The 256,411-nt window shown below is 44.8% G+C and overlaps 3 protein-coding genes and 1 long non-coding RNA gene across 5 annotated transcripts in view; 3 read left to right on the forward strand and 1 right to left on the reverse strand.

Annotated features, from left to right (window-relative positions):
• Positions 1–494, forward strand: part of LOC116410870 (zinc finger CCHC domain-containing protein 3-like) — a 6,999-nt gene extending 6,505 nt beyond the window's left edge. Inside the window, exon 3 of the mRNA XM_031902227.1 lies at positions 435–494. Within this exon, the coding sequence (XP_031758087.1) occupies positions 435–494 (60 nt within the window). The remainder of the gene's footprint in view (positions 1–434) is intronic.
• Positions 495–138,513: 138,019 nt separating this feature from the next.
• On the reverse strand, positions 138,514–142,153 carry LOC108647646. Its single transcript, XR_004222645.1, has 3 exons — positions 141,956–142,153; positions 140,499–140,606; positions 138,514–139,004 (listed from the first exon to the last, which is right to left on the reverse strand). It is a non-coding gene; the product is annotated as an uncharacterized LOC108647646 (long non-coding RNA).
• A 99-nt stretch (positions 142,154–142,252) lies between these two features.
• lclat1 (lysocardiolipin acyltransferase 1) lies at positions 142,253–236,135 on the forward strand. 2 transcript variants are annotated; one of them, NM_001142045.1, is given in 7 exon segments: positions 142,287–142,425; positions 161,368–161,536; positions 166,171–166,369; positions 177,576–177,722; positions 193,825–193,941; positions 230,731–232,826; positions 233,716–236,135. In NM_001142045.1, coding segments are annotated over 5 exon segments (1,116 nt in total). In that variant the 5' UTR covers positions 142,287–142,425; positions 161,368–161,371; the 3' UTR covers positions 231,219–232,826; positions 233,716–236,135.
• Positions 236,136–237,045: 910 nt separating this feature from the next.
• On the forward strand, positions 237,046–237,999 carry LOC116410871 (vegetative cell wall protein gp1-like). The gene has a single exon (XM_031902228.1). It carries the CDS (start codon positions 237,046–237,048, stop codon positions 237,997–237,999), a length of 954 nt encoding a protein of 317 aa, XP_031758088.1.
• The last annotated feature ends 18,412 nt before the right edge of the window (positions 238,000–256,411 follow it).

The following is a 256,411-nucleotide window of genomic DNA, read 5'->3' on the forward strand; positions in this document are numbered from 1 at the left end:
ATGCATGGCCACTCCCCCATGATCCAAACCCTGCCCACCCTTCTCCAAGCCCAGCCCCTTTTATGACCCATGAATTACACTTATTCATCTCAGGGCCCCCATTTACCCCTATTATGGGCCCTTCAGGGCCATATTGTTCAGTGGAAAATGTTTTAAAATGCTTTGCATTTTTTGGACAGTACCAGTACTTTCTTACCAGGGTCAGACTGGGCCCCGGCGTCCCAGACCCGACCCTTGCCAGCGCTCCCCCTGCTCGACCGCTCCTCCCCAGACGTGTTAAATTTACGCTCGCTCGGGGAGGACGTCGGGTAGGGGACCCTTCAAGGGGGGGCCCCTGGGGGGGTTAGGGGACGCGGCCTGGGGCGGGAGTCCCGGTGGGCCCTTCACCCCCCATTCCGACACTGTTTCTTACTCTGCCTTGTTCCCTCCTACAGACTAAAAATGCCGTCTGGTTGTGGGGGTCACTGACCCCGGCTGATTTGAACGCCGGTTGAACGTGCGACTTTCATTTCATTGTTATTCATCAATCTATATTTCTGATCAGATCCTCTCTCTTCCATTCTACTGCCTGGTTGCTAGGATAATTAAACCCTAGCAACCAGATTGCTGCTGAAAGCCCAAGCCTGACAGCGGCACACCATGAAAAGGAGTAAATAATTAAAAACCAGCTTGGTATAAAAGCAATTAATTGTGCAAGGGTCCCTCTCCCCCCGCCGCTGTCCCCCCCCCCCGCCCGTCGCTGTGCGAATGTGACAGATATCTCGGCCGTCAGCCCTCGGCAATTGGAACAGTTGTGCACTTCTGTGTCTTTCCCTCCTGGGGACGTAACAGCGACACAGCCAAGTAGCCGTCCCTTTGATGAGACCGGGGGGGGGGGGGTTAATGCAAACGGAAAACTGCGCATGTCGGTGGGTTCCAGCAGAAACGGTCAAGATCTTTTCAAGGGCAAATCAGGGCAGAGCCAATAGCAGATTTTTATAAAATCATTTTAATATTTGAAAAAAATCACAGTTTTGCTTTCTCCGGAATGTTCCGGCACTTCCATTCGCACGCGCTGCTAAAATCCATTAAGGGCTGCGTCGGTGAATACCCCAAAGAGCTGCTTTCTATGAGTAATCCGGCGTTTGACGTAAGGCCCGGCGGCCCCCCAAGGAAATGCAGGCGCGGAATAAACCCGTTGCGGTTCTGACCAATGAGGCGCGGGTATCAGAGATGCCGGGCAGGGGGCCCCCTGGCATTATGGCTGTAGGGGGAAAATGACATAAAACATGGCTGTTTCCTTCCAGATGTCGTCGACTACAACTCCCAGCATCCCCTTTACCTTATTAGGGGGGAATTTTCTATTTGTAGAGGTGTATAATAGTGATGAGAATTTCCGTGTTTCGCCATTGGTGGATTGTTTTGCGAAATGGGTGCAAATATTCACCCCAAAATCGGAAAAAACTATTTTTTTTATATGCGGCACTTTGCGCGTTTCGCAAATTTTTTGGCGAAACGTGACAGATTTGCTCATCACTAGTGTATAATGCAATGGCACGAGAATGGACACAGCATTGGGCATGTATCTGGGCTATGTATTATATAAATATATATATATATATATATATATATATATACTTGTGCCCATAGATACCCCTAGCAACTGCTCTGAACTAAGTACAAGGTTGCTTGTGGGTTGTGTCTGTAGGGCCCTAATATGTCCATTAAAGGGGACATTAATGGAAAAATCAATATTGTGCCAATGAATTGGACTCATCTAAATATAGAAGGAATGGGCTTTAAAAAGTAATGTTTTGGGCTGACTTCACCACTAGCCCCGCCCATCTGTTCCACTTCCTGCTGCCTCCTTTCCCAGGCTGTGCAGGGGGGCCGGCGGCACAGTAGGATAGGAACCAATCAGCAGCTAGGCTGACCTGATAGGGAACTGAAGCCTGTCTGTGCTTGTGTGACTGCAGGGCTGTGATTGGCTATCCCTCTCCTACTGTGCTTCTGGCAGGGACCGTTAGGACACGCCCACCCCTCATGTGAAACACAGACAGGGACCTGAGAGGATCTATAGGGAGCTCCAATAAAGGTGCCATTGTTACAGATAGGGTTAATGTTTAGCCCAAAGGGAAACCAGCACCGTATATTATTCATAATTGCCTACAGGGTTAGGTAGGGGTTTGTTTATCCTATATGTCTCCTTTAAAAGGCTCAGTGCCAGGGGAGAAAAAAGCCCAACTGCAGTGGGACCCCCTACTATTCATTTATCAGTCTTACATTCAAACCATGCTGTGGTTGCTAAGGTTATTTGGACCCTAGCAACCAATTAGCCTCTGAAACTCCAAACTGGAGAGCTGCTGAAGAAAAAGTGAAATCATTAAAATGATCACAAATAATAAAAAAAAAGGAAGACCAATTGCAAATTGTCTCGGAATATTACTCTCTTCATCATACTAAAAGTCAACTCAAAGGTGAACAAATTAAAATCAGGGTGATTCTTTAGTTAGTTAGTTAGTTAGTTAGTTAATATTTTAACCCTTTTCTATAGTTGGAGATGGAAATGCCAAGAGGAGAGAGGGCAGTGCGATTGTGCACAGAATGTCACCTTGCATGGGGGCAGGAATGCACATTATCAGCTCACAAGTGCCACTCAGCTCCATCTGTCTGCGCCGGCCCTTTAATAACTGGGCTCTATCTTATCTCCTGGGATATTTCCGTTGCGTCCCCTGACACTTTGTCCATTAGCAGCCATATCCTGAATGTATCGCACGGGGGGCACCGAGTGACGTGGGGGTCAGGTCTGTGCATGTGGGGCAGAAAGGACATCGGGGACTTTTTTATGAGTCTCCCTGGAAGATGCACTTTATGTTCAGAGTAGAAGTGAAGTCATTTAAGATTTTACAGGTATGGGATGCATTATCCAGAAAGCTCTGAATTACGGGAAGGCCATCCCCCAATTATTTCCTTTTTCTCTGTAATAATAAAACAGTACCTGTACTTGATCCCAACTAAGATATAATTACCCCTTATTGGGGCAGAACAGCCCTATTGGGTTTATTTAATGGTTAAATGATTCCCTTTTCTCTGTAATAATAAAACAGTACCTGTACTTGATCCCAACTAAGATATAATTACCCCTTATTGGGGGCAGAACAGCCCTATTGGGTTTATTTAATGGTTAAATGATTCCCTTTTCTCTGTAATAATAAAACAGTACCTGTACTTGATCCCAACTAAGATATAATTACCCCTTATTGGGGGCAGAACAGCCCTATTGGGTTTATTTAATGGTTAAATGATTCCCTTTTCTCTGTAATAATAAAACAGTACCTGTACTTGATCCCAACTAAGATATAATTACCCCTTATTGGGGGCAGAACAGCCCTATTGGGTTTATTTCATGGTTAAATGATTCCCTTTTCTCTGTAATAATAAAACAGTACCTGTACTTGATCCCAACTAAGATATAATTACCCCTTATTGGGGCAGAACAGTCCTATTGGGGTTATTTCATGTTCAAATGATTTTTGGTATTGAGATCCAAATTGTGGAAAGATCCCTTATCTGGAAAACCCAAGGTCCATTCTGGATAACAGGTTCCATACCAGTATTTGTATCGGCTGCTGGGGGCCCTTGTACCATCGGGGGCCACATTACAGCTTTACAGCATTTAATCTTATTTCCACTGAGGTGCCCGGAACCCTCGGCAGAACCGAGTGCAGGTTCCGTGTTGTGGAACATTTCAGCTCCTTTGTTGCACAGCGAGGCTGTAACTAAATACCCCTAAGCTGCCCCCCCCCCCCCCCCGCTGGCACAATACGCGCAGCCTTTCTATTCTTCGGGGCAGTGTTTGGTGGAACAGCCATGGTTACTAACCAGAAAGCTCTGTTTGTGAGGGATTAACAATCATCTTTTCCATGTAAACAAAATGAGTCGGGTTAAACCAGCACCGCTGAGGAGTCAAACCAACCAGGTGAAAGTTTAACCCTTTGAGGCCCCGGGCTGTTCTCAAGACATTGACCCCCCAAAGGACGCAGAACATTGCAGCTAATTTTGGCCACAATTACTTGTAAATGCCAGACCCAAAGAGAACCTTTTGGCCATGTTGGCCAGTTTAAGCCACACCCACAAAAGAAGTAATGGTCTGGGGTATCCAGACGTACCTGTCGCAGGTATAATCCCATGATATTGGGCATACCAACAAGCTCATTTCAGAAATGAACTTTATTTGTCACAAAATCTCTCGCTCTATAACAGATGGAGGGCCCCAGGCTGATCTCTGATTTACTTACCCACGGACCCTTCCTTATTGGCCAGGCCCTGCTCTTACATTCTCATTCCAACATGACTGCATGCTGGGAGTTATCCAACAGGCGGAGGCTGAAAACAACTTTTCAATTAGTCTTCATTATTTATTTGTTATAGTTTTTTAATTATTTCCCTTCTTCTTCTGCCTCTTTGCAGCTTTCAAATGGGGGTCACTGACCCCGGCAACCAAACCCTATTGCTCTGTGAGGCTCCAGTTTTATTGTTACTGTTATTTATTATAACGTTCTTTTCTATTCAGCCCCTCCCCTATTCATATACCAGTCTTTCATCCAAACCACTCCCTGGTTGCTAAGGTAACTTGGAGCCTAGCAACCAAATGCTGCTGAAACTCCAAACTGGAGAGCTGCTGAACTGAAAATGAAATAATTAAAAAATTACAAATAATAAAAAATGAAGACCAATTGCAAATTGTCTCAGAATGTTACTCTCTACATCATGCAGGTGAACAACCCCTTTAGGTATTTTAATATGTTAGGGCAACGTCCCACAAGTGTTTTGATTAGTTATTGGATGGCATTATGAGGCTGCCCCCCCCTGCAGATGTGTGCCCCCATCTGGCTCCCCTGCATCTCCCATTTTTCCATACGGTGGCCGCTTACTAGACAAGGAGCCGTCGGATGAAACCAGACGTACGCTTGGCAGGGCACCCAGTGCCAACCTGACATGTCACCCTCGCCTCCCAGGGCTCCCATTGTACTCAAGCGCCAGGCTGTTACTCGCGGGGTCATTTAGGGTAAAGCTGAAACCTGAAAAATTCAAAATAAAGATGTGGTTCACCTTTAGTTTAACTTTTAGTATGTTATAGATTCTAATTCTAAGCAACTTTTCAGTTGGTCTTCATTATTTATTTGTTATAGTTGTTTAATCATTTCCCTTCTTCTTCTGCCTCTTTGCAGCTTTTAAATGGGGGTCACTGACCCCGGCAGCCAAACCCTATTGCTCTGTGAGGCTCCAGTTTTATTGTTATTGCTACTTCTTGTAACTTTATCTTCTATACAGCCCCTCTTCATATACCAGTCTCTCGTCCAAATCACTCCCTGGTTGCTAAGGTAACTTGGACCCTAGCAACCAAATAGCCGCTGAAACTCCAAACTGCAGAGCTGCTGAACTGAAAATGAAATAATTAAAAAACTACAAATAGTTAAAAATGAAGACCAATTGCAAATTGTCTCAGAATATTACTCTCTATGCAGGGGAACAACCCTTTTAAGTTATTTTAATATGTTAGGGCAACGCCCCACAAGTGTTTTGAGACAAAAAAACACCTGGAAAACGCTTAAATTCAGTTTAATATAAATTATGGTTTGTACCAGGTCCAGTAACCCATAGCAACAATCAGATAGTTGCTTTAAATTCTACTGGCTGATTGGTTGCTATGGGTTACTAGACCTGGGGACATTTTTGAGCCTGTATACATGGGGGAGGCAGCACAGGTGCGCAGTGGTTAGTATTGGCTGCCTTGCAGTGCTGGGGTCATGGGTCCAATTCCAGACAGGTCACATCTCCATGGGTTCCTCCCACACTTCAAAAACATGCAGGTTATTTGACATTAGACTGTAAGCTCTGTTTGGACAGGAACAAGTGTGAATGATGTATTATCTCCATAATGTGTGGGGAAGGAGCCTATTGTATATAAAATACATGATAATAATAATCTTCGGCAGTCAGGGCTAATTGCAATGTACCTTCTATGTTTCCAATCAGCTCATCTACAATCTACATGGCAACACCCTGGCACGTAAAGGGTTAATATTTGTCTAGCTAGCCATACTGGTCAGTGCAGTCCTCCAAAGAAAATGGCACAGCGTCGGACCAGGTGTCCAAGGCCCCCCGGGGACTGCTGCCCCTGGGCCCCCCCCACCAGATCCTTCACCCCCTCCACACGCACCTATAGGTAGGCTTTATCGGGCCTGAAATTGCCCAGATTTCCATTGGGCAGGTTTGATTGTGCCAGATCGGGGACCACATTGGCTCGTTGCTGTGAGCCCCCAACCAACGGTGCCCAAAGGGGTTTTCCTGGTGTCCCGCCGGCCCAGTCTGACCCTGAACATTTATATGAACAGACTTCAGGGCTGCACTATTAATTATATTATATATATTATATTAATTAGCAGGATTCCATTGCTTGATAGAGAAGTGCTGGGACACGTAGGCCTACTATTCCCTGGCTGCAGGGCTTGTTTTAGGGGGTTAAACCCCCAAAAGAATCACATAAAAGCGTGTATCTACACCTTTAATTTAATTTACTATAACTCCCAGCACCCAGGCTGTTGGGGGGGGTATATAGGGGCCCCACACTGCCATTCAGTTTGCACCACAAAGGCTGCCAGACTGTGCCGAATGGAACGTGATCCCTGTGATTATTGCCTCCCAGTCACTTCCAGTAAAGCCTGATTGAGTCGGATCATTTCCTCGTCACATTATCTCTTCCTTCAAACCCAATGGCAGGAAATAAGGGCTGCATTGTTCCGCCGGTAACTCCGAGCTCCGAACGCGGCAACGGCCGAACAATTGGCAGTGACGGGAATCAATTATCCGCAATGAGCGGCTCCTGGATAATGGGTTTTGCTGGAAACATTTTACCATAAAAAAACACATACGGGGCACAATATCCCAGTTGTTATCAGTAAAAGGTTCTATCTGCAAAGGCAAATCCCACACCCAGAAAGAATTGTTTCATAGGAAAAAGCTTTCCGGATAATGGGTTTGCACATAACAGATCCCGCACTTATACAAGTGTTTATGTAGATGCAGTATTTCTAGAACATTCCTACTCTGTATACTTCTATTTCTACATACGGAAGGGTTTTGGGGTGAAACTCACACCCCAAGAGTGAGTTGAAGAGGTGAACAATTTGCAATTGGTCTTCATTTTATTTTGCTTTTGGTTCAGCAGCTTTCCAGTTTGGAAATTTGGGTCGCTGTATGGTTGCTAGGGTCCAAATTACCCTAGCAACCAGGGCAGTAGCTTGAACGAGAAACTGGAATATAAATAGCAGTGGATCTGAACAGAAAGATTTGGTATAAAAAAGTAATAATAACAATGAAATAGCTTTAAAGAGCAATAGTTCAATGTTCGTTCAGGCTGACGGGGTCAGTGACCCCCTTTTTTGAAAGCTGGAAAGAGTCGGAAGAAAAATAATAGAAAATAAAAAATGAAGACCAATTGAAAAGTTGCTAAAAAAAAATCTCATAAATGAGCAGGGTCACTGCCTACACAGATACAATGAATGCATTCATTCTTAACTCAACCAAAGCAAAGACAATAAACAAGAATATTGCCGGCGTGCTTCAGCCCCACCCACCAAGATTCAATAAAGATAGATCAAAAATAGATCACTTTCACAAATAAAATACAATAATTGTTTATGTTTTTATCTGTATCCGACTGACTGTGTGCGGAAGCTGCGTGGCACCCCCGGCGCTGATATGCAGCCATATTTGCTCCCTCTGCTCCTATAATGGCAGATACTATCGATGGTTTCAAGAAAGGGTCAGTTGCCCTTTGGGCAAGAGAGAAAATACAGGGCTACTGGGGACCACTGTGACTACTGCTCTGAGAACCCACCGCACTAGTGATGAGCGAATCTGTTTCTCTACAGAGAAATTCGCAAAATGGAGTAAAATTAGCGAAACGCGTGTTGCGCGACTAATTTGTCGCGTGCATTTTTTTTATGAGACTGCTCCAATTTTGCCAAGACTGCACTTAATTTGACGTGACCGCACCCAATTTGACGTGACCGCACCCAATTTGACGTGACCGCACCCAATTTGACGTGACCGCACCCAATTTGACGTGACCGCACCCAATTTGACGTGACCGCACCCAATTTGACGTGACCGCACCAAATTTGACGTGACTGTACGCAATTTGACGTGACCGCACCCAATTTGACGTGACCGCACCCAATTTGACGTGACCGCACCCAATTTGACGTGACCGTACCCAATTTGCCGTGACCGCACCCAATTTGACGTGACCGCGCCCAATTTGACGTGGCCGCGCCCAATTTGACGTGACCGCGCCCAATTTGACGTGACCGCGCCCAATTTGACGTGACCGCGCCCGATTTGATGTGACCGCGCCCGATTTTACGTGACCGCGCCCGATTTTACGTGACCGCGTCCGATTTGAAGTGACCGCGCCCAATTTGACGTGACCGCACCCAATTTGACGTGACCGCACACAATTTAACGTGACTGCGCCCAATTTGACGTGACCGCGCCCAATTTGATGTGACCGCGCCTGATTTGACGTGACCGCACCCAATTTGATGCAACCAATTCCATTTTGACTCATCTATTTTGACGCGACCGTAACGAAAGTTTCACGAAATGGCGAAATGAGGAAATGCACGGCGAATCCAAGCCTGCCGAAAAAACTCGCTCATCGCTATTAGGAACGCCAATAATTCATGATGAGTGACAACGTTATCGTCAATGGGCTTATTTATCCAATTTCCCGTTTGTTTTCCTATATCGAATATACTTGCATATTGCATGGTGCCGGGGGGGGGGCACCTCGAGCTCTGATACCCACACAAACAAACCCATAACTATATTTTCTGTTTTCCCTGTTTCAGGATTTTAATTAAAAAAAGTGAAATATTATTAAAAAGAGAGAACTTTCCCATGAATGGATTCCATTAGCGGAATGGCTAGAAACCCAGCTGGAACCAATAACGTTCCATTAATATGAAACATCCCATAAAACAAACTCGGTGCATTGATCACAGAGGCCGGTGACGGAGCGAGGCCATTGGCCGAGCAGGCAGAGCGATGGGTTCCAGCCAGTAAGGGGACAAACTCGTTGCGGGTCGGCCCAAATGGAATGATGAATTAAGGGAGTAATAGGGAGAAGCGTGCGGTTCATACGAGATCTGGTTCTGTTTGTGCAGCTGTTCTTCATGAGCCCGCGGGGGCAGCTGGGGGGAATATTCTAGTTCAGCTGAACTTGTGATGACTGCACCAATAACTACACAGGCCTCATGTAAGGGCAACAAATGCTTACCGCATTTGTTGCCCTTACATGAGGCCTGTGTAGTTTTTACCCAGAATTCATCATTTTCTCTTGGAATTCCAGAACTACTAAAGAACATTTTCACAATTGCATCATGAGAGGTGTTACATGGACAGGGTATGGGTATTAGTCCTAACCTCATATGGAGAGTGGAAGAACAAGACTGCAGAGAGCCCTGACCTCAACCCAACTGAACCCCTGTGGGATGGAACCCCGACTGTGAGCCTGATCCCCAACATCACTGCCCAACCTCACTAATGCCCTTGTGGCTGAATGGGAGCAACTCCCAGCAACACTGTTCCAACATCTAGTGGGAACCTTCCCAGAAGGGTAGGGGCAGTTATATCAGCAATGGGAGGGGCAACCCAACTGACCCCCTGTGGGATGGAACCCCGACTGTGAGCCTGATCCCCAACATCACTGCCCAACCTCACTAATGCCCTTGTGGCTGAATGGGAGCAACTCCCAGCAACACTGTTCCAACATCTAGTGGGAACCTTCCCAGAAGGGTAGGGGCAGTTATATCAGCAATGGGAGGGGCAACCCAACTGACCCCCTGTGGGATGGAACCCCGACTGTGAGCCTGATCCCCAACATCACTGCCCAACCTCACTAATGCCCTTGTGGCTGAATGGGAGCAACTCCCAGCAACACTGTCCCAACATCTAGTGGAAGCCTTTCCAGAAGGGTAGGGGCAGTTAAAGCAGGAGGGGCACCTTCCTATCAATGCCATTGGGTTGGGAGTGTGTTGCTATTGAGATGTTGGGCATGCCGGTGTCCCCATACTTATGGCCATATAGTGTAGCTCCTCCGTTTCTGAAGGATGAGAACCTTGGAACCTCTCAGTGCTTTCCATTGGTTAGTCCTGGGTCATATTAACTGAGATATTTTACTTCCAAGACCACCTCGTTAACAGTTGCTGTAATTGAATTGCCCAGCTCTGGGTATGGGGGTAATTAGTATATTCTGATATATTTAGGCATCCAAATGCATGGGGCAAGATGCTGCTTATACAGTTAGGCTTGCATGAAGCTACGGAGGCTTAAACCTCAGCAGATAACATGAAGCTATCAATGCTCCCTATCTTTACTCCACTTTATTTCCAACTTGCTCTCTTTAAACTCTTCTCTCCATTGGTCTCTGCTTTTCTCTGCACTTTCCCCCATTTCCCCTATCTCCCACACCTTTGCAATGTTCTACTTTCCCACTCTCTTCATAGCCATTCCCTTACCATTCTAATCCACCACCATTCCTTATCTACTGCTATGTTCTCTGATCTACTGCCCGATGTGCCTAATTTCTACCTCACTGCCCTTTGTCCATCCCACCTTTCCTCTTCCCTAATATTTACTGTGCTCCTCTATTTCTTTCTTCCCCCACTGCCTCCCCCATTTATCCGCTGCTGTTACAGTCTCTCCTCTTGGTGCCACTATGCTGTCCCCTCCTCCTTCTCCTCTTCTCTTCCTTCTTTCTTTCACTGTTCTTTCTTTTTTCTCACTGTATTTCTTTTACCTTTTACTCTTCCCACATCCCTTCTGCCCCACTCTTTACCCCCATCTTCCCCACTGCCCCCTCCCTTTTTTCAACTCTGCTTCACTTTGTTCTCCTTCTCATTGCTCCGCTGCTCTTTAGTCAGAGCTACCGAATTATTTATTCCTCTTCTTTCATTGCAGATGCAGGAAAAAGTGATGTACCAGGTTAGCCAGTCAAAAATGTTTACAGGGTAACCCTTTTGAAATAAAAAATAACAAAGTGGTATAAAGGTGATACCTTTATTGGCTAACTAAGATAACCATAGCAAGCTTTCAGAACATTTTAGTTCCTTTTTCAAGCTGATTCCTTCTCTTCCCAACCCTTCCCAACTCTTCCCAACCCTCCCCAAACCTTCCCAACTCTTCCCAACCCTCCCCAAACCTTCCCAACTCTTCCCAACCCTCCCCAAACCTTCCCAACCCTCCCCAACCCTCCCCAACTCTTCCCAACCCTCCCCAAACCTTCCCAACCCTTCCCAACTCTTCCCAACCCTTCCCAAACTTTCCCAACCCTTCCCAACTCTTCCCAACCCTCCCCAAACCTTCCCAACCCGTCCCAACTTTTCCCAACCCTCCCCAAACCTTCCCAACTCTTCCCAACCCTCCCCAAACCTTCCCAACTCTTCCCAACCCTCCCCAAACTTTTCCAACCCTTCCCAACCCTCCCCAAACCTTCCCAACCCTCCCCAACCCTTCCCAACTCTTCCCAACCCTCCCCAAACCTTCCCAACCCTGCCTCCTTTATCTCAGCTTCTCTACGCTCCAGTGTTTTCCTATTTTCCTTTTCTTCTTCACTCACTTTCCCTTTGATCTTCTGTTGCCCCACACCCCCCCCCCCTCGGCCTTTCCACTTTGCTTCTCTCTGCTCCCCTCATCCACCCTTTCCTTCCCTATGGACCCTTCAGCACTATACTTCTCTATGCTTCAGTCTCTCCCCACTTCTTTCTGTATCCCCCACTTCACATTTGCTTATTCTTTCCTGGACTTACACCAGGGATCCCCAACCTTTTTTTTTTTTTACCTGTGAGCCACATTCAATGTAAAAACAGTTGGGGAGCAACCAAAGCATGACAAAAGTACCTGGGGGTACCAAAGTACCCCTATGTTGACTATCAGCCTACAGAAGGTTCTGCTTGGCAGTACATTTGGTTTTATGCCCCCAATCCAGGAATTCAAAAATAAGCCCCTGCTTTGAGGCCACTGGGAGTAACAGCCAATGGGGTTGGTGAGGAACATGTTGCCCCTGAGCTGCTGGTTGGGAATCCCTGTCTTAAACCTTTCTTTTATCCTTTCTCTCTCTTTCAATCTTTCTTTTATAATACCCTACAGTTCCCATAGGCCTTCCTTATCCAAGACCCGTGTCTATTAATACGCACCACATTATCCGCTACTGAGTATGTTTTTGTTGCAGTGATCACCCCTGTTTATACTATTACTGTACAGTAATACACAGTAGCACTATATACCTATACTACCAGCCCGTAGCTGCTGCCATACTATGAGGGGCTGCCATAGCCAGTTTATTAGCGTCGGTCCAGTCCCAGATTGAGCACAGAGCTTGTATTCATCTGATCATACAGATGTGCCGGCGTGTAACACGCATGACAATGACACGCAGCAGGGAATATACTCACGAGATACATATTTATAAACAGCTTTATCTGTAGCAGAGACAGGGGCCCAGGGGACCCAACATACAATCCTGACAATAAATCCAATAAATATGCTGTTTTCAATCAATCAATCAATCAATCACTAACAAATATACAAATATAGAGAGGGCAGCAAAGACCTTATGGCACATGGGGCAATTCACAGGGTACACGGGTAGCAAAGTGGTTGGCAAAATGCCCCTCCATTGGCCTGCATAGTAACTGCATGACCCCAGGTCAGTGGGGGGCAATTCAGAGGGATGAAAACACATGTGATGGTTTTTATACAAGAAAAAGGTCCTATAAAGAGAACTCTCAATAATAAAAAAATCATAAAATTGGCTATTAGGGGTCTCTATTGACACTATCAGCTTATAGGGGGCTTTATTTGGTAAAACTTGCCCCCAAGTCAGGAATTCAAAAATAACTCCTTGGATTGGGGGCACTGGGAGCAACACCCAAGGGGTTGGGGAGCAACATGTTACCCCTGAGCCACTGGTTGGGGATCCCTGTACTAAGACTTAATAAGGCCAGAATCTGAGCTGAAGGAGCCTATGGTAGGAGAGTGCAGAAGAGAGACTGCTGCGCCTATAGACAGCCAGACACATACCCTCCCATGTACTAAAAGGCAAGTTTGCCCAGGTGCAGTAACCCATAGCAACCAATAATATGTGTACTTTTAAACAGGTTACTAGTAAATGCTTCCTGCTGATTGGTTGCTATGGGTTATATATATACTTACATATTTATTTAACACTCCCAAATAGTTCAGACAAGCAATGCAATTAATAAATATACACAGTTACTAGGAAGTAGATGTTACAGTCTATGCCGGGGCCAGACATGGCTTTCTATTCATGCCCCTCGTGAATACAGCACTGCCGAATGCAGGAAGAGTTGTATTCATCAGGGGAATGGAGGTCCCTGCGCTCCTATACAGTAGCGACAGTTTTCCTACATGCAGAGCAGGACACAATCCCCTATATGTCCAGGAGCAATAACCCATAGCAACCAATAAGATGTTTGCTTTTATACAACTGACCAGTAAATGGTACCTGCTGATTGGTTGCTATGGGTTACTGGTACTGGGCAAACTTAGTGCCTTTTATTACATAACGTCCAAAGTGCAGAAACAGGCTGGTTTGTGCCCTTTTTTCACTTTGCACCCTGCCCTGCACGTAGTAAATGACTCCCCCCCCCCCCCTTTTATCTCAGTGTTGCCCATGGCTGTCAGAGGGTGCTGAGAGTTGCAGGTTGGACTGGCAACAAGGTCTGTTTTGCCCCAGTGCTAATGCCATCACTTTCCATGGCATGGGGGAGGGGCAGAATAGCCGTGCGGGCGCTGCCATACTGTATAGGGGCACGGACTGATGGGGGAATTACAAGGAAATGTTTTCTATTTACCAACAAGCGGCAGGTTCTGATTATCCTCCCAGGTTTTATCTTGTGGGTCCATTTGGGAAATGCGATCGCAGAATCTACAGAACAAGGTTTATTTTTTCTGCCCGTTTCTGGCACGAGGGAAGGAAAAAGGATTTAAGAGTGGAAACAATGATATCACCGCCTTTGAAAATGGAGAGTTTTGTGGTTTCTTCTTGAGACTTTTCTGTTTATGACGAAGCCTCGGCCATTTATCAGCCGGACCCTGTAATAAACGATTAGCCCAGCGCCAAGCGACAGCATTCCCTGCGTTAACCCACTGAGGGTCTGTGGCCCCCATGTGTGGCCCCTATAAACCCAGTGAGAATGAGGGATGAATGGATATTGGGGAGTTGTATCAGGAGTCAGAACCAGCAGTGCAGGGAAGGGAAAGGGACAGACACAGTGACAGTTACACATAACTATAAACCCAGTGAGAATGAGGAATGAATGGATATTGGGGAGTTGTATCAGGAGTCAGAACCAGCAGTGCAGGGAAGGGAAAGGGACAGACACAGTGACAGTTACACATAACTATAAACCCAGTGAGAATGAGGGATGAATGGATATTGGGGAGTTGTATCAGGAGTCAGAACCAGCAGTGCAGAGAAGGGAAAGGGACAGACACAGTGACAGTTACACATAACTATAAACCCAGTGAGAATGAGGAATGAATGGATATTGGGGAGTTGTATCAGGAGTCAGAACCAGCAGTGCAGAGAAGGGAAAGGGACAGACACAGTGACAGTTACACATAACTATAAACCCAGTGAGAATGAGGGATGAATGGATATTGGGGAGTTGTATCAGGAGTCAGAACCAGCAGTGCAGAGAAGGGAAAGGGACAGACACAGTGACAGTTACACATAACTATAAACCCAGTGAGAATGAGGAATGAATGGATATTGGGGAGTTGTATCAGGAGTCAGAACCAGCAGTGCAGAGAAGGGAAAGGGACAGACACAGTGACAGTTACACATAACTATAAACCCAGTGAGAATGAGGAATGAATGGATATTGGGGAGTTGTATCAGGAGTCAGAACCAGCAGTGCAGGGAAGGGAAAGGGACAGACACAGTGACAGTTACACATAACTATAAACCCAGTGAGAATGAGGAATGAATGGATATTGGGGAGTTGTATCAGGAGTCAGAACCAGCAGTGCAGGGAAGGGAAAGGGACAGACACAGTGACAGTTACACATAATTATAAACCCAGTGAGAATGAGGAATGAATGGATATTGGGGAGTTGTATCAGGAGTCAGAACCAGCAGTGCAGAGAAGGGAAAGGGACAGACACAGTGACAGTTACACATAACTATAAACCCAGTGAGAATGAGGAATGAATGGATATTGGGGAGTTGTATCAGGAGTCAGAACCAGCAGTGCAGAGAAGGGAAATGGACAGACACAGTGACAGTTACACATAACTATAAACCCAGTGAGAATGAGGGATGAATGGATATTGGGGAGTTGTATCAGGAGTCAGAACCAGCAGTGCAGGGAAGGGAAAGGGACAGACACAGTGACAGTTACACATAACTATAAACCCAGTGAGAATGAGGGATGAATGGATATTGGGGAGTTGTATCAGGAGTCAGAACCAGCAGTGCAGAGAAGGGAAATGGACAGACACAGTGACAGTTACACATAACTATAAACCCAGTGAGAATGAGGGATGAATGGATATTGGGGAGTTGTATCAGGAGTCAGAACCAGCAGTGCAGGGAAGGGAAAGGGACAGACACAGTGACAGTTACACATAACTATAAACCCAGTGAGAATGAGGGATGAATGGATATTGGGGAGTTGTATCAGGAGTCAGAACCAGCAGTGCAGGGAAGGGAAAGGGACAGACACAGTGACAGTTACACATAACTATAAACCCAGTGAGAATGAGGAATGAATGGATATTGGGGAGTTGTATCAGGAGTCAGAACCAGCAGTGCAGGGAAGGGAAAGGGACAGACACAGTGACAGTTACACATAACTATAAACCCAGTGAGAATGAGGAATGAATGGGTATTGGGGAGTTGTATCAGGAGTCAGAACCAGCAGTGCAGGGAAGGGAAAGGGACAGACACAGTGACAGTTACACATAACTATAAACCCAGTGAGAATAAGGAATGAATGGAAATTGGATTAAGCCCAAGGGAAACAGATCCCCACGTGCTCAGGCAGAACAATGGGAGGGCTATGGGCAGTCATAAGCTGTGAGGACTCGCTGGGAGCTGCAGTACAATTAACAGTCAGGGCCCCCAAACAATCAGTTTTGCCTGTAGCCCCGGCCCCCCTACCCACATCCCTGCTGAGCTGCCCCCACATGTCCCTGATCATGTGACTGATTTCCCATGAGCCCTCACTCCCGGGAGCTTGCCCATTGTTACACTGTTGCTCATGTGCTTTTATTAGAGCCGATGGAGCTCTTTGTACATTTCTCATGTTTCCTTTTATGGTGGTGTCCGAGCGCAGCCCCACTCCCAGCCGGCGCCTCCATACTGGCATTTAGGGGAATGAACTCCCGGGCGGCTGCTCGTGTTCATGTTTTCCTTGTGTTTATGGAGACCCCGGTCATGTTCTCTGTGGCCCCTTCCTCTGTGCTGCCCCCTCTCTCCTGTTTCCCACACTGTGACCTTCCAGTCCTTTTGTTTGACCTTACGCCAATTATATTTCTTTAACAGGTAACAGTATGGGGGTACAGATTATTGTGTGCCCAGAACATTCCTTCTCTGTATATTTGTATTTATACATATGGGTAGGGGGTGCCATAGTGTTTCCCTTAGACAGTACAGTATGGGGGTACAGCTTATTGTGTGCCCAGAACATTCCTTCTCTGTATATTTGTATTTATACATATGGGTAGGGGGTGCCATAGTGTTTCCCTTAGACAGTACAGTATGGGGGTACAGCTTATTGTGTGCCCAGAACATTCCTTCTCTGTATATTTGTATTTATACATATGGGTAGGGGGTGCCATAGTGTTTCCCTTAGACAGTACAGTATGGGGGTACAGCTTATTGTGTGCCCAGAACATTCCTTCTCTGTATATTTGTATTTATACATATGGGTAGGAGGTGCCATAGTGTTTCCCTTAGACAGTACAGTATGGGGGTACAGCTTATTGTGTGCCCAGAACATTCCCTCTCTGTATATTTGTATTTATACATATGGGTAGGAGGTGCCATAGTGTTTCCCTTAGACAGTACAGTATGGGGGTACAGCTTATTGTGTGCCCAGAACATTCCCTCTCTGTATATTTGTATTTATACATATGGGTAGGGGGTGCCATAGTGTTTCCCTTAGACAGTACAGTATGAGGGTACAGCTTATTGTGTGCCCAGAACATTCCTTCTCTGTATATTTGTATTTATACATATGGGTAGGGGGTGCCATAGTGTTTCCCTTAGACAGTACAGTATGGGGGTACAGCTTATTGTGTGCCCAGAACATTCCTTCTCTGTATATTTGTATTTATACATATGGGTAGGAGGTGCCATAGTGCTTCCCATAGACAGTACAGTATGGGGGTACAGCTTATTGTGTGCCCAGAACATTCCTTCTCTGTATATTTGTATTTATACATATGGGTAGGAGGTGCCATAGTGCTTCCCATAGACAGTACAGTATGGGGGTACAGCTTATTGTGTGCCCAGAACATTCCTTCTCTGTATATTTGTATTTATACATATGGGTAGGAGGTGCCATAGTGCTTCCCATAGACAGTACAGTATGGGGGTATGGTATATTATGCACATACAGAATACTAAGCCATAGCTGAATGTAATGGCAGGTTCCCACAGTGCAGGATTAGTTCACAGATGTCCCACTCAGGAATGCCCGTGACCCCAGGCACTTATAAGAGCGCTAGAATAATATGACTTCGAAGAAACGCAGGTGTCGATCTCGTAATCCAGTTTCACTCTTGGTCCTTGAGGACTTCCCGCTATGTTAATTGCTTTCATTTTGGCCTCGGTCGTCTCCCCCGCGTTTCTCCCCACTCCAGCTGGCTCTTACCCCACAGTTCTACTATTTTGTTGTTTAATAAAAGATATTTTTTCAGAAAGGCAGAAAAAGACTTGTATCCACCAAATCAGGGTTGGAATGGGCCGGCATGGCACCGGGAAAAAACCCCGGTGGGCCCCAGCCCTGTTGGACCCAGACACGATCCCTGGAGTTCCCAGTGGCTGCTGTTCTCCCTCTCCCGGCGCACCCAGAAAGTAACTACAGGTATGGGATCCCTTATCCAGAAACCAGTTATCCAAAAGTTCTGAATTATGGAAAGGCCATCTCCCATAGACTGCATTATAAGCAAATAATTCTAATTTTTAAAAATGATTTCCTTTTCTCTGTAATAATAAAACAGGACCTGTACTTGATCCCAACTAAGATATAATTACCCCTTATTGGGGCAGAACAGCCCTATTGGGTTTATTTCATGGTTAAATGATTCCCTTTTCTCTGTAATAATAAAACAGTACCTGTACTTGATCCCAACTAAGATATAATTACCCCTTATTGGGGGCAGAACAGCCCTATTGGGTTTATTTAATGGTTAAATGATTCCCTTTTCTCTGTAATAATAAAACAGTACCTGTACTTGATCCCAACTAAGATATAATTACCCCTTATTGGGGGCAGAACAGCCCTATTGGGTTTATTTCATGGTTAAATGATTCCCTTTTCTCTGTAATAATAAAACAGTACCTGTACTTGATCCCAACTAAGATATAATTACCCCTTATTGGGGCAGAACAGCCCTATTGGGTTTATTTAATGGTTAAATGATTCCTTTTTCTCTGTAATAATAAAACAGTACCTGTACTTGATCCCAACTAAGATATAATTACCCCTTATTGGGGGCAGAACAGCCCTATTGGGTTTATTTAATGGTTAAATGATTCCCTTTTCTCTGTAATAATAAAACAGTACCTGTACTTGATCCCAACTAAGATATAAATACCCCTTATTGGGGGCAGAACAGCCCTATTGGGTTTATTTAATGGTTAAATGATTCCCTTTTCTCTGTAATAATAAAACAGTACCTGTACTTGATCCCAACTAAGATATAAATACCCCTTATTGGGGGCAGAACAGCCCTATTGGGTTTATTTAATGGTTAAATGATTCCCTTTTCTCTGTAATAATAAAACAGTACCTGTACTTGATCCCAACTAAGATATAATTACCCCTTATTGGGGGCAGAACAGCCCTATTGGGTTTATTTAATGGTTAAATGATTTTCAGTAGACAAGGTATGGAGATCCAAATTAGGGAAAGACCCCTTATCTGGAAAACCCCATGTCCCAAGCATTCTGGATAACAGGTCCCATACCTGTTACAAGAGCTTGGTGAAGGGGGTGGGTGGGTGCAGGGGCCACAAAGGAGACCCCTGGGGTGGCAATCCCGGTGGGCCCTGCACCCCTCAGTCCGACCCTGCACAAAAATCATCCTTTTGGTCTAAATGAAACTTGTGTAGCTGCTATTGATCCAAGATAGGGCCTTAGCAATGCCTTTTAAAGGGGAAGTAAACCCCTTATAGAAGCAAAGAAAACCCCACTCCTCCCGTGAGTTCCCTTGGAATCCAGGGCAATACCTGTTCCCCTGCTGACTGGCATTGCTCGCTGCACCTAAATACACCTGTACATGGCGACTGCTCTAGAGCCCATTAATTCGTTATGTTTGGGTTTGTATCCCCTTTAAACGATGCAGCTGAAGAAATAAGCCGAGTACGTAAGACAATGTCAGTGAGGGGGGGTCGTTATCTTTCTGCTCCGGTGCCTTAAGCACCAAACATGCGTCACATTTTATTTTATTCCTCCTCTGAGTTGAACGCGAGGGCGCCGCTGAGAAGGTCGCGTTAGAGGGCAGTGCTATTCTGGATCTTCCCCCTGAGCCTTCCCCAACATCTCCCCTTCTGCGCTCCCCACGTGACTCTCTAGCAATCTTGTTTATATAATAACCTTCCGCTCACAGTAAAAGCCGATGTTTACAAAATAAACATATAAGTATCGCTTTTTGCACCGCGGTTCTGAATCCTGACACAATGTAGGGGAAGCAATCAGGATTAAAGGGAAACTAAACCCCCAGAATGAATACGTAACCAACAGGCAGTTTATATTATATTAAGGGGCCTATTAAAGAATCTCCCCAAACTGTATATATATATCAGTAACTATTGCCCTTTTACATCCTTTCCCTTGAGCCGCCATTTAGTGATGGGCTGTGAGCTCCAATGCGTAAGTGCGGCGGTTCTGCGCATTTATTGGGTATACGTACCTACACTGCATCGCGTACATACGCGGGGGGGGGGAGGAGTCAGAAGTCGATTGCAGAGGGAAAAAGTCTGGGCACCCCTCCTCCATGTTTAAACAAATGATATACGTACAGACCCCATGGTATTCGTACCCTACTGAGCCATAGCAATAGGCCGAAGAGCTAAAGACAACTTTGAAGAACAAGGCTGCCTTGGTGTCTAGTATAGTCTTCCTCACACACCAAATGTCATTCATTATGGGTGCCATGACAGGCGTTAGAGTGCTAGCGACCATACATAGAGACCATACATAGAGACCATACATAGAGACCATACATACAGACCATACATAGAGACCATACATACAGACCATACATACAGACCATACATAGAGACCATACATAGAGACCATACATAGAGAACATACATAGAGACCATACATACAGACCATACATACAGACCATACATAGAGACCATACATAGAGACCATACATAGAGAACATACATAGAGACCATACATAGAGAACATACATAGAGACCATACATACAGACCATACATAGAGACCATACATAGAGACCATACATAGAGAACATACATAGAGACCATACATACAGACCATACATACAGACCATACATACAGACCATACATAGAGACCATACATAGAGACCATACATACAGACCATACATAGAGACCATACATAGAGACCATACATAGAGACTATACATACAGACCATACATACAGACCATACGTAGAGACATCACTCCATGAACAGCTCAACGCTCATATCTAAGGTGGCTTTGGGAGCCTGTGTCTCCTAATACTCATTACCTGAAGGGATGGGTTAGGGCAGGGGTGGGCAAACTTCGGCCCGCTGGCCTTTTTTAATCTGGCCCGCCGACTCCGGCCCTCTTAAAAGAATTACGGGCCCTGATTGGTTGCGCCCCGTGCGTGTGGGTGACATCAGCACGCATGGGGCACAACCATATAAAAGGATGGAGCAGGGAGCCGGGGTCAGAAGCAGCCGGAGGAAGGAGGGAGCACAGGGAGTCGCTGAGGGGGAGAGATGGAGGATGCTGGGAAGGACGCTGGAGGGGGAGCTGGAGAATGGAGCTGGTGGATTCTGGAGGTGGAGCTGGAGGATGCTGGGAGGGAGCTGGAGGATGCTGGGGGTGGAGATGAAGTATGCTAGGGGGGAGCTGGAGGATGTTGGGGAGGATGCTGGAGTGGGGGAGCTGCAGGATGCTGGGGAGTGGGGCTGGGGGATGCTGGGGGGGAGCTAAGAGGCCCTGTGATTTCTGATGGCAGGCCTGGCCGTAACGCTGGCCCGGACCGGCCCATCTGTAAATCAATGTGGCCCCTGAGCCAAAAAGTTTGCCCACCCCTGGGTTAGGGGATGGGCATGTCCTACCTGTGTCACCCTTCCTGCATGTAGCAGACACTCCCAGGGGGCACTTTGCATCTTGACTCTCTATAATAAATGGAGCCTGCTCTTTTAAACCCATTGCTGTGAAGGCTCCTTCCTGCAGAACAACGCGCTTTATGCTTTTGTGGGAAGCAGGAAACCAGAAATAACGCATTTCTCTTTTTTTTCATATTTCCAGCCAAGTCGCTGGTGATTTTTCACGCTCTTCAACACGTCCAGTGCTTAATCACGCACGCAGCAGAACCGGTGTCCTAACAAAAGATGTCGAGCAGATACGCCTGAAATGAACCAGACGGAAATACGCCGAGCCTCGTCTCCAGATCTGTGATTTTTAACAAGTCAAACAGATTGTTATCATTGTAAATCCCAGCACTTCCCTCTCGGCGAGCAGCTGTTGGATCGGATCCCGGATACTTTGCTGTGCAACAACTTGGCTGTTATTGTATCAGCGATGTTAGTTTATTTTCATATCACAAACTGTGTCAGAATATGGCACTGCACCACGTATCCGCCAGTGTAATCTGCGGCCTGGAATGATTTATTGTGTAAACCAATGGGCGTATCCAGAACAAGTCAGCGCGCCACCTCCTTGGCATTAGATGGGAATATATTACATGAGTAATGGGATATTGTGTCCAACGAGACACCTAAACCCAGGTTTGTTTGGCCTGGGCCTTATTACTGATAAAAGTTACTTTAATCCATTAATATATCCATCCAATAATGATGCATGGCTTCCCCCACTTCTTCCCCAAACCTGCTACCTTCTTAAGGAAACCTTGGTCCTCCTTGTCTAGAAGAACTTGTTCTTCAACTTCATCATTGCTTCTTCCCTAGCCCTTAACTCACTGAGAAAGCTTGCTCTTCCACATGCTCTTTTCCCCATACTCTCCAGGAATCCCTTCTACTCCTTTTTCATTCTTCTCTGTTCATAAATTATCAAGGAGGCCCTGCTCCCCTTTACCATGACTATGTTCCTAGCCTTAAACTTCTTCTCAGTCTCATTGCCATAACCCAAAACTCTCAAGTAGACCATATACTGTACCTCTTCACTGTAGCTTCTCTGACTCCAGACTTTCAAGGTGACCCTGCTTTTCCACATTATTATTTCTCTGACCCTAAACTCACAAAGAGACTTTGGTCCAACTGATTCCCATTGCAATAAATTATCAAGCAGATCCTCCTAATCTCCATTTCTCCTCCAGGAATCCCTTCTACTCCTTTTTCATTCTTCTCTGTTCATAAATTTTCAAGTAGGCCCTGCTCTCCTTTACCATGGCTATGTTCCTAGCCTTAAACTTCTTCTCGGTCTCACTGCCATAACCCAAAACTCTCAAGTAGACCATATACCTCTTCACTCTAGCTTCTCTGACTCCAGACTTTCAAGGTGACCCTACTTTTTCATATTATTATTTCCCTGACCCTAAACTCACAAAGAGACTTTGGTCCAAGTTATTCCCATTTCAATAAATGATCAAGCAGACCCTCCTAATCTCATTTACTCCTCCAGGAATCCTTGCCAACCCCTTACTTTAGAACTAGAGACTTTGCAAATTTTTAGTCATTCTTCCCTAACCCTTAAGGAGACCCTGCTTCTTCTCACTTGTCCTTAACCAAACTACCTGGAAAATCATGCTTCTCCAAGCCTGCTATTCAGGCCTATCACTATAAACCTCAAACCTACTTGAATAACCCTATATTCCTGCTCCTCACTCCTCCTTCATTAAACCCTAAGCTCTTCAGTAAACAAAGATCTCCTGACTCTTGCTTCCCCAACTCAACAATTCTTTGGAAAGTCCTATTCTTTTTATGCATTCCTCCATTAACCCAAAATTAAGGTCCCCATACACGGGCTGATTGTAGCTGCCGATATCCCTTGGACCAATTCGGCAGCTTATCGGGCCGTATAGGGGCAGAAACGACGGCCATACCCAACCGATATCTGGCCTGAATTTGGCCAGATATCGATCGGGCAGGTTAAAAAATTCAGTCGGATAGGGGACCACATCAGCTCGTTGATTTGGTCCCCGAACCGAATGTCCCATTGCCGCCATTATAATTCGATCGTTTGGCCCCAGGGAAGAGGACGGTGCGAAACCCACGTGGGGAGGTTTATTGTTTGGTGCATTCAGATTGAGTCAGATTACACGGCATTTCTAGCGAAAGGACCTTGTGGAATCACAAAGCAGCAGATTGAATCACTGTATTATTTATGTCATGGGAGATAGATGGCGCATACAAACATGGGATAACATGAGATCCATCTTCCACAAGGCACAACGCCATGCCGAAGCCACACGGGTGCATTTATGCAACACGCTGACGGGAAAATAATATTTGCAAAGTGATGTTAAACTCAAGATGGCAATAAAGATGAACGATGTTCATAGATGAAACTCATTTACCCACAATGAGCTCGGGCACTGGGTGCACTAATACCCTACAAATCCCTTCCTTCCCTGACCCTCTCCGCTAAAGGATTACTCTTTATACTGTAACTACAGATCCCCCTATACATCACCCATTGCCCTGCCCAACCACACCCATTCCCTGCCCATCTCCCCACCCAACCACACCCATTCCCTGCCCATTTCCCCACCCAACCACACCCATTCCCTGCCCATCTCCCCACCCAACCACACCCATTCCCTGCCCATCTCCCAACCTCATGATGTCCCTGCCCCATGTTACACCCCTGCCTACTCCCCCAACCCAAAGGCCGGTAGGGTGCCAACCTTAATTGCACTCTCTGCGCCATTGTTGGGGTGCTGGGATACCAGGACTTTGGGCCCTGGCATGGGTGGGCCTTTTTTCAATTGTAAAGCACAATGTTTTCTACCCTTTTCCAGGGTCTGCTTTGTGTTCCATTTATTCCCAGCAGTGAGACAGAGAGGTTAGAGTTAATTTATGAGTCGGTTATGGGGTAGCTCCATGTCTGCTTGAGCCTTTGTTACTCACAATGGGTTTTGGGTGGAAAAGCTCCGAAATGTATGTAATTTTCCCTGAATGGGCTTTTGTTACAATAAAAATCATGGACATCATTTAGGGACTTGATAGGTCTGATCCCTTAGGGAGAAAGAACGTTTTCAAGGCATCTCATTTGTGTGTCAGAAGTGGTAAAGAAAATCCCGACCCATTATGTCAGTGAATGCTGGAGACCAGGTGATGGAGGTTTGAAAATAAATTGAGCAGAACCAGTGCAGAATCTTCCGTTCTAAGCTTTCAGAAGGAGCCGGCGCTACACATTAGAACTGCTTTCAGCTAACCTATTGTTTCTCCTATTCCCATGTAACTGGAGGAGTCCCAAGCCGGACTTGGATTTCTTACTATTGAGTGCTATTCTGATACCTCCTGGGAGCTGCTATTTTGCTCCCTTCCCATTGTTCTGCTGATCGGCTGCTGGGAGGGGGGGAGGTATCATTCGAGAAACTCTTCGAGAAACTGCAGCAAAAAATTTGAGGCAAAAAAGTCACGCAAAAAAACTCCCAGATGCTCTAATGAAGTCACAAGCCGCACAAGGGCAGATCTCTCACTGCAGTAAATGAGACACAGACAATAGGAATATTGGATACACATTGAGTATTCAGCCCGCTGCCTATGAAGCTTTCACACACGTATATATATATACTATATCCTTTATTTACACACTATGAATATTTCAAATCTATGAATTTTTCACCGGACTGTTCCTTCTTAAACAGGAAGCCTACCCCGTGCCTGAGCCTTTGTACTTTCCCCGCTTTGCACCGAAGATCCTGAATAAAACACAATAAAAAGTCACAAAATAATATAAAAACGTGACTCCAAAAATGATTTTTTAATACTTTGATATTCTTCTGCCGAGTGTTTGGAATAGAAATTCTAATCCTTCCCTGGAATGTGCAACTGGTTCCAATTCGGCCCGTGTGGCTCTTGGCTCCAGGAACCGGCTCCACTGGCTCAAATGCTCCGGTTCCCTATGGAAATGTTCCGTGCAAGGGCCAATGTTTTACGCGACCGCCTGTAATCGCTTTAGTTTCTCCGAGGGGTAGAGATGTACATGGAGGAAATGTGTCTTGTAGATTGTAAGCTCTCTTGCAGAGTGTAAGCTCTTTTGGGCAGGGCTCCCTTCACCTCTTGTATCGGTTATTGGTTGCTTTATATGTTACTCCTTGTAGATTGTAAGCTCTTTTGGGCAGGGCTCCCTTCACCTCTTGTATCGGTTATTGGTTGCTTTATATGTTACTCCTTGTAGATTGTAAGCTCTTTTGGGCAGGGCTCCCTTCACCTCTTGTATCGGTTATTGGTTGCTTTATATGTTACTCCTTGTAGATTGTAAGCTTTTTTGGACAGGGCTCCCTTCACCTCTTGTATCAGTTACTGATTGCTTTATATGTTACTCCTTGTAGAGTGTAAGCTCTTTTGGGCAGGGCTCCCTTCACCTCTTGTATCGGTTATTGGTTGCTTTATATGTTACTCCTTGTAGATTGTAAGCTCTTTTTGGCAGGGCTCCCTTCACCTCCTGTATCGGTTACTGATTGCTTTATATGTTACTCCTTGTAGAGTGTAAGCTCTTTTGGACAGGGCTCCCTTCACCTCTTGTATCGGTTATTGGTTGCTTTATATGTTACTCCTTGTAGATTGTAAGCTCTTTTGGGCAGGGCTCCCTTCACCTCCTGTATCGGTTACTGATTGCTTTATATGTTACTTTGTATGTCCCATGTATGAAACCCACTTATTGTACAGCGCTGCGGGATATGTTGGCGCTTTATAAATAAATGTTAATAATAATAATGTGATTTATACAATAGGGGCCATATACTATGACCCTGCCTTGGTTTTTGCACTTTACAGGCCCAGCACTTACTGCCCACCCCTATGGTTTGAATGAGTACTAAGGGGATCACTGGCACCCCAAGTGCACTTCTACTACTGCCCAGGACCTATGTCAGGGGTGCCCAGACTTTTTCCCCCGGCGATCGACTTTTAGCTCCTCCCCGTGTACGTACGCGACACAGCGTACGGACGCATAACCAATAAATGCACGGAACCGCCGCACTTCCCGGCTTCGACAAGGTCCACCAGAAATCCATGGGTGATCAACTGGTGGACCACGATCAATGTTTTGCCCACCCCTGCCCTATGGAAATGACATGGGATGCACCGAACCCACTTTTTTGGGTTCGACCGAACCCCCGAACCCAAACTGAAGGATTCGACCAAATTCCGAACCGAATCCAGGATTCGGTGCATCCCTAAAAATGACCCTTATTGTATTACCTAAAGCTGGGGCACACTTAATTGTACATGGCGGCTGTAAGCAATCTGAATAGATGCCATTTTCCACTTCTGAATCCCATCTTGCCACATCTTCTAAGTTGGTAACTATTCCCATGGGGTCTGTGCAGAAGGCCATCAGCAGCCCCATAACAAACCTCAATTGCGTGTAATCGGAGGTCAGATTGTAGAAATTGCTAGTAACTGTGCATCTGATTGGAAGAGTTGAGTCGTAATTGGCATCTTCTTCACCATGGTGGCTCCTACGGTTATTAATAAGCCCTCTTTATATCTAGTATGAATAAATCTAAAGCAACTGCACTTGTAATCATTGTGGACGTTTCACTACTCATCCGAGCAGCTTCTTCAGTACAACTGACTGGTATGGGAAGTTGACCTGGAGAAGCTGCTCGGATGAGTAGTGAAACGTCTTCAATGATTACTTAACAAGTCCAGTTGCTTTAGATTTATTTATACTGGATATACCATGACCTGGATGAATGAAAATCTTCATAGTCATATCCCTCTTTATATAGTGCTTATAATGCACTCGTTCAACTACAATTCTACTTGATTTCTCCAAAAATTTCATTTATCCCATAGTCTTACCAACGCATTGGATTCTTTTCAACTGAACCCTACACCTTCTGCATTGAACCTTGGACTTGAATTCCTTCTTCCCTCAGGATCACTCCCCTCTCCAGCTCATTACCTTGCTCTCCAATAAACAGCGCTGATTTATGACTAGAGAAATAAATATGTCGTGACAGCAGAAATGTCAGTCGTTCTATTCAATCTCATCCTATAAAACCCAAAGAGCCTGTATTTAATTACATTCGCCATGTACAGGAGCAGGAGGGACTTGTTTCCAATGGATACACTATATATCTGGAGTTTCTACATCTCAATTTATTTCTCTACGTGGGAAGAATGTTCTAAGCATATGTGGATAATTCTTCTTGTTACTGTTTTTTTAAGGTGGGTTCCATCAAGGTTCCAGTGAATGGGAAGGGATCTGGTGTGAGGAGCTGTATGTAGAGTTCCATAAACACAGAGTTTGACCACCAACAATCCACTCCAAATGATGCAACTTTCCCGTAAGCTTCTGCCATGTTCATTGTAATGACTTCAAGCTAAATAGGACCAGGCACAAGATATGAATATGTCTTAAATATTGTGTGTACGCTAGAGGATCTCCCAGTAGGCCCCAGTCTGAAAAAAAATTACCCCTTTTTATTGCCACCATAATCCTATGTAATTTCTACACCTAAAAGCTCCATTATGACCATGTTTAGGGTGGGCGACATCAGTGTTTTTGGAGATTGGTCATTAAGCTTCTAAACCCTATAGACTTTGTCCATCTGCGATCTCCCGTTGACTCCTCCCCCAAGACGCAGCGTATGTACGTGACGCCACACTTCTGCATCTCCTGGCTTTGTCACGGTCCACTAGGAATCCACGGGGGATCGACTAGTGGACTGCGATAAACGTCTTAGTGATATTTCTTAAACAGTCAGTTGTTCTCAGGTTACAGCTGTCAATATTGTACCAGAAGCCATGATTTTACAAGATATAGACTAGGCTCAGGCCTAGATCTCTGGACTGAGAACATACAGTACCATTTAATGCAGGGGTGGCCAGAACTTTTTCATCGACGATCGACCGATGACCGGGGAATACGTACGTATGCATCCACGCAGCACTTCTGCATCCCCGGCATCATTGCGGTCCACCAGAAATCCATGGGGGATCGACTGGTGGACCGCGATTGAGATATTGGCCACCCCTGATCTAATGCTTCATAACTATGAGTCCTACAAAAACTTGTCTCCCATCAGAACCTTCCATGTCTACTTGTTTGAGCAATATCCGCCATTCAAACCAGAAACAAATGGAACAAAGCTCGCTCTTCGGAATGGTTAAAACTCGGAGAATGTATCCAATTTAGTGAACTTGCATTGATGCCCTTTGAGCCTTCTCTTTAAAATGTTCCCTTTATGTTCAACCAATGGAGATCTTGAGAAGCGAGGGTCTAGTTATTGTATTGACGTATTTCCCGGAATGTATAAAGGATGAGGAACTTTGTGAAGGAAGAATTGGTTTGAAGAGGAATCACTAATTTGTGCTAGTTTGTTGGCCAATTATGACCTCTGCAAGCCATTATGGGCTGTTATTTTATTTTTAGTTTCTCTCAAGGCAGCTCTAAGGGCTCTAACAATGGGGGGGTTCTCAGCCTGTAGTTTTCTTTTCCCAACGTGTGCCCTATCTTAAACCCGGCCCTGATTTCAGCTAAGTGTATATCCAAACCTGTGGACCCCTTAGAGTTCAATGGTATGGCGTTTCCTTAATGTACTGACTGCTGAAAACGTATGACAAGTCCAGTCATACGTTGGGTTTGAGGCTGGCCTTTCAACTTTTATATGTTAAATATGTTACAGGCAGTGAGTCAACACATGTGTTATGTCCGATTCCCCACGAAACCATGAGGAGAATTGCTCTTAGCCTTCGAGACTAAGGGGCAGATTCATCAAAGTACGAGTTCAAATCCCGAAATGGGTAAAATTCGGATTAGATACGATAATTTCTGATGATCGGAAATGTCACAAAAATGCTTACAAAAAAATTGTGTTAGTCACGATAATATCGTATTGGTGATTCGAAAGTCACAAGATTTTCATATCGGAATGATCGTAAACGGCGGGAAAACCTTTCTGACTTTGATCCTTCAGTGCATGATTTTGGAAGTCTCCCATAGGGCTCAATGGCACTCTGCAGCTCCAACCCGGCCCAAGGAAAGTCTCCCATAGGGCTCAATGGCACTCTGCAGCTCCAACCCGGCCCAAGGAAAGTCTCCCATAGGGCTCAATGGCACTCTGCAGCTCCCACCCGGCCCAAGGAAAGTCTCCCATAGGGCTCAATGGCACTCTGCAGCTCCAACCCGGCCCAAGGAAAGTCTCCCATAGGGCTCAATGGCACTCTGCAGCTCCAACCCGGCCCAAGGAAAGTCTCCCATAGGGCTCAATGGCACTCTGCAGCTCCAACCCGGCCCAAGGAAAGTCTCCCATAGGGCTCAATGGCACTCTGCAGCTCCAACCTGGCCCAAGGAAAGTCTCCCATAGGGCTCAATGGCACTCTGCAGCTCCAATCTGGCCCAAGGAAAGTCTCCCATAGGGCTCAATGGCACTCTGCAGCTCCAACCTGGCCCAAGGAAAGTCTCCCATAGGGCTCAATGGCACTCTGCAGCTCCCACCAGGCCCAAGGAAAGTCTTCCACAGGGCTCAATGGCACTCTGCAGCTCCAACCTGGTCCAAGGAAAGTCTTCCATAGGGCTCAATGGCACTCTGCAGCTCCAACCCGGCCCAAGTAAAGTCTCCCATAGGGCTCAATGGCACTCTGCAGCTCCAACCCGGCCCAAGGAAAGCCTCCCATAGGGCTCAATGGCACTCTGCAGCTCCAACCCGGCCCAAGGAAAGTCTCCCATAGGGCTCAATGGCACTCTGCAGCTCCCACCAGGCCCAAGGAAAGCCTCCCATAGGGCTCAATGGCACTCTGCAGCTCCAACCCGGCCCAAGGAAAGCCTCCCATAGGGCTCAATGGCACTCTGCAGCTCCAACCCGGCCCAAGGAAAGTCTCCCATAGGGCTCAATGGCACTCTGCAGCTCCAACCCGGCCCAAGGAAAGCCTCCCATAGGGCTCAATGGCACTCTGCAGCTCCAACCCGGCCCAAGGAAAGCCTCCCATAGGGCTCAATGGCACTCTGCAGCTCCAACCCGGCCCAAGGAAAGCCTCCCATAGGGCTCAATGGCACTCTGTAGCTTCAACCTGGTCCAAGGAAAGTCACAATACCGAAGCTTGGATGAATCTGAAACTTTCCTACTCGTTGCGACAAATATAATTTTGGAAAAATTGGCAAAAATATGCAAAGTACGAAAACTTGGAAAAAATATGTTTTTTTTTGTATTCGGAAACAATCGTACTTTGATAAATGGGCCCCTAAGATTCTGGTTACATATTAATCCGGACATAGTATGGAAAGGCTGTCGAGGATAAAAATAAATATCCTATTTCTAAAGGTTTCAGGGATAAAAACCAAAAAAACCTAAAAACGGAAATGGTAACCAAATCTGTGAGACCCGGCAGCCATTAGCGTTTCTGTATCCAAGTAACCCCGGCAGCTAAATTTGGCTATTTACTATTCCAGGCAAAGCCGAGCCGCTCATATAGAAGCCAGTGCTGTGAGTGATCATTGGAACGAAACAAGCTGTTTATTTTTAGATATCTCCGCTCCGTCACTATCAATCTCCGGGGCGTTCTTCCTATGGCACACAATACAGCTGTGACTACTGCAAGACATCATGTACAATTCCCAGCACTTAGCTCTACCTGTCAGAACCTTGCTTCCTACTGTCACATACTCGGGAAACCGACGGGGCATTACGCAGATGGATGCAACAATTGGGATGTACAGATTTAGATACAAATTTACTCTAAATAAATATTGATTGGTCAAATCTCCCTGCTCTTGCCTTTAGACCAAAATCAAGACATTAAAATGGTCTTAAGTAAGTGCCAACATAGTAACATAGTAAGTTAGGTTGAAAAAAGACATACCTCTATCACGTTCAACCATAATGCCTATATATACCCTGCCTAACTGCCAGTTGATCCAGAGGAAGGCAAAAACCCCATCTGAAGCCTCTCTAATTTGCCCCAGAGGGGAAAAAATTCCTTCCTGACTCAAACATGGCAATCGGACCAGTCCCTGGGGCAACTTGTACTGAGAGCTATCTCCCCTACCTCTGTATTCCCTCACTTGTACTGAGAGCTATCCCCCCTACCCCTGTATTCCCTCACTTGTACTGAGAGCTATCTCCCATAACCCTGTATTCCCTCACTTGTACTGAGAGCTATCTCCCCTACCCCTGTATTCCCTCACTTGTACTGAGAGCTATCCCCCCTACCCCTGTATTCCCTCACTTGTACTGAGAGCTATCTCCCATAACCCTGTATTCCCTCACTTGTACTGAGAGCTATCTCCCCTACCCCTGTATTCCCTCACTTGTACTGAGAGCTATCTCCCCTACCCCTGTATTCCCTCACTTGTACTGAGAGCTATCTCCCCTACCCCTGTATTCCCTCACTTGTACTGAGAGCTATCTCCCCTACCCCTGTATTCCCTCACTTGTACTGAGAGCTATCTCCCCATACCCCTGTATTCCCTCACTTGTACTGAGAGCTATCTCCCCTACCCCTGTATTCCCTCACTTGTACTGAGAGCTATCCCCCCTACCCCTGTATTCCCTCACTTGTACTGAGAGCTATCTCCCATACACCTGTATTCCCTCACTTGTACTGAGAGCTATCCCCCATACCCCTGTATTCCCTCACTTGTACTGAGAGCTATCCCCCCTACCCCTGTATTCCCTCACTTGTACTGAGAGCTATCTCCCATACCCCTGTATTCCCTCACTTGTACTGAGAGCTATCCCCCCTACCCCTGTATTCCCTCACTTGTACTGAGAGCTATCTCCCCTACCCCTGTATTCCCTCACTTGTACTGAGAACTATCTCCCCTACCCCTGTATTCCCTCACTTGTACTGAGAGCTATCTCCCCTACCCCTGTATTCCCTCACTTGTACTGAGAGCTATCCCCCCTACCCCTGTATTCCCTCACTTGTACTGAGAGCTATCCCCCCTACCCCTGTATTCCCTCACTTGTACTGAGAGCTATCCCCCATACCCCTGTATTCCCTCACTTGTACTGAGAGCTATCCCCCCTACCCCTGTATTCCCTCACTTGTACTGAGAGCTATCTCCCCTACCCCTGTATTCCCTCACTTGTACTGAGAGCTATCTCCCCTACCCCTGTATTCCCTCACTTGTACTGAGAGCTATCTCCCCTACCCCTGTATTCCCTCACTTGTACTGAGAGCTATCCCCCATACCCCTGTATTCCCTCACTTGTACTGAGAGCTATCTCCCCTACCCCTGTATTCCCTCACTTGTACTGAGAGCTATCCCCCATACCCCTGTATTCCCTCACTTGTACTGAGAGCTATCCCCCATACCCCTGTATTCCCTCACTTGTACTGAGAGCTATCTCCCCTACCCCTGTATTCCCTCACTTGTACTGGGAGCTATCCCCCCCTACCCCTGTATTCCCTCACTTGTACTGAGAGCTATCTCCCCTACCCCTGTATTCCCTCACTTGTACTGAGAGCTATCTCCCCTACCCCTGTATTCCCTCACTTGTACTGAGAGCTATCTCCCCTACCCCTGTATTCCCTCACTTGTACTGAGAACTATCTCCCCTACCCCTGTATTCCCTCACTTGTACTGAGAGCTATCTCCCCTACCCCTGTATTCCCTCACTTGTACTGAGAGCTATCCCCCCTACCCCTGTATTCCCTCACTTGTACTGAGAGCTATCCCCCCTACCCCTGTATTCCCTCACTTGTACTGAGAGCTATCCCCATACCCCTGTATTCCCTCACTTGTACTGAGAGCTATCTCCCCTACCCCTGTATTCCCTCACTTGTACTGAGAGCTATCCCCATACCCCTGTATTCCCTCACTTGTACTGAGAGCTATCTCCCCTACCCCTGTATTCCCTCACTTGTACTGAGAGCTATCCCCATACCCCTGTATTCCCTCACTTGTACTGAGAGCTATCCCCATACCCCTGTATTCCCTCACTTGTACTGAGAGCTATCTCCCCTACCCTGTATTCCCTCACTTGTACTGAGAGCTATCCCCATACCCCTGTATTCCCTCACTTGTACTGAGAGCTATCTCCCCTACCCCTGTATTCCCTCACTTGTACTGAGAGCTATCCCCATACCCCTGTATTCCCTCACTTGTACTGAGAGCTATCCCCATACCCCTGTATTCCCTCACTTGTACTGAGAGCTATCTCCCCTACCCCTGTATTCCCTCACTTGCTAAGAAGCCCTCCACCCCCTTCTTAAAGTTATATAATGTATCAGCCAGTACAACTGATTCGGGGAGGGAATCCCACAACTTCACAGCTCTCACAGTAAAAAATCCTTTCCGAATATTTAAATGGAACCTCCCTTCTTCTAAACGGAGTGGGTGCCCTCGTGTCCGTTGGAAGGACCTACTGGTAAATAAAGCATTAGAAAGGTTATTATATGATCCCCTTATATATTTATACATAGTTATCATATTCCCCCTTAAGCACCTCTTCCCCAGTGTAAACAGACCCAACTGGGCCAGCCTTTCCCCATAACTGAGACTTTCCATTCCCTTTACCAGCTTAGTTGCCCTTCTCTGGACCCTCTCTAACTCAATAATGTCCCGTTTGAGCACTGGAGACCAAAACTGAACAGCATATTCTAGATGGGGCCTTACCAGCGCTCTGTAAAGGGGAAGAATTACCCCCCTCCTCCCGTGAATTATGCTTCAGTAAACTTTTCATCACTCCATAAGATGCACCAGTAGATGGATATTGAGTGTTTACAGATAAAAGGCAACCATGATAAGATGAAGGATCTCAAACAGTTCAGCTGGCATCACCTGTATGTGATATAATCTAATAAGAATCCATGGCTGGTTTACTAGACACATATCTGCTGCAGGTTCCATTCTTGAGATTCAGTGGAACATTCCCTGCTGATTCCATACTTGGCTTGATATTGCATGGAAAGGTAACTGTTGATTCCATGGTTTGTACATGTGATTCGGTGGAAAGTAAAGTCCTGTAGAAGGTTACCTGCAAGAAAATCAAGCACCCTGCGGGTTGTGGGTAGGATTTTCAGATGTGGGTCACAGGTCTGAGGTCTTATCCATATTTCTGTTCTTATATTATATTACTTATATTATCTATATTTCTTATCTAATATGACCTATATTATCTATATTTTCCACCCCAATCCAATTCAGATGATGTTACTTCCAGTTTGCAGCAACAATACTTCCTGTTTAATGGTGGTCAGCGGATCACAGATTGGATTGCGGATCAGGGAGTGGGTCAAAGCATGTAAAAATGTGGGTTAGGGTTGTGTCCAGATCTCAAAAATTGGTTCCGCTCAGGACTCTAGTGGAAAGTTCATTGCTGAATCCATGGTTGGCTTGAGATTCTATGAAAAGTTAATTTTGGTCATTGGGTTATGATTGAATTTTGGTGGAAGTTTTACTGTTGAATCCACTGTTGTCTTAAGATTCCGTGGAAGGCTCACCTCTGATTCCATAGTTGGTTCATTAACTTTTTCAGTTTTTACGGCTGAATCCATAGTTGGCTTATAGTTATGCGCATGCTGTTGGCTCTATAGTTGGTTCATGAAATTTAATGGCAGTTTTACTGCTGAAGCCACAAGTAGCTAAAGATTCAGACTCCATAGTTGGTTCTTGAACGTTTATTCAAAGTTTTTCTGCCGAATCGATGGTTGGCTTGAGGTTCTTGTAAAACTCATTGCTGGTTCATGACATTCTGTGGATATTTCAATGATGAATCCACAGGTAGCTTCACAGCTGATTCCATAGTTGGTTCAAGAAATGTTATTCAAAGTGTTTCTACTGAATCCATGGTTGGCTTGGAAAGTTTATTGTTAACTCCATAGCTGGTTCATAAGATTCTGTAGACATTTCACTGCTGACTTCACAGGTAGCTAGAAATACAAGTGGAAAGCTCCCTGCTAATGTCATAGTTGGTTCATGTGACTCATTGAATGTTTCACTGGTGAATCCATGGTTGGCTTGACATTCTGTAGAAAGTTGACTGCTGGCTCCATAGTTGGTTTATGAGCTTTGGTGGAATTTTTACTACTGAAGCCACAGGTAGCTAGAGATTTAGTGGGAAACTCAATGCTGATACCATAGTTGGTTCATTAAGTTTTAATGAAAGATTTTTTCTGCTGAATCCATAGTTGGCTTGAGATTCATTTGGAAGCTACAGTAATTGCTGATTGCAAAGATGGATCAAAAGATTCTGTGGAAATGTCACTTCATTCAGTGAAAAGCTCACTGCTAACATCATAGTTAGGTTCATGAACCAAACTTAGTGGAAAATTTACTGCTGGATCCATGGTTGGCTTGAGGTTCTTTGTAAAACTCATTGCTGATTCCATTGCTGGTTCATGAGATTCTGTAGAAATGTCACTGCTGAATCCACAGGTAACTATAGATTCAGTGGAAAGCTCACTGCTAATGTCATAGTTGGTTCTCAAAGTTTCACTGGTGCATCCATGGTTGGCTTGACATTCTGTAGAAAGTTGACTGCTGACTCCATAGTTGGTTTATGAGCTTTGGTGGAATATTTACTACTGAAGCCACAGGTAGCTAGAGATTTAGTGGGATTTAGTGGGATTCCATAGTTGCTTCATTAAAGTTTTTTCCACTGAATCCATAATTGGCTTGCCATTCGTTTGGAAGCTCATTGCTGACTCCAAAGTGGATCATGAGATTCTGTAGAAATGTTCTTCATTCAGTGCTCACTGCTAATGTCATAGTTGGTTCATGAAACTCAGTGGAAGTTTTAATGTTGAATCGATTCTGAGGAAAGTTTTATTCTGGTTCTACATTCTGTTTGAGGTTCGTTGGAGGTTTTCATTCTTCATTCTGTAGAAAGTTGACTTCTGACTCCATAGTTGGTTTATGAGCTTTGGTGGAATTGTTACTACTGAAGCCACAGGTAGCGAGAGATTGAGTGGGAAACTCCCAGCTGATTCCATAGTTGCTTCATGAAATTTTATTGAAGGTTTCTTTCACTGCGTCCATAATTGGCTTGTGATTTGTTTGGAAGCTAACTCCAAAGTGGATCATGAGATTCGAGGGTTGGCTTGAGATTCTGAGGAAATTTCTACATTCTGTTTGAGGTTCGGTGGAGGTTTCATTGCTGATTCCGGAATTGGTTCATGAAATTTCATGGAACGCTCACTGATTTTATGGTTGGCTTTAGATTCCATGTTACCACTAGCTTCTTGACATTTCATCAATGATCCCAGATGATTTCATGATTTGGTTTCAGGAGCTTCCAACTCATGTTTACTGCTAATTCCATGGTTGTTACACGAGAAAACATCATTACAATGTAAAATATCATGGTTCGAATACTGGGAAACCATTGTGATCAAAGCGGCATCTTCTAGCCAAAGGCACCGCCAAAGATTCTGGAACATGGAGACAACTTTATTTCAAGCCTGAAGCTCAGGGGCATTTCCCAAGTTTTGTGACAAAGTCAAAAGACAATGTTAGAGAAGTAGGGGGGCTGCGGAACATCTGGAATAGATTCTGTAAGGCAGGCTATCTTCCATGTAAGAATAAGTTCAAGATTTACCATTATCCAAGAGTAAAAGTATTTCTCCGGAGAAAGATTTGTGCATTTTCACACCAGAAACTGTTAAAACTCGGATTCACAGGAAATCGGTATTTCCCAGCATTCCACTGTTCTGGCTGACAAGGCTCTAATCAAGTACATTGGGATCCTTTTTATCAGAGGTCAGGAGGAAGAATGGCAGAAATGAGGCAATCTGGTTTCAATCAGTGACATTTTTCCCTCAATAAACTCATCCGAGTGTCACTTATGTTCCCAGAGAAAGGGAAAAAAGGCTTAGATTTACATTTTCTCGTTTAGGCATTTACACGGAAATGCCTTGGTTAAAGGGGAAATTCACTTGCTAAATACATTTTTCTATTTACCTGGGAACTTTTCTAAGTCCTGGTGCCTCTTGGTCATACCAGGTTGTGTATTTGAATGTATCGACTGTCAGTTGTCTGGGGAGAGGCTCAAGATATAGGTCAACCACATGTCCAAAAATATGTGCGTTTGGGTTGTTTTATTAATTGATGCCTCGAGCAAATCCATATGGAGCAGAAAGTGTAGTTTGTTTTTGACATGGTTTATGGATGATGGTGTAGCCCACAACCACTGCTTTAGTATGGCCTTCCTCGTTGCCACGGCCAACTTTTCTGCTAAAGCTTTGTTGGCTTTAGTTACTTGTTGCCCTCCTTGACTAAAGAGAGCCCATTCAATGTCTGGTTTAAAGTTTTGCTTCATTAATTGGTGCCAGTAGTCATGTGACCATAGGGATTGAATGACTGGGCATTGGCAGATGCAATGAAGTAGGGAGCCGACAACCACTCCTGTAGTATGGCCTTCTTGGTTGCCACGGCCAACTTTTCTGCTAATGCTTTATTGGCTTTAGTTACTTGTTGCCCCCCTTTTAGTTTACTAAAGAGAGCCCATTCAATGTCTGGTTTAAAGTTTTGCTTAAATTAATTGGTGCCAGTAGTCATGTGACCATAGGGATTGAATGACTGGGCATTGGCAGATCCAATGAAACCAGTATAAATTATTTACATTTTCGTTCACCAATTCTGGACATGGTTATTCAAAGAAATACCTGATTTCTGTTGTATTGTGGATCCTGGAAGGCAGCGGTGATTTGTTTCATCCTGGGGCCCCCATGTAAAAGGGGGTTGGTACCTCTTGGTCTTACCAGGTTGTGTATTTGAATGTATCGACTGTGCTTGGGTTTGGGTTGTTTTATTAACTGATGCCTCGAGCCAATCCATATGGAGCGAAAAGTGTAGTTTGTTTTTGACAAGGTTTATGGATGGCGGTGTAGCCCACAACCACTCCTTTAGTATGGCCTTCTTGGTTGCCACGGCCAACTTTTCTGTTAATGCTCAATTGGCTTTAGTTACCCCCCTTTTAGTTTACTAAAGAGAACCTATTCAATGTCTGGTTTAAAGTTTTGCTTCGCTAATTGGTGCCAATAGTCATGTGACCATAGGGATTGAATGACTGGGCATTGGCACGGCCAACTTTAATGTTAATGCTTTATTGCCTGTTGCCCCCATTTTAGTTTATTAAAGAGAGCCCATTGACCAATGTCTGGTTTAAAGTTTTGCTTTGTTTATTGGTGCCAGTAGTCACGTGACCATAGGGATTGAATGACGGGGCATCGGCAGATCCAATGAAGTAGGGAGCCTTCTTCATCTTTGGATCTTATGCATTTAGAGTTGTCCAGTTGTCCCATCTTCGATCTCTGTTTACAAAGGAATATTGATTATTTCAGAAAAGGACAGTTTAACCTTGATAAGGCTAAGGAATAGGGTGCCATTACTATTTCAGACATTAGGGGTCATTAATGTATGCAAATTTGGGCCCCCTAGTGCTTATTGACTGAGCACTTGTGTCCAGGGCAGATCAACAGCAGTCACTTTGCCTCGCTCCGGCTCAAAACTTTGCTTGTCTCGTCAAGTATTCAATATTTCACAAGAATTTTCAATTAAATGAAGATTTTTGGATATTTTTGTAGACTTCTTAAATGGAACCCTAAGAGATAATTCCAAATCCTTTTCTACTGTGTTAGTTGACAAAATAAACTTTTTTTTATACTATTATCATTTATTTGTAGCAATGAGTGAATTTTATCGCCAGGCATGGATTTGCAACGAATTTCCGCATTCCGCCATTGGCGAATTGTTTTGCGAAACTTCTGTGAAAATTTGCGCCGCGGAAAAATTTGTTGTGCTGAAATTTCTTCTTCTTCAAATTGGGTGCGGTTGCGTCAGAAAAATGCATGGTCGCATCAAAATTGGGCACGATCACGTCAAAAAAGTGCAGGCGACAAAAAAATAGACGTGGGCGACAAAAAAGATGCAGGCGACAAAATAGACGTGGGCGACAAAGAAAAAAATCACGCAACCAATGCGTTTCACGGATTTTTCGTCGTTTCGCGAATTTTATGGCAAAGCAAAACGGGACAGATACGCTCATCACTATTTATTTCCATTTTGTTTCCTTCAGTCTTGGAGTTCACAATCCCAGCCAGCAGGCAGCCGCCATTTTGTGAACACTGTGATTAAGTCAAGTTTTGCATCATCCCAAAATCTTGTGTATTCGCTAGAATAGGGGACTTGATGGCTAAGCCCTTGCAAAGGCTACACAATTAGGAGGAAAGGGAATGTGTGGAGTGCACTGTTATCTAGGAAGTGCTGAATGTAAAGTGAAAGTAATTGACATAGAGGCAGAGCAGGCAATACATATATGATTTTGAAATACAATTATAACAGAGCGTTACACATTTTATTTTTGAAGAATTTCTTAATATTTTCATCCACTTTTTAAACTCATTTTCCCCAGATACATTGGATGGTGATTTAATGGTCTTTGAAGTAACGGGAGGCTGTACTGAGCGCACTAAAGCACAAATACAGGGAGACTATCTGGCAAAACCAGACATCTGTTCTTGTATTTAAACAGCCCCCAGCCAGATGAGCTATTTGTTGGTACTCGTGGGGGTCCAAAGCTTGACAATCACTGTCATTGCCGTGACTTCATCTCCCCTGAGCGCCTTCTTCAGGATGACAAACGTCCTTGAGAAAACCTTATCAATGGAATAAGTTAATGTTGACCTCGAGCGTTCTTTGTATATGAACAGGGTTCTACCTACAAGTAAAGCTGAATATATTACATATTGGAAGGAAATTATCCAGATGAGAAAAGGGAAAGAGAGAAATGAAATGCAGGGGGGGGGGGGGGGAGACTGTGTATGAAAGGCAGAAAATTAATGATGAACAAATGTATATGTAAAGCAATCTGTATTAATTCTGGGTTTCATGTTGAACCCAAGGTAGGCTCTGGTTGGTAAGAAATGAAGCCACCTGGGGTTCACAAGCCCTTCAGCAACTTTATTGCTATTCTGAGAGTACCTGTCTGGCACTGTGAGAGCATGTCCTATACTTTTTATTGGTTAAAACATAACCTTTGATGTATGCCGAAATGCTATTTCCCACAGCCCCAGTCCCTTCCCAGAGGCTATTATCCCCCCACTGCTACTATAGGTACCATCTCTCCCTACTATACCTGCTATCCCACAGCCCCAGTCCCTTCCCAGAGGCTATTATCCCCCCACTGCTACTATAGGCACCATCTCTCCCTACTATACCTGCTATCCCACAGCCCCAGTCCCTTCCCAGAGGCTATTATCCCCCCACTGCTACTATAGGCACCATCTCTCCCTACTATACCTGCTATCCCACAGCCCCAGTCCCTTCCCAGAGGCTATTATCCCCCCACTGTTACTATAGGCACCATCTCTCCCTACTATACCTGCTATCCCACAGCCCCAGTCCCTTCCCAGAGGCTATTATCCCCCCACTGCTACTATAGGAACCATCTCTCCCTACTATACCTGCTATCCCACAGCCCCAGTCCCTTCCCAGAGGCTATTATCCCCCCCCCCCCACTGCTACTATAGGCACCATCTCTCCCTACTATACCTGCTATCCCACAGCCCCAGTCCCTTCCCAGAGGCTATTATCCCCCCACTGCTACTATAGGCACCATCTCTCCCTACTATACCTGCTATCCCACAGCCCCAGTCCCTTCCCAGAGGCTATTATCCCCCCACTGCTACTATAGGCACCATCTCTCCCTACTATACCTGCTATCCCACAGCCCCAGTCCCTTCCCAGAGGCTATTATCCCCCACTGCTACTATAGGCACCATCTCTCCCTACTATACCTGCTATCCCACAGCCCCAGTCCCTTCCCAGAGGCTATTATCCCCCCACTGTTACTATAGGCACCATCTCTCCCTACTATACCTGCTATCCCACAGCCCCAGTCCCTTCCCAGAGGCTATTATCCCCCCACTGCTACTATAGGCACCATCTCTCCCTACTATACCTGCTATCCCACAGCCCCAGTCCCTTCCCAGAGGCTAATATCCCCCCACTGTTACTATAGGCACCATCTCTCCCTACTATACCTGCTATCCCACAGCCCCAGTCCCTTCCCAGAGGCTATTATCCCCCCACTGCTACTATAGGCACCATCTCTCCCTACTATACCTGCTATCCCACAGCCCCAGTCCCTTCCCAGAGGCTATTATCCCCCCACTGCTACTATAGGCACCATCTCTCCCTACTATACCTGCTATCCCACAGCCCCAGTCCCTTCCCAGAGGCTATTATCCCCCCACTGCTACTATAGGCACCATCTCTCCCTACTATACCTGCTATCCCACAGCCCCAGTCCCTTCCCAGAGAGTGAAAAAATCCTAACATTTATAAAAAGGCTTTAATAAATATGGTAAAAATAAGCAAAGAAATATGAAAAAAAATCAACAGGCAGGACAAACAGAATTTGAAGGCAAAATTCAGAGGAAAATAATAAAGTCTACAAAGTCTGGGTCGTACTTACAACCACAAAAGGTTTTCTTCCCATATTTTCCTTATTTACTCTCTTTACCCTCATTGCCCCTGAGCCGTGGGTGTTGGTGCAACTCAGTAACCAGCTCGGCCTGAGCGACACGCGCTGCCTCATTAGCTTTCTTCCTAATCAATAATCCTCTTTCATCATAATCACCTTTTTAAATCATTACTTAAGCACGCAAACATATGCTCCCGCGCTGCCCCCATCAACCCCGGTGCCAGGAAAAATACTCTGATATTTATTTCCAGCAGCGGATTTACCTAGAAATAGTTGTTGCTGTGACAGTCGCTGACTGGTAAAATCCTATTAATGCGTGCGTGTTCATGTGCCATACACAGGGCACCTTGGGGTATAAATAGTACTCAGAATAGGGGATTATCAGTCAAAATAGTGCAAACCTAAATTTTCTAACAGGAAGAATTTCATATTGTAAGCAGCAGTCCTGCCCTGCTTTATGGCTGAGATTCTAGCTATCTGTATAACAGAGCATTCTGTCACAGTGGCACAGATCCTATCTGATCCCCCCATTGTAAGCAGCAGTCCTGCCCTGCTTTATGGCTGAGATTCTAGCTATCTGTATAACAGAGCATTCTGTCACAGTGGCACAGATCCTATCTGATCCCCCCATTGTAAGCAGCAGTCCTGCCCTGCTTTATGGCTGAGATTCTAGCTATCTGTATAACAGAGCATTCTGTCACAGTGGCACAGATCCTATCTGATCCCCCCATTGTAAGCAGCAGTCCTGCCCTGCTTTATGGCTAATGGTAGCCTTTACTTCCCCTTTAAGATTACATTTTTATCATGGAGCACATGTTCCCACATTTTTCCCTTGCCTCGTTACAGAGAAATTCCAACTCTCTGTGGTGTCTCTAGGAATTAGACTGACGCAGCCAGATGCACATACTGTAGAAGGGATGAATCCAATTTAGCAGCGCCGCACATCAGAATTCTGCTCATTCAGAGCCAGCGATTGGTCAGGTCTAAGGTTCTGCTGCATTCTGTGCTTGCCAGATGTACAAATAGATTTCCTACATCTGGAACCAATGGAACGACGTCATAATATATTGCGCTTCTATGCCTTCAACTTACAAGAAGGGTCAGTCCTACAGCTTCGAGGGGCCACAGGGGCCCTTAGACTCTCAGGAGGAAAAGAATTAAAAATACCTATGACTATGAATGTTAAAGACAGAAGTCACAAAGCAGCGTTGCAAATGGTCTTTTGTCTGCCGAGGAGAAGCGACTTCTGCTACATTGTTTCAGGAGTCAGAACCCGACGTTTAGCGACGTTTACACAGAACGCGGCTCAGAATATTTTTGCTTTCTAGGAAGCAGGGTGAGTGGGAAACGTAGAACTGATCTGAATCACTGGGAGTTAGTCACCTCGGCCACCGAGGCTTTTATTAGCTCCCGAGAACAATCATTATGTGATCCCACTCAGTTATTATTAGGGCTGTTAAAGGGAACATAAAGCCAAAAATACAAAAAGAAAATGTCATTCTAAGCAACCTCCCAGGATCCATTCCTTCCTCCCAGCTCCCAGGACCAACACCCAACCTTAACACTAGCCCTGGGGGGGGGGGGGGGTAATGCTAGTGGCTCATTGAGCTGTAAATAAATCCACAAGATGATCCTTGAAGCTGCCAGTTCTTTATTTATCCCATTTATCCCGGTACTGTGGCTACAAGTTAATACCCCGCCGCACAGACAGGATGAACCCGGGAGTCAATCAGTCCCTGTTTGGCTGCCAGTGACTCAGGCTCAGCTCATAGAGAAACAAAAAAAAAGGGCAAGTAACCCTCAATAGAAAGAATTTCATAATTACTATAAAAACAAATGTACTTCTCAGCGTCATTTCATATTATATATTCCTATAAGTGCTCAGGTCCTTTTGGAGCGCACAAAGAGACACCAGTGCTCCTCTATGTGAGACTCTTCTCCTCCTATGGTGCAGGTCCCTTAAGGTGGCCATACGCGGTAATGATGTTGCCAAACCAGCAGATTTCTCCCCCGATATGCCCACCTTGGCCCTAGGGCCAAACGATCGCATTAAAATGAAGGGGATAGGAAAAGTCAGAGCGTGGACCACATCAATGAGCCAATGCCGTCTCTGATCCAATAGAAGATAAAGCCTTTCTGATCAACATCTGGCCAAGTTTTGCCCAGATATTGGTCAAGGAGGCCTGGCAGAGGGCCCCAAACGAGGCCAGATAAGCTGCCAAGCCGGGACCCACATCTGCAGCTAAAAGCCACCCTTGCATGGTCTTCATCCCAATGCTGCCCACTCTCAAGACCATGGATCTTCTCCATGGAAACCTTCAACCTGGAGCCCTTTCTGCGCTGCCCACCCAAATCTTTTCCCATCTTGAAAAAAAAAAGGCCAAGTGAGGCCTGAAACATCGCTTTATCCGAGGTTGTGCCATGTGTATCCAATAAAGGCTCTTTATGATATCCCAGCTCCAAGCCAATATAGTGGTGGCATCTACAGGGAGGTGCAGATAACCCCAGCCCATCGGATACATGTAACAGTCTGTAATTTACCCCTAATGTTGAAATAAGCAGAGGGTGGTTTTTACATTGGGGGGAGGCTAATTTTACAAATTTTAAACAACAATCTTTTGCAAGCCCGCACAAACACCTATGTTTTGGAAAGGCCATAGAGATGTAAATACAGTTTAACGAATGTGCACTAGTCATTGAATACAGGGGTTACAATATCTGAGAAAGCGATGGCCATTGTGTAGCTGCAGATGCAGTTCAACTAAGTTATTGCTGGTATTAGCCCTGCACTAAACTGCTGCTGGCCATAACTGTTTGATTCTTGCTATATATACATAATAGAGAGAGTGTAAGCCCACATGTGGTATTGATGGTAACGTCAGGGGATCATTGCTTTTTGGCAATTCTTTCTTTCATGTCTTCAACAATCTACCACACACCCCTTGTACACAGGGTTGGACTGGGGAGTGCAGAGCCCACTGGGGCTCCCACCCCAGGGGCCCTGTAGGTGCCCCCGCCGGCCACATTCCCTAGAGGAACGGTTCGGCAGAGTGAGTGCAGCAAGGGTCGGGTCTGGGCCGCCGGGGACCACCAGGATTTTTCCCGGTGGCCCAGTCAAACCCTGCTTGTACAGAGGGTTTCCCAGAAATATACACAACATACAAATACAGACTGGAGCAGATTAGAGGTACTAATAAACTCCCATTATAAGATACACTCACTATTTGTTGTTATGCCCATTCAGCGTTAGTAATTTACATTATGAGCCGTGCACTGATAGCGGCATTTACAGAATTACAATTACACATTTTATTAATTGATCCGGACCTGCTGATGATATTGCAGAGCTGAGATATGCCCCCTCTCCAGGTACTGGGATGGCTGATAATACCCTCTGTGCCCAGTCCAGCTGGGAAGTCACTTCAGAAATGCATTCAGAATGTTACATTAACCCCAGACATGATATACATATGGGTGCGTTGTACTACAACTCCCAGCAGCCCCAAGAGATACTGAGAATTATAATTTAAGGATCAACAGACCCCCCCATCCCAGTAAAAAGTAATGGTACAATCACATTCCCTATAGAGCAGGGGGTAGAACTGCCCCACATCCCAGTAGAAAGTAACAGTACAATCACATACCCTATAGAGCAGGGGGTAGAACTGCCCCACATCCCAGTAGAAAGTAACAGTACAGTCACATACCCTATAGAGCAGGGAGCAGGGGGTAGAACTGCCCCACATCCCAGTAGAAAGTAACAGTACAGTCACATACCCTATAGAGCAGGGGGTAGAACTGCCCCACATCCCAGTAGAAAGTAACAGTACAGTCACATACCCTATAGAGCAGGGAGCAGGGGGTAGAACTGCCCCACATCCCAGTAGAAAGTAACAGTACAATCACATACCCTATAGAGCAGGGGGTAGAACTGCCCCACATCCCAGTAGAAAGTAACAGTACAATCACATTCCCTATAGAGCAGGGGGTAGAACTGCCCCACATCCCAGTAGAAAGGAACAGTACAATCACATACCCTATAGAGCAGGGAGCAGGGGGTAGAACTGCCCCACATCCCAGTAGAAAGTAACAGTACAATCACATACCCTATAGAGCAGGGGGTAGAACTACCCCACATCCCAGTAGAAAGTAACAGTACAATCACATACCCTATAGAGCAGGGAGCAGGGGGTAGAACTGCCCCACATCCCAGTAGAAAGTAACAGTACAGTCACATACCCTATAGAGCAGGGGGTAGAACTGCCCCACATCCCAGTAGAAAGTAACAGTACAGTCACATACCCTATAGAGCAGGGAGCAGGGGGTAGAACTGCCCCACATCCCAGTAGAAAGTAACAGTACAATCACATACCCTATAGAGCAGGGGGTAGAACTGCCCCACATCCCAGTAGAAAGTAACAGTACAATCACATACCCTATAGAGCAGGGGGTAGAACTGCCCCACATCCCAGTAGAAAGTAACAGTACAATCACATACCCTATAGAGCAGGGAGCAGGGGGTAGAACTGCCCCACATCCCAGTAGAAAGTAACAGTACAATCACATACCCTATAGAGCAGGGGGCAGGGGGTAGGGCAGACAGGTTGAGCCTGAATAGAATAGAAATGGGAGCCTCTGTCTATACTGTCCAGTTGCATGCTGGGTATTGTAGTTTTATATTAATAGTAGCTGTAGGCTAATTGTTAGCTACAAACTACATTACCCAGCATGCAGTAGGACAGGCATGTCAGGTTTACTAGGGGAAACTAGTTTTCATAATACAAACCCGCCAAGGCTCCAAAAAATAGCCCAAATCTGTAGTTTGGCAGGTTTGTACTTTTTCAACCCACCAGGGCTTTAAATTAGTAGCCCAATTTGTGGGAAAACTGCCAACCCTGGTGCACTTTCTGCTTCTCCTTCACTACTTCCTTCACCTTTACCCCGCCCACCTGTAACTCCCCCAAACTGATTCTGAAGCAGGGTTGCAGGGTTGCCAGGTTGGCAGGTTTTCCACCAAATTGGGCTACTAATTTAAAGCCCAGGTGGATTTCCAAAGTACAAACCGCCAAGGTACAAATTTGGGCTAGTTTTTTGAGACTTGTTGGTTTTGTAGTGCGGAAACTAGCCAAAGTTTTATTCATCTGACATGTCTATCCCAGTGCATGCTGGGTAATGTAGTTTGTAGCTTACATTTAGCCTACAGCTAAGATTAAGGTAAAACTACAATACCCAGCATGCAATTATAGACATAAGCTCCCTTTTCTATTCCTCTTTGATGAACCTGTAGCAGCAAAACTACAATAACCTGCATGGACTGAGCACGGAGGGCAGATATACATCAGTAACTGGAGAGGGGACGCAGGGCTAGTGATTATACGCTTTTAAAAGGCATATTTTCCCAATTATTATTTTATTATGATACAAACACCAGAACCTCCTGAGTGGGGAAATGGCTTGGGACTGCTGTTCTGGCTAAACCAGAAGGTCTGAGTGTAATGCTAAAGAGAAACAGATGGACAGAGACAGGAAAGTGCCAGAATATATGGAACGACTGTGTAAGTGCAGGATTAATATTGGAGACAAACATCACCGGTGATATTGCGCATAGCAACCACTCATATCTTTGCTTTGGTTACTAACTTGTTCAAATCTAATTACTGATTGGTTGCTATGCGCAACATGACCAGTGATGTTTGTTTCCAATGTTAATAAATACGCCCCTAAGTATATAGGGAGCAAGTGCTTCCACCCTGGTGCATGGGCTGTGATTAATGTACCATCATGCTGGGCAGGTGTAGTTGCCCAATATTGTGGCTACCATGGCTAAGGTCTTCAAAAAGGCTACACAGCGGGGTATTTATATAAACTATAGTAGGGTTTCTGTAGCAAACACCCCAGCTGTACCAGTGCAGGAATGGCTGCCCCCGGGGCTACACAGCGGGGTATTTATATAAACTATAGTAGGGTTTCTGTAGCAAACACCCCAGCTGTACCAGTGCAGGAACGGCTGCCCCCGGGGCTACACAGCGGTGTATTTATATAAACTATAGTAGGGTTTCTGTAGCAAACACCCCAGCTGTACCAGTGCAGGAATGGCTGCCCCCGGGGCTACACAGCGGGGTATTTATATAAACTATAGTAGGGTTTCTGTAGCAAACACCCCAGCTGTACCAGTGCAGGAATGGTTGCCCCCGGGGCTACACAGCGGGGTATTTATATAAACTATAGTAGGGTTTCTGTAGCAAACACCCCAGCTGTACCAGTGCAGGAATGGCTGCCCCCGGGGCTACACAGCGGGGTATTTATATAAACTATAGTAGGGTTTCTGTAGCAAACACCCCAGCTGTACCAGTGCAGGAATGGCTGCCCCCGGGGCTACACAGCGGGGTATTTATATAAACTATAGTAGGGTTTCTGTAGCAAACACCCCAGCTGTACCAGTGCAGGAACGGCTGCCCCCGGGGCTACACAGCGGTGTATTTATATAAACTATAGTAGGGTTTCTGTAGCAAACACCCCAGCTGTACCAGTGCAGGAATGGCTGCCCCCGGGGCTACACAGCGGGGTATTTATATAAACTATAGTAGGGTTTCTGTAGCAAACACCCCAGCTGTACCAGTGCAGGAATGGTTGCCCCCGGGGCTACACAGCGGGGTATTTATATAAACTATAGTAGGGTTTCTGTAGCAAACACCCCAGCTGTACCAGTGCAGGAATGGCTGCCCCCGGGGCTACACAGCGGGGTATTTATATAAACTATAGTAGGGTTTCTGTAGCAAATACCCCAGCTGTACCAGTGCAGGAATGGCTGCCCCCGGGGCTACACAGCGGGGTATTTATATAAACTATAGTAGGGTTTCTGTAGCAAACACCCCAGCTGTACCAGTGCAGGAACGGCTGCCCCCGGGGCTACACAGCGGGGTATTTATATAAACTATAGTAGGGTTTCTGTAGCAAACACCCCAGCTGTACCGGTGCAGGAATGGCTGCCCCCGGGGCTACACAGTGGGGTATTTATATAAACTATAGTAGGGTTTCTATAGCAAACACCCCAGCTGTACCAGTGCAGGAATGGCTACCCCCGGGGCTTCACAGCGGGGTATTTATATAAACTATAGTAGGGTTTCTGTAGCAAACACCCCAGCTGTACCGGTGCAGGAATGGCTGCCCCCGGGGCTACACAGCGGGGTATTTATATAAACTATAGTAGGGTTTCTGTAGCAAACACCCCAGCTGTACCAGTGCAGGAATGGCTGCCCCGGGGCTACACAGCGGGGTATTTATATAAACTATAGTAGGGTTTCTGTAGCAAACACCCCAGCTGTACCAGTGCAGGAATGGCTGCCCCCGGGGCTACACAGCGGGGTATTTATATAAACTATAGTAGGGTTTCTGTAGCAAACACCCCAGCTGTACCAGTGCAGGAACGGCTGCCCCCGGGGCTACACAGCGGGGTATTTATATAAACTATAGTAGGGTTTCTGTAGCAAACATCCCAGCTGTACCAGTGCAGGAACGGCTGCCCCCGGGCTACACAGCGGGGTATTTATATAAACTATAGTAGGGTTTCTGTAGCAAACACCCCAGCTGTACCGGTGCAGGAATGGCTGCCCCCGGGGCTACACAGCGGGGTATTTATATAAACTAGAAGACTGGCAGCCTAGGCACTATATTACATTTGCACAGAGACAGTGAAAGTGCCAATTTGCACACAAGCTACTATACCCAGCACTCAGGGCTGAGCTGCCCTCTAGAACCTTATCTAGAGCTTGAGCAGAAGTTCCGGATCTGAGCGGCAGGCACTTATCAGCTCTCCCTTATCACGTATGAGACGCGCTTTGTTTGGACACAGAAAGCCGCCGTCTCCGCTGGATCAGCCTCATGGAATTCTGACACCATTCCATTGTTAAGTGACTTGATGGCATCTCGACTCGTCAGCGGTTCAACCTTGATGTGATTCTCGCCAAACGAAGGTCGTTGTCACCAGTGCGCCGAACGAGTAAATGTCATCTCTATAGCAATAGGGTTTAGTGCCATCCATCACTCGCTCATTTCATTATCCAGCATCAATGTGCTCGCTCCTTCGGCTGCTCGGCTGCTGCCACCTCCTCTATTGCACGACTTCTACCGGGAATCAAATTGTGTCATTACCCGTCGCACACATGGATACACAAGCAGAAAGGTGAATTATTTCTGCCTCACAACACAAACAAAAATATCTATCTATAGTGTACTGGTACTGGCACGGCTGCAGGCTGACTTATACTCAGTATCACTTGTATTGTAAGGGATAATGTACCCCCTACTGTCAATGATAAGGATATTAGCAGTCACTGAGGGGTTCTGTGCCCATATAAAGGCACAAGGCTGCAGGCTGAGTTATACAGGGAACTCTGAGTATCACTCATGTATTATAAGGGATACTGTACCCCCTACTGTAAATGATAAGGATATTAGCAGTCACTGAGGGGTTCTGTGCCCCCCATATAAAGGCACAAGGCTGCAGGCTGAGTTATACAGGGAACTCTGAGTATCACTCATGTATTATAAGGGATACTGTACCCCCTACTGTAAATGATAAGGATATTAGCAGTCACTGAGGGGTTCTGTGCCCATATAAAGGCACAAGGCTGCAGGCTGAGTTATACAGGGAACTCTGAGTATCACTCATGTATTATAAGGGATAATGTACCCCCTACTGTAAATGATAAGGATATTAGCAGTCACTGAAGGGTTCTGTGCCCATATAAAGGCACAAGGCTGCAGGCTGAGTTATACAGGGAACTCTGAGTATCACTCATGTATTATAAGGGATAATATACCCCCTACTGTAAATGATAAGGATATTAGCAGTCACTGAGGGGTTCTGTGCCCCCCATATAAAGGCACAAGGCTGCAGGCTGAGTTATACAGGGAACTCTGAGTATCACTCATGTATTATAAGGGATAATGTACCCCCTACTGTAAATGATAAGGATATTAGCAGTCACTGAGGGGTTCTGTGCCCATATAAAGGCACAAGGCTGCAGGCTGAGTTATACAGGGAACTCTGAGTATCACTCATGTATTATATGTTATAATGTACCCCCTACTGTAAATGATAAGGATATTAGAAGTAACTGAGGGTGTTTATACCACATGATCTTCAACCCAGGAGGAAACGAATATCAACAGTGTAATATATTATTAAAACTGTCCTTCTCTGTAATCAGGTTTATTTTTTATAGACATAAATAATATATGTGTTTTCCCCTTAGGTGGGAACCAGGTTAATCCCATTCATTCATTTAATAGACCCGGATTCAGTTATTGCTTTCCCTTTGGTGCCGTCGGCTCTTGCTGTCTAATCGCCTGGGTGAGTTCAATAAATAGACTGAAGCCGAGGGACACGGAGCCACATGTCACCCACCCTGCCGGCCACAAACATCAATATCTCAGCGGAATCCATTAACATGAGGTTACAGGAACCGCTTGTGTCACTCTCGGCCCATTCAGAACCGACATGGGAATAAACGTCCAGCTGTTTCTTTTCCACCGATCCTCGTCATTTAATGAAATGAGCACAATAAAATAATTAGCTGATTCTATTGAGAATGAATTGCGCAGCCGGGAGCCTTCAGTGGTGCCGGGGTCCCTCTAATGTGTAATGAACCGACCTTCAGCAGTTGTTGAACTGTAACTCTTAACACCAAATTACAGCTTTTGTTTATGGATTAAGGGAGTTGCTTGTGCTATTCTTATACTGTAATCACTCCTGTTTGCCCCATTAATTTGTAGGCCAAACAGAGTTTCATTTATTGTTCTTCAGTACTGAACTGTGTACATACACCCCCCCCCACTGCTACTATAGGCACCATCTCTCCCTACTATACCTGCTATCCCACAGCCCCAGTCCCTTCCCAGAGGCTATTATCCCCCCACTGCTACTATAGGCACCATCTCTCCCTACTATACCTGCTATCCCACAGCCCCAGTCCCTTCCCAGAGGCTATTATCCCCCTACTGCTACTATAGGCACAATCTCTCCCTACTATACCTGCTATCCCACAGCCCCAGTCCCTTCCCAGAGGCTATTATCCCCCCACTGCTACTATAGGCACCATCTCTCCCTACTATACCTGCTATCCCACAGCCCCAGTCCCTTCCCAGAGGCTATTATCCCCCCACTGCTACTATAGGCACCATCTCTCCCTACTATACCTGCTATCCCACAGCCCCAGTCCCTTCCCAGAGGCTATTATCCCCCTACTGCTACTATAGGCACCATCTCTCCCTACTATACCTGCTATCCCACAGCCCCAGTCCCTTCCCAGAGGCTATTATCCCCCCACTGCTACTATAGGCACCATCTCTCCCTACTATACCTGCTCTCCCACAGCCCCAGTCCCTTCCCAGAGGCTATTATCCCCCCACTGCTACTATAGGCACCATCTCTCCCTACTATACCTGCTATCCCACAGCCCCAGTCTCTTCCCAGAGGCTATTATCCCCCCACTGCTACTATAGGCACCATCTCTGCCTACTATACCTGCTATCCCACAGCCCCAGTCCCTTCCCAGAGGCTATTATCCCCCCCACTGTTACTATAGGCACCATCTCTCCCTACTATACCTGCTTTCCCACAGCCCCAGTCCCTTCCCAGAGGCTATTATCCCCCCACTGCTACTATAGGCACCATCTCTCCCTACTATACCTGCTATCCCACAGCCCCAGTCCCTTCCCAGAGGCTATTATCCCCCCACTGCTACTATAGGCATCATCTCTCCCTACTATACCTGCTATCCCACAGCCCCAGTCCCTTCCCAGAGGCTATTATCCCCCCACTGCTACTATAGGCACCATCTCTCCCTACTATACCTGCTATCCCACAGCCCCAGTCCCTTCCCAGAGGCTATTATCCCCCCACTGCTACTATAGGCACCATTTCTCCTTACTATGTATTGTATATTTATGAGGTGTACTGAACATTTTGTTTTGTTGGTTTTTGCAGGAAATTATGTTTACGTATCATGTTGACAGTTGAAAGATGTGGTTAGTAGTTCTGCAAAATACCAACATACAAAGCCACAAATTGTTGCTCCCTAGTCTCATACCTCCCATGTGCAGGCTACGCAGATGCTAAAAAGCTTTTAATTATTCTTTTTTTATATTAAAACTTAGGTTAATTACAAATGTGGCCTTTAGCGTCCAAGGTGCAACAAATGATTTCGAGATCTCTCTAGTTAGCGGCTGTTACATTTTCGCTTATTCTCTGAAATTGGAAGTCATTTATCATAGAGGGAGCAGAGGGCAGAGTTAATTAATTCCGATGCCAGACTTGGTAATTGGTCGGCAGTTTTACAGAACAGCAGGTGTGGCTACTCCTAATGTACAACCTGTAGGTTCCCTTCTAGACACGTAAGCAGCGTCGCCACCTTTATGTCTTTATTAACTGGAGCATTTACGATAATGCATATGATTCTTTAATGGCCTTTGTAAAGGGGGGTGCATAGGGTGGTCACCTCTGGCGGGTTTTAAACATGGACTAAGGGGTGCGTGTGATGACATCAGCAATGTGCGGCACTGATGTCATCATGAAATGTCATCAGGGTTGGACTGGCCCGCCGGGACACCGGGAAAAATGTAAGGATACTCACCGTGTTCGCCGCGTTGTCCGCCGTCGGCATGGTTTTCGTCGCTCAGTGCGTGTCGCGGCCTGAACGTCGCGTCGCATTGTGCGCATTCTCGCGCTCGTCCTGGTGCGCGCGCGATTATGCGCGCGCATCCATTGAGACGGGTTGCGTACATGCGCGGCGACTTTTCGCGAGCGCGTACGGTGAAATTACGCGCGCGTATAGCGTTACGCGGCGTGCGTCTTGACGCACGTCAGGTGCATTGCGTGCGTCTTGACGCCCTTCCCCCTGGGCTATTTAAAGCTGGTTACAATGCCTATCAGTGCCTGGTTAGCACGGTCCACTCCTAAGATACCTAGCCCGTTCCTGTTCCTGATACTTCGGTTTGACCCTGTTCTGCTTTTGACCTTCCGACTACTCTCTGTTCCTGACTTTGGCCTGTTTACCGTTTAAGAACCTCTGCTGCCTGACTCGACCCGGATCTGCCTGACTCGACCCGGATCTGCCTGACCAACCCTTCGTCTCATCCTTGTGTACCTCGTTTCCGGCCTCACCGGCTACTCGTCACTCCCTCAGTTCCCTGTACCATCTTCAGGTGAGCTTAGGATGTGTGGGGCGCTCGTGGGTCTCTCTCTCTACACATCTGATCCTACCTGGTAAGCCTGACAGAATAACCAGGCCATAAAATGGATCAAGAAGAGGAACCCAATACTCTCGCCTTGTTGTCCCAGCAATTAGACGCTTTAACCCTGGCGGTGCAGGAGTTGCAAGGGGGTTTCAACTCCTTCCAAGAACAATTGAATGATCTTCAGTACCCCGCTGCTGCTGCAGGTCCAGCAACCGCTCCCCCTTCGCAACCCCAAGTTGGACTTGCCCTTCCTGCTGGATTCGCCGAACCCAAGATTCCTCTCCCTGATCGTTTCACAGGGGATAGAAAGACTTTTCGCTCTTTCATGAACGCTTGTAAACTGTTATTTACATTAAAACCCCGGACTTATCCTTCTGAACAAGCTCGTGTGGGTACGGTTATCTCTTTGCTACAAGGCGAGCCTCAGACCTGGGCTTTTCGGCTTATGGATCAGCAAGATCCGGTATTGTCCCGTGTTGAGACCTTTTTTCAAGCTATGGCCGTCCTCTATGATGACCCTCATCGGACGTCATCTGCTGAAACGGCTCTACGTTCCCTTCACCAAGGTAGACGTCCAGTGGAGGACTACACCCTAGAGTTCCGCAAGTATGCGGCCGATACTGATTGGAACGAGGCAGCTTTAAAGCATCAATTTCGCATTGGTCTCACAGAGAGCCTAAAGGACGAACTTGCTCGGACCGGTATTCCTGAATCACTAGAGGATTTCATCCTACTAACCATTCAGCTTGACCGAAGACTTCGAGAGAGGAAAGTGGAACGTCAGACCCTTACTGCTCCGTCTTGGGTCACACCTCGTGCTCCACCTCCTATTCGAGTTGATCCCTCTGCTCCATCTCTTCCCGATCCAGAACCTATGCAAATTGGTGCCCTTAGGTCTGCTCTGTCCTCTGAGGAACGTCTCAGACGTCGCCGCCTTGGCTTATGCCTCTACTGTGGGTTGTCCGGACATCTTCTTCGGGATTGTCCCACCCGTCCTTCCATTCCGGGTAAAGACCTCAAAAGAATAAACTGTCAATCTGATTTGTGTCCTGCTCCGCTTCTCACAGTTTCCCTTATCTTACAGTGGGAAGACAAGTCAGCGGAGCTCCAAGCAATAATTGACTCCGGGGCCAGCGGATGTTTCATTGATGTTCAGGTAGTGAAATCCTTCCGTATTCCTCTTCGACTCAAGAAGGTTCCCATGTTTATCCGTACGGCGGATGGGTCTGCTATCAACTCTGGCCCTGTAACACAAGAGACTTTACCTTTAAGTTTATCCCTCAATAAAAGACATATTGAGACCCTATGTTTTGATGTTGTAGCTTCTCCTCTGTTTCCAGTGATCCTTGGTTTACCCTGGTTACGAGCGCATAACCCTTCCATTGATTGGTCTTCTGGAAAAATGACTTTCTGTTCCAATTATTGTTCCCAAAACTGTGGTGAAAAGTCTTCTCTTCATTTTTGTTCTCTAGTGGACAAGTCCGACGTCCTTCCTGAGCCCTATCGGGAATTTGAAGATGTTTTTGACAAGAAGGGAGCTGATGTTCTTCCACCACACCGTGAATATGATTGCCCTATTGAACTTCTCCCTGGGGCACAAATCCCTTTTGGGCGTATTTATCCACTGGCCGAATCTGAGCTACTCGAACTACGCCGCTATTTGGATGAAAATTTAGCCAAAGGATTCATTCGTCCTTCTACATCGCCCGCTGGAGCTGGGATTTTTTTTGTGGAAAAGAAAGATCATTCCCTTAGGCCTTGTATAGACTATCGTGAGCTAAACAAAATCACTGTCAAGAACAGATATCCTTTGCCTCTTATTCCTGAACTTTTCCAACAGATCAGAGAAGCAAAAATCTTCTCCAAATTGGATCTTCGGGGTGCGTATAATTTGGTCCGTATTCGCAAAGGGGATGAGTGGAAGACGGCCTTTCGAAGTCGTTACGGTCATTTTGAGTACCTCGTCATGCCCTTCGGCCTATGCAACGCTCCAGCAACTTTTCAACACCTGGTTAACGACATCTTCAGAGACTTTTTAGACATTTTTGTTATCATCTACTTGGACGATATTCTTATATTTTCTAAAGATCTTGAAGAACATAGAAAACATATGAAGAAAGTCTTCCTACGACTTCGGACCCATCAGCTATTTGTGAAGCTTGAAAAATGTCTCTTTGAAAAAACTACCATAGACTTCCTGGGTTTTATTATTTCCCCTTTTGGTATCCGGATGGACCCCAAAAAGATTTCTTCCATTTTGGACTGGCCTGCTCCTACCTCTAGGAAAGCGGTTCAACGCCTCGTTGGCTTCGCTAATTTTTACCGCAAATTTATCAGGAACTTCTCTCAGATAATTCTACCCATTACAGAGTTAACTCGTTCTAATCAAAAATTTGTTTGGACTTGTCAAGCTCAGACTGCCTTTGAAATCCTAAAAAAGCTTTTTACCTCCGCTCCAATTCTATGTCATCCTGATCCATCTCTGCCCTTCACTTTAGAGGTGGACGCTTCAGAGTCAGCAGTTGGTGCTATTCTCTCCCAAAGGGTGGGACTAAGTGAAGAATTGCATCCAGTAGCCTTCTTTTCTCGGAAACTTAATAAATCAGAACAGAACTATGATGTTGCAGATCGGGAACTTTTGGCCATAAAATTAGCATTAGAGGAGTGGCGTTATCTCTTGGAAGGTGCTAGATTCCCAATCCTCATACTCACCGATCACCGCAACCTTGAGTACCTACGTTCAGCCAAACGTCTAAGACCAAGACAAGCCAGATGGGCTCTGTTCTTTATGAGGTTTAATTTTCACATTACTTATCGTCCAGGTGCCAAGAATGTCAAACCTGATGCCCTTTCCAGGATGTTTTCTGCAGATGCAGACTCTACGCAGAGAAGTGAACCCATCCTTTCTCCCAAACATTTTCTTATAATACAATCTTCTTTAATGAACCAGTTGAAAGAAGTCTCTAGTACTATCTCTGATCCTCCTTCTACAAAGAATTTATCTTTTAGGAATGGACTTTTCTTCCATTACAATCAAGTTTTTGTCCCGCCCGAACTTCGACTCGAAGTACTCAATTCAGTACACGATTCTAAATTGGCCGGTCATCCCGGTATTAAGAAAACCACTGTTCTGGCCAAAAGACTTTTTTGGTGGCCGGGATTAGCAAGGGACTGTGCAAAATATGTTTCTTCTTGTTTTACTTGTTCCAGATGTAAAGACACCCATATGAAACCTTTTGGTTTACTCCAACCTCTGCCTGTTCCCTCCCGACCCTGGGGATCCATTTCCCTTGACTTTATCTCTGAATTACCACCGTCAGAAGGAAAGTCCACTATTTTGGTGTGTGTTGATCGTCTGACCAAGATGGCACATTTTGTGGCGTTACAAAAGTTACCGACTGCTGCTAAGACTGCAGAAATTTTTGTCAAAGAAATTATCAGGTTACATGGTCTGCCAGATGAAGTCGTTTCTGACCGTGGGGTACAGTTTACCTCCCAGTTTTGGAGGTCCTTGTGTAAGAATCTCCAAATTAAAGTATCACTCTCCTCTGCTTTTCATCCGCAGTCTAATGGCCAGACGGAACGAACAAACCAGACACTAGAGCAATACCTTCGTTGTTACTCCTCCCATTTGCAAGACAACTGGTTTGCTTTATTGCCACTGGCCGAGTTTGCTTATAATAACTCTCACCATTCTTCCATCCAACAGTCACCTTTTTTCGCAAATTATGGTTTTCATCCTGCAGCTTTTCCGACTTCTGTCTCTTCGGAGATTTGGGTTCCTGCGGTTCAAGATCGTCTCACATTTTTGGCTGCCAATTATAAAATATTGCAACAAGCCATGAACAAAGCTCAGGCCGATTTCAAAACCTATGCCGATCGGAAAAGAAGGGGTGATATTAAATTTAAGGTTGGAGATCGTGTTTGGTTGTCAGCAATAAATTTAAAGTTGTCGTGTCCTACTAAGAAGCTTGGTCAACGTTTTTTGGGACCTTTTCCTATCATCCGTCAGATTAATGCAGTGACTTTCCAATTAAAACTACCGACTTCTTGGCGCATTCATCCAGTTTTCCATTCAGCTCTACTCAAACCCATGGTCCCAAATGTTTTCCCGGGTCGGTATTCTCCTCCTCCTCCACCAGTCCTCGTGGATGGTGAAAATGAATTTGAGGTAGAAAATATTTTGGACTCTCGAATTAAAGGCAGACGAATACTGTATTTGGTGAAATGGAAGGGCTATGGTCCTGAAGAAAATTCTTGGGAACCATTATCCAACATCCATGCACCACAGCTTTTGAAGGAATTTCACAGGAAACATCCTGGCAAACCAAATGCTTCTCGTGTCCTGAGGCCACGCTTTGGGGGGGGGCAATGTAAGGATACTCACCGTGTTCGCCGCGTTGTCCGCCGTCGGCATGGTTTTCGTCGCTCAGTGCGTGTCGCGGCCTGAACGTCGCGTCGCATTGTGCGCATTCTCGCGCTCGTCCTGGTGCGCGCGCGATTATGCGCGCGCATCCATTGAGACGGGTTGCGTACATGCGCGGCGACTTTTCGCGAGCGCGTACGGTGAAATTACGCGCGCGTATAGCGTTACGCGGCGTGCGTCTTGACGCACGTCAGGTGCATTGCGTGCGTCTTGACGCCCTTCCCCCTGGGCTATTTAAAGCTGGTTACAATGCCTATCAGTGCCTGGTTAGCACGGTCCACTCCTAAGATACCTAGCCTGTTCCTGTTCCTGATACTTCGGTTTGACCCTGTTCTGCTTTTGACCTTCCGACTACTCTCTGTTCCTGACTTTGGCCTGTTTACCGTTTAAGAACCTCTGCTGCCTGACTCGACCCGGATCTGCCTGACCAACCCTTCGTCTCATCCTTGTGTACCTCGTTTCCGGCCTCACCGGCTACTCGTCACTCCCTCAGTTCCCTGTACCATCTTCAGGTGAGCTTAGGCTGTGTGGGGCGCTCGTGGGTCTCTCTCTCTACACATCTGATCCTACCTGGTAAGCCTGACAGAAAAATACCGGTGGGCCCCTGCTCTAGTTGGCCCCAGCGGCCCAGACTGTTCCCCCTGCCCGACTGTTCCTCCCCTGATGCATTAAATTTACACGCTCAGGGGTGGACATTGGGTGGCGGTCCTGCGAGGGGGGTTAGGGGGGCCCCTGCGGGGGGGGGTCATCATGGGCACCTGCAGGGCCCCTGGGGCAGGAGCCCTGGTGGGCCCTTCACCCCCCAGTCCGACCCTGAATATCATCATGTGATCAGGGGCGGGGTCACTTGGATGCAATTCAGGGGGTTTCTGTCCAGTTTTCAACATTCCGAAAATCGGGCAGAATTGCATCCGAGGTTTTGACCAAAACCGGACAGGTGGCAGCCCTAGGGGTACAGCCCAGTGTAAATGATAGGAGGCACTTTAGGAATTCCATGCAGGCTGCATTAGTTGCATTTGACTCATAGTTGCCTGGCTTCAGCATAACAACCGATAGTGATGAGTGAATCTGTCCCGAAAGTCAACGTGAAGTCTTTGTATTGTCCATTGGCCTTGAAGCTGGATTCACTTTGGGAAGTTGGAACACCATGGCCAATAGTCAAGATTCAACTGGGACTGGTTTGGTGATGAAATACAATCTAATACTCATTGCACCTATCAGCTAATATTGATCCTCGCTATTTCCCATGGAAGATGCTAGATGTGAGCACTACATTCACCAACAAATATTCCCAGGCCAATCCCGTCACGGACTGACCTCCGTGGGTTATAAAAAACTGTCTGGCCATGGAGTCACGTTCAGCCGCAGCTTCTCAGGGTCCTTTTTAGAACACTGGATGTTTTCATAACGTACGATTCCTATTCCTCCCAATGCTGCCATGAGAAACGCTGCTTAGGGGAAATAAAATACTGGCAATTCCTTTCTTATTATATAGAATTAGATTTGCAAATTGAGACGATGTTGGCCCCGGGGGCAGGCACACTGGGAATAACTCCCGTCAATAGAGATCGGCAATATGATTATATCCAGCCAGTTCTTTGTATAGGGATATTGAATGCTGTTATCACCAATCTGGATCAGCGGTGAATTATTTTCTGCTCTCTTTTATGATATAGAAGCGAACTAATAATTATTCTGCTTTATACAGTATATATATATTATTCTTTATTTATAAAGTGCCTATATAATTAACCTGCTTTTGGAGTGTGGGAGGGAACCAGAGAACAGGGACAAAGCCATGAACACACATGGAACACATGGAATATAGACACTACTTGCAGATATGTCTATGAAGATTCTCATTCATCCAGGTCATGATATACAGTATCTAGTAGAATTAAGTCTAAAACAACTGGACTTCTCTGAGTTTTTCTTGAAAACGTTTCACCACTCATCCGAGTGGCTTCTTCAGTTCAAATGACTGGTAGGGAATTCCCCGGTATTTAAACTCTTGATGGTAGTAGAGTCACAGACATCCAATCACAATGTTTCCATTGAACTTGTTCAGTTAGGTGTTAGCTGAAACTGACAAGGATTAACACCTTCATCAATGAGAATCTTGGTACCATTGTGATTGGATCATACCTTCTTACACCTGTCAGTTTCAGCTAACACCTAACTGAACAAGTTCAATGGAACCATTGTGATTGGATGTCTGTGACTCTACTACCATCAAGAGTTTAAATACCGGGGAATTCCCTACCAGTCATTTGAACTGAAGAAGCCACTCGGATGAGTGGTGAAACGTTTTCAAGAAAAACTCAGAGAAGTCCAGTTGTTTTAGACTTAATTCTACTAGATACTTGCAGATAGTGACTTGACTGGAATCAAACCTAGGAATGATATATATATATCCACAGTTGGTTTTGGGCTGACCTTGGCACACCATTTGGAGGTTGTGGGCGCGTTTGGGTTGAGCTCTACTATCTACAACCTTACACTGCTGGTTTCTGGCTTCCATATTCATAGGCGCGTTCCTGCCCCTTTTATGACATCATTGGTGGGGCAGGAGAGGGTCTAGAGCAGGGGTGGGCAAAACGTCGATTGTGGTCCACCAGTCGATCCCCTGTGGATTTTTGGTGGACCGCTGCGCTGCGTACTTACGTACGGAAGGAGGGGCCAAAAGTTGCTCACACAGGGGGAAAAAATCTGGGCACCCCTGGTCTAGAGGGTAAGAAACTAGGTAAGGTAGGGTTTGGGTTGGGAGCGGGCAGGTTAGGATCAGGTGAGGGTCAATTTTCTTTCGACCCACACATCACTAATATATAATATGCAGCTATATTAGAAAGGTGTCTTTCATAATTCCTTGAGTAACATTGATTGATTCATTTATGGTCCTCTTTTGGCCTGAGGCAGCTTTAAGACCATTGTGGCCAGACCTACTGGGGAGGTTGGTATTTTCAGGGCTAGTTAGATAATAGAAGTGGTAGTGAGGCTGGTGAGAAAGGACAGTCTGTTGTCCCGACGAGGAGTGAGCATTTAGGGGTAGAACCCCAGAGGTGACTGTACGCCAGGTAGGGAGTTTAAGCGTTTAGGTGTAGGTTAGAAGAGAAAGGAGACAGGGTCCAGGAGGCTTCCATAAAGTTTAATAACATGTGCCTGGATCATCGCAACCCTGTGAAGTAAAGGTCTTGTACAGGCATTGGACAGTAATAGGCGATTGCCAGTCACGGGTAGGGTAGCCCCATTACAAGTTATGGTCTGTGGCCCTCTGGACTTCACAGGACCTCATGTGATCCGAGGTATGCACCTGGGGCAGTGGTTGTCTTGAACTTTTTTCCATTTAAGCCCCTTATGAAGGTCCAACCTTGTATCAGGGCTCCCTTAGCTCATAAAATTAGTGCAGATATACGAATGTTTATGTAATTCAGCCCTACTTTCAAGAATATCTTGGGCAGCAAATACACATTCACCTCAAATATCACTCTAACTAAGCTGGGTTGTCTGGTGGGCAAATGGCCAGTCTAACCAGTTCTTTTCCCCAGCTGGCCATCAGGCAGAACCACTGGCCTAAAGGGTGAATAATTATATTTTCCCAGTCTAACCCAGCACAGGGGTGAGCCGATTGGACAAAGATGGAGCTGCTGGGTGACCCAAGACACGGAATGTAACATCTTGCTCTTTATGTAACTAATATCTTTATAACCATAGAATCTTAAAGGTCACATCTTACAAGGCTGCTTCTTGTTTCTAAGAAAAATACAGAAAGATATTTAACAATTGTGAATGTGATAAAGTGAAAGTTATTCCAGAGCTGCCTTGTGAAGCAATTTAACAGCCCGCGCTGCGCCTATAAACACCAATTTTTACTGGATTTTGCTGTAATTGGTGCCTTCTCGGTGATTTACTACGTACACTACGCGCTACACACGCCTCTGACTCACCCAGAGTAACAGAACACTACACACAGAGTAGGGTTTATATAGAAATATATATATAAAGGAGCTGGGTATGAGCACATCTGCATTAATAACCCGCAGTGAGTCAGCCAGCGAGTCCCGGGCTTATAAATAACTCACGACATATTGGCTGTTTAGGCATCGATAACAAAGGCACGTCTATGGTTGGAACATCTACTCGTGCAAAGTCAAAAGGAATTATACAAAAGATCACAGAGGTTAGATTCTATTATGAGAACATATCCGATCGCTCTCAGAGATTTACTGTATTGGGCCAAAATGATAAAGGTAATAAGACTATTTGATTTCTTTAACCCTTGGTCCTTTTGTAGAACCATGGACAAGAAATGTAGTCGGCTAAACCCTACTATGGTAGCTGTCTTGATGTACAAACCCCAAAATAGAACAATTTCCTTGCAATGTGAATTGTATCAGAACCGCTGGATACAAGACCAGAACCCACCTTGTTCCCTAAGGTCCTTCTCACCAGATGTCCACAAGATGGTTTTACAAAAAGCGACGTTGTTATGGAGAATAATGATAGTACTGCTATTGGATAGGCACCTACTGCAGCTTGGGGTAGCAAGTAAATGACTAGTATCACTGGGTACCAATGAACCTGGTTTATTTCATGATTCCTTCTACTATAAGGAGTGACCCCTGGTCCTTTGGGGGAACCTTGGACAAGAAATGAAGCCAACTAAACCCTGTTGTGAAGGTCAACCGGCCCAGTAGGGTACCAGGAGATATTTCGGTTGAGTAGCCACAAACATTTGGCTACAGCTCCCTGCCAGCATCATGGCTCTCTTCCCATCACCACTGATGAGCATCAATACAATTGTATGAAGTCAATTAGAGCAGGGGCCTAGGGTAAGGGAAAAGGAGTCTTGATGGTCTCTTTTGGCCAACTGTTTTGGTTAGATATGGGCTACTCAGCCCCGGGCCAACCTTAATATCTCCTGGTATCCTACTGGGCCGGTCGACCCTCACACTGCTATCACAACAGGGTTTAGTTGGCTTCATTTCTTGTCCAAGGTTCCCCCAAAGGAACAGGGGTCAGTCCTTATAGTAGAAGGAATTATGAAATAAACCAGGTTATCCAGTGATACTAGTCACTTACTTGCTACCCCAAGCTGTAGTAGGTGTCTATCCAATAGCAGTACTATCATTATTCTCCACAACAATGTAGCTTTTTGTAAAACCATCTTGAGGACATCTGGTGAGAAGGACCTTTGGGAACAAGGTGGGTTCTGGTCTTGTATCCAGTGGTTCTGCCAATCTGATACAATTCACATTGCAAGAAATTGTTCTATTTTGGGGTTTGTACATCAAGATCTCAGTAAGTCACAACAGCTGGAATTTATCGTTCTCCAAAAATGTGGCTCGGCCAACAATTGTTTTGTGAGAAGATGATAAAATCCCTTGGCGCTCACCCCCCAATTCCCCCATAAAATGTAAAAATGAAAGCACCCCACACAGTGGGGCAATGGAAAAGCACGGTAATCTCTTGGAGTTCGACGGATCCGGTGCATTTACTTAGTGCCGGAACGGTGCTATTTTTGGGTTTGTACAGCGGTTAAGGTGATCGTACATGGGAACATTTTTAAAATATCTTTTCATTATTGTACAACTAAGCTTATCTTGAAATGGTTGCGTAAAAGTACGATTTGTCCATCAACGAAGACGACAATTTCAAGCAATATCGTCTTGTTGAAGCTGGGTAGCTGCCTGCTTGGACTTCGAACAATCGGACATTGGATAAATATTATTGTTAAGGGAAAACAAGTTTTTGTTCAAAATCCATCAGTTAATAGAGCTTGTCCAGCAGAATCCTGCATTGTAATCTGTTTTTCCCATGGGGCTAGCCATATTCTTCATTTCCCAGGGTGCCACAGCCATGTGACCTGTGCTCTGATAAACTTCACTCACACTTTACTGCTGCGCTGCAAGTTGGAGTGATATCGCCCCCCCCCCTCCCAGCAGCCGATCAGCAGAACAATGGGAAGGGAGCAAGATAGCAGCTCCCAGTAGGTATCAGAATAGCACTCAATAGTAAGAAATCCAAGTCCGGCTTGGGACTCCTCCAGTTACATGGGAGTAGGAGAAACAATAGGTTAGCTGAAAGCAGTTCTAATGGGTAGCGCTGGCTGAAAGCTCAGACTCAGGCACACTTTACTGCTGCGCTGCAAGTTGGAGTGATATCCCCCCCCCCTCCCCCCAGCAGCCGATCAGCAGAACAATGGGAAGGGAGCAAGATAGCAGCTCCCAGTAGGTATCAGAATAGCACTCAATAGTAAGAAATCCAAGTCCGGCTTGGGACTCCTCCAGTTACATGGGAGTAGGAGAAACAATAGGTTAGCTGAAAGCAGTTCTAATGTGTAGCGCTGGCTGAAAGCTCAGACTCAGGCACACTTTACTGCTGCGCTGCAAGTTGGAGTGATATCCCCCCCTCACCCCAGCAGCCGATCAGCAGAACAATGGGAAGGGAGCAAGATAGCAGCTCCCAGTAGGTATCAGAATAGCACTCAATAGTAAGAAATCCAAGTCCGGCTTGGGACTCCTCCAGTTACATGGGAGTAGGAGAAACAATAGGTTAGCTGAAAGCAGTTCTAATGTGTAGCGCTGGCTGAAAGCTCAGACTCAGGCACAAGGCACTGAGATGGCGCCTACACACCAATATTACAGCTACAAATACATTTGTTGGTTCAAGAATAAAAGGTTAAATGGCAGAGGGAATTATTTGCTGTGTAACAGTGTCATTTAGAGATAAAAAGTGCCCCATAAAAATCACGACAAAATCCCTTTAACGACTAAAGTTTTCAAACCTGCCCATTCAATTTTCTGACAGATATTGGATGAAAAATCACTAGATGTAATGAAAGGACATATCTGGCACCGACAACATTTTCTAACAGACAATATGCTCATAATTTATGAGATACTGAGAGTTCATAGAGTTCAGAGATCACCAAGAAAACATCAAGTTTCTTTCCATAATAATGCGAGGACGGGACGGATCCCACACGGACACAGAAGGAATGGAACAGAGTTTAGTACATTAGGTGACAATTTAATGACCCACTGAGGGAAAAGCCATTCAGTTCTTTTCTACTTTTAACTGTTACTATAAATATTATAAAACCCTGTTATATTGATGTAAATGTTGTGCCTCTAGTGTTTAAGGAAGGATGGGCCTGCCTAGCAAATAGCCTGTCTGTAAACACAGCAACCGGGTCTCTCCTGTCTCCATCCTCCAACTCTGCCCCCATACGCCATGTAACACTGGGGGGATAATAGCCTCTGGGAAGGGACTGGGGCTGTGGGATAGCAGGTATAGTAGGGAGAGATGGTGCCTATAGTAGCAGTGGGGGGATAATAGCCTCTGGGAAGGGACTGGGGCTGTGGGATAGCAGGTATAGTAGGGAGAGATGGTGCCTATAGTAGCAGTGGGGGGATAATAGCCTCTGGGAAGGGACTGGGGCTGTGGGATAGCAGGTATAGTAGGGAGAGATGGTGCCTATAGTAGCAGTGGGGGGATAATAGCCTCTGGGAAGGGACTGGGGCTGTGGGATAGCAGGTATAGTAGGGAGAGATGGTGCCTATAGTAACACTGGGGGGATAATAGCCTCTGGGAAGGGACTGGGGCTGTGGGATAGCAGGTATAGTAGGGAGAGATGGTGCCTATAGTAGCAGTGGGGGGATAATAGCCTCTGGGAAGGGACTGGGGCTGTGGGATAGCAGGTATAGTAGGGAGAGATGGTGCCTATAGTAGCAGTGGGGGGATAATAGCCTCTGGGAAGGGACTGGGGCTGTGGGATAGCAGGTATAGTAGGGAGAGATGGTGCCTATAGTAGCAGTGGGGGATAATAGCCTCTGGGAAGGGACTGGGGCTGTGGGATAGCAGGTATAGTAGGGAGAGATGGTGCCTATAGTAGCAGTGGGGGGATAATAGCCTCTGGGAAGGGACTGGGGCTGTGGGATAGCAGGTATAGTAGGGAGAGATGGTGCCTATAGTAGCAGTGGGGGGATAATAGCCTCTGGGAAGGGACTGGGGCTGTGGGATAGCAGGTATAGTAGGGAGAGATGGTGCCTATAGTAGCAGTGGGGGGGATAATAGCCTCTGGGAAGGGACTGGGGCTGTGGGATAGCAGGTATAGTAGGGAGAGATGGTGCCTATAGTAGCAGTGGGATAATAGCCTCTGGGAAGGGACTGGGGCTGTGGGATAGCAGGTATAGTAGGGAGAGATGGTGCCTATAGTAACAGTGGGGGGATAATAGACTCTGGGAAGGGACTGGGGCTGTGGGATAGCAGGTATAGTAGGGAGAGATGGTGCCTATAGTAGCAGCAGGGGGATAATAGCCTCTGGGAAGGGACTGTGTTTTATAGGATAGTGTTTGATATTAACAGGTCCCATACCTGTATAAAAAATATATAAATGCCATAGTTAACATATAGATGACATCTTTATAAACTGTAGTTAGTGATGTCATCAGTTAAATCAGCATTTACTGACTGCTAATATCCTTATCATTTACAGTAGGGGGTACATTATCCCTTATAATACATGAGTGATACTCAGAGTTCCCTGTATGGTCACAGAACCCCTCAGTGACTTCTAATATTCTTTTCCCTGAACAAATCTTAATTTTAACCCCAGAAGTACGGAGTATAGACAGGATTATCCCCATATTTCACCATTTCGTAACCACAAACAGAATTTATTGTGCAATGAGTGAGACATTAGTGGGAAATGGGAGCAATTAGGCAGAGATCTCTCCTCGGATTCGGCTAAAGCTGCCGTTAATTGCGCACATTGGCGAACTCCCAGGGACTGAACTTAATTGTACGGGAATGATTTGCTGATCGCTCTATTGAAAAACAGTTTGCTTGTTAGCATTAAGCGAGATACAATAATCCCACACTGGGGATCGGTTTATTCAGTGCATTTACTGCCGGGGGGGGGGGGGGGAATATTCTGCTCTGGGTTTTGGTGACTGTATTGTGCATTAATGGATCGGTATTGGGGTAGGTATTCTAGTGAGGAGAAGGGGCAGGAAGGGCAAGTGGTGGAGTAGAAGAGCAGAAAAGCGGGTCAAAGGGGCAAAATGGGGAGACAATGGTAAGGAACAGGCAGAGAGGAATGGGGGAGACGGGGGCAAGTGATAGAGTGAATATGGGAGAGAGAAGGCAGAATGGAAGGAGAGAAAGTGGAGAACAAAGGAAGCAGAACATAAATTAATTTTTTAAGACAACTTTATTTTGATACAATTTTTTTTGGAAAACCCACATTTCTTTTTTATGGAATTAGGGGAGACAAAGAAAAAAAAAGAGAAGAAGAAGAAGAGGAGGAGGAAAGGAAGAAGAATCCAGGGAGCAAAAGACAAGTAGAGCAAGGAGGGAAATGAAGGGAAGGAAGGGGAGAAGAGGAATCCATAGGAGCTGCAGAATAGAATGTAACAGTGCTAAGGGACAGAATAAAAGGAGAGAAAATGGGCAGATAAATAGAATCTATTGACTCCCTCCTGGTTCCATTCTTCTTCTATGTCTTTTCCTTCCTTACCTTCTGCACAATGGTCTCTCCCTTTCTCCGACAACGTTCTCTCCTTTTCTCTCCTGTCCTATTACCTCCTTTTATCTTCTGCCCCTGCTACCCCTTCCATATCATCCTCCTTTACCTTTTCTCCTCCTAATACATTTTCCACCAGTTTTGCAAAGGTAAAACCCTTGGCCCTAAGACTACAAAGCTCGGCTTGTGTCAGAGGGATGCTGGGAGTTGTAGTCCAACAAAATCTGGAAGGCTAAAAGTGCCGGCCCTTGATATTGGGAGATGTAGTTCTGCAAGATACAGGGGGGGGGGATATTCTTAAAGCGTGTGTGTTTGGCTCCTCTTTTAGGTTATAATATTGGAAAATTGAAACCATTCCAAGAAGTTTAATGACTGTTTGAATAAACCGAGAGGCGCGGGAAGGGAGACACTGGGAGCGGTGGGAAATGGGGCATATCACATTGCTTTTAGGATTTATAGCAGAATCTGTCAAGCAGAAAATCTCTGCATTATGTGGGCAAAAACCATTAAAGATTATTGCCTGTAACTAGGGCCTCCCACATTACAAATGATCCCTGTTTCATGGGTTCCGGCGCTTTGGACCAAACACGTGCAAAACCGTGTGAACCTCTCTCAGAAACCCACAAACTGGGTGGGTGTTATAATGGTTTTCTAGCTCTACGGGCTTCTGAGTGTTTGGGTTCAGGCTTTCTGGATCAATGTGTGGTCTTAACAACATATAGAAAAAATGATATATAGAATCATTGGGGTAACAGTCACCCTGCTATAGTTCCAGGGGTACCCAGGGCACAAATAAGCACTCACCCCAAATCCCCCCCTAACTGGCCTTCAGGCTGGGCCCCCTTAGCCCATAACAAGGTTACAGATATATAGAAACATTGGGGTAACAGTCACCCTATATTCATGGCAAAACAATCCTATTGGGTTTAATTAATGTTTAAATATATTTAGCAGACTTTAGCTATGGAGATCCAAATTACATAAAGATGGTTTAATCCCAATTCCCAAGCATTCTGGATAATAAGCAGAAAAATAGTACTGACTGCAGAAAGAACCATTTGGTGGAACCAACAATCTTTAGTCCCAGCAACTTAACTTCCCCCCATTCTGTAACCATTAGCCTATTAGAAGCAGCCGTGGCCCTGATGACATCAGCAAATGACATCAGAGATTGTTCTGTGCATTAGCCCCTCCCTGCTGCCCATGGCGCTAAAGCCGCTGATAGATTTGCCTCTATATGTGATTATACAGGGATTATAACAAAGCAGCTTTTGTAACTGGATCTCATATAATGTTCTGCCTGCGTATTATTCCCAGAAATCCTCTCAGCCACATTGTGACAGTTATTCTGCCGACTCTGATGGAACCCTGGGATGAGACGAGGAGTAGTTGGTGGGCGGGGAGGTAAATCGTGAGGTAAGTCGCAGTGTAATAAACTGTCTAAAGATGGTGAATTATCTGGTAACCTATAGCAACCAATCAGCAGGTAACTGTTATTGTTCAACTATATGAAAACACACATCAGGTGGTTCTTTTTGGTTACTAGATATGGGCAAACTTTAGACATTTTGATACATTGCAAATATTAGCACCCTCCAGTAGCCCTCAGATATTGGTAAGTGATGGGAGTTCTGTAGGTTGTGCTAAAATCACATAAAATATTATAGTGTCCATCTTGTCCAGCTGTCACTAATTTATAACACTGCCTTATCTTGTTCTACTATCTCTGTGTTGTAGTACTGTTACCATCTTATCCAACTTACTGTCTCCATCTTGTCCTACTATCTCCATTGTGTTCACCAGTCTCCATCTTGCCCTACTGTCTCCATCTTGCCCTACTTTCTCCATCTTGCCCTACTTTCTCCATCTTCTCCTACTGTCTCCATCTTGCCCTACTGTCTCCATCTTGCCCTACTGTCTCCATCTTGTCCTACTGTCTCCATCTTGCCCTACTGTCTCCATCTTGCCCTACTGTCTCCATCTTGCCCTACTGTCTCCATCTTGCCCTACTGCCTCTATCTTCTCCTACTGTCTCCATCTTGTCCTACTGTCTCCATCTTGTCCTACTGTCTCCACCTTGCCCTACTGACTCTATCTTCTTATACTATCTCAATCTTGCCCTACTGTCTCCATCTTTTCCTACTATCCCCATCTTTCCCTACTGTCTCCATCTTGTCCTACTGTCTCCATCTTTTCCTACTGTCTCCATCTTGTCCTACTGTCTCCATCTTGCCCTACTGTCTCCATCTTGTCCTACTGTCTCCATCTTGCCCTACTATCTCCATCTTGTCCTACTGTCTCCATCTTGCCCTACTGTCTCCATCTTTTCCTACTGTCTCCATCTTGTCCTACTGTCTCCATCTTGCCCTACTGTCTCCATATTCCCCTACTATTTCTGTCTTGTTCTGCTCTCTTCATCTTTCCCTACAGTCTATATTTTGCCCTAATTTGACCATCTTGCCCTACTGTCTCCATCTTGTCCTACTGTCTCCATCTTGTCCTACTGTCTCCATCTTGCCCTACTGTCTCTATCTTGTTCTACTGTCTCCATCTTGTTCTACTGTCTCCATCTTGTTCTACTGTCTCCATCTTGCCCTACTGTCTCCATCTTGCCCTACTGTCTCCAAATGTTCTTACTATTTCTATCTTGTTCTGCTCTCACCATCTCTGTATTGCCATTCTGTTACCATTATGCCATCCTGTCTCCATCTCGCCTTGCTGTTGCCCTTTTCACTTCTGATCTGTTACCATTTACCCTTCTATACTAGATTCTTCCTACTAGCAGTTGCTGCTCTGCAGGGCTAGTGCAGTTGCCCTCTATTTGGCCCCCACTAAAAACAGCTCTGCCCTATTGTCTATTGTACCAACACAACTAGATTACCAGATGCCTATGGGATGTTCATATTTCAGTGATATAACTATTGGGAAGACCCTTATCCATGTTCTCTGGGCAGATATCTGCACAAGATCCCGTCTCCACCAGTACCCCCATGTACTTATAGTTCAGCTCGAGGATGGAGGGAGGACATTCTCAATAGGTTTATACACTCATGAAAGGATAAGTTAAGGGTTAATAGATGTAATGATTTTATTGGATGAGGAGTGTGGGAATTTGGCCAAGAGGGGTGTAGAACTGCAGCGAGGGATGGATATCGTCATGGAAAACTTTGCTGGGAGTTTTTTCCAGTACCTTATGGCACTATTTACATACTTTGGGAGCTAGTGAGTTAGATAATAGTTTATACATGGAATTTAAGGAAAGCATTAAAGGAATACTCGTCCAAAAATAACCAATGTAAACAAAAAAAAGATAAATTAGGAGCAACAACTTCAACCTATGGGGAGGCCATTTTAGGACTGCAGTAAACACCTGTGTTTAGGTAGTTTATTAGTGGGGTCTCATTAATTTGGCATGGCCCCTCCCATTAGAGCTAGAAGGTGACCTCACAACAAATTTGACTTTGGATGAAGCATCTCCAAAACTGGTTTGACCCCAACTAGAAAATACTAAATGAATGCTGCTTCTATGACCCATGTACCAAATCAGTTTCCATTGGGGGCTCTCACTCTATAGCCAATCACAGGGCTGTTCATCTGGAGGCCTGTGGGACAGATATCTCCCCCTAAATGACTTTATGGCCCCCAATTCTGCTCAGAGACTCCATAGTCTTTACTGTATAATCTGGCCCTCGGGAATGATGTATTAGAAACTATCAGGCCTCTACATGTGTTTGAAGTTGCCCTAACATCGTTGAAGAGATGGGGTGAGTGTTAATAATTTGCATGGTTATAATCCTGACCACTAAACACATCGTATGAAGTGGGTGTGGCATGTTGTGCCGACTTTAAAGGCTAAATGACTAATTTTCCCAATGTTGGCATCCATGGCATCAGCATAGACACCCCATAGCACCCTATGCAATCAAGTCCTGAGAGAGCTGGAACCTTCAGCCCTATTGCCCTTGAGCACCAAACTCCTGCCCCACAGGTTAGCCAAGGCTATTGTGCTGTGTGCCTTTGCCCATAAGGGGTTTCTCTCCTTTCCACTAAAACTTAGAAGAACATCATGGTGGTTGGGTTCTGACCTCTCTTATACAAACCCCCAGGGGTGTTACCTGACCCTGCGACCCACATAGTACACCTAGAACTTTCTCCAAACAGGATCTATGTAATACAGTGGTGCTACCCTAAAGGTCCTCATACACGGGCCGATTGTAGCTGCCGATATGGGTCCCTTGGACAGATTCGGCAGCTTATCGGCCTGTGTAGGGGCAGGAACAAGGGGCCTGCCCGACCGATATCTGGCCTGAAATTGACCAGATATTGATCGGGCAGTTTAAAAGATTAAGTTGGATTGGGGACTCCATTGCCTTGTTGATGCAGTCCCCAAGCTGACTGAGCCATTATTATTCGATCGTTGGTCCCAGGGCCAAACAATCGAATTAGCCTACATGTTACCTGATATCGCCCACCCGTAGGTGGGGATATCGGGAGAAGATCCGCTTGCTTGGCAACCTCGCCAAGCAAGTGGATCTTCACGTGTATGGGCACCTTAAGTTCTCCCACTATCTCTAGCCTGATAAACAGGTTCCTTGTACACAATGAGCATTACATAAAGGGGAAACAAACCTTAGAAGAGTGTCTGATTTACCCTATCTCTATGCTGCCATGGACATTCTCAGAATTCTCTCCTTCTAAATGCATCTCTGTCCCAGATATTTAACATTTTTGAGGCAGCCTTCGCCCCCGAGCCAGTCATTCCCTTCGATGCTCCCTGGAAGGAACATGATGGACGGGCCCGGAAGGCTATTTCTATGCTGATTTGAATGCGTTGCCAAGATCTCGCATTTCCGTTGACCAAGTTAAGTGCCATTACTTTTCAGCTGATTGAATTCTCTGACATCTTTTTAACGGGCACGGCACTAATGACTTCAAACATCAACAAAAATGAATGTGAGTCACAAGAAAGACATGGACAAACCAGTCAAGGAATCGTGTTCGGAAACACATTATGGTATAGACCAACGGTTCTCAACCTGTGGGTCGGGACCCCTTAAGGGTTCAAACAACCCTTTCCCAGGGATTGCCTAAGACCATCGGAAAACACATATTTCCGATGGTCTTAGGAATAATTTTATGGTTGGGGGTCACCACAACATGAGGAACTGTATTAAAGGGTCGCGGCATTAGGAAGGTTGAGAACCACTGGTATAGACAGTGGGGGCAGATTTGTCCATGTATTTCTTGTGGCAGATAAAAATGGCACTGGTTTTTTAACCACATTTAGGAGCCACAGAGCCACATACTTAATTATGTAACACTGTTACTAGGGGGCCGAGGCATTGTACTTCATAGGGGTGTCCATGGTGTGGCGCTCAGCTGTTGGTACTGGACAAACCTGAGTGTCTTCACAATGGATTGTGGGTACCAGGTATGACAGCGAGCAGTGCCCGCATTGAGTTGGATACAGTTAGAAAGTACCCACTTGACTAGGAAAGTAAGGCCATCATCCCACTAACTCTCTATGATGTTTGTAAAGGGTAGTTACTACACTAAAACTACTCAGGAGCTAACTAGTTTAGTAACTAACTCACATAGAGATACTGTACCTACACAACTAGCAGTGTATTGGCAAGTCTGATATGGGAATGCTTCTTCACCGGATGAGGTTCTATGCTTGGGGTGCTCTTCTAATAGGGCAGCTTCTTCTCAGCTGACTTACACAATGGCTCCTGGACTTTCTCAGGGGGCTAAAGCTTGTCCCCTATTTGTATCCTCCTCGCTGCCAAAAGCCTGGTTCTTCCTCTCAATCCCTTGACCTAAGGCTTCCAGGGGCTGGTTCTTCAAGAACAAACAAAAAGAAAACACCTACATGTTAGCACCCCCCCACCTAAGATGGCTGCCTGATGGAAGGAAAACACCTGGAATCAACAAGTGAGTGGGGGTGGTAAGAGATCTTAGATGAGAAGACTTTGAAGTTCCATTCGTCAGTCAAGGTATCTCTATACAGTGTTGACTGGAAACATGAGTTTGTCATCTTTAGTTATCCTACTAATGACTTAAGAAATTACCTCTATCTTCTCAAAATGAAATGTGGCCCCTGAGTAGATCTGAACTTCTGAAGTGAGTTTACTCTTTAGCTCTGAAAGGAGACAGTGGTGGTTCCTTGCTATATAGAGTGGCCTCCTGAAGTATGGGAAATCCCCAAGCTAGTAGATCTTAATGATTGGACCACACAAGTGATGCTCCTTCTTGGTCTGGACAAACTATTTGGGTTCTTAAGGCAACGACTGGATCAGGGTTGCAACGGGTCTTCTAGGGCCCATCAGAGAATCTAACATAGAGAACCCACTCTCACAGCAATCAGATGTAGAAAGCACCATATAATATGGTTAATATACAGGCCAATGGCGGAAAGATCAGATAGACATTGTCTTGAGGTGGCCATACACGTAGAGATTCGCTCGCTTGGAGAGGTTGCCAAGCGAGCAGATCTTCTCTGGATATCCCCACCTATGGGTGGGCAATATCGGGCAAATTTAGGCATGGGGCCAAACGATCGAATAATAACAACGGCAATGGGTGCAGTTGGTTTGGGGACCACATCAACGAGCCAATGCAGTCCCTGATTGGACTAAATCTTTTAACCTGCCCAATCGATATCTGGGCAATTTCAGGCCAGATATTGGTTGGGCATACCCGTCGTTGCTGCCCCTACGGGACTGATATCGGCAGCTACAATCAGCCCGTGTATGGCCACCTTTAGGGTGGGTCGCACTAGGGCCTGGATCCACCATTTGGACCCAGAAACGGTCACATGAGTGGGGGTTGTGCCAAGCTTATTGGCTGAAGCCAAATACATTTAGATCAATTAATGCTAGTGGATCCCCCCAGTGGTGTAACTACATATACAGCAGACCCTGAGGTCGTGGGAGGTCCATACTGCGGGATCTGCTGTACCTAAGTCCCCCAACCAGGTCCTCTCTCCTACCGGTCAAGGCCGGGCGGTGCAGGGTGGTCGGGGCTGGGAGGGGGAGGAGGGACTGGTCGTGCCGGGCCCTCTCAAAAGATTTTTCTCTACGGGGGCCCGGTGCGACCAAGTTACACAGCTGGTTCCCCCAATGAGAATCCTGATCACAAGTCTAGCACTAAGCACCTAAATAGCACACTATGCATATCTATATATAAATATGTCTGGGCCCCTACCTAGGAGTAAAGCTTTCTTAAGGTTACAAATGTTTTTTAATCATTTTAGCGACAAAATACGCCCTACGCCGACGATTCTCTGCTGAATTTGCCATTGTTCTCCGCGTGTTATTGGTTCCTTACCTCTCGCTCGAGTGGCCCCCGACGCGCATAGACCTTTATGGCTTTCGCATTCTTTCCTGAAACGCATTTCGCCCTAAGTGTAACACTTTGCAGAGGAAGCGGCTGTATATAAAATCTCTTTCGGGATAAAAATGACATTTTTCGGAATGGAAAAAACACAAATAAATTATGGCGGAATCTGTTTCTTTTTTAAACCCCCCCCCCCCCTTTTCCTTTTTAAGTTTAAAAGCCTTGTGCTCAAAATCACCGAGACATAAACATGTCATAATATAAGGTGCAACTGTGGGTTTCACGCAGCTGTCGGGGTTTTATTGTATGTGTTACCAGATGAGGCTTCTCATGGAACTCACTACTCACTGCCGCTGTCAAATACACAGAGACTTTCCAGGAAATTTGACATTAAATCTTCCCCATTCATCTTAAGAAACCAACACACTTGTTGGAAGGGGGGGCAGGAAATATTTAAGCCATAAAAATGTACTGTTTCCTCTCTTTTCCTCTGTAAACATGGAAAAAAGGAAAAGCTGCAGAGGTCTAACTTTGCTCAAGAGTCAAGAGGGCAGTGAATGGAAATCTATAATATACCTTCTATTTATATGTACTGTTGGAAGGGTTACTGCCTGCCCTGCTCTCATTTCCCTACAGAAATAGGGGTTGGTAGCACTAGGTAGGTACCTAATATATAGGGGCAGAGACAGGGGAAAGTGTTGGAAGGGTTACTGCCTGCCCTGCTCTCATTTCCCTACAGAAATAGGGGTTGGTAGCACTAGGTAGGTACCTAATATATAGGGGCAGAGACAGGGGAAAGTGTTGGAAGGGTTACTGCCTGCCCTGCTCTCATTTCCCTACAGAAATAGGGGTTGGTAGCACTAGGTAGGTACCTAATATATAGGGGCAGAGACAGGGGAAAGTGTTGGAAGGGTTACTGCCTGCCCTGCTCTCATTTCCCTACAGAAATAGGGGTTGGTAGCACTAGGTAGGTACCTAATATATAGGGACAGAGACAGGGGAAAGTGTTGGAAGGGTTACTGCCTGCCCTGCTCTCATTTCCCTACAGAAATAGGGGTTGGTAGCACTAGGTAGGTACCTAATATATAGGGGCAGAGACAGGGGAAAGTGTTGGAAGGGTTACTGCCTGCCCTGCTCTCATTTCCCTACAGAAATAGGGGTTGGTAGCACTAGGTAGGTACCTAATATATAGGGGCAGAGACAGGGGAAAGTGTTGGAAGGGTTACTGCCTGCCCTGCTCTCATTTCCCTACAGAAATAGGGGTTGGTAGCACTAGGTAGGTACCTAATATATAGGGGCAGAGACAGGGGAAAGTGTTGGAAGGGTTACTGCCTGCCCTGCTCTCATTTCCCTACAGAAATAGGGGTTGGTAGCACTAGGTAGGTACCTAATATATAGGGGCAGAGACAGGGGAAAGTGTTGGAAGGGTTACTGCCTGCCCTGCTCTCATTTCCCTACAGAAATAGGGGTTGGTAGCACTAGGTAGGTACCTAATATATAGGGACAGAGACAGGGGAAAGTGTTGGAAGGGTTACTGCCTGCCCTGCTCTCATTTCCCTACAGAAATAGGGGTTGGTAGCACTAGGTAGGTACCTAATATATAGGGGCAGAGACAGGGGAAAGTGTTGGAAGGGTTACTGCCTGCCCTGCTCTCATTTCCCTACAGAAATAGGGGTTGGTAGCACTAGGTAGGTACCTAATATATAGGGGCAGAGACAGGGGAAAGTGTTGGAAGGGTTACTGCCTGCCCTGCTCTCATTTCCCTACAGAAATAGGGGTTGGTAGCACTAGGTAGGTACCTAATATATAGGGGCAGAGACAGGGGAAAGTGTTGGAAGGGTTACTGCCTGCCCTGCTCTCATTTCCCTACAGAAATAGGGGTTGGTAGCACTAGGTAGGTACCTAATATATAGGGGCAGAGACAGGGGAAAGTGTTGGAAGGGTTACTGCCTGCCCTGCTCTCATTTCCCTACAGAAATAGGGGTTGGTAGCACTAGGTAGGTACCTAATATATAGGGGCAGAGACAGGGGAAAGTGTTGGAAGGGTTACTGCCTGCCCTGCTCTCATTTCCCTACAGAAATAGGGGTTGGTAGCACTAGGTAGGTACCTAATATATAGGGGCAGAGACAGGGGAAAGTGTTGGAAGGGTTACTGCCTGCCCTGCTCTCATTTCCCTACAGAAATAGGGGTTGGTAGCACTAGGTAGGTACCTAATATATAGGGGCAGAGACAGGGGAAAGCCAAAGGGCGCAGCAATGCCGCACAGCGAGACACCTTAAGGCAAATCTAAAAATAAATTTTCTGGGCTCAGGGAAGTCCGAGCGCATTATTTCCAGTCTGTTGAAACGGCAGAAATAGAAAACCCTATTTCTCACAGACACACAAAATCTATAACATCTGTCAGCGAACGCCTCGGACTCGCATCCCAGAAGCTCGGCAACATGTTTTTATGGGCGGGATTGTTCCTCCATATTAGCCAGGGGCCCAGTTACGTATTCAGGGCTGGATTTGTTTTCGGCGCGCCCCTAGGCCACCCTGTTGAACGGCCCGCGCCCCCCCCAATGCGCATGCGCGAATGAGCGACCAACCACTCGTCTCCCTACCCCGCCCCCCCTGCGCGCCCGCGAGTGCGCATGCGCATACATTTAAAGCCCCATACGGAGCAGTGGGGAGAATTTCCCACTGCTCCGTATTGAAAAAAACTTTAAAAATTGCATTGCGGCGGGGTGGCATGCCGCCCCTACATTTCTGCCGCCCCTACATTTCTGCCGCCCTAGGCCCGGGCCTTTGTGGCCTCTCCACAAATCCGGGCCTGTACGTATTACAGACAAACATCTTGGCTCAGGGGCACAGATATTTATTAACAGCACAACCCCCTGTGAAGAGTTGAGGAAACATTTAGGGGTCTGTGAGTTTGGGATAGAATGGGATAGAATTGGGATAGAATGATTTGCGTCTGACTCCGAAGCCTGGAAGATTCTGATAAATGGTTCCTTTTGTCTTTCTTTTGTTGTTTCCGTCCGTGCCCCTCACTCGCTGACCGTATAACAGAACAGCCCTATTGGGTTTATTTAATGGTTAAATGATTCCCTTTTCTCTGTAATAATAAAACAGTACCTGTACTTGATCCCAACTAAGATATAATTACCCCTTATTGGGGCAGAACAGCCCTATTGGGTTTATTTAATGGTTAAATGATTCCCTTTTCTCTTTAATAATAAAACAGTACCTGTACTTGATCCCAACTAGGATATAATTACCCCTTATTGGGGCAGAACAGCCCTATTTGGTTTATTTAATGGTTAAATGATTCCCTTTTCTCTGTAATAATAAAACAGTACCTGTACTTGATCCCAACTAAGATATAATTACCCCTTATTGGGGGCAGAACAGCCCTATTGGGTTTATTTAATGGTTAAATGATTCCCTTTTCTCTGTAATAATAAAACAGTACCTGTACTTGATCCCAACTAAGATATAATTACCCCTTATTGGGGCAGAACAGCCCTATTGGGTTTATTTAATGGTTAAATGATTCCCTTTTCTCTGTAATAATAAAACAGTACCTGTACTTGATCCCAACTAGGATATAATTACCCCTTATTGGGGCAGAACAGCCCTATTTGGTTTATTTAATGGTTAAATGATTCCCTTTTCTCTGTAATAATAAAACAGTACCTGTACTTGATCCCAACTAAGATATAATTACCCCTTATTGGGGCAGAACAGCCCTATTGGGTTTATTTAATGGTTAAATGATTCCCTTTTCTCTGTAATAATAAAACAGTACCTGTACTTGATCCCAACTAAGATATAATTACCCCTTATTGGGGCAGAACAGCCCTATTGGGTTTATTTAATGGTTAAATGATTCCCTTTTCTCTATAATAATAAAACAGAACCTGTACTTGATCCCAACTAAAATATAATTACCCCTTATTGGGGCAGAACAGCCCTATTGGGTTTATTTCATGGTTAAATGATTCCCTTTTCTCTATAATAATAAAACAGTATCTGTACTTGATCCCAACTAAGATATAATTACCCCTTATTGGGGGCAGAACAGCCCTATTGGGTTTATTTAATGGTTAAATGATTCCCTTTTCTCTGTAATAATAAAACAGGACCTGTACTTGATCCCAACTAAGATATAATTACCCCTTATTGGGGCAGAACAGCCCTATTGGGTTTATTTAATGGTTAAATGATTCCCTTTTCTCTGTAATAATAAAACAGTACCTGTACTTGATCCCAACTAAGATATAATTACCCCTTATTGGGGCAGAACAGCCCTATTGGGTTTATTTAATGGTTAAATGATTCCCTTTTCTCTGTAATAATAAAACAGTACCTGTACTTGATCCCAACTAAGATATAATTACCCCTTATTGGGGCAGAACAGCCCTATTGGGTTTATTTCATGGTTAAATGATTCCCTTTTCTCTGTAATAATAAAACAGTACCTGTACTTGATCCCAACTAAGATATAATTACCCCTTATTGGGGGCAGAACAATCCTGTTGGGTTTAATTACTGTTTAAATAATTTTATTAGCAGACTTAAGTACGAGATCCGAATTATAGAAAGACCTGTTATCCAGAAAACCCCAGGTCCCAGGCATTCTGGATAATGGGTTCCATACCTGTACTGGATTTTTCTGATATTGTTTTCTAAAAATTCCAGGTTTTTTTAAACATCTCCCATAATTTGTGATTTATTAATGTTTAGGTAACTGTTGTTTGTCAAAAACATAATTCGACAGGTTTGATCTGTCGAGTACCATTGTATCTTATGGAGGTTTAGAATAGATTAGTCAGTCTCAGCCTGTCCTTGACACATTTGCAAGGAGAAGTTAATCCCCTCATTGTTTCACCCAGTTTCAAGGAGAATGTAATCCCTTCAGTTTTCTGTTTCACCCAGTTTCAAAGAGAAGTTAATCCCTTCAGTTTTTTGTTTCACCCAATTTCAAGGAGAAGTTAATCCCTTCAGTTTTCTGTTTCACCCAGTTTCAAGGAGAAGTTAATCCCTTCAGTTTTTTGTTTCACCCAATTTCAAGGAGAAGTTAATCCCTTCAGTTTTCTGTTTCACCCAGTTTCAAGGAGAAGTTAATCCCTTCAGTTTTTTGTTTCACCCAATTTCAAGGAGAAGTTAATCCCTTCAGTTTTCTGTTTCACCCAGTTTCAAGGAGAAGTTAATCCCGCCATTATTTTTGTTTCACCCAGTTTCAAGGAGAAGTTAATCCCTTCAGTTTTCTGTTTCACCCAGTTTCAAGGAGAAGTTAATCACTTCATTGCTTTCTGTTTCACCCAATTTCATGGAGAAATTAATCCCTTCATTTTTCTGTTTAACCCAGTTTCAAGGAGAAGTTAACCCCCTTCATTGTTTCTATTTCACCCAGTTTCAAGGAGAAGTTAATCCCTTCATTTTTCTGTTTAACCCAATTTCAAGGAGTAGTTAATCCCTTCATTGTTTCTGTTTAACCCAGTTTCAAGGAGAAGTTAACCCCCTTCATTGTTTCTGTTTAATCCAGTTTCAAGAATAAATTAATCCCGCCATTATTTTTGTTTCCCCCAGTTTCAAGGAGAAGTTAATCCCGCCATTATTTTTGTTTCACCCAGTTTTAAGGAGAAGTTATTCCCTCATTGCATTCTGTTTCACCCAGTTTCAATGGGAAGTTAATTCCCTCATTGTTTTCTGTTTCACCCAGTTTCAAGGAGAAGTTAATCCCTTCATTGTTTTCTGTTTCACCCAGTTTCAAGGAGAAGTTAATCCCTTCATTGTTTTCTGTTTCACCCAGTTTCAAGGAGAAGTTAATCCCTTCATTGTTTTCTGTTTCACCCAGTTTCAAGGAGAAGTTAATCCCATCATTGCTTTCTGTTTCACCCAGTTTCAAGGAGAAGTTAATCCCTTCATTGTTTTCTGTTTCACCCAGTTTCAAGGAGAAGTTAATCCCATCATTGCTTTCTGTTTCACCCAGTTTCAAGGAGAAGTTAATCCCTTCATTGTTTTCTGTTTCACCCAGTTTCAAGGAGAAGTTAATCCCCTCATTGCTTTCTATTTCACCCAGTTTCAAGGAGAAGTTAATCCCATCATTGCTTTCTGTTTCACCCAGTTTCAAGGAGAAGTTAATCCCTTCATTGTTTTCTGTTTCACCCAGTTTCAAGGAGAAGTTAATCCCCTCATTGCTTTCTATTTCACCCACGTTCAAGTGAAACTTAAACACATTATTATAATTAGTAAAACTGCTGAGAAATTCACAAAATGGCGACAAATTTGCAAATTGCCTGAAGTCAATAGGTGACTTTTTTTGCACAAGACCAATTTTTACGTCCAACTTTTTTTTCAAGTCAATGGACGTTTTCTATTTGTGGCGACTTGTTTGTCTCAGCGACATTTTTCTTGACGACTTTTTTGCCAATGGGCGTTTTTTTCTCACTCCAAATGCATGAAAGTCAATGGGTGTTTATTTTCAGAAACGGGAATGTGGCTTCTTTGTCGTTTATTTGGGCAGATTTCCGACATAATATGGTGCTGTGATTAAAGGGCAAGGGAAAGTTCCCCTTTAATATGGCCGCCTTGAGCCTGCGAGCCAACGCGCTCTCAGATCTATTTATATATTGGCCTATAATTAGGAAACCGTTTGGAAGTTACAAGAGAAAGCAAAATCCCATTTCTCTGGCACGGGGCGAGAGTCTTGTGAAAAATGTGAAATTTTCTGCAATAAAACGAAATCCTTTGAGGTTTGGAAAATTCCAGAATTAGAAGCAACTTGGAACCGGTTCTGCCCAAAGATCCGCCGGCCCCTGGTCTCTTCTTTTGCCGCCGGGTCCAACAATAAAATCATTTGCTCTTTCTGTCCATATCGGGAATGGAAACGGAATGATATTGTAGCAGCGGCTGCGCTCGTGCGTTCAGTCTCCAACCGGTCGCTGGGATAATTATTTCCCTTCTTCTTCCTCTACCCTTCCCAGCTTTTTAATGGGGGTCACTGACCCCGGCAGCCAAAAACTATTGCTCCAGTTTTATTACTTATCTTTTAATTCATACCCTCTCTTATTTCTGTCTCTCATTTAAACTACTCCCTGGTTGCTAAGGTAATTTGTACCCTAGCAACCAGATACCTGCTGAAATTCCAAACTGGCAAACTGGAGAGCTGCTGATGAAATTGCAAATTGAAAGACTAATTGCAAACCATAAAACTATGGCACATAGGGATTCCCCTGTACTAAGCACAATTCAGCAGGAACAGCCCCCTAAGTTTGCCCATAGCCTGTACAGAGAGATACCATCAAACTATGGCACATAGGGATTCCCCTGTACTAAGCACAATTCAGCAGGAACAGCCCCCTAAGTTTGCCCATAGCCTGTACAGAGAGATACCATAAAACTATGGCACATAGGGATTCCCCTGTACTAAGCACAATTCAGCAGGAACAGCCCCCTAAGTTTGCCCATAGCCTGTACAGAGAGATACCATCAAACTATGGCACATAGGGATTCCCCTGTACTAAGCACAATTCAGCAGGAACAGCCCCTAAGTTTGCTCATAGCCTGTACAGAGAGATACAATGCTTACAATGGGGGGGGGGGGGGGGATCAGATAGGATCTGTGCCACTGTGACAGAATGCTCTGTTATACAGATAGCTAGAATCTCAGCCATAAAGCAGGGCAGGACTGCTGCTTACAATGGGGGGGATCAGATAGGATCTGTGTCACTGTGACAGAATGCTCTGTTATACAGATAGCTAGAATCTCAGCCATAAAGCAGGGCAGGACTGCTGCTTACAATGGGGGGATCAGATAGGATCTGTGCCACTGTGACAGAATGCTCTGTTATACAGATAGCTAGAATCTCAGCCATAAAGCAGGGCAGGACTGCTGCTTACAATGGGGGGATCAGATAGGATCTGTGCCACTGTGACAGAATGCTCTGTTATACAGATAGCTAGAATCTCAGCCATAAAGCAGGGCAGGACTGCTGCTTACAATGGGGGGATCAGATAGGATCTGTGCCACTGTGACAGAATGCTCTGTTATACAGATAGCTAGAATCTCAGCCATAAAGCAGGGCAGGACTGCTGCTTACAATGGGGGGGATCATTAAGACAGAAAGCTCTGTTGAACATCTCATGGTTTCAGGTTGATCAATATAAGTTTCTGCCATATAAAGGACCGCGTGTTCCAGTTTTCTTTACAAATGAACTTGGTTCCCAAGCTTTTATTTTTAACCTTTAATTGGCTGTCCTTTTTTTCCCCCTCTTCTTTTCATTAAATTTGCTAAAAATAGTGGGTAAGATTTCACAGAAAGTTTCTATAAAACAGAATCTTACTACGCGAGGTAAAACGTCACGTTCAGTGGTTTTGCAGTTTGGCGTTTCAGCAGCTAGGTTCTGGTTGCTAGGGTCCAAATTACCTTAGCAATCAGGGGGTGGTTTGAATAAGAGACTGGAATATAAATAGGAAAATGAATAGAAAGATAAGTAATAAAAAGTAACAATAACAATAGAACTGGAGCCTCACAGAGCAATAGGGTTTGGTTGCCGGGGTCAGTGACCCCCATTGGAAAGCTGCAAAGAGTCTGAAGAAGAAGAAGAAGGGAAATAATTCAAAAACTATAAATAATGAAGACCAATTGAAAAGCTGCTTACTAAAAGTTAACCTAAAGGTGAACCCTCCCCCTCTAAAGGTTTTTTTGTATATACTAAAGGCATTCAAGGTGGGGCCACAGCCATTAAATCCATTGGATCCTGGTGGGGATCAAGTAAGATTCCAAAGCCAATGACAGTTGCCAGGCCCACCACTCTACATGGATAAGGTTTAAGGGGGGGGGGGGGTTCTGTTAAATATAACAAAGGGCTGATATGTTATAAGATACCTTTGTTGCCATATTATTGGGGGACAATATTGGGTTCTGCACAACTAATTCACCTTGGTGGAACCTCTTTCCCCCTTTCCAACCTACAGGGCACAAAGACTTGTCTTGATCATTTCTGATTTGTTATTGGTGTTTTTAGACCCTATCTCGGGTTCTTGGTGGTTCTGTCTTTTTATAATAGCAGTCTTTGTAATGGGGGCCCTAGACCAGGGGTCCCCAACCTTTCTTAGTCGTGAGTCAAATGTAAAAAGACTTGGGGAGCAACACAAGCACCATAAAAGTTCATGGAGGAGCCAAATAAGGGCTGTGATTGGCTATTAGGTGCCTCTATGCACCCTATCAGCTTACAGGGGCTTTATTTGGTAGGAAATCTTGTTTTTATTCAACCAAAACTTGCCCCCAAGTCAGGAATTCAAAAATAACTCCCTGGTTTGGGGGCGCTGAGAGCAACATCCAAGGGGTTGGGGAGCAACATGTTACCCCGGAGCCACTGGGTGGGGATCCCTGCCTTAGACTTTAGGAGCCTCCCTTTAATGCCCTTAGTAAATACAAAAATAGACTCTTGCACCTCCCCTTAAGTGGCGTCCTCTACCCCAGGCTTCCTATCTGTTTTAATGGACAAGAAGGGGAACCCATGGAAAGATGTAGGCCAGTGTTCCCCAACATGTTGCTCCCCAACCCCTTGAATGTTGCCCCCAGGGGCCTCAAAGTAGGGGCTCGTTTTTGAATTCCTGGTTTGGGGGCAAGTTTTGGTTGCATAAAAGCCAGTGTAAAGCCAGACAGAGCCTTCTACAGGCTGCCAGTCCCCATAGGGGCTACCAAATAGCCAATTATAGCTCTTATTTGCACCCCCAGGAACAGTTTCCATGCTTGTGTTGCTCCCCAACACTTTTTCCATTTGAATGTGGCTCCCGGATATAAAAGGTTGGGGATCCCTGATGTAGGCTATCCATTTGCGAGGAATCCCACTTATTGTACAGCGCTGCGGAATATGTTGGCGCTTTATAAATAAATGTTAATAATAATAATAATAATTACTGAGGCTGAGGGTTTTATATCTGCCCAGAGCCCCGAGACACCAGTATGGCCGCCCTGCCGGATCCATTTGTGTTCGGCCAACTGTAAATCTGATTTTTTGAATGCAATTCTCATTGACTGCAATGTCTATAATACAATTAATAAAGATTTTAATCTCATTATACTCACATCCAGGCACCCAGAAGACACTGCTGATTCGTCTTATACTACTGTGTACAACGGGCAGATTTATACCCAGTGATCACCATTAAGGGGTATTCACTCATTTTTACATCAGTAGCCCAGCATGGGTTCAAGTGGGTACGGGGCATCCTGCATTTGGCCCTTACAAAACTCCTTTGTTGTCTATGGCAGCATAGGGATTCCCCTGTACTAAGCACAATTCAGCAGGAACAGCCCCCTAAGTTTGCTCATAGCCTGTACAGAGAGATACCATAAAACTATGGCACATAGGGATTCCCCTGTACTAAGCACAATTCAGCAGGAACAGCCCCCTAAGTTTGCCCATAGCCTGTACAGAGAGATACCATAAAACTATGGCACATAGGGATTCCCCTGTACTAAGCACAATTCAGCAGGAACAGCCCCCTAAGTTTGCCCATAGCCTGTACAGAGAGATACCATAAAACTATGGCACATAGGGATTCCTCTGTACTAAGCACAATTCAGCAGGAACAGCCCCCTAAGTTTGCCCATAGCCTGTACAGAGAGATACCATAAAACTATGGCACATAGGGATTCCTCTGTACTAAGCACAATTCAGCAGGAACAGACCCCTAAGTTTGCTCATAGCCTGTACAGAGAGATACCATAAAACTATGGCACATAGGGATTCCCCCGTACTAAGCACAATTCAGCAGGAACAGCCCCCTAAGTTTGCCCATAGCCTGTACAGAGAGATACCATAAAACTATGGCACATAGGGATTCCCCTGTACTAAGCACAATTCAGCAGGAACAGCCCCCTAAGTTTGCTCATAGCCTGTACAGAGAGATACCATAAAACTATGGCAGCATAGGGATTCCCCTGTACTAAGCACAATTCAGCAGGAACAGCCCCCTAAGTTTGCTCATAGCCTGTACAGAGAGATACCATAAAACTATGGCAGCATAGGGATTCCCCTGTACTAAGCACAATTCAGCAGGAACAGCCCCCTAAGTTTGCTCATAGCCTGTACAGAGAGATGCCATAAAACTATGGCAGCATAGGGATTCCCCTGTACTAAGCACAATTCAGCAGGAACAGCCCCCTAAGTTTGCTCATAGCCTGTACAGAGAGATACCATAAAACTATGGCAGCATAGGGATTCCCCTGTACTAAGCACAATTCAGCAGGAACAGCCCCCTAAGTTTGCTCATAGTCTGTACAGAGAGATACCATAAAACTATGGCAGCATAGGGATTCCCCTGTACTAAGCACAATTCAGCAGGAACAGCCCCCTAAGTTTGCTCATAGCCTGTACAGAGAGATACCATAAAACTATGGCAGCATAGGGATTCCCCTGTACTAAGCACAATTCAGCAGGAACAGCCCCCTAAGTTTGCTCATAGCCTGTACAGAGAGATACCATAAAACTATGGCACATAGGGATTCCCCTGTACTAAGCACAATTCAGCAGGAACAGCCCCCTAAGTTTGCTCATAGCCTGTACAGAGAGATACCATAAAACTATGGCACATAGGGATTCCCCTGTACTAAGCACAATTCAGCAGGAACAGCCATCTAATGTTGCATATATATCCAGTGGTGCCATATAACTAGGTATTTTCCACTGAACTTCAGAGTATCCGAAATAACAGGCAACTTACATAGGAAAGGACAAGCCCTCATGGTATAATGAATTGCTAACATACATGCCTCCAATGATAAGAGGTGCAATAGATGGAGAGCTGTTTATTTCCTTATTTCTGTATTAAATACTAAAAGGTAACTTCCCCTTTAACCAACAAGGTAGAAGACATTTTCATCATTTTCTTGTTGATCATACAGTATGTGTTGAGAGGAAGGACCCCCAGAGACCCCCCTCGGCCCGACACCCATAGGGACCCCAGAGACGACTCCAACTCCCTGCGGTCCCTCAATACAAACATTTGGACAAAGCAGTGGAAAAAATTCCTGTCTATTTTGAGAAACAGATAAAAGCTGCGAGATTACACGTTGCACGTCTGGGGCCGAAAGTGAAGGAAAAATCTCATTGAGTCGTGTCAGTGACCCCCCGGGACCCTCTTTCTAATGGAAATCGGAAACGTTGCTTCCCCCTACATTCGCCACGCGTTTTGCCCTCCGTCAATAACAATATCCGGGCGTTTTCATCTCCAGATTACGCCGTTCCTGCTCGAACACGTTTCTGTCTTTGTGGATTGTAAAGGGGAAATAGTTTTAGGGGATATTAATAGTCATTTAGTTTCACCTTCAGCCAAACGCGTTTCACCTTCAGCGCAGCCCCCTGCTATGCGCCCGGCTCGCTCCGCTAATTAATAATTACTTTCATCTGTCTCTTCCCATGAACATTACATGGCAAATAAAACGCTCAGCGCCGGCTTTCATGTGGCACTAAAGGCAGTTAGAAGGCTCCGTGCGCTAATATTTTTATAAGGTTTTTTCATGTTAAATACGATTTCCAAGGGCAAGTTAAGACTATATATCAATATTTATATAAAGACGGCTGTAATAGAAATCGGCAGCCTGTTGGGTACTCAGGGGTTAAGCGCAAGAAAAGTAGGTACCCGGTGGATTGTGGGTAGGTTTTTCAGATGCGGGTCAGTGGGTTGCAGGTCTTATCCAGGGTCCGACTGGGCCCCCGGGACACCGGGAAAAATCCCAGCAGCCCAGAACCGACCCTTGCAGCGTTTCCTCTGCCCGACCGTTCCTCCGCTGACCCGTTAAATTTACATGCGCTCAGTGGGGGCCCCTGCGAGGGGGGGCTTAGGGGACATGGCTGGCGGGGGCACCTGCAGGCAGGGTCGGACTGGGGGGTGAAGGGTCCACCGGGGCCCCATAGACCCCCCCCCTTGGAGGGGCCCCCCTAACCCCCCTGGCAGGGCCCACCCGACGTCCTCCCCGAGCGCGTAAAATTAACGCGTCATGGCAGGAGCGGTCAGGCAGGCGGAGTGTGGGGCCCACTCCGGGATTTTTCCCAGTGTCCCGGCGGCCCAGTCCGACCCTACCTGCAGAGCCCTTGGGGCGGGATCCCTGGTGGGCCCTGCACTCCCTGGTCTTATCCATATACCTTATCTTATATCATATTATCTGTATTTTACTCCATTAAACATTTGATTTACACCACGCCCACTTCTGATGATGTCACTTCCGGTTTGCTGCAACCACCCCCCCTTGTGTCGGTCAAACCCTAGTACCCTAACCCTAATATCATTCTCTCTCTGATGATGAACACGAGGCTGGGGGGCAAATAGGTTGGTGAGAACAAAAAGTCATAAAGGTGCAATTCGAGATTTGTTTTTGCGATATTTTTGCAATATTTACTGATATATATTCCAGTTTGGAAAAGGAAACACTATGGCTCCTCCTACCCATATGTATAAATACAAATATACAGAGAGGGAATGTTCTGGGCACACAATAAGCTGTACCCCCATACTGTACTGTCTAAGGGAAACACTATGGCACCCCCTACCCATATGTATAAATACAAATATACAGAGAGGGAATGTTCTGGGCACACAATAAGCTGTACCCCCATACTGTACTGTCTAAGGGAAACACTATGGCACCCCCTACCCATATGTATAAATACAAATATACAGAGAAGGAATGTTCTGGGCACACAATAAGCTGTACCCCCATACTGTACTGTCTAAGGGAAACACTATGGCACCCCCTACCCATATGTATAAATACAAATATACAGAGAAGGAATGTTCTGGGCACACAATAAGCTGTACCCCCATACTGTACTGTCTAAGGGAAACACTATGGCACCCCCTACCCCTATGTATAAATACAAATATACAGAGAAGGAATGCTCTGGGCACACAATAAGCTGTACTCCCATACTGAGAGGAGGTGTGTGTGTGAGCTCCAGACTGTGAGGGTTTCCCAGGCCCTTTTTGGGTCTGGGAGGAGTGCTTTTTACCTGCAAACTTTGCAGGTTGTGAGGATTTCTCTCAGGAGAATTATTTTTTTTCTCTGCAATTTCCCCAAAAAAAAAATTTCCTCAAAAGAATGAGGAAGAAAGTTGTGGTAACTCCGGGTAAAGGAGTGAGGATCTGCCTGAGATCCAGCAGGAAGGCTGCTCCCCCCAATCTGGCAGCAGCGGCTGAGAGCAGTGAGGTGCGCAAGGAGGTGAAGGCCATGGCTAAGAGTGACAAGGAAGGAGAAAGTACCGGCACGTGCGGCGTTCCATCTGTAATGGAGGTCCCTGAGCGAGCGAACACCCTGGACGACCAAGCCGAGGTTACTGCAGAGAGTTGCAGTTCTGCTGCGGAAAACGGCAGTTCTGTTGCTGGGAGCTGCAGTTCAGAGGCAAGCCAGGAAGCTGCTGCAAGGCATGCTGGGACCCAGGAGGGAAGTGCTGCAGGCTGCGAGGCAGCCATGGAGAGTGCTGAGGCCGCAGGCTGTGTGGCTATGGAAGTGGCTGAGGAGGCGCTGAGAGAGAGCTCTGAGACTGCTGCAATGGCCCAGGTAGGAGCAATACACCTGTGTGATGGGGGAGAGACAGCTGCCAGCAATGGCGCTGGGAAGCCAGAGACTGTGGGCTCAGCTGGGCCCAATCAGACCCAGATCATCAGGGCTCTGAGAGACATTAACATTCTGGAGGAGAAAAGGAACATTTTGGAGGGGAGTATAGACAATATGGTGGCTGGACTGGGGGCCCTTAGGGGGGCAAAAAGAGCAAAAGCAATTCAAAAAATTGCTTATTTAAATAAAGACTTGGAGGACATTGAAAGTAACATTACCGGGGTTCTGGCAGTTATAGAGCCCTGGAGAGAGCTTTATCATAACCGCAGGAGGTTCCAGGAAATGGAGAGAAACCAACTGAAAAAGGGTTTTAAAGACTCTTTTGCTTTTCCTAAAGGGACTGTGACTCCTGCGGGTGGGAATGGGGGTCCGTCATGTGCGGATTCCTGGGATCCACTGACTGATTCTTTGCCATGCAATAATGTTAATACTGTGAGTGTGTCTGGTGGGAGTGTGCCTCATGTGAGTGGGCAGTGTGACAAGGCTGCTGGGAGTACTCATATGGCTGCTGGGAGTACTCATATGGCTGCTGGGAGTACTGGTATAGCTGCTGGGAGTACTCGTATGGCTGCTGGGAGTACTGGTATAGCTGCTGGGAGTACTGGCATGGCTGCAGGGAGTACTGGCATGGCTGCTGGGAGTACTGGCATGGCTGCAGGGAGTACTCATATGGCTGCTGGGAGTACTCATATGGCTGCTGGGAGTACTGGTATAGCTGCTGGGAGTACTCGTATGGCTGCTGGGAGTACTGGTATAGCTGCTGGGAGTACTGGCATGGCTGCAGGGAGTACTGGCATGGCTGCTGGGAGTACTGGCACAGCTGCTGGGAGTACTGACATGGCTGCTGGGAGTACTAATATGGCTGCTGGGAGTACTGGCACGGCTGCACCATTGACTGATAAAACCGTATGTGATGCTGCAGCAAGAGTGGGTGCAGGGAATCCCCCTGTAAATACCAAGAGTGAAGGGGCACAAGGGAGGAGAGGGGCTTGGGATGGTAAGAGACTGTTTCAGCAGAATGTCTCTATGGCGGGTGAGAGTGCTGCCAGTAGGAGGAAGAATGTAGTGAAGATCAAGTGGGAGAAGGAGAGGGGTGAGTTCCCGGGGCGCAGGTTTGTGGGCAGGAATCTCATCAAACAGTCCCTGGGTTTTACCCCTGCAGACGTAAGTGGGCTGATAAGTGTCACAGACACTGAGTTTGATCTTGGCTTCAAACTGTCTCAGGGGTTGGATGATTTCTGGCGCAGGTATGAGGGTAAGAAAGGTGCCCCAGAGTGGGAGGGGTTTAGGGTGACCCCAGTCTCCAGGCCCGACACCAAGACAGTCACCATCATGTTTAAGACTGAGTCTGTGCACCCGGATGACGTGCTGATCTGGCTAAAGAGACAGTGCACCGTTCTGTCCCCCTTCACCCCACTGTATGATGAGGAGGGTTTCTGGGTAGGAGGTTGGAAGGTGCAGGTCAAACTGCACATGAATCTCCATGTCCCCAAGCACCTCCCCAATTCCTTCTTTATTGGGAAGGACAGGGGCGTTTGTTTCTACCCCGGCCAACCCAGGGTGTGCTTCAAGTGCGGATCAAACAGGCACTTTGCAGTTAAATGCACAGTTCAAAAGTGCGCCCTCTGTGGTGAGACTGGGCACCCCAGTAAGGAATGCCAGAAAATCCGCTGCAATTTGTGCTTAAAGTTAGGCCACGCCCACAGCTCTTGCCCCGACGCATGGCACAATATGGTGGCAGAATGTTCTAATTTGGAGGAGGAAATGAGCCTCTCAATGGAACTTCTGGAGGAAGGGGATCAAACCTCAGAGGTAGTGGAACCAGAGAGGGAGGCTGTGCAGCCTGAATCCTCTGCCCCAGTTACTAAGGTGGTGGGTGGGGCACAAGGGAGGTTACCCAAGGGGAACAGTGGGAAAAAGGAAGGAGAGCAGAGGGTCAGTAAGCCTAGAGGAGAAGGGGAGTGGAGTGTGGCGGGGGGAAAATCCTCAGAGAAAAATAAAAACATTCCCCCAAAAATGACGGTAGCAACAGACAACAGATTTGTCCTGCCAGATGGTAAAACCTGGGGGGATCTCGCTGAGGAAGAGGAGGAGAGGCTGCGGGAGGAGGAGAGGAAAGAGGAGAGGAAGGCTAGGGCCTTGGCAAAGAAGGACAGGAAAAAAAGAGAGAGGAAAGAGAGTGGGGAGGAGAGTCAGGAGGCAGAGTCCCCAGGGGAGGAGGTGGTGGTTGACCTGGAGGGGGCAGAGAGTACCCCAAAAGTTCAGGTGAAAAGAAGGGGTGATGAAGGGGTTGGTGGTAGGCACAAGCAAAACAAGACCTAATGATGGATCATCCTATCCCATTCCTTACAGCCAATGTCTGTAGCATTAAGAATAGGAAGACCAGATTTTTGGCTTTTGATTTTTTTAGAAAGGTGGAGGCTGAAATCCTTTTCTTGCAGGAGACCAGGCTCACAACCAGAAGTGAGATTTTTGAAGCCAAAAGAGATTGGTGGCACGGGCCCTCCTTTTGGTCTATTGCTGAGGAGCCGGCAGGAGGGGTAGGAATACTTTTCAAAAATGTTCAGGGGTTGGAGATTAAAAAAATCATAGAAATCCAGGTTGGGCGTTGTTTGATGCTTGACATTGTATTGCAAGGGAATCTGATCAGATTGATCAATGTGTATGGCCCCCAGGGGCCCTCAGAGAGAAGGGAACTCTTATTAGAGATCAAACCGTACCTGTATACATCAAGTCCAGTCATTTTGGCAGGGGACTTCAACCAAGTCCTGAGGGCAGTAGACAGGACTGGCAGATTCTGTAAATATGAGGGTTCATTTATGAATAAGTTGGCTGAGGATGCGGGTTTAGTAGATGTGGCCACATGGGGGGGTCGGGCAGGCAAACATACGTATTTCTGTGGGCAGAGAAGCAGCAGAATAGATATGATTTTTGTTAAGAAAGGTGAATCCTTTACAGAGGTCTGTGAGAAGGCCGTTGAGTTCTCAGATCACTCGGTACTCTCCTTTCTGTATGGTATCCGGAACCAGCCCAAGATTGGGAGGGGTTTATGGAGACTTGATGTAGGTTCCCTGGAAGGAGAACAGGCAGAACAATCTTTTGAGGATCTGCTGCTGGTGCAGATATCAAAGGTTGAGCTGCATGATTCTCTATCTGTATGGTGGGATGCAGCCAAGGATTCTTTCCGGTCCCTCTTCAAGTCTATCTCTTATAAAAAAGGGAGGGAGAAGGAGAGGAGGTACCAGTCCTTGAGAAAGGAGCTAGAGATCTGTATTTCGGAAGGGGAGGGGGCTGAAAAGCGAAACCGACTCAAGCAACAGATCAGGCAACATCAGTACAGCCGGTACAAGTCTTTGGTTCTGGAAAGAGATTATGGGGCTTCTGTTTGCCCAGATCCTTGCCAGAACTGCAAAGAGGTTGTTGAGAAAAAGCTGGTTGAGGGTCTTTATGACTCCCAGGGTCATTTTCATAAGTCAAGGGAGGGGATCTTGGAAGCCGTTAGATCTTACTATGTTGGGCTTTTCAGGGAAAGAGTTTTGGATAAGGGAAAGACCGAGGCTTTCTTGAAGGCAACCCCAGGTCCCAATACTGATCATTTGGATTTTTCCACTTTGGAAGCAGAAATAACACTGGAAGAGGTGATTCAGGCCATAGACAAACAGCAAAAGAAAAAGGCCCCAGGGCCTGATGGTCTAACAGCAGAGTTTTACAAAAGATTTAAAGACAAACTTGCTCCTGTTCTTGTTGAAGTCTTCAATGAGAGTTTGGAGAAGGGTAGTCTTCCTCCCTCTATGGGATACTCTTCCTTGATCCTGCTTTCAAAGGGGAAGGACTCAAGGCATGTTGAGAATTGGAGGCCCATTGCTCTTCTTAACACTGACAGAAAGATTCTTGCAAGAATTCTCTTTTCAAGGCTAAGTAAGTTTGCTGGCACTTTACTATCTTCCTTTCAGTACTGCACAGTGGAGGGACGTAGCATTTTTGGAGCAGTCCTTACAATAAGAGAGGCCTTAGAGAGGTGCAAAGTCCATAAATGGGGAAAGTATCTTCTGACCTTGGACCAAGCAAAGGCTTTTGATAAAGTTAACCACCAATACTTATGGGCTGCTTTGCTGAAATACGGCATTCCGGGTCAGTTTGTCAGATGGTTACAGACTTTGTATCAAGGGGCAAGAAGCTTTCCATTGATTAATGGTTGGAGAGGCAAAGACTTTGAGGTGGGAGCAGGGGTAAGACAGGGGTGCCCTCTCAGTCCACTTTTGTATGTGTTTGCTCTGGACCCTTTCCTAAGAGCATTACAGCATAGTGCATTGGAGGGTGTTCGGTTTCCCTTGAGTCAGCCCTTTAAGTTAGTAGCCTACGCGGATGATGTGACCATTGTTCTGTCTAGACCAGAGGAGGCGTCTATGGTAATGGAGCACATCAGAAGCTACTCAGAGGCCTCTGGGTCTCTTGTCAACCAAGAAAAATCGGAAGCTTTTTGGGTCTTAGAGGAAGAGCCGGGTTTCCAACTAAAAGACTTCCCTGTAGCCCCGGAGAGGATTAAGATCTTGGGTGTAAAATTTGGGAAGGGCGATGATGCAAAGGCAAATTGGGATGAGAAACTGAATGCCTGTGCAGCAAAGGTTCAGCGATGGAAGGCTTGGAGGCTGACCTATAGGGAAAGGATTAACGTTATCAAGTCTTTCTTGGTCCCTCTGCTTCTGTTTGTCTCTCATATCTTCTTGTTGCCAGAATCTTTCTACGCAAGAGTCCACAGTCTGTTCTTCCAAATGCTCTGGGGGAGCAGACTGAACCCAGTTAAAAGGGGAGTAACTTTCCTGCAGAGAAAGGAGGGAGGTTTGGGCATGCTGTGCCCGGTGGCTTTCTTCTGTGTCATATTCCTCAAATGTAACCTTGGGGGTATGGCTCAGGGGAACGACTCTCTGTGGGAGAGCAGTATTAGGGCCTGGGTGTCGCCTTTTATCAAGGACTGGCTGCTCAATGATAGGCTGAAGAGTGTCCGGATAAGAGGAGGTTGTGTCCCACCCCATGTAGCTCAGGCCTTGAAGCTCATTAGGAAGTGGCACATAGAGATGGAGGAACTCAAGTCTGCCCCTAGGAAAAACATTTATTTCAGGATTTTGGAGGTTTTCTTTTGTGTTCCCCTTGCTCTGAGAGACTGCACGAGCGAGACCCTGGCTCTGAGCCTAAAGTTCCTAAACAGTAAGAGACTGCCCAAAAAGTTTCAGGATAACGCTTGGCTCTCCCTCCAGGGGAAACTGTTTGTCAGGGGGAACCTACGGTATCTGAATGTGGGGGACAGGGAATGCCCCTGGGGCTGTGGCACGGATGAGACCCAGGAGCACTTTCTGTTAGACTGTGTCATTACCAAGAGCCTCAAATCTTCCCTGGCAAATACTTTACAGTTGGGTTTTTTGGAGAACTTGAATTATACGGAGATGGCGTACGGGATAGTGGGGCGTGAGTGTGCTGGCGCGGTAACTACGGAAACCCTGTATCTTATAATATCTGTTATGCGCTATTATCTGTGGCATATGCGCTGCAAGTTAACCCTCAGTCAGAAGAGAGAAGCGGTGGGGCAAGTCACAGGGGCAATTGTAAGGGAACTTGCTTTCATTAAATCCAGAGAGACTGAGCGAAAGGCAGAGAATGTTGCACTCTGGGTAAATGTACATTTTCATTTGTGATTCTTCTTTGCTTCTGAATTTCATTGAGTAATAATGTGATGCATTTTTGTTTGCTTTTCTGTTTCTGAAATGTTTATATTTTACTTGTAATGTTTTTACTTTCAATAAAATCCCTACCCCTATGTATAAATACAAATATACAGAGAAGGAATGTTCTGGGCACACAATAAGCTGTACCCCCATACTGTACTGTCTAAGGGAAACACTATGGCACCTCCTACCCATATGTATAAATACAAATATACAGAGAAGGAATGTTCTGGGCACACAATAAGCTGTACCCCCATACTGTACTGTCTAAGGGAAACACTATGGCACCCCCTACCCATATGTATAACTACAAATATACAGAGAAGGAATGTTCTGGGCACACAATAAGCTGTACCCCCATACTGTACTGTCTAAGGGAAACACTATGGCACCCCCTACCCATATGTATAAATACAAATATACCGAGAGGGAATGTTCTGGGCACACAATAAGCTGTACCCCCATACTGTACTGTCTAAGGGAAACACTATGGCACCTCCTACCCATATGTATAAATACAAATATACAGAGAGGGAATGTTCTGGGCACACAATAAGCTGTACCCCCATACTGTACTGTCTAAGGGAAACACTATGGCACCTCCTACCCATATGTATAAATACAAATATACAGAGAGGGAATGTTCTGGGCACACAATAAGCTGTACCCCCATACTGTACTGTCTAAGGGAAACAGTATGGCACCTCCTACCCATATGTATAAATACAAATATACAGAGAAGGAATGTTCTGGGCACACAATAAGCTGTACCCCCATACTGTACTGTCTAAGGGAAACACTATGGCACCTCCTACCCATAAGTATAAATACAAATATACAGAGAAGGAATGTTCTGGGCACACAATAAGCTGTACCCCCATACTGTACTGTCTAAGGGAAACACTATGGCACCCCCTACCCATATGTATAAATACAAATATACAGAGAAGGAATGTTCTGGGCACACAATAAGCTGTACCCCCATACTGTACTGTCTAAGGGAAACACTATGGCACCCCCTACCCATATGTATAAATACAAATATACAGAGAGGGAATGTTCTGGGCACACAATAAGCTGTACCCCCATACTGTACTGTCTAAGGGAAACACTATGGCACCTCCTACCCATATGTATAAATACAAATATACAGAGAAGGAATGTTCTGGGCACACAATGAGCTGTACCCCCATACTGTACTGTCTAAGGGAAACACTATGGCACCCCCTACCCATATGTATAAATACAAATATACAGAGAAGGAATGTTCTGGGCACACAATAAGCTGTACCCCCATACTGTACTGTCTAAGGGAAACACTATGGCACCCCCTACCCATATGTATAAATACAAATATACAGAGAAGGAATGTTCTGGGCACACAATAAGCTGTACCCCCATACTGTACTGTCTAAGGGAAACACTATGGCACCCCCTACCCATATGTATAAATACAAATATACAGAGAAGGAATGTTCTGGGCACACAATAAGCTGTACCCCCATACTGTACTGTCTAAGGGAAACACTATGGCACCTCCTACCCATATGTATAAATACAAATATACAGAGAAGGAATGTTCTGGGCACACAATAAGCTGTACCCCCATACTGTACTGTCTAAGGGAAACACTATGGCACCCCCTACCCATATGTATAAATACAAATATACAGAGAAGGAATGTTCTGGGCACACAATAAGCTGTACCCCCATACTGTACTGTCTAAGGGAAACACTATGGCACCCCCTACCCATATGTATAAATACAAATATACAGAGAAGGAATGTTCTGGGCACACAATAAGCTGTACCCCCATACTGTACTGTCTAAGGGAAACACTATGGCACCCCCTACCCATATGTATAAATACAAATATACAGAGAAGGAATGTTCTGGGCACACAATAAGCTGTACCCCCATACTGTACTGTCTCTATAGCACTATTTACACATGGAGTGTTTTCACCTTGTGCTTGGCATTGCATTGTACCTTAATCTACAAAAACCCTTATCCATTTCCATTACTGTAAATGATTTTTCCCATATATAAATATATTTAATGCTCCTGCTGCTTTTGAAGAATGTTTCTTTTCCTTTCCTACAGACAGGAACAAAATGATTTCCAAGAAGCACAATATTTACTTTGATTTTTTGGTAACTGCACAATCTGTTTCGCTCCAGCATTTACAATTCTTTTCATCCCGTAATGAAGAGCGATTGGTCGGCTGCAGCCCAAGATAATAACAATCATCTGCATGCCAATTTGTTCTAACTCATTTCTCGCTAAAAAAACGATTTAAATTTACTGTACTAGCCCAGAGGTTCAGCAGCCCTATAACAGTAATGATCCCGGCCTTCACAGTTGCCCCCAGAAGCTCCCTATCTTGGGGTTTGTTAGGCCGTTTTGTGTGTGTCAGTGGCACTGCACGTGCTCAGTGGGCTCCGGGCTGCTGCTGAGAAGCTTAGGGGGCGGGGAAATCATCAAGCAGGAAGTGAGGTTCATCTGCCATAGAAGCTGATGCTACAGGGCTGATTATGGGTCAATTCTGATGCAGACTACACTGGCTTCTATGCTGCCAAGATATAACAGAGGTCCTCTACAACCACGACCTTAGTTGTGGTTGTGTAAATTTCCCTGCAGTTGTATGTGTAGCATCCCTAGCCTAATTGCTTGTTAGGCTTTAGTTCTCCTTTAACACCATCTCTTCCTAAAAGTCACCCTTACTGACCATGAAGCTGGGTTTCCAGGAGTATCAAGGATACCAAATAAGATCTCTAGATCTAGATCTCACCATAAATGATTGTAGGTTGCCCCTTCCCCTCAGCTAATGCTCCACTACTTTTTTATTTCACCATGGATGAGTTCTTGAACAATCAGAATACCCAAGGCTATTGTGGTACTAATACCTACAGTTAGTATTAGTGGTTGTATATATAGTTTATGTATGTGAGTGTATAGATTGGTAAGTCTAGGTTGTGGGTGCTGGGTTTACTTGGAAGGGTTGAACTTGATGGACTCTGGTCTTTTTTGAACCCTATATAACTATATGTAACTATATATTTTTTAATTTTGCCACAGACTCGTCCAAAGCCAATGGCTTCAGTGATGTTCACTGGGGTCTCATAATGAGGCTGACTGAGGTTGTCCATCAAGAGATGGTCCATCAATGAAGGTGTACGCTGCCCTTTAGCCTCAAAAGCCTTCTTCAGGGCCATACAAGGCGAAGCCAACATGTGCTACCCTTTATTTAAGTGAAGCAGGCCTGTAATTCCCAAAACCTTCCACTTTCCACATCCCCTTCATTGTAGCAAACACAAGTTTTTATGGTAGAACTTCTTTTTTCTCCTTTGGGGTCCTACAGAGAGAGAAAAGCCTTCTGCTCATCTCACCCTTTCAAGGCAACTTGGTATCAAGGCCTGCTCGGTTCCTGCCGGAGATGGAGTTAAGACCAAGGAGGAGGCCAAGGTACAGACAGTACAAAAGGTCCAAAGCAAGGTATCTGAAGGGTTGTGAGTGTATAGATTGGTAAGTATGGGTTGTGTGTGCTGGGTTTACTTGGATGGGATGGTCCATAAATCAAGATGTACGTCTTTAGCCTCCATAGCCTTCTTCAGGCCCATACAAGGCTAAGCCAACATGTGCTACCCTTTATTTAAGCAAAGCAGGCTTGTAATTCCCAAAACCTTCCACTACTGTATCCCCTGACAGCCTTCATTGTAGCAAACACATGATGGAACTTCTTTTTTCTCCTTTAGGGTCCTACAGAGAGAAAAGCATTCTGCTCATCCCAACCTTTCAAGGCAACTTGGTGTCAAGGCCTGCTTGGTTCCTGCTGGAGATGGAGTTAAGACCAAGGAGGAAGCCTAGGAACAGACAGTACAAAATGTCCAAGGTATCTGAAGGGTTAACGAGAGTCTCAAGTCGATATTCAGGCACAGGTGCGATCAGGTGATCAGCAAAATCGGGCAAAAAGGTCAAAACCAGCAAATCAGTCCAAAGAATCAATTTACAGTGAAAAGAAATGAGTATTATACTCGGGCATTGAACCTGGGGCCTCAGCACGTATTTATTTAGAATTTTCACGACAAGCGTGACGCAATGATGTCACATGCCTGCGCCGTGACCCATGGTCACCGCCATCTTGGACACAGAGCTCCCTTATGACTCTCTCTTTGCCGTGCCTTTGTGTTGACCTATAGTTCCCACGTTGGCATTTTCATTCCAGGCACACACCGCATTATGAAGTCACTTTATCCAAACCATGAATGCGAATGAACTTTGAAGATGCAAAACGATGGGGTTTTGATTCGCTTCATTTGCTTTGTAACTGTAGCAGAAACCATTCCATCCGCTGATTGCACTTTAACTGCTCCCAAAGCCGGTGGCTTCCCAAGACCCCCACGCGGTGCAGCTCAGCCGTACGGTTATTCCAGTATTACTGAGCCAGGCCGCAGAGCCGTGTAGGGTGGGTCAGTCCATTCTGTCACGGTCTCTGCCCCCCCGGACCCAAGAATTAGCCCAGAAGCGCATCTAATAAACATAAAATTGATTTCCTCCAACCAGTGTGGAGCTAATGACCTATAACCAACCAAAACAGGATTTAATGAGATGCAATGATAGCAAATATGGCAGGAAGGCACTTTAGACTAAAATTATCTAGGGATCTAAAGTTGTAGGCTGTCATTTTTATATCAAGCCCAACTTGAGACGATAAAGGACATGTCAAAGTATAAATATTCTACATTTCAGGTGATAATCTTGATAAACATCTTCACCAACCCCTTGGGTGTTGCTCTCAGTGCCCCCAAACCAGGGAGTTATTTTTGAATTCCTGACTTGGGGGCAAGTTTTGGTTGAATAAAAACAAGATTTCCTACCAAATAAAGCCCCCTGTAAGCTGATAGGGTGCATAGAGGGCCCTAATAGCCAATCACAGCCCTTATTTGGCTCCTCCATGAACTTTTATGGTGCTTGTGTTGCTCCCTAAGTCTTTTTATATTTGACTGTGGCTCAACCCTGGGCTTGGTTTGGTTGGTTCCATAGGATATGTTCAAATACTTCATTTGAAGTAGGTTCTTTATGGTAAGGGTGGTGAGACTATGGAATGTTTTGATGGCAATACATATAGTTACATAGGGGTTGAAAGAAGACCAGAGTCCATCAAGTTCAACCCTTCCAAGCAAACCCAGCACCCACAACCTATACTTACCTGACTTGGGGGCAAGTTTTGGTTGAATAAAAACAAGATTTACTACCAAATAAAGCCCCTGTAAGCTGATTGGCTATTAGGAGCCTCTATGCACCCTATCACAGCCCTTATTTGGCTCCTCCGTGAACTTTTATGGTGCTTGTGTTGCTCCCCAAGTCTTTTTACATTTGACTGTGGCTCACGAGTAAAAAAGGTTGGGGACCCCTGGCTTAAACAGATCGTGACCTGAGTCAACCTGGGCTTGATTTGATTGGATTAGGATATGTCCAAATATTTCATTTGAAATAGGTTCTTCATGGTAATGGTGGTGAGACTATGAAATGTTTTGATGGCAATACATATAGTTACATAGGGTTAAAAGAAGACCAGAGTCCATCAAGTTCAACCCTTCCAAGTAAACCCAGCACCCACAACCCACACCTACCAATCTATACACTCACATACATAAACTATAAATACAACCACTAATACTAACTGTAGATATAAGTATCACAATAGCCTTGGATATTCTGCTTGTTCAAGAACTCATCCAGGCCCCTCTTATAGGCATTAACCTTGGAAGTCTTCTTGGCTAGGCCAAATGTCCATGTCTACAATTAGTATTCTGGTTATGGCTTACTGTTGGATAGGTGATAGACTGAAGGCTTGAACCTGATAGGTAAGTGACTTTTTTCCACCCAAATTAATTATATAAATTGGAAATGTTGGCATGTCCTAACAATTATTAAAGCTTCAGTTGGTTGTTGATCGACCAATCCATCTGCTGCTGATTTTGACTCCCAAAGCCCTTGGCTAGCTATCCTGCTCACTCACATATTTTGAGAAAAACTGGATTTTATTCCATGTCTGATCTCATTAAATGGGAGGAGAGACAGAGCGAGGAACTTGGCACGGCGGAGGTGGCCTACAGCTTGGTCCTTGAGTGAGTCAGTCCCATTGGTCACAATACAAAATCCATCATAACCCAAAGATTCTTTAGCCAATGCAACTGCCAATAGGAAATAAGGAATCATCACATCTAGTTTTCAGCAAATCCCAAATAAAAATCGGATCTTGAGGTTTGTCCCATAATTTCCTCCCCCTCGGGCTGATACATATGGCCCAGTATGTTGATCTGCCCCAGATTAGCCGGGATCAACTTTCAGCTTGTGTTTATTCTTTAATGATCCGAGTCTATTTAGGAGAATTTTCCATGAGTCCAATTTTCAATTTGAAACATAAGGGTTTTGGGACATTAGCTTAACTGTAATTATTTACATTCATTACTATAAGATAACAGCGATTTCTTTAATTGGCCGCATCTAGCGGTGAGTACGAGCCGAGTTCATTTGATTTGTGTTACTGTAAGTGACGTGATGCTAATTCATTTATTTTGTGTGTCAGTTCCTAATCAATGTATGGTCCAGACTGGTTCCTTTATGGCAGGTACTCAGTTCTGTCACAGGAAGTCAGCTCTTTGTACTAGTTTTATTAACAAACTGCAACCAATTTTTACCTAAAATGTAGTATCTACAGTGTTGGGACTATGTATCTTCAGTATCACTTTTGTAGCATCTACAGTCTGTGGCACATAAAGAGTTAAGCCCATAACAAGGTTACAGAAACATTGGGGTAACAGTCACCCCGCTATAGTTCCAGGGGTACCCAGGGCACAAATAAGCACTCACCCCAAATCCCCCCCTAACTGGCCTTCAGGCTGGGCCCCCTTAGCCCATAACAAGGTTACAGATATATAGAAACATTGGGGTAACAGTCACCCCGCTATAGTTCCAGGGGTACCCAGGGCACAAATAACCACTCACCCCAAATCCCCCCCTAACTGGCCTTCAGGCTGGGCCCCCTTAGCCCATAACAAGGTTACAGATATATAGAAACATTGGGGTAACAGTCACCCCCCTATAGTTCCAGGGGTACCCAGGGCACAAATAAGCACTCACCCCAAATCCCCCCCTAACTGGCCTTCAGGCTGGGCCCCCTTAGCCCATAACAAGGTTACAGATATATAGAAACATTGGGGTAACAGTCACCCCCCTATAGTTCCAGGGGTACCCAGGGCACAAATAAGCACTCACCCCAAATCCCCCCCTAACTGGCCTTCAGGCTGGGCCCCCTTAGCCCATAACAAGGTTACAGATATATAGAAACATTGGGGTAACAGTCACCCCGCTATAGTTCCAGTGGTACCCAGGGCACCTTTGTTGCCCCAAGATCATGTGACATAACAAATTCAACCACTTCTCAAAATGAATATGGAAACATAGCCGGATCCATCACTATAGTGCCTATGAGCCAACGTTCAGCTCAGTAGATAACCCAATAAATGTCACTATGAATATTTTCTTGGACGTTGTTGCCTTGGATTAATACATTCAGAGCTAAAATGTCCCCATAAGGAATAGTCTTAGGCCATTTTAACCTGCAATGAGATATCCTCTTTCTTTTAATATCCAAATGTGCATTTTATCGATGGTTATTGCATTATGCTACTTATTAGGGTTCTTTCTCCTGTCCTTGCTGTCAGCAAATTGCACAGAGTGCCTCCTTCACCAGAGGCCAACTTCACCAGAGGCCAACTACACTGTCCTATCTGTGATGAGACCTTCAGCAATGTCAAAGTATTAATAAAAATCTGCATGATCATCAGATGGACTGGCTTTTGTAATCCAAAAGCCCCTTCTATGCTGTATTGATGTGGTTCACTTAGAAAAATGTGACTTACACCACATGCTGAGCTATTGGTGTGTAGGCGCCATCTCAGTGCATTGTGCCTGAGTCTGAGCTTTCAGCCAGCGCTACACATTAGAACTGCTTTCAGCTAACCTATTGTTTCTCCTACTCCCATGTAACTGGAGGAGTCCCAAGCCGGACTTGGATTTCTTACTATTGAGTGCTATTCTGATACCTACTGGGAGCTGCTATCTTGCTCCCTTCCTGCTTATTAAATCAATTCAAATCAACAAAACAGTTGGACCTGGAATTATCCAGAAAGGGTATTGCTTTTCCATAAAGTACGATGCCTAAGCTCTACTATAACACAGTGGAACAATACAAGCTTTGGGAGTCGAAGAGAAAACTGTAAACACATATTTTCCTATAAACCCTATGAGGAGTTTCTATGCCTCCCCAGACATTCAGTCGTTCCGATGCCACAAGCCTGACGGCTAAATGCTTGATTGCTTAATAACATTATTTATTGAGTGGAAATGCCGCCGTCAGTGCATCCAGCATATTACAATGTGACATTTCACAGAAAATTTCTCTTGGGAACTGAATTTTTTTTTTTGTACGAAAGTCTCTTTACAATTGATCTCTGGAGGACACTGGAGACAGAAGGACACGGGCGGCTCTGCCACAGGCCGATATAATAGGAGGAAGCCGTCGGCACTGGGTTTGGCATATTTGATACGCAGATTGGGGTCCCAATTAAATGTAAATGAAAAGCTAAAGCAGTTGTTGTTGGAATTCAAACCTCCTTCTGATGATCAACGTTGGCCAAGGTCCCTCCTGAGCTGATAAAAGGCTCTAAACATAAGGACACACTGAGGTATCAGTCATGGTTCCAAGAACATCTAGGACATCAATGAAGTGTTTCAACCCCAAATACTGCTCTGTCTGACCTCCAAGATGGGCTTTCAAGAGGAGCATAATAGGCATTCTCCCAAAAACTGTCCCTTTCTGGCCTTTCAGGCTGGGAACCCCAATCCAGGCTCTGTTTTCACCTTGGGGGGGTAATTTGGATCTCCTACCTTAAGTCTACTAAAAACATTATTAAAACAGTAATTAAACACAATAGGATTGTTTTGGCTCCAATAAGGGGTAATTATATCTTAGTTGGGATCAAGTACAGGTACTGTTTTATTATTACAGAGAAAAGGGAATCATTTAACCATTAAATAAACCCAATAGGGCTGTTCTGCCCCCAATAAGGGGTAATTATATCTTAGTTGGGATCAAGTACAGGTACTGTTTTATTATTACAGAGAAAAGGGAATCATTTAACCATTAAATAAACCCAATAGGGCTGTTCTGCCCCAATAAGGGGTAATTATATCTTAGTTGGGATCAAGTACAGGTACTGTTTTATTATTACAGAGAAAAGGGAATCATTTAACCATTAAATAAACCCAATAGGACTGTTCTGCCCCAATAAGGGGTAATTATATCTTAGTTGGGATCAAGTACAGGTACTGTTTTATTATTACAGAGAAAAGGGAATCATTTAACCATTAAATAAACCCAATAGGGCTGTTCTGCCCCAATAAGGGGTAATTATATCTTAGTTGGGATCAAGTACAGGTACTGTTTTATTATTACAGAGAAAAGGGAATCATTTAACCATTAAATAAACCCAATAGGATTGTTCTGCCCCAATAAGGGGTAATTATATCTTAGTTGGGATCAAGTACAGGTACTGTTTTATTATTACAGAGAAAAGGGAATCATTTAACCATTAAATAAACCCAATAGGGCTGTTCTGCCCCAATAAGGGGTAATTATATCTTAGTTGGGATCAAGTACAGATACTGTTTTATTATTACAGAGAAAAGGGAATCATTTAACCATTAAATAAACCCAATAGGGCTGTTCTGCCCCAATAAGGGGTAATTATATCTTAGTTGGGATCAAGTACAGATACTGTTTTATTATTACAGAGAAAAGGGAATCATTTAACCATGAAATAAACCCAATAGGGCTGTTCTGCCCCAATAAGGGGTAATTATATCTTAGTTGGGATCAAGTACAGGTACTGTTTTATTATTACAGAGAAAAGGGAATCATTTAACCATTAAATAAACCCAATAGGGCTGTTCTGCCCCCAATAAGGGGTAATTATATCTTAGTTGGGATCAAGTACAGGTACTTGGAAAAATTATGAGTACAACTCATCGGCACAATATTTCTTTTTCAAGCAATATGTCCCCTTTAAAATGAGAGTTGATCAAACTCTGAGCGAGGAACTATAGAGAGCAGCAGGGAGGGAATACAAACTCCTGCCCAACAGCCGCCGAGCCAAAAGCCCACAGTGTGATGGGAGCCATATGGAACATGTGAGTGTGAGTGGAGTTCATGTAGGGGGGGGGGGAGCTACAAATCTAAGTAATGTGCTTCTCTTGGCACAAGGAAGAGCTTTTTCCTTAGAATCGGCTCCCTTTTAACATCAGTAAAGGAATGTAAACAATTTCTAATGGCTTCAAACAACCAGAGAGACTGGGGCGCAAGGTCCCTCGGCGAGGCCCCCCCCCGCCCCTCGCGTCCCTTCCAGCCGACGACTATTTTAAGCACAAACCGCATTATCTTTATAGGACTGACTTCTCCGCTTGAAATATCTCCAAATATTTTTTTGGAATGTCTCTTTATGACTTCGGGGCAGATTTATTCACGTTCGCGGTGGTGGATTTTGGCGGCGATAGTTTTGCGCATAAATCACATTCGCCGTTTATGTTCGTGATCGTTTTTTTATTTTTTACTGATCTGTTTTATAAAGCTGTAAACATCTAGGGGCAGATTTATCCAAATGTGAGATTAGAACGTAATTTGTAAAAACCCGGCCACGTTCTGTTCATTACTAGGGGATTTTTAGAAGCGTTTTTATCAATTGGTGAGTTCTAACTTTCACCCCCATTGATAAAATGGCTTTTAAAAATTCCATAGGAATAAATAGAACGTGGCGAGTAGTGATGGGCGATAGTGATGGGCGGGTCGAGAAATACTCGCTCCTAACCAGGGTCGGCCACCAGGGGCCCCGCACCCCCCAAGGTGCCTACTCTGGGGCCGCCGCGCACCCATAACCCCCCTGTCCGACATTCTCCCCTGAATTCGTGTATGTGAAATGCGTCAGGGGAGGACATTGAAGGCCAGAGGAAGCGGCAATAGGGTGGGGTCTGGGCCGCAGGGGCCCACCGGGTATTTTCCCGGTGTCCCAGTCCAACCCTGCTCCCAACCCCGACCCGGCTTCCTCCCTCTATTTATAGACCTGCCCTGCCCCGCAATGGCGTCACAAAAGGGGGTGGGGCATGCCAGGCGCGCGACTATAAATTATAGCTCCAGAAGAGGGAGCCGGCAGTGTAAGGTTGTGGGTGGGGAGGGGGAGCAGAAGCGCTCAACCTGCCCACAACTCTCAGTTGATGTGGTGAGGTCGGCCCGAACCTGCCCGACCTGCAGGTTAACCCTTGGGTCCCGCGGGTATCGGCCCAGCCGCCAATCACTAATGGGTGAAATAATTCAGCAGGCATGGATTCATGGCGAATTTCAGCATTTTGCCATTGGTGGATTGTTTTGCAAACATTCGCTACGTGACAAAAAATTGTTGCCCTCATCAAAAAAGTGTCACGCTCGTCCGAAAAAATGGTTGTTTTTGGACAAAAATTGGCGTAAGCGACAAAAAAAAGTCGCGTGCGTCATTTTTTTTTTACACACGTGACATTTTTTGACAATTTGTTTTTTGACGCGTACAATTTTTTTCCGATTTGCGGATTTTTTGTCGTTTTTCAGCGAAGCAAAATGGGACAGATTAACTCATCACTAGTGGTGAGTTTTTATATATTAAGCTCTAAACTCACATTTTGATAAATTCACTCTTTAAAATCTAAATGACGCCACCTAAAACCCACAGAGATGCCACAGAAGCCAATAGGAAGAGGATATTCTACCTAAGCAAGTTGATATTGAAGAGTTTTTTTTCCCATAATGCTCAGCTTGCTTGAAAATGTATGGAGAAAAGTGAGTGCCCATTGTGATCAATAAAACTATGCCCCTAGGAACTTTATGCATAAACCATTGCGATTGGTCAGTTTTTCAAATGTTCCCTCAATTCTTAAATCTTCATCATCAGTTTAACTTTCTTTAATATTTTAGACACATTTCAATTTTGCCCATTTTTTTCTTGTTTCCTTTTGTTTATCCAATTTTTTTTTACATATTAGCATCATTTATTATCCATTATTTTCTGAAAAACGTAATTTTGGTAAAAGATAAGAAATAGTGATGAGGGAATACGTCCTAGTGATGAGCGAATCTGTTCCGTTTCGCTTCGCCGAAAAATTCGCGAATCTTTGAAAAGATCCGCGAAACGGCGAAAAATTCGCGAAGCGGCGAAAATGTCGTGCGACAAAAAAAATTGTCGCCCGCGGCTATTATTTTGTCGCGCGGCTATTATTTTGTCTCGCACGGCTCTTGTTTTGTCGCGCGGCTCTTGTTTTGTCGCACGGCTCTTGTTTTGTCGCGCGGCTCTTGTTTTGTCACACGGCTCTTGTTTCGTCGCGCGGCTCTTGTTTCGTCGCCCGCGGCTCTTGTTTCGTCGCGCGGCTCTTGTTTCGTCGCCCACGGCTCTTGTTTCGTCGCCCGCGGCTCTTGTTTCGTCGCCCGCGGCTCTTGTTTCGTCGCCCGCAGCTATTATTTTGTCGCACGGCTCTTGTTTCGTCACCCGCGGCTCTTGTTTCATCGCGCGGCTCTTGTTTCGTCGCCTGCGGCTCTTGTTTCGTCGCGCGGCTCTTGTTTCGTCGCGCGGCTCTTGTTTCGTCGCCCGCGACTATTCTTTTTTGACGCCGCGACAATTTTTGGACGTGCGGCGAATTTTTCCGCGGCGAAATTTTTCATCCGTTTCGCGAAACAATCCGCCAATGGCGAAACGCAGAAATTCGCCGCGAATCCATGCCTGGCGAAACTTTTCGCCCATCACTAGTCCTGTTTCGCTTTGCCAAAAAATGTGCAAATCTTTGAAAAGATGGGCCGAATTTTGTTGCCCATTTCGCCAAAAAATCCGCTAATGGCAAAACGCAGAAATTCGCCGCAAATCCACGCCTGGCGGATTGTTTCACCCATCACTAATTATAAATTCTACCTAGCTATAAATAATTTTGCCCAAATAATTTTGTTCCATTTTATTATTTTCACGTAATTTGACTATTCCGGTCAAGTGGGAAATTTTTGACAATTTCTTCTTTCAGCAAAACCATCAGTCATTTTTTCACCATTAGTCAAGATTTCAAAGAAAAATATCCAATATCACAATAACGACCCTCAAAACCTGCCGAGATCCCTATGACGTCAGTAGGAAGTGTAGATTGAACATCAGAGTTTATATTTGTTTATTTCCATGATATTTATTTACTTCATTCACTTAATTTACTAGGAAATGAATGGAAAAATAGAAATTGCGATTGTGATCAAAATTCAGTTTTGGACAACTTCTCAAATTTTCTCCAAATTCGAAAATGTAATCGTAATGAGAGTTTTACTTTCTCACACATTACAGAACCCGTTGTTTGTCAGATTTGGTTTATTTATAAAGGACTCTTTTGAAGAAAATCTCTATACAAATGTTGATATCCTTTATGGTCCATTGTGCCTGTTGTATAACAAAAAACCGTGGTAAAATGGTCATTTGGTAAAATGATATATATTATATATTGTACCTAGTCAATAATATTTTCTCAGACTGATGAGATGTTCAAATAATGCACAACTTTCACCAGTGCAGGGCACGAGTATATTATAGTATAATGAAACTGATACATTTTCATTTTTTGGTGTTACTGTTCCTTTAAGTTCACTCTTGACTTGAATGCCCAGAAATCTGTATATCAGTCCGTATGCCTAAACCCTTCAGCCGGGGCCATTTAAATAAATGGGCAAAAGGGACCTCTTGGATCTTCTGGGGTTGTTACTGCATTTAATGATGCTTAGACCACGGTGATGCACTTGGACCTCACATGTTCTTCACTAAGCACAGACCATTGTTTCCTTGCCTGCCTTATTATATTCCTGCTTGAGCTTAGTTTCTTGGACATTTATGGGCCTACCAATGAAATCCTTGCCATCGGCCTATGGGTACCTTACAGCAACCACTCCCTGCGGCTTCAGTTCAGCAGCTTGAAGGTCAATCCCAGCAATGGCTAAAGGGTTCGGCCTTGAGCCTTTATACAGGTCATGGAACTCCAAGGTGACCTCTAATATCCTCATATTTTACAACAGGGGGTACTTTATTTATTATAATATACATGTTTCAGTGAGTCATGTGACAGAAATGACATCACTAAGTTCCGATTATAACTGATGACATCACTAAGCACTGTTTATAAGGATATCATTTACAGTTTGGTCCCATAGGGAAATGGAAAACTGTATATTATTGATGTATTCACACTACCCAACTGCTAATCTACATGGAACAACCATTTTGTATCAAAATTAGTGTCATCAATAATTATTTCTAATGAGTCTCTGTTGATTTGCGAACATTGGCGAGAAGGGTCAAAGGGCAAAAAGCCTGTAGCGTTCTCCCTTTAATCCATTCTACATGAAAAAGATCTGTTCTACAGACGGAGTATGATTCTCTCCCGGCTACTTCACTCTTAATTAAACCCCCTGCATATGGCGGCCATGTGGGTAACAGTAGTGGAGAAAAAGCTGAGTTTCCAAGAATCCTGCACTGAAGAAGGGACAATAGGGACGAGTCAGGATTGTTTCCTTTCCAACTCATTATTCTTTGAGCTTTCCTTATTCAAAGCTAAAGCACCGAGGCAAAGTATTCATTAAATGCTGGGACATCTGAGCAAATGCAAAATATCAAATAATGCTCTGCTCTCATTTCCCTACAGAAATAGGGGTTGGTAGCACTAGGTAGGTACCTAATATATAGGGGCAGAGACAGGGGAAAGTGTTGGAAGGGTTACTGCCTGCCCTGCTCTCATTTCCCTACAGAAATAGGGGTTGGTAGCACTAGGTAGGTACCTAATATATAGGGGCAGAGACAGGGGAAAGTGTTGGGAGGGTTACTGCCTGCCCTGCTCTCATTTCCCTACAGAAATAGGGGTTGGTAGCACTAGGTAGGTACCTAATATATAGGGGCAGAGACAGGGGAAAGTGTTGGAAGGGTTACTGCCTGCCCTGCTCTCATTTCCTTACAGAAATAGGGGTTGGTAGCACTAGGTAGGTACCTAATATATAGGGGCAGAGACAGGGGAAAGTGTTGGAAGGGTTACTGCCTGCCCTGCTCTCATTTCCCTACAGAAATAGGGGTTGGTAGCACTAGGTAGGTACCTAATATATAGGGGCAGAGACAGGGGAAAGTGTTGGAAGGGTTACTGCCTGCCCTGCTCTCATTTCCCTACAGAAATAGGGGTTGGTAGCACTAGGTAGGTACCTAATATATAGGGGCAGAGACAGGGGAAAGTGTTGGAAGGGTTACTGCCTGCCCTGCTCTCATTTCCCTACAGAAATAGGGGTTGGTAGCACTAGGTAGGTACCTAATATATAGGGGCAGAGACAGGGGAAAGTGTTGGAAGGCTAGGCCTGTATTATACAGGCAATGGCCGACTGTGCAATACATTTGAGTGATTCTCATCTTCCCTCCATGCTTTGATCTCCCGTTTAGAATGGATGTATAAATGGAAATCACACGCTGACCCCAATCCGATTGCCTTGATAGGAAGATAAGGCTCTGTGATCGTTTGTCACTGCCTGACCGCGCTGAAACTAATATACATCCAGCAGGGGTTGCACAAATAACTATATTTAGGGATATTAACTTAGGAGAGATATCACATTCTATTTGCCATAGGAAAGTAGAAAAGACAGCTACATGGGGAGATCTGATCTACACGAGTAGAATGGGGGTGAGTCAGACCCCACATTAGCAGCTATCAGCCCTGCACAAACATCCATTTATTATCTATATTTATTCCCCACCAGGCAGAGATTACGCATAACCGACTGCCGCAGCTCACTGTCATTTGCTAAACTGCCACCCCTATAGAACGTAATAAAGCCATCAGAACCCTGAGATGGATTGTATCCGGTTACTGGGTGGCGATATTGGAACTGTTGATTTGTTGAGGTCAAAACTGATTGAGACAATTTGAGAAGCTTCACAATTCTAGGAATGACAGTCGTTCCCCTTGGGCAGAATAATTTGTGCTCTATTTTATTTATCTTTCCCTGCTGTCTCTATCTGTTCCTACTGTCTCCATCTTGCCCTACTGTCTCCATCTTGCCCTACTGTCTCCATCTTGTCCTACTGTCTCCATCTTGCCCTACTGTCTCCATCTTGCCCTACTGTCTCCATCTTGCCCTACTGTCTCCATCTTGTCCTACTGTCTCCATCTTGCCCTACTGTCTCCATCTTGCATTACTGTCTCCATCTTGTCCAACTGTCTCCATCTTGTCCAACTGTCTCCATCTTGTCCTACTGTCTCCATCTTGCCCTACTGTCTCCATCTTGCATTACTGTCTCCATCTTGTCCAACTGTCTCCATCTTGCCCCACTGTCTGCATCTTGCCCTACTGTCTCCATCTTGTCCTACTGTCTCCATCTTGTCCTACTGTCTCCATCTTGCATTACTGTCTCCATCTTGCCCTACTGTCCCCATCTTGTCCTACTGTCTCCATCTTGCATTACTGTCTCCATCTTGCCCCACTGTCTGCATCTTGCCCTACTGTCTCCATCCTGCCCCACTGTCTGCATCTTGCCCTACTGTCTCCATCTTGCTCTCCTGTCTTCATCTTGCCCTACCCTCTTCATCTTTTCCTACAGCCTCCATCTTGCCCTACTGTGCCCATCTTGCTCTCTTATCTCCATCTTGCCCTACTGTCTCCATCCTGCCCCACTGTCTGCATCTTGCCCTACTGTCTCCATCTTGCTCTCCTGTCTTCATCTTTCCCTACCCTCTTCATCTTTTCCTACAGCCTCCATCTTGCCCTACTGTGCCCATCTTGCTCTCTTATCTCCATCTTGCCCTACTGTCTCCATCTTGCCCTACCCTCTTCATCTTTTCCTACTGCTTCCATCTTGCCCTACCCTCTTCATCTTTTCGTACAGCCTCCATCTTGCCCTACTGTGCCCATCTTGCTCTCTTATCTCCATCTTGCCCTACTGTCTCCATCTTTTCCTACTGTCTCCATCTTGCCCTACTGTGCCCATCTTGCTCTCTTATCTCCATCTTGTCCTACTGTCTCCATCTTGCCCTACTGTGCCCATCTTGCTCTCTTATCTCCATCTTGCCCTACTGTCTCCATCTTGCCCTACTGTCTCCATCTTGCCCTACCCTCTTCATCTTGTCCTACTGTCTCCATCTTGCTTTCCTGTCTCCATCTTTCCCAGGATAAGATAAGGGCGTGAATATGCTTTTGGGTAGTTGCTTAATATGACCATATAGACTCCAGTGCAGAAATGGATAGGTGGAAGCTTCCATGATTATCCCAAGGAGCTGCATCCCGTTACCTCTCAGGGCTCACAGTCTTGCTGCAATTAGGTATTTTATCTGCCATAATCAAAAGGGAGGAATACGTTCTTTCATTTATCCTACAAGCCCTTCACTCAAGGAACAAGCAAATTCTTTCCACTCTCGGTTACATTTACTTTATCTCAGCGTGAATTCAGCAAAGGAACAAACCGTTATTATCTTAACAAATGGAACATTCTGCCTTGGGATCCAACTGGAAGAACAATGGCCACATGTTGAGCCGAGAGCCCCTCCTGGGTGGTGGTTGCTTTGATGGGAAGGGCACGGGACAACGTTTCATGCTGCTAATTGTAGGGGATTCCCCCATGTGTTCCCCTGCTGAACACTGTTCCAGAATGTTCCAGGAGATGATTTATTCCCAGTAAAATAGATGGACACTGTGTATGGAATCGTTTCCTTTTGCTCTGAAGTTCTCTTTTGTCTATAAAGATACTTTCCATATACAGAGAATAAAACTGGAAACCGATGGATGTAGGGAATATCTATATCCACATGCTATGAGCCTGTTGTTTAAAGGGGAATCCATAAGGTCACATGGTTTAACGGAATCTCTTTCACTGTTTATGTCCCCAGTAATGTAAGGGCACACATCACTGGTTCTTGGACCTTCCCACCTTGTTTTATGACCACAGAAGGTCTTGGGGAGGTTATAATGAACAATTGGAGAATGTTTAAGTAAAGAGGTCATACACGGGCAGATTTGGGTATTTCAGAAGGATTTGGCAGCTTATCTGCCCGTGTACTGGCACCCCCGACTGGCCTACCCAACCAACTTCTGCCCAAATAAAGGCCAGGTCCCAATTGGGCAAGTTTAATCGGGTCCACAATGGCTTGTTTATGCGGCCTTTGGTCCAACGCCCCTATTCCCGCTGCTTTAATTCAACCTTTGGTGGATATTCCTAATTTGTGATCACATTGGAGAAGGTCAGGCTTGTGACCATGCCCCCAAATACCATGACCACTTTACAAAAACCACACCCCTTTCCCTGTTTGGAATTGCAGCATCAGAAGCACCAGAAGACAGACACCATGGTCCCCACCATGCCAAGTGGACTAAGTATTCCCCCACACACTGGGGCACCTGCATTTCATGGCAGAAAGGCCAATGAGCACCCCACTAACCCCAGACATGCCAGTTAGAGCACTGCATAAATGGACAGATTGGAGGCATTGCCTCACCATGCAGAATACCACAAACTCCCCTTCGCTCCCAGCATTGCCGGTCTCTCTCTCTGGCTCCTCTGGTCTAGTTAAACCTTCAGTATAAGAAAAATCAGAGATGCAGTGCTATGCAGTGACAGAGACTGTTTGGGCAATCTGTTCCACATATGGCGTGAAGGTTTGGTATTTAAACCCTACTGTTGCCAATTGTAGCCCCTCTTGCGCCTGTTTAATTCCCACCTATTCCAGATCACTTCCAGGATTTTGGCCTCAAACTGTGCCTTATTCCTTTGTAAACAGGGTCAGACTGGGCTCTAGTGGGCCCCCCAGCCAATGCCGGCCCTCCCCCTGCCCGACTGCTCCTCCCGACGAATTAAATCACGCACGCTCGGGGGAGGACGTCGGGTGGGGGGCCCCTACGGGGGTGGGGGGGAATAAGGGGACGTGGCCTGCGGGGGGCCTTCACCCCCCAGTCTGACCCTGTTTGTAAACCTGCCATTTCTACCAGTGCCAGCCTTGGGTGCCCTTAGTCCTTATTTCCAATTCCTTATTGTAAACATACTTTTCAAGCAACTTTGCAATATACATCCATTTTTATTGTAATAATCTGGTTTGGAGCAGTTCCCTAAGCCCCGCCCCCTGTTCCCCTGCTGGTCCAGCTGGCTACTTTGTGACTCAAATAAAATGTCCCAATCCCACAATGCCCTGCTGCACACGTGATGTCAGTAAGGAAAGGATCATCCCAGTACAATGCATTGTGGGTTATGTAGTCCCTGCAGGCTGTCTGTAAGCTGTGGGAAAGTTGTTACCATTTGTAACATCAGTGTTTTAGTCCCTCCTCCCCTGCCAGGATTACAAATGATGCAGAAAGAGTAGAACAGTTTTGCAGCTGGATTTCAGCATATAAAATGGTGTTTATTCCTACTTACTGACGGAACAGGTTACAGGGATAGGGGTATTAGGGGTTTCTGGGTTGTGTGGGGCTCTTTAACTGCTTCTGACTACTGAAGGCCCCAAGCATACGGCCCATTTCCCTCCCCCCCCCCCCCCTGCGCGCCGCAGGTACAAATATTGTGCCGGTGTATTTCACACCCTGCGTTCCAAACCATTTGGCAATAAATAAAATTTTAATGCATAAACACGAGAGACACGTCTGGCAGAGAGGAAGGTCGCGCCGCTCTGTGAATAAATTCTGCTTCACAAACAGAGGTGGAGGCGGAGCTTAAACATCTCTATCTGTTTCACTCACTCGCCGTACAGATACGGAAATAAGAAATGAACAACGGAAACACATTTTCATGACAAAAATTCATCAGTAATTCCTCGAGGATGAGAGAACAAAGTGAAGGGCTTGGGGGTCGCTGAGTGGTTCTGGGTAAAAAAAAAGTCAGAGACAGCCTGTCCTTGATACATTTTTAAGGGGAAGTTAATCCTATCATTGCTTTCTATTTCACCCAGTTTCAAGGGAAAGTCAATCCCATCGTTGTTTTCTATTTCACCCAGTTTCAAGGGAAAGTCAACCCCATCGTTGTTTTCTATTTCACCCAGTTTCAAGGGAAAGTCAACCCCATCGTTGTTTTCTATTTCACCCAGTTTCAAGGGAAAGTCAACCCCACCGTTGCTTTCTATTTCACCCAGTTTCAAGGGGAAGTTAATCCCATCATTGCTTACTATTTCACCCAGTTTCAAGGGAAAGTCAATCCCATCGTTGTTTTCTATTTCACCCAGTTTCAAGGGAAAGTCAATCCCATCGTTGTTTTCTATTTCACCCAGTTTCAAGGGAAAGCCAATCTCATCATTGTTTTCTATTTCACCCAGTTTCAAGGGAAAGTCAATCCCATCGTTGTTTTCTATTTCACCCAGTTTCAAGGGGAAGTTAATCCCATCATTGCTTTCTATTTCACCCAGTTTCAAAGAAAGTCAATCCAGTCGTTGTTTTCTATTTCACCCAGTTTCAAGGGAAAGCCAATCTCATCACTGTTTTCTATTTCACCCAGTTTCAAGGGAAAGTCAATCCCATCGTTGTTTTCTATTTCACCCAGTTTCAAGGGGAAGTTAATCCCATCATTGCTTTCTATTTCACCCAGTTTCAAGGGGAAATTAATCTCATCATGGTTTTCTATTTCACCCAGTTTCATGGGAAAGTCAATCCCATTGTTGTTTTCTATTTCACCCAGTTTCAAGGGAAAGTCAATCTCATCATTGTTTTTTGTTTCACCCAGTTTCAAGGGTAGTTAATCTCATCGTGGTTTTCTATTTCACCCAGTTTCAAGGGAAAGTCAATCCCATCGTTGTTTTCTATTTCACCCAGTTTCAAGGGAAAGTCAATCTCATCATTGTTTTCTGTTTCACCCAGTTTCAAGGGGAAGTTAATCTCATCATGGTTTTCTATTTTACCCAGTTTCAAGGGAAAGTCAATCTCATCATTGTTTTCTATTTCACTCAGTTTCAAGGGGAAGTCAATCCCATCATTGTTTTCTGTTTCACCCAGTTTTACGGGGAAGTTAATCCTATCATTGCTTTCTATTTCGCCCAGTGAAACAAATTATTGTTTTCCAAGAATGAGCACCAATGCTCCTAAAATGGCTGCTGGAGCACTTCCTGTTTGGGGAAAAATAAAAGATTCATGAAAAGAAACGGCTGAATCCTGAGCCCAATCCTGGATTCGGTGCATCCCTAGTTTATGTAGATAAAGGGGCCCAGCACTCACCGATATTCACCACTTTTCTTGTAGCTTTATTGTAACATAACAAATGGGAACCAAAACTGTCCAATAAACAGATCCTAGAAAGGATCCTACTACCTGGGAATTTCCTATTTTAGGATATATCTCTTTAATGGATATTTTCTGTTACTAAATATTAACAGCTTGATTTGGCACAATCTAGGGGGCACATGTTTTTGATATTTTGAGATTTATGTTTTTTTGCCAGTACTCAATTTTTCTGATATTGAAACACATTTTCAAGGGGAAGTTAGTCCACCTCATTGTTTTCTATTTCACCCAGTTTCAAGGGGAATTGAATCCCCTCATTGTTTTTTATTTACATGTTTTCAAGGAGAAGTTAATCCCCTCATTGTTTCTGTTTCACCCAGTTTCAAGGGAAACTTAAACACAAGAATGAGCGCCAATGTTCCTAAAATGGCTGCTGGAGCACTTCCTGTTTGGGAAAAATAAAGAGGATTCATGGATTCACGTTTTTATAATACTTTCAGCTCAAAACAATTTGCAATTTATGAATGATTCAAGCATTATTGTGACGTTTTATAAATGCAACAATGATTACTATTATTATTAACATTTATTTATAATGATCGCGTTTAATTCGAATTTATCCCATGTTGAGTTTATATGACTTTCAAGGCCAGAATAAAATGAATTTTAGTGAATAAGCCCCTAGGTGTTAGCCAGTCAGTCAAAGCAACAAAGCTTGCACTCTAATGGAAGTAAAGGCAGATTGGAAGTGACGGTATGATTGAAAGATGTTTATTCTAGAAATATATCAGATATATTCAGATCTATGCAATGGCCTGTGCCCTTTTCAATAAGGGAGTCTGTGCCCTTTGCCGACGATCATAAAACAAAGAGCAAAACCGCCGGTATATGGAGAATATGTTCCATCGGAGGGTTAAAAACGACACCTTTTCTGCACTCAATGTACAAATGTGCAACCCTTTCAGGGAAATCTCTGTGCAATAACAGGAAATTCTGGTCGGGGATCCCTCACTGAATCTGCGGGGGGGGGGGGCGGGGGCGCTCAGAAACGCATATATTTTTCAAGTCTATTTTTATTCCCCAAATGGAAAAGTTGCAGATGGCGAGATATGTGATGTGACAAAGGGACAGGGACCTTGTGGAACATCTGCGCTCCTGAACCCCTATTTGTTTATAATGAAGCAAAATATATACTGAATTATACTGTGCATTCCCCTCTACTGAATATCATTAGTGCCCACCACAATTACTCAATACAGGTATGGGATCCCTTATCCGGAAACCCGTTATCCAGAAAGTTCTGAATTACGGAAAGGTCATCTCCCATAGACTGCATTATAAGCAAATACCTGTAACTCTAATTTTTAAAAATGATTCCCTTTTCTCTGTAATAATAAAACAGTACCTGTACTTGATCCCAACTAAGATATAATTACCCCTTATTGGGGGCAGAACAGCCCTATTGGGTTTATTTAATGGTTAAATGATTCCCTTTTCTCTGTAATAATAAAACAGTACCTGTACTTGATCCCAACTAAGATATAATTACCCCTTATTGGGGGCAGAACAGCCCTATTGGGTTTATTTAATGGTTAAATGATTCCCTTTTCTCTGTAATAATAAAACAGTACCTGTACTTGATCCCAACTAAGATATAATTACCCCTTATTGGGGCAGAACAGCCCTATTGGGTTTATTTAATGGTTAAATGATTCCCTTTTCTCTGTAATAATAAAACAGTACCTGTACTTGATCCCAACTAAGATATAATTACCCCTTATTGGGGCAGAACAGCCCTATTGGGTTTATTTCATGGTTAAATGATTCCCTTTTCTCTGTAATAATAAAACAGTACCTGTACTTGATCCCAACTAAGATATAATTACCCCTTATTGGGGCAGAACAGCCCTATTGGGTTTATTTCATGGTTAAATGATTCCCTTTTCTCTGTAATAATAAAACAGTACCTGTACTTGATCCCAACTAAGATATAATTACCCCTTATTGGGGCAGAACAGCCCTATTGGGTTTATTTAATGGTTAAATGATTCCCTTTTCTCTGTAATAATAAAACAGTACCTGTACTTGATCCCAACTAAGATATAAATACCCCTTATTGGGGGCAGAACAGACCTATTGGGTTTATTTAATGGTTAAATGATTCCCTTTTCTCTGTAATAATAAAACAGTACCTGTACTTGATCCCAACTAAGATATAATTACCCCTTATTGGGGCAGAACAGCCCTATTGGGTTAATTTAATGGTTAAATGATTCCCTTTTCTCTGTAATAATAAAACAGTACCTGTACTTGATCCCAACTAAGATATAATTACCCCTTATTGGGGCAGAACAGCCCTATTGGGTTTATTTAATGGTTAAATGATTCCCTTTTCTCTGTAATAATAAAACAGTACCTGTACTTGATCCCAACTAAGATATAAATAATCCTTACTGGATGTAAAATAATCCTATTGGGTTTAATTAATGTTTTATTGATTTCTTAGTAGACTTAAGGCAAAAAAGGGGAAAGACCCCTTATCTGGAATACCCTTGGTCCCGAGGATTTTGGATAACAGGTCCTATACCTGTACAAGCAATGTTCCTCTGGGACTTGGTCACAACTAGAGGGAAGAGTAATCCCCAGGGAATGAACCTGAAGCCCCCATGCCATGGATTAAAGTAGACCAATGGTGTCACAGTTAAATCCCAATAACACAACTCAGAGACTATCATCAAACTCCTGACATGGTTTCAATAATTGCAATTAAGTTACAGTATAAACTCAAAACTAATTAGAAAGAACATGGTTTCCTGTCCTGTGCTGAGATTTTATAAGTCATCCCGTATTGGCCACCTAACCTCATTCCCTTCTGCTTCAGCCATATATGTAAAAATGCCATATAGACCTAGCCATGGAGATAAAGGGAAAGTTGTGGCCTAAGCGTTTGGAAGAAATTCCGTGAGTGCATTTTTTCAAGAGAGAGAAGATTCTATTCAGGTGATATCTTCCACCTCTGCACAAACTGGGCAATGAAGAAGTAGGACATAAATTGTATTGATCCATTTGAACGTTGACGTTGGAGAAGACAATCAAGAATTTTATGGAAGACAAGGAAAAAAAACAGATACTCAACCAAATCAGAACCGACTTTCCTTATTTCCAAATGACCAGGCTGAAACTGTCTGATCTCACACATACTGTATATATTATGAGAAGGCCCAATTCATTGGAACAGAATATCATGTGTAAGGATACTTACTGTGTTCGCCGCTCGGTCCGCCATCAGCATGGGTTGCGGCGCTCAGTGCGTGTCGCGACCTAAACGTCGCGTCGCATTGTGCGCATCCTCGCGCCTATGTCTCAATGCGTGCGTGTTTAGTCGCGCGCATACATTGAGACAAGGCGCGCGCATGCAGGGCGACTTATCGCGAGCGCACGCGAGTGAAATGTCGCACGCACGTTCAGCGTCTACGCGCCGTGCGTCTGGACGCACGTCCGGTGCGTGCGTATTGACGCCTATTCCCCCTGGCCTATATAAGGCTGATCACTATGCCTATCATTGCCTGGTTATCACGGTCTACTCCTGGATACCTAGCCTGTTCCTGCACCCGAATACTTTGTTTGATCCTGCTCCGCTTGACCTTCCGACTTCTCTCCACTCCTGACCTTGGCCTGTTCCTCGTTTATGAACCTCTGCTGCCTGACTCGACCCGGATCTGCCTGACCAAGCCTTCGTCTCCTCCTTGTACTTCGTTTTGGCCTCACCGGCTACCCGTCACTTTCTCAGCTCCCTGTACCATCCTCAGGTGAGCTTGGGGTTGTGTGGGGCGCTCGTGGGTCTCTCTAACTACGCACTTGATCCTGCCCGGTAAGCCTGACAATCATGTACAAAAACCTAGACGGGAAAGAAAGAAGAGGGCAACCAACTAAAAGATACAAACATAAAATCAGTCAATTCCTATGAAAGTGAAATAAAAGAAAGACTCCAGTAAGTGGGAAGAAGCCATCGGGAATATGGTCTGGAATGGTGACACCACAAGTCTCATTGGGTCTCATATATTAAAAGTAAGGTTAAGCACGAGTCCCACTATGTAATACTGCACCAACTGTAAGGGGGTGATTTATCTTTTCTTGATTCAAGTTTCTTCACACTTAAAAAACTCGAAGTTGAGTTATGGTCCGGAAACTTGAATGTCTGGTATATGTTAAGTGCAAAAAACAAAAACTCGAATGTGAAACTGTGTCATCTAAAAGCTTGCGAGTTTATATAGAATTCAATTAAACAAAAGGAATTCTGGGAATGAATTCCAAACTCCTAAATAAATCCCATTTACATTGGTAGTAAATTTATTTGGGATTTATTTAGGGGTTTGGAATTCATTCTCAGAATTCCTTTTATTTTATTTGTATCTGTATAAGGCAGTCTCCTAAACCTTAATGATTTGTTTATAGAATTCAATGGGAGTTGTCCTAGGCAAAGTCAAGCCATAGGGGCCCATTTACTTACTCACGAACGGGCCGAATGCGTCCGATTGCGTTTTTTTCGTAATGATCGGTATTTTGCGATTTTTTCGGAAAATTATCGCGACTTTTTCGTTACCAATACGATTTTTGCGGAAAAACGCGAGTTTTTCGTAGCCATTCCGAAAGTTGCGATTTTTTCGTAGCGTTAAAACTTGCGCAAAACGTAGCGCCTTTTAAGTTTTAACGCTACGAAAAAAGCGCAACTTTTCGCGCAAGTTTTAACGCTACGAAAAAATCGCAACTTTCGGAATGGCTACGAAAAACTCGCGTTTTTTCGCGCAAATCGTATTGGTAACGAAAAAGTCGCGATAATTTCCAAAAAGTCGTAAAGGCGCCGAAAAAATCGCAAAAAATACGAAAAAATCGCAAAACGTTCGTTTCCAATCCGAATTTTTTCCATTCGGACTCGGATTCGACCCATAGTAAATGTGCCCCATAGTCTCATAAACTCGAAAAATTTGAGATATTCAAGTTTTTTATTTGAACGAGTTTTACTTATTAATAAATAAGCGAGAAATCGATATGTGAGTTTATTGGATTTAGAAAAACAAACTCGAATTCACAAACTTGAAAAGTGATAAATAAGCCCATACCTGTATGCTACTATTGCTCCCCTGAAGGGCAGTGCGCCAACCTATGGGCACACACGTTGCAGCACACATCTGATTTCTAGGGTCGGACTGGGCTGGTGGGATACTGGGAGAAAACCCGATGGGCCCTGCCGACCCAGACCCACTCTACTGCCCAGGCAACCTCATTAAATTTGAAATGCAGACATTGGGAGAAGGGCCCTGGAGGATGGGAGGAGGACCCTGGAGGTTGGGAGGAGGACCCTGGGGGTTGGGAGGAGGGTCCTGGGGGATGGGAGGAGGACCCTGGAGGTTGGGAGGAGGACCCTGGGGGTTGGGAGAAGGGCCCTGGAGAATGGGAGGAGGACCCTGGAGGTTGGGAAGAGGACCCTGGGGGTTGGGAGGAGGGCCCTGGAGGATGGGAGGAGGACCCTGGGGGTTGGGAGGAGGGCCCTGGAGGTTGGGAGGAGGACCCTGGGGGTTGGGAGGAGGGCCCTGGAGGTTGGGAGGAGGACCCTGGAGGTTGGGAGGAGGACCCTGGGGGTTGGGAGGAGGGCCCTGGAGGTTGGGAGGAGGACCCGTGAATTCACAGCCCCGTTGGGCCCACAACAAACAAACATGATCATTTGCATTGGGATTTAGCACTTTGCTTGGTCCCGAATAGGAAAGGGTCAGTCTTTGCTCTTGGCGTTTCTATTTGCTTAACACAGCGGAGTTGAATCAAGGGAGGAAATTAGATTTTGCCTGTTCATCCAAAATAATGGATCATGGAAATTTGGCTTTTTTCCCCTTAAGTCAGAAAATATGTGTAAGGTGAACGCTCCGTCCTTCTGCTCATTTTCCATGAAGCGCAAGCCGCTCGCAGACAAATGAGATCTCGCTGTGAATATTACATTCCTCCCGGCCGGTCCGATCCGGACTGTGCGATAACAAAGTCAAAATGTTTTTATATCTCGCAGTATGAAGTTCATAACAAAGGCTCATTCAAACGGCGGCCCGGAATGTAGAAAGAGCAACGCCGGGATCAGCCAACGGCACAAAGAACCTTCTCGCTGTGTCAGGACCTGCCTGTACCAGAACTCTGGACTCTATGTTGGGCAGGTTCTGCATTACCTCACTGAGCCACTGGAGACTTTGGGCATCCAGCCTGAACATTCTGTTAACCCCTCTTCTTTGCTTCTGTGTTTATGTTCTCCTTCTCCTCCCTTAATTAGCCCAGGTGGTTCCAATTGGTCAATTAACGGACTTTATAAGCCTGTCACAAGCAGCCCCTGGTTGCTTGATCATTAAGCCCTTTACGTTCCAGTGACCTTACCCGCTTGTTCCAGTCCCTGTTCCTGCCCGACTCCTGCCCGCATACCTGCCTGATTCCGTTACCTTACCCTGTTCTACAACTCCTGTTCCTTACCTCTGTTTGATCTCCCGGTTTTGACCTCGGCCTGATTATTGGACTCTCCCTGCCTTCAGCCTGCCTTTGACCACTGCCCGTTATTCCGGACCCTCCTTGTTTGCTGCCAGTCCTGACCCTCTGCCTGTTTTACGGATTTGTTTCGTCTTCTGCCTGCCTCTGACCACTGGCCTGTTGTAAGGACTTCCATATTGTTATTACTCAATTTTCATTAATAAATCATGTTTCAGCAGCATAACTTGTTTCCTGGCTATCCACAAGTGAAGTACCCCCTGTACCCATATTACACGGCATATAAGCTCCTACCTGCCAGCCACCCACCTGTGGCTGCGCCTGACACGCTGCCACTTCTATAGCCTCCGCTTTTGGCATTGGTGAATTTTATTCCTGAAACTATTGCACAAATTCAGTGAATACTAGTGATGAGTGTTTCCCTTCGCTTTCAAAAGATTCGCGAAACGGCGGAAAATTCACGAAATGGGGAAAATGTTGTGTGTCAAAAAAAATGCAAATGACAATTCTTTTTGACTCAAAAGACAATTCTTTTTGACGCAAAAGACAATTCTTTTTGACGCAAAACACAATTGTTTTGATGAGAGACAATTCTTTGTGACTCAAAAGACAATTCTTTTTGACGCAAAACACAATTGTTTTGATGAGAGACAATTCTTTTTGACTCAAAAGACAATTCTTTTTGACGCAAAAGACAATTCTTTTTGACGCAAAAGACAATTGTTTTGATGAAAGACAATTCTTTTTGACGCAAAAGACAATTCTTTTTGACGCAAAAGACAATTGTTTTGATGAAAGACAATTCTTTTTGACTCAAAAGACAATTCTTTTTGACGCAAAAGACAATTCTTTTTGACGCAAAAGACAATTGTTTTGATGAAAGACAATTCTTTTTGACTCAAAAGACAATTCTTTTTGACGCAAAAGACAATTCTTTTTGACGCAAAACACAAATGTTTTGATGAGAGACAATTCTTTTTGACTCAAAAGACAATTCTTTTGACGCTCACGACAATATGTTTGAAGAGCGCAGCAATTCTTTTGACGCGGGTGACAATTTTTGGACGTACAGCGTCCAATGGTGAAACGTGGAAATTCACAGCGAATCCATGCCTAGCAATTTTTTTTCGTCCATCCCTAGTGAATACCAAAAGAATTGTGGTGGGGTCATATAAGTCGCGCTCACAGCAAAAAAGTTGCAAATTTTTCAGCAGTTTCGTGATTTTTTTGCCAAAAAAAGGGACACATATCTGCCCCCTCAGTCAGTCTGTGATTGGACAGTGCCTTAGCCACATTTTTTTTTTATAGCTCTACCCCCTCACTTCAAGGTTCCTACTTCCTGGACCCACAGCCCCTCCCCTTTATCACAGGTAATTAGTGATAAGCACATTTTTTCGGTAGACATGGATTCGTATATATTTTCACAAAACTGCGGCAAAAAATTCAGCGCAGAAACATTCGCCGACACTAAAAAGAAGCCAGAGAAGAGGCAAATAAGTCGTTGCAAAAAAAAAAAAACCCGCCCATTGACTTTATTGCATTTGGAGTGAGATAAAACGTTCATTGACTTTAATGCATTTGGAATAAGAAAAAGTTGCACGTAAAAATGTTGATTGCGTATAAATTTGTTGTATATAAAAATTGTTGTGTGTGCAAAAAAGTCACCCATTGACTTCAATGCGTTTACTGATTTTTCAACCCTCAGTGAACACAGCCCCTATTATTCTCTGTATTTGCTCTTTCTCATATAGAATTTATGGAGAGATAAACCATCCCAACTACTTGCCACAATGGGCCAAAAGAGAATCCCAGTTCTTAGGGGCACTATGACCTTACGCTCCAGTCTGGGGCAACAAGTTTATTTGGGGCACAAAACCCTGGTTGCTAGGATCTTGTTTACCTTAGCAACCAGGCAGTGGTTTCAATGAGAGACTGGTATATGAAAAGGAGAAGGACTTAATATAAAAATAAGGAATAAAAAAATAATAATAAAAATAATAGAAGTTAATTGAGTAATAGATTTTTTTTTGGTTGCCGGGGTCAGTGACCCCCATTTGAATAACGGGCAACGTTATTTTTGTATCACAAATACCCGACAGAATATTGTTACCCAACCGCAGTCAGCTAAACAGGGATCCCCCCCCCCAGCGAAGGGAAAGGGAGCCCCACAGAATGTTGTTTTGGGCAGAAAGAAGAAAACACACAATGGAAAAAGCTACAGAAAACACCTTTAGAAAACCATTTTTTCCCTTCAGTCTTTGAAACCAAGTATTTATTATTACCCCCCCCCCCCCCCATTGCTTTCTCGCTGGTTTGAGGTTGGCAGATAGTCAGCTTTTTTTTTTTTTTTTTTCCATTTGTGGTAAAGTAGAGAGTTTAAAAGGGGAAAAATGTAACCGGCGAGTAAGTTTCCATCACGGGTCCCATATATAAAACTCATTCCTATTAATGCTCTCACTCCTGTGATAAATCATTATTATTCTGTCTGCAGAAAAAGAGAAAATATTGTTTCAGAAACCAAAAGTTGAATCCACGCGTTTACTGGAAAATGGGGGCGAATTTGCAGACTTTCCACAGGGGTTTTTTTTTTTTTGTGGTCTTGAAACTAAAGTTTGTATTTAACTCTTAGTTTTTTCTATTGCTTGTCACTTTAGCCTTTATCCTTTCTATCTCTTTTGTCTCTAAATAGCGCCTATTGGGTAAGAAAGGGGCAGAACGAGGCTGAGCTGTTGGTGCAAAGGCAAAAGTGGCCGTTAGAGAGGGACAGGGGAGTATTAGACATCTGATTGGACAAAGGGCCACTATAAGGGTCTATGTGTGTGCGGTTCAGTACAGGTATGGGATCTGTTATCCAGAAAGCTCTGAATTACGGAAAGCCTGTCTCCCATAGACTCCATTTTAATCAAATAATTCAGATTTTTAAGATGTAGTTAACTTTTCTCTCTAATAAAACAGTACCTGTACTTGATCCCAACTAAGATATAATTACCCCTTATTGGGGGCAGAACAGCCCTATTGGGTTTATTTCATGGTTAAATGATTCCCTTTTCTCTGTAATAATAAATCAGTACCTGTACTTGATCCCAACTAAGATATAATTACCCCTTATTGGGGGCAGAACAGCCCTATTGGGTTTATTTAATGGTTAAATGATTCCCTTTTCTCTGCAATAATAAAACAGTACCTGTACTTGATCCCAACTAAGATATAATTACCCCTTATTGGGGGCGGCCGTGACTTATTTGAGGCTACTGTGACTTCTCAGAATATCAGAGGAATGAAATCCCATTCCTACAGCCCAAATCAGCACGGAGAAAAATGAGAGTCCCATTTCTTAGTGCCGGAGCCACCAGTCTATTTGCAGTTGTGCCATTAGGAATCTCTGCAAACAGAACCTGGGCCTTTGTGGAGGTTCCTGCCGATAGAGAGAGATGATTAAGGTCGCCCTTTGAGATACCAGCATCTTAATTCCCTGAATATTACATTCCACTCCACACAGAGCTGACGTCAGTCCTACTGGTGCCTCAGAATTATCTTGGAACATCCTCAGGCAAGAGAGAAACCTATCATTTCCCCACTGTATGAGCCTTGACCTGAATCCGTTTATACCCATAGCAAAGGGCAGAATTCCATCAATCTTGCAAGAGGCCAAGAACATCATTGATTGAAATAACAAGATCACACTACCCCGTAGGTTGGGGATCAACAGAGGCAGTTACTTCAAAGCTACACTGTACCACTCGAGAACCAACGAGGGTGGGGAGATTCCTAGGGTACCTCCTAGAGGACTTTCTTGATAGGCCCAGGCCTACCTACTCTAGACCCGACTCTCACTTCTAGACTTAGCTATAACCGGATCTATCCTACGCCATCTGTATTGGATGCCTGCACACTCTTTTGCCTCAGGAGCTTGCAGTTGACCAACTTTGCACTCTGTTCCAGCCTAAAACCTGCCTCCAAATCTGTATGTGCATCAGCTGTCTATAACCCCTACCTTTGAACAACAACAGAACCCCCATAAGCGGTACAACCCCCGGAATGCCCTTGATCAAAATCAAACAAGGCCCCGCGGGAAGGGAATGCACTGAAATAACTTGTATAGCCGTGTGTTCCCTGCCCATGATTGGGCCGTATTGTTACAGACTTCTGTCTGCGGAACCCGATGCAGGAATGAAGTGATACTTGACCTTGTGCGCATCTGTGGGACAGATGTCGAGTTGCTCAGATTCTTTCCATCTGTCGGACGGATAAGGTTTTAATCAGCCTTTATTCTTTCCCCTCAGAACACTTGAAAGCTCAGGTCCTTTTGTAGCAGGAACATTAGCAACTTGTTTGGCTCTCAGATGTTTCCAGTAAAGGGCCACAGCGTTTCATTATGATGTTGTAGACGTAATGGTTAAATGATTCCCTTTTCTCTGTAATAATAAAACAGTACCTGTACTTGATCCCAACTAAGATATAATTACCCCTTATTGGGGCAGAACAGCCCTATTGGGTTTATTTCATGGTTAAATGATTCCCTTTTCTCTGTAATAATAAAACAGTACCTGTACTTGATCCCAACTAAGATATAATTACCCCTTATTGGGGGCAGAACAGTCCTATTGGGTTTATTTAATGGTTAAATGATTCCCTTTTCTCTGTAATAATAAAACAGTACCTGTACTTGATCCCAACTAAGATATAATTACCCCTTATTGGGGCAGAACAGCCCTATTGGGTTTATTTCATGGTTAAATGATTCCCTTTTCTCTGTAATAATAAAACAGTACCTGTACTTGATCCCAACTAAGATATAATTACCCCTTATTGGGGCAGAACAGCCCTATTGGGTTTATTTAATGGTTAAATGATTCCCTTTTCTCTGTAATAATAAAACAGTTCCTGTACTTGATCCCAACTAAGATATAATTACCCCTTATTGGGGCAGAACAGCCCTATTGGGTTTATTTAATGGTTAAATGATTCCCTTTTCTCTGTAATAATAAAACAGTTCCTGTACTTGATCCCAACTAAGATATAATTACCCCTTATTGGGGCAGAACAGCCCTATTGGGTTTATTTAATGGTTAAATGATTCCCTTTTCTCTGTAATAATAAAACAGTTCCTGTACTTGATCCCAACTAAGATATAATTACCCCTTATTGGGGCAGAACAGCCCTATTGGGTTTATTTCATGGTTAAATGATTCCCTTTTCTCTGTAATAATAAAACAGTACCTGTACTTGATCCCAACTAAGATATAATTACCCCTTATTGGGGGCAGAACAGCCCTATTGGGTTTATTTAATGGTTAAATGATTCCCCTTTCTCTGTAATAATAAAACAGTACCTGTACTTGATCCCAACTAAGATATAATTACCCCTTATTGGGGCAGAACAGCCCTATTGGGTTTATTTCATGGTTAAATGATTCCCTTTTCTCTGTAATAATAAAACAGTACCTGTACTTGATCCCAACTAAGATATAATTACCCCTTATTGGATGCAAAACAATCCTATTGGGTTTAATTAATGTTTTATTAATTTTTTAGTAGATTTAAGGTATGGAGATCCAAATTATGGAAAGACCCCTTATCCGGAAAAGCCTTGGTCCTGAGCTTTCTGGATAATGGGTTCTATACCTGTACTATGAAATCAGACCAGTACTGGGAGGACCTGGTAAGGTCTTGTGACTCCCCCATTCACCAATAGGGCCCCCGACCAGCAGTGCCGTATTTATAACGGGGCACCCAAGGGGCGGTGCCAAGGCTTCAGTTCCCTATCAGGTCAGCCTAGCTGCTGATTGGTTCTTATCCTACAGTGCCGCCGCCCCCCCCTGCACAGCCTGGGAAAGGAGGCAGCAGGAAGTGGAACAGTTGGGCGGGGCTAGTGGGGTTTTTGGAGAATTTTTTAATAAAATCACTACTTTTTGAAGCTGATTCCTTCTATATTTAGATGAGTAGAATTCATTGGCACAATATGTCCATTAGTATTTCACTTACTGGTGTTCGCATGCTTATATTCCCGCCCCCTGGGGGCCGCTTTTCAGCAAAATAATTAGTAGAATTGAAACGAGCAATCTCCAGTAATAACGTGTCGGCGGTACCTGGGGGAGCGGAGACACATCTGGAGCCCATTATACTCGGACCCCCTCGGCTCCGGGGGAAACGCCGGCCAAACTAATAGGTTTCTAGCCGAGCGACTCGACACGGCCGCGCAACTGTTTTGGAAAGTCCATTCCGTCCTGACTTCGCTGGGAATGTTTAAAATGAGTTAAAACCTCAAACAAAAATGGTATTTTAAGACTGGGTGTTATCGGTTACCTGGAAACGGGAAAATATGTATTTTTCTCCTGCTATGGAAACGCGCTGTAGTGAATTTCATGGGAGATCCGATAAGTTGGAATTCTGCCACGGAGCAGATGGGAAAAATGGAAAGCGCTGGATTAAATCAGGAGTGTAAAAAAATATATACAGTCGTCAGTCTTTACCCTGAAACTGCTAGCGGGGAATATAGCAGCGCCGTTGTACAAAGGCAGAGTCCTACATGGAACCAGTTTTTATGGCCCAAAACCGACCTGGACCCACAGCCGACAACCCATATTTCTACCTGTTTGGACCCACTACCTGACCCATAACTGCCTTATGGGGATAACGTACCCCCTACTGTAAATAATAAGGATATTAGCAGTCACTGAGGGGTCCTGTGCCCATATAAAGGCACAAGGCTGCAGGCTGAGTTATACAGGGAACTCTGAGTATCACTCATGTATTATAAGGGATAATGTACCCCCTACTGTAAATGATAAGGATATTAGCAGTCACTGAGGGGTCCTGTGCCCATATAAAGGCACAAGGCTGCAGGCTGAGTTATACAGGGAACTCTGAGTATCACTCATGTATTATAAGGGATAATGTACCCCCTACTGTAAATGATAAGGATATTAGCAGTCACTGAGGGGTTCTGTGCCCATATAAAGGCACAAGGCTGCAGGCTGAGTTATACAGGGAACTCTGAGTATCACTCATGTATTATAAGGGATAATGTACCCCCTACTGTAAATGACAAGGTTGCTGATGTAGTAAGTTCACCCCTCTATGTTCAGTGGATAATTTATATACATATAACACCATTATAGAAACTGGGGTGAAACAAATCGTACAATAAATGTACCTCGTAATGTTTTCTTTACACAGAAACAAAGTTATAATAAAAATGAAGGTGCAAAGACCCTCTAAAGAACAGAGAATTCTAACCTTTAGTTTGTTTGTTTGCCAGTTGGACCCATGAATGGACCCACCTGTTCTTTGGCTCTGCAGTTTGGGCCTCACTTCTAGAATCTGAATATTCCTAAAAACAAGCCCGGTCTATATGCCTTGAAAAGGAATAATATTCTGCTCGTAGCTGACTCTGTTCCAGACGTGTTTGGGCTCCGCGTTCCTTTTCCCTCAGTTTTGGTGGTTTTGCTGGCAGGGCATTTTATGTTCTACTGCATTCCTGAGCTCTGAGAGTTATTGCTGATAAATATTATACAGAGAAAATGTGTGAACTTGGCAAGGAGCTGATCATAGGCTATTTCTAACATAATATGCACCAAGCTGTGCCCCTTAAATCTCAAAAGCATGACAGATTAACTTGGGTGACCCCTGGGATATAACTGAAATTACAGATATTCTACAGGCCCTTCTACTCCTCACATTTCCAGGCCGAAGGTTTATACACCGGTAACTGGTGTCTGTATCAGCACCATGTAATGGCTATAACCTGGGGGAATGGTGAATCATAAGGATATGACTAATATAGCAAGAGATGTCATTTTTAAAGGGAAACTAAACCCCCAGAATGAATACGTAACCAACAGGCAGTTTATATTATATTTAGTGACCTATAAAGAATATCAGTAAATATTGCCCTTTTACATCCTTTCCCTTGAGCCGCCATTTAGTGATGGGCTGTGTGCTCCCTCAGAGATCAGCTGACAGGAAGTGATGCAGCTCTAACTGTAACAGGAAGTAGTGAGGGAGCAAAAGGCAGAACTCTGCCCATTCATTGGCTGATGGGGCCTAGCATGTATGTGTGCCTTGGCTTGTTTGTGTGCACTGTGACTCCTATGATCCCAGGGGGCGGCCCTTAGTACTTAAAATGGCAGTTTCTATTTAGGATTACCCAATGGCACATACTGCTAAATAAGTATATTTATATGAAAATGGTTTATTTAGATGAAGCAGGGTTTTACATATGAGCTGTTTATGCAGTATATTTGTATAGAGACCTACATTGGGGGGATAGTTTTCCTTTACAGTACTTGACTTGTTAGAATGGCTAACAAGATGTGCCAAAAGTTTGATTTGTTAGGGAGTTGCCCATTAAGACAACCTACTCCAGACATGTGGATAATGGCCTGATTGAGTAGCTTTATGGGCACATTTGGCTCAGATTGGCTGTTTTATGGGTCCATAGTTAGGTTCCTTGCATGTTCAAAAAGATTACGGTTCTCCAATATGTATTTATAGAGCATTGGTCTTCGACAATTTATATGAAGATCCTGACCTGCTATAGATGTACGAGTCCTTGGAGTTGATGGACAAGTATTGTCCTTTTAGTGATGTAATTTATGCCCAGGGCTAATATAACCAGTATAGTCTAACTAGTAAAGATAAAGCCCATTCAGTGCCCATTTTCTAGCAAGGTAGATAAAACTATTTTCTACAGCTCAGGTTAAACCAAATTGACAGGTTCGACAGGCAACTGGTTCTAAGCCCCCCAAAAGACCCCTAAAGCTGTTGATGTCAAGGGCCCAGCCTGACAGCAAGTTAGGGTGAGATTTGGACTATGTATGTATGTATATCTTTATTTATAAAGAGCTACTTATGTACGCAGCGCTGAACAGTAAAATACATTAATATAAACAGGGGGTTATTAAGATAATAATAGATAAATACAAAGTATTACAATAAGCACAAATATACCCAAGGTGTCAAGTTTTTAGCTATGTGGAGTCAGCTTATAGAGAAGGTCTGCCAATTGTTACTAGGCCATAGACCAGGGGCGGGCAAACTATGGCCCACGGGCAACATCTGGCCCATTTGCCTTTTTTATCCAGCCTGCCGACTCCGGCCCCCTTAAAAGAACGATGGGCCCTGATTGGTTGCGCCCCGTGTGTACGCGTGACGTCAGCACCCACGGGGCGCGACCGCATAAAATGATGCAGCGGGGAGCCGGGGGACAGAAGCAGTCAAGGACAGAGGAAGCAGGAGGTCGCTGGAGGAGGGAGCCGCTGGAAGAGAGAACCGCAAGCAGCTGGGGAAGATGGAGGATGCTGGGGGGAGCTGGTGGGAGGATGTTAAGAAGAAGCTGGAGGATGCTGGGGAGTGGAGCTGCGGGGGAGCTGAAGGATGCTTGGGGGGATGCTGGGGTGGGGAGCTGGAGGATGCTGGGGGGGAGCTGAGAGGCCCAGTGACTTCTGATGGCAGCCCTGGGCGTAACGCTGGCCCGGGCCAGACTGGCCCGTCTGTAAGTCAATGTGGCCCTTGAGCCCAAAAGTTTGCCCACCCCTGCCATAGACAATGTAATTTCAGATACCAGAGGAGTGGTCCAATAGAGCTGTTTTTGGACAGTAATAGGATAATGATATCTACCAGTTACCGGCCGAAGATCTGTTGGTAGGTCATTCTGGCACCTACAAGAAATGATACATAATGTAGACCCACTTGGGTGTATGGGAGATGTCTGTTTCCTTTTACTTCTGCAATTCACCCAACTGGTTGCCCATTTCCAAGTTTGTAATGGAAGAAATTGATGTCCACATAAAAAGTAAGGCTCAAATGTGGAAAAAAGTAAGCATGATTAGAAAGTACCCAATTCCTTCTCCATTCCTTGTATGAAAAATGTATATCCATCCCGTACCTCGGCAATAGCCGCCTGCCTGCATCTCATCTTCATAAATAGACAGATTTCTATTTCCATTTCATTTTCTCCATATATATTCCAGTGAATGAAGAATTCTGTGGTCAACACATATTTTTTCCAAGAAAAACACAGTATTCATCATTTAATAAACATGCTCAGCCGGTGAAATCAATTTTTTTGGCAAATTGACGCTCGACCCTTTTAATAAACATGCCCCTATGTGCCGGGGAGGATTAAATAAAGACTAAAATGAAAAATAAAGCTCAAACTAGATAATTTGTGACCAAAGAAATTAGATTTTTCTCCAGGAATTTATTGACCTAAGGGAAATGAGTTATTATCTTCGTGATTAACTTTTGTTTGCATTTTGTAGATGATGATGACGAGGTATCTTCTCCATGGAACTGTCTGTTCTGACCTTCAAGGTAACTGACAATAAACAGAAGAGGGAGGTGAAGGGTGCTCCGAGCAGTAGTCAAACTCGTAGGGCGGTGAACGGCTTTTATTAACATTCAGATTTTTGTGGTTTTATAGAGTTTTGAAACCACGACTCAACTCATTTCCATGAATGTCAGTCAATTATCAATTGAAAAAGCACGAACGAAAAATGAGATGATGAGATAGAGAGAAAAACACCCACAACTTTTTCATTTTGTTGCACAAAAACCGCAACTTATTCATATTGTCGTACAAAAGCCAGTTCCAAAAAAACACAAAAACTTCTAAAACTAAAAAGAGAAGAAAAGGTCTTCCAGTTGTAAAGGGGACACCTGCCATTGACTTCTACATGATCTCAGGAGGTTTTGTTCCTTACAAATCTGCCTGAAACTCAACAATTTCGTCTTAAGTGTCTTATGCGGTTGGGATGACAATAAAAGATCTGAACTGAACTGTCTGGGGAGCAAGATTTAGTCGCTAATTTAGTAAGTGGCGGCAGGGTGGAAAGTACAAAAAACTGTTACAATCTTCCACCGACGAAGTGACACACAACTCTGTACTTAGGGGCAATTCTGTGTCCCTGGATGCCCTAAGGAGGCTGTTCCAATGTCCACAATTGTGCTCTCTGCACTAGTTGAAATTCCAATTTAAAAGCCGCCTGTGGTAACCGACTGGGGCTGCTAACCCAGGAGCTAACCACTGGGGCCCCCACACTCCTGACCCTCCCCCCCAGTGCGTGCACATTATACATACTTTTGCTGATATTGGGGGAGGGTTGCGGGGGACCGACGGGGGAGGCAGGGACCGGTTCTTGGTCAGCGGGGCCTACCGTCAGTGGCTTAATTATAGAGGGTCTGCATCCTCTACAGCAGTGATCCCCAACCAGTGGTTCGTGAGTAACATGTTGCTCCCCAGCCCCTTGGATGTTGCTCCCAGAGGCCTCAAAGTAGGTGCACATTTTTGAATTTCTGGCTTGAAGGCAAGCTTTGGTTGCGTAAAACCCAGTGTAAAGCCAAACAGAGCCTTCTATAGGCTGCCAGTCCACACAGGGCACTACCAAATAGCCAATTATAGCTCTTATTTGAACCCCCAGGACATATTTCCATGCTTGTGTTGCTCCCCAACACTTTTAACATTTGAATGTTGCTCATGGGTATATAAGGTTGGGGATCCCTTGGTATAAAAGTTTGGGGATCCCTGCTCTACAGTTATAGAAATCCCCCCCTACCTAGTTGCCCTCTTACCTGACAGTAGGCAGTGAGTGGGAGATGCAAGCAGCAAGGCAAGTGCGTGGGGGGGGGGGCCAGGAAGGGGTGGATGTGCAAATTGGGCCCCTCAAATGATTCTTCTGCAGGGGGCCCCGGTGCCATGTAGGTACACTACTGCCTACCGGGTTTTTTCCTGGTGTCCCACCGGCCCAGTCCGACTTTCACCCATGGATACAGAGCTGCATTCATAAAAGGCACGGGGGGATGGTTCCGACCCACAAGTTGGCGGTGAGGTGTAGAGTGCAGCCAAACCCAGATAGGAGCGCTCTTGTATAAGCAGTAAGCTCTTGTGCCCCTTAGTGCGCTCTCTAGGGCACTTCCGCCGGGACCAAAAACGACCCATTTTTATATCCGAGCTAAAACACTGATATGTTAATGCTGAAATATCTCCATCTGAGATCATTATTTACAGGACAATCTCATGAACATGTAACATTAATCATCGGCATTAACATTACTCATTAATTAACCTAATTAATCCTACGTTTTCATTTGCTTTCCTATGTAGCAGCGGCGTCCTACGTCTCACATTCCTTGGAACGGTGAATATCAGTAGTTTCAATCTTTTTCCCCCAAAACAAGAGATGAGCGACGTTAGTAAAGCCGCACTCGCCAGCCAATTGACGTTGCACGTAGGATGTCCGACGCAGTTAGACAACCACTACATTAGATACTGGCCCCACAACCACGTTTTTGGCTGCAGCTACTGGTGGAAATATATGGGCTCCTGTGGGGTAGCTCCATCTGCTTGTTGGCACGGAGAACCCGTAGTAATTAACATTAAAAGACAAGGCTACGTTGTAAACATACGATGGAAAATATGTGCAATGCCGAGGACTAAAAATGTATTCCAAATTCAAAATGTAGATAAGGTACCAGCATAGAAACAAAACGCCTGTGTCATTGTGATATATGTCACCCATGGGTGCTGCCCAGTCTTGCCTTCAGTCTCCTTCAAACTGTTTCATATTTATCTTTTATTACTATTACACAGTGCATATTGGCCCAGTACAATGGCTTAAAGCAGGGGCCCCCGACCTTTGTTACCTATAAGCCACGTTCAATTGTAAAAAGAGCTAGGGAGCAACACAAGAATGAACCAAAGCTCCTGGGGGAGCCAGATAAGGATATTGATTGGCTATTCGGTAGCCCCTATGTTGATTGGCAGCCTGCACGGGTTCTGTTTGGCAGTACAACTGGTTTTATGAAAGCAAATTTTGCCCCCAAGCCAGGAATTAAAAAATAATCACCTGCTTTGAGGCCACTCGGAGCAACATCCATGGGGTTGGTGAGGCATTGGTTGGGGATCACTGGGTTAAAGGAGAACTAAAGCTCAATAAAGAAATGTTGTACATTATGTTTAGGGCTTCTGTACCAGCCCAAGCCCCCCCAGCCCTTTAGCAGGGAAGATCTGTGCCCCCAAAGATGACCCCCATCTTCTTTTCTGCTGATTCCCATCATTCCCATACCCTGGGCTGCTGTCACTTACCTGCGCTTAGGGGCCCACTCACAATATACTGTATATATAGACTATAAATGTAACAGTATAAGGCAGGGATCCCCAACCTTTCTTTCCTGTGAGCCACAGTCAAATGTAAAAAGACTTGGAGAGCAACACAAGCACCATAAAAGTTCATGGAGGAGCCAAATAAGGGCTGTGATTGGCTATTAGGGGCCTCTATGCACCCTATCAGCTTACAGGGGCTTTATTTGGTAGGAAATCTTGTTTGTATTCAACCAAAACTTGCCCCCAAGTCAGGAATTCAACAATAACTCCCTGGTTTGGGGGCACTGAGAGCAACAGCCAAGGGGTTGGGAAGCAACATGTTGCCCCGGAGCCACTGGTTGGGGATCATTGGTAGAAGGCTTATTAGTAATCAGTTATCACCCACACATAAAAAGCTGGATAATAAAAGTCCTTTTTAAATTAAACATGGAACCCAAATTCCTTCTTTTACTAACACACCCATACCCATTATAAAGGTATTTACAAATCCTTGCTGCCAATCATATATTGCCTGCCCCACCTCTATGTCTTTGGCATAGAGGTGGGGAGTACAATTGCTTTCACTTTCCATTCAGCATTTCCTACTTGTCACTGCCCTCCCCACATTCCCCCTAAATTCCCCCTCACCATCTAATTGTGTAGCCAGTGCATAGGCATCAGGTCCCCCATTCTGGCACATACCCAAGATATTGGGGTGATACAAAGCTTGTCATAATAACAGTGCCCACAAAATGGCGCCTACCTGCTTGCTGTGATCGTGTTATTCCAAGACTGAAGTAAACAAGATCTAAAAAATAATAAATAAATAATAATATATATTTTGAGTAAATTTTATTTTGCTTGACAAACACAATAGAAAATAATCTGGATTTATTTCTTAGGGTGACAGGTCCCCTAGTACTGTACTTGTGCTATTCATGTGGGGATGGGATTGGATAACAGCAGATCACAGCAGGTTCACCCAACAGACTCTACCAAGCAACACAGGACATTTACCCCCAAACCCAAAATAAGCTCCTTTTTGCCATTTTTATTTAGCTTCATCTATAATAACATTCTTTTCAATGGATGTGACCCAAAGTAAAGAGTCAAAACATAACAATGCCATGCATATCTGCCATTATCTTATCTATCTTTAGTCTGGTTCTTTTCTTTTTATTACCACTACACAACTGATTTTCCAGAACACTGCAATTTTTTTCAGCTGAATGCTACATTTTTTCCCCAGTCGCAACAGATAATTACTCTATTTTCCCATTGCCATCTATTTTTCTACTGTTTTCCGTTCTAGGAGAAAAACTGTTACGTTACATTTACCATGCCGAACTCAATTTGCAGTTTCATAAGCTAATGCCAAAAGGACTCATTGTTCCCTGTTAGTTGAATTAGCTATTTTATATAACATTCTATTATATACAGAGTGAATAGAACTAGTTCTCTCCTTGTGTAAAAAGGGGGGTGGATACATAACTGCACATGTAAAAGACTAAAGGTGGCCATACACAGGCAGATATTAGCTGCCAATTTGGGTCCTTTAGACCAGTGGTTCTCAACCTTCCTAATGCCGCGACCCTTTAATACAGTTCCTCATGGTTTGGTGACCCCCAACCATAAAATGTGTTTTCCAGTGGTCTTAGGTGACCCCTGTGAAAGGGTCGTTCGACCCCCAAAGGGGTCCCGACCCACAGGTTGAGAACCGCTGCTTTAGACCAATTCAGCGACTTGTCTGCCCTTGTATAGAACCCCCTAATTGGCCTACTTGATTGGGATGGCCTAAAATTGGCCAGATCTCGATCAAGAAGGTTTGAAAGAGGGATGAAGGACATTTTCATGTGACCCATTGGGAGTAACAGACACGTAACGAAAGTACGAAACCACGAGTATTGCCAAGACTGATTCCTAAAGAACTCAAGGAAAAAGGTGTTAAAACGTTTGGCTTGGGGAAGAGCAATAATTCACTAAAATGATGGTGTCGGTGATCTTTTCTTGAGATATTGTGAGGTCCATTAGTTTTACAGAATTTGAAAAATAGGAACTGACAAGGACAGTTACTGGATCTAACTTCTTCCGCCAAGTTGCAAGTGACACAAGTTAGACCACAGAGTTGTGGCTTTATTGCGATAGGGGAACATACAACTGGAAAGTAAAGAAGAAAATTAGGTTTGGGAAGTATCCAACCAACAAAAGCTAATAATAAAAGCTATGGTTACATACAACTGATGTCCTTGCATTGGAGGGCCCAAATATAATGAAAATTCTACAAAAGGTATCACTTCATAAATGAATAATAAACCGCAGTAAAGTGGGGCAGACATTTCCAAATTGTGGGGCTGCCACCCTATTAGGGAGCTAATCAGTATCAGACATATATAGTCAGGTACAAACATCAACACTGGAACGATCAGTAAAAAATGACTAGATACATATAAATCCACTTGTTAGACCCCCAATCAAGCAAATCAGGACGTATATTGTGTAATATTTGCTTTATATTTTCTGCGTGAACATAAAGGATTGTTTCCATCAGATGTTGAGATGTGTTAGTACAACTTATAATGCTTAAACCTATTCAGGCAAATGTTATCAACCCCCATAAATTGTTAGAGATTCCTGTTCTGCTGAATGACCAGTGCAATGTAGCGCTCAGACAAAAACACTGATCATAATAGGTGATATAGTAGCAAAACTGGTTGCATTTGGGTATGATCGTGGCTTTTGTGCACATTGTGCAGGTTCCATGCAGGATGCTGCCGCTTTGCAGAGCGATTTGATTAAATCGGAAAACTGGGCAGCAAAATGGAAACTGGGGTTCAATGTTGATAAATGCAAAGGTTTGTACTTTGGTAGAAATAACACAAATGTGAGTTATACACTTACTTATTAGTGTGTTGGGAGGATCCTAAATTGAGAAGGATCTGGGGATGTTTGTGGATAACAAGCTGTGCAACTCAAGGCAGTGTCAGTCAGTGGCTACTAAAGCAAATAAAGTGCCCTCTTTCAGAAAAAAGGGCATTGAGGAACGGAAACATAATTTTGCCTCTTTATAGGTCCCTGGTAAGGCCTCACCTTGAGTATGGGGGGCAGTTTTGGGCTCCAGTCCTTAAGAAGGATATTAATGAGCTGGAGAGAGTGCAGAGACTGCAACTAAACTGGTTAAGGGGATGGAAGGGTTAAACTATGAGGTTAGACTGTCAGGGTTGGGGTTGTTTTCTCTGGAGAAAAGGTCTTTGCAAGGGGATTATAATGACCCTTTACATGTACTTTAGAGGGCATTATAGACAGATATAGGGGAATCTTTTTTCCTATAGAAAAGATCAATGAACCAGAGTTTCATTTTTTCTCATTTTTTCTATTAAGAGCAGAAACGTTGCCTTCTAAAAGCCTGCGAGTTTCTAAAGAAGTCGATGGGAGTTGTTCTAGGCAAAGTCAAGCCGCAGTTTCAAACTCGAGATATTCAAGTTTGTTTATGTAAACGGGTAAAATAAAATAAATAAGCGAGCATTCAATATGCGTTTATTCAATTTAGATAAATATCCTCAAATTCACAGACTCGATAATCGATAAATGAGCCCATAAATGTCCTTTTCCCTAACACACATGAACCAGAATAAAAAACATGGCGCCACTCACCATGACGACAGAACTTTTTCTCTGGGTAGTTTTATCCTTGCTCTTTTTACTGCACAACGATGATTAATATTACTCACTGGCTCTGCGACATATTCAACCTTGACGTGCCTATAGGTAAAAAGGTTTTTCAAGGAACAAAGATGGCAGCCCCAGCATTATAAAAATGCAAATGAAAATTTGAATAAATGAAAAACATAAGGTAATTGTTATTACAGGAACATTGTCATGGGAAATCATGGCTTTTTTTAAACAGTTAATAGAGCTTCTCCAGCAGAATCCTGCATTGTAATCTGTTTTCCCATGGGGCTAGCCATATTCTTCATTTCCCAGGGTGCCACAGCCATGTGACCTGTGCTCTGATAAACTTCAGTCTCACTTTACTGCTGCGCTGCAAGTTGGAGTGATATCCCCCCCCTCCCCCCCAGCAGCCGATCAGCAGAACAATGGGAAGGGAGCAAGATAGCAGCTCCCAGTAGGTATCAGAATAGCACTCAATAGTAAGAAATCCAAGTCCGGCTTGGGACTCCTCCAGTTACATGGGAGTAGGAGAAACAATAGGTTAGCTGAAAGCAGGTCTAATGTGTAGCGCTGGCTGAAAGCTCAAACTCAGGCACACTTTACTGCTGCGCTGCAAGTTGGAGTGATATCCCCCCCCTCCAGCAGCCGATCAGCAGAACAATGGGAAGGGAGCAAGATAGCAGCTCCCAGTAGGTATCAGAATAGCACTCAATAGTAAGAAATCCAAGTCCGGCTTGGGACTCCTCCAGTTACATGGGAGTAGGAGAAACAATAGGTTAGCTGAAAGCAGTTCTAATGTGTAGCGCTGGCTGAAAGCTCAGACTCAGGCACACTTTACTGCTGCGCTGCAAGTTGGAGTGATATCCACCCCCCCTCACCCCCAGCAGCCGATCAGCAGAACAATGGGAAGGGAGCAAGATAGCAGCTCCCAGTAGGTATCAGAATAGCACTCAATAGTAAGAAATCCAAGTCCGGCTTGGGACTCCTCCAGTTATATGGGAGTAGGAGAAACAATAGGTTAGCTGAAAGCAGTTCTAATGTGTAGCGCTGGCTGAAAGCTCAGACTCAGGCACACTTTACTGCTGCGCTGCAAGTTGGAGTGATATCCCCCCCCCCTCACCCCCAGCAGCCGATCAGCAGAACAATGGGAAGGGAGCAAGATAGCAGCTCCCAGTAGGTATCAGAATAGCACTCAATAGTAAGAAATCCAAGTCCGGCTTGGGACTCCTCCAGTTACATGGGAGTAGGAGAAACAATAGGTTAGCTGAAAGCAGTTCTAATGTGTAGCGCTGGCTGAAAGCTCAGACTCAGGCACAATGCACTGAGATGGCGCCTACACACCAATATTACAGCTACAAATACATTTGTTGGTACAAGAATAAAAGGTTAAATGGCAGAGGGAATTATTTGCTGTGTAACTGGCTCATCCCCTATCCCACCTGAATTTGAGGTTTGGGGGCTTCAGTACTGGGTCAGTGGATAAAGGTAATTTTGCCAACAGCCTTGGGAACCCTATGACATTGGAGTGAAGCCCGCACATATAATAAGGATATAGTACATGACTTGGGGGTTAAAGCACAGTCTGACTTCCCATCAGCCCCAGAGAGCGCCCACAGTGACGTGCTAGTGACTCTAGCGCCTCCTCATACCTCACTTCCTGCTACGTCCTACAGCTAAACACTTCCGCCCACACACAGTCCCGCCCCTGTCCGTCTCCGAGCGTCACAGCCTCAGCGCCCGCATGACGTCATCCCGCGGTGACCCGGAGCTGTCACTGGAAGCTGAGGGAGTCTGGGAATTGGGAGCCCGGAACTCTGCATCCGGGGGGAGCTCCATGGGGCCTGCAGGCTCAGGGCGGGAAGGAAGCGGCGCGGCTGAGTGAGAGAGAGAGCCGGGGACTCCCGGGCAGGTAAATACTCCCAGCCTGGGGCTTCTTGTATGTTCCCTTTACTCTGTCTGCCCATTGGCCCCAACAGTCTGGGGGGGGACTCCCTACTGAGTGTCCCATTGGCCCCAACAGTCTGGGGGGGGACTCCCTACTGAGTGTCCCATTGGCCCCAACAGTCTGGGGGGGGGGACTCCCTACTGAGTGTCCCATTGGCCCCAACAGTCTGGGGGGGGGACTCCCTACTGAGTGTCCCATTGGCCCCAACAGTCTGGGGGGGGGACTCCCTACTGAGTGTCCCATTGGCCCCAACAGTCTGGGGGGGGACTCCCTACTGAGTGTCCCATTGGCCCCAACAGTCTGGGGGGGGACTCCCTACTGAGTGTCCCATTGGCCCCAACAGTCTGGGGGGGGACTCCCTACTGAGTGTCCCATTGGCCCCAACAGTCTGGGGGGGGACTCCCTACTGAGTGTCCCATTGGCCCCAACAGTCTGGGGGGGGACTCCCTACTGAGTGTCCCATTGGCCCCAACAGTCTGGGGGGGGGACTCCCTACTGAGTGTCCCATTGGCCCCAACAGTCTGGGGGGGGACTCCCTACTGAGTGTCCCATTGGCCCCAACAGTCTGGGGGGGGACTCCCTACTGAGTGTCCCATTGGCCCCAACAGTCTGGGGGGGGACTCCCTACTGAGTGTCCCATTGGCCCCAACAGTCTGGGGGGGGGACTCCCTACTGAGTGTCCCATTGGCCCCAACAGTCTGGGGGGGGGACTCCCTACTGAGTGTCCCATTGGCCCCAACAGTCTGGGGGGGGGACTCCCTACTGAGTGTCCCATTGGCCCCAACAGTCTGGGGGGGGACTCCCTACTGAGTGTCCCATTGGCCCCAACAGTCTGGGGGGGGGACTCCCTACTGAGTGTCCCATTGGCCCCAACAGTCTGGGGGGGGGACTCCCTACTGAGTGTCCCATTGGCCCCAACAGTCTGGGGGGGGGACTCCCTACTGAGTGTCCCATTGGCCCCAACAGTCTGGGGGGGGGACTCCCTACTGAGTGTCCCATTGGCCCCAACAGTCTGGGGGGGGGACTCCCTACTGAGTGTCCCATTGGCCCCAACAGTCTGGGGGGGGACTCCCTACTGAGTGTCCCATTGGCCCCAACAGTCTGGGGGGGGACTCCCTACTGAGTGTCCCATTGGCCCCAACAGTCTGGGGGGGGACTCCCTACTGAGTGTCCCATTGGCCCCAACAGTCTGGGGGGGGGGCTCCCTACTGAGTGTCCCATTGGCCCCAACAGTCTGGGGGGGGACTCCCTACTGAGTGTCCCATTGGCCCCAACAGTCTGGGGGGGGGACTCCCTACTGAGTGTCCCATTGGCCCCAACAGTCTGGGGGGGGGGACTCCCTACTGAGTGTCCCATTGGCCCCAACAGTCTGGGGGGGGGACTCCCTACTGAGTGTCCCATTGGCCCCAACAGTCTGGGGGGGGACTCCCTACTGAGTGTCCCATTGGCCCCAACAGTCTGGGGGGGGGACTCCCTACTGAGTGTCCCATTGGCCCCAACAGTCTGGGGGGGGACTCCCTGCTGAGTGTCCCATTGGCCCCAACAGTCTGGGGGGGGACTCCCTATTGAGTGTCCCATTGGCCCCAACAGTCTGGGGGGGGGACTCCCTATTGAGTGTCCCATTGGCCCCAACAGTCTGGGGGGGGACTCCCTGCTGAGTGTCCCATTGGCCCCAACAGTCTGGGGGGGGGGGACTCCCTACTGAGTGTCCCATTGGCCCCAACAGTCTGGGGGGGGGGGACTCCCTACTGAGTGTCCCATTGGCCCCAACAGTCTGGGGGGGGGACTCCCTACTGAGTGTCCCATTGGCCCCAACAGTCTGGGGGGGGACTCCCTACTGAGTGTCCCATTGGCCCCAACAGTCTGGGGGGGGACTCCCTACTGAGTGTCCCATTGGCCCCAACAGTCTGGGGGGGGGACTCCCTATTGAGTGTCCCATTGGCCCCAACAGTCTGGGGGGACTCCCTACTGAGTGTCCCATTGGCCCCAACAGTCTGGGGGGACTCCCTATTGAGTGTCCCATTGGCCCCAACAGTCTGGGGGGGGACTCCCTATTGAGTGTCCCATTGGCCCCAACAGTCTGGGGGGACTCCCTATTGAGTGTCCCATTGGCCCCTGCAGAGATTGGGGCTGACTCCCTATTGAGTGTCCCATTGGCCCCTGCAGAGATTGGGGCTGACTCCCTATTGAGTGTCCCATTGGCCCCAACAGTCTGGGGGGGGACTCCCTACTGAGTGTCCCATTGGCCCCAACAGTCTGGGGGGGGACTCCCTATTGAGTGTCCCATTGGCCCCAACAGTCTGGGGGGGGACTCCCTACTGAGTGTCCCATTGGCCCCAACAGTCTGGGGGGGACTCCCTATTGAGTGTCCCATTGGCCCCAACAGTCTGGGGGGACTCCCTATTGAGTGTCCCATTGGTCCCAACAGTCTGGGGGGACTCCCTACTGAGTGTCCCATTGGCCCCAACAGTCTGGGGGGGGGACTCCCTACTGAGTGTCCCATTGGCCCCAACAGTCTGGGGGGGGACTCCCTACTGAGTGTCCCATTGGCCCCAACAGTCTGGGGGGGGACTCCCTATTGAGTGTCCCATTGGTCCCTGCAGAGATTGGGGCTGACTCCCTATTGAGTGTCCCATTGGTCCCTGCAGAGATTGGGGCTGACTCCCTACTGAGTGTCCCATTGGTCCCTGCAGAGACTGGGGGTGACTCCCTATTGAGCGTCCCATTGGTCCCTGCAGAGACTGGGGGTGACTCCCTATTGAGTGTCCCATTGGTCCCTGCAGAGATTGGGGCTGACTCCCTATTGAGTGTCCCATTGGTCCCTGCAGAGATTGGGGCTGACTCCCTACTGAGTGTCCCATTGGTCCCTGCAGAGACTGGGGGTGACTCCCTATTGAGCGTCCCATTGGTCCCTGCAGAGACTGGGGGTGACTCCCTATTGAGTGTCCAATTGGTCCCTGCAGAGATTGGGGCTGACTCCCTATTGAGTGTCCCATTGGTCCCTGCAGAGATTGGGGCTGACTCCCTACTGAGTGTCCCATTGGTCCCTGCAGAGACTGGGGGTGACTCCCTATTGAGTGTCCCATTGGTCCCTGAAGAGACTGGGGGTGACTCCCTATTGAGTGTCCCATTGGTCCCTGCAGAGACTGGGGGTGACTCCCTATTGAGTGTCCCATTGGTCCCTGCAGAGACTGGGGGTGACTCCCTATTGAGTGTCCCATTGGTCCCTGCAGAGACTGGGGGTGACTCCCTATTGAGTGTCCCATTGGCCCCTGCAGAGATTGGGGCTGACTCCCTATTGAGTGTCCCATTGGCCCCTGCAGAGATTGGGGCTGACTCCCTATTGAGTGTCCCATTGGTCCCTGCAGAGACTGGGGCTGACTCCCTATTGAGTGTCCCATTGGTCCCTGCAGAGACTGGGGGTGACTCCCTATTGAGTGTCCCATTGGTCCCTGCAGAGACTGGGGGTGACTCCCTATTGAGTGTCCCATTGGTCCCTGCAGAGATTGGGGCTGACTCCCTATTGAGTGTCCCATTGGTCCCTGCAGAGACTGGGGCTGACTCCCTATTGAGTGTCCCATTGGTCCCTGCAGAGACTGGGGGTGACTCCCTACTGAGTGTCCCATTGGTCCCTGCAGAGATTGGGGGTGACTCCCTATTGAGTGTCCCATTGGTCCCTGCAGAGATTGGGGGTGACTGTCCTTTATCCTTACAATGAGTAATTGGACAATTTACTCACGAGCAAACAATAGGAGGAGCCAAATCAATTTGGTACTTTGTTAAGGGGATGGTTCACCTTTACTTTATGCTTTAGTATGATATAGAATGGCCTATTCCTAGCATCTTTGCAATTGGTACTATTATTTTTTATAGTTTTTGAATTATTTGCCTTCCTCTTCTACATCTTTCCAGCTTTCATATGGGGGTCACTGACCCCGGCAGCCAAAACCCATTGCTCTGTGAGGCTACAATTGTATTATTGTTACTTTCAATTCCTTATCTTTCAATTCGGGCCTCCTCCTATTCATATTATAGTCTCTCATTCAACGAACGAAACCCACTAACTGCCGACCACTTGTATGGCAAACAGGATTAGGCTTTGGCACTTCAGTGATGTCTTTCTTTCTTCGTATGAAGCGATAACTATTGTGTTACTGTTTAAATATTTATGTACATAACTGTATGTGTGCGATAAACTGCAGTAACCAGTAGCAACGTATCGGCAGACTGATAGGTGTGCCTGGTTGTTTTGCGTAGATGCACTGGGGTAATGTAACACCCATGTTAGTAACTCAGCACCTTATAGTTTGAGATAAAGACAGAAGGAGTAAATGTGATGCTGCAAAGGGTTGAAATGAGACGGGTTATAAGGATCCCTTTAGCTTGTTCCCTGGTTCATAAATAACATTTACTATTTATTACTGTTCATTTCTTAGAGCATTCAAGGGCCCAGCCCTGTCACAGTGGCACAGATCCTATCTGACCCCCCCATTGTAAGCAGCAGTCCTGCCCTGCTTTATGGCTGAGATTCTAGCTATCTGTATAACAGAGCATTCTGTCACAGTGGCACAGATCCTATCTGATCCCCCCATTGTAAGCAGCAGTCCTGCCCTGCTTTATGGCTGAGATTCTAGCTATCTGTATAACAGAGCATTCTGTCACAGTGGCACAGATCCTATCTGATCCCCCCATTGTAAGCAGCAGTCCTGCCCTGCTTTATGGCTGAGATTCTAGCTATCTGTAAAACAGAGCATTCTGTCACAGTGGCACAGATCCTATCTGATCCCCCCCATTGTAAGCAGCAGTCCTGCCCTGCTTTATGGCTGAGATTCTAGCTATCTGTAAAACAGAGCATTCTGTCACAGTGGCACAGATCCTATCTGATCCCCCCATTGTAAGCAGCAGTCCTGCCCTGCTTTATGGCTGAGATTCTAGCTATCTGTAAAACAGAGCATTCTGTCACAGTGGCACAGATCCTATCTGATCCCCCATTGTAAGCAGCAGTCCTGCCCTGCTTTATGGCTGAGATTCTAGCTATCTGTATAACAGAGCATTCTGTCACAGTGGTACAGATCCTATCTGATCCCCCCATTGTAAGCAGCAGTCCTGCCCTGCTTTATGGCTGAGATTCTAGCTATCTGTATAACAGAGCATTCTGTCACAGTGGCACAGATCCTATCTGATCCCCCCATTGTAAGCAGCAGTCCTGCCCTGCTTTATGGCTGAGATTCTAGCTATCTGTATAACAGAGCATTCTGTCACAGTGGTACAGATCCTATCTGATCCCCCCATTGTAAGCAGCAGTCCTGCCCTGCTTTATGGCTGAGATTCTAGCTATCTGTAAAACAGAGCATTCTGTCACAGTGGCACAGATCCTATCTGATCCCCCCATTGTAAGCAGCAGTCCTGCCCTGCTTTATGGCTGAGATTCTAGCTATCTGTATAACAGAGCATTCTGTCACAGTGGCACAGATCCTATCTGATCCCCCCATTGTAAGCAGCAGTCCTGCCCTGCTTTATGGCTGAGATTCTAGCTATCTGTATAACAGAGCATTCTGTCACAGTGGCACAGATCCTATCTGATCCCCCCCATTGTAAGCAGCAGTCCTGCCCTGCTTTATGGCTGAGATTCTAGCTATCTGTATAACAGAGCATTCTGTCACAGTGACACAGATCCTATCTGATCCCCCCCATTGTAAGCAGCAGCCCTGCCCTGCTTTATGGCTGAGATTCTAGCTATCTGTATAACAGAGCATTCTGTCACAGTGGCACAGATCCTATCCGATACCTTACTGTAGCTGTAGGAACCAAATTGCCCTGCTTTATGGCTGTTTTTTCTCATTTAAATCAAGCCTTTTCAGGCCTAAGGCAGTCACTATATTCATATCTACTTTTATTCTTTCGGAACCGAATTGTGTAAGGGTGTAGTAGGAAACCACATAAAGAAGATAACAGTCCCTCACTGTATGTAACAAGGTGACCTGTTTTTAACTCCTGTTCTAAAGACTAAGAACCCTGATGTAGCTCAGACATTTCTCCAGTAAATGGTTTATTTATGCTGAAACCCCCTGCATTCCTAATGCAATACTAATCTAACTTATTTCTTGCTTCTCTGCCCCTTTCATAGATTCCTTCCATGTTTTGTTCCAGATCCCTCGGTGCTTTATACCGTCCCTTCCCACAGCTCCCGGCATTGCCATCCTTTCATTATACATTTCCTGTTTGGCATTTGTAAAAGACAAAACAGCTTTCAAAGGGTCTGTTCCTTGCATTCAAAACCATTTGGCCCAGTTTGTTCCCATTTAATTCAGGAGAGGGTCTGATGTCATATTGTCAGGCTTCTTAACCCCTGGCTTGTGAATTCCCAGTGGCCATTTTTAACAGAAAATGTGGCATTGAATATTGTGTCTATTATCCCACTGCTACTATAGGCACCATCTCTCCCTACTATACCTGCTATCCCACAGCCCCAGTCCCTTCCCAGAGGCTATTATCCCCCCACTGCTACTATAGGCACCATCTCTCCCTACTATACCTGCTATCCCACAGCCCCAGTCCCTTCCCAGAGGCTATTATCCCACTGCTACTATAGGCACCATCTCTCCCTACTATACCTGCTATCCCACAGCCCCAGTCCCTTCCCAGAGGCTATTATCCCCCCACTGCTACTATAGGCACCATCTCTCCCTACTATACCTGCTATCCCACAGCCCCAGTCCCTTCCCAGAGGCTATTATCCCCCCACTGCTACTATAGGCACCATCTCTCCCTACTATACCTGCTATCCCACAGCCCCAGTCCCTTCCCAGAGGCTATTATCCCCCCACTGCTACTATAGGCACCATCTCTCCCTACTATACCTGCTATCCCACAGCCCCAGTCCCTTCTCAGAGGCTATTATCCCCCCACTGCTACTATAGGCACCATCTCTCCCTACTATACCTGCTATCCCACAGCCCCAGTCCCTTCCCAGAGGCTATTATCCCCCCACTGCTACTATAGGCACCATCTCCCCCTACTATACCTGCTATCCCACAGCCCCAGTCCCTTCCCAGAGGCTATTATCCCCCCACTGCTACTATAGGCACCATCTCTCCCTACTATACCTGCTATCCCACAGCCCCAGTCCCTTCCCAGAGGCTATTATCCCCCCACTGCTACTATAGGCACCATCTCTCCCTACTATACCTGCTATCCCACAGCCCCAGTCCCTTCCCAGAGGCTATTATCCCCCCACTGCTACTATAGGCACCATCTCTCCCTACTATACCTGCTATCCCACAGCCCCAGTCCCTTCCCAGAGGCTATTATCCCCCCACTGCTACTATAGGCACCATCTCTCCCTACTATACCTGCTATCCCACAGCCCCAGTCCCTTCCCAGAGGCTATTATCCCCCACTGCTAATATAGGCACCATCTCTCCCTACTATACCTGCTATCCCACAGCCCCAGTCCCTTCCCAGAGGCTAATATCCCCCCATGCTACTATAGGCACAGACTGTTAGCCAGACATTGTATAGGAAAGGAGTCTTAAAAAGAACTGACTTCTGCTATACTGTTGCAAGAGTAAGAAACAGAGAAATATAAAGGGATAAACAAAATACTACTTGAAAACTTATATTTATACATATAATTATTGAATGCATTTGGGTAAGACTCCTAGAATAACATTTTCTTTATTAATACTAAAATGTTTGTGCGTTACATACCATTTAATAAAGATTGCAGCTTAGTTAAGTTAATTAATGTAATAGGTTTTTTGCTGTACTCGTTCCCACTTGAGCATAGCATTGATAATTTATTTTGGAATTATACATAAACCCCCTAGAGATTGTGCAGGCTGGGATAACAGGAAGTGAGTGTTATTATTGGAATTGGATAATATCCAGTCCCTATGGGGAGCCATTCTGCTTGCAGGGAGCAGCGCCCTCTGTGGGGCCCAATGGAACAGTAATGCCCTAGGAAAAGCTTTCTGTAACAATAACATTTACACAGAATTCTAAAACCAGTGAATAACCTTTGAGTTAACTTTTAGTATGATGTAGAGAGTGCTTTTCTGAGACAGTTTGCAATTGGTCTTCATTTTTTATTATTTTTAATTTTTTAATTACTTCAGTTTTTGTTTAGCAGCTATCTGGTTGCTAGGATCTAAATTACCTTGGCAACCAGGGAGTGGTTTGAATGAAAGACATATATCAATAGGCGACGATTTGAATAGAAAAATAAATACAGGTATGGGATGCCTTATCCGGAAACCCGTTATCCAGAAAGCTCCGAATTACGGAAAGGCAATCTCCCATAGACTCCATTTTAATCAAATAATTCAAAATTTTGATTTCCTTTTTCTCTTTAGAAATAAAACAGTACCTTGTACTTGATCCCAACTAAGATATAATTACCCCTTATTGGGGCAGAACAGCCCTATTGGGGTTATTTAATGGTTAAATGATTCCCCTTTCTCTGTAATAATAAAACAGTACCTGTACTTGATCCCAACTAAGATATAATTACCCCTTATTGGGGGCAGAACAGCCCTATTGGGTTTATTTCATGGTTAAATGATTCCCTTTTCTCTGTAATAATAAAACAGTACCTGTACTTGATCCCAACTAAGATATAATTACCCCTTATTGGGGGCAGAACAGCCCTATTGGGTTTATTTAATGGTTAAATGATTCCCTTTTCTCTGTAATAATAAAACAGTACCTGTACTTGATCCCAACTAAGATATAATTACCCCTTATTGGGGCAGAACAGCCCTACTGGGTTTATTTCATGGTTAAATGATTCCCTTTTCTCTGTAATAATAAAACAGTACCTGTACTTGATCCCAACTAAGATATAATTACCCCTTATTGGGGCAGAACAGCCCTATTGGGTTTATTTAATGGTTAAATGATTCCCTTTTCTCTGTAATAATAAAACAGTACCTGTACTTGATCCCAACTAAGATATAATTACCCCTTATTGGGGGCAGAACAGCCCTATTGGGTTTATTTCATGGATAAATGATTCCCTTTTCTCTGTAATAATAAAACAGTACCTGTACTTGATCCCAACTAAGATATAATTACCCCTTATTGGGGCAGAACAGCCCTATTGGGTTTATTTAATGGTTAAATGATTCCCTTTTCTCTGTAATAATAAAACAGTACCTGTACTTGATCCCAACTAAGATATAATTACCCCTTATTGGGGCAGAACAGCCCTATTGGGTTTATTTAATGGTTAAATGATTCCCTTTTCTCTGTAATAATAAAACAGTACCTGTACTTGATCCCAACTAAGATATAATTACCCCTTATTGGGGGCAGAACAGCCCTATTGGGTTTATTTAATGGTTAAATGATTCCCTTTTCTCTGTAATAATAAAACAGTACCTGTACTTGATCCCAACTAAGATATAATTACCCCTTATTGGGGGCAGAACAGCCCTATTGGGTTTATTTAATGGTTAAATGATTCCCTTTTCTCTGTAATAATAAAACAGTACCTGTACTTGATCCCAACTAAGATATAATTACCCCTTATTGGGGCAGAACAGCCCTATTGGGTTTATTTAATGGTTAAATGATTCCCTTTTCTCTGTAATAATAAAACAGTACCTGTACTTGATCCCAACTAAGATATAATTACCCCTTATTGGGGCAGAACAGCCCTATTGGGTTTATTTCATGGTTAAATGATTCCCTTTTCTCTGTAATAATAAAACAGTACCTGTATTTGATCCCAACTAAGATATAATTAATCCTTATTGAATTCAAAACAATCCTATTGGGTTTAATTAATGTTTTATTGATTTTTTAGTAGAGTTAAGGTATGGAGTTTAAAATTAGGGAAAGACCCTTTATCCGGAATACCCTTGGTCCCGAGCATTCTGGATAACGGGTCCTGTACCTGTACTAAAAAGTAACAATAACAATTAAAAGTTTCACAAAGCAATAGTTCTTGGTTGCCGGGGGGTCAGAAATTAATAATGAAGTTGCTTAGAATTGGCCATTCTATAACATACCGAAAGTTAACTTTTAAAGGTGAACCTACCCCTTTTAATCGCTGTTTGGAATGTTGGAATCAGTTGTGTTGCTAATGGAATGTAATGCATTGGAACTTGCCTGCTTACTTTGAACTGTCGTATCTGCAGCCATAATGGAGAGATAAAATGTGCAAATCACCTCTGTGCGTTTAAAGGAGAACTAAAGCTTAACTAAACAAATAGGCTAGAAATATTGTACATTATGTGTTGGGGTTTTGTATCAGCCCAAGGCAACCACATCCCTTTAACAGGGAAGATCTGTGCCCACAAAGATGCCCCCTGTAGCCCCCCATCTTCTTTTCTGCTAATTCCCAGCACATACTCTGGGCTGCTGTCACTTACCTGCACTTTTGGACCCACTCACACTATACTGCATATATATATATATATATATGTATATATATATATATATATATATATATATATGTGTATATATATATATATATATATATATATATATATATATGTAACAGTATTAGGCTGATTCACATAACATGGCAGCTCTAAAACCAGTGCAGTTAGCATCAGAATTTATAAATCAGCCCTATAGCATCAGTTTATATGACAGACCAGCCTCATTTTCTGCTTTATAATTTGTGACGACCCCTAAGATCAGCTTTTCCACAGCTGCTCTGAACCTACTTAGTGTGTGCAGTATCCCGGGCAGTTCTAACAGAATCCAAAATGGGGAGCTCCTGTGACAACTGTAAAGACTTATAGCATTACTACTAAAAGGATGCATTGGCATATGGCATTTCTAGCCAGATCCATCTTTATGGTTTAGTTCTCCTTTAATGTATGTTGAGTCCGGTGAACTGATATCTATAGGCAGTATTGCTGCACAGATTTCATTGGTTGTTAATGATTAATTATATCTGGAGTGCGGACAGCTTCTTAGTTTATTATAATACACGTTGTGTTCGCTTGCGCTGCAGATTATTTGGCACACAGCTAATACAACATATAGACTTCTCAATGGTGTCGGAGAGGTAGGTGGTCAGAATCTTGTCTGTGTAAAAAGTAAGTAGTTATTACATGTGAAACATACACATAGATTGATTGGGAAGGAGGAGGGTTGTTCCTTATATCTAGGTTTGTTTTGCTCTAGACAGTGGTCTAAGTACTATGGCCGCCCCTTCCCGCAGAAAAGGGGCAACGCGTAGCGTTTTCCTTTGCCCCTTCCCACCCCCACACTCGGGCTGCCCACCCACCCATTTGTTTGTGGCAGGCAGCAAAAGTTCAATGGCAGATGTGGCTAGGGAGAGGGAGTACCAGCATACATCATGGTCAGGGCACCCCTGTCCCCTAGGCTCCCCCCAAGGATCTGCTCTATAGAAAACCCCAAAAATGTACTCCACCTGGTCTATGAGGAGTTGTACAGTTATTTTTCATTTTTTGTGGTTTATATAGATATAAGCAGTTTTAGACTTCTAATTTCAGATTTTTAACCCAAGGGTTTGATAACCTACAGTGCTGTATTTCCTAGGGCATCACTGGACCTCCGACTGCATATTTCATCTTACCAGTCACTGAATAGAGGCGTGACCCCCTCCCCTTCAGTTCCACCACCCCTTTGTGACACTATAGCCAGCAGAGGGTTAGCCCACTTAAGTTGCCACCCTAGGGTGCCTATATGGTAAATATCGTCCTGTTGATACTGGTTGCTGGGGGGGGGATATCACTCCAACTTGCAGCGCAGCAGTAAAGTGTGCCTGAGTCTGAGCTTTCAGCCAGCGCTACACATTAGAACTGCTTTCAGCTAACCTATTGTTTCTCCTACTCCCATGTATCTGGAGGAGTCCCAAGCCGGACTTGGATTTCTTACTATTGAGTGCTATTCTGATACCTACTGGGAGCTGCTATCTTGCTCCCTTCCCATTGTTCTGCTGATCAGACACATGTAGAAGGTGGATTGCTTGAAAATACGATTATCATTTTCTACTTGCTAAAATGCAGGTACTGGCAATATATCTGGATATTAACGTTCCACTTATGTGCCGGCCAGGTGGCGTTCCATAGATCTTGGTAGAACTGAAGAACCTCCTTTGTTACCCTTATATGCCCCACAGCTTTTGCGCAAACAAGGAGCGGGGATGTTGCAGAAAGTGGGTGTCAAGCCGTGGCACCGGGGGGGGGGAACTTGCCTGGTTCTGCAGGAACAACTTGTTTAAAGCGTCCCAGCACCCTTTGTGCTGAGCTCAGCTTGAATCATAAATGTCTTAAATATTTTGTTCTTCTAAGGTGAAAGGCAATGTTTTTGGTAAAATGTGCTGACCTGTGCTCTTTTTAGCTGTTATTATGAGAGTGGCAGACTGTCTGGCGCCCAGTTAGGAAAGGCTTAGTATAGTATGGTTGGCACGTGATTAATTCTCTGCTGGGTAGTATCGATGCCCGGTGACATCTCTCTTTGGTTACATATTCCCTATACCATTTAACGTATTGCTATATCTATAGCGTACAGTACAAAGTGCATAATTTTTGCCTGCACTGAGGTACTTGTCTCCTTGGGGCCACATTGTGCAGTCAGTGCCCCCAGCTCGTCCTTTCCACGGGGTATCAAGAGGGTCATCCTGAGACTTGAGGCCACAGTTTGACCCCAGTCTCTCTCCATGCCTTATCCAGCTCAATGCTGTCAATCAACTGTATTGATGAACTCCATTTGGGATGCTTGCAACATTATATTTATAACTTGGTTGCTTAGTTCTGATTGCTCTTATTGGGTTCTGACTAATACATTTGTCATTGACCTACTTGGCTTATATACTTTTGCTCTTAGCCAGAGCATAGGCAAAGCAACTCTAGAGGACTTGCTGGTACAAGCAAGGGCTTTGGCTTCTCCTTACTTTCCCCTTCCTCAGTGGTCTCTTCTATGTCATCCTTGGCCTTCTTGGCTTCTTTCATACTTGTGGGTTCCATAGCAGTTCTTGCACCCCCACAACACTTTGATCCTTCATCAGCTTGGTGTTGACCCATCGCCATTTGATCCTTCTTCATCTCTACTGATTTTCATTGGAGATAATGTTGGGCCAGAACACTACAAGGAACCTTCATAAGCCCCAGTTGACAAATTTGGAGGCTGTTGGTGATCTCAGAGGGGGGAAGGGTGACCTTCCACATTCCACAGCCTTATTGGAATACAGCATTGACATATGTCCCAAAATATTTATATTGTTGGCAATGTATGTTTTAGGGATGCACCGAATCCAGGATTCCGTTTGGGATTTGGCCTTTTTTTTTTTTTTTTTTTTTTTTAGCAGAATCGATGCTCCCGGCTGAACCAAATCCAAATCCAAATCCAATCCAAAAATCACGTGACTTTTTATTACATAAACACGGAAGTTGAAATTTATTCTCTTTAATCCTAAATTACATATATAAATTAGGGTTCGGACGAATCCTTTACAGGATTCAGGGTTGGACCAAATTTCAAAAATAGTGCATTGGTGCATCCCTAGTATGTTTACATTGATTGCAGCATGCACTACATGATATGGGGGCGGTCGGAGAGTTGGCTGATGTGCAGGGTGACCTGGATTATGTAGAAATAATAAAATGGTGACCCTGATTATATAGAAATAATAAGATGGTGACCCTGATTATATAGAAATAATAAGATGGTGACCTTGCTTATATAGAAATAAAGCACTGTTTAATGGTAGGTGCTTAACTATTACAAAGTAAATGTAGCTTTCTAGGTGGCCATATTGTAATCCATTGACATTAATTGACAAGTGTCAACTAAAAATGAACAAAACGAACCTTGACCCTCTCACCGTGTCAGTTTATTACACTCAGGTTTTCAGGTCAAAGTGCCTGTTGGTATAAAACTTGGTTGGGGTGTGGCCTTTATCTCATAAAATAATTATGACCTTTATTGTGGCCTTATTGACCTTCAGCCTGGGCTTCTAGGTGTGTCACAATCTCTGCTAAACCTTCTGCTCCATCCCAATGGAAGATGCTCAACTGTTGGGTCTCATTCCGGTGATCAAGATACAAGAAGGTTGTAGTTTCTGTAAATGAGGCCAACTCCCTGGCGTTCTACCTTGGCTGAGGCTCCATCTCTTTGGCTGATGGAAATCTGTTTGTTAGTTGAAGAGCGGGGAATAGTGCGGCGTAGGGTGGATTGAGCAATATGTCATGGTGGCAGATAAAGTGACCAGGCGTGCGCCATACTCTCTGCTTTATGGGATGTGCTATCTGGCCAGCCGGCACAACGTTAATAATTAAATGCCTTTTCTGCTGGAAGGTGAGTTTTTCAGCTCATTAGGATCCAAGTCCTGTAATAAATGTGATATTTTGTCCCTACCGTATGCAGATTCTCCTTTAGCAAATAACCCCGGCACTTAGTATGTGTTTTTGTGTTATATGATGAATGATAGTGGCCTTTTGCACATGTGTCGGGGCGGCCATGCTGAAACTCAGCCCTGTATCCCTGGACGTCATTAAGGTTAAACCTACAATACAGGTTCTGCCTAATCAATTTTAAAACTCCGTTGTGCCTATAAACAGCCCTTTCCCATTTGTGAAGTGTACAGAGGCTATTTCCCCCCCCCCCCCCCCATTCTTCTAAACAAAATCAGTTCAGATGGATTGGTGTTTATTCACTACTGCTCCGTCCGTCTTCTTAGAAAAGGTGATACCAGCGGGTCTGGCACCGGAACAGCTTATTGTTTTCACTGGCCCTTTATGTTCATAGCTGGAAAGTTCCGACAATGTGTTTCTATGTGAATAAGAAGCAAAGAAATGTTCATTCAATACTCTGACATTGTTCAAACCATTAAATGTTTGAATGAATGGATATAAATGGAATTGTGTTGTCTTCCATTTATTTTTAGGTTGATATCCCCTTTAATATAATATTATATTTTGGGACAATTTGCCTTCATAGCGGGTCATTTACTTGTGCAAGTGGATTGGACGCAGTTGTTTTAAAATGAATATTGGATTTCCGGCATGAAAATCACATCTGTGCCGTCTGGTTCTTTAGGCACAAGCACGCTGCGTTGGTGCTGCCACCAGCTTAATTAAATATGGCGGTAATGCCCTATTTATATACAGGTAAAGGACCTGTTATCCAGAATGCTTTCCGTTATTTGTATCTTCATACCTTTAAAGGAGAAGGAAAGGCTAAGTCACGTGGGGGTGCCAAAATGTTAGGCACCCCCAAGTGACTTAGATCGCTCACCTCATACCCCGGGCTGCTGCCCCTGTACGGAGAGAACAGCACCAGTCCGGGGTAGCAGCGAGTGCTTCCTCCTACCTGTAGAGCCGCTCGCACATGCGCAGTAGAGTGAAAAGCCGAACTTAAAAAACAAAGTCGGCTTTTTACTCTACTGCACATGCGCCGGCCGACGGATTTCACCGGGAGAAGAGAGAGGAAGGAGGAAGCGCTTCCTACAGGTACCCTGGGCTGGTGCTTTTTTCTCCTAACAGGGGCACCAGCCCAGGGTACAAGGTAAGCGATCTAAGTCACTTGGGGGTGCTTAACATATTAGCACCCCCAAGTGACTTAGCCTTTCCTTCTCCTTTAAGTCTACTAGAAAATCAATAAAACATTAATTAAACCCAATAGGATTGTTTTGCATTCAATAAGGATTAATTATATCTTAGTTGGGATCAAGTACAGGTACTGTTTTATTATTACAGAGAAAAGGGAATCATTTAACCATTAAATAAACCCAATAGGGCTGTTCTGCCCCCAATAAGGGGTAATTATATCTTAGTTGGGATCAAGTACAGGTACTGTTTTATTATTACAGAGAAAAGGGAATCATTTAACCATTAAATAAACCCAATAGGGCTGTTCTGCCCCAATAAGGGGTAATTATATCTTAGTTGGGATCAAGTACAGGTACTGTTTTATTATTACAGAGAAAAGGGAATCATTTAACCATGAAATAAACCCAATAGGGCTGTTCTGCCCCCAATAAGGGGTAATTATATCTTAGTTGGGATCAAGTACAGGTACTGTTTTATTATTACAGAGAAAAGGGAATCATTTAACCATGAAATAAACCCAATAGGGCTGTTCTGCCCCCAATAAGGGGTAATTATATCTTAGTTGGGATCAAGTACAGGTACTGTTTTATTATTACAGAGAAAAGGGAATCATCTAACCATTGAATAAACCCAATAGGGCTGTTCTGCCCCAATAAGGGGTAATTATATCTTAGTTGGGATCAAGTACAGGTACTGTTTTATTATTACAGAGAAAAGGGAATCATTTAACCATGAAATAAACCCAATAGGGCTGTTCTGCCCCAATAAGGGGTAATTATATCTTAGTTGGGATCAAGTACAGGTACTGTTTTATTATTACAGAGAAAAGGGAATCATTTAACCATTAAATAAACCCTATAGGGCTGTTCTGCCCCCAATAAGGGGTAATTATATCTTAGTTGGGATTGAGCCACAGCACCGGCCCTGGCCGGGGGTTTCGGGTACGTGATTAAAGTTTTTTAATTTGGAGCTCTTGATAAATGACTGACTTGGTGGTGGGTTTTTTGAGATTTTTTTGCCCGGGGCTCCTACCTGTTCCAGGTGGCTGTGGATCATCAAGCTTTTGCTCCCCATTATAATTAGATCTTGCCCGAGATTGATACCCACTGCTGTTGATTTGTAGATACATTATTTGGTTAATGTGCTTTTGGAGATGAGATGGCTCTTTAAACAAACGGCACGTGCTACCAATAATATGGAACGTGGCAATTAGACGCGATAGCTTGCATGCCTACTTGCTAAGCGCCGTGCTACTCGGCTACTGAATGTGAATGAGGACTTGTCACAAGCTAATGATCAATTAGAAGTGATGAAAAGGCCTAGATGGCACGTTATGTTGTTCCAGCTCGGCGCCGCCGTATCCAAGATATTTCAGCCGTCGTCAGATTGGGGGGTATGTTTGCTCTCTTGGAAAAACTAAAGAGCGTTGATTATTTTCCATTAGATGAATCTGCATTATGGCACTTGGGGAAAGACAGGTGTAGAAGTGGGGGTGCTATGTAATGAGACACCGGAGTGTTACCCTAATTAGGTTTGGTGTTACTACATGGCTTCTTCCTTGGGATGGGTGGGGATAATTCTCATGTATTTGGGTTTAATTGTTTTGTTGTGCATGATGAATCTTTTGGGGTTAGAGGTTATTTCATTGTATGGATTAGGCCAGAGGATCTAGAGACTTGTCACCCCAAGAAATAATTCCAAATTCTATTTTATTGTGTTTGTCAAGGAAAATAAACTTCACTTATATTATATAAATGATAAAAATTTTGTTTCCTTTGGTCTTGGAAATACACAATCAGAGCAAACAGGCAGGCACCATTTTGTGGGCACTTATTGAGGCAAAGCTTTGTATCACCCCAAAATCTTATTTATGTGCCAGAATGGGGGACCTGATGCCCATGCACTGGCTACATAATTAGATGGTTGGGAGGGGGAAAAGTGAGCGCTGAATGGAAAGTAAAAGTATTTGCCATATATTTGACAATATATGATTGACATCTGGGATTTTTTAATGCCTTTATAATGGGTATGGATGGATGAATAAAAAAAAGAATTTGGGTTTCATGTTTAATTTGAAAAGGGCTACATTTTCTCCTTTTTAAAATGAATAATTATTTGTTTTTTTGGAAAAGACCTAGTTAATAGGTGCTATCATGTACTAGCTTTGTGTAAGTGGATTCTGACCTATCATAGGTTGCCTTCAGTGGAACAGTAGATGTTATCCAGTAACCACGAGCCGGCATAGAAGGGAGAGAGGGGCATTGTTGATGGAACTTATGATGTAAGCTGAGCTGTACCCAATGTCTGCTGAATCACCCTTTGGCCTGCGTATAGTACCAAAACAATGGCTTTCTGACCAATATCTGTTGGGGGCTTACCAAGATATCATCATGATTGGGCTGACTTTAAAATCCCATGTATTGCATGGGTTTGTGGACTTGAACCTCTGCCAGTAAGTCTGCATAAGCTTCTAAAGTGATGCAGTCATTGGCCTAAGGACTTGATGATCATGTTGGCCTGATCCACCAAACTGGGTAAACATAAGCTTGTTTATTGAACATACGTTTATTTACCAACCTCACCAAGTGACTTTTGGTTTTGAAACTGTTCAAGAACCTTCAGGTGTCATGGAGGAGCCTTCATGTAACAAACACGCCTAAAACAAGTATGGTTGCTAATGTTAATCTAGACCATATGCACGGTCATTCTAGGAGTGAAAGTTAAGAGTATTTAACAGATCAATCACCTTGAAGCTCCACCAAGGAGTGTAGAGCGATAGCGTCCTTTCCATTGTTTACTAGCATAGGACACAAAGGTTTAGGGCAGTGGTTCTCAACCTTCCTAATGCCGTGACCCTTTAATTCAGTTCCTCATGTTGTGGTGACCCCAAACCATAAAATTATTACTAAGACCATCGGAAATATGTGTTTTCCAATGGTCTTAGGCGACCCCTGTGAAAGGGTTGTTCAACCCCCAAAGGGGTCCCGACCCACAGGTTGAGAACCGCTGGTTTAGGGCGATGACACACACAAGAAGATTAGTTGCACTTTGGGCAACTTCGGAAAGCCCAAGCAACACTTGTTTTCCTACTATCCATCTACATACAGTACTTGCCAGTAGGAAAGCATTCAAGAAGATTAGTTGCCACCGCTAGAGGAGGTTAATCTCGGGCTGACTAATCTCCTTGGAAAGGAGGGTTACGTTCCAGGCTGTTACAGTAAGGTTGGTCACTTTCCAAGCAAATCTGAAACGTGACCCTTCTTCCCTTAGTCTTTGATCCTTTTTTACCCTCTCTCAAGTAGCAAGTTGTGTATTAAGTTTGGGGCAGAAAAGTTCCTTGGTCCTTGTTCATTTTGTTCTTCTCTTTTTGCAGAGCCATGGTGTCATGGAGAGGGGTATATTTTGTGCTTGCGTTGTTCCTGGGAAGCTTCTTCGGCAGCATTTTCATGCTCGGCCCTTTCCTCCCCTTGATGCTCGTGTCCCCGAGTTGGTATCGCTGGATAACAGACCGGATTGTGGCCACCTGGCTGACATTACCCGTGGTAAGAGCTTCCATCATTGCCTGGCCGTATCCCCCTTGCTAAGTAACAGGAACGTCGGCAGAAAACATCCGGCAGAGTCATTTCATTTGGCAGAACTTATTGTTTTGTGGGGTTTGTTTAGCAGGACCTGTTGCGGGAGACAAATGAGGCCAATTAACATATATATCGGAAATTCTCATTACAGAGCAAAATGTCTCCAGTTTATATGTTGTGTATTTACCTAAATCATGAATTCCTGTGTGTGCATATGTGTCCGTACATTCGCTGTTCCTTCCATTATGATCTCATGTTGGGTCGGGGTGGGTGTTCTACAGCCCAAAGAACTTTTCCTCCATTATGTTCTGTTTCCATACCTGCCCATTCTATGAAACTATGCTTTACAGATGTTAACTATTCCTATAACTCCAGGGGTGGTCGACACTGGCATTTTTACTTTTTATTTTCATAAACAACCCTTTATATTGACCATACAGCTTACTGCGACTATGGAACATGTTTGTTATGGTCAGCATTGGTCAGGGTAGTCCTTTACCCCGAGGGGTTCCTTATAATATATAGTGAATAAAGTGCCCCCTATTGTAACATATAGGGATATAATAAGTCCCTGGGAGTCCCCTTATAATATATAACGAATAAAGTACCCCCTATTGTAACATATAGGGATATTATAAGTCCCCGAGGAGTTCCTCATAATATATAGTGAATAAAGTACCCCCTATTGTAACATATAGGGATATTCTAAGCCCCCGAGGAGTTCCTTATAATATATAGTGAATAAAGTGCCCCCTATTGTAACATATAGGGATATTATAAGTCCCCGAGGAGTTCCTTATAATATATAGTGAATAAAGTGCCCCCTATTGTAATATATAGGGATATTATAAGCCCCCGAGGAGTTCCTTATAATATATAGTGAATAAAGTACCCCCTATTGTAAAGTATAGGGATATTATAAGCCCCCGAGGAGTTCCTTATAATATATAGTGAATAAAGTACCCCCTATTGTAACATATAAGGATATTATAAGTCCCTGAGGGGTTCCTTATAATATATAGTGAATAAAGTACCCCCTATTGTAACATATAGGGATATTATAAGCCCCCGAGGAGTTCCTTATAATATATAGTGAATAAAGTACCCCCTATTGTAACATATAGGGATATTATAAGCCCCCGAGGAGTTCCTTATAATATATAGTGAATAAAGTGCCCCCTATTGTAACATATAGGGATATTATAAGCCCCCGAGGAGTTCCTTATAATATATAGAGAATAAAGTGCCCCCTATTGTAACATATAGGGATATTATAAGCCCCCGAGGAGTTCCTTATAATATATAGTGAATAAAGTGCCCCCTATTGTAAATTATAGGGATATTATAAGTCCCTGAAGTTTCAAGTTTATTGTCATATACAAATAACAATGAAGCATCATTACTGTAATGAAATTTTTTTGACCCGTGTTCCTCCCAACTTTACATAGACAAACAAAACAAAAAAACAAAAAAAAAGTTCCTTATAATATATAGTGAATAAAGTGCACCCTATTGTAACATATAGGGATATTATAAGCCCCCGAGGGGTTCCTTATAATATATAGTGAATAAAGTACCCCCTATTGTAACATATAGGGATATTATAAGCCCCCGAGGAGTTCCTTATAATATATAGTGAATAAAGTGCCCCCTATTGTAACATATAGGGATATTATAAGCCCCCGAGGAGTTCCTTATAATATATAGAGAATAAAGTGCCCCCTATTGTAACATATAGGGATATTATAAGCCCCCGAGGAGTTCCTTATAATATATAGTGAATAAAGTACCCCCTATTGTAAATTATAGGGATATTATAAGTCCCTGAAGTTTCAAGTTTATTGTCATATACAAATAACAATGAAGCATCATTACTGTAATGAAATTTTTTTGACCCGTGTTCCTCCCAACTTTACATAGACAAACAAAACAAAAAAACAAAAAAAAAGTTCCTTATAATATATAGTGAATAAAGTGCACCCTATTGTAACATATAGGGATATTATAAGCCCCCGAGGAGTTCCTTATAATATATAGTGAATAAAGTACCCCCTATTGTAACATATAGGGATATTATAAGCCCCCGAGGGGTTCCTTATAATATATAGTGAATAAAGTACCCCCTATTGTAACATATAGGGATATTATAAGTCCCTGAGGAGTTCCTTATAATATATAGTGAATAAAGTACCCCCTATTGTAAATTATAGGGATATTATAAGCCCCCGAGGAGTTCCTTATAATATATAGTGAATAAAGTACCCCCTATTGTAAATTATAGGGATATTATAAGCCCCCGAGGAGTTCCTTATAATATATAGTGAATAAAGTACCCCCTATTGTAACATATAAGGATATTATAAGTCCCCGAGGGGTTCCTTATAATATATAGTGAATAAAGTACCCCCTATTGTAACATATAGGGATATTATAAGCCCCCGAGGAGTTCCTTATAATATATAGAGAATAAAGTGCCCCCTATTGTAACATATAGGGATATTATAAGCCCCCGAGGAGTTCCTTATAATATATAGTGAATAAAGTGCCCTCTATTGTAACATATAGGGATATTATAAGCCCCCGAGGAGTTCCTTATAATATATAGTGAATAAAGTACCCCCTATTGTAAATTATAGGGATATTATAAGCCCCCGAGGAGTTCCATGACCTGTATAAAATACAGGTCATGGAACTCCGAGGGGACTTCTAATATCCTCATATATTACAACAGGGGGTACTTTTTTTTTTTTACTATAATATACAAGTTTTAGCCATGTGACAGAAATGACATCACTAAGCTCCGATTATAACTGATGACATCACTAAGCACCGTTTATAAGGATATAATTTACAGTTTGATCCCATAGGGAACTGACCAAAGTGTATATTATATAGTTATATCAATTATACTCTGCATACTCTTCATGTTTAAGTATATCTGGGGTCCCCCCCGTATCTAGTGCTGAATTCACTTGTTGTCTGGGGTCATAGTAAATGTGTTTTTCTGCAGGTTACTGGATGGGGTTGTTGAAGCAGTGCTGACACCTAGAGCAACCTGTAGTGCCAGACTATATCTAGTAAAAGTAATGTCCGCAAAAAAAACTCCAAAACTGCCAGCTCATCACATGTAACTGCACAGCCAAACAGTGTGATTGCACCTCAGACAAAAAACAACTTTTTTTCCCCCCATGCATGACCGTTTTAACAAGCATGTCATATCTCTGCCTAATCACCAACATTCCTTTACTAAAATAGTACAGTACAAATAGAACAGTCAGAACAGTCACACAGTTTGTCTCTTAGATAATAAGGAAAAATAAATCATTTCAAATCTTAGAACCTATACATTTTCATAACAAATGTTGTAAAGTAGCAATTTAGGCAAAGATTGAAAAGAGGGAATTGATAGCTTCACATGCAAAGACCAATCCTCCCCAAAACATGGTATTTTGACAGTAAAATGTTGATGGTTGAAACTATGGGGGCCATTTATGAACCACCGGATTTTTCAATTTTAATTTTTCAATTTTCCAATTTAGATTTAAAAAATAAAACAGAACAAATAAAGCCTGGAGTTTTTAGAGATTGACTGTGTCAAAAGGGCTAAAATCCAATAATTCGCTAGCTAAAACTTGCCAAGATCATGTAGAAGTCAATGGCAGATATCCCTTCACTTTCCTGGAAGATCCTTCTTAGTCTCAGATGCAGCAGAGGGGGGATATGATCATTATTGATTAGGGATGCACCGAACCCACTTTTTTGGGTTTGGCCGAACCTCCGAACCCACCCAGCGGTATTCAGCCAAATTCCGAACTGAATCTGAATCCTAATTAACATACGCTGATTTGGATCGGAAGGGGTTAAAAATCGTCATCCGCGGGGAAATTTTTATGCTTATAAGTATTCGAAATCGGTTTGGCCGGGACCGCAGAAATGGCGGGATTCAGCCGAATCCCAAACTGAATCCGGGATTCGGTGCATCCCTATTATTATCAATAAAATGCAATAAACAGCGTTGATGTAAAAAGTGATCTCATTGGCCGTCATGGAGGAATTTTCTTTTATTACTTTAAAGGGGAGGTTCATCTTTAAGTTGTTATGTTATAGAATGGCCAGTTCTAAGCAACTTTTCAATTGGTCTTCATTTTTGATCTTATAGTTTTTGAATTATTTGCCTTCTTCTTCTGCCTCTTTCTGGCTTTCAAATGGGGGTCACTGACCCCGGCAGCCAAACCCTATTGCTCTGTGAGGCTCCAGTTTTATTGTTACTGTTACTTTTTATTCCTTATCTTTCTATTCAGCCCCAACACTATTCATATATCAGTCACTCAAACCACTCCCTGTTTACTAGGGTAAATTGAACCCTAGCAACCCGAAAACTGTTGAATTTCCAAACTGGAGAGCTGCGAAACAAAAAGTAAAGCGATGAAAAAACTACCAATAATAAAAAATGAAGACCAATTGAAAATTGTCTCAGAAAAGCACTTTTCAAGCACTTTTCAAGCACTTTTCAAGCACAAGAAGTGCTTGAACATGTTTGGATATGTCGTCTTCCTTGACTGTTATTCCCTCTTCTCTCCCATAAATCCCCATGTTATTAGGCTTTACTGGAGTTGGTTTTCGGAGCGAAAGTGGTGATCACTGGCGATGGATTTATCCCCGGAGAAAGGAGCGTGATCATTATGAACCATCGCACTCGGCTGGACTGGATGTTTTTGTGGAATTGCTTGTTGCGCTACAGCTACCTCAGGCTCGAAAAAATCTGCCTCAAATCCAGTCTGAAAGCCGTCCCAGGATTTGGTACGTTCCCATAGTCTGTATGTATTATAAGGGATAATGTACCCCCTGCTGTAAATGATAAGGATATTAGCAGTCACTGAGGGGTTCTGTGCCCATATAAAGGCACAAGGCTGCAGGCTAAGTTATACAGGGAACTCTGAGTATCACTCATGTATTATAAGGGATACTGTACCCCCTACTGTAAATGATAAGGATATTAGCAGTCACTGAGGGGTTCTGTGCCCCCCATATAAAGGCACAAGGCTGCAGGCTGAGTTATACAGGGAACTCTGAGTATCACTCATGTATTATAAGGGATAATGTACCCCCTACTGTAAATGATAAGGATATTAGCAGTCACTGAGGGGTTCTGTGCCCCCCATATAAAGGCACAAGGCTGCAGGCTGAGTTATACAGGGAACTCTGAGTATCACTCATGTATTATAAGGGATACTGTACCCCCTACTGTAAATGATAAGGATATTAGCAGTCACTGAGGGGTTCTGTGCCCCCCATATAAAGGCACAAGGCTGCAGGCTGAGTTATACAGGGAACTCTGAGTATCACTCATGTATTATAAGGGATAATGTACCCCCTACTGTAAATGATAAGGATATTAGCAGTCACTGAGGGGTTCTGTGCCCATATAAAGGCACAAGGCTGCAGGCTGAGTTATACAGGGAACTCTGAGTATCACTCATGTATTATAAGGGATAATAACCCCCTACTGTACATGATAAGGATATTAGCAGTCACTGAGGGGTTCTGTGCCCCCCATATAAAGGCACAAGGCTGCAGGCTGAGTTATACAGGGAACTCTGAGTATCACTCATGTATTATAAGGGATAATGTACCCCCTACTGTAAATGATAAGGATATTAGCAGTCACTGAGGGGTTCTGTGCCCATATAAAGGCACAAGGCTGCAGGCTGAGTTATACAGGGAACTCTGAGTATCACTCATGTATTATAAGGGATAATGTACCCCCTACTGTAAATGATAAGGATATTAGCAGTCACTGAGGGGTTCTGTGCCCCCCATATAAAGGCACAAGGCTGCAGGCTGAGTTATACAGGGAACTCTGAGTATCACTCATGTATTATAAGGGATAATGTACCCCCTACTGTAAATGATAAGGATATTAGCAGTCACTGAGGGGTTCTGTGCCCCCCATATAAAGGCACAAGGCTGCAGGCTGAGTTATACAGGGAACTCTGAGTATCACTCATATATTATAAGGGATAATGTACCCCCTACTGTAAATGATAAGGATATTAGCAGTCACTGAGGGGTTCTGTGCCCATATAAAGGCACAAGGCTGCAGGCTGAGTTATACAGGGAACTCTGAGTATCACTCATATATTATACGGGATAATAAAACATAAAATGAAGAAAACCACTATGGAAGTCGCTAAGAATAGGCCAATATTATGCATTCAAAGGAAAACAACAAAAACAAATAAATAACAAACACACATATACCAAAGGGAATGTTTCAGTGGACATTAAGCAGAGAATGTGCCGGAGCCTGTGTGCGCCAATACCCCGGGGAGTGGCAGCAGGTCAGAACAGCGCCGGCATGGAACATGTGAGCCAAATGTGTCTCATTGGGAGCCGGGGCCCTAGCAGTCTCACTTACGGAACCTTGTTATGTTCCCTGCCCTGTACCCGGCTCTCTGTCTTTAGAGCTGCTAAAGGAACTGCAGCGATATTGCCTTTTATTGAGGGTCAGTGAGACTTAAGTGATGCTGCTTTAGTCTGTACAGACCAGACACATGTATAGAGTAGTATGGGGTTGGTTAGTTGTACTGCTATATATACACTATAACGGGCCCACTATACTGTATATATACACTATAACAGGCCCACTATACAGTATATATACACTATAACGGGCCCACTATACAGTATATATACACTATAACGGGCCCACTATACTGTATATATACACTATAACGGGCCCACTATACAGTATATATACACTATAACGGGCCCACTATACAGTATATATACACTATAACGGGCCCACTATACAGTATATACACACTATAACGGGCCCACTATACAGTATATACACTATAACGGGCCCACTATACAGTATATATACACTATAACGGGCCCACTATACAGTATATATACACTATAACGGGCCCACTATACAGTATATATACACTATAACGGGCCCACTATACAGTATATATACACTATAACGGGCCCACTATACAGTATATATACACTATAACGGGCCCACTATACAGTATATATACACTATAACGGGCCCACTATACAGTATATATACACTATAACGGGCCCACTATACAGTATATACACACTATAACGGGCCCACTATACAGTATATACACTATAACGGGCCCACTATACAGTATATATACACTATAACGGGCCCACTATACAGTATATATACACTATAACGGGCCCACTATACAGTATATATACACTATAACGGGCCCACTATACAGTATATACACACTATAACGGGCCCACTATACAGTATATATACACTATAACGGGCCCACTATACAGTATATATACACTATAACGGGCCCACTATACAGTATATATACACTATAACGGGCCCACTATACAGTATATATACACTATAACGGGCCCACTATACAGTATATATACACTATAACGGGCCCACTATACAGTATATATACACTATAACGGGCCCACTATACAGTATATATACACTATAACGGGCCCACTATACAGTATATATACACTATAACGGGCCCACTATACAGTATATATACACTATAACGGGCCCACTATACAGTATATATACACTATAACGGGCCCGCTATACAGTATATACACACTATAACGGGCCCGCTATACAGTATATACACACTATAACGGGCCCGCTATACAGTATATACACACTATAACGGGCCCGCTATACAGTATATACACACTATAACGGGCCCGCTATACAGTATATACACACTATAACGGGCCCGCTATACAGTATATACACACTATAACGGGCCCACTATACAGTATATACACACTATAACGGGCCCGCTATACAGTATATATACACTATAACGGGCCCGCTATACAGTCTATATACACTATAACGGGCCCGCTATACAGTATATATACACTATAACGGGCCCGCTATACAGTATATATACACTATAACGGGCCCGCTATACAGTCTATATACACTATAACGGGCCCGCTATACAGTATATATACACTATAACGGGCCCACTATACAGTATATATACACTATAACGGGCCCACTATACAGTCTATATACACTATAACGGGCCCGCTATACAGTATGTATACACTATAACGGGCCCGCTATACAGTATATATACACTATAACGGGCCCGCTATACAGTATATATACACTATAACGGGCCCGCTATACAGTATATATACACTATAACGGGCCCACTATACAGTATATATACACTATAACGGGCCCGCTATACAGTATATATACACTATAACGGGCCCACTATACAGTATATATACACTATAACGGGCCCACTATACAGTATATATACACTATAACGGGCCCACTATACAGTATATATACACTATAACGGGCCCACTATACAGTATATACACTATAACGGGCCCACTATACAGTATATATACACTATAACGGGCCCACTATACAGTATATATACACTATAACGGGCCCACTATACAGTATATATACACTATAACACTATAAAGTATATAATGCTGCTGCTGAACCTCTGGTCTGGTACAGTAAGTGATGTATATAAAATACAGCTTTTGCCATTTATAAATAGCTGGGTAAAAAAAAAAAGCGATAATTAATTTTTCTCTGAGTTAAACAATGCGGCAGCCGGCGCTGATCCCAATCTGTCATCACTCGATATTAAGTGACACATTTAAAATAGTTGCCCAGTGCGAGGAATGCAGGGCTCGCCCCCTGCCCGGCTAAAAGCTTGTTAAATCTCTCCGCAGCTACATTTTCCCATAATAGTTGTGTGTCTGTTTCATTTTTTTTGTGTATATACACAGAGATTCAACATTATTTTACAAGTGGAAAAATTCTAGAGGGGGGTTAGTGCTTACAATCCGCATTCCAGCCCGAAATAGCTGTCAGAAATGTACTCGGCTCTGGCTGTGAGCTCGGGGCGCGCGGCACGTGAGCCAGACGCTTATTCAACAGGCAAAGAATGCATCGCAGCCGACAATGGGGTTCTGCGCGCGGCTCAGCAGCCTGGGACTATTTCATTCCCCTCCAAACGAGTTGTGAGGAATCATTTGTCAAGAAGGACCTGCTCAGAATTCTAGAGCATTTCTTATTTCTATAAACAGCATTAGATCTGATATTTAACATTCCGTGGTTTAGATTGTAAGCTCACTGGCATAGGGACTGATAGGAATGTGATAGGGACCTTAGATTGTAAACTCCACTGGGGCAGGGGCTGATGGGAATGTGATAGGTACCTTAGATTATAAGCTCACTGGGGCAGGGGCTGATGGGAATGGGATAGGCACCTTAGATTGTAAGCTCACTGGGGCAGGGACTGATGGGAATGTGATAAGGACCTTAGATTGTAAGCTCCACTGGGGCAGGGACTGATGGGAATGTGATAGGGACCTTAGATTGTAAGCTCACTGGGGCAGGGACTGATGGGAATGTGATAGGGGCCTTAGATTGTAAGCTCACTGGGGCAGGGACTGATGGGAATGGGATGGGGACCTAGTTGGGATCAAGTACAGGTACTGTTTTATTATTATTAGAGAGAAAAGGGAATCATTTAACCATTAAATAAACCCAATTGGGCTGTTCTGCCCCAATAAGGGGTAATTATATCTTAGTTGGGATCAAGTACAGGTACTGTTTTATTATTACAGAGAAAAGGGAATCATTTAACCATTAAATAAACCCAATTGGATTGTTCTGCCCCCAATAAGGGGTAATTATATCTTAGTTGGGATCAAGTACAGGTACTGTTTTATTATTACAGAGAAAAGGGAATCATTTAACCATTAAATAAACCCAATAGGGCTGTTCTGCCCCAATAAGGGGTAATTATATCTTAGTTGGGATCAAGTACAGGTACTGTTTTATTATTACAGAGAAAAGGGAATCATTTAACCATTAAATAAACCCAATAGGGCTTTTCTGCCCCCAATAAGGGGTAATTATATCTTAGTTGGGATCAAGTACAGGTACTGTTTTATTATTACAGAGAAAAGGGAATCATTTAACCAATTAATAAACCCAATAGGGCTTTTCTGCCCCCAATAAGGGGTAATTATATCTTAGTTGGGATCAAGTACAGGTACTGTTTTATTATTACAGAGAAAAGGGAATCATTTAACCATTAAATAAACCCAATAGGGCTGTTCTGCCCCAATAAGGGGTAATTATATCTTAGTTGGGATCAAGTACAGGTACTGTTTTATTATTACAAAGAAAAGGGAATCATTTAACCATTAAATAAACCCAATAGGGCTGTTCTGCCCCCAATAAGGGGTAATTATATCTTAGTTGGGATCAAGTACAGGTACTGTTTTATTATTACAGAGAAAAGGGAATCATTTAACCATTAAATAAACCCAATAGGGCTGTTCTGCCCCAATAAGGGGTAATTATATCTTAGTTGGGATCAAGTACAGGTACTGTTTTATTATTACAGAGAAAAGGGAATCATTTAACCATTAAATAAACCCAATAGGGCTTTTCTGCCCCCAATAAGGGGTAATTATATCTTAGTTGGGATCAAGTACAGGTACTGTTTTATTATTACAGAGAAAAGGGAATCATTTAACCAATTAATAAACCCAATAGGGCTTTTCTGCCCCCAATAAGGGGTAATTATATCTTAGTTGGGATCAAGTACAGGTACTGTTTTATTATTACAGAGAAAAGGGAATCATTTAACCATTAAATAAACCCAATAGGGCTGTTCTGCCCCAATAAGGGGTAATTATATCTTAGTTGGGATCAAGTACAGGTACTGTTTTATTATTACAAAGAAAAGGGAATCATTTAACCATTAAATAAACCCAATAGGGCTGTTCTGCCCCCAATAAGGGGTAATTATATCTTAGTTGGGATCAAGTACAGGTACTGTTTTATTATTACAGAGATAAAGGAATCATTTGTAAAAATTTTAATGATTTGATTTAAATGGAGTCTATGGGAGAAGGCCTTCCTGGAACTAGGAACGGAATTCTAGATAACGGGTCCCATACCTCTATACCATACACAACATTCTCTTTGATAAATGACATTGCATTCAGTCGTTTCCTCTCGGAATGGCGCGTTCGCTCTCAGGGTGGGGGGAGCGGGGAGTGAGTAGAACCAGAGAGGATACACAATGCTTAAAGTGAAGAGAAATTGCCTTCTCGTTAGATCACTTTTATCCGTGGTGCTGGAAGTGTTCTATAAATACAGAGATGTTTATCCCTCGCAGGCGAAGTTATTAGTGTTGGGAGGAAGGGGCTGCGATTGGAATGCACTTTGGCACCTTAACAACGGGCCTTTGCTTAAAGGGGTGGGTCACTTTGACCCCCAAACAATGTCGGTCTCTATACAAATATACTGCATAAACAGCTCATATGTAAAACCCTGCTTCATCTAAATAAACCCTTTTCATATAAATATACTTATTTAGCAGTATGTGCCATTGGGTAATCCTAAATAGGAAACTGCCATTTTAAGTACTAAGGGCCGCCCCCTGGGATCATAGGAGTCACAGTGCACACAAACAAGCCAAGGCACACATACATGCTAGGCCCCATCAGCCAATGAATGGGCAGAGTTCTGCCTTGTGCTCCCACACTACTTCCTGTTACAGTTAGAGCTGCATCACTTCCTGTCAGCTGATCTCTGAGGGAGGGAAAGGATGTAAAAGGGCAATATTTACTGATATATATATACCAGTTTGGGGAGATTCTTTAATAGGCCACTTAATATGATATTAACTGACTGATGGTTACATATTCATTCTGGGGGTGTAGTTTCCCTTTAAGCCCATAAGTGAATAGCACAGAAGCCCCCCAGCCTTTTGCTATACAGCTGCCACGAGGATATGAAATATGATAGATGTGTAATTTGCACCTTTCTGGATCCATCACTGCGTTTTCATTCATAGAACAGTAATTGAATATAGACTAAAATGATGCGTGTCTATAGGCTGTTTCTCTGATGCGACGACCTTTGCATGGATCCTTTCATTGTATTTTAGACAGTTGCCATGGAAATCACATCCATGTTTCCCTTCTGATCTAAATGAGCATCAATCACATTTTTCCATGTTTCCTCTTTATATTATTGATTTGCTGTAGCTGGACTGGCCTGTACAGGGATTCCCCTGTACTAAACACAATTCAGCAGGAACAGCCCCCTAAGTTTGCTCATAGCCTGTACAGAGAGATACCATAAAACTATGGCACATAGGGATTCCCCTGTACTAAGCACAATTCAGCAGGAACAGCCCCCTAAGTTTGCTCATAGCCTGTACAGAGAGATACCATAAAACTATGGCACATAGGGATTCCCCTGTACTAAGCACAATTCAGCAGGAACAGCCCCCTAAGTTTGCTCATAGCCTGTACAGAGAGATACCATAAAACTATGGCACATAGGGATTCCCCTGTACTAAGCACAATTCAGCAGGAACAGCCCCCTAAGTTTGCTCATAGCCTGTACAGAGAGATACCATAAAACTATGGCACATAGGGATTCCCCTGTACTAAACACAATTCAGCAGGAACAGCCCCCTAAGTTTGCTCATAGCCTGTACAGAGAGATACCATAAAACTATGGCACATAGGGATTCCCCTGTACTAAACACAATTCAGCAGGAACAGCCCCCTAAGTTTGCTCATAGCCTGTACAGAGAGATACCATAAAACTATGGCACATAGGGATTCCCCTGTACTAAGCACAATTCAGCAGGAACAGCCCCCTAAGTTTGCTCATAGCCTGTACAGAGAGATACCATAAAACTATGGCAGCATAGAGATTACCCTGTACTAAGCACAATTCAGCAGGAACAGCCCCCTAAGTTTGCTCATAGCCTGTACAGAGAGATACCATAAAACTATGGCGCATAGGGATTCCCCTGTACTAAGCACAATTCAGCAGGAACAGCCCCCTAAGTTTGCTCATAGCCTGTACAGAGAGATACCATAAAACTATGGCGCATAGGGATTACCCAGTACTAAGCACAATTCAGCAGGAACAGCCCCCTAAGTTTGCTCATAGCCTGTACAGAGAGATACCATAAAACTATGGCACATAGGGATTCCCCAGTACTAAGCACAATTCAGCAGGAACAGCCCCCTAAGTTTGCTCATAGCCTGTACAGAGAGATACCATAAAACTATGGCAGCACAGGCAGAGCCCTAATTAAGGCACAGGAATGTGTGTTGCTACACACAATGTAACAGAACAAAAAAGTAGAAAGAAAAGGAAAATAACACCCATATAATTGTATATAATAAAGCCTATCAAGCAGCCACCTTCAGCTGGTGTAATTCAGATCCGACACTCCCATCAAATCAGTATCGGCGCCGTGGGAAGGAACAATCCTCCGGCCGCCATATACATAAGGGCAGCAGAAGGGGAGCCCATCCCGGCGCGAGTAAGGCTGAAGCCTTTATAGTAATTGGAAAGCGCGTTCCTGTAATCATAATCTCACAAACTGGGGCTGAAGGTGACCCTGATATATAGCGGCGCTGCTCCTGCGAGCGTATGGTACCGCCATGTTTGGAACGAACCCATCAGTGTGTAATGGCTTTAATCAATGTGCGTCATTTATTATTATTAACATTTATTTAAAAAGCGCCAACATATCCCGCAGCGCTGTACAATAAGTGGGTTTCATACATTGGACATACAGAGTAACATATAAAGCAACCAATAACTGATACAGGAGGGGAAGAGTTGATAGAAGAATCTGATCCGGAAATGAGTCTGGGTAATTACCCTTCTGTATACTCATCTGCTCTGGCGCAGTGGGCGTGTCTAGGAGCCTGGCCCTATTGCACCTGGCTTATTTGCCACATTCAGAAGATAGAAAGATACATCTGCTCCCCAAACATCTGGGTACATTCAGGAGTACTCATAGCTCCCCAATTCCTCTGGATACATTCTGGAGTACTCCTTGCTCCCCAATACCTCTGGGTACATTCTGGAGTACTCCTTGCTCCCCAGCAGCTCTGGCTACATTCTGGAGTACTCATAGCTCCCCAATAGCTCTGGGTACATTCTGGAGTACTCCTTGCTCCCCAATAGCTCTGGATACATTCTGGAGTACTCACAGCTCCCCAATAGCTCTGGATACATTCTGGAGTACTCCTTGCTCCCCAATAGCTCTGGATACATTCTGGAGTACTCATAGCTCCCCAATAGCTCTGGGTACATTCTGGAGTACTCCTTGCTCCCCAATAGCTCTGGATACATTCTGGAGTACTCATAGCTCCCCAATAGCTCTGGATACATTCTGGAGTACTCATTGCTCCCCAATAGCTCTGGGTACATTCTGGAGTACTCCTTGCTCCCCAATAGCTCTGGATACATTCTGGAGTACTCCTTGCTCCCCAATAGCTCTGGATACATTCTGGATTACTCCTTGCTCCCCAATAGCTCTGGATACATTCTGGAGTACTTGCTCCCCAATAGCTCTGGATACATTCTTTAGTACTCCTTGCTCCCCAATAGCTCTGGATACATTCTGGAGTACTCCTTGCTCCCCAATAGCTCTGGAAACATTCTGGAGTACTCCTTGCTCCCCAATAGCTCTGGGTACATTCTGGAGTACTCCTTGCTCCCCAATAGCTCTGGATACATTCTGGAGTACTTGCTCCCCAATAGCTCTGGATACATTCTTTAGTACTCCTTGCTCCCCAATAGCTCTGGATACATTCTGGAGTACTCCTTGCTCCCCAATAGCTCTGGATACATTCTGGAGTACTTGCTCCCCAATAGCTCTGGATACATTCTTTAGTACTCCTTGCTCCCCAATAGCTCTGGATACATTCTGGAGTACTCCTTGCTCCCCAATAGCTCTGGATACATTCTGTAGTACTCCTTGCTCCCCAATAGCTCTGGGTACATTCTGTAGTACTCCTTGCTCCCCAATAGCTCTGGGTACATTCTGTAGTACTCCTTGCTCCCCAATAGCTCTGGATACATTCTGGAGTACTCCTTGCTCCCCAATAGCTCTGGGTACATTCTGGAGTACTCCTTGCTCCCCAATAGCTCTGGATACATTCTGGAGTACTCCTTGCTCCCCAATAGCTCTGGATACATTTTGTAGTACTCCTTGCTCCCCAATAGCTCTGGATACATTCTGTAGTACTCCTTGCTCCCCAATAGCTCTGGGTACATTCTGGAGTACTCCTTGCTCCCCAATAGCTCTGGGTACATTCTGGAGTACTCCTTGCTCCCCAATAGCTCTGGGTACATTCTGGAGTACTCCTTGCTCCCCAATAGCTCTGGATACATTCTGGAGTACTCCTTGCTCCCCAATAGCTCTGGATACATTCTGGAGTACTCCTTGCTCCCCAATAGCTCTGGGTACATTCTGGAGTACTTATTTCTCCCCAATACCTCTGGGTACATTGTGGAGTACTCATTGCTCCCCAGTAGCTCTGAGTCTATTATAGAGCACTCTTTGCTATCCTGAACTGCAGGATGAGTTGGGAGTAGGAGAAACAATAGGTTAGCTGAAAGCAGTTCTAATGTGTAGCGCTGGCTGAAAGCTCAGACTCAGGCACACTTTACTGCTGCGCTGCAAGTTGGTGATATCCCCGCCCCCTCACCCCCAGCAGCCGATCAGCAGAACAATGGGAAGGGAGCAAGATAGCAGCTCCCAGTAGGTATCAGAATAGCACTCAATAGTAAGAAATCCAAGTCCGGCTTGGGACTCCTCCAGTTACATGGGAGTAGGAGAAACAATAGGTTAGCTGAAAGCAGTTCTAATGTGTAGCGCTGGCTGAAAGTTCAGACTCAGGCACAAGGCACTGAGATGGCGCCTACACACCAATATTACAGCTACAAATACATTTGTTGGTACAAGAATAAAAGGTTAAATGGCAGAGGGAATTACTTGCTGTGTAACAGTGTCATTTAAATATAAAAAGTGCCCCATAAATATCATGGCAGTGTCCCTTTAAACATAATGTTGCAAAGCTAGACTCCGCTCTTTGTCTGTGCTAATCTCAATAATCATTTCTTCCCCCCTAGGCTGGGCCATGCAGGTCGCTGCCTTCATTTTTATCCACAGAAAATGGGAAGACGATAAGAATCACTTTGAAGCCATGCTGGATTATTTCTGTGATATAAAGGAGCATCTTCAGCTTCTCATATTCCCTGAAGGGACTGACCTGACAGGTGAGTAGGCACCTCCTACCCATATGTATAAATACAAATATACAGAGAAGGAATGTTCTGGGCACACAATAAGCTGTACCCCCATACTGTACTGTCTAAGGGAAACACTATGGCACCTCCTACCCATATGTATAAATACAAATATACAGAGAAGGAATGTTCTGGGCACACAATAAGCTGTACCCCCATACTGTACTGTCTAAGGGAAACACTATGGCACCCCCTACCCATATGTATAAATACAAATATACAGAGAAGGAATGTTCTGGGCACACAATAAGCTGTACCCCCATACTGTACTGTCTAAGGGAAACACTATGGCACCCCCTACCCATATGTATAAATACAAATTTACAGAGAGGGAATGTTCTGGGCACACAATAAGCTGTACCCCCATACTGTACTGTCTAAGGGAAACACTATGGCACCCCCTACCCATATGTATAAATACAAATATACAGAGAAGGAATGTTCTGGGCACACAATAAGCTGTACCCCCATACTGTACTGTCTAAGGGAAACACTATGGCACCCCCTACCCATATGTATAAATACAAATATACAGAGAAGGAATGTTCTGGGCACACAATAAGCTGTACCCCCATACTGTACTGTCTAAGGGAAACACTATGGCACCCCCTACCCATATGTATAAATACAAATATACAGAGAGGGAATGTTCTGGGCACACAATAAGCTGTACCCCCATACTGTACTGTCTAAGGGAAACACTATGGCCCCCCTACCCATATGTATAAATAAAAATATACAGAGAAGGAATGTTCTGGGCACACAATAAGCTGTACCCCCATACTGTACTGTCTAAGGGAAACACTATGGCACCCCCTACCCATATGTATAAATACAAATATACAGAGAGGGAATGTTCTGGGCACACAATAAGCTGTACCCCCATACTGTACTGTCTAAGGGAAACACTATGGCACCTCCCTCCCATATGTATAAATACAAATATACAGAGAGGGAATGTTCTGGGCACACAATAAGCTGTACCCCCATACTGTACTGTCTAAGGGAAACACTATGGCACCCCCTACCCATATGTATAAATACAAATATACAGAGAAGGAATGTTCTGGGCACACAATAAGCTGTACCCCCATACTGTACTGTCTAAGGGAAACACTATGGCACCTCCTACCCATATGTATAAGTACAAATATACAGAGAAGGAATGTTCTGGGCACACAATAAGCTGTACCCCCATACTGTACTGTCTAAGGGAAACACTATGGCACCTCCTACCCATATGTATAAGTACAAATATACAGAGAAGGAATGTTCTGGGCACACAATAAGCTGTACCCCCATACTGTACTATCTAAGGGAAACACTATGGCACCCCCTACCCATATGCATAACTACATATATCTGATATAAACATATTTTTCTTTTATATGCTTATATAACAAGATCCGCACTATGTTCTTAGTATTGGAATTGCATATTTGTAGTGACGTCGGTGGATTTTTGCTAAAGAAAGACCGTTCGTAACATTTTCCAGGGCACAACATGCCGAAAGTTATTAATGTTATTACATTCCAAGCACGGGCAGGCAGACAGCGGTCTTATTGACTCTGCCAGCTTTGTTCCCTTATCCAGCGAGAGTCAGAGCGTTTGTGTGACAACTAAACTCTATCGCTGCTCATTGAGGGAGAAAGGGGTGGGAGGCGGAAAATATGTGATGGGAACGGGGTCCAACCAGCATTCCTTGTACCTGCGATTAGTTCCAAGCGTATTAACAGGGATGTAACCGCAAATATAATATGAAAGAAAATTCAGTTATAAGTGGCTTCTCTATTATCTATCCATTATCCATCATTGTGCAACATTTCATTTTTGGGTTTATATCCCCTTTAAAGGAGAGTTAAACCCTAAAAAGAAATACTGTGTTTTATATCCTGACCTTACTGTAGCAGCCCTATAACAGTAATGATCCAGGCCTTCACAGTTGCCCCCAGATGCCCCCCATTTTGGATCTTGTTAGGCCGTCTTTTGTGTGTCAGTGGCACTGCACGTGCTCAGTGGGCTCTGGGCGGCTGCTGAGAAGCTTAGGGGGCGTGGGAAGTTATTAGGCATTAAATGAGGTTATCGATATATAGACCAGCTCAGAGAACCTAATGTGAATCTGACGAAAGGAAGATGGGGGGCTACTGGGGGCTTCTTCAGAGGCACAGGTCTTCCGGTGCTTGGGGAGTGTTCACCCAATAGTTCATATGGCAGAGAGGGGCTTGGGGGGTGTTCACCCAATAGGTTCATATGGCAGAGAGGGGTTTGGGGAGGATTCACCCAATAGGTTCATATGGCAGAGAGGGGCTTGGGGAGGATTCACCCAATAGGTTCATATGGCAGAGAGGGGCTTGGGGAGGATTCACCCAATAGGTTCATATGGCAGAGAGGGGCTTGGGGAGGATTCACCCAATAGGTTCATATGGCAGAGAGGGGCTTGGGGAGGATTCACCCAATAGGGTTCATATGGCAGAGAGGGGCTTGGGGAGTTTGGGAAGGAGAGTACCACTGCGGGGAGGTAACCGAGTACTGTTTATCACAGTGATTACAATGCAGAAAGATCAATAATAAACCATATTTCAAGCTTGTTTGTCTCTCAAAGGAAATATGCCTTGTGTTATTTTTTTAAACATTCACTGAAATCTATCATTTTCACGTTTCACATTTATCCTCAAAGGAAGAACTTTTCTCTCCGCATGAATGTTGTATTTTTACATCACTAAAACCTCACTAATGCCCTTGTGGCTGAATGGGAGCAACTCCCAGCAACACTGTCCCACCATCTAGTGGGAACCTTCCCAGAAGGGTAGGGGCAGTTATAGCAGCAATGGCAACTTCATATTAACCCCTTGGTTTGGGAATGAGATGCTGGGGGGTACTTAAACCCCTATAGTGTAAATAACAAATGCTTAGTATTCAGATGCCCGGCCCTACAGCCCTGTTAGTCAGATGCATTCCCGAGAGTGACAGCGTGAGATTCCTGATTTAGATAATAACGAGTGGAAAAATATTAGAGCGAAGGCAGCAATTAGCGCTAAAGATAGACTAATACAAACACAGCCTATAAATAGGACTTATGAGATTTCCAATCCCTCGCTATAATAAGCACCGGCTCACCTAATGACGTGCCATAAATAATAAGGAATCTTTCAGGACATATTTCAGTCTGTGCAACATTTAGCATGAGATTTGGGGCTATGTATAGCACCCCAGGATTTTTATATAAAATTCAGACTATGATAAACTTTAATTTAGCCTGATACTGCCCAGTTGGACAGACACGGCACTAGAAGACTAAAGGTGCCCATACAGGTCCTTCAGACTCATTCAGCAGCCTATCTACCTGTGTATAGGTACCCCCAAAGGGCCTACCGGACTGATAGTTGCCCTAATATTGGCCAGATCTCGATCGGGCAGGTTTGATTTTCATCAGATTGGGGATCGCATCAGCTGATTGATGTGTCCTTGTCCGACAGTGCCTATGCCCTCCATTGTAATTGAGTTATTAAATCAAATTGGCCACCATTAGGTGGGCATATCGGGAAAAGATCCGCTCATTTGCCGACCTCGCGTGTATGGCCACCATTACACCGCCCTCTGCTTTCATACATGGGATTGGGCAGCTCCATGGAGTATCTATAGTTTTGATTATCAAACCGAACAGCTGATTGGTTGGTTACACAACTAAAGGTGCCCATACACACTGGCGAGGTCACCAAACGAGCGGATCTTCTCCCGATATCACCACCTACGGGTGGTTAATATCGGGCTAATTTGGTCGTTTTGCCCTGGGGCCAAATGATTGAATTAGAACTGCTGGTATAGGCGTCCGCCGGTTCAGGGACTGCATCAACGAGCCGATGAGGACCCCGATCTGACTGATTTTTAAACCTGTCCAATCGATATCTGCCCGATTTCAGCCCAGATAACGGTCGGGCAGGGCCATCTTTAGTGCCTATACACGGGCCATTTAGCTGCCGAATTGGTCTAAGGAAACGATATCGGCAGCTAGAATCGGCACGTGTATGGCAGCCTTAACCCTCATATATAATAAAAGGCACTAAGTTTGCCCAGCAGCAGTAACCCATGGCAACCAATTACATGTTTACTTTTAAACAGGTGACCATTAAATGCTACCTGTTGATTGGTTGCTATGGGCTACTGCACCTGGGCAAACTTAGTGCCATTCACAATTTTTAGGAATCAGTCCAAGGGGGCAGTTGATTTGCTCAGGGTCGGACTGGGGGGTACAGGGCCCACGGCGGCTTCTACCTCAGGGCCCCTGCACCCCCCAATAGCCCCCGAAGCCTTCACCCCCCCTTACACCCCACAGAGACCCCCAACACCCTCAGACCCCCTCCCCTGAGTTCTCCTAAAAGAAACTTACGTGGAAGGAGATCGCGGGAGCGCCCTGGGGGGGATCGGATTGGGGCCGCCGGGGCCCACCGGGTTTTTTCCCGGTACCCCGGCGGCCCAGTCCGATGCTGGATTTGCTAATCCACACTGTGAGCTGAGGGGCAGGACAAAGGGGGCACGGCACAAAACAAACCCAAAAGCAGGGCCGTGATAGCCTGAGCCCCCAGCCTTGTTGCCCCTGCCGTTTGCTAGTGACCTTGCTCTGTTCTAGGCCCGCGTGTCTCATCCCTGTGCCGAGTTCTTAGTGAGATCTGACTGTTTCCTAAAATAAAAGCTTTTCCTGGCATTCCAGCAGCGTGAATACTACCGAACCCGCCCAAATCCCTTAATGCCTGGCCACTTATCTATTTAAAGGCGAGTTATTTTGAGGTGAGTGGATTTTATACGTCACATAAATAAAAAAAAAAATAAAGCAAAAGAACAGCGTGTCCCTACACTGAGCCCGGGTACGTAAATGCAGCACTTTAATTCACATTTCCATGCTGCTCTAGTAGGCACGTTAGAACATCAGGCAAAGGATAAAATGGGGTGGAGGGTACCTCCAGCAGGCGTAGCTGCCATACCACAAGGGTAATACCTCAAGCGGAACCACCCCAGTCCATAACCAGTACTGGTTTCTGTACTGAATGTGACACAGTGCAAACATTGTCAGATACCCATTTTACTGAGGCATATTGTAGTCCTGTGGCCAACGTTGCAAAGATCAGTCTCCTTCAGCGAGTCAGGTCTGTCAGGCTGCTGCCTTGTGTTACACTGTTTCAGGGGTCAGTCTCCCCCAGCGAGTCAGGTCTGTCAGGCTGCTGCCTTGTGTTACACTGTTTCAGGGGTCGGTCTCCCCCAGCGAGTCAGGTCTGTCAGGCTGCTGCCTTGTGTTACACTGTTTCAGGGGTCGGTCTCCCCCAGCGAGTCAGGTCTGTCAGGCTGCTGCCTTGTGTTACACTGTTTCAGGGGTCAGTCTCCCCCAGCGAGTCAGGTCTGTCAGGCTGCTGCCTTGTGTTACATTGTTTCAGGGGTCGGTCTCCCCCAGCGAGTCAGGTCTGTCAGGCTGCTGCCTTGTGTTACAGTGTTTCAGGGGTCGGTCTCCCCCAGCGAGTCAGGTCTGTCAGGCTGCTGCCTTGTGTTACACTGTTTCAGGGGTCGGTCTCCTCCAGCGAGTCAGGTCTGTCAGGCTGCTGCCTTGTGTTACACTGTTTCAGGGGTCGGTCTCCCCCAGCGAGTCAGGTCTGTCAGGCTGCTCCTTGTGTTACATTGTTTCAGTCAGAGCCCCCAGGGCAGGGAATAGTCACTTGTCCTTTAAATAGATGGATACCAACTGCACCCACAGTACTGGAAGTGCAGCCATTGCCTTCCCATAACGTTATGGGGGGCTTACCCCCCTGCCCCCCCATATCTGTATCCATTGTCCGTTGCTTGTACACAACATTATCATAACAGAGGAATCTGCCTTATTTCCCAGGGTTGTTTTACGGGCTTTTGGAGGAGATTGGGACCCGTAAACCCCCCCCCCCCCCCCCGATATGCGTTGGTTCTACAGTAATTACTGTGCTCCAGAGCAGCAGATTATTGTGCCATATTCTCACAGTAATTCTATTCTTCCCATGAATCCTGTGTATCTGCTCTGTGTGTCTATTTCTCTCCCCCCCCCCCCCCCCATCAGGCACAAACAGTAATCTTCAGCCTTTGTTCCCATATGGGCACAGCAGATCCCCTGTAATAGGATTTACCTACTTTGTAAGTCATTGTTCCATGAGATTAAACTGATGTTACACCAGACAGATGGAGAGAGTAATATTCTGAGACCATTTGCAGTTGGTCTTCATTTTTTTTTAGTATTTGTAGTTTTTTTTTTTTTCATTATTTCAGTTTCCAGCTTGGAGTTTGAGCAGCTGCTTGGTTGCTAGGATCCAAATTACCTTAGCAACCAGGGAGTGGTTTTTGAATGAAAGACTGATATATGAACAGGAGAGGGACTGAATAGAAAAATAAGTCATATAAATTAACAATAACAATTAAACTGGAGCCTCACAGAGCAATAGTGTTTTGACTCATATTGCCCTAGTCCAGCCTTCAGAGTTTTTACCCCCACTGGTAAATCACATTCAAGTTGTGGCACATGTGGTTTGGCAGTCTATGGGACAACATTGCATTGTGGGTAATTTGCATCTGTTTATAAGATTTGCACTTTGCATCATTAAATAAGGTGGAAAATAAATGAATACACTGTTATTCAGCCATAGTTACCCCAAAGGCCCTGGGAATGGGCTACCAGTCACTGCAACAGGATCCTTATTGGGGCCTGGTTTTTGGGCTCTGCTGTGGATGCATCCAGGGTCCCTATGTGACCTGTGCTCTGACAAACTTCAGTGACACTTTACTGCTGCACTGCAAGTTGGTGTGATACCCCCCCTCCCCCCCAGCAGCCGATCAGCAGAACAATGGGAAGGGAGCAAGATAGCAGCTCCCAGTAGGTATCAGAATAGCACTCAATAGTAAGAAATCCAAGTCCGGCTTGGGACTCCTCCAGTTACATGGGAGTAGGAGAAACAATAGGTTAGCTGAAAGCAGTTCTAATGTGTAGCACTGGCTGAAAGCTCAGACTCAGGCACACTTTACTGCTGCGCTGCAAGTTGGAGTGATATCCCCCCCCTCACCCCCAGCAGCCGATCAGCAGAACAATGGGAAGGGAGCAAGATAGCAGCTCCCAGTAGGTATCAGAATAGCACTCAATAGTAAGAAATCCAAGTCCGGCTTGGGACTCCTCCAGTTACATGGGAGTAGGAGAAACAATAGGTTAGCTGAAAGCAGTTCTAATGTGTAGGGCTGGCTGAAAGCTCAGACTCAGGCACACTTTACTGCTGCGCTGCAGGCCAGTATGCAGAAGGCATCTAGTCCATACTAGCGACATATCGAATAATTATAAGGAAACTTCCGCTGAGATTCGGGTGAAGTGATTCTAAGGGAGAGAGAAATGGAATCGCTGGAATGCTTTATTTGTCTTAAGTCCAACCTTCCTGGCAGTAATGTTTATTTTGCTTTAAAAAAGGTAATATCTGTTGGATGACGTGCAAGCGAGTCTGAAATTCTTCTTCCCTTAGCCCAGTCCTGCAGTTTCTCAGACCCATTGTACTGCATAAGGGCAATCGTAAACCTGCCAGAAAAGTCTGACAGCGAGGGAACGGTAAAATAAATATCGCTGGCTAAGATCTTCCAGTGATTATAGAAAGGGAGTCGCAGGGTCTTTTATGTAAAGCCCAACCTATAGCTTTTCTGCTCCCCAGCTACGGGGGGGGGGGGGGGGGGGGGGGGGCATTATGTAAAAGGGGTATTACCTCCATATACTGTAGACGAACTTCCCCTTTATTTACCAGGAGAGCACATTAAACATGAAATAAACCCAATAAGGGGTAATTATATTTTAGTTGGGATCAAGTACAGGTACTGTTTTATTATTACAGAGAAAAGGGAATCATTTAACCATGAAATAAACCCAATAGGGCTGTTCTGCCCCAATAAGGGGTAATTATATCTTAGTTGGGATCAAGTACAGGTACTGTTTTATTATTACAGAGAAAAGGGAATCATTTAACCATGAAATAAACCCAATAGGCCTGTTCTGCCCCCAATAAGGGGTAATTATATCTTAGTTGGGATCAAGTACAGGTACTGTTTTATTATTACAGAGAAAAGGGAATCATTTAACCATTAAATAAACCCAATAGGGCTGTTCTGCCCCAATAAGGGGTAATTATATCTTAGTTGGGGTCAAGTACAGGTACTGTTTTATTATTACAGAGAAAAGGGAATCATTTAACCATTAAATAAACCCAATAGGGCTGTTCTGCCCCAATAAGGGGTAATTATATCTTAGTTGGGGTCAAGTACAGGTACTGTTTTATTATTACAGAGAAAAGGGAATCATTTAACCATGAAATAAACCCAATAGGGCTGTTCTGCCCCAATAAGGGGTAATTATATCTTAGTTGGGGTCAAGTACAGGTACTGTTTTATTATTACAGAGAAAAGGGAATCATTTAACCATTAAATAAACCCAATAGGGCTGTTCTGCCCCCAATAAGGGGTAATTATATCTTAGTTGGGATCAAGTACAGGTACTGTTTTATTATTACAGAGAAAAGGGAATCATTTAACCATGAAATAAACCCAATAGGGCTGTTCTGCCCCAATAAGGGGTAATTATATCTTAGTTGGGATCAAGTACAGGTACTGTTTTATTATTACAGAGAAAAGGGAATCATTTAACCATGAAATAAACCCAATAGGCCTGTTCTGCCCCCAATAAGGGGTAATTATATCTTAGTTGGGATCAAGTACAGGTACTGTTTTATTATTACAGAGAAAAGGGAATCATTTAACCATGAAATAAACCCAATAGGGCTGTTCTGCCCCAATAAGGGGTAATTATATCTTAGTTGGGGTCAAGTACAGGTACTGTTTTATTATTACAGAGAAAAGGGAATCATTTAACCATTAAATAAACCCAATAGGGCTGTTCTGCCCCCAATAAGGGGTAATTATATCTTAGTTGGGATCAAGTACAGGTACTGTTTTATTATTACAGAGAAAAGGGAATAATTTAACCATGAAATAAACCCAATAGGGCTGTTCTGCCCCAATAAGGGGTAATTATATCTTAGTTGGGATCAAGTACAGGTACTGTTTTATTATTACAGAGAAAAGGGAATCATTTAACCATGAAATAAACCCAATAGGGCTGTTCTGCCCCAATAAGGGGTAATTATATCTTAGTTGGGATCAAGTACAGGTACTGTTTTATTATTACAGAGAAAAGGGAATCATTTAACCATGAAATAAACCCAATAGGGCTGTTCTGCCCCAATAAGGGGTAATTATATCTTAGTTGGGATCAAGTACAGGTACTGTTTTATTATTACAGAGAAAAGGGAATCATTTAACCATTGAATAAACCCAATAGGGCTGTTCTGCCCCCAATAAGGGGTAATTATATCTTAGTTGGGATCAAGTACAGGTACTGTTTTATTATTACAGAGAAAAGGGAATCATTTAACCATGAAATAAACCCAATAGGACTGTTCTGCCCCAATAAGGGGTAATTATATCTTAGTTGGGATCAAGTACAGGTACTGTTTTATTATTACAGAGAAAAGGGAATCATTTAACCATTGAATAAACCCAATAGGGCTGTTCTGCCCCCAATAAGGGGTAATTATATCTTAGTTGGGATCAAGTACAGGTACTGTTTTATTATTACAGAGAAAAGGGAATCATTTAACCATTAAATAAACCCAATAGGGCTGTTCTGCCCCCAATAAGGCGGTCCAAAACCTATTGCTCTTTGAGGCTCTAGTTTTATTGTTATTGTTACTTTTTATTACTTATTTTTCTGTTACGGTCCTTTCCTCCCTGGTTGCTAAGATAATTTGGACCCTAGCAACCAGATAACTGCAGAGATTCTAAACTGGAGAGTTGCTGATCAAAAAGTGAAATGATTAAATAATAAAAAATGAAGACCAATTGCAAACTCTACATCATGCTAAAAGTTAACTCAAATGTGATTATATTAAGTATGTTATGGGGATTTAGGTTTTTTTTTTTTTTTCCATTTTCCTCTTGTGAAGTAATTCCTGAGCAATTTGATATACACCTGACGCATTTTGCGCTGCCTGCCTTCCAACGATAAATGATGAATAAAACGTCCTTTCGAGCTTCCAGACAACCCTAGCTCCGCGCTTCCCATTTCCCTTGATAAAGTGCACGGCGGGGATAATTTTAGCTCGGCTTACATTAGTCCCAGCGGCCAATTCATTAATGAAATGTAGGCTGCTGTCACTGGCGTTTGTACGTACCGAGCCGCTTTCCCCTGACTCACGGCTGGGTTAATAATCTGTGAGTAATTTCTCCGCGGTGACACCAAGATCGGAAATAATTTGAATCGGTTAAACAAAGTGACTGCAGCTCGGTTGGTTCTGAAGTAAATATTATTGATCCGTCGGGCCGGAGAATGTCCGGCTAAATTGACACCAATATAAAATACCGGATCACCGCATTTGCCTACAAGACATAACTATATATAGGGCAATGGAGTCCATGCAAGATCATGAGGGGGGATCTGTTGGTAGGATCCAAACATTGACAACTGCCAGCAAATCATTTTCCCCTGGGTGGGGGATCTAGATAGACTGACATGTTGGCCATAAAAGTGGCCCTTGGTATGTAGTTAGTGTTGCCACCTGTCCCATTTTGACCCGGACAGCCCGGTTTTTGGAAGGACTGTCTGGGTCAAAACCTCCGGGGCAGTGACATCAATGGGCAGGGTTATGATGCGGTGATTGGCCGTTCACTGTGTCAATCTAATTCGGAAAACTGGACAGGACTCACTGAGATTGACACAGTCATCAGCCAATCACCACATCATAACCCCACCCATTGACGTCACTGCCCCACCTCTTCCCTGCCCCATGACGTCACGGCCCCACCTCTATGACGTCACCACCCTGCCCAGCGAATAAACCAGAAGAGGTGGCAACCCTTATGCGGCCAGTTCACTAAGGTACGAATACGAATCACAAAATCCGTAATTTCTGATGATCGAAAACGTCACGTCATTCTTTTCGTTTCAATATGAAAACTTCGTACTTCTGAATGTTCTGATATTTTCGTATTGAAATAATCATATATGTATTGGTGATCCGATAGTCACGAAATTTTCGTATCCCAACGGCGCAAAACCCTTTCTGACTTTGAAACTTGAATGCATGATTTTGGAAGCCTCCCATAGGAGGACTCAATGGAACTATCGAACATTGATAAATGGGCCCCTATGTGTACTATAGATATGTATGAGCTTATACATAATTGCATCATTTTTGGGACACCCTCATATGTAATAAATGGCACTAAGTTTGTCCAGAAGGCACAACCAATCAGATGTTTGCATCTTAGCTCTGTGGGCTCCACTTGGAGCCATGGAACCGTAGAGGCTAAAGAGCATCAAATGATGGTCAGGGTTGACTAATTGAACCCATATCTGTAACTGGAAACCTTCAAATGCTTCCTAATGCTGTATCTTGTGGCACAACTCAGAGGCAAGTGTTCCTACTGGGCCACAGCCAGGGGTAAGTAGCGGAGGCAGGTGCAAATACTACTGGCTTTGGGTCCAAATAGGGACATGTCAAAATTCTCCTCTACTTGTAAATTTCCAAATTTCCAATTTGCTTATGGCTAATATCAAAGGCTGTAATTATGGAATTGTATCCCAGATGGATGTGCTGCATTCATTAACTGAGCTTAGGGACACACAATATACTGTATATATAGAATATAATTGTCACAATATAAGGCTACTGAGTAATGAGCTCTGGAACCAGTGCCATTAGCAACAGAATTTAACAATCAGCCCTGTAGCCTCAGCTTCTATGACAGTCAAAACTCATTTTCTGCTTGATTATTTACAATGACCTTGTCAACACTGAGCATGTGCAGTGCCACTGACACTCCTAACAAAATTCAACAGATCCTGTGATCCTGGATCTTTGCTGAACCTCTAGGCTGGTGTAAAAAGTTCAGTATATAAAATCTTCGCGTTTAAGGCTAAGTTCTCCTTTAATCAGCTGGAAGAAGACTATAACAACTTCAAAGTGATAAAACCCTATTGATGTCAGTGACTCTCTATTTAAGTTCCCCGTTGTCGCTCACTCTGGTTATGTGCCTTCTTCTGTACAAAGGAGTCGAAAATTCTGCTTTCTATTCTGCCATATTGTGTACTGTTTACACAAGGCCTAATTACCTCTGTAGGCTCGGAGCTTCTGATAGATGGCTTTTTGTTGCATTGTTCACTTGCTGTACATTTCCGAAATTGCATTTTACAATAATGGTTCTTCCGGCAGCACAACTTGACCTTTTGTTCTAGTCCTCGTCTGAAGCCATATAATATATAAATAAAGATTTTTTAGAGATGACATGTCTTTGTGGAGAATGAATAAACCTGGTGACTGTACAATAAACAAGTTATCTTTATGGTGGTTAGAACAGGAGGGGACGTAGGGCCAAACTTGAACAACAAGTAAGGTGGGTGTGTATTAATCAGAGTAGTAGTTCCTAAAAAGTAGGGCCCTGTGGGCGGTAGGGCCTGGGATGAGGGCCATTTAGAGAGAGGTTTTTAGACTTATAGAGGACACCTATGTGCTCTCCAGGGTACACCTGGAAACCCAGACTTAATGCTAGTTAAAGTGACCATACAAGTAGCAATAACAATCTTTCGTGCGACCATCGGTCATAGGAAAGATTGTTCCCACCCTCCATAGATGTTCAGGGCTGAATCATCCAATATGGAGGTAGAAACAATAGAAGTTCTACCTCCACCTGCCGATTCAACCCTAAACGTAGATTTTGCTTGGGAGCCTTCATTGGTGCCCAATCAAAATCTTTTAACCAGCCCAATTGACAAGACGACCAATATCCACAGCCTTTGCTATATCGGTCATCTCGTTGAGCCGCCATACATGCACCGAATATCATACGAAATGAGGTTTCGTAAGATATTGTGTTTAAGACATTTCTAGAACAATCGTTGAATTACTGATAGAGGTATTTTCTTATATCTCTAACCTTATTATGAGGTCAATGAACCCAAAAACAATGAGAGCCTATGAGGGCCCTCTAATGATACCCAGATGTGCCCAGAAATTGGTGAATGATGTTCCGAGGAGACTCGAGAACGTTCCACTCCTCATCATAATTACACCACTTGGAATCGAGTTCCTAAAGTTCTTTAGATTAGGATGTAATAACTGCAAACAGACCAAAAGAAAAGTTCCCTTGGTGTCCTAATATAAAGTAAATAGATGGCCCTAAAACAAACTCATACTTTTATTATTGGGCAGACTAAATCCATGGATAGCCCAACGTAGCCAGACAGAGGACCCAGCCAGTTTTATCGGTCAGGGTTGTATTTAGTATATGTAGGGTACCCTTGGAACACAATCTCATTGTGAATTTCATCACAATATCTCACGTTAGTGACCATGTTATTAACTAAGGGGACCTAAATAAACATGGACCCTTAACTGCCGGTGGTTGAGTTTAACACAAATATGAACGTTTTTGGAATTGTTGGCCAACACGTTCTTTTGTGATTCCTTAAATCTGTCTTGTTTATCTTTTATTCTTCAGGTATGTGGTGGTGGTGGAATCTAGACTGAGGTACACATAGGACATAGGGTCATAATAAGTCCTGAGATCTAGCATGGAATCTATTTCTGAGCTTATAAAAACCTAAACTGAACATGGCCACCTAAGCAGATGCTTTAATGGGCATAAGTTTTGTTTGTGGCTGGGGGTTGGAGGTCCCCCATACAAACTTCTGGAGCTAATGAGATTTCAGCATGTTTCTGAAGACACACGGGATTGTGTTGAAGTGTATCAGTAAATCCAGTGAAGGAAGATGTTCCAAGATGTTCATCTTGACCAGGGACCTCACAGTGGGCAAATAATTACCAATCCATTGGACCAAATCCATTCATTCAGCCCCCATATTAAAGATCAGATCTCATAGTTATGTGTTGGTGGTGGTGGAATGTAGACTGAGGTACACATAGGACATAGGTTCATAATAAGTCCTGAGATCTAGCATGGAATCTATTTCTGAGCTTATAAAAACCTAAACTGAACATGGCCACTTAAGCAGGGGCTTAAACTGCCGTAAGTTGTGTTTGTGCCTGGGGGTTGGAGGTCCCCCATGCAAACTTCTGGAGCTAATGAGATTTCAGCATGTTTCTGAAGATTCATGGGATTGTGTTGAAATGTATCGGTAAATCCAATGAAGCAAGATGTTCATCTTTGGACCTCATTTGACCTCATAGTGGGCAAATAATTACCAGTCCATTAGACCAAATCCATTCATTCAGCCCCCATATTAAAGAACAGGTCTCATAGCATCTACCACCTGAAGTAGCCTCCTTCTGTCAACTATCTATCATATATCAATTGGGGCAGCCATTGCTTTCTCCTCATAAACAATCTGCAAGTCGGCCAACTCAATCAGAAGCTCAGATCAGAAGTCAGGATCCCATTATCAGTTTCCACATCTTACTTGTGTCACATTATCATTAAAGGGGGTTGTTCACCATTAAGTTAACGTTTAGTATGTTACAGAATGGCCTAGCAACTTTGCAATTGGTCTTCATTATTTATTTATTTTTATAGATTTTGAATTATTCACCTTCTTCTTCTGCCTCTTTCCAGCTTTCAAATGGGGGTCACTGACCCCGGCCAGCCTCTGCGAGGCTACAATTCATTATTATTGTCACTTTTTGTAACTTATCTTTCTATGCAGCCCCTCTACTATTCATATTCTCATCCCACTGCCTGGTCGCTAGGGTAAATAAGCCCCTAGCAACCAGACAGCTGCTCAAATACCAAAGGGAGAGCTGCTGAACAAAAAGCCAATGTGAAGACCAATTGCAAATTGTCTCAGAATATTGATGTCTATGTTACATTGAAAGTTAATTCAAAGATATATATATATATATATATATAGAGAGAGAGAGATATATAGAGATATATAGATATACCTTTAAGAAAGACACTGAAACTTTCATTCATTTTTTTTTTTTTAAATATATCAATTGCAGCTAATTTAGCATGAATAATTTGTGCATAACGAGAGTATTTTTCCTTTGTTGTGTACTATATATATATATATATATATATATATACACACACACACAACTGGAACAAATGATTTGAACTTATCGCTGTATAAAGCATCTGCGCTACTGTCATTTCTCACTCTCTGTGATGTTCATATGAATTGCAGATTGAAGGAGATGAGAAAATAATTAAGCGCATTGATGTAATTACATTGTTAGGGCCAATCAGATCCATTCTGCTCTTCATCAGGGGAGCCACGGAGCAGCTTATTATAGAACTCTCCATTTCAGACATTCATTTCATTATTAAATAAAAAAAAAATAAAAAAAATCATGTAAAAACCTGTTTGTTGTTATTTCTGTCTATTCATAATGAGCAATGATAATTGGGCTAATTCTTATGCTTAGACTGTCATATCCATAAATTGGAAGCTATAGAGCTCTCATATTATTCTCTGTTCTGGGATGATTTTTAAATCATTTCTATATTTAAAGGGAAACTATACCCAGAGAATGAATACGTAACCAACAGACAGTTTTTGTCATATTAAGTGGCCTATTAAAGAATCTCCCCAAACTGGAATATATATATATCAGTAAATATTGCCCTTTTACACCCTTTCCCTTGAGCCGCCATTTAGTGATGGGCTGTGAGCCCCCTCAGAGATCAGCTGACAGGAAGTGATGCAGCTCTAACTGTAACAGGAAGTAGTGTGGGAGCAAAAGGCAGAACTCTGCCCATTCATTGGCTGATGGGGCCTAGCATGTATGTGTGCCTTGGCTTGTTTGTGTGCACTGTGACTCCTATGATCCCAGGGGGCGGGGCTTAGTACATAAAATGGCAGTTTCCTATTTAGGATTACCCAATGGCACATACTGCTAAATAAGTATATTTATATGAAAATGGTTTATTTAGATGAAGCAGCATATTTAATTGAATGATTCATGTGTAATTACTCTAACCAAAAGATGTAAAGTTAAAACGATACCGTTGCTGTTCTCTGCAGATAATACCAAAGCCCGTAGTGATGAATTTGCTGAAAAGAATAAACTACAGAAATATGAATACGTCCTACACCCAAGAACAACAGGATTTACCTTTATTGTGGATCGTCTAAGGGAAGGTAAAGTTTATTCCAACATCTATCGTCTGTCTATCCATCTATCTATCATCTATCTATATATCTATCTATTTATCATCTATCTATCTACCAATCATCTGTTTATCCATCTATCTCTTTATCTACCTAGCTATAATCCATCTACCTATCATCTATATATTTAATTATCTATCTATCATCTATCTATCATCTATCTATCATCTATCTATCATCTATCTATCATCTATCTATCATCTATCTATCATCTATCTATCATCTATCTATCCATCTATCTATCTATCTATCTATCATCTATCTATTTATCACCTGTCTATCTCTATCTATCTATCATCTATCTCTATCTGTCTGTCTGTCTGTCTATCTATCTATCATCTATCTATTTATCACCTGTCTATCTCTATCTATCTATCTATCTATCTATCTATCTATTTATCTACTTAGCTATAATCTATTAACCTATCATCTATCTATCCATCTATCATCTATATATCCTCTATCTATCTATCTATCATCTATCTCTGTCTATCTATCTATCTATCTGTCTGTCTGTCTGTCTGTCTATCTATCATCTATCTATTTATCACCTGTCTATCTATCATCTATCTATCTATCATCTATCTATCTATCTATCTATTTATCTACTTAGCTATAATCTATTAACCTATCATCTATCTATCTATCTGTTTATCTTTGGAGTACTTACCCAGATTTGTAAACATGGCTAAAGGCTGTCTCTTAGTGTTGATTTGCCGCCATGGTTTATACGCATTTTGTTTCCTCAAATAGAATACAGTTTTTTATTTTGATGTATTTCCATCCTAAAGACATGTATTTTATTGCCAACGGCTGTAATTTTGAGGCTTCTCTTACTTAAGAAAAAACTAAAAATAACATTGGTGTCTTTCATACAGAAACATGTTAAGTGATGTTTTTCTGCCTCTTAGGGCAAACTGTCAGTGTGGCCTAGGGTTAAAGTCCAGATGAAATAGAAAACATTTAGATTTCCATCCAAGTGAATGCTTTCTAGAGCAGTGGATCTCAACCTTCCTAATGCCGCGACTCTTTAATACAGTTCCCCATGTTGTGGTGACCCCCAACCATAAAATTATTCTTAAGACCATCGGAAATATGTGTTTTCCAATGGTCTTAGGCAACCCCTGTGAAAGGGTCGTTCAACCATCAAAGGGGCCCGACCCACAGGTTGAGAACCACTGTTCCTACAGTGTTGGACCTTTGAATGAAGGCTGGGTCTCCAAACCTTGTTAGGCCACATTGTAAGGTTAAAAACACAGCTGTAAAGGTCATTTTGTGATCCGCAGTGAGGCCCTTTTGTGCATCACAGTCCTAGATAATGCAGCCCCCCATTAAACCTTTGATTTGCTGTCATTTGAAGCTGATCAGCAGTTTTCTTAAACATATAGAATGACTGTATTTATTTTACATGAACTGTTCATGCACTCCATACTGGCAAGCATTGAGTAAGGGCATAAAAAGGATATTAAGAGTTTCTTGTCCATATATATATATATATATATATATATATTTATGTATGGCACAGAACTCTAAGGGGGTCTTCAAAAACACCAGTATTTCAGTCTTTATTTTACAATCATTGTGAGAGTAGAAACATTTCTGTAATACACAGTTACATTACTGATTATATAGTCCTCAATGCATCAATTGTACATTTTTATTGAATCTACAAGTTGTCTTGGAGAGTTCAAAGAATATAAGAGAGAGAAGGGGTAGGGGAAGAAATAGGAGAAAGTCATCAGTGATAAGGAAAGAGTGTGGGAAGAGGAGAGTTAAAGAAGACAAATGAGAATCATGACAATCGGGGAAGAGAGAAGAACAAAGTAGACTCAAGTCAAGAGCTGTTAAATAAAAACAGATTCCAGAGTCCAAAGAGATCTGTATTGATATTCCAGAGTCCTAAGAGTAGAAGGGAGAGAAGGGGTTAAATGGAAAGCAGAAAAAAAAAATTGGAGAAAGACATGAGAAATAAAAGAGAACAATTGAAGAAAATACCAGAATATGACAGGAAAGAAAGAAGTTGAGGAGAGTTGATATTATTCAAAAATCTGAATTTACAGCTTTGAACTTTGTTTAACCAGTCGGAATATAATGGTGTATATAAAACAGGAATTAAAAAGTATACACAGATTAGATTTCAGAGTTCAATGAGTGTAAAAGAGACAAGGGATAGAGGGAGAGGCAGGGGACTAAAGAGTATGGGGGAAAGAGAAGAGAAAGGCAAAAATGGGAGAAGAGAACAGTTGAAGGAAACGAAGACGAAGGGGAATGTCATCATGACAGTCAGGATAAAGAAATGTTGAGATTGAACGTAGTCAACAGTTATTTCTTACACATCCAAAAAGATTCTGGTGAAGCTGAAGGAAAAATAAGAGAATGGGCAGAAAGACAGGACTTTGAAGGAGAAATAGGCTAACGGGAATGTGATCTTGACAATTAGGAGCTGGGTAGACTTGAGATTAAACCCAAAAGCCAAGAGTTGTCCAAAAACAGAAACCATCATTTTTCTTCTTCCTTATGTTAATTTCTCCTTGCTGATTTCTGTCTCCTGTTAAAGCTAGAACAAAAGATAAATATTTATTTTTCCCGTTCTGCGGAGATCTCCTGTTTACATCCTTCAGCCGATTCCTTGCCTGAATGACAAGTTCTGTCCCTGGTGGCTGTCGTGTGAATTCATTTTGCTTCTTGGCAGACTCTGTTCCTCGGAGAGACGAGCCAAGTTTTAAAAAGCAAAGAACATTATTTTGCTCTAAAAATAGGCCGGCCAGCATTGTCAGAGGAATTAAATTTGCCTTCTAAGTCCACAAAATAAATTAAAAATGAAAAAAAAAATTGCGGTCTCAATTGAGCCATGACCGTTATCTTTGTACAGACTGCTATAAATGGATTAACTGCAGGGACTTCATAAATCTCTCATGCTCTGCTGTATGTTGCGATGTAAATGAAAGCATAATGTGCTTAATAGAACCAAGGAGTATTTCCGTCCTTATCTGTTCAACCAAAACCGGTCATATGCAATGTCGATATATTTAGAATCCAAATCTTTCCACAAATACTGGTCCTACGGGGATCCGGGAACATATTATTTTCTTATAAACCTAATCTCTGCGGGCCAGAAACCAATTAAGATGCCTAGGAGATGTGCAAAGAGACAAAGGAAGCAGAAACAGCGTTGATTCCTTAAATCATAGCAAATAATATTGGCTTGGCCCGTTGAGCTCAAAAGATTTCACCGCCGCCCCCAACTCTCTCAATTAAATCTCTTGGTGGGATGTTCTAGAAGACGTACTGCTGACATTTCATGAAACTGAGATCACCTAATAAAAGATAAAACCACTTTCTTATTGGATGAAAGTCTTGGGTAGAACGCCATTGTGCTATTTCTGAGATGAAGTAGACTTCTGGTGAAAGATTTTATGAAGATAGAGAGGGTGGAAGTAACAGTTCTTGTATCTGTGGCCAAAACCCATCAGTTTTTTGACCACACAATATCAAGCGTCATAAAAATCTAAGAAGATCAAGACGCCCTAAATTCTGCATTTTATTTAATACAATATAACAATTTTTTCTTTTTTTTTTCTCTGCCATCAAACCGCCCTGTTTTCCAATTCCTTTCCTAGTTAAGCTACAGTAGATATAATCACTGGGTTGATTGCCTTCCATAATGGAATCTGATCATTAAGACGTGCATCATCTGTGCTAGTCAACAGCCTTAATATGGAAAATATATTAAGGTGGCCATACACGAGCAGATCCGCTCGCTTGGCGATGTCGCCAAGCGAGCGGATCCCCCGATATCCCCACCTACGGGTGGGCGATATCGGGGACCATTTAGGTAAAAAAAATAATAATCCGATCGTTTGGCCCTGGGGCCAGACGATCGGATTATGTGGGCGGCAATGGGGCAGTCGGATCGGGGACCGCATCAACGAGCCCAGATTTTCTAACCTGGCCGATCGAGATCTGGCCAATTTCAGGCCAGATATCGGTCGGCCAGGCCGCTCTGCTCTCCCCATACACGGGCCGATTAGCTGCCGAATCGGTCCAAGGGACCGATATCGGCAGCTATAGTCGGCCTGTGTATGGCCACCTTTAGTGGCGTATTTATAGGCACACGGTGTTTGTTTAGACGCAGAGGTGGACACCTCCTAAATAGAGAGGGCAACCGCGTACTAAGCCACCACTGTGTATGTTTCTGGGTTTAGAAAATTCTCTATAACTACCTCTAGTGGCACTGGGTTCCTGAACATCTTGGGTTCCCATGGGAAGAGGGAAGATAATTATTGTTTATTTAGGACATATTAGGGAGAAACGTGGATGAATCTGCATTTGAGCTTTCCATGGTTTTATTTACCCCCTGAACTCTAGTACATCTTATTCCACTCTCATAAAGGGAGTGATGTGTGGGATATATTGAACTCTCTGGAACTATCTCAGAAAATGTGGCCAATGCGGTAGCACTGAAACAGAGGAACTTCAGTGGCACTGGGTATCTGAACATCTAGGGTGCCCATGGGTCTTAAGCTGAGGGAGATAATTATTTTTATTACTGAATGATTAGGGAGAAAGGTCGATAAATTGTCATTAGAGCAGGGGTCCCCAACCTTTTTTACTCATGAAAAGACTTGGGGAGCAACACAAGCACCATGAAAGTTCATGGAGGAGCCAAATAAGGGATACGATTGGCTATTAGGGAGCCTCTATGCACCCTATCAGCTTACAGGGGCTTTATCTGGTAGGAAATCTTGTTTTTATTCAACTAAAACTTGCCCCCAAGTCAGGAATTCAAAAATAACTCCCTGGTTTGGGGGAACTGAGAGCAACATGTTCCCCCCGAGTCACTGGTTGGGGATCACTGCATTAGTGCTTTCCAAACTTTTGTTTACTCCATACAGCTAAATCCATTCTCATAAAGGCAGTGACTTAAATTGAAAGTGCTTGTTGGGTTTTCCAGTAGACTTGGAAGGGAAAGGAACCTATATTTTTATCTAAGGTCCTTTCAAGGTATTCCTAAAAATTCTAGAACAGAAAGAACCTACTTTACGCCATATTTGGACTGAAGTCATAAGTGCCAGGATATAGTATTTTCTCTAATGCCAACTCTGGTCATCATGTGGGAATTCAAGTACTAAATTCAAGAATACGGAACCTAGTACAGAGGGAACCCAGTTCAGTTTTCAGGTTAAGGAAACCACACAATATGTTAGTATGGTGCTAATATATCCAAACTCAGGTCCAATTTAATCAGGTGCTCAAACCTAATCCACATTGTATGAACCCTGTTACCTGGGCCCTAAAATGAAGTGGCCAACATCCCGGATGATAATATTCTGCTGTTTGAAGAGTTTGGTGCTGGATATCATTTCTCTAGAATTTTCTGCTTTTCTTAAAAAGTGTTATTCCAGCTGAAACAACTTGTATATATAAGCAAATATTCTAAGCGCTTCATGGTGCGGAGGGCAATGGGTTCTGCTCCAAGATATATGAGATTGGAAAGGGATTAGCAGAGTTGACACTACAAAGCCGGTACTTCCGTACGACCCATTACTTGATGCGCTGAATTATTATCCGTGCCGATGGCGCTGGGCCTTATTCATAGTGTTTACACTAGCACCCATACCAAAAAATCTCTCGCACGCTTGAGCTCCCATGAAATATACAGTAAGGTTACAGACTGGTTGGAGGAACACAATGTCTTTGCCCGCATTCTGTCTTTGAAGTGCGTCCCGAAATAATTGTTTGATTTGACTCATTCATCGACCCTCACATACCGCTCAATGGAAAGTATTTGCTGACAAAGACATACCTTCGTGCCTCTCCGTCAGCCCAAGCAAACACTACTGACACCGAGACAATGAAGAAAAAGAATTTAGAATAGGAATTTTATTTTATTTTTTTTTCTTTTGGGCATGAAAATGTTCATATGAAAGTAACAGGTGTACTCCGGTTGGTTTCCATCATCCATTCCACCGGCTACCATCGGATTTTGAGGCAAATTGTTGCATTGTGATTGCCCCCAAAGGGGAGCTTTGAAGTAATGATCCCCCTCGGGTTGGACGGGTTAGTGGGCAGCCTCGGCACACCATTTGTGGGTCACAGGCGGGATTGGGTTGAGCTCTTCCATCTGGGCTGGGGAGACTGTTTGTGCCTCTGTGTACTGGGAATGCCAGGGGGGCTGTAAGGTGCCACAGACAGTCACTATTTATTGGGCTGGGGGGGCTGTTTGTGCCTCTGGGTACTGGGAATGCCAGGGGGGCTGTAAGGTGCCACAGACAGTCACTATTTATTGGGCTGGGGGGGCTGTTTGTGCCTCTGGGTACTGGGAATGCCAGGGGGACTGTAAGGTGCCACAGACAGTCACTATTTATTGGGCTGGGGGGGCTGTTTGTGCCTCTGGGTACTGGGAATGCCAGGGGGGCTGTAAGGTGCCACAGACAGTCACTATTTATTGGGCTGGGGGGGGCTGTTTGTGCCTCTGGGTACTGGGAATGCCAGGGGGGCTGTAAGGTGCCACAGACAGTCACTATTTATTGGGCTGGGGGGGCTGTTTGTGCCTCTGGGTACTGGGAATGCCAGGGGGGCTGTAAGGTGCCACAGACAGTCACTATTTATTGGGCTGGGGGGGCTGTTTGTGCCTCTGGGTACTGGGAATGCCAGGGGGGCTGTAAGGTACCACAGACAGTCACTATTTATTGGGCTGGGGGGGCTGTTTGTGCCTCTGGGTACTGGGAATGCCAGGGGGGCTGTAAGGTGCCACAGACAGTCACTATTTATTGGGCTGGGGGAGACTGTTTGTGCCTCTGGGTACTGGGAATGCCAGGGGGGCTGTAAGGTGCCACAGACAGTCACTATTTATTGGGCTGGGGGGGCTGTTTGTGCCTCTGGGTACTGGGAATGCCAGGGGGGCTGTAAGGTGCCACAGACAGTCACTATTTATTGGGCTGGGGGGGCTGTTTGTGCCTCTGGGTACTGGGAATGCCAGGGGGGCTGTAAGGTACCACAGACAGTCACTATTTATTGGGCTGGGGGGCTGTTTGTGTCTCTGGGTACTGGGAATGCCAGGGGGGCTGTAAGGTGCCACAGACAGTCACTATTTATTGGGCTGGGGAGGGGGGGGGGCTGTTTGTGCCTCTGGGTACTGGGAATGCCAGGGGCTATTTTGAATCCCAGACCAGACCTGGGGACGGGTCAACATATGGACGGGGGGCAGGAGAGAGAACATATACTAAATCAAGGCCAAGTCTTGGCACATTTGCTGTTGGGCAGCCAATTAGACGGGTGCTTTAATTGTTCTACCTGCAGCCGGCTGAATAAAGCTCATCACTGATTGGTTGCTATGGCTGACTGCCCAGCTGCAAATGTGCCCAGTGATGATAAATGAGCGCCCGTATGTCTGTATTAGCCCTGCCAGGAGGTATAAAACATTTTAATACGGAGTCCAATCATATTAGGCGGCACCGGTACCTCTCCTGAAGCCGCGGCTGATATGTATTAAAGCTGCCACCTGTCCGTTTTGTGCAAATAAGATTAGCGGCAATGCTGCAACATATAGCCGGCGAGCAAACCCAATCTGCTTTGTGTTGTATCCAGCGTTCTGTTTGCCAGCTGTTAGAAATGCATTATGATTCCTTATTACTCCGCCATTGACCCACTTGCTGGAATAAATGCGTTCCCAAAATGCCAGATGGTGCGTCTTGAAGGAGGGTTGTGCGTAATGCAGCCATATTGGGAAATAGCATGGCGCATACGAGCGGAAATACATTGAGTAGAGATCACCACCGTATGCCTTTCCATGGTTATGGATCTCTATAGGAAAGTACTAAGCACCAAGATATCCACAGAGCACCATGTTTTTTTTACCCACAAGCCCTATTGGGTTTATTTCATGGTTAAATGATTCCCTTTTCTCTGTAATAATAAAACAGTACCTGTACTTGATCCCAACTAAGATATAATTACCCCTTATTGGGGCAGAACAGCCCTATTGGGTTTATTTAATGGTTAAATGATTCCCTTTTCTCTGTAATAATAAAACAGTACCTGTACTTGATCCCAACTAAGATATAATTACCCCTTATTGGGGCAGAACAGTCCTATTGGGTTTATTTCATGGTTAAATGATTCCCTTTTCTCTGTAATAATAAAACAGTACCTGTACTTGATCCCAACTAAGATATAATTACCCCTTATTGGGGCAGAACAGCCCTATTGGGTTTATTTAATGGTTAAATGATTCCCTTTTCTCTGTAATAATAAAACAGTACCTGTACTTGGTCCCAACTAAGATATAATTACCCCTTATTGGGGCAGAACAGCCCTATTGGGTTTATTTCATGGTTAAATAATTCCCTTTTCTCTGTAATAATAAAACAATACCTGTACTTGATCCCAACTAAGATATAATTACCCCTTATTGGGGCAGAACAGCCCTATTGGGTTTATTTAATGGTTAAATAATTCCCTTTTCTCTGTAATAATAAAACAATACCTGTACTTGATCCCAACTAAGATATAATTACCCCTTATTGGGGCAGAACAGCCCTATTGGGTTTATTTCATGGTTAAATAATTCCCTTTTCTCTGTAATAATAAAACAATACCTGTACTTGATCCCAACTAAGATATAATTACCCCTTATTGGGGCAGAACAGCCCTATTGGGTTTATTTAATGGTTAAATAATTCCCTTTTCTCTGTAATAATAAAACAATACCTGTACTTGATCCCAACTAAGATATAATTACCCCTTATTGGGGCAGAACAGCCCTATTGGGTTTATTTCATAGTTAAATGATTCCCTTTTCTCTGTAATAATAAAACAGTACCTGTACTTGATCCCAACTAAGATATAATTACCCCTTATTGGGGGCAGAACAGCCCTATTGGGTTTATTTAATGGTTAAATGATTCCCTTTTCTCTGTAATAATAAAACAGTACCTGTACTTGATCCCAACTAAGATATAATTACCCCTTATTGGGGCAGAACAGCCCTATTGGGTTTATTTCATGGTTAAATGATTCCCTTTTCTCTGTAATAATAAAACAGTACCTGTACTTGATCCCAACTAAGATATAATTACCCCTTATTGGGGCAGAACAGCCCTATTGGGTTTATTTCATGGTTAAATGAGCTCTAGTGTTCATCCATCTTTTGCCAGTCAGTCTGATAGATGGTTTGATGGATACGTAGATGACCAATCTGAAAATTACTAAAGATAAATAATAATAATCTCACACTTTTTATAAATGTACTCCAAGTACTCCATCGGTGGGGCAGTATCAGTTCCCTAGTAGTAACGGCTGCCGGTGGGGGGGGGGTCTCGGTTCTGCTCTCGCTATGGAGTTGGGGGGGGGATTTTCCTTTGTAGTTTATTTATAGATGATGATAAATCTTTATTTGGAAAGCTAAATCCTGTCCTTTGTATGCAGGGGGGGGGGAGAAGTGGATGATTCAGGCCGTTAATTACTCACAACTGATTTCCGCGTTTCAATACTAGGAATCATCCTGCGCCATTCATGAGCTGTCACGCCGGACCCCAGCCCCCCCCCTCATTTTTAGAACTGAAATGTTTCATTTCTTTAATTATTGCTGTTATTTTGCTTAGTTCTGTCTTTAGTTACACGGCATTAGTGGGTTAAAATAGGCGCAACTCCCTGCACCCTCAGCTTGTGTCTGGCCGCTCGGACCCGCTCAGTGGAAAACTTTATACAGAGGATTTCACGCAATGTTATTTTGCCTATTCATGTAGGTGGAGGCTGCCACGTTGCTTGCCCAGGTTTGTAGATTGTAAGCTCTTTTGGGCAGGGCTCTCTTCACCTCTTGTATCGGTTATTGATTGCTTTATATGTTCCTCCTTGTAGATTGTAAGCTCTTTTGGGCAGGGCTCTCTTCACCTCTTGTATCGGTTATTGATTGCTTTATATGTTCCTCCTTGTAGAGTGTAAGCTCTTTTGGGCAGGGCTCTCTTCACCTCTTGTATCGGTTATTGATTGCTTTATATGTTCCTCCTTGTAGATTGTAAGCTCTTTTGGGCAGGGCTCTCTTCACCTCTTGTATCGGTTACTGATTGCTTTATATGTTAATCCTTGTAGAGTGTAAGCTCTTTTGGGCAGGGCTCTCTTCCCCTCTTGTATCGGTTACTGATTGCTTTACATGTTACTCCTTGTAGAGTGTAAGCTCTTTTGGGCAGGGCTCTCTTCCCCTCTTGTATCGGTTACTGATTGCTTTACATGTTACTCCTTGTAGAGTGTAAGCTCTTTTGGGCAGGGCTCCCTTCCCCTCTTGTATCGGTTACTGATTGCTTTACATGTTACTCCTTGTAGAGTGTAAGCTCTTTTGGGCAGGGCTCCCTTCCCCTCTTGTATCGGTTACTGATTGCTTTACATGTTACTCCTTGTAGAGTGTAAGCTCTTTTGGGCAGGGCTCTCTTCCCCTCCTGTATCGGTTACTGATTGCTTTACATGTTACTCCTTGTAGAGTGTAAGCTCTTTTGGGCAGGGCTCCCTTCCCCTCTTGTATCGGTTACTGATTGCTTTATATGTTACTCCTTGTAGAGTGTAAGCTCTTTTGGGCAGGGCTCCCTTCCCCTCTTGTATCGGTTACTGATTGCTTTACATGTTACTCCTTGTAGAGTGTAAGCTCTTTTGGGCAGGGCTCTCTTCCCCTCTTGTATCGGTTACTGATTGCTTTACATGTTACTCCTTGTAGAGTGTAAGCTCTTTTGGGCAGGGCTCCCTTCCCCTCCTGTATCGGTTACTGATTGCTTTGTATGTTACTCCTTGTAGAGTGTAAGCTCTTTTGGGCAGGGCTCTCTTCCCCTCTTGTATCGGTTATTGATTGCTTTATATGTTACTCCTTGTAGAGTGTAAGCTCTTTTGGGCAGGGCTCTCTTCCCCTCTTGTATCGGTTACTGGTTGCTTTATATGTTACTCCTTGTAGAGTGTAAGCTCTTTTGGGCAGGGCTCTCTTCCCCTCCTGTATCGGTTACTGATTGCTTTATATGTTACTCCTTGTAGAGTGTAAGCTCTTTTGGGCAGGGCTCTCTTCACCTCTTGTATCGGTTATTGATTGCTTTATATGTTACTCCTTGTAGAGTGTAAGCTCTTTTGGGCAGGGCTCTCTTCCCCTCCTGTATCGGTTATTGATTGCTTTATATGTTACTCCTTGTAGATTGTAAGCTCTTTGGGGCAGGGCTCCCTTCCCCTCCTGTATCGGTTACTGATTGCTTTATATGTTACTCTGTATGCCCAATGTATGGAACCCACTTATTGTACAGCGCTGCGGGATATGTTGGCACTTTATAAATAAGTGTTAATAATAATAATAATAATAAAGGGTTCTTCAAAGACACCAGCGGCGCCTCTAGTGGCCAAGCTTGGATAGTGCAGATTTATTACAGTGTATGGGAAAAGGCTTAACTTAAGTACACTGTGTGTTCCCAATATCAGGCCCTAGGGCCAAGCAAACGAATTAAAACGCCAGGTATATGGTCTGTTGGACCAAGGACCGCATCAAACCTGCCCAATCAATATCTGGCCAATTTTAGCCCAGATATCGGTCAGGTAGGCCCATTAGGGGGCCCCATACACAGGCAGGTAAGCTGCCGAAACAATTTGAACTATCCCAATCGGTAGCCACCTTAAGGCATCTAGCGTGCTGTCTGTAAGCTGTGGAGACATTGTTACCATTTGTAACACCAATGTTTTAGTCCCTTCTCCCCTGCCAGGATTTCAAATGCAGAAAGAGGGGAACTGTTTTGTAGATGAATTTCAGCATATAACAGTGGGATTTATCATACTTACTGAAGGAACAGATTACAGTAAATGAGAAGACATTTTGGTCACTACCCACAATGCTTTCTGGCTATTTAGAGATCACTAAATCCAATTTAGCGCTGATTTTGTGCTGCAGATATAAAGTTGTGCTTCTGCGATGTGTATTTGCATGCTCACCAAGGCTGGGGAGTATTGTGGCCCCCAGCGCAGTGCATATGTGCTCGAAATATAAACCCTTGTGCTGCTTTATATGCAATGTAATTATGTTTCTGTAGTCCTGTGGCACCGCAGTGCCCTCTAGTGGCCATGTTGTTGCCACCGGCTCTTCTACCCTTTGGATAAAATCTGAATTGACGTGCTGAAGATTTTATGTTTATATATTTCTCTTGACCGGCACCTTGTAAATCTGGGGCCCCAATTCAATCTAATTTCAATGTTGGAAAAGGTAATAGGGGAGAATATAGTAAGGGCCGGTGGAAAGGTAATAGGGGAGACTATACTAATGGCCGGTGGAAAGGTAATAGGGGAGACTATACTAATGGCCGGTGGAAAGGTAATAGGGGAGAATATAGTAAGGGCCGGTGGAAAGGTAATAGGGGAGAATATAGTAAGGGCCGGTGGAAAGTAAATAGGGGAGAATATAGTAAGGGCCGGTGGAAAGGTAATAGGGGAGAATATAGTAAGGGCCGGTGGAAAGTTAATAGGGGAGAATATAGTAAGGGCCGGTGGAAAGTTAATAGGGGAGAATATAGTAAGGGCCGGTGGAAAGTAAATAGGGGAGAATATAGTAAGGGCCGGTGGAAAGGTAATAGGGGAGAATATAGTAAGGGCCGGTGGAAAGTTAATAGGGGAGAATATAGTAAGGGCCGGTGGAAAGGTAATAGGGGAGAATATAGTAAGGGCCGGTGGAAAGGTAATAGGGGAGAATATAGTAATGGCTGGCGGAAAGGTAATAGGGGAGAATATAGTAAGGGCCGGTGGAAAGGTAATAGGGGAGAATATAGTAAGGGCCGGTGGAAAGTAAATAGGGGAGAATATAGTAAGGGCCGGTGGAAAGGTAATAGGGGAGAATATAGTAATGGCTGGCGGAAAGGTAATAGGGGAGAATATAGTAAGGGCCGGTGGAAAGGTAATAGGGGAGAATATACTAATGGCCGGTGGAAAGGTAATAGGGGAGATTATAGTAATGGCCGGTGGAAAGGTAATAGGGGAGAATATACTAATGGCCGGTGGAAAGGTAATAGGGGAGAATATACTAATGGCCGGTGGAAAGGTAATAGGGGAGAATATACTAATGGCCGGTGGAAAGGTAATAGGGGAGAATATAGTAAGGGCCGGTGGAAAGGTAATAGGGGAGAATATACTAATGGCCGGTGGAAAGGTAATAGGGGAGATTATAGTAATGGCCGGTGGAAAGGTAATAGGGGAGAATATACTAATGGCCGGTGGAAAGGTAATAGGGGAGAATATACTAATGGCCGGTGGAAAGGTAATAGGGGAGAATATAGTAAGGGCCGGTGGAAAGGCAATAGGGGAGAATATACTAATGGCCGGTGGAAAGGTAATATGGGAGAATATAGTAATGGCCGGTGGAAAGGTAATAGGGGAGAATATACTAATGGCCGGTGGAAAGGTAATAGGGGAGATTATAGTAATGGCCGGTGGAAAGGTAATAGGGGAGAATATACTAATGGCCGGTGGAAAGGTAATAGGGGAGATTATAGTAATGGCCGGTGGAAAGGTAATAGGGGAGAATATACTAATGGCCGGTGGAAAGGTAATAGGGGAGATTATAGTAATGGCCGGTGGAAAGGTAATAGGGGAGAATATACTAATGGCCGGTGGAAAGGTAATAGGGGAGATTATAGTAATGGCCGGTGGAAAGGTAATAGGGGAGAATATACTAATGGCCGGTGGAATGGGAAAGTGAAGAGGGAAGAGAGAAGCAGAGGGGTAGGAGGGATAATATGAGAATAAAAGAACTGATACAGGAGAAGTAGGAGACACAGGGGAGAATATGAGGGAAGGGGAGGAAGAAGCGGAGGGGTCGGCGTGTTGCTATTTGGCGCAGGCAGTCGGCGCTACATCCCTGTACTGGGTAATTACCTATTGATTTACCTGTTCCTACTCCCTCACTATATTACACTTAGCTGGAAGCGCCGGTACCGGGAGCCCAAACACCCGCTCTGGAAATATCCGTCTCTGTGCCGAGAGCAGCTGCCGAGCCTGACAGCCATCACTAATCATATTGGCAACTCAAAGCTGGCTCTGGGCTCTGGGTACCAGGCTGCTAATTATAGAAGCTTAATTGTTCCCTCTCCGCCCCCCCCACGTGTCCGGCCATTCCCCCCTCCGCCCCATACATTGGCCGCCTCGTGCCAACTCATTCTATAGGGCTACAGCCCAGTGCTACAGCTGCCTGGGCCAATGGTGATGTACAGAGTAATGTTCTGAGACAATTTGCAATTGGTCTTTTTTTTAATTATTTCTTGTTCAGCTCATTTCCAGTTTGTATTTTCCATCTGGTTGCTTGGGTCCAAATTACCTTAGCAACCAGGAAGTGATTTGAATGACTGGTATATTAACAGTAATGGAGAGGATTAAAAAAAAATACATTATAAAAAATAATAATATCAATAAATTTGTAACCTCCCAGGGCAATATTATTGGGGCTGCCGGGGTCAGTGACCCCCCGTTTGAATGCTGGAATGTGTCAGAAGAAGGCAAATTATTAAAAAACTATAAAAAAAATGAAGACCAATTGAAAAGTTGCTTAAAATGTAATAAAAGTTAACATAAAGGTTGAGATTGGCCCAATCCTTACTGCTGTTCGCTGGGGGTCAGTGCATTATATCTGTCCTCTTTCCACAGCCAAGAGATCTACACGACTTGCTCAGAAGAAGCAGAATAGTGCATTCTGGGGGATCCCAGTTACTAAGGGTAGTTCCAAAGACTCGGGGTGAAGGGCAGTCTGTAGGAGTCAGCAGTAGAGGTTAATGGGTTGGAAAAAAAAACAGATTATCTGGAGCTGCAGGTAAAGCCGCCCACGCACAAACAGATATTAGGGCCATTTATGACCAGGAAGGATCTCCGCCACTCACCTACCCCCCTTCCCCGAGCACATGTAAATTAAACATACTTGTAGCGTGTTGGGGGCAGGAACTCTGCAGCCGGGGGAGTCTCATTGGGTGTGTGCCAGAGGGGCCCACCAATGGGTCTGTGCCAGAGGGGCCCACCAATGGGTCTGTTCCAGAGGGGCCCACCAGTGGGTCTGTGCCAGAGGGGCCCACCAGTGGGTCTGTGCCAGAGGGGCCCACCAGTGGGTCTGTGCCAGAGGGGCCCACCAATGGGTCTGTGCCAGAGGGGCCCACCAGTGGGTCTGTGCCAGAGGGGCCCACCAATGGGTCTGTGCCAGAGGGGCCCACCAGTGGGTCTGTGCCAGAGGGGCCCACCAGTGGGTCTGTGCCAGAGGGGCCCACCAGTGGGTCTGTGCCAGAGGGGCCCACCAGTGGGTCTGTGCCAGTGGGGCCCACCAGTGGGTCTGTGCCAGTGGGGCCCACCAGTGGGTCTTTGCCAGAGGGGCCCACCAATGGGTCTGTGCCAGAGGGCCCACCAAGTTTTTTCCCGGTGCCCCACCGGCCCAGTCCAACCCTGTTGGCAGCAATGTATAGGGGTTGGGAGTTGAAAGTCCATACGTGTCAGTACTCCCACCCCTAACTGTCTCCCTTGCACCCTGTAGGGCTGTGGCACTCCTATCCATGGTCTTCGGCCATGTCCATTACTCTAGACCAAGTTGGCAGCTGATTGGCTTGCGTGCTCACTTCAAACCATCCAGATCCCAATCTGTTTCAGACTGGGCTTGTTCAGCTATTGGACATGCTATGGTATGCCATGAAACCCTTAGCACTACGAGTAATAAAAAAATGAAGACCAATTGCAAATTGTCTCAGAATATTACTCTCTACATGATACTACAGGTTAACTCAAAGGTTACCAACCCGTTTAAATCCTACTGAAACGACCCACTAAACACGGCCTGTATTCTCCCGCTACATAATTACTTGGCACTTTTATTTGCTTTTTTTTGGCATTTATATCCCATAAATAAATAATCGAGGGACAAACCAGGCGCAGCTTATTGAATGGAAACTTGTCATTAAATAAGATCTTCTTGAATTTCACCCTTTGAAAGCCGGTAAGAGCTCCGGGAGCCAATTAGGCAGCGGCGGCCAATCAACATGGAAATCTATTAAATATACATAACGAAGCCGGCGTGAATAGTTCACGGGAGCAAAGGAACGTTTTATTTTCTTTATTTTCCTTCCCGCGGAATAAGACCTGAAAAGACGTCTGTTTGCATGGAAACCAACCACAATGGCTGCCAGCCGGTTACCCACGGTGCCACAAGAGCCACGCTGCTCAAGTGCCATCCAGTTCTGAAGGATTTAGGTCACAATGTTCTGCCGCCGCTCCGTCTGGGGATTTCAAGCTCCGTCTGGGTTTGTGAAGCCTGAAGTGGAGCGAACGCGCGGCCGCGTATATTATCCGCCCCGGACGCTGCCGTGAAAAATGACTCCAATATCTGCATATGGACGGGGAGCAGAACGGGAGGCAAATAAAGACAAAGGAGCCTAATACGGGCCAATTTCAGCCGAAATCTGAATTATAACGAGGATAAATGATTGGCTGCGGCTGCCTCGGCGCCGGTTCAGCGTATGCTAGCAAGATAAATGGATGAGGATCACACAAATCAAATCTGATTAATAAATGATTTTATTATATCGGCCCTTCCCCGACAATGAATTGCTCCGAAACAGAAACACAGGCTGAGCCAGATTGGGTATTAAAGTTGCAGTCCAACCCACAAACCCCCCAATATACCCCTCTGTAATCATGAGGCCGGGGTCCTTTCTATATTGCAAGCGTATAGATCCCGCCACAGGTGGCACCTAAAGGGTTAATTGGATGTAGCCCACTTTAGGCGGTGCTGCTACTTTTACTTGTATACTTTTGGCGCTACAGGAGCCCTGTGTCCCCGCTTATTATGGGGGAGCAGGTAAAATATTACTGGTGTGCCTCCACCCAGGGTAGGTATAGGTAGAACTATAACTCCCTTCCCTGGGAAACTCTGTAAAGGCCAGGGACTCCCTGCAACTCCCGGTACCTTGCCCCTCCCTTAGGGTAGCTGCTTACCAGGCAGTTGAGGATCCTATCTAGGAGCTCCCCCCGGTACTCACGCCAGGCTGACCCACCTCAAGGCCTCACCCCAGTACTCACGCCTGAGCACCCTTCAATTTGGAATCTCCCTGGTGGTCACTTGCTCCATCTAACTAGCCACTACATACCCTGAACTCCAGCCATGGATTGCTGGGGGGTCTTAACCCCTCTTACTCCTGGGGGGAGCAATGTCTGCCCATTCTTGCTATCCCTGCCTGTCACTCCTAGAGTGATCTATTAACAGTATCTCCTATACTAGAGCACGAGCCTGTTGCTAACCTCTTTACAGAGGGGGTCCCAGGACTAAAACCTGCTGAACATGGGAGTCATCCCCTTTTATATCCCAACACACCACCCAGTGGCTGCTGTTGGGAACTGCAGGGAACTCCCTTTAACACATAAACCCACAGGACCACCTTAGGTGTCCAGTTCCCACAGGGCCACCCTCTGTGCCTGTCTAAATGGGAAACCACTGACGGGGATCACTACATGGATAATAAACTATTGCTGTACGCAATATCAAATCGGCTAGTGTGGATTAAAGGGGAACAACGGCATCTGGACCAAAATTTGAGCCCCATTCAACACAGAAACCCCTAATATACACCTCTTTAACCTTTTACATGCCAGGGTCTTTACTATCTTGCAAGAATTTCCGAAATGGTACTTTATTATAGATTCTGGCACAATAAGGGTTAATCGGATATTAAACCATTGCTGTTCACAATATCAAATCAGGCATTTGTGGATCAAAGGGGAACTTCGGTTTCGTTAAAGAGCCCCACACAACCCAGAAACCCCTAATATCCCTATCCCTGTAACCTGTTCCTTCAGTAAGTAGGAATAAATCCCATTTTATATGCTGAAATCCAGCTGCAAAACAGTTCTACTCTTTCTGCATCATTTGTAATCCTGGCAGGGGAGGAGGGACTAAACCACTGATGTTACAAATTGTAACAACTTCCCCACAGCTTACAAGACAGCCTGCAGGAACTACATAACCCACAATGCATTGCACTGGGATGTTCCTTTCCTTATTGAAATCACGTGTGCAGCAGGGAATTGTGGGATTGGGAGGAGGCAGGCTGAGGGGGGGCGACTACTGTTACATTATATTTGAGTCACAAAGTAGTCAACCGGATCGATGTTTACTTTTCAAAAAACAGCGAGACGTTACCGGACACATAAGATTATTAGGACCCGACAAGCTGCTCTAAGTTCTTAATGAACTTTCCCTACAATCCAGTTTTAACTGATTTGGCAGCGGATCAGAATATCAATTAACCAAATAAAGTCGACAGAAGAATTAAGATTGGATTAAAAATGCACATTGCCAAGCAGCCTGGCATCATGTGGGCACAACCAGCTCTGTGGGAATATTAAAGGGAAACTAAACCCCCAGAATGAATACGTAACCAACAGACAGTTTATATCATATTAAGTGGCCTATTAAAGAATCTCCCCAAACTGGAATATATATATCAGTAAATATTGCCCTTTTACATTCTTTCCCTTGAGCCGCCATTTAGTGATGGGCTGGGTGCTCCCTCAGAGATCAGCTGACAGGAAGTGATGCAGCTCTAACTGTAACAGGAAGTAGTGTGGGAGCAAAAGGCAGAACTCTGCCCATTCATTGGCTGATGGGGCCTAGCATGTATGTGTGCCTTGGCTTGTTTGTGTGCACTGTGACTCCTATGATCCCAGGGGGCGGGGCTTAGTACATAAAATGGCAGTTTCCTATTTAGGATTACTCAATGGCACATACTGCTAAATAAGTATATTTATATGAAAATGGTTTATTTAGATGAAGCAGGGTTTTACATAGGAGCTGTTTATGCAGTATATTTTTGGGGTATAGTTTTCCCATTAAGGTCCAGTTTGCTGGGAAACTGCCAAGGGGGTGTGGCCTGACAGCATCTCATTAGATGGGACACTCCCCTTTGGCCTATGTTGATAGGAAGGGAGACATGATATATAAATGAAAGATACTGGATGGGGACTAAACGGATTTAAACATTTATTTTTATTTTTGCACTTTTCCCCCCAGTTCCCCGTAAGACCCCCGCGCCGGGGGAAAGAACATTTGGTGATGTTTTTCTTCTAAGTAACATTTAATAATAGCTCAGCACAAAACTCTCTAAATCCGTAAGCGGCTTACTAACCGCTCATTAATTCCGCACTGGCCGCCGGGGCCCCGGTGCCGCACGTGATGTCGTCTCGCAGACTTTCCCTTTCCCGCTGACTCTGCACAAAGAACAAACGCTGAGGTTTGGTGTCAGAGCCCAATGAACAGTAACGACTCCCGCGGGATCCACATTCCCTTCAGCATCCCTGGAACTCACATCCCATAGTTCAGCCAAGTTACAGTTTGGTCCAAGCTGTGGTGTAAAAAAAGATTAAATGAGCGACGTTCTGTGCTGCAGTAATGAAGATTGGGTCCGGAACGGGGTCAGGAAGAGGGAACCATACATTTAATCTCCCAGCAGGCTTATAAGTAGGGGGCTGTTCCTGCTGAATTGTGCTTAGTACAGGGGAATCCCTATGTGCCATAGTTTTATGGTATCTCTCTGTACAGGCTATGAGCAAACTTAGGGGGCTGTTCCTGCTGAATTGTGCTTAGTACAGGGGAATCCCTATGTGCCATAGTTTTATGGTATCTCTCTGTACAGGCTATGAGCAAACTTAGGGGGCTGTTACTGCTGAATTGTGCTTAGTACAGGGGAATCCCTATGTGCCATAGTTTTATGGTATCTCTCTGTACAGGCTATGGGCAAACTTAGGGGGCTGTTCCTGCTGAATTGTGCTTAGTACAGGGGAATCCCTATGTGCCATAGTTTTATGGTATCTCTCTGTACAGGCTATGAGCAAACTTAGGGGGCTGTTCCTGCTGAATTGTGCTTAGTACAGGGGAATCCCTATGTGCCATAGTTTTATGGTATCTCTCTGTACAGGCTATGAGCAAACTTAGGGGGCTGTTCCTGCTGAATTGTGCTTAGTACAGGGGAATCCCTATGTGCCATAGTTTTATGGTATCTCTCTGTACAGGCTATGGGCAAACTTAGGGGGCTGTTCCTGCTGAATTGTGCTTAGTACAGGGGAATCCCTATGTGCCATAGTTTTATGGTATCTCTCTGTACAGGCTATGAGCAAACTTAGGGGGCTGTTCCTGCTGAATTGTGCTTAGTACAGGGGAATCCCTATGTGCCATAGTTTCATGGTATTTCTCTGTACAGGCTATGAGCAAACTTAGGGGGCTGTTCCTGCTGAATTGTGCTTAGTACAGGGGAATCCCTATGTGCCATAGTTTTATGGTATCTCTCTGTATAGGCTATGAGCAAACGCCTCACTGTGCCATTAAATTCTGGAGGTACTTTGCGCCGTGAAAAGTTTCTGATTGGGCAGTTCAAAAACAAAGATGATCCAGCCATGTTGCTTCCATCGTTCCGCTCAGATGAGCAGCACCTACATCTCTACGGGATGAACATCCATTAAACTGAACAGTTGCAGCGGTTCCTGCTGTTCCTTCCGTATCAGAGAGATGCAGTCAGCGCGGCAGAAGAGAAGCTTTGACAAGATAATGGTGCCGCGGATGGAAAATGAACGCCGGCGCTCTCTTATTTATTTATTTCATCCATCAAAAGACCATTATTTTGTCACCACATTTGATGTTCTTTCAGGTCAAACTTTCAGGAGTCGGGCAGTTGGCGGGCACCGAATGGATCTTCTTAAAATATCATCTATGACCGCTGAGTCCGTCCCGCGCTGGCCTTTTATTTTAGGGATGTGCCTGCGAAATTACATTGCGTTTTCTCTTCGACTTTTATTTAAGGCAGCCTGCCATTTAACTACCAAAAACAAAGTCATTATACATGGAATTGGCACTGTATTTATCCTGCTGTGGGTTCTGGGGTATTATACATGGAATTGGCACTGTATTTATCCTGCTGTGGGTTCTGGGGTATTATACATGGAATTGGCACTGTATTTATCCTGCTGTGGGTTCTGGGGTATTATACATGGAATTGGCACTGTATTTATCCTGCTGTGGGTTCTGGGGTATTATACATGGAATTGGCACTGTATTTATCTGCTGTGGGTTCTGGGGTATTATACATGGAATTGGCACTGTATTTATCCTGCTTGTGGGTTCTGGGGTATTATACATGGAATTGGCACTGTATTTATCCTGCTGTGGGTTCTGGGGTATTATACATGGAATTGGCACTGTATTTATCCTGCTGTGGGTTCTGGGGTATTATACATGGAATTGGCACTGTATTTATCCTGCTGTGGGTTCTGGGGTATTATACATGGAATTGGCACTGTATTTATTTGCTGTGGGTTCTGGGGTATTATACATGGAATTGGCACTGTATTTATCCTGCTGAGGGTTCTGGGGTATTATACATGGAATTGGCACTGTATTTATTTGCTGTGGTTTCTGGGGTATTATACATGGAATTGGCACTGTATTTATCCTGCTGTGGGTTCTGGGGTATTATACATGGAATTGGCACTGTATTTATCCTGCTGTGGGTTCTGGGGTATTATACATGGAATTGGCACTGTATTTATCCTGCTGTGGGTTCTGGGGTATTATACATGGAATTGGCACTGTATTTATCCTGCTGTGGGTTCTGGGGTATTATACATGGAATTGGCACTGTATTTATCCCGCTGTGGGTTCTGGGGTATTATACATGGAATTGGCACTGTATTTATCTGCTGTGGGTTCTGGGGTATTATACATGGAATTGGCACTGTATTTATCTGCTGTGGGTTCTGGGGTATTATACATGGAATTGGCACTGTATTTATCCCACTGTGGGTTCTGGGGTATTATACATGGAATTGGCACTGTATTTATCCTGCTGTGGGTTCTGGGGTATTATACATGGAATTGGCACTGTATTTGTCCTGCTGTGGGTTCTGGGGTATTATACATGGAATTGGCACTGTATTTATCCTGCTGTGGGTTCTGGGGTATTATACATGGAATTGGCACTGTATTTATCCTGCTGTGGGTTCTGGGGTATTATACATGGAATTGGCACTGTATTTGTCCTGCTGTGGGTTCTGGGGTATTATACATGGAATTGGCACTGTATTTATCCTGCTGTGGGTTCTGGGGTATTATACATGGAATTGGCACTGTATTTATCCTGCTGTGGGTTCTGGGGTATTATACATGGAATTGGCACTGTATTTATCTGCTGTGGGTTATGGGGTATTATACATGGAATTGGCACTGTATTTATCCTGCTGTGGGTTCTGGGGTATTATACATGGAATTGGCACTGTATTTATCCTGCTGTGGGTTCTGGGGTATTATACATGGAATTGGCACTGTATTTATCCTGCTGTGGGTTCTGGGGTATTATACATGGAATTGGCACTGTATTTATCCTGCTGTGGGTTCTGGGGTATTATACATGGAATTGGCACTGTATTTATCCTGCTGTGGGTTCTGGGGTATTATACATGGAACTGGCACTGTATTTATCCTGCTGTGGGTTCTGGGGTATTATACATGGAATTGGCACTGTATTTATCCTGCTATGGGTTCTGGGGTATTATACATGGAACTGGCACTGTATTTATCCTGCTGTGGGTTCTGGGGTATTATACATGGAATTGGCACTGTATTTATCCTGCTGTGGGTTCTGGGGTATTATACATGGAATTGGCACTGTATTTATCTGCTGTGGGTTCTGGGGTATTATACATGGAATTGGCACTGTATTTATCCTGCTGTGGGTTCTGGGGTATTATACATGGAACTGGCACTGTATTTATCCTGCTGTGGGTTCTGGGGTATTATACATGGAATTGGCACTGTATTTATCCTGCTATGGGTTCTGGGGTATTATACATGGAACTGGCACTGTATTTATCCTGCTGTGGGTTCTGGGGTATTATACATGGAATTGGCACTGTATTTATCTGCTGTGGGTTCTGGGGTATTATACATGGAATTGGCACTGTATTTATCCTGCTGTGGGTTCTGGGGTATTATACATGGAATTGGCACTGTATTTATCCTGCTGTGGGTTCTGGGGTATTATACATGGAATTGGCACTGTATTTATCCTGCTGTGGGTTCTGGGGTATTATACATGGAATTGGCACTGTATTTATCCTGCTGTGGGTTCTGGGGTATTATACATGGAATTGGCACTGTATTTATCCTGCTGTGGGTTCTGGGGTATTATACATGGAACTGGCACTGTATTTATCCTGCTGTGGGTTCTGGGGTATTATACATGGAATTGGCACTGTATTTATCCTGCTATGGGTTCTGGGGTATTATACATGGAACTGGCACTGTATTTATCCTGCTGTGGGTTCTGGGGTATTATACATGGAATTGGCACTGTATTTATCCTGCTGTGGGTTCTGGGGTATTATACATGGAATTGGCACTGTATTTATCCTGCTGTGGGTTCTGGGGTATTATACATGGAATTGGCACTGTATTTATCCTGCTATGGGTTCTGGGGTATTATACATGGAACTGGCACTGTATTTATCCTGCTGTGGGTTCTGGGGTATTATACATGGAATTGGCACTGTATTTATCTGCTGTGGGTTCTGGGGTATTATACATGGAATTGGCACTGTATTTATCCTGCTGTGGGTTCTGGGGTATTATACATGGAATTGGCACTGTATTTATCCTGCTGTGGGTTCTGGGGTATTATACATGGAATTGGCACTGTATTTATCCTGCTGTGGGTTCTGGGGTATTATACATGGAATTGGCACTGTATTTATCCTGCTGTGGGTTCTGGGGTATTATACATGGAATTGGCACTGTATTTATCCTGCTGTGGGTTCTGGGGTATTATACATGGAACTGGCACTGTATTTATCCTGCTGTGGGTTCTGGGGTATTATACATGGAATTGGCACTGTATTTATCCTGCTATGGGTTCTGGGGTATTATACATGGAACTGGCACTGTATTTATCCTGCTGTGGGTTCTGGGGTATTATACATGGAATTGGCACTGTATTTATCCTGCTGTGGGTTCTGGGGTATTATACATGGAATTGGCACTGTATTTATCTGCTGTGGGTTCTGGGGTATTATACATGGAATTGGCACTGTATTTATCCTGCTGTGGGTTCTGGGGTATTATACATGGAACTGGCACTGTATTTATCCTGCTGTGGGTTCTGGGGTATTATACATGGAATTGGCACTGTATTTATCCTGCTATGGGTTCTGGGGTATTATACATGGAACTGGCACTGTATTTATCCTGCTGTGGGTTCTGGGGTATTATACATGGAATTGGCACTGTATTTATCTGCTGTGGGTTCTGGGGTATTATACATGGAATTGGCACTGTATTTATCCTGCTGTGGGTTCTGGGGTATTATACATGGAATTGGCACTGTATTTATCCTGCTGTGGTTTCTGGGGTATTATACATGGAATTGGCACTGTATTTATCTGCTGTGGGTTCTGGGGTATTATACATGGAATTGGCACTGTATTTATCTGCTGTGGGTTCTGGGGTATTATACATGGAATTGGCACTGTATTTATCCTACTGTGGGTTCTGGGGTATTATACATGGAATTGGCACTGTATTTATCCCGCTGTGGGTTCTGGGGTATTATACATGGAATTGGCACTGTATTTATCCTGCTGTGGTTTCTGGGGTATTATACATGGAATTGGCACTGTATTTATCTGCTGTGTGTTCTGGGGTATTATACATGGAATTGGCACTGTATTTATCCTACTGTGGGTTCTGGGGTATTATACATGGAATTGGCACTGTATTTATCCCGCTGTGGGTTCTGGGGTATTATACATGGAATTGGCACTGTATTTATCCTGCTGTGGGTTCTGGGGTATTATACATGGAATTGGCACTGTATTTATCCTGCTGTGGGTTCTGGGGTATTATACATGGAATTGGCACTGTATTTATCCCGCTGTGGGTTCTGGGGTATTATACATGGAATTGGCACTGTATTTATCCTGCTGTGGGTTCTGGGGTATTATACATGGAATTGGCACTGTATTTATCTGCCGTGTGTTCTGGGGTATTATACATGGAATTGGCACTGTATTTATCCCGCTGTGGGTTCTGGGGTATTATACATGGAATTGGCACTGTATTTATCTGCTGTGGCTTCTGGGGTATTATACATGGAATTGGCACTGTATTTATCCTACTGTGGGTTCTGGGGTATTATACATGGAATTGGCACTGTATTTATCCTGCTGTGGGTTCTGGGGTATTATACATGGAATTGGCACTGTATTTATCCTGCTGTGGGTTCTGGGGTATTATACATGGAATTGGCACTGTATTTATCCCGCTGTGGGTTCTGGGGTATTATACATGGAATTGGCACTGTATTTATCCTGCTGTGGGTTCTGGGGTATTATACATGGAATTGGCACTGTATTTATCCTGCTGTGGGTTCTGGGGTATTATACACGGAATTGGCACTGTATTTATCCCGCTGTGGGTTCTGGGGTATTATACATGGAATTGGCACTGTATTTATCCTGCTGTGGGTTCTGGGGTATTATACATGGAATTGGCGCTGTATTTATCTGCTGTGGGTTCTGGGGTATTATACATGGAATTGGCACTGTATTTATCCTACTGTGGGTTCTGGGGTATTATACATGGAATTGGCACTGTATTTATCCTGCTGTGGGTTCTGGGGTATTATACATGGAATTGGCACTGTATTTATCTGCTGTGTGTTCTGGGGTATTATACATGGAATTGGCACTGTATTTATCCTACTGTGGGTTCTGGGGTATTATACATGGAATTGGCACTGTATTTATCCCGCTGTGGGTTCTGGGGTATTATACATGGAATTGGCACTGTATTTATCCTGCTGTGGTTTCTGGGGTATTATACATGGAATTGGCACTGTATTTATCTGCTGTGTGTTCTGGGGTATTATACATGGAATTGGCACTGTATTTATCCTGCTGTGGGTTCTGGGGTATTATACATGGAATTGGCACTGTATTTATCCTGCTGTGGGTTCTGGGGTATTATACATGGAATTGGCACTGTATTTATCCCGCTGTGGGTTCTGGGGTATTATACATGGAATTGCCACTGTATTTATCCTGCTGTGGGTTCTGGGGTATTATATATGGAATTGGCACTGTATTTATCCTGCTGTGGGTTCTGGGGTATTATACATGGAATTGCCACTGTATTTATCCTGCTGTGGGTTCTGGGGTATTATATATGGAATTGGCACTGTATTTATCCTGCTGTGGGTTCTGGGGTATTATACATGGAATTGGCACTGTATTTATCTGCTGTGGGTTCTGGGGTATTATACATGGAATTGGCACTGTATTTATCCTGCTGTGGGTTCTGGGGTATTATACATGGAATTGGCACTGTATTTATCCCGCTGTGGGTTCTGGGGTATTATACATGGAATTGGCACTGTATTTATCCTGCTGTGGGTTCTGGGGTATTATACATGGAATTGGCACTGTATTTATCTGCTGTGGGTTCTGGGGTATTATACATGGAATTGGCACTGTATTTATCTGCTGTGGGTTCTGGGGTATTATACATGGAATTGGCACTGTATTTATCCTGCTGTGGGTTCTGGGGTATTATACATGGAATTTGCACTGCCATGTGTTTTTGGCACAAGACTCGTATTCTTTTTGCTAGACCTTAACAGAGTCCTACTTACTATTTCATTGCTATTACCCCAGTGGGGTGCAAAGACAAGAATACAGAATATAAATAAATGTGGTACCATGTAGTAGTAAATAGTCTATAAATACAGACTCATCTCCGCGTAGAAGGGGATCCGGTGAAGTAGGAGAATATAACTGCCCCGGCATGAATCTCCGTGCCCCCTGTCCTGTAGCGGCACGCTGCGAGGGGCAATTAGCACCATGAAATGAACATTTTAATGAAGCAGATGGCTGACGTCAGGGCGGCTCATTGATTGCTGCTTCCAGGTGGCCTAATGAAATGAAAATGAAGTTTATACCCTGGGCGAGCGCTTAAGCCGGGCCTTGTGTTCTGCCCGTGATTGCATTTTAATGAGGATACAGAGCAGTGTGCAAGCGTTTCTTGGCTCCCCGCCGCCGCCGCAGTGCATGTCGGATGGGATGCACGGACTTGAACTGATGCACATCTTTCTGCTCTGGCAGGATAGGAACTGATGTGTTCTCTGGCTAATCCTTCCCCCTATCTGCAATAACATCCCTCAGTCTGAATAAAGATATTTATATCCCAGAGCTGCGTATGTATCAACAAATACGGGCAATTAGTAGCGCATAAAGGTTTTTATAAAGCGCGGCTAGGGTTGCCCCCTGTCTGGTTTTGACCCCGACAGCCCGTTTTTCGGATGGGCGGTCTAGGGCAAAACCTCGTGCCCGGTTTCCCAAATTAGGAAAACCAGGCAGGACTCACTAACATTGATGCAGTGATCATCCAATCGCCCATCGCCATGCCGTTGCCCCGCCCCATGATGTCACAGCCCCACCTCTGGATAATGGATCCATTCCCTGTAATAACACAATTGCTTTTTCAATTAATGAGCTGTATATGACATCACATGGCAAAAAATACCCCAAAAATATACCTTTTAATTTTAAAGGTGAACTATCCCTTTAAAGCATCAGGATTTTTGAAAGGTGGGATATATAGTGGCGGCCATATACAAGAAGAGCCGCTTGTTTGGTGGACTCGGTAAATGAGCAAATCTTAGCGACTTGGCCGCCCACAGCCTTGGCCAGAGTCAGCTGATTTAATCATTTGGCCCTTGATCAGACAACAATAAAAGGGCTACACAGTCAGTATGGGCCTTATCAAAGTGTTGCACTCCTCATCCAATAGGATTCTTTAACTCAAACAATAGGGATCAGTGCCAGCCAACAGAAGGGCCCAGTACATAAGCCAATAAGCTGCTGTCTCAGGCCAGTAGCATGTATAGACCCCAGACTGGGCATAAAGGGATCTGGGTGCATTGGGGCAACACTGGCTTTGACTCGGCACCCCTCTGTTACTCCTAGAGTATTCCTATTGTGACTCCTAGAGCATTCCTATTGTCACTCCTAGAGCATTCCTATTGTCACTCCTAGAGCATTCCTATTGTCACTCCTAGAGCATTCCTATTGTCACTCCTAGAGCATTCCTATTGTCACTCCTAGAGCATTCCTATTGTCACTCCTAGAGCATTCCTATTGTCACTCCTAAAGCATTCCTATTGTCACTCCTAGAGCATTACTGTTGTCACTCCTAAAGCATTCTTATTGTCACTCCTAAAGCATTCCTATTGTCACTCCTAGAGCATTCCTATTGTCACTCCTAGAGCCATTACTGTTGTTACCCCTAGAGCATTCCTATTGTCATTCCTAGAGCATTCCTATTGTCACTCCTAGTGCATTCCTATTGTCACTCCTAAAGCATTACTATTGTTACCCCTAGAGCATTCCTATTGTCACTCCTAGAGCATTCCTATTGTCACTCCTAAAGCATTACTATTGTTACCCCTAGAGCATTCCTATTGTCACTCCTAGAGCATTCCTATTGTCACTCCTAGAGCATTCCTATTGTCACTCCTAGAGCATTCCTATTGTTACCCCTAGAGCATTCCTATTGTCACTCCTAGAGCATTCCTGTTGTCACTCCTAGAGCATTCCTATTTTTACCCCTAGAGCATGACTATTGTTACCCCTAGAGCATTCCTATTGTCACTCCTAGAGCATTACTATTGTTACTCCTAAAGCATTCCTATTGTCACTCCTAGAGCATTACTTTTGTTACCCCTAGAGCATTCATATTGTTACCCTTAGAGCATTGCTATTGTTACTCCTAGAGCATTCCTATTGTCGCTCCTAGAGCATACCTATTGGCACTCCTAGAGCATTCCTATTGTTACCCCCATCAACTAGCGCTGTTAGCCATTCTCCAATAGTTGTCATTGTCACTGTATTCTTTGCTTATGGTCTCTCTGTACCCCTAAATCCTGGCTGTAGAGCCACACAGCTCCAAGTTTGAAATCCTCAGCCCATTGCACATTGCCTGATGCTCCATAAAGAGAACGTTATCCCACAGATTGGCACATTTCATTGCCCCGCGGAGGAGAATGTTCCATCAGCCCTAATAATGGCTTTAATATGTTCTGGCCTGACTGTGTGACGCGGAAGCTCTTCGGCGGCCTCGGAATATGTAGAGAAGAACAGGCGCCAAAGCCCCGGGGAATAAATGTGTTGCTCGCAGATAATCTCCTACACGACCAACCTGAAGTGGATTTCTTCCTGGTAACAAACAATAGCACCACTCGCTGACTGCAAAGGCGAAATGAAAGGCGTTCTGTGATTAATTCTAATAGGAACAATGGGGCTAAAATGGAAAATGATTGTTCACCGAAGCGCAGATTGCTACAGTCACGAGGGTTTCATTGGAGGCGGCCTCTGTCCGGGCAACTCAGGGGGTACCTTGAGTTTTCCCCACTATTCTGCCCCCAATAAGGGGTAATTATATCTTAGTTGGGATCAAGTACAGGTACTGTTTTATTATTACAGAGAAAAGGGAATCATTTAACCATTAAATAAACCCAATAGGGCTGTTCTGCCCCCAATAAGGGGTAATTATATCTTAGTTGGGATCAAGTACAGGTACTGTTTTATTATTACAGAGAAAAGGAATCATTTAACCATTAAATAAACCCAATAGGATTGTTCTGCCCCCAATACGGGGTACCAAGGTTACAGATATATAAACATTGGGGTAACAGTCACCCCACTATAGTTCCAGGGGTACCCAGGGCACAAATAAGCACTCACCCCAAATCCCCCCCTAACTGGCCTTCAGGCTGGGCCCCCTTAGCCCATAACAAGGTTACAGATATATAGAAACATTGGGGTAACAGTCACCCTGCTATAGTTCCAGGGGTACCCAGGGCACAAATAAGCACTCACCCCAAATCCCCCCCTAACTGGCCTTCAGGCTGGGCCCCCTTAGCCCATAACAAGGTTACAGATATATAGAAACATTGGGGTAACAGTCACCCCGCTATAGTTCCAGGGGTACCCAGGGCACAAATAAGCACTCACCCCAAATCCCCCCCTAACTGGCCTTCAGGCTGGGCCCCCTTAGCCCATAACAAGGTTACAGATATATAGAAACATTGGGGTAACAGTCACCCCGCTATAGTTCCAGGGGTACCCAGGGCACAGATACAGAACACGGCTCATACATGATATAGGGCACCTGATACTCCCAGTAAGTGAAAATAAAACATTATTTGCACAGAATATAACTAATTATGAACATAAGAAGACATGGTTATTAGGCAGAGGCTCGTTACAGCAGTAGGTAATTATCAGCATTATATAACCCTATCACACACTCATTATTCGCAGTGTAGCCTCTGTACAAGGCTCGTTACACAAAACAATCCAAAACCCAAACTCCGAGAATATCCAGTTACCCCTAAATTGTGGATTTAATTGTCAGTAGTTAATGTGGGGTAGATACTCAGCACTAATATCCAGGAAAGTAAATATTGCAGCATCATTAAATCAACAAGAAAGAATAATATATATATATATATATATATATAATAAGGGACTTTTTGTCCCAGAATGCTCAGTGCTCAGGCCAGTGCCTATCAGGGACATCCCTCTGGATAGGACATGGGGCGGGGGGTGACTTGACCCCCTAAAACGGGCGTGCAGGATTATAAGAATGTTGGCCATGGAATCCTATGGACCTTACAGAGACAGCCGCTGTTTTTTTTTATAAATATAATGACAAAGGGAGTCAGCAACGCCATGTCAATGCAACAATCCTGCTGTGACCCCCAACCTCTTAATATAAGGATTTGACGGAGGAAAAAGCAATAAATATCACAGGGCGAAAGATCTTGTAGATGCAACATGGACACAAGCCCAGCGTTGAACTGCACCTAAAGGAACCACTTCATTATTTTCATAGAAACCATTTTATTTCTAGGTCAGTGGGAGAAACAACAGGCCAGACCTGCACGGAACCAAGCACCAAACTAGTTTATTCAGCTTTTTCCCCAGTGGCCCTCTGGCCCAGTCCAACCCTGGGGGGTCCCTGAAGCTGCTGCCAGATCCAGGATGGTGGTGCCTCCAGGGTTTGCCGGTGCCAGTTGGCACAGTTGTGCATCAGGAGACACTGGCAGCCATGTTGAAGTGCAGGAGTGTGTTCAGATGAATCCAATCACTATGGGCTCTCCATTGCTTCCATTTATGTGGGTGTGTTTCTAAAGGCGGCCATACATGTTACAATTACTATGTTTCCTGCGACCATTGGAAAGATTGTTGGTCAAAAGTCGGTCAATCGTACCCTCTACTAACGTTCAGTGCTGAAATGTCGGCTATGAAGGTAGAAACAATAGAAATTCTACCCCTATCTGACTATTCAGCCCTAAATTAAGCTTTCAATGGCGGCCAATCAAAATGTTCTGTCCTGCCTGATCAACAAGACAAGAGATATCCAAGGTTTTGTCAATATCAGTTGCCTCGTCAATCCACCATACACACACCGAATATCATAGAAAACCTTGTTCCGTACGATAATATCAATGCATATATGGACCCCTTTTATCTCATTAATACCAGAGAAGGGTTCTGCTCAGGATCAAACCCCCGGCCCCCCAGGGCGCAGATTGCTCCGCAGACATTGCACTGCTTCTATAAGCTGAGCCGATTATTAGGAGCAGAACTAGAGGGGCGGCCGTAAGAGTAACACCGGCACAGGGCAACAAGCCATAATAGCCCCATCTTTCATTTCTGTGCGGCCATTGTCTGGCCCGTTTCCCGGGGGCTATTAATAGCCGGCCGCACTTGGGCTCCATTTACAGATACAGGTCGAGCCGCTTAACAAAGGCAATTTGATGTCTTCGCACTTATGCTGAGTGGCGGCTTTGAAGATTTGCCCGTAATCTGGCTGAGCGCGAGGTGGCACCGCGGCCCCGGCATCACTCATTTCAGCCGATTCTTCTCTTTTCTTTTTAGCTGTTCAACAGAAATTTCTCTGCCTCTTCCTCCTCCTCCTCCTCCTCCTCTCCCCCATGATTCCCTATGGAGAGGGAGAGATCTTCCTGCAGGATTGAGAGTTGAGTCACGTCGGTGGGGGCCACTTGCGTCAGCCGCAGATGAACCCCCTGATTAATGGCTGCCTGGTGGCATCTTGAAGATGAACTCGCCATTGTGCCGCCGCCGCCCCGCTGGTGTTACTATGCAGTTACTATGCAGCACGTCCTTAGGTGTCAAGATTTTCAGCCCCAAATATCCCCATCTCCATAACATCAAATATATCTGTTTTATATTCCGTGCAATTACTGCGGCGTCTGACTGATGTGCATCCAAAGTCTGCATCGAGCAGCAACGCGTCGCAACAGTATATCCACCCGCTGATCCCTGATTGCATGTAACCCTGAGATCCTGATAAATTTAACCCTTAATGGACAAGGTAGCAAATTTCTTGACTCCATTAACCTTTTGCGCACCAGCGGCCACTTGATCTGTTGCACCACATTCTGCCTTGGGAACATTGTGCACCAAAGATGGAAGAGCCGGCTAGAATTATAGAGAGGATGGCACTTAGACCTATAGCAGGGTGACCGTTACCCCAATGTTTCTATAAATCTGTAACCTTGTTATGGGCTAAGGGGCCCAGCCTGAAGGCCAGTTAGGGGGGGATTTGGGGTGAGTGCTTATTTGTGCCCTGGGTACCCCTGGAACTATAGCGGGGTGACTGTTATCCCAATGTTTCTATATATCTGTAACCTTGTTATGGGCTAAGGGGGCCCAGCCTGAAGGCCAGTTAGGGGGGGATTTGGGGTGAGTGCTTATTTGTGCCCTGGGTACCCCTGGAACTATAGCGGGGTGACTGTTACCCCAATGTTTCTATATATCTGTAACCTTGTTATGGGCTAAGGGGGCCCAGCCTGAAGGCCAGTTAGGGGGGATTTGGGGTGAGTGCTTATTTGTGCCCTGGGTACCCCTGGAACTATAGCAGGGTGACTGTAACCCCAATGTTTCTATATATCTGTAACCTTGTTATGGGCTAAGGGGGCCCAGCCTGAAGGCCAGTTAGGGGGGATTTGGGGTGAGTGCTTATTTGTGCCCTAGGTACCCCTGGAACTATAGCGGGGTGACTGTTACCCCAATGTTTCTATATATCTGTAACCTTGTTATGGGCTTGGGGGGCCCAGCCTGAAGGCCAGTTAGGGGGGGATTTGGGGTGAGTGCTTATTTGTGCCCTAGGTACCCCTGGAACTATAGCGGGGTGACTGTTACCCCAATGTTTCTATATATCTGTAACCTTGTTATGGGCTTGGGGGGCCCAGCCTGAAGGCCAGTTAGGGGGGGATTTGGGGTGAGTGCTTATTTGTGCCCTGGGTACCCCTGGAACTATAGCAGGGTGACTGTTACCCCAATGTTTCTATATATCTGTAACCTTGTTATGGGCTAAGGGGGCCCAGCCTGAAGGCCAGTTAGGGGGGATTTGGGGTGAGTGCTTATTTGTGCCCTGGGTACCCCTGGAGCTAAACCTATAACTAATCATTATTACAGTATCTGTTCCACTTATATGTAAATAAGGCAAAACAAATCGCTGCAGGCAGCAGTATAATAAATGAGTATTTCAGATAAAGGGAAATTAATCCTGTTCTGAATTTTTTACAAGTCGTTCTTTTGATATATATGATACGTATATAGAATATATCATACAAGACATTGTTCCTGTTTTAATGAGGATTTATTACAATAACAGTGTCCCTTTAAAGCCCATTATAGAACACAGTATATCACTATGGAATAAATACAAAGCAGCAGCAGAACCTCCTTCAGTTCCAGACCAACAATCCATAGGTCGGCCGGACTGAACCTCGCCGCGTTTGCGCCCATTAATCACGCCGAACAATCAATGTTTTCATTCCACGACGCACAAACATATAAACTCTGGGCTTTAAACTCCGGGCTGGAGAATTGATTGGCCGATGATGCTTTTAGCGCATGTCGGGCACATAACAACGCGCAGATTGCCTCCGCTCAGTCTCGGGATGACAGCCGCCATTGTAATGGGCTTAAATTAATGGGGCAGCTTCGAAATTGGTTTTGAAGAACATTTTAAACCTATTAGCGCGGCGACGGAGATTGGATCCAGTGTGCTGCATTGCTGTAAATAATCATAAAAAAAAGATAAATTGTGCCTTTCAGCAGCCGGCGCTCAGCTTGTCGGAGATGGGCCTCATTGATAATATTCTCAGAAAGAGATGTAACGGCCTCTGTGTCACATTAGCATAGGGGTCTCATGTGGAGTATTACTGGGCTGCTGCTTGGGGGGATCAGATAGGATCTGTGCCACTGTGACAGAATGCTCTGTTATACAGATAGCTAGAATCTCAGCCATAAAGCAGGGCAGGACTGCTGCTTACAATGGGGGGATCAGATAGGATCTGTGCCACTGTGACAGAATGCTCTGTTATACAGATAGCTAGAATCTCAGCCATAAAGCAGGGCAGGACTGCTGCTTACAATGGGGGGATCAGATAGGATCTGTGCCACTGTGACAGAATGCTCTGTTATACAGATAGCTAGAATCTCAGCCATAAAGCAGGGCAGGACTGCTGCTTACAATGGGGGGATCAGATAGGATCTGTGCCACTGTGACAGAATGCTCTGTTATACAGATAGCTAGAATCTCAGCCATAAAGCAGGGCAGGACTGCTGCTTACAATGGGGGGATCAGATAGGATCTGTGCCACTGTGACAGAATGCTCTGTTATACAGATAGCTAGAATCTCAGCCATAAAGCAGGGCAGGACTGCTGCTTACAATGGGGGGGATCAGATAGGATCTGTGCCACTGTGACAGAATGCTCTGTTATACAGATAGCTAGAATCTCAGCCATAAAGCAGGGTTACAATGGGGGGATCAGGAACACAAATCTGTTGATGAATACATTTACAATTAGGCTTTATTGTGATTTCCACTCGTACTAGAATTGTTTGGCGCCATATTTCTAACATCGTGTAAAGAAAAACAGCGCTGGAATACAATTTACACTTCAACACGATTGGGCGCCGTGATAAACGTGAATATTTCTAAAGCGCAGTAATCACTATGCAAATGTATAGCCGAGTGTAGTCATGTGACACAAAGAGCCATTAACTCTATCATCGCCAGCATCACATTTTACATTTGTCCCCTATAGATGGGAATGATGGGAACATGGAGCGGCCACTGCACCTGTATAAACTATAACAATAAAGGGGAGTTATGCTCACTACTAAATTTCAAACAATCAGGCAGGGGTGCCTAGGAGATATATATATATATATATATATATATATTATTTGGAGTAGAATAATACCATTTTACCCATTTTCAGTTTATTAGAATGTATTTTTTCCAAACATGTATGGTTTTCTGGGGACAACTTACTGTTTGGGGGGTATGTTCCTATGCATTATATGCAGACAGCCTGTTGTGTTTGCTTATTTTCATGCCTTTGCTGCCTTTTTTTTACATTTATACCGGCCTTTGGGTCAAGGAAGCGGCTGTAGCATCACATGGGGCAGGGTAATGGGCGGAGTGGGTGGGGAAATGGGCGGAGTATAGGCGAATCTGGCCTTATAGGGGGTAAACCATCGGCAGAGAGGGTCAGGGATGGAGGCATTCGTAGGGTATTACAAATTTACTGGCAATTTAATAACGAGGGGGTGGGGCAGACCGGGCGCCTATAGATGGGGGGGGGGGGCGCTGGGGGTAACTGTGGGGCATAGTAACGCCTTGTGCGGGGACGGGGGAAGGAAGAGCCCACAACCTTCAGATCTTGTGTGAATGTTTCAGACTGACCCCCACACATTTGTGCCCTCAGCTCATAAGTGATATAGGGTTTCCACCTGTGATGTCACTGACCTGCCCCCATGATGTCACTGGCCACTCCTCCCTGCCTCCTGTGAGTAACAAGCTAGCAGAGGGGGCAACCCTAGAGTAATAGTGTAAGTGTTTGCCAGCTGGAGTTGCCATGGGGCAGCTATTTTACTGACCTGGTCAGCACAATACCAGTGATGGCCCCAACATTTCACCTCCAGCATGCCCAGTAAGAGCCCTGATCCACCCCATTCCACCTCTCTTGTCACACAATATCTGGCCAGCCAATGACTGTTAAGTGATTGACCCTCATACTTTACCACCCTTGGGCAAAGTTCTTTACACCCACCAAAAAAGATCTAGGAAAAGGAGGAGATACTGACCAAAAAAGTAAAAAATTGGGTGGGTTCAGGTCTAGCCCCTCCTCCTCTCCCCTCCCACGACCTTACACTGCCGACTTGCTTCTTCCAGCTTCTGAATTTATAGGCACATGCCGGCTGACCCCACCCCCTTTGTGATGTCATTGACAGGGCAGGTCAAGAACTGGTTTATAAATAGGGGGGGAGAAGTTGGGTTGGGCCAGCCAATGACTGTTAAGTGATTCACTCTCATACTTTACCACCCTTGGGCAAAGTTCTTCACACCCACCAAAGAAGATCTATGAAAAGGTAGAGATACTGACCAAAAAATGTAAAATTTAGCGGGTTTCGGGTCTAGCCCTTCCTCCTAGTTGGGTAGGGTTAGGGTTGGGAGATGGCGGTTAGGGTCGGATGAGGCTTAAGTTTTTCTTGACCCGCTCATCACTAATCTCTTTCCCCCAAGTGACCCATGGAGAAAGCCCATCATGAATGTATTTAATGTCCTCTCCATTTACCCTTTCAGGTAACAACCTGGATGCCATCCACGACATCACTGTGGCCTACCCCCACAACATTCCTCAGACCGAGAAGCATATCCTAAACGGGAACTTCCCCAAGGAAATCCACTTCCACGTCTGCAGGTACCCGGTCAGTAGCCTGCCCGTCTCCAAAGAGGAGCTGCAGCTATGGTGCCAGCAGAGGTGGAAGGAGAAGGAGGACCGCCTACGTGCCTTCTACCAAGGAGAGAGATACTTCGATGCCACCAGGCGCAGCCGAATCCCACCTTGCAAGTCCGAGCTCCGCGTCCACCTAATAAAGATGGCGTCGCTGCTGTACTGGACGCTGTTCCCGCTGGCTATGATTGTACTCTTGTACCTGTACAGCCCAGTGCGGTGGTACTTCCTGGTCACTGTGGTCATCTTTGTCCTACAGGAGAAGATATTCGGTGGACTTGAGCTCATTGAGTTGGCGTGCCACAGATACTACACCAGGAGGTATAAGAGAGGGTGAGCTCTGTGGCCGACCTCACAAGGGCTTTTGCATGGAAGTTTTTTGATTTTTATCCATTATTTTCCCAAGGAACATGTTCGACATAGGAATAAACAGACAGAGAATTAGTAAATTTCACACCGATCAATGATGAATAACCGGCCGGCCTTCCTTTACTTCCTTAAAGTGACGCTCTCATCACAGCAAAACCTTTTTATTTACTCCTGAAATCACACGGAATATTTATGTAACTAGAGTAGGGTTGTAGCCATTTTGGATTCGCAAATATCTCATTTTGTTTCTGTGCCTGTCTAATTCATTCCAGTCTCGCGCTGAGTGTAGGTCTAGCAGTCTCTGGTATCACCTTTAAACCCTACGGCGCCAACAGATAAAGAGTAACTGCCATCGTATGTGGTCAATTGCCCCTTTTTTTGTTTTTTCATTTAATTTTATACGCACTGTAACATAGGGCTGTGCCGTTTCCTGTCAGGTGATCAGGTTGTTTTTTTATTTAAGAGGGTGGTTCACCTTTACATAAGCAACTTTTCAATTGGTCTTTATTTTTTTTATAGTTTTTGAACTATTTTTGGCTTCTTCTTCTCTTTGCAGCTTTTGAATGGGGGTCACTGACCCCGGCAGCCAAACCTTATTGCTCTGTGAGGGTCCAGTTTTATTGTTATTGTTACTTTTTATAACTTCTTTTTCCATTCAGGCCCTCTCCTATTCATATACCAGCCTCTCATTCGAACCGCTCCCTGGTTGCTAAGGTAGTTTGGACCCTAGCAACCAGATAGCTGCTGAATAAAAAGTGAAATAACTAAAAAAGTAGAAATAATAAAAAAATGAAGACCAATTGCAAATTGTCTCAGAATATCACTCTCTACATCGTAACAAAAGTTTATTCAAAGGTGAACAACCCCTATAAGAGGAAAATGTAAATTATATTTGTTGTCATCGACTCATGTCCCACTAAGAGTTTGCTCCATTGGTGGAAACACCTGTCACCGGCCGGGGTGGCAACTGCCTGTAACCAGCGGTCACGGTGGGATTTTTGGTTTCGATTTAACTCTAAGGCAGGTAACTTAAGGGGCGAGAGTCGTTTCCACTGAAGGAGCAAACACTTAGGGGCAAATTTAATTAAAAAAGGTGTTTTCATATTTTTTTTTGATGACCAACATTGCCTACAGTAGGATTCTGGAAGTCAAGAACAAATGGGGGGGTCTTGGGTTAGACATAGCAGTGAGACAGCCGTACTGCATCTAGCACCTCCCCCGATAATGGTGGGTGGAGCCTGAAACAGGCAGTTTGTGTGGGTGTTCTGTGTATCTAGGTGTGTTGTGCCTTCACTGATTCTAGGGTAAGTGGGCGGGGCCTGTAACAAGTAGTTCGTATACGGTGTTCCCGGAATCTTTGCTTTTCGAGTTTCATTCGTGAAGCAGAACTTTGCCTTTAAGCGAATATGGACAGACCTCTAGCCGACCGCGAAACTTGTGTTAGAAATTCACAAAAAAACTATTTCTGTGCGTGGCGTTGGTTTATTTGCCCTTTATACTGTCTCTTGGCTACTGATTAATTTCTACAGTTTCCTTATATATGAAAAGTATTATGAATTGTGTTGCAATTAGTTCGGTAACCCAGAGCAACCAATCAGAAGTGTGCTTTTATTATTTAGACTGCGCTAGATCAATACAAGCCAGCTGCTGATTGGCTGTTACTGATTGGGGCAGTCTTGATCCCCATCCTATGTATATTCATGTGTAGTTATTGTTTAGAGAATGTTTTTTTGTTTTTTTTTGCATAAAATTTGCATATAATCATGAGTTGCCGTTGGTGACCAAGTTGACCAATCAGACACATTTTTAGCATAGAGTTAATCATGCCATCTTTGGTTCAAATACACAGCCATTATTCATATTGACATCTTTGCATTGTAGGATGCCAGCCAATCCCTGTCTAGTGGGTGGGCAGACCTGACCTGACTGGGAACTGTAATACAATACATCTTTTCCTGTCTGAGGGAAGAGCTGTGATTGGTTGCCCACAACCCTCCTGTGCATCTAGGGAATGAGTGTCAGGACCCTTCTTCATCTTCTCCTTCTCCTCCTTCTCATCCTTCTCCTCCTTCTCATCCTCCTTCTCCTCCTTCTTCTTCCCAATAAAAGCTCCCCACTCTGTCCATCTGGACCAAGTTGTCATTTTATTATAGCTTTTATTGGCCACCTTAAGAAGAAGAAGGTGGGTTCTGAAACTCATTCCCTAGAGCAGTGATCCCCAACCAAGTTGCCATCTTATTGCCTTTTTATGGGGTACCTGTAGGTCTTGCCTGGCTGATATATGTCCAGAAATTGGCCAGGTATCTATCAGCCAGGCAAGCCCTACAGGTACCCCATAAAAAAAGCAATAAGATGACAACTTGGTCCAGATGGACAGAGTGGGGAGCTTTTATTGGCCACCTTAAGAAAGAATAAGAAGAAGGTGTGTCCTGACACTTATTCCCTAGGAGCAAAGGAGGGTGTGGGTAACCAATCACAGCTCTTCCCTTAGGCAGTTTGGAAATCATGTTGAACGAGGACCACATTGGCATGTTGATATGGTCCTCATCTAATGGGTATCTGTTGACCCATGCCCTGATCCTGTTATCCTAAGAAGAAGGTGGTGGGTCTTGACACTCACTCCCTAGAAGCACAGGAGGGTGTGGGTAACCAATCACAGCTCTTCCTTCAGGCAGGTTTGGAAATCATGTTGAACGAGGACCACATTGGCATGTTGATATGGTCCTCATCTGATGGATCTCTGTTGACCCATGCCCTGATCCTATAGGCCTAATTAGGCCGGACCCAATGGGCCAAGTCAGACAGGCGACCTCACCAGATGAGCAAGTCAGGGCCACATTTAAACCAGGAGCCCAGTAATATTTCCCATGGGCCACTTGATGAGAGAGAATGGAAGGTACAGTGAGTCCCTAACCCGTTGCAAGGACAATCTGAGAATTTCTCATATAATTCAATCGCTCAATTATGTTGACAATCAACTCAAAAATATTTCCCAGACTTGTATAAATGCGAGAATAAAATCCACGATGGGGTATTTTTGTGCAACGTTCCTGCCCCCCTGGCTTAGGGCGTAGCTTGACCTTCATCTACTGTGCCCAACTGCTATGGCACAAGCCGTCCAATCAGCAATAAGAAGGCACATTAATGAAACCTTCCCGTCCCAACATGGTCGCCGCCCTGTAGCAGCTGCAGTTCATGGGCAGAAAGGAAAGTTGTTGCTTTGCGTTCGTTACTTGATGTTCCTGTTGAGATAAAGAAGCGCGCTGCTAAATTGCAATTGCCGTCTCTTTGATACAAATGCTTTTTGTTATTGCGGGTTGTCATCGCTCTCTCTGATGTTCCTGGGCTTCTGCAACTTTGTAGTCATGATTTTAAAGGGATCAAATAAGTTGGAAGTCTTTGAAAGTGCATTATTGGCCTGTACGGTGGGGGGGAGGGGCCCTTCCTGCCTGTATGTCATTTGCATAATAAAGATGGAGAACGTCAGCCTGGCAACGAGTCCTCGTCTGAACGTTCTCTCTCAGTAAAACCATCTTCTCCAGCCTTATGGGGGATTAATGGCCAAGGCAGGGGCCCCCAAAGGGTTTCACCTGATAGGGAACAATATGGACCTATTTGCTTTCCTAGATACACGGGAAAGTGGTGCCTGAAGGGCAGTAGGGTGATAATGGGGTTGATGCCCTACAGGTTCTTGGAACCATGGCTGAACGACTGTTAAGATTTAGGGGGATGTTCCACATGGGTGTAGACATAGGACTAGGTCTAAGGGCTAAGGTCTAGGTCTAGGACTAAGTTGGGTATCTGTATTGGCCCAGACCTTAGTTCTATTAATGGTGGCCATCTCAAGCATCTATCCAGGTAGCCACAGGCAGATCTCTGTGTAGGACTCTGAGGGGATTCTTAGAGTTATTGGTGGCACCTTCAGACTTGGGGTCCACAAGGAAACCTTAGAAAGGGAACTGGCCCCACACACATGTATAGCCACTCTTTGGCCGGGTCCCCAAATAAATAAGAAGATCTTTGGCCACCAATGTGGACATATTAGAACTTGGTATATTGTGTAACTGTTGCTGGATATTTTCAGTATATACAACTATGACTTGAAACCTGTAGACCACCAGCTCTTCCCAAACTGTAACTGGTGTCCGACTGGTCCTTCTAGGGCCCCCCCGAGTCCCAGATACGCAGGGCCCACCCTAAGAGCTGCATCACTAGGGCCTCCAGGTTGGCAATAGGTTGGTGGAAATCACGACCACCGGACATCAGGGCCCCCCTAAGAGATTCCTGGCCTGCAAGCTGGTGGGTATTCCATCCTATACATTAATTTCCCCTTTAACTGGGGGACTAATCCACCCCCCAAAAGGGGCAACTGTTATTATGTTTTTGTGTGGTATTTTAGAAAACATTTCGGCTTATTATGTTTTATATTATTTAGTATTTTCCTTCGACAGCTTTCGAGTGCAGAACTGAAACAGTTACCGGGTTGCTAGACTAGAGTGCCCTAGCAACAGCCATTTTGGCAAAGAATGTTCACCAGGGCTCCGTCCAATCACTGGCCACGGAAACGTCCCTTCAATAAGTTCCGCTGTGGAATCGCTACCTCTTTCCTTGTTGTCTTTGCTCGGTGGGGTGGGTATAATGGCGGGTATTTACTGTGTGTCACATGACTATTCTTGTCCCACTGGAGACCCAAGGGCCCCCTGGAGGGCCACACCTCCCACTAGGACCGGGGCCCACAGGGATTTCTCTTGGGGTCCCCTCGGGGACACTCTGATGCTGTATTTCTGTCCCCCCAGTGTTTATTCTATGCCAGAGCCAATGGGGGGAACCATCACCAAAAACTGCAAATATTTGTTATTATTTAATAAATATCAGTTCTGTTTTATTCTCCTGAGTCTTTTGTCGCATTCGGAGTCCATATTCTACGGCGGGGGGGCCACAGAGCTCCCCCCAATCTTTACATTGGAATCACCAACCTATATATACAAACGCCCTTTTTGGGGTCCACAATTTGGGACATTTCCATGGAAACTGGGACCAATGAATTTAAGTGTATGGGAATGCTATAGGGGAGGGGCGGTGATACCGCAGGGGCGGGGCTATGTCCCATGTCAATCAAAGGAAAGTCCTAGAGTTTTGAGCCCGGGAAGGGCTGTCTGGGTCAGAACCGGTCAGGTTATTTTCCAACCATTGTTTAAATAATGAATTTTTCAGGGAATTGAGGCCACGGCTCTGATTAACATCTCGGCCCCAAACCGTCTCGTGATTACGCCAATAGAATAGGTTGGGAATAACTGACATCTCTGCAATTAGTGATTAATTATCCCCTTGGCCCCCCGTGCCCCCAATCTGCGGCGGTGACTCTGGCTATCAGCGTATAAGGAAAATGGAATAAATATCTCCAGAGACCTGCTGGGAGGGTAAATTCGTTACTGCCCCCCCCCAGCCAGTCCAAAGTATGGGGGGCATTATGGATGCACGTTGGGCACTGTACTGGCACATCCCCCCGAGTGCCCCCCACCCAGTCAATGTGCTACTCCCCAAAGCCAGACCATTGCAAGCTATCTGCCCCCCCAGCCCCTAATTATCCAACCGCACAATTAATCCTGCCTGGAAGAGTTAGTGGTGGACATGAATCCTGGAAGGATGGGGAGAGGCAAAGAGCAGATCTAATGATCCAACGCCTGAATAGTGTCCCACTAGGCGCCCCATAGTAACCACATTGTCTTGGATTCCCTGTCCAAAAACACTTGTGCCTAAAGCAGGTGCATCTGTCGCTCTCCCCCAATCCCTCCATGGCCCAAGTGCCCCTCTCCCCCAATCCCTCCATGGCCCAAGTGCCCCTCTCCCCCAATCCCTCCATGGCCCAAGTGCCCCTCTCCCCCAATCCCTCCATGGCCCAAGTGCCCCTCTCCCCCAATCCCTCCATGGCCCAAGTGCCCCTCTCCCCCAATCCCTCCATGGCCCAAGTGCTCCTCTCCCCCAATCCCTCCATGGCCCAAGTGCCCCTCTCCCCCAATCCCTCCATGGCCCAAGTGCCCCTCTCCCCCAATCCCTCCATGGCCCAAGTGCCCCTCTCCCCCAATCCCTCCATGGCCCAAGTGCCCCTCTCCCCCAATCCCTCCATGGCCCAAGTGCCCCTCTCCCCCAATCCCTCCATGGCCCAAGTGCCCCTCTCCCCCAATCCCTCCATGGCCCAAGTGCCCCTCTCCCCCAATCCCTCCATGGCCCAAGTGCCGCCCTCCCCCAATCCCTCCATGGCCCAAGTGCCGCCCTCCCCCAATCCTTCCATGGCCCAAGTGCCGCTCTCCCCCAATCCCTCCATGGCCCAAGTGCCGCCCTCCCCCAATCTCTCCATGGCCCAAGTGCCGCTCTCCCCCAATCCCTCCATGGCCCAAGTGCCGCCCTCCCCCAATCCCTCCATGGCCCAAGTGCCACCCTCCCCCAATCCTTCCATGGCCCAAGTGCCCCTCTCCCCCAATCCCTCCATGGCCCAAGTGCCGCTCTCCCCCAATCCCTCCATGGCCCAAGTGCCGCCCTCCCCCAATTCCTCCATGGCCCAAGTGCCGCTCTCCCCCAATTCCTCCATGGCCCAAGTGCCGCTCTCCCCCAATCCCTCCATGGCCCAAGTGCCCCTCTCCCCCAATCCCTCCATGGCCCAAGTGCCTCCTCCCCCAATCCCTGCATGGCCCAAGTGCCTGTTTGTCCAATTGCCCCCCTTTCCCATTGTCCGTGCCGTGTGGGAGTAAAGTAAGGAGCCAATGGCCACTCACTTGGTTCCAGTTCAGCGCAGGGTTCAGTTTTGCATTAAAGTTTATTCAAATTTCTCTCATATGAAAGAATTTCTAGAACTATTTCAGATCCCAACGTTCCAGCTCCTATTGTTCATTTCATCCTGTTTTCTATTAATGGGGTTGTTTTATTTAATTAATCCCACGTCCCCCAAGACCCATTCCGCTTTCTATGGAATCACATGACAGAGTTCGATATTAAAATCATTTTATATAATGAACACAATCTGGCAGCGCGTTTCGCTTGCGGTGATTCTGGAACTGGGAGCACATGTTCCGCTATTCGCTGACTCACTCGCTTTCCACTGGTTTGTGTATTTAGTGGGAAAAGTTTATCCTAATTATAAATAACAGATTTTATTTACGGGCTCCCAGGCTAATTATAAAACAGAGAAATATTTGGGAACCAAAGTGGCAAATGTAAGCAAAGTTTTATGGGACTGGGTCTGGGTACTGAGGTTATACAGATAGCTAGAGTCTCAGCCATAAAGCAGGGCAGGACTGCTGCTTACAATGGGGGGGATCAGATAGGATCTGTGCCACTGTGACAGAATGCTCTGTTATACAGATAGCTAGAATCTCAGCCATAAAGCAGGGCAGGACTGCTGCTTACAATGGGGGGATCAGATAGGATCTGTGCCACTGTGACAGAATGCTCTGTTATACAGATAGCTAGAATCTCAGCCATAAAGCAGGGCAGGACTGCTGCTTACAATGGGGGGGATCAGATAGGATCTGTGCCACTGTGACAGAATGCTCTGTTATACAGATAGCTAGAATCTCAGCCATAAAGCAGGGCAGGACTGCTGCTTACAATGGGGGGATCAGATAGGATCTGTGCCACTGTGACAGAATGCTCTGTTATACAGATAGCTAGAATCTCAGCCATAAAGCAGGGCAGGACTGCTGCTTACAATGGGGGGGATCAGATAGGATCTGTGCCACTGTGACAGAATGCTCTGTTATACAGATAGCTAGAATCTCAGCCATAAAGCAGGGCAGGACTGCTGCTTACAATGGGGGGGATCAGATAGGATCTGTGCCACTGTGACAGAATGCTCTGTTATACAGATAGCTAGAATCTCAGCCATAAAGCAGGGCAGGACTGCTGCTTACAATGGGGGGGATCAGATAGGATCTGTGCCACTGTGACAGAATGCTCTGTTATACAGATAGCTAGAATCTCAGCCATAAAGCAGGGCAGGACTGCTGCTTACAATGGGGGGATCAGATAGGATCTGTGCCACTGTGACAGAATGCTCTGTTATACAGATAGCTAGAATCTCAGCCATAAAGCAGGGCAGGACTGCTGCTTACAATGGGGGGATCAGATAGGATCTGTGCCACTGTGACAGAATGCTCTGTTATACAGATAGCTAGAATCTCAGCCATAAAGCAGGGCAGGACTGCTGCTTACAATGGGGGGGATCAGATAGGATCTGTGCCACTGTGACAGAATGCTCTGTTATACAGATAGCTAGAATCTCAGCCATAAAGCAGGGCAGGACTGCTGCTTACAATGGGGGGGATCAGATAGGATCTGTGCCACTGTGACAGAATGCTCTGTTATACAGATAGCTAGAATCTCAGCCATAAAGCAGGGCAGGACTGCTGCTTACAATGGGGGGGGATCAGATAGGATCTGTGCCACTGTGACAGAATGCTCTGTTATACAGATAGCTAGAGTCTCAGCCATAAAGCAGGGCAGGACTGCTGCTTACAATGGGGGAGGATCAGATAGGATCTGTGCCACTGTGACAGAATGCTCTGTTATACAGATAGCTAGAATCTCAGCCATAAAGCAGGGCAGGACTGCTGCTTACAATGGGGGGATCAGATAGGATCTGTGCCACTGTGACAGAATGCTCTGTTATACAGATAGCTAGAATCTCAGCCATAAAGCAGGGCAGGACTGCTGCTTACAATGGGGGGGGGGGGGATCAGATAGGATCTGTTATACAGATAGCTAGAATCTCAGCCATAAAGCAGGGCAGGACTGCTGCTTACAATGGGGGGATCAGATAGGATCTGTGCCACTGTGACAGAATGCTCTGTTATACAGATAGCTAGAATCTCAGCCATAAAGCAGGGCAGGACTGCTGCTTACAATGGGGGGATCAGATAGGATCTGTGCCACTGTGACAGAATGCTCTGTTATACAGATAGCTAGAATCTCAGCCATAAAGCAGGGCAGGACTGCTGCTTACAACGGGGGATCAGATAGGATCTGTGCCACTGTGACAGAATGCTCTGTTATACAGATAGCTAGAATCTCAGCCATAAAGCAGGGCAGGACTGCTGCTTACAATGGGGGGATCAGATAGGATCTGTGCCACTGTGACAGAATGCTCTGTTATACAGATAGCTAGAATCTCAGCCATAAAGCAGGGCAGGACTGCTGCTTACAATGGGGGGGTCAGATAGGATCTGTGCCACTGTGACAGAATGCTCTGTTATACAGATAGCTAGAATCTCAGCCATAAAGCAGGGCAGGACTGCTGCTTACAATGGGGGGGGATCAGATAGGATCTGTGCCACTGTGACAGAATGCTCTGTTATACAGATAGCTAGAATCTCAGCCATAAAGCAGGGCAGGACTGCTGCTTACAATGGGGGGGGATCAGATAGGATCTGTGCCACTGTGACAGAATGCTCTGTTATACAGATAGCTAGAATCTCAGCCATAAAGCAGGGCAGGACTGCTGCTTACAATGGGGGGGGATCAGATAGGATCTGTGCCACTGTGACAGAATGCTCTGTTATACAGATAGCTAGAATCTCAGCCATAAAGCAGGGCAGGACTGCTGCTTACAATGGGGGGGGATCAGATAGGATCTGTGCCACTGTGACAGAATGCTCTGTTATACAGATAGCTAGAATCTCAGCCATAAAGCAGGGCAGGACTGCTGCTTACAATGGGGGGGGATCAGATAGGATCTGTGCCACTGTGACAGAATGCTCTGTTATACAGATAGCTAGAATCTCAGCCATAAAGCAGGGCAGGACTGCTGCTTACAATGGGGGGATCAGATAGGATCTGTGCCACTGTGACAGAATGCTCTGTTATACAGATAGCTAGAATCTCAGCCATAAAGCAGGGCAGGACTGCTGCTTACAGCATAGATGTAACTAAGGTAGGTAGCCAAATGAGTTGTTTCTGAGCCACATCTGTTCCGGGATTTCTCCCATTTAAAGGGAAAGCGTCATTGGATTTTGTCACTAATCTTTCACACGTGTGAGTCCCACGGAATTATTTCTGCTCAGTAACTTGTCCTTGGAAAACTCTCAGCTCAGCAAATATTTAATGGAACGGAAAATGTATTAATATTTAATGCCCTATGACCTTTTTATTATATATTATTTATTTATTTTAATATTTATTTACTTCCTTTCTGAATTTTACCTTCTTTTTGTCCCTTTCCTTCTTGCCCTCACCCTGTCCCCTGCCCTGTGGGATCCCAGTTGCCTTTATTTTGTAATTTCTCACTATTCTATTGGTTCTTCAGCCAGGCCTGGGCTGGATTAGGTGAATGGGGGGAGACATATCCAGTGTTGTAATTGGTTATAGTGAGTTTAAGGGGGGTTTCCCTAGATCCCAAGACTCACTCAGAAGAGCGCACAAAGCAGGAAGGCCTGTTGGGTCCTACAATGGCTGGGTTAGGGTTGGGCGCGAGTTAAGGTTTGCGGGTTAGAGTTGGGTGAGGGTTAAGCTTTTGCATGTTAGAGTTGGGTGAGGGTTAAGGTTTGCGGGTTAGAGTTGGGTGAGGGTTAAGGTTTGCGGGTTAGAGTTGGGTGAGGGTTAAGCTTTTGCATGTTAGAGTTGGGTGAGGGTTAAGGTTTGCGGGTTAGAGTTGGGTGAGGGTTAAGGTTTGCGGGTTAGAGTTGGGTGAGGGTTAAGGTTTGCGGGTTAGAGTTGGGTGAGGGTTAAGCTTTTGCGTGTTAGAGTTGGGTGAGGGTTAAGGTTTGCGGGTTAGAGTTGGGTGAGGGTTAAGGTTTGCGGGTTAGAGTTGGGTGAGGGTTAAGCTTTTGCGTGTTAGAGTTGGGTGCGGGTTAAGGTTTGCGGGTTAGAGTTGGGTGAGGGTTAAGGTTTGCGGGTTAGAGTTGGGTGAGGGTTAAGGTTTGCGGGTTAGAGTTGGGTGAGGGTTAAGGTTTGCGGGTTAGAGTTGGGTGAGGGTTAAGCTTTTGCATGTTAGAGTTGGGTGAGGGTTAAGGTTTGCGGGTTAGAGTTGGGTGAGGGTTAAGGTTTGCGGGTTAGAGTTGGGTGAGGGTTAAGGTTTTGCGGGTTAGAGTTGGGTGAGGGTTAAAGTTTGCGGGTTAGGGTTGGGTGAGGGTTAAGGTTTGCGGGTTAGGGTTGGGTGCGGGTTAAGGTTTTGTGGGTTAGAGTTGGGTGAGGGTTAAGGTTTTGCGGGTTAGAGTTGGGTGAGGGTTAAGGTTTGCGGGTTAGGGTTGGGTGAGGGTTAAGGTTTGCGGGTTAGGGTTGGGTGCGAGTTAAGGTTTGCGGGTTAGAGTTGGGTGAGGGTTAAGGTTTGCGGGTTAGGGTTGGGCGCGAGTTAAGGTTTGCGGGTTAGAGTTGGGTGAGGGTTAAGCTTTTGCATGTTAGAGTTGGGTGAGGGTTAAGGTTTGCGGGTTAGAGTTGGGTGAGGGTTAAGGTTTGCGGGTTAGAGTTGGGTGAGGTTAAGGTTTGCGGGTTAGAGTTGGGTGAGGGTTAAGCTTTTGCGTGTTAGAGTTGGGTGAGGGTTAAGGTTTGCGGGTTAGAGTTGGGTGAGGGTTAAGGTTTGCGGGTTAGAGTTGGGTGAGGGTTAAGCTTTTGCGTGTTAGAGTTGGGTGAGGGTTAAGGTTTGCGGGTTAGAGTTGGGTGAGGGTTAAGGTTTGCGGGTTAGAGTTGGGTGAGGGTTAAGGTTTGCGGGTTAGAGTTGGGTGAGGGTTAAGGTTTGCGGGTTAGAGTTGGGTGAGGGTTAAGGTTTGCGGGTTAGAGTTGGGTGAGGGTTAAGCTTTTGCATGTTAGAGTTGGGTGAGGGTTAAGGTTTGCGGGTTAGAGTTGGGTGAGGGTTAAGGTTTGCGGGTTAGAGTTGGGTGAGGGTTAAGGTTTTGCGGGTTAGAGTTGGGTGAGGGTTAAGGTTTGCGGGTTAGGGTTGGGTGAGGGTTAAGGTTTGCGGGTTAGGGTTGGGTGCGGGTTAAGGTTTTGTGGGTTAGAGTTGGGTGAGGGTTAAGGTTTGCGGGTTAGGGTTGGGTGCGGGTTAAGGTTTTGTGGGTTAGGGTTGGGTGAGGGTTAAGGTTTGCGGGTTAGGGTTGGGTGCGAGTTAAGGTTTGCGGGTTAGAGTTGGGTGAGGGTTAAGGTTTGCGGGTTAGAGTTGGGTGAGGGTTAAGGTTTGCGGGTTAGAGTTGGGTGAGGGTTAAGGTTTTGCGGGTTAGAGTTGGGTGAGGGTTAAAGTTTGCGGGTTAGGGTTGGGTGAGGGTTAAGGTTTGCGGGTTAGGGTTGGGTGCGGGTTAAGGTTTGCGGGTTAGAGTTGGGTGAGGGTTAAGGTTTTGCGGGTTAGAGTTGGGTGAGGGTTAAGGTTTGCGGGTTAGGGTTGGGTGAGGGTTAAGGTTTGCGGGTTAGGGTTGGGTGCGAGTTAAGGTTTGCGGGTTAGAGTTGGGTGAGGGTTAAGGTTTTGCGGGTTAGAGTTGGGTGAGGGTTAAGGTTGCGGTTAGAGTTGGGTGAGGGTTAAGGTTTGCGGGTTAGAGTTGGGTGAGGGTTAAGGTTTGTGGGTTAGAGTTGGGTGAGGGTTAAGGTTTTGAGGGTTAGAGTTGGGTGAGGGTTAAAGTTTGTGGTTAGAGTTGGGTGAGGGTTAAGGTTTGCGGTTAGGGTTGGGTGAGGGTTAAGGTTTTGCGGGTTAGAGTTGGGTGAGGGTTAAGGTTTTGCGGGTTAGAGTTGGGTGAGGGTTAAGGTTTTGCGGGTTAGAGTTGGGTGAGGGTTAAGGTTTGTGGGTTAAAGTTGGTTGAGGGTTAAGGTTTGCGGGTTAGGGTTGGGTGAGGGTTAAGGTTTGCGGGTTAGAGTTGGGTGAGGGTTAAGGTTTGCGGGTTAGAGTTGGGTGAGGGTTAAGGTTTGCGGGTTAGAGTTGGGTGAGGGTTAAGGTTTAAGGGTTAGAGTTGGGTGAGGGTTAAGGTTTGCGGGTTAGGGTTGGGTGAGGGTTAAGGTTTTGCGGGTTAGAGTTGGGTGAGGGTTAAGGTTTTGCGGGTTAGAGTTAGGTGAGAGTTAAGGTTTACGGGTTAGAGTTGGGTGAGGGTTAAGGTTTGTGGGTTAGAGTTGGGTGAGGGTTAAGGTTGTGGGTTAGAGTTGGGTGAGGGTTAAGGTTTGCGGGTTAGAGTTGGGTGAGGGTTAAGGTTTGTGGGTTAGAGTTGGGTGAGGGTTAAGGTTTGTGGGTTAGAGTTGGGTGAGGGTTAAGGTTTGCGGGTTAGGGTTGGGTGAGGGTTAAGGTTTATGGGTTAGAGTTGGGTGAGGGTTAAGGTTTGCGGGTTAGGGTTGGGTGAGGGTTAAGGTTTGCGGGTTAGGGTTGGGTGAGGGTTAAGGTTTGCGGGTTAGGGTTGGGTGAGGGTTAAGGTTTGCGGGTTAGGGTTGGGTGCGAGTTAAGGTTTGCGGGTTAGAGTTGGGTGAGGGTTAAGGTTTTGCGGGTTAGAGTTGGGTGAGGGTTAAGGTTTTGCGGGTTAGAGTTGGGTGAGGGTTAAGGTTTGCGGGTTAGAGTTGGGTGAGGGTTAAGGTTTGCGGGTTAGAGTTGGGTGAGGGTTAAGGTTTTGCGGGTTAGAGTTGGGTGCGAGTTAAGGTTTGCGGGTTAGAGTTGGGTGAGGGTTAAGGTTTTGCGGGTTAGAGTTGGGTGAGGGTTAAGGTTTGCGGGTTAGAGTTGGGTGAGGGTTAAGGTTTTGCGGGTTAGAGTTGGGTGAGGGTTAAAGTTTGCGGGTTAGGGTTGGGTGAGGGTTAAGGTTTGCGGGTTAGGGTTGGGTGCGGGTTAAGGTTTTGCGGGTTAGAGTTGGGTGAGGGTTAAGGTTTTGCGGGTTAGAGTTGGGTGAGGGTTAAGGTTTGCGGGTTAGGGTTGGGTGAGGGTTAAGGTTTGCGGGTTAGGGTTGGGTGCGAGTTAAGGTTTGCGGGTTAGAGTTGGGTGAGGGTTAAGGTTTTGCGGGTTAGAGTTGGGTGAGGGTTAAGGTTTGCGGGTTAGAGTTGGGTGAGGGTTAAGGTTTGCGGGTTAGAGTTGGGTGAGGGTTAAGGTTTGTGGGTTAGAGTTGGGTGAGGGTTAAGGTTTTGCGGGTTAGAGTTGGGTGAGGGTTTAAGTTTGTGGGTTAGAGTTGGGTGAGGGTTAAGGTTTGCGGGTTAGGGTTGGGTGAGGGTTAAGGTTTTGCGGGTTAGAGTTGGGTGAGGGTTAAGGTTTTGCGGGTTAGAGTTGGGTGAGGGTTAAGGTTTTGCGGGTTAGAGTTGGGTGAGGGTTAAGGTTTGTGGGTTAAAGTTGGTTGAGGGTTAAGGTTTGCGGGTTAGGGTTGGGTGAGGGTTAAGGTTTGCGGGTTAGAGTTGGGTGAGGGTTAAGGTTTGCGGGTTAGAGTTGGGTGAGGGTTAAGGTTTGCGGGTTAGAGTTGGGTGAGGGTTAAGGTTTATGGGTTAGAGTTGGGTGAGGGTTAAGGTTTGCGGGTTAGGGTTGGGTGAGGGTTAAGGTTTTTTGCGGGTTAGAGTTGGGTGAGGGTTAAGGTTTTGCGGGTTAGAGTTGGGTGAGGGTTAAGGTTTGTGGGTTAGAGTTGGGTGAGGGTTAAGGTTTGTGGGTTAGAGTTGGGTGAGGGTTAAGGTTTGCGGGTTAGAGTTGGGTGAGGGTTAAGGTTTGTGGGTTAGAGTTGGCTGAGGGTTAAGGTTTGTGGGTTAGGGTTGGGTGAGGGTTAAGGTTTGCGGGTTAGAGTTGGGTGAGGGTTAAGGTTTGTGGGTTAGAGTTGGGTGAGGGTTAAGGTTTGCGGGTTAGGGTTGGGTGAGGGTTAAGGTTTATGGGTTAGAGTTGGGTGAGGGTTAAGGTTTGCGGGTTAGTGTTGGGTGAGGGTTAAGGTTTGCGGGTTAGGGTTGGGTGAGGGTTAAGGTTTGCGGGTTAGGGTTGGGTGAGGGTTAAGGTTTGCGGGTTAGGGTTGGGTGAGGGTTAAGGTTTGCGGGTTAGGGTTGGGTGAGGGTTAAGGTTTGCGGGTTAGTGTTGGGTGAGGGTTAAGGTTTGCGGGTTAGGGTTGGGTGAGGGTTAAGGTTTGCGGGTTAGGGTTGGGTGAGGGTTAAGGTTTGCGGGTTAGGGTTGGGTGAGGGTTAAGGTTTGCGGGTTAGAGTTGGGTGAGGGTTAAGGTTTGCGGGTTAGGGTTGGGTGAGGGTTAAGGTTTGCGGGTTAGTGTTGGGTGAGGGTTAAGGTTTGCGGGTTAGGGTTGGGTGCGGGTTAAGGTTTGCGGGTTAGGGTTGGGTGAGGGTTAAGGTTTGCGGGTTAGAGTTGGGTGAGGGTTAAGGTTTATGGGTTAGAGTTGGGTGAGGGTTAAGGTTTGCGGGTTAGAGTTGGGTGAGGGTTAAGGTTTGCGGGTTAGAGTTGGGTGAGGGTTAAGGTTTGCGGGTTAGAGTTGGGTGAGGGTTAAGGTTTGCGGGTTAGAGTTGGGTGAGGGTTAAGGTTTGCGGGTTAGAGTTGGGTGAGGGTTAAGCTTTTTGCGTGTTAGAGTTGGGTGAGGGTTAAGGTTTGCGGGTTAGAGTTGGGTGAGGGTTAAGGTTTGCGGGTTAGAGTTGGGTGAGGGTTAAGCTTTGCGTGTTAGAGTTGGGTGCGGGTTAGGTTCGGGTGGTTGGGTGGGTTAAGGTTTGCGGGTTAGAGTTGGGTGAGGGTTAAGGTTTGCGGGTTAGAGTTGGGTGAGGGTTAAGGTTTGCGGGTTTAGAGTTGCGGTGAGGGTTAAGGTTTGCGGGTTAGAGTTGGGTGAGGGTTAAGGTTTGCGGGTTAGAGTTGGGTGAGGGTTAAGGTTTTGCGGGTTAGAGTTGGGTGAGGGTTAAAGTTTGGCGGGTTAGGGTTGGGTGAGGGTTAAGGTTTGCGGTTAGGGTTGGGTGCGGGTTAAGGTTTTGTGGGTTAGAGTTGGGTGAGGGTTAAGGTTTGCGGGTTAGGGTTGGGTGCGGGTTAAGGTTTTGTGGGTTAGGGTTGGGTGAGGGTTAAGGTTTGCGGGTTAGGGTTGGGTGCGAGTTAAGGTTTGCGGGTTAGAGTTGGGTGAGGGTTAAGGTTTGCGGGTTAGAGTTGGGTGAGGGTTAAGGTTTGCGGGTTAGAGTTGGGTGAGGGTTAAGGTTTTGCGGGTTAGAGTTGGGTGAGGGTTAAAGTTTGCGGGTAGGGTTGGGTGAGGGTTAAGGTTTGCGGGTTAGGGTTGGGTGCGGGTTAAGGTTTTGCGGGTTAGAGTTGGGTGAGGGTTAAGGTTTTGCGGGTTAGAGTTGGGTGAGGGTTAAGGTTTGCGGGTTAGGGTTGGGTGAGGGTTAAGGTTTGCGGGTTAGGGTTGGGTGCGAGTTAAGGTTTGCGGGTTAGAGTTGGGTGAGGGTTAAGGTTTTGCGGGTTAGAGTTGGGTGAGGGTTAAGGTTTGCGGGTTAGAGTTGGGTGAGGGTTAAGGTTTGCGGGTTAGAGTTGGGTGAGGGTTAAGGTTTGTGGGTTAGAGTTGGGTGAGGGTTAAGGTTTTGCGGGTTAGAGTTGGGTGAGGGTTAAAGTTTGTGGGTTAGAGTTGGGTGAGGGTTAAGGTTTGCGGGTTAGGGTTGGGTGAGGGTTAAGGTTTTGCGGGTTAGAGTTGGGTGAGGGTTAAGGTTTTGCGGGTTAGAGTTGGGTGAGGGTTAAGGTTTTGCGGGTTAGAGTTGGGTGAGGGTTAAGGTTTGTGGGTTAAAGTTGGTTGAGGGTTAAGGTTTGCGGGTTAGGGTTGGGTGAGGGTTAAGGTTTGCGGGTTAGAGTTGGGTGAGGGTTAAGGTTTGCGGGTTAGAGTTGGGTGAGGGTTAAGGTTTGCGGGTTAGAGTTGGGTGAGGGTTAAGGTTTATGGGTTAGAGTTGGGTGAGGGTTAAGGTTTGCGGGTTAGGGTTGGGTGAGGGTTAAGGTTTTGCGGGTTAGAGTTGGGTGAGGGTTAAGGTTTTGCGGGTTAGAGTTAGGTGAGAGTTAAGGTTTACGGGTTAGAGTTGGGTGAGGGTTAAGGTTTGTGGGTTAGAGTTGGGTGAGGGTTAAGGTTTGTGGGTTAGAGTTGGGTGAGGGTTAAGGTTTGCGGGTTAGAGTTGGGTGAGGGTTAAGGTTTGTGGGTTAGAGTTGGGTGAGGGTTAAGGTTTGTGGGTTAGAGTTGGGTGAGGGTTAGGTTTGCGGGTTAGGGTTGGGTGAGGGTTAAGGTTTATGGGTTAGAGTTGGGTGAGGGTTAAGGTTTGCGGGTTAGGGTTGGGTGAGGGTTAAGGTTTGCGGGTTAGGGTTGGGTGAGGGTTAAGGTTGCGGGTTAGGGTTGGGTGAGGGTTAAGGTTTGCGGGTTAGGGTTGGGTGCGAGTTAAGGTTTGCGGGTTAGAGTTGGGTGAGGGTTAAGGTTTTGCGGGTTAGAGTTGGGTGAGGGTTAAGGTTTTGCGGGTTAGAGTTGGGTGAGGGTTAAGGTTTGCGGGTTAGAGTTGGGTGAGGGTTAAGGTTTGCGGGTTAGAGTTGGGTGAGGGTTAAGGTTTGCGGGTTAGAGTTGGGTGCGAGTTAAGGTTTGCGGGTTAGAGTTGGGTGAGGGTTAAGGTTTTGCGGGTTAGAGTTGGGTGAGGGTTAAGGTTTGCGGGTTAGAGTTGGTGAGGGTTAAGGTTTTGCGGGTTAGAGTTGGGTGAGGGTTAAAGTTTGCGGTTAGGGTTGGGTGAGGGTTAAGGTTTGCGGGTTAGGGTTGGGTGCGGGTTAAGGTTTTGCGGGTTAGAGTTGGGTGAGGGTTAAGGTTTTGCGGGTTAGAGTTGGGTGAGGGTTAAGGTTTGCGGGTTAGGGTTGGGTGAGGGTTAAGGTTTGCGGGTTAGGGTTGGGTGCGGGTTAAGGTTTGCGGGTTAGGGTTGGGTGAGGGTTAAGGTTTGCGGGTTAGAGTTGGGTGAGGGTTTAAGGTTTATGGGTTAGAGTTGGGTGAGGTTAAGGTTTGCGGGTTAGAGTTGGGTGAGGGTTAAGGTTTGCGGGTTAGAGTTGGGTGAGGGTTAAGGTTTGTGGGTTAGTGTTGGGTGCAGTTTGAGTTTTCCCTGACCCACACATCATTACTGTGACCAAGAATAAGAGAACAAGGAAGCGGCAAGACTGAAACTGCAAGTGGAGCCAGCAATTCCATAGAAACGGGGGCACAGGGGTAGGTCTATATCTCCTTTATACAAAGTTAAAGGCAAAATAATTTCACCAATTGAGTGACCCAGATTGACTGTCACGCACCCGGTTTCTGGATTTTGGTTAATTGATGGGGGTGGGGGGCGAGTTGCTCGTCATGGCCGTGCCCACCTAAAGGGTTAACCAAAAGAATTCAGGGGATACCATTTCAATATTAGGAAATCCTTGGCTTTTCCTGAATCAATGTGATTCCTCTCTCTTCTTCTCTATGGACCAGTTAAGGTCACCAGTGTCGGAGATGGAATTTTTCCAGCCATGAGTTGGCGGGAGTGGGTTCCGCCCCCACTGAGCCTCTTCCTCAAATTAGAATAATCCCTGGCTGATGACTAATAAAGAATGTTAATCACTCGGCTAATCGCTTTATCTTAATCCGGGGGAATTTGGCTTTCCCTCCTCGCCATAACGTGCGCAGAGCACAATCCGCCCCGTGACTCCTGTGGGGCTTTACAGAAATAGCTCCGGCGCCCAAAATAGCGATGGGCGCCATTGGCTCAGGGTGGCGAGTCTCCCTCAATAGGAAAGGGGTTTAGGGTTTAACTGGAGGGACACAGTAGGGCAGGGGTTCCCGAGCTGTGGGGGGGCTTGGTTGGAGCAGTGGGAAGGGGGCTCAGCCAATTAAGATGAGAATTGGGAAGAATGGCCATCTACGCAAGAAGGTTGATTAGGGGGAAGTTTGGGGTGAATATTTGCCATGATTGATATTTTTGAAATTGTGACTGAATGACTGAGGCGCCAATATTTTGTATCCATTTTTATTTTATGACCTAAGGGAGGGGGGGCCTGACACACAGGTTGGACCTTCAAGGGGAACTTTGGCCAAAGATTGGACCTTCATTTAGATCTTAAACTGAAACAACTGCTGAAAGGTTGTGCGCTCAGCCCAACCATGTAGAAATGCAAAGAGCATTCATTAATGAGTAGCGGTGAGCAAATTTTCGCCAGGCATGGATTCGCAGCGAATTTCCACATTTCGGCATTGGCAAATTATTTTGTGAAACTTCCGTGAAAATTCGCCGCAGAAAAATTCATTGCACGTAATTGTCGTGTGTCAAATTGGGTGTGGTCACATCACAAAAAAGGGCTCGGTCGCGTCAAATTGGACGTGCTTGTGTAAAAAAAAAAAGACGTGGTTGCATCAAAAAAGCGCAGGCGACAAAAAAATAGATGCAGGTGACAAAAAAATAGACGCGGGCAACAAAAGATAGACGTGGGCGACAAAAAAATAGACGCGGGCAACAAAAAAATAGACGCGGGCGACAAAAAATAGATGCGGGCGACAAAAAAATAGATGAGGTCGACAAAAAATAGATGCAGGCGACAAAAAAATGGATGCGGGTGACAAAAAAATAGATGCAGGCGACAAAAAATAGATGCGGGCGACAAAAACATTGTGCAACAAATGTGTTTCGTGAATTTTTCACAGATTCGCTCATCACTATTAATGAGCCCCAAATGCTGAATGTGACTGATAGGACAGTGGCTGAAGGCTGTGAGTTATAGTTGAGCCACGTATGAAAGGAGGCCGACCCAAGTTTTTGCTCTTTTTTTGAAAAAAAAGCAGTTCTTTTGGGTTTCTTTGTGCTCTGATCTCAGATTCTCTTTGTGAAGATTCATTCTGCAAACATTTATATTAGAATCCAAAGGAACCAGAACCTGGTGGTGGTGGGTTCTCTGCCAGACACGTGCCTCTAGATATGAGAAGGAACCGACCTTCTAGTAGAACATGAGTTCCCCCCAGAGAGCATATATGGAAGAGCAGAGGTCTATCTTTTTATTTGATCTCCATGAACCTTGACGTTATTTGTGTGTTCAATCCCTGGGGCAGGAAAAGTCTGAGCCTGAGCCTGAGTCTGAGCCTGAGTCTGAGCCTGAGTCTGTGTCTGAGCCTGAGTCTGAGCCAGGGTAGTATATCTACTGTTTTGTAGACATTTCATTACCAAGTTGGCTTTATCCTGGAAACAACAGCGGTCGGAATGAGCTTAGGGCAGACCAGAAGAACAGAAAAAAAATCCCACCAAGAACGATCCAGTTTCATGATCTATCTCTGGATAGCGATTGCTGGGTTGCCCTAAGCTGGCCATACATTATAAGATCCGCAGGGTCACCAAACAAGGGGATCTTGCCATGATTTTGGCCACCTAAGGGCTGATCTCTAGGGCCAAACGATCAGATCACAACTACCGTGATATAGACCATCGGGACGAAGGGCACTTAGTGAGCCAATGAGGTCACCAATCCAACGGGAAATCGGTGCAAGATCCCGGCAATATCTAACGATGAAGCTGATTTAATTACATTTCCTACATACAGCCCGCTGCTTGCAGTAGACAAATTCCGTTTAACCCACAGAAATGTGAATGTTATTTACTTTCAGGCGATTAGGTGCAACCAATAAAGACTGTGATAGCGCTAATTTACAAAAATAAACCGTTGCACTAAATGATACAATAGCAATTAAGCTGATTTTCTGCCACATTCCTGCTGATTAAACTCCAAACCGGCAAAGCCTTTCCCCCAGCGGCGAGCATCGGGGGGGCCATTTTATATGATCCGTCTAATGTATTACTCACTCGTCAGGGGGAGCAACGCTAACGAGACCTTCATTATTCAGAAGGTGCAAACTCCAAACGGCCAAACAAACACCACTGATTTTAGTCTCTTTTTTAGCAAACTTCCCCCGAGCCAATAATAAATCACTAATTTCTGGCTGATAATTTGTCCTACAGGAGAAGAAACCAACGATGGTTCCTGGAGAGAAAATATTCCTTTGCCCAAAGTTTTGCTGATGTCTTTTTTAATTTCTTTACAGAATGTTTTGAAATTTAGAAATTTCCCATGGGGGAGAACCTGACCTCAAGGGCCCCCGTATACTTATCTGGGCCAGTTCTGTCAGGGTCTCCTCATATACCTCTCCCACCACGAGCAGAAGAAAGCCAGCTGGCAACATCATGGGTGTCTACCTTGCTCAGGCTCAGGCTACTTGACTTGCACAGCCGAGCAGTGGGATAGGTGTGTGTGCAGCTCGAGTTGGTACTATGCCTGTCTGCCACCTTCAGAATTTAAGAGAAGTCTATGAAGCCATAATGGCCAAATGAGCCTGTGTCCCACCTGGAGTTTTCCCAGTATCCCAGTGGGCCACTCCAACCCTGCATAACTTCAAGGGATAATATTTTGGCCAAAACCTTTGCCCCATCACTGATTTCAGGTCTACACCACTTAAGGAGGCCTTACATGGGCAGATTTGAGTCCTTCAGACCAATTCAGCTGCATATCTGCCCGTGTAAGGGGACGTCTGACAGGCCTTCCCTACTAATATCTGCCAGAAAATCGGCCAGGTGTCGGTTGGGCAGGTTTTTCCAGTCGGATTAGGAACCACATCTCACTCTGATGACTCCTATTTCCACCTTTGTTGACCCAAGGGCCAAACAATCAGACTATGAAGCCACAATGGCCAAATGAGCCTGGGTCCCACCTGGAGTTTTCCCAGTGAGCCAGTCCAACTCTGCTTAGCTTCAAGGGATAATATTTTACCCAAAACGTTTGCCCCATCACTGATTCCGGGGCTACATGGGCAGATTTAAGCTGCCGATTCAAGTCCTTCAGACCAATTCAGCAGTTAATCTGCCCATGTATATGGGGACAGGCCTTCCCTAATAATATCTGGCAGATAATTGGCCAAGCGCCGATTGGGCAGATTTTTCCCATTGGATTAGGAACCACATCTCACTCTGATGACTCCTATTCCTGTCCTTGTGGGCCCAAGGACCAAACAATCAGACTATGAATGGCCAAATGAGCCTGGGTCCCACCTGGAGTTCTCCCAGTATCCCAGTGGGTCAGTCCAACTCTACTTAGCTTCAAGGGATAATATTTTGCCCAAAACGTTTGCCCCATCACATTCGAGGTCTACACTTCTTAAGGTGGCCTTACATGGGCAGATTTAAGCTGTAGATTAAAGCTCTTCAGACCAATTCAGCAGTTTATCTGCACGTATATATGGGGACCCCTGATAGGCCTTTCCTACTAATATCTGGCAGATAATTGGCCAGGTGTCCATTGGGCAGGTTTTTCCCATTGGATTAGGAACCACATCTCTCTTTGATGACTCCTATTCTCATCATTGTTGACCCAAGGGCCAAATGGTCAGATTATCCACCTTGGGTGGATTTATCGGTGGAAAGATCCACTCGTTTGTCGATGATTGAACCTTACAAAGTGTGTTTTACTTACTCTTTCCAGTGACACAAGAACAAAAAAAATTGTAACCGCCCAAACCCCAGATTCTCTGTTCCTGAAAGAACCACAAGCAGTTCGGATTCAGAAAATAAGCCTCGAGTTAATGAAAACATGAGCTGCGGTGAGTTTATTTTTAATTCCATGAGTGCTTCCCCCTGCCCCCCCAACTTGGCACGGTCCATGGAGAAAGACGCTGGGAATCTAAATCTGCACCTCGTTATTCTACGGGTAAAAGCGGCGAATAAGCCCACGCCGTTCTACTCCAACGTCCCAAGCCAGAATTCTTGCAGCTTCTCGCAGTCACTAGGAGGGAACATCTGGGGCAAAGGAACCGGCTGCTCCTATATCGGCGGGACGGGAGCTCTCCATTAATGAGTCCCTAGTTAGTAGGCCAATCTTGTCCCATTTTCGCTCTCGGCAGGAATACATTAATTCACAAAACTTTCATAAAGAAATCTAGGCAAATAAGAATGTGCTTTCACTTCTCTAATTTAAATTAGGGATGCACCACTTTTGATTGTTTTTACATGCCCAATACAGTTACCACAATTAAGTTGCGCACCTAGAAAACCCTGTATATTATTCTGCAGAAGCTTGATACCTCAACTGGAATAACAGCACCGTCAGAAGCTCCCTTCCGTTGTTTAGATAGCACAGCTGCCATTTTAGGCTTGTGTCGTTCATAAGCTCCAGCTTGTCAGCTCTGGCTGCGTGGATCGCTCAGATTTACACGAATGCTAAGTATGGGTGGGGGGAGGAGAGTAGTGGAGAATGGGGAGTGGGGAGGAGGAGGTTAATGTCGGAGGGGAGGATGAGGAGCAGAAGAAGAAACGTGGTTAAACTGCGTCCGTCTGCCCCTTGAAGGATTTGTTCTTGAGCAGTGAGAGAAGTATCTGACACGAGAAGAACATAGTGACAGAACAAGCAGACAAGACAAATCCTGTGTTCTTTCTTACAGATGTACTCTCTTGTGGAGCTGCTATATGGCTGTATGATTACGATAGAACCTTTGCATGATAAGCTTGATCGCTAAGTTTGTACCTTTGCCTTCTCTTAATGGTACGATCACTGTGAGGAAGCTTACGAAAGCTCTCACTTTGCGATGCATCTCTGATAGTAACGCGAGCGAAAATGTTAAAATTGGCACAGAAAGTTTAGTCAGGTGATGTGGACTTGGGAGTAGGGCAGTGTGAACCCGTGGAGTGCATATCACTAGGACGAATTCGCGTCTCTCCAAGGTGAACCTCCCTAATATCCCTATTATGGTTACAATAGGTCGACGGTAACCTTTATTCAAGATATATTATAAGGCAAACTCGCTCAGGGTGCTTATTAAATGTCCCTATATTGTTACAATAGGGGCACTTATACTCGTATATTATGGAGATCTTGTAAAAACTATAGTTACGGTAGGGGGGGCACTTTATATCGACTATAATAATTATAAGACTCCTTCGGGGGCTATGAAAAGTATCACCTATAGTTACGAATAGGGGGCACTTATATTCTACTATATTACTTATAAGGAACCCTCGAGGGCTTTATATATATCCTATATGTTACAATAGGGGCACTTTATTCACTATAATATTATAAAGGAACTCCCTCGGGGTATTATAAATATCCCTATATGTTACAATAGGGGGCACTTTATTACCTATATATATTAATAAAGGAACCCTCGAGGGGGCTTATAATATCCCTATATGTTACAATAGGGGGGCACTTTATTCACATATAAATATAAGGAACCCTCGGGGCTTATAATATCCCTATATGTTTACAATAGGGGGCACTTTATTCACTATATATTATAAGAACCCCTCGGGGGCTTATAATATCCCTATATGTTACAATAGGGGGCACTTTATTCACTATATATATAAGGAACCCCTCGGGGTTATAATATCCCTATATGTTACAATAGGGGGCACTTTATTCACTATATATATAAAGGAACCCTCGGGGGCTTATAATATCCCTATATGTTACAATAGGGGGCACTTTATTCACTATATATTATAAGGAATCCTCGGGGGTTATAATATCCCTATAATGTTACAAATAGGGGGACTTTTATTCACTATATATTATAAGGAACTCCTCGGGGGCTTATAATATCCCTATATGTTACAATAGGGGGTCACTTTATTCACTATATATTATAAGGAACTCACTATCCGTGCAATAGGGGCTACTAATTCACTAATTATACCCTATCCTAAATCTCCTAATCATAAAGGGGGCGGATTATACTTCCTATAACACCAATACTTATGGATATAATAAGTCGAACTCTCCAGAAGGGACTATCATAATCCCCAATAGTACCATAGAAGGAGTTACTTTCTACTATGCAACTCTATAATATTTATAAGGAACTGCCTCCCAGTACGAGGCTTTATCTGAACTATAACTGTATAATATCCCTATATGTTACAATAGGGGTCATTTATTCATAACATATTATATAGGAACTCCTCGGGGTGCTATAATATCATATCACAATAATCGGTAATCTATGTTACAATGGGGCTTTAATTTCTTCTTTTGGATTACAACTTCAGATTCACATATATTAAAAGGAAACCCTCGGGGGCTCTATAATATCCTATATTACAATAGGGAGACACTTTATGATACACGTACTTATCATATTAGGAATCTCGGAGGTGCTTATAATGAAAGAATCTATATGATGTTACAATAGGGAGCACTTTATTCACTATATCTATTAAGAACCCTCCGGTGGGTTTATAATATCCCTATTTTACATGAGGTACTTAGTTCTACCT

The sequence above is a fragment of the Xenopus tropicalis genome, chromosome 5 (assembly GCF_000004195.4).
Source record: "Xenopus tropicalis strain Nigerian chromosome 5, UCB_Xtro_10.0, whole genome shotgun sequence".
Lineage (NCBI taxonomy): Eukaryota > Metazoa > Chordata > Amphibia > Anura > Pipidae > Xenopus > Xenopus tropicalis.

What these genes read in the sequence shown, in the direction of transcription:
- lclat1 (XM_012962792.2), top strand. Translation starts at nt 161,372, where the DNA reads ATGGTGTCATGGAGAGGGGTATATTTTGTGCTTGCGTTGTTCCTGGGA. An exon ending in GAAAGCCGTCCCAGGATTTG is followed by an intron (nt 166,370 to 177,575) that starts GTACGTTCCCAT and finishes CTTCCCCCCTAG; the next exon opens with GCTGGGCCATGCAGGTCGCT. An exon ending in TGTGGATCGTCTAAGGGAAG is followed by an intron (nt 193,942 to 230,730) that starts GTAAAGTTTATT and finishes TTACCCTTTCAG; the next exon opens with GTAACAACCTGGATGCCATC.
- LOC116410871 (XM_031902228.1), top strand. Translation starts at nt 237,046, where the DNA reads ATGGCCCAAGTGCCCCTCTCCCCCAATCCCTCCATGGCCCAAGTGCCC.